We start from the raw sequence: 261118 nt of genomic DNA, 5'->3' as shown, positions 1-261118 counted from the left end.
CACGTACTCCGTGTCTACAAAGCCATGCTGTTGTAGCCCGTGCAGGCATTGTCCTGCTGAAGTAAGCATAGACATCTCAGGAAGAGACGTCACTTTGATGGCAACATATGTCTCTCTAAAATCCTAATATACGCCTCAGAGTCAATGGTACCTTCACATACATGCAACTCACCCATGCCGTGGGCACTGATGCACCCCCATACCATCACAGATGCTGGCTTTTGCACCTTTTGCTGATAACAATCGGGATGGTTGTTTTCATCTTTGGCACGGAGAACTCGACGCCCATTTTTTCCGAAAACTAGCTGAAATGTGGACTCATCTGACCACAGCACACAGTACCACAGTCTTTTGGTTCATCTGAGATGAGCTCGGGCCCAGAGAACTCGCCGGCGTTTCTGCATAGAGTTGATGTATGGCTTCCTCCTTGCATAATACAGTTTCAAATTGCATTTCTGGATGCAGCGACGGACTGTGTTAAGTGACAATGGTTTTCCAAAGTACTCCTGAGCCCAGGTGGCTATAATTGTCACAGTAGCATGACGGTTTCTTAGGCAGTGCCGCCTGAGGGCACGAAGATCTCGCGCATTCAACAGTGGTTTCCGACCTTGCCCTTTATGCACTGAGATGTCGCTGAATTCTCTGAATCTTTTCACAATATTATGTACTGTAGATGTTGAAAGACCTAAATTCTCTGCAATCGCGTTGAGAAATGTTCCTTTTGAATTGACTAACAATTCTCTCACGAATTTTAGCACAAAGGGGTGAGCCACGACCCATCCTTGCTTGCAAAGACTGAGCCTTTGATGGACGCTACTTTTATACCCAGTCATGATACCTCACCTGCTACCAATTAGCCTGCTTAATGTGGAATCTTCCAAACCGGTGATGCTTGAATATTCTGTGCACTTTTCAATCTTATTTTAACTCTGTCCCAACTTTTGTTGAGTGTGTTGCAGCCATCAAATTCTAAATTTGTGTATATTTACAGAATACAATTAAGTTGGTCAGTAAAACTATTGAAAATCTTTTCTTTGTACTTTTGTCAGTTAAATAAAGGTTCACGTGAATTAACATATCACAGATTTTTGTTTTTATTGCATTTTGGAAAATATCCCAACTTTTCTGGAAATGAGGTTTGTACATGTATATTTATTTGTCACTTCATCCTCCCATTCCATAAACTAAAACGTGATCATTTCCATTTATCACCTCTTTTATATGCACCACAAAACTACCAGATTGCTGATACCCTGCAGTGAAGTATGTTAGCATTCTGGTACCAGCCTACTGTGACCTTGCTCAATATCCTGACACTGCAACCACCTGTTCTAGACACTGTAGGGTCAGGAAAACATACATTCTGTATCCAACTTGTCAGAATTTTACAGGCTTTGATGAGATCTCCTTTCTTCCTCTTAAACCTGATTTAATACTTGCTTAGTCGATATAATTCCTTCTCGCACGTCAGTTCCGTCATCCCAGGAACCGTTTGCTGAACATTTGTTGCACTCCATCTACAGCAGGTATATTTTCTCTTATGCATAGAGAGCAAAACTGTACACAGTACAGCTGTGGTCTCATCAAGGCCTAGTATAATAGTAGTAAACATCTTTGCTCCTGTATCAAAGTACTAAGTAAATTTATTATCAAAAGTGCATATGTCACCATATACAACCCTGACGTTAATTTTCTTTTAGGCATTCACAATAAATACAAAGAATCAATGGAAAACCGCACACAACAAACGCAGAAAATCAATGCAAAAGACAACAAGCTGTGCAAATACAAAAAAGAGAAAAGAAACAAAAAAGTAATAAATAAGCAAAATATATCAGCATATGAGTTAGTAGGTCATGGAATCTGTTCAGTGAAGTTATCCCCTCTGTTTCAAGTGCCTGATGGTTAAAGTGTAATAACTTCCTGAATCTGGTGATGTAGGACATAGGCTCCTATACTGCTTTTCTAATGCCTGGATGGTGGGGGTCCTTGGTAATTTATGTTGCATTCCTGTGACAGCACTCCTTGTGGCTGTGCTCAGTAGTAGGGAGAGCTTTACCCATGATGGACTGGGTTGTATGCACTACATTTTGGAGGTTTTTCCATACCAGGCCAAGACACAACCAGTCAGTGTACTCTCCACTTCACATATATAGAAGTTTGCTAAAGTTTTAGATGACACGCTGAATCTTCACAAACTTCCAAGAAATTAGAGGTGCTGCCATGCTTTCTTTGTAATGGCACTTATGTACTGGACCCAAGATGGAGCCTCTGAAATGATAACACCAAGGAATTGATTGTTGACCCTCTCCACCTCTGATCCCTTGATGAGGACGGACTTAAGGACCTCCGGTTTCCTCCTCCAGTAGTCAATAATCAGCTTTTTGGTTTTGCTGACATTGAATGAGAGGCTGTTGTCATGGCACCGTTCAGCCATATTCTCAATCTCCTTCCTATCTGCCAATTCGTCACCACCTTTGATTCAGTGATGTCGTCAGCATTGGAGCCGTACTTAGCATCACACTCATAAGTGTAACATGAGTAGAGCCGCAGAAATTATATAATTTCAAAATTGATTTCAGCCCAAGGAATAAACTTTAAGTGCAGCTAGTAAATAATAAGTAGGGAACATTTTGTGGTTAAACGTTTATCCTTAACCATGATAGAAAGTATCCCACTTGAAATTTGCTTTTTATACTGAAATTCAGTGTTCAAGTAAATTGCTGGCGGGGTATGGATTATCACACCAAATCTGAACATATTTTTGATTCCTAAAATTATTGAGATAAACAGTTCCATTGATATCCCTTGTAAATTACAATGGCTTTTCAGATCTTTCTTGTTCTATACTTCTCACTGAAATGGCTCAGAATAAAATTAAAGCACCACCTCTGCTTGCAAATCACAATGGCTATGCCACCACTTAGCACTACCAAATGGTATTCTCAGTTGCACTTCTTAATGAATTATCTCCAACTTCCTGCATCCCAAATAATTTCAAACACAGAACAGGATATCACCAGAGCAGATCCTTCAGCATGCAATGTTGTGTTGGACTAATTACCGTAAGCTAATAACACCCGATTACACTAATCCCTTCTGCTTGCACATTGTTACTGAGTCATTGAATGAGGTAATTTGGAAACAGGCCCTTCATCCCTCCATTCTTTGTATATTCTTTGTAGAGGCACTATCTAATACACCCATCTGTGTGTGTGTGTTTTTAATTGTCCCACACATCTTTTAAACTTTGTCCCTCTCACCTTAAGTGTAGGGACTAGAGCATAAAATATAGGAGCATAATTAGGCCTTTTGGCCCATCAACTCTGCTCCACGATTTTATCATGGATGATTTATTATCCCTCTCAACCTCATTCTCCTGCCTTTGCCCCATATCCTTTGATGCCCTTATTAAACAAGAACCTATCAACTTCCTCTTTAATGACTTCACCTCCGCAGCCATCAGTGGCAACAAATCCCACAAATTCACCACCCTCTAAAGAAATTCCTTCTCATCTCCATTCTAAAAAGTACATCCTTTTATACTGAGGCATTGCCCTCTTTTCGTAGACATCCCACTACAGAAACCATCCTCTCCACCTCCACTCTATCTAGGCCTTTAAATATTCAATAGGTTTCAAAGAGATCCTCCCTCGTTCTTCAGTGAGTACAGGCCCAGAGCCATCAAACACTCCATCAGGATTGCTCTCTTCAGGAATTGCCAATTCTCTCATTCCAACTGTATCCACCCCTCCTCATCCCCTGGCACCTTCCCTTACTGGAAGAGATTTAAGTTTCTTTTATTACTAAGTGGAATCGTGAACAATAGCCAGATCAGGAATGCTAATCAAGTCAACTAATTCCCAAAGAGAACTCTGATAGGTCAATCAGATGGTTCACTGCTGCTCAGCGATAGAACATAAAATCATCTGTACAATTAAGAAACATTAAAAAATAGTAGAAATATTGGAGTCATGATGATCACGATGAAGTCTGCTGGAGAGAGACATTTATACACATGCTGTCCTCCATAATTCAGAGAGGTTGAAGGATAAGGTTGCAGGGTGACAAAACGTGACAGGAGCACTTGGAAATAAAAACTAATCCCTACCAGGAGAAAACAACACCTGTTCTTTCCGCACCGTTCTCCAGCAGTTTAAGGACTAAGTCCAGCCGGAACATAACTCACAAGTGCTCTTGAAAGTCAGGTATTAACCCTACCTGCCAACAACCAAGCATTGCCATCCTGGTCTCCTTCATGATAGCAACATAGAAAATAGGTGCAGGAGTAGGCCCTTCGGCCCTTCAAGCCTGCACCGCCATTCAGTATGATTATGGCTGATCATCCAACTCAGAACCCTGCACCTGCTTCCTCTCCATACCCCCTGATCCCTTTAGCCACAAGGGCCATATCTAACTTCCTCTTAAATATAGCCAATGAACCAGCCTCAACTGTTTCCTGTGGCAGAGAATTCCACAGATTCACCACTCTCTGTGTGAAGAAGTTTTTCCTCATCTCGGTCCTAAAAGGCTTCCCCTTTATCCTTAAACCGTGACCCCTCGTTCTGGACTTCCCCAACATCGGAAACAATCTTCCTGCATCTAGCCTGTCCAATCCCTTTAGAATTTTATACGTTTCAATAAGATCCCCCCTCAATCTTCTAAATTCCAGTGAGTATAAGCCTAGTCGATCCAGTCTTGCTTCATATGAAAGTCCTGCCATCCCAGGAATCAATCTGGTGAATTTATGAAGAAACATGTGACTTCCCTCCCACAGATGATAGGTGCTTGTGCACTCGACTCTTGAAGGCTTGGACCCCATCGTCACAGATGTTTCCAACCATAGCAGTGTGTAGTTTCTCGCATCAGACATAGAAACAGCATGAGCAGGCATAGAGAAACTTAATCGTGTGGTGCGCTGTCGCTCATAAGGTGAAGGCAGCATGGCGCAAAGGTCTGCAGGGCTGTGGCTGGTGTGCATTTTGTACAGCACAGTAGCTGCAGCAACCTGTCCTCTGTGGTGTAAGCTACTGATGGTTTACTGTGGCTTCATCTACACCTATAATCCAAGGACCTATTGAACACTGATACATTGCATCTTTGCCTCTTCTACATTGTTGAAACATTTTGCAGACCACCTACACCTTGTGCACAATGGCCACCTGCATTTTTGGTTGCATGTCATTTTAACTTGCCACCCACACGGCAACCTGTCCTCAATTCCTTTGCCACAGAGAGGCTGAATGCAAATTAACCAAAATTTTATATTCTGCTTAGGTAGCTTCCAACACAATGGTATGAATCTTAAATTTTCCAATTTCAGATAGCTCATCCCATTGTTCTCCACCCACACTCAAGTGTGCACCAAGTTTCCTTCACCCTTTGCAGAGGAGGTATGAGACCCTGAAGATCCACACTCAATGTTTTTGGAACAACTTCTTCTCTTCTGCTATTGGATTAATGCACATACGAGCACAAATCATTATTTCTCTTCTGCATTATTTTTTGTAACTTGCAGTTTTTTCTTTGTCTTGCTGCACTTGTACTGCTAATGAGTAATTAGCACCTGATTCTGATTCTGTTCATCTCTCCTAGCCCCTCCCCAGCTAGTTTCATTCACCCATTGTTCCCTCTCCATCCGGTTCCAGCTACCATAAACACAAAATACTCTGCAGATGCTGGGGTCAAAGCAACACGCACAACACGCTGGAGGAACTCAGCAGGTCGGGCAGCATCCGTGGAAATGAGCAGTCAACGTTTCGGGCCGAGACCCTTCGTCAGGACTGAAGGGTCTCGGCCCAAAATGTTGACTGTTCGTTTCCACGGATGCTGCCCGACCTGCTGAGTTCCTCCAGCTTGGTGTGCAGCTCCGGCTATCATTGCCTGTCTCTGTCCCGTTCTCCTGTACACCACTCTTTACCAGTTCTTCTCACTGCTGATCCTGCATCTCAATCTGAATTGTCGATTGACCCACTGAATTATCCAGTGTTCTATTTTGGTTCCAGGTTCTAGCATCTTTTGTCCATATACCTACCAATTTATTATGTGATATAAATATGTTAAAGCAGTGAAAGCATTTCAGAAACAGAAAAATGACATTAAAATGTATTTATAGTTACAGGACCCAAAGGTGCTATTTATTCAAATTTTTACTTATTCTTTGGGGCAGTTTGTTGATGTTTTTATAAATATAATCCACTAGATGGCAAACTTGCATCAAACTTTAAAAATAATATGGTTTTCTTGGTACTTTGATTATACTGATATAATTGGAAAAATAAAAAATATATATATTTTAGGACAAAAAGTTGATTTGAAGGTCAAAGGTATTTTTGTTTTATTCTAGCCCCACCTAGGTTGCCTTTTCTCATTTCTGGAATATTTCCATAACACCTCCTGCTGATGGTCCAGAATTCACTGGGCACTACAATCTCCTCCAATGACTTGCTCTTTGCTCCTGCATCATTATCTCTGGAGCTTTAACCTATTGTCAATTTCTTGGATCACTGAAAGTCTTGTCCACCCAATGTCCTCTCAAGCACTGCTCTCAAACAAGGCCTCAGTTTCATATTATTCTTTAGTGAAGTCCCTGTTGTAGGCTCCTCCTGTCCTAGAAGTTATTGTAGTCCCTGCACTCCATTAATACTGACCTCCTGCACAATTCAGTTTGTATCACTTCACTCTTTCCAGGTATGATCTTAGCTTCTGAGGTTCCGGAATTCCTCTCCTTCATCATTCCATCTCTGTACGTCCCTTTTTTTCAATACTTCCTTAAATTTACCTCTTTTTAGTCTTGTCTTCCCTGTGATTGTGTTTAAAGTATTTTAATTGCTATCATTCTTGTTCAATACCAAAGTGTTTTGCTCTATACCCAAGGAGCAATCTTTGGCCTTGTTTTTTTACTGTGGTACAATCTACCATTAGGCAATAGGGGAGGAGGGAGGGAGAGCGGTAGGACCAAGATATCTGATTTCACATAGAATGACAGGACCCACCTGCACCTGTACCTCGTCAATATCTCACATCTGAAGTTGACTTGTGAGAAGATCTTCAACTGGGTGAGGAGGAAATTCTAGTGGTTAAATATTAAGTGATAGTCTTCTTCCCCATCATCATTCAACCGCACCTCTTGCTATTGATTCAATTCCTTTTGATGACCACTGTCTAAAGATGAACCAAATCTTATCTGGTCCACCATCCTCCTTGCATCATAAAGCTGCTTTTTGCCATCTCTGTGATATTGCTTATGTTTGCTGTTGTTTCAGGACAACGCCACTGAAATATGCATTTCTGGATGTGTTGCACCCAAGGACTTGGGGTTCATGTGTTAATACCCTTACCACTGCATCAAAAGCTTGTACATTCAAGCCTCGAGTTAATAGCATCTACTGTAATTGAAGAATGCATTCTCATGCATTAAATGGTTCAATTTGATATCAGAGAATGTATACAGTATTCAACCTAAAATTCTTACTCTTTGCAAAGACATCCAGGAAACAAGAAACCCCAAAGAATGAGTGATAGCAATATCAGAACACTAAAACACCCAACACACAAACATCGACCTTTCCCCTCCCCCTCCCCCACTTGCTCCAGCAAAAGCACCACAGCCACCCCCCCATACCGTGCAAGCAATAGCAAAAGCCCCCAAAGAGACCTTGATCCAAGAGTCCATCAAAATCTACAGTCCATCCCAGCACTTCTGAATCTCGGATAGGCTCTCTCTCACCATCATTCCTGCAACAACGAGAGTGGGAGACTGCAGCTCGCTGTTCCAATGTTACAATTCTCCTCATCACTTCTCCAGATCCTGCCCCACCTGACTCAGGGACTGACCGGCTCTCACCCTCCATCATTACTGATGGAAAGCCGCATTATCTCAGGTAACATAAAGCCCAGAACGTATGAACAGATCCTATGGAATTATTCCAAATAACTGTATGCAGTTATTGCTGGTGTCCTGACCCATAGGTATTTCTCACTCATTGTTACTGAAAATAGACTATTTGGATATTATCACACGTGCAAACTAAATGGCACAAATTGGCTGGTGCATGTCGTAAATTACAATGATTACACTTCAAAGGTGCTTTGTAATGTCCTGAACATGCAAGGCTTTCTTTTCCAACTGAATGCAAAATGCAATCGAAATACAAACTAAGGTCACTTCTGGGACATATTTCTCTGTATTGTAGGCTTCACAGAAAAGTTAGAGTAAGCAAAGTAACTGAACACGGAAGTAACACACACCAAATGCTGAAAGAGCTCGGAAGGCATTGAGTAATTAATTACAATCAATGCAATTGATTCATGATCTCTGTGTAATGTATACACATCATCTCACACAGATGTACTACTAACACACTACGATACTCTGATAAAACATAAATTGTGTTAGAAGATGATAATATATTTTTTACCATATGGTAAGATGAACACTGGGACAAGGCATCAGCAATTAATGAAAGATTAAAGATTGCCTTTATTTGTCAGATGTACATCAAAACATAAAGAGAAGTGTGTTATTAAATCCAATCAGGGAGGATTGTGTTAAGGGCAGCTTTCAAGAGTCAATCATGCCAACATAGCTTGCCCACAATGTACAAACTTTAACCGTGCATCTCTTGAAAATATGGGCAGAAACCAGAACAGCCAGAGGAAACCCACATGGTCATGGGAAGAATATACCAAATCCTTACGACTAGCAGCAGGAATTCAAACCCTGAATGACGATTGCTGCTGCTGTAAAGAGATTGCACTAACCGTTATGTGACTGTTTCACAAGGGAAAACATAGAAAACATAAAAACATAGAAGCATAGAAGCCTACAGGACATTACAGGCCCTTTGGCCCACAATGTTGTGCCGACCATGTAACCTACTCTAGAAATTACCCTACCGCATAGCCCTCTATTTTTCTAAGCTCCATGTACTTATCTAAGAGTATCTTAAAAGACCCTTTTGTATCTACCTCTACCACTTTCACCGGCAGTGCACCCACCACTCTCTGTGTGAAACACTTACCTCTGACATTCCTCTTATATCTACTTCCAAGCATCTTAAAAATATGCCCTGACCCTGTGTTAGCCATTTCAGCCCTGAGAAAGAGTCTCTGGCTATCCACATGATCAATGCCTCTCATCATCTTATACACTTCTTTCTGGTCACCTCTCATCCTCCGTCACTACAAGGAGGAAAGGCCAAGTACACTCAACCTATTCTCATAAGGCATGTTCTCCAACCAAGGCAACGTCCTTATAAATCTCCTCTGCTTTCTATAGTATCTGCAGCCTTCCTGTAGTGAGATAACCAGAACTGAACACAGTACTCTAAGTGGAGTCTAACTAAAGTCTTATGTAGCTGTAACATTACTCCATGGCACTTGAACTCAATTCCACGGTTGACAAAGTCCAAAATACCTTGCACCTTCTTAACAACACTGTCAACCTGCGCAGCAGCTTTGAGTGTCCTATAGACACAAACTGCAAGATCTCACTGATCATCCGCACTGCCAAGAGTCTTACCATTAATATTTTATTCTGTCTTCAAACTTGACCTTGACTTATCTGGGTTAAACGGCATTTGCCACTTCTCAGACTAGTTCTGCGGTAACCTCTGACGACACCCTCAACTTTTGTGCCATCAGCAAACTTACTAACCCACCCTTCTACTTCTTCATCCAGGACATTTATAAAAATCACAAAGCGGAAGGGTCCCAGAATGGATCCCTGTGGAACACCACTGGTCACCATCGTCCATGCAGAATACGAACCATCTGCAACCACCCTTTGCCTTCTGTGGACAAGCCATTTCTGGATCCACGAAACAGGGTCTCCTTGGATCCCATGCCTCATTACTTTCTGAATGAGACTCGCATGGGGAATCTTATCAAATGCCTTATGAAATCCATATACACTACATCCACTGATCGGCCTTCATCAATCTGTTTTGTTATATCCTCAAAAAATTCAATCAGGTTCCTAATGCCTAACCTGCCCTTGACAAAGCCATGCTGACTATCTCTATTTAGATTATGTCTCTCCAAATGCTCATAAATCCTGCCCCTCAGGATCTTCTCCAACAACTTGCCAACCACTGAAGTCAGATTCACTGGTCTATAATTTCCTTGGTTATCTCTACTCCCTGACTTGAACAAGGGAACAATGTTTGCAACCTTCCAATCCTCTGGTACTTCTCCCGTCCCTAATAATGATGCAAAGAGGATCGCCAGAGGCTCAGCAATCTCCTTGCTCGCTTCCCACAGTAATCCCAGTAACTTATCTAACTTAATACCTTTCAAAAGCTCCAGCATATCCTCTTTCTTAACGCCTATACACTCAAGCATTTCAGTCCACTGTAAGTCATCCCTACAATCGCCAAGATCCTTTTCTGTAGTGAATACTGAAGCAAAGTGTTCATTAAAGTACCTCTGCTGCCTCCTCTGGCTCCTTGCACATTTCCACTCTCACTCTTGATTGGTTCATTCTCTCTCGGCTCATCCTCTTGTTCTTCACATACTGGTCAAATGCCTTGGGGTTTTCCTTAACCCCGCTGGCCAAGGCCTTCTCATGGCCCCTTCTAGCTCTCCTAATTCCATTCTTGAGCTCCTTCCTGGCACCCTTGTAATTTTCCAGAGCTCTAACAGTACCTAGTTTCTTGAGCCTTTCATAAGCTTTTCTTTTCTTCTTAACTAGATTTTCTACATCCTTTGTACACCATGTTTCTTTTACCCTACCATCCTTTCCGTGTCTCAATGGAACATACCAGGCAAATGTTCTCTGAAAAATTGCCACATTTCAGCCATGCATTTCCCTGAGAACATTTGCTCTTTTGTGGAAGAAAGTCTAAGTAATTAAAATCCCTGTATCTTATTTATGGAACTTCAGCATTAATTATGTTCAAGACCCATTGCATTTTATGGTGTATTTGTGTTTGATACTCACATTGAATTTCCTTTTTATCATCATTTGCATTGTCAGTTATCATTACCAACAATTACAAATATGTAAAATGAAAAATAGCTTCAATCTGCCTGCATCTCTATATTCTGACCTCTGCTTGGAGCCAAATATCCATTTACGATGAATAATTTTCCTGCTATTTAAAATTGTTAAATTTCATAGTAGGGGATAGGATAAGATGATGTCATCGTTGTATGGTCGTTAGGATTGCAGGTGCTGAATTACTTGCCATGATTTGCCGGTCAAGAGAAGGATACAACTGCTTTTAGCAATTTTATGGTGCAAAGACAGCAAGTGATCATCTCAGCTGCAGAAAACTGAAACGGCCATAGGTGGCAGTTGTAGAACAAGATAAACAGCAAAGCTACAGGGTAAAAGCACACGTTAAGAATAAAGGTAGAATTTAAAACATGCAGACAAAAAATAGAACAAGAGTAGGAGTGGGAGAATTGTAGATACAATTGCATTACTCTCCCATCTTGGGATGGTTTTATTCATAGCTACACCACACCCTAGAAAAGTTACTTATTAAAATTTTGCAATCAGTCATGACACTTTACAGTCATAAATTTATCTGGATACAAGGATTTCAGGTTCTTTTGTATGCAAAGTGTTTATGATTCATCTTTCAGGCCTTCAGAAGCAAGGTAAAGGTGTAACTCCAAAGTGCAGTGAGTGTCTGCATGCTAGTATAGCTTTGTAGGAGATCATTTTAAAGTCTCACCTGAGGCCCACACACTCCCTAAATCTGTTGATGTCTGTTACGAGCTATTTTTAAGTACCTTGGACTATTTTATCCTTCTGTAGTTCTGCAACCTATCAAGACAATGGTTTCCACCAACACAGAAATTTGTTCTCCCTACTGCCTAAGTCACAAGCTCTGGAATCCTCTCCCTCAGCCACTTCAACTCTCATCTTTAAAATTTATCTTAAGCCTACATTTCTTATGGGTTTCATATATATTTCATGTGCAGTAGTCCCCCCCCCATATCAAATGCTTTGGGCAGAGGGGGTGGAATTACAGATCAGGATCCAAAGAAGCTGCAGAAGGTTGTGAACTCATCTCCATCATGGGCACTAGCCTCCCCAGATTCCAGAGGATCTTCAAGGAGAGATGCCTCGAAAAGGTAGCATCCATCATTAGTGACACCCAGGTCATGCTCTCTTCTCATTGCTATCAGCAGAAAGGAGGTACTGGAGCCTAGAGGCACACTCTCAATGATTCAGGTATCACTTATTCCCCTCTGCCATCAGATGTCTGATGGACTTTGAAACTATGACCACTACCTCACAACTTTTTTTTTGCACTATTTATTTAATTTATATACTGTAATTCACAGTTTTTTCTTATTATGCATTGCAATGTACTGCTGCCAGTAATATTAAACCCGATTCTAGGACCAAGAAACGTAACCTGACCTTTGATGATGTTATCGAAGAAAACTCAGGAGATTACTACCTTAAAGGTGCTCTATAAATGAAGTTGTTGTTGTAGTAGATGCTTGATTCCTGAAGAACAGATGCTGATAAGATCTTTCAAGGCAACAGAAAAACACAAAACCACCTGCAATAAAGCTGATTTAAGCTAGACACAAGAAGTGGTTTGAATCATGTTACCATCCCTATAGCATCTTCAATTGTCATTTGGCTGGAGCAGGTATTTTGTTTTTCCTCTTTCTATTTTATCTTCACAAGGTATGAATGGTAAACAATCTGTGAGCTTAACTGGTCCTATTCTTAGAGCTCTCCCACATTAGTCTTGTTTATCTTGATGAAGAAGAATGCTCTTTCAAGAGGAGGTGGGGGATGAAGCCAGCTGCATGCGACAACATGACTAACAAGAACAAAGTACAGATGAAAAAAATGTTAAAGTTATTGAACTCTTCCTCTGAGATTGCTCTGTGTCCACGTTAATTTCAAATATTTAGTCTGGGAACACTAAACTCTGTGAATCCTAGCATCCTGATTGCATATTGTCATTCTATGAAAAAGAACAGGGGTTGGGATGAACTGGCTTGCTCTTTGTAAGAGCCAGTTCAACTCTGATAGATTGAATGGCTTTCTCCTGTGCTTTACTTTTCTTTGATTCTATACTCTATGTTGTTTGGTTACCCCCTTATTTTCTGCTCTGAAAAAAAAACTCATCTTGAATTGCAGAAGAAGAACCTGACCAAGATTTATTTTATGATTTCATTGTTCTTTATTGGCCTATTTGGTACTCACCTTCCAGAATACCATTGGTTTTCAGCTCAACATGTTAGGCTGAAAGTGAATTTCCACGTGCCCCACATGCTCACTCTGTCTGGAGTCAAACCTGGCTTTGTGAAAAACAGACCCGCAAATAGCCCAAAAATGATACTGAACAACTGTTGAGAAAAATAAAGTTTTGCTTAAGATTTATTAAAGTGGAGAATAAACATAAAACTGGTCAGGGTGCAATGGATTATTGAAAACTGAACACACCAAAATGAAAGCTGAACACAACATTCACCTTTGGACATATGGGTTACAATATTTACTCAGTAGCCTCTTTACTTGTACCTCCTGGGTCTAATTAACTGGCTACTGAGTGTGTGTTTGATCATATTTATTCCACATTCTGATATTCAATTTGAACAACAATTAAACCTCTTGACCATGTTTGCATGCTTTTATGCATAGAGTTTCTGCCTCGTGATTGGCAGATTAGAAATGTGAGTTAACGAGCAGGTTTACCCATGTACCTAATAAATCGGCCAGTGAATATAATTAGTATTCTGTTCCAGTCAAGCTCTCAAATTCACACTAAGCAGAGTTGAATGTTTTCAAATTCCATTTTCCAAAATTTTACTTCTAGCTCTGCAAACAGAAATTTTTGCCTGTGCAGTATAGTCTCCAAAAAAAAGCTGTACTGTTGTTAATAATTTACAGATCCCTCTTGATATAATGTTGAATTAAAATATTTCAATCTATTTGCACATGTCCGATATTTATTTAGGAGGAAGCAGCCTAATTCTGACATATTTGGTGTGCACCAAAACATGAGTATTTCCTTCTTCTGCGCTGTGGCTGAATATTATCAAAGTTTCATCTGACTTGCTGGTCCTACATTAGATTCTGGACTGGTCAAGTGGGAACAATCCAAGAACCAAGAATTTGTGTATCCCTTCTTTCTACAATATATTTCCGTCATTCCATTACTCAATAGTTTTGTTCACAATATTATTGTTCACACGTGTCAAGTACTAGCAGTAAATCCTTGGCTTGCATGTCTTTTCTGATAGTAATCCTTTCTCACGACTAAATGAAGTGTTTGTATCTATTGCAAACTCTCTTCCAACACTCCAAATGCAACGGGCTTCCTTGTTTTCAGAGTAAAATAATCAGAATAACTTCTCTTAGCTTAGCAGGTAAGGAGAGGGCAACACTGAGTGTGAAGCTAGCAGGAGAATAAAAGGATAGAATGGGAGACTAGAACATTTGGAAACACTGGAAAGAATCGAGTTGGATTGGCCCGTCACCCAGTGAATATGACTGCCATGTCTAAATGCAAAGGATTGATCAAGCTGACCCTCTTCAAGGAGGAAGGCATCCAGCAAAGTGTAGCAATGTTTCATTAGCATTGAAGCAGAGACATCACACCCCACAGAAGCTTTTGACAGGTGGAAAATCTGATAATGGAGCATGGTCTCCTGCCAAAAACCTTTAAGGTTGTTTTACAGGATATCTTATACGTGTTTGACATTCAGAAGTATTTAAGAATTTTGAATGTTAAAGTGAAATAATTTTTAAAATTAGTTTAAAACTAAATTAAGAATTACAAACACACTAGAACAGTAGAAAGTTGAAGGAATTAAAGTAAAAAGGACAAAAAATAATTGACTAACCTTCCTACCAGTGAATCCCAATTAAAATGGATGCATTCTTTAACCTTATGCCAGATTTGACCTGTTTAGAGCTATAGAGGGTCACAGTGAGTTCATGCCAGCAATCAGTCTTTTACAGTACTCTCATTTTTAGGGATTGAATCTTCAACTGGAGTAAGGTGTTTTTGACAGCATGATAGGCGAACACTTTAAGATGGGGCTCTGCTTTGGGATTCCATGTAGACTCCAGTGACAAATGGAATAATATCTGTTTCTGAGCACATCTTGGGTTCATTTGTCTGAGAACTATTTTCAAAAGAGTGGTCCAGCACAATTCGGCTCAATGGTTTGGTAGAGGTGGGATTCTGCATCTACTAAGATGATGGTGAAGGCAGAGAAAGGCTGAGTTTTTGCATTCCATGCCAGTACAACCTAACCCCAATCTTTCAACAACCATGTAGGGACTACCTGTGCATTAGCCTCTCCACATTAAATAATCACTTAGGAGAACATTATACTCAGCTCAAGTGACTGCACTATATTAATTAAAAATTGGGTGATAGAATATTACCTAGCTTGTGTGAACTTGGGTTGAGAATCTACACCAAGTTTTATAAAAGGGCAAATGTCATCTTAAACTTCGCCTTGAAGAGGCAAATTTGCCAGTTTGAATTGGAAGCAGAAAATGAGAGAAGCAGCTGTAACTGATTTGAAGAGGAGAGGGCCGAGAAGAAACGAGAACAAACTCGATGACTAAGGGAGAAGAGAAAATGCCCCCAAGAATTAGAAGGTGTGCTGTGGATCTGTGAACTGGTTCTGGGGAGATGTTGAAAAGAAGACTAAAGAGGGAGAACGATTAGAGAGATTTTTTTGAAATAAGTTATGCTCTAGTGATATCGTGCTTTTTCTCGTTTTTTAATTGAAAGGTTAATGACTGGCAAAGAATAAAATATCTATATTTAACTATAACATATAATTTTCATTCCAGAAATTCATCATATTTTTGCCTGCAACCATTTTATGTCTCTCTTCATGCTCTTTATCGGCTTCATTCCTCCGACACCAGTGAAGAAATAACTTGTGAAGGAATAATTTAGGAGGACTTACAACTCAATCACGTCCAATGTTATTATGTGTTCAGGGTCAGATGTATTTGTCACATGTACATCAAAACATACAGAGAAATGTGTCATTTGCACGAACAACCAACAGACTCAAGGATGTGCTGGGGGCAGCCATTGCCACATATGCCGTTGTGTTCAAATGCCATAGCCTAAAACCCAGGACTGTTTTTAAATTGTCGGTTCTTTCAACTTCTGTCATCTCTGTGAAAGTTGTTAGTCAGCTTTGGCTTGTTTTCCAAACAAACATCGATGATTGCATAACACAAAGCAGAAAAAAAACAAGTGGTACTACTTTACCTCTTGCCTGCCAGAAATGTAATTCTATGCGGTTGTAAAACAGCACCACCTAAGTGCTGTCAGCTGGAAGGCTGAGACAGCAAAAGTTATCCTGGCTGAAAGAATCACTTCCTATCACTCATATGCACATTGTTCCCAAGTTGTTGAGAAGAAGTCACCATCATGAATTCTGGCTCAGGCTGAGCTTGCTTTGCATCGTCGTGAACAAAAATGTAATTGGCCATTTTGTTTTTGCTGTGGACAGCCCAGACTTTCTTATCTTAAGGTTCTGTTATCAACGTTTACATTGTGCAATATATTTAAAGAGCTATTTCCAAATAGTATTGTGTTATTTGTCTCCAGCTTTTCATGGAGCCTGAAACAGTCATTCCCTTGCAATATCTAGTACAAATGTAGCAATGTAACTAATAAGATGTTAGAATTTATTTAATAACTGAACGTTATAGCTACTTTCACCATTGTTTTAGGTACTGTAAATATTTCACTGCTATATAATACAAGCCATATGTGATGGGTTCAGGTCGCTATGCGATTAACTATAGACTTGTTTTCAAGTTTACTACATTTCATATATGTTAAGAAGGGTTATAGAATGCTTGCTGTTATGAGCTGAGGTATGAATTCAAAAGTCAAGAGGTGATGTTGTAACTGTATAAAACTCTGGTGAGGCCACATCTGGAGTATTGCATACAGTTCTGGTCGTCCCACTACAGGAAGGATATTGAGTCTTTGGAGAGGGTGCAGAAGAGGTTTACCAGGATGCTGCCGGGTTTAGAGGGCATGTGCTATATAGAGAGAGATTGGTCAAACACGGGTTGTTTTCTTTGGAGCGGCAGAGGTTTGAGTGGAGATCTGATAGTGGATTATAAGATTGTGAGAGGCATAGACTGACTAGGCAGTGAGTATCTTTTTCCCAGGGTAGGAGTGTCTAATACCAGAGCACATGATTTGAAAGTGAGGGGGATTTGGTTCAAAGGGGAGGTAAGGGGTTAGTTTTTTACTCAGAGAGGGCTGGATGCCTGGTATGGTGGTAGAGGCAACTACATTGGAGGCGTTTAAGAAACATTTAGATAGGCACATGGATGTGAGGAAGATGGGAGGGATATGGACATTGCACAAGTAGGAGGGATTAGTTCAGGAGGGTTTTTGATTTACTTTTTAGATGGTTCAGCATAACATTGTGGGCCAAGCGGTCTGTTCCTGCGTTGTAGTGTTGTTTATTATATGTTTCAACTTTCCTAACTTCAAGTTCATTGAAGTTAATTGATGTTGCCCATCATTCGTTCTGCTGATCAAACTAATCTAACGCAAGGTTGAAATCTAGAATCTCTTATTCTGACCAGTTGCTGTGGCAAACTAAGCCAGGGGAGATGATTAACTTGGAGTATTTTTTTTACTACTCATAATGGAATATGGAGTGTATTTTTAACAGATTCCTCAAAAGTCACTTATACACCTTTAATCCCATATAACTTGTCAGAAGGTTGAAGAATTGCTAATGTTGCACCATTGTTTAAAAGGCAAGGACTGAGAGGGAATTATTGGATAGTTAATTTAAATTTGGTGTGGAGTAAGTCATTGGATTCCATTCTGAACAGTATAAAGCATCATTTTGAATAGCACTGATTATTCAGAGGCAGTCAGCATGTAATTGTTATGGCAACATGTATGACTTAATTGACTTTTTTTAGAGTAATTAACAAAGCACATTAATGCGCAGAGCATTTGATGTAGTCTACATGGTTTACAGCAAGGATTTTGACAAATCCTTCAGTAGTAGGCCTAGGGACTCCGAAGTTGCAAATTAGATCTAAAACTGGCTCTGTGGCAAAAAGCAAAGGCTACTACATGATGAGAGTATTTGACACACAAAGGCAGTTACCGGTGGTGTTCCACACAACACATATTTGGTCCCCTTGTGTTTTGTTACATTTAGATTTAGATCCAAATGCAGCAGCCTATCAGAGAAGCCTGCACGTAATACAAATTTATCCATGTTGCTAACAGTCAGACAGAAAGCTTTAGACTGCAGGAAGGTATAAATGGTCTGGTCAGTGAGATAAAACATTAGCTCATTGGACGTAATCCCCATAAGTATGAGTTAAACATACTTGGGAAGGTACAGTACAGTAAGAGAATATCCTTTATTAGCAAAAACCATCCACTGGAAAAACTTAGCAGGTCAAATCGCATCTTTGGGAGAACAGGAATTGTAGCTGTTTTGGGTCAAACCCCTGTAGGAACATCTGATCCAAATTAATCACATTCATATTAATTGTATTTTTCAGCACCTGCCTCAGAACCTTCTGTGCATAGGCAATTCAAGTATTTGCCTAGAGCAGTTGTTCCCAAACACTTTGGATTACTGCCACCTTGGCTCCCAGACCACATCACTAGTGTCCCGCCCCATTTGTGACCATTACCAAAAAACTATACAGAATTTTGACTTACAATGCACAGTGAAAGAAAATAGGAACTGCAAATTCAAAGCTGTGACAAATAATTGCAAAAGTTATTCAAATCTGTTTAAAACTAAAAATAAAATTAGTTTTTTTATTTAATTACAATTAAAACAATTTTCACCAATAATTTTAGAACATACATTAGCAGTGCAAGAATTCACTAGTTCATTGCTATTGGCCTTTCAGTGAGATGGATGGGCTTGGTGCAGAGATATCAGCTTCTCAACATCAGGCTGCATGTCCCTCAAAAGGAGTATGTGTTCCCCATGTTCAGTAATTTGTAGTCTGCTTTGTTGCTTTGAAAGAACTGAAACCATGCTCCACTAAATATGATGTTTGAAAGACAATAAAGAACATCTTGACATTTTTCCACAGTGCTTGATAGCGTTCAGATATTTCTTTCTGCAACTAAGAGTCTTGATATGATTTTTTTGAACTCTGCTTCAGTTCAAAGTCATTTTGTATTGTAGCAAGATCAGTTCTTCCTCCATCCTTCCTGTTAGTTCCTCATTACAAGTGTTCAGGAATGGATTTATTGTACCAGCTGTAATTTGGATTGAAAGAAGATCCTAAGATCTCTCTTTATGCAGCTCACCTGGGTGGGCACAGTATACTTGAAGATCATCACCTGGTATTCTTTCTTTCTCTTCCAACTCAGAGGCTCACAAATTGGAAAAGTTGCGACAGCCAGTGTTGCACTTAAAATAGGATCAACTTCAGCAGAAATGTGGAGAAGACTAATTTGGCTTTGATAAGATTCACACCAATTCCTTGCAATTGCAGATAGATTTCGTAAAGCTTTGTAAATATTTCTGGCAAATAATCAATATCCTGCCTAATATTCTTGAGTTGATTACCAAATGAAGCATTCAAGCCTTCTACGAAATTTGACAGTTTCAAAAAGCACCTGGAAGTGTCACAGGCAGTTTTCTTTTGTGAGCCATCTGATTTTTGTGTTCAATAGTAAGCTTTCAAACTGTTCATCATTCTCTATACAACACTTCCAATAAAGTCGAGAACTTAGAGCATATTACTTGATTACATTTACCACTTTGATAACTGTCTTTAATGATTTGTATAGCTGATCACATAGGTTATTTTGTGACAAGAAGCTGTCTGTGAATTACACAGTAAATGGCAAATATGTTTGGTACAGGTTTTTTTTTCAAGAAAATAATAATCCTGTATGTCATGGTGCCCCAATAAGCAAGAATGTTGATGAGTGGAATGTATTTCTCTTTGAAATATTGCTCAATAACCTGAAATATTGACTCCTCCTTCATATCTGTTTCTAGTGTCTTTGCAAATAACAACTCTTGAAGCTTGTTTTCATCTTTTATAAAGCAAACATAACCAACAAGCAAAGCTTTGTTGCCTGGTAAAGTTGACTCATACAACTGCAGAGCGAATTCTGTTAGAAGTGTGTCGGACAATGTGTCTTCCACCCTCTCACACATTTCAGTTATTCGTCTTTGAACAGAGTTAACCCTGAGTATAATCACTTTAATTATTTGCTCTGATGACTTATGCAAAACTGTACTCAGAACCTCCCTTACTGCTGGCAGAATCAGATCTTCTCCAATTGTATGGGGCTTTCCAGATTCAACAATGAACAATGAAATGTTGCATGAAGCACACAAAACATCACTGTTTTGCTGTAAATTTCTGGCAAACATATTTTGAAGTGTTTCCATTTTTGAAAGTTTTCACAAAATGATTTAAAATACACCAAGTTATTGCTTGGTTTATCAGAGTGTGTTCTCTTCAACTTTTCAAGGAGACTGGTCAGTTTCATTGCCTCATCTGAAAACAAAATTATACAACAGAAACACTGGCTGCTGTTGGTTGATTGGTGTTGGTATAATGTCTCAGATGCTGCACATTATTTTGTCCACTCTTTTTCATTTGGCCTGCTTCTGCATTTCCGTTATGGATTAACAACTACTGTCAATTGCCTATTGTTTAAGTCCAACCTTCAGCACTTAAATCAATGAAAAGGTAGGTTAAAACATCATCATAGCTCAGGCAAAACCTGACTCTTTGCCTGAAGGTACATTAGCTGGGGCAGCAATATCTCAGTCAGGCCATCAGCTAGAGAAATGCAACAAGGCCATTTGAGACGTTACCCCATTGAATACCATACCCTAATCCCCAGGAACTGCACCACTGTGTGATTAGAGTATGGGAATCATACTTGCTAACACTGTACTACAGTAGTGCATGGTAATATTGTATGGGCCGGGCCCTGAAATATCAAATATTTTCAATCCAAACTTCTCATGATGTGCCAAATATAAAATTTGCTTTTCAACAAACAAAACACACTTCAAATTCTAATAAATCAGTGGCTTAGCAAGAGATGAGGTGATTACATGATCATTCTAATCAATTATGAAGCACTGACGATCAAATGCTTGTAAGTAATTCATTTTTTCAATCAAGCCTTTAATCCCTAAACTGCCCCTCTTTCGACCAAGAGCCCCCCACCACCACCACCATCCCCTTTAACTTTAATGCCCCTTAGAAACTCTCTCTGCCCCCAGTGGGGAATATCATCCACTTTGGGAATCACGTATCTAGGTCTTCCAATATTCTGTATGTTTCAATGAGATCCGCCCTTTTTTTTAAACTGTGGTGATTATATTTCAATGTTTTGATGTACTTGTGACAAATAATTCTGATTTTAAATCTTTAAACCTTGTATACAGGACCAGAGTCATCAAGTGCTCCTCATATGTTAACCATTTCATTCCCAGAATCCTTCTCAGGAATGAATCCTGTGTATGCTGTGAACATCAAAAGATAATTCCAGCATGTGCAGTTTCCTTTTGATGTCCACAGGGTCCAGCTTGTGTGCAGAGGTGGGAAGAGAAAGAGAAGTGTAGCCAACTGTCAGTCATTACATTGTTTAGTGTAATCGCTCAGACTCATGATGGAAAGCAATAAAGAATTCTGTTCTTGTCGTTTACTACAATCCCAAGCCAGGACATCTGCACAGTCAGGGGTAATCCAATTTCTGGCATGCTTTGTACAGTATGTAGTTAGCCGGCGTGGGAGAGAGACTGAAGAGATGCCAGTGATGCAGATTTGGAATTAAATTCTGGAATAAAGAATGCCCATTACATCATCACCTATGAGATACAGCAATATATGTAGTGCAATTCTAATGGATGGCAAACCGTTATATAGAAGTGTTATGCAAACACAAGGAAATCTGCAGATGCTGGAAATTCAAGCAACACAGACAAAATGCTGGTGGAATGCAGCAGGCCAGGCAGCATCTATAGGGAAAAGCACTGTTGACGTTTTGGGATGAGACCCTTCGTCAGGACTGAAGAAGTGTAGCCAAGTGTCAGTCATTACATTGTCATTACATCGTCAGAGTCCTGACAAAGGGTCTTGGCCCGAAACATCAACAGCACTTCTCCCTATAGATGCTGCGTTCCACCAGCATTTTGTGTCTGTTGTTTATAGAAGTATTATTCTCATCAGGCACAGTGCAGTCTGGCTGAATTCATCTTTGGGTCTGCAAATCAGAGGATCCTGTCAACTATAGTGAGTTTAGGGAATAAATGAAATTCTGCACTGTACACTGTGAAAATAGGAGTACTTTGAACACAGCTATGATGAGATGTTTCTGTCTTTTTCCATTCATTTTTAAAATTGAAATTAGTTCAAGTTCAAGTATTGATTTCTCTTCTTGGTGTCTCTGTGATCCTCTAGAGTTGGTTTAAGTGATGGTTCCTTCATTGTATAAATATTGCGACATGTTCATCTGCCTCAGTCTTGGACAAAATATCTGATATCTGATAGCTCCTCTCAAACGTTTGTCCCAGAGCAACTTTTCCCTTTACTCTCTCTTTTGTCACTTTCTCTGTCATTAGTACCTTGAACCAGATAATTTGCATATTTGCATATTTCCTAAGCTTCTAATCTGTTATGTTGCAAGCACATGCTCCCAGGGAAGGTTCCATGCATCATCACGCACACCAGTAGAAGCACAGTTGCGCATTAGTTAGCACTTCTGCTTCATCACTCCCAGAACCTGAGCTGCAACCACACCTCACGAGCTGTCTGAGTGACCTTTGCACGTTCCCTCTATGAAGTGTGCGTTTCCCACTGATGCTCTGGTTGTCACCCGGGTCGGATACGGCCCAAGTGCGGAGTGAGAGACACTGACGAGGGGTTGATAGTTCACAGACTTTAATGTGAACGGTGTTAAAGGGAGAAGAAAACAATAAACTCTCAGCCAAACAGGGCCATTAACTAAAACTCTCAAATGGAAAATGAAGCCTACACTGCGGCTGAAAAGAACAACCAAACATAAAACGAATACAACTAGTCTTCAGAGTCAGTTGACTCGACAGTCCAGTTTCTCAGGCAAGGCCGAGTGCAGGCATTTGTTCCATGTCCAGGTCTCGATAAGCACTTCAACGACAAGTATGGAGTTAAATACTATCACAATTAGATAATAATTAGCTGGCCGAATCAATTCTATTAAAATGAATATTTTCCCTAAATTTTCATATTTATTTCAGGCCATACCTGTTTTTATTCCTAAATCCTTTTTTGATTCTTTGAATTCTAATATATCATGTTATATATGGAATAATAAAATATCTCAATTAAATAAAGTTCATCTTCAAAAAGCTAAAAAGAATGGAGGTTTACCCTTACCCAATTTTAGGTTTTATTACTGGGCAGTCAATATACAGAATCTTATATTTTGGTTATATTATATTAATCGAGAGGACTGTCCGGTCTGGGTTTCTTTAGAAGCTAACTCTGTTGATAAATTTTCTATCATTTCTCTTCTCTGATTCTAAATTCCTTCATCTTTAAGTAATTTAACTGATAATTTTGTAGTTAAACACAAGTTGCATATTTGGGTACAATTTAGAAAATATTTTGGTTTATTGAGTCTTTCACTTTCCAGTCACATTTTTTCTAACCATTTTTTTTAAACTTCTATGTCTGGTGTAGTTTTTAAAGAGTGGAATAGATTGAGTACTAAACGTTTTCATAGCAAGCACGAGGAAATCTGCAGATGCTGGAAATTCAAGCAACACGTACTAAGTGCTGGTGGAACTCAGCAGGCCAGGCAGCATCCGTAGGGAGAAGCATTGTCAACGTTTTGGGATGAGACGTTTCAGGACAATCTTGGCCCGAAATGTCGACAGTGCTTCTCCCTATAGACGCTGCCTGGCCTGCTGCGTTCCACCAACATATTGTGTGTGTTGCTTGAAATGGTTTCCTGATTTGTTTGTTGGAGATAGTCTCTCTTCATCTGAAGAACTGTCACTTAAGTATGGTCTACCGAGAACTCACCTTTTTTGATATTTACAAATTCGAGACATTTTTGCATTCTCAAGTACATACATTTCCTAAAACTCCAGATAAAAATTTACTTGATAAAATTTTTAATTTGAAACCCTTCCATAATGTATCTATAGCTAACATTTATAGTATGTTGTTGGGAATAAGAAATATTCTTTTAGATAAAATTAAAAATCTTTGGGAACAAGATTTACAGATTTCAATTTCTGAGGATACTTGTAATGAAATTTTTAAATTGATTAATACCTCATCGTTATGTGCCCATTATTCTCTTCTACAATTTAAAGTGGTACATAGAGCACAAATGACTAAAGATAAGCTGTCTCGTTTTTATTTGGATATATTTCCCTATTGTGATAGATGTAATAATGGAGAAGCTTCAGTAATCTATATGTTTTGGACTTGTCTGAGTCTTGAAAAATATTGGAAGGAAGTATTTCAAACTTTTCCAGTGCTTTTTAAAGTAAGTTTTAAACCAAATCCTTTGACTGCCTTATTTGGTATTGTTGGAGGAAATGCTATTATTTTGGAGACACATGATTTGCATATTTTGGCCTTTATTTCTCTTATAGCCAGGAGGGCATTGTTGCTTAAGTGGAAGGATGTCATTCTGCCTACTCATACTCATTGGTTACATGATGTTATGTCTTGTTTAAATTTAGAGAAGATTCGCTTCTCAATTTCTGAACCCAGACAAGATATTTCAACATTGTGGGGACCTTTTTTTGAATTACTTTCAAAATCTTTGATTTACTATTAAGCACAGATGTTGGCTAATAATATGTTTTACTATATGTTAAGGATTTTTTTCCTTTTCTTTTTTTTTGAACCAAATAGCTTTTTTTCCGGTAGTGGGTTTAGAGTTTTCGTATAATAAAATTATTTCTTTTCAATTTTACGTTTAAATTTAATCTATATGATTATGGGGTAATTACACTTAATCTGTGATTTCAATATACTGTAATTGATATATATTATATATCTTACTGAACCCTGTATTCTTTTATGTAAGAAATTAATAAAAATATTGAAAAAGAAAAGATAATAATTAGCTGACACGTGCATATCCACAAGCGCAATTGCTGTATCTACTGCACTGCTGAACCTATGGTTGAGACACTGGTTTTCTCCCACATCCAAAACCGTTCCCACTGTAAATCAATCCTTTAGTCACCATAAATTAATCCTTTATGTTGGTAGATGTAAAAAGAATCAAAATGGAATGCATGGAGATGTGAGGGAGAATAGGTTGTTGGGCTGCAGTGAGAAAGGGAGTAAGGGAATAGACCTGATAGGATCACTCTGCTGGGAATAGTCCAGAAGTGAATGGGAGGGAACAGGGATTTGGGCAGGATGCCTGGCTCCTTCCAATATCAGGACAATCATGGCATGGCAGACCATGTAATCTCTTTAGATGTTGTCTGGTACCAGGAGCTCCAGCTCCACTAACTGGGCCATTCACTTTTCTCAATGCTTTCATCAGGCAGGTGGTACAGGAACCTGAAGATACACACCTCAAGTTTCAACAGTAGCTTCTTCCCCACTGCCATTGGGTTCCAGAGTTGAACTGAAAAGCCCTAACATTACCTTAGAAGAAGTCCTTCATCCATCGTGGTGCTGTTATGGTGAAAGCTCCACAGATACTCCATGTCCTTCTCTGACCTATTCCATCCCACCTACAGCTCTTCCTGTCTCAGAAGCTCCAAACCCTTGACAGGATGTGTTCAATTCCACAGTCTACATCTGTTTCAGTTTACGACCTCAGAGACTGAAGATGCAGATCGGGAAAAGCAGTCGAGGCCATGATGAAATCCCACTGAAAAGAAGAACTCCAGAGTTCACAATGAGACCTTTCAGCCCATTGTGGCCCTGCTACATTGTAGGTTTGAATTCACCAGGTCTTGACCCTATCAGTGCTACTCCCTTGGGAATGCAGTGGAGCTGGAAGATCTAAGGACCAGATCTGTTACTTGGGCACCAGGGAAATCTCAATATCTCCTGTAGCAGCACTGAAGGACGGCTTATTCTGACTCTGATTTCCTGGTGACCTAAGTTTGAAACCTGCTGTGATGCTGCATCTCAATGTGACATATTTCACTGGTTTCACAATGGCCTTGTGATGCCAGGGTTTGACCACTCCCTGAGAGGGCACACCTCAACATCTCCTTATTTAGTAAAATCCCCGTTCAGTTGCTGGGTTACAGTGATGTGATGAGGGTGAAGAGAGGAACTGAGTTCTATGGTGATTTTGGATCTGCGACCTTGGGAATGGAAGTGGTTGGGATTGTTAATTCTCCTTGCCCCCTTATCTGGTTAAGGATGATTCAGTGTTCAGATAAATGGGGACAGGGAAATGGCTGAGACATTGCACAAAACATGTTCAATTATTTTTCCCAATTTAATGTAACCTTAAAGAATTGGAAAATAAAGATTATTGTTGCTTGCAGAAACTTAAATAAATATTTGTGGACACTTCTTATGAATATTGTCCCACTCCTTGCAATCCCCTTGAAAACACACTGCTGTTAATGATAACCTCCTGTGTACACTAGCCCTCTCCTACTGTCTCCTTAAGTATATCCTCACATTTCTGGGAGCTTCCTGTGTCCATTGTCCCTCTCCTGGCATCCTGCCTCGAACACTCCCAGTGGAGGCTATGGTAAGGTAAGGATTATCATAATGTCCAGGCAAAGATAGATGCCATGCAGTCAGTGCAGACATGAAAGGTACAGTACAGCTTCCTGTTGCACAGCCGGGGACTGGAGACATTTGGCAAAAGGAGTCAAGATAAAGATGTAGTCAAAGGAGGCAAACCGCACAGCAGATAAGGGATAATTACTTTATTGACTTCGATGTAACATCAGTTGTTAGCTTATAGTTTACATAGACTTTTAACATCTGTATTGTGAATTGTGACTGTTCTTGGAAGTCAAGAATCTGAATATGCAGAGTTAACAAAACAGCCAATATCCATAAATACTGGTCAATTTGGTGTAAAAATGGCATTTCTCTGTACAGGCCAGATGTTTGGTGACGTGGGTTGGTCTGTTCTCCTTGTGCACAAACAAATAAAGCATGATTGAGGAACAAGTGTGAGTTTTTATGAACTCATTTAATCTCTTATGAGACCATTAACCTTGCAAATGTCATACCACTTCCAGTGACCACTTGCAAACTTTGTCCTTTCCAATGTCACTGCCTTGAAGCAGAGTCGGTTTCCCATTCCTGGGGTCCTGATGGAACACTATCACTCTTGAGTGAAGTCTACATATGAAACTGCCTCATTATTTCAACTGCCATTTCCCTCCAGATATTAAATAATTGAAAAATGTATTTCCTTTCATCATTCTTAGCTTATTTACTAAATGTCTTTGTTATACACCAACACACAAAATGCTGGAGAAACTCAGCAAGTTAGGCAGTCCCAGTGTAGTGGAATAAGCAGACATTTCATGCAAAGACCTTTCTTTCTACTTTCTCCTGTTTGTGACCCAATGGATGAAATGTAAAGCTTCCCTCTCTCTGTTATGTCTTCATCCTTCACCATTGTATTTACCTCTGTCAGATCACCAGCAACTTTCCCAGTCTGTCAACAATTCTAGATTATCCAATCCAGGCAAGAACCAAAGTCCTTTATACAGGTATCTGGATTCATTTCACTAACATTATTCTGCTCCCACTCTAGGCCTCAAACTCTTATTAAAAATCAAGACCCTAACAGAGAGACAGCCCCAGATTTCAGTAACCGAAGTTTCACCCTGAGCTTGGGTGCTCCCTGTTGGAGTCTGTGAATTCTCTCTGTGACCATAAGCGTTTCCTCCTGCTCTAGGGTCCTCGCACATCCCAAAGCCATGTGATTCTCCTACAAAACAGCAAACATGTTTCCCAATAAACCCTGTCAGTTTCCCTCAGGATTTTAACTGTAAGGGCCAAATAACAGACTCTTAGTAAGGTGGGCTTCACTTACATTTGACATCAACCTGTGGCCTCAACATAATCAAGAAACAATATTGGAACTAATAGTGAAGGAGCTACAGGAGCCTAAAGATGCACCCTCATCAATTTAGGAATACCTTCTTCCACTCTGTCATCAGACTTCTAAACGGCCCATAAGCCCATTAAGGCTATTTCTTTTGCTCTGTTAACTATTTTTGTAATTTATGAGCTTTTATGTCCTTGTACTCCAACTATAGAACAACAAATTTCATGGCATATATCCATGGTAATAAACCTGATTCTGATCCTACCCTCTTTGACTTTTCTGCCTGTGGCCCTCTGAGCTACTACAACAAGGCCCAGTGCACCCTTATCGTCCTTCTGAGCACATTGCAGCCTGCAAACCTCAACGTCCAAATGTGCAACTTTAGGGAACTTGTTCTTTCCACTGGGATACTGACCATTTCTGCTTGGATTATTTTGATTCTGTTTTTCTTTTTCTACCGGCTGAGTCTTGTGTGCTGGGCTCTTCCCTCAGTCTCAAGTGTTAGTAACCTATTACAGAGACACAGAAGCTTAGTCTGATCCCAAAAAAAGTCTGCAAACGTTGGAAATCTGACATAAGTTCACAAAATGCTGGAACCAATCAGCAGGTTAAACAGCATCTATTAGGAAAGAAATAATTAATGCTTCAAGCCCTGAACATCATTGGTGTTTTCTGTTTTTATTTGCTCTTTGGGTTTTGAAGGGAAGTTTTCATTGGTTCTTAAGTTCAGAGGAAATGTCATTTATTCTTTCTTACTTTTACGTAAATCCTGAGAGAACCAAACCTCTGTAATCTATACAGGGTGTGTGGGAGGGAGGGGGAAAAGGGGTGGGGGAGGAAGAAAAGGAAAGAAAGAGAGAATGAGAAAGAGAAAAAGCAATTTGCATCATTTTTAAACCCTCGCCCCATGAAATTTGTATGAGTACACCACTATACTATTCAGAGTTGTGCAATTAAACAAACTGCATTGCACTAGCAGTGTGAGGCTCAATAAAATTACTGAGCCTCAAAGTGATGTGAAGGAAGATTAGCTGTAATATGCAATCTCACTTTGAACCCAGGATACCTTCCCAGGAACCTGAGTACTAATTAAATCACCTCCATAAAAACATAAAAACTCTACATAAAAGCTATAAAGAATTCTGACTTATCTTTGATAAGATTCACACCATTTCCTTGCAAATAAACAATGACTTCATTAATCTTTGCAAATAATTCTGACAAATAAGCAGCATCATGCCTAATATTCAGTTGAGTTGAAGCCTGCAAAGAATTTTATCACATTTTCAAAATGGGCAGAAAAGCATTTCAGGCAGTTCCCTTTTGGGTGCCACCTGACTCCTGTGTGCAACAGCAAGGACTCAAGCTTTTCATCATGCTCGGTACAAAGCTCTTAAACTAGTTGAGAATTAATAGCATGGGACTTGATTTTATTTAACACTGTAATAACCTTATTTAATGATTAGTGCAGCTGTTTAGTTAGGTTTTTTGTGACAAGGTGTTATTTGTGAATTACCTGGAGAATGGTATGTATGTTAGATAGAGCATTTTTTGAGAGAATAACATTCCTACGGTGGCATCCTACCATTGTTTGCGCCCCATCTGTTGTACAAGCAAGAATGTTTGTGTGCAAAATGTCCTTCTCCTTGAAAAATTGCTCAACATCCCGAAATATTGACTTCTCTTTCATATCTGTTTCTAGTCCCCTTGCAAATAACAACTCTTGAACCTTGTTTTCATCTTTTATGATGCAAACATAACCAACAAGCAAAGATTTTTGCCTGGCAAAGTTGCCCGACTCATCCAACTGCAGAGTGAATTCTGTTGTCCTCAGTATGTTGCACAATCGGTCTTCCACATTCTCAGACATCTCATCTATTTGTCTTTAAACAGAGCTGTCACTGAGCAGAATCACTTTAGACATTTGGCTTGGTGACTTTGGCAAAACTGTTTTCAGAACCTTCCCTACTGTTGGCAGAATCAGTATTTCTCCCATTGTTTGGGAATATCAGATTTAGCAATGAACAATGAAATGCTGTATGAAGCAGGCAAACGATCATGGTTTTGTTGTGAAGTGCTGGCAAACATGTTTTGAAGTGTTTTCATTTCTGAAAGTTTCCATGAAGTGACTGAAAAAAAGTCCCATTATTCTGTGCTTTATCAGAGTGTATTCTCTTCAGATTTTCAAATAGCTTGCTTGGTTTCATTCCCTCCTTTGTAAAAACCTTTTCACACAAGAGAAACATTGGCTGCTGTTGATTGTCTTGTGCTGGTATAAATCTATATTTCAGGAACTCCACACTATACTGCCTGCACTTCATTTTTTTTGTCCGGCTTCTGCCATTTTCATTATGGATTAACAACTACTGTCAATTCCCTATTGTTTAAGTCCAACCTCAAGTGCTGCAATCAATAAAGAGGAAAGGCATGATATCATTATAACTCAGGCAAACCCTATCTCTCTGACTGAAGGTACATTAACTGAGGCAGCGATATCTCAATTAGGTCATCAGCTTGAAAGGGCAGATTCTGAACTTCACCCCATTGTACACAATACCCTAATTGACAGGAATTATCTCACTGCGTGATTAGAGAATGGGTATTGTACTTGCTAACACTGTATTACAGTAGTGAACGGCAATAATGCACAGGCTGGATCTAGAAATAACATGATTTCTTCAGTACAGATTTCTCATGATATGCCAAATACAAGTGTCACATCACTTTTCAACAACTATAACACACTTCAAACAAAGTCTAAGAGATCAGTGGATTAGCAAGAGGTGATTATGTGATCATTGTAATCAATTATGAGGCACTGAAGGTCAAATGCTTATAATAAGTAATCCGTTTTTAAGATTAAGCCTGTAATCTCTCCACTGCACCCCTTGCTTCTGAGTTTCCCCTGCCCCCTTTATCTTTATTGCCATGTTAGAAATTCCCACAAAACCCAAGTGGGGAGGACAATATCTTGTACTTTGGGAACCACTGGTCCAGCCATTTCTTAAGTGCTGTCCACCCCTCTCTCCAGTGTTCTCACCAAAGCACCCAAGCACTCTCTGCTCTCCAAGTGAAAAAGCTTCCCCTCACATCTCATCTAAATTTCTTACCCTTTGCTCTATATCAATGTCCTCTAGTTTTATTTATTATAATACAAAATGATGGAGGAACTCAGTAGGTCAGGCTGCATCTATGAAAATGAATAAACAATCGATTTATCAAGCCAAGGCACTTCATCAGGACTGGAAAGGAAGGGGGAAGACACCAGGATAAAAAGGCAGAGGTCTAACTAGAATGTAAGAGGGGGCAGAAAGGTAAAAGGCTGTAGAAGAAGGAAAAGAGAGTGGACCATGGGAGAGAGGGGAGAAGGAGGGGCACCGGGGGAGGTGATAGGCAGGTGAGGGCAAGTGGTAAAAACCCAGAAGAATAGAATAGAAGAAGAGGGAAGAGAGAGGGGAAAAGACAAATAAGAGACAAAATATTACTGGAAGGAGAAATCAATCATCATGCCATTAGGTTGGAGGCAATCTAGGCAGAATATGAGGAGTTGCTCCTCCACCCTGAGGGTTGCCTCATCATGGCAGAAGAGGAGTCTGTGGACTGCTTTGTCGAGCACCTCTGCTCCATCTGCCAAAAGTGGATTTTTCCCAGTGTCCAAGCATGTTAATTCCTATCCCCATTCCCATTTGAAAATGTCAACCTATGGCCTGCTCTTTTGCCACAATGAGGCCACTCTCAGGGTGGAGAAGCGACACCTCATGTCCCATCTGGTAGCCTCCAATCTGATGACATGACCATCAATTTCTCCTTCTGGTAATATTTTTCTGGTTTTTTCCCCTCCCCCTTCCTCTTCTTCTATTCTGCACTCTGTCCTCACGCCCCTACTCTCAACTGCCTATCACCTCCCGTTGGTACCCCTCCTTCTTCCCTTTCTCTAACAATCCACTCTCCTCTCCTATCAGATCCTTCCTTCTCCGCCCCTATATCTTTCCCACTCAACTGGCTCCTATCACCTTCTAGCTAGTCCTCCTCCACCCCCCCCCCCATCCTTTCATCCTGGCATCTTCTCTCTTCCATTCCAGTTCCAATGAATACTCTCAGCCTGAAATGTCAACTATATTTTCATCTTCATAGATGCTGCCTGACTTGCTGAGTTCCTCCAGCATTTTGTGTGCGTTTCTCTAGATTTCCAACATCTGCAGAATCCCTTCTGTTAATAATCTAATTCACTAATTTATTTATCCGGAGATACTGCATGGTACAGGCCCTTCTGGTCCAACAAGCTCGAGCCATCCAATTACAGCCACATGACCAATTGATCCACTTATCCGCAAGTCTTTGGAATGTGGGAGGAAAGCAGAGTGCCGGGGGAAACCCATAAAGTCACCGGAGGAACTTACAAACTTCTTACAAACAGAGGTGGAATTGAAGCCTGATTACTGATGCTGTAATGCCCTAACTCCTATTCTATCATCTCATGGTAAAGGGAATATACGTTTGAAGATCTGGCCTCTAATCCCCCTACCTCTCAACAATGCCTCGTTTAAACACTTTTACTATCGGACCTATTGATCCCCCTATAATTTTATACACCATTATCAGATATCCCCTCTGCCTGCTCTGCTTCCAGGGAGAACAAATCCAGCCATTCCAATCTGACAACTCATGTCTGTAGTCATTGAACTCTGTCTATTTAGTTAATCCATTTGTTTCCAACATCCTATAAATCATAAACAGGAGGCAAACAGAAGAAGTTTGGAGGGATTGATTACCTTAGCCACCTATCTCCAGGGGGTCAAAGAGCAGCCCTTCTCATCCTCTGCCCTTTGACATGCCCTCTGGCTGGTATCCACTGGCCAAGATGGAGCCCATAGGGATTCACCTGTTAGGATGATACCAGATTCCTCAACTTTGGAGAGCAAGGAGTCAAGCCATCTTATGATAGATTAAGAAACAACTTTAGAAAGTAAGGTAGTAAAAACTCAATGGTTATTAAGAAGAATTCATTTTCTTAAGCAAACCCTTGTGATTGAGTTTGTCTTACATCTACTCTTGACTTTTTGTATTCTGAGGTTGTTAACGAAGCCAAGATCGGAACAACAAGATCTAGATGGAATAGATAATGGCTGATGGAGCAAGGGAGTGATTAGCTTGTGAGGTAGTTCAGTCTTTCTACTGTTTATACTGTACTTCTGTGTGCTTCCACACAAGATCTGTATATCACCCCAAATGCTCCTTCTCCATTTTGACCAGTCATATACCAGGGGTTCTCAAGAGTTTTTGAGGATACTGCATTTCTTTACTGAGCACATCCTTGAATCTTTTTCTTTGTCTGCTTGGCAATCTCTTCCAGTGACAGAGTTAGAAGCAGAGTGTTTTGGGATTATAATGCTGAGCATGCAGACAATGGAATCTTCACAATTTTGTCAACTGAGTGTAACTAAGAAGCTCAATTGATACTAGTGCTGTTGCCCTGGGTCCCACATCACCATGGATTTCATCACAGGTTTGCCACCTTTTGATGGGGCCACGATGATCTTGACCAGGTGAACTGATTCTCCAAAGCAGCTCACTTCATTGCCATCACCAAACTTCAGTCAATCTTTGAGGGAGCAGACCTGGTGCTCCAACATGTAGTTCGCCTCCACATCTTCCATCCGGACATTGTGTCAGAACAGAGCCCACAATTCCTCGCACATTCTGGAAAGCTTTCTGTTCCCTCCTCTGCACCTCACTGACTTTATCCCCTGGTTATCATCCGCACACCAAACAGTCAATCGGAAAGAACCAACTAGCAATTGTAGAAGTTTTTGCAATAGTTCACCACCTCTAATTCTTGCACATGGAAGAAGTAACTGCTCTGAGCCAAGCTATCCCACAATCTACACAGTTCCTCTGCCTCAGTCACCTTTTGAAGTACTTTATGTCTACCAAACCCTGTTATTGAACATAGAGGAGTCAATGGTGGAGGTTCCATATGCCAGGGCTCTAGTTTCATGCTGCCTTAATGCTTGGAAGAGGGAAGGAAGGGCCATCCTAGTTGTCAATCATGCCTCCTTCTGCCAGGATAACCACCATCAGGGTCCAGCCAGACTACTCTGGCCTAGGAACCGTATCTGGCTGTCCACCCAGTTATCTGCCCCAGCACATCTACTAACGCAAGCTCTTGCCCAGGTTAATTGATCACTTCAAGATCACCCGCTGCATCAACCCAGTCAGTACTCTAGCTGCTATTGTCCCTCAGGATCACACCTACCTTCCATGTGCCCTGACTCAAACCTGTTGACCGTAGACCACTCAATCCACCTGAGCTGGCACCTTCGGAACCTCAGATGGTGGAAGATGGTGCAGGGTACACAGTTGGCCAGTTGATGGTTCACATTATTGTGGATGGTGCAGTACCTGGTCAGCTGGGGAGGGCATGAAATGGAGAAGATCTCAGGTACCCTCCAGTTGCCTCTTGGATCCATTGCTTATCAAGAAGTTCCACTGGACCCCTCCAGATCACCTAAGGTGTCGGGGTCAGCTGGGGGCGGGTGGTGTTCCTGCCAGGCTCCTCCCAGTCTCCATCCAGCTAATATGAGACATGTACCACTCGTTTCTAACTCATCACCTGTAGCCCATTTGAACTCAGCTCTCATCCACTGTCCTTGTTCACCCATTGAACCAGCCACCCTCAATCAGTTGCCTTGCCATTAAAGTTAACATTTGCTGCTAAATTGTCTCTGCTAATCTGCGTTTGGGTCAAGGCTCCTCTACATTTCTTGACAGAAAGAATGTTTCCTATAGTGGGGAAGTCTAGGACTGGAGGGTGAAGCCTCTGAATAGAAGAATATCCCTTCAGAACAGAGATGAGGAGGAATGTCTTTAGCTAGATGGTGGTGAATCTGCTGAATTCCTTGCCACAGATAGTTGTGGAGGCCAAGTCATTGAGTATATTTAAAGCAGAGGTTGATGGATTCTTGATTAGTAAGGGTGTCAAAAGTAATGGGGAGATGGCAGGAGAATGGGGAGAGAGGGAAAATAAATAAATTGCTCCTTTTTACGCTGTGTCAATGATTTGGATGATGGAATTTTTCGCAAAATTTTTTGCCAAATTTGCAGATGATACAAAGATAGGTGGAGGAGCCAGTCGTATGAAGAAGGACCCAGACTGATTAGGAAAATGGGCAAAGAAGTGACAGATGGAATACAGTGTCAGTAAGTGTATGGTCATGCACTTTGGCAGAAGGAATAAAAGCATAGTCTGTTTTCTAAGCGGGGAGAAAATTCAAACATCCAAGGTGCAAATGGACTTGGGAGCCCTCATGCAGAATTCCTTAAAGGTTAACTTGCAGGTTGGGTTGGTGGTGAGGAAGGCACAAATACAATGTTAGCATTCATTTCAAGAGGACTAGAACATTTAAAAAAACATGAATGTAATGCTGAGGCTTTCCAAGACACTGATGAAGCCTCACTTGGAGTATTGTGATCAGTTTTGGACCCCTTATCTAAAAATGGATGTGCTAACATTGAGTGTGAAAATGATTCTGGGAATGAAAGGCCTTTCCTACGTGGAGTGTTTGATGGCTCTAGGTTTGTACCCACTGGAATTCAGATGAATGAGGGCAGATCTCATTGAAACCTATCAAATGTTGCAAGGCATAGATAGAGTGGGTGTGAGTGGGGGAGTCTAGGAACAGGGAACAAACTCATAATAGAGGACATTCATTTAGAACAGAGATGAGAAGGGATTTCTTTAGCCAGAGGGTAAAATCTGTGAAATTCCCTACAGAGGTGGCTGTGGAGATCAGGTCATTGGGTGTATTTATCGTAGAGGTTGATAGATTGTTGATAGATCAAGGTATAAAAGGTTATGGGGAGAAGACAGAAGATGGGATTGAGGGAAATGGATCAGCCATGATCAAATGGTGGAGCAGATTCAATGGGCCAAATGTCCTAATTCTGCTCCTTTATCTTATCGTCCTATGATTGCTTTGTTTATATAAATCTATGGTCAGACAACATCTGGAGGCTTATGTAAATCCCTGATTTCTATGTTGGAGACAATATGAGTAACAGTGGGAGTGCAGCAAAGTTCACAGAGGGAGTAATAAGGAAATTGGGTGTTTTTATTTTGCAATTATACAGGATATTGGTGAGTACTTAACTGGAATACTGTGTTCAGTAATATTTGGAGACCATAACAAGGAAATTTGCCAGGTTAATTACAGCTCTGAGAGGATTGTCCTACCAAGAGAGATTAAATAAAACACTCCCCAAGGCCTGCCATTGAACTGTGTTTGCCATGCCCTTACTTAGTTTCCCAAAATGCATCACTATGCATTTGTTTGAGTTAAATCCCATCTGCAATTTGTTTGCTCACTTTCCCAGTTGATCTAGAACTTGTTGCATCTTAGATAACCTTCTTCTCTGTCCACTAAACCATCAAATTTGGGGTGATCTGCCTAATAACTAGTCATGACACCTTCATTCTCAACTTAATTACATTCAAACATATATTCTATAGGCTCTTTATTCAGTACAGGAGTGAAACCCAGTGTGGCCTTGCTTTTCTAGCCCAGTCACTTCGTTTGACATGTTCTGTGTTCAGAGATATTACTCTGCACTCTATAGTTGTAACAAATGGGCATTGAGTTACTGCTGCCTTCCTATCAGCTTGAACCAGTTTGACTATTAGGCATTTTTGCCCAAAGAACTGCTGCTCAATTGATGTTTTTTTTTTGCTTTTTTGTTTTGTCTGTAAGCTCTAGAGACCATTGTACATGAAAATTCCAGGAGAGCAGCAGTTTCTGAGAAACTCAAACCACCCTGTCTGGCACCAACAATCATTCCACGGTCAAAATCATAAAGATCACATTTCTTCTCAATTCTGAAGTTTGGTCATTTGTACAGATGTTTGAGAGTTAAGATGATTCAGAAGACTTCCAAGGTAGTAATCTCTGGATTGCTGCCTGTGCCACGTGTCGTGTGCCAGTGAGGGTAAGAATAGGATAATTTCTCAGGTGAATGCATGGTTGAGGAACTGGTGCAGGGAGCAGGAGTTTAAATTAATGGATCATTGGGATCCCTTCTTGGAAAGGTACGACGTGTACAAAAGGGAAAGGTTACACCTGAACCCGTGGGGGTTCAAATCCTTGCAGGCAAGTTGTTTAGACTTGTTCAGGAGGGTATAAACTAATTTGGCAGGGGTGTGGGAATCAGAGTGATTGTGCTGAGGATGAGGTAGTTGGTTTACAAACAGAGGTGATGTGTAGTGAGATTTTTAGTAAGAAGAGGCTGATAATAGAACAAAATTGCAGTCAGCAGAATCAAAGAGGGTGAATACAGGATGGAAGTTGCTATATTTGAATGCATGCAGTATATGGAGTAAGGTAGATGAACTTGTAGCACAGTTACAGATGGGCATTTTGATGTTGTAGGCATCACTGAATCATAGCTGAAAGATTACAGATGGGAGCTTAATGTCCAAGGATACACATTGTTTCAAAAGGATAGGGAGGAAGGCAGAGGGGCTGGTGTTGCTCTGTTGGTAAAAAAAGAAATAAAATCATTAGAAAGAGGTGATGTAGGGTCAGAAGGTTATTGATTCATTGTGAAAAGAGCAAAGGAACTGCAAGGGAGTTGTAAATATACTCCCAAAGAGTAGTAAGTATGTGGTCTACAAATTACAATGGGAGATAGAAAATGCATGCCAAATGGACAATGTTGCAATAGTCATGGGGGTTTCAATGTGCAGATTGATTGGGAAAATCAAGTTGGTGCTGGATCCCAGGAGGAGGAATTTCTACAATGCCTGTGATGTGGCATTTTAGAGCAATTCCTGGTTGGGCCCCACTAAGGGATAAACTACTCTGGATTGAGTGTTCTCCAATGAACCAGAATTTATTAGAGAGCTTAAGGTAAAGGAACACTTAGGGACAAGTAATCATAATATTATAGAATTCATCCCAGAATTTGAGAAGGAGAAGCTAAAGTCAGATGCATCAGTATTACAGTGGAATAAAGGGAATTACAGAGGCATGAGAAAAGAGTTGGCCAGTATTGACTGGAAAAGAACACTGGCCGTATGATAGCAGAGAAGCAGTGGTTGGAATTTCTGCAGGCAATTTGGAAGGCATGAGATACATACATCCCAAAGAGGAAGAAGTATTCTAAAGGCAAGATGACACAACTGTGGCTAACAAGGGAAGTCAAAGCCAGTATAAAAGCCAAAGCGAGGGCATATGATAGAGCAAAGGTTGGTGGAAAGTGAGAGGATTGGGATGCTTTAAACAAAACCAACAGAAGCCAACTAAAAAAGTCATTAAGAAGGTAAAAATGGAATATGAAAGTAACCTAGCCAATAATACTAAAGAGGATACCAGAAGTTTCTTCAGATATATAAAGTGTAAAAGAGAGCCAAGAGTGAATATCAGACCACTTGAAAATGTTGCTGGAGAGGTAGTAATGGGGGACAAGGAAACAGCAGATGAACTCTATAAGTATTTTGCATCAGATAGCACTATGGAAGACACTAGCAGTATGCTGGAACTTCAAGTGTGTGAAGCTGCCATAAGGTAGATAGGTGGAGTGGCAGGTCATATTGAGGAAGTAGAGAGGCTACAGAAGGACTTAGACAGATTAGGAGAATGGGCAAAGAACTGGCAGATGGAATGCAGTGTCAGGAAGTGTATGGTCATGCACTTTGGTAGAAGAAATGAAAGGATAAACATTTTTTAAATGGAGAGAAAATACAAAAAAACTGAGATGCAAAAGGAGTTGGGAGCCCTTGTGCAGGATTCCCTAAAAATTAATTTGCAGGTTGAGTCTGTAGTGAGGAAGGCAAATGCGACGTTAGCATTATTTTAAGAGGACTGGAATATAAAAGCAAGGATAAATGCTGAGAATTTATAAAGCACTGGTGAGGCCTCACTTGGAATATTGTGAGCAAATTTCATCCCCTTATCTTAGAAGGACATGCTGAAACTGGAGAGGGTTCACAGGAGGCTCACAAAAATGATTCCAGAACTGAATAGCTTGTCATATGAAGAGTGTTTGAATACACTGGGCCTTTATTCACTGGAATCCAAAAGAATGAGGGGTGACCTAATCGCAACCTATCAAATGATGAAAGGTCTTGATTGGATGTGGAGTGGATATTTCCTATGTTGGGAGAATCTAAGTCCAGAGGACACAGCCCCAGAATAGAAGGGCATTCTTTTAGAATGGAGATGCGGAGCAATTTCTTTAGCCAGAGAGTGGTGAATCCGTGGAATTCATTGTAATGGGCAGTTGTGGAGGCCAAGTCTTATGCACATTTAAGACAGAGGTGGATAGATTATTGATTAGTCAGGGCCTGAAGGGATACAGGGGGAAAGGAAGGAGATTGAAACTGAGAGGAAAAATGGATCAGCCGTGATGAAATAGTGAAACAGACTTGATGGGCCAAATGGCTTAATTCTGTGTCTAAATCTTAAGATTTTATGGTCTTAAAATGTGTCCTTGTGGAATTCACTTAATAATGGAAGGTACCATAGAACCATAGAACATTACAGTGCAGTACAGCCCCTTCAGCCCTCCATGTTGTGCCGACCCATATAATCCTTAAAAAAAAGTACTAAACCCACACTACCCCATAACCCTCCATTTTTCTTTCATCCATGTGCCTGTCCAAGAGGCTCTTAAATACCACTAATGTTTTAGCCTCCACCACCATCCCTGGCAAGTCATTCCAGGCACTCACAACCCTCTGTGTAAAAAACTTACCCCTGATGTCTCCCCTAAACTTCCCTTCCTTAAATTTGTACATATGCCCTCTGGTGTTTACTATTGTTGCCCTGGGAAACAGGTACTGACTATCCACCCTATCTATGCCTCTCATAATCTTGTAGAGCTCTATCAAGTCCCCTCTCATTCTTCTACGCTCCAAAGAGAAAAGTCTCAGCTCTGCTAACCTTGCTTCATATGATTTGTTCTCCAAACCAGGCAACATCCTGGTAAATCTCCTCTGCACCCTCTCCATCGCTTCCACATCCTTCCTATAATGAGGTGACCAGAACTGAAACACAAAAACACAATAAGTTGAACACAAAAAGGTTGTTTTCAAAAATATAAAATTGAGGAGTACAATGTACAGTATGTGTTGAATTTTTTGTGCCTATGCACAACTACACATATATTAAATAAAAGCATGCATGTGGGAGATGACTTTAACTGGTGTACTTGCATTGCAGTGAGACAGAGAGAACACTATTCACATGCAGACAAAGCAGATCAATCTGTAGAGCTAAGGGGGAGGGGGTCATTGCTCTAAAAGAAATAGATACATATATTACACTTCCTTCTCCTTGAGATTAATGCAGCACAAAATGGCATATGTACAAAATATTCAATTACCTTTTCATAAACCTGTATTCCAAATAAACATGCATTCACAATAACAGTCCATAACTAACTTCATAGTTCTAAAGGTTCAGTCTTTTGGGTGGTGCTCTGTTTCTTTCAGTATAGTGCCTCTGGACCTGTGGAGTGGCATCAGGTTTGGCAAGTGTCTTGTCAATGATGACATTCTCATCGCACCTCTGGGCCTTTGGAGTGGCATGAGGTTTGTTAAGTGTCTTGTCCAAGACAACATTTTTGGTTTCCGGTGTTGTGTTCATGTCAGTGACATGATCATCACTGAGAGGTGTGTCTGGTAGCTGTAAAGTGTCCATCTTGTTGGATGCAATCGACTCAGGTGTGTTCTTCAGTTGTGCATCCAGTATCTGTTTCACATGACGTCTCCGTGACTGATCTCCAACATCCACTGTGTACATCAGTGGTCCAGTTCTTGTAGCTATCGTATAGGGTGTCCACCTGTCTTCTCAGTAATCATGCGCTAGGGCTTGCTGTCCAATCTCAAAGCTCCTTGTTGCATCACCTGGCAACTGGCTGAAGTGTTTAATCTGTACTTCCCTCCGGAGGTCTATGCAAGATCTCAGATTCCTGCTTATGAACAGCATTGTAGGTGTTTGATTTGTTGTTGTGTGAACAGAGTTCTGATACACAAAAATGAAGCTGTCCCCCTTGTGCTGTAGAGAAATGTTTTCCTTGTCGATAGCTTTAATGGACTACTTGAAGGTTTGGTAAACCCTTCATCTAACCCATTCGTTGTTGGGTAGTGAGGAGCTGACTTGAAATGTCTGATGCCATTTTTCTTCAAGAACAGTCAGAATTCTTGTGACATGTTCGCTGTCACTCACAATTTGTTCTGGTAAGCCGTTTCTGGTGAAGATAGTCCTCAGGGTAGGGACAGTCCTTGCTGAGGTGGTTGACTAAATTGGTATAACCCTGGGCACTTCGAATGAGTATCCACAGCAATCAGAAACATGGAGTCCATGAATGGCCCAGCAAAGTCAGTATGTACTCTTTGCCATTGAGATGACAGCCAATCCCATGGGTATAATGGTGCCTGTGGGGGTGCATTTTGAACTTTTTGAAATCCTGAACAGGTTTTGCCCAAGTCTTCAATCTGTTTATCTATTCCCTCTCAAACACCTTCTGATTAGCATTAAGCAGCTGTGACAGCCTCACGTTAGTGCTACCATTTGGGCCACAGTTACCTGTTGATGCCACACTGAAAGCTTTGACTGAGAGCCAGTTGGATTTTTCTCAACCACTCATGTTCAAAAAGTGTTGACCCTCCATTTTTCAATAAATAAAACTCTAAATGTTGTGCTTGACCTCAACATGTCATATTTACTTTCAGTTTGCCTTTGGGAGACACTGTTTCTAGCATCACTGATGTCTTCTTTAATGCTATCTTAGAAAACATTTTGTTGTAGTCAGCCTCTGGAATTGTGGACAGAGTTGACCCAGTATCCAGCTCCATTTTCTGTTTTACACCAGACATTGTGATTGTGATCCAGATGATTTTGTGATTTGCTTCAGTTATACTACGTAGTTCTAAGCATAACAGTTCAGCTTTGTCAGGCTCTATATTATCTGATTCTGTTTTACATTCAGTAACTTTATATATTTGCTTAGTTTTGTGTTTGAGACTTTTCACTCAGTTGTGCTTTTTGTCTGCCTTGCCTACTCTTTCTATGTGACCTTGTCTGTGACACTTTCTGCAGACCTTTCCTTTGAAACAATAGTCATTTACCTCATGGGGGAATTTGCCACATTGGCTTTGCACATCATTCAAGGTCATTTTGTGCTTTTCACATTCTAACCTCCTTTTCTGTAGTTCTGCCGCAACCTTTTCTGTAGTCTCTTACTGATATTACAATGGTCAATGCCCACTTTGAGGTTAGGTCTCTTTCAGACAGTGGCCTCTTTTGAGTGCTTTGTCACAGTACTGGGAGAGTTTACACAATTCTGCAATGTATTCAGAAACGCTTTCATCTTTTGACTGGTTCCTTTTGTAAAATCTAAATTTCCCAGCTATTACCAGCAATTTACAGCTCAAGTAATTTTGTAAAATTGTAGCAATTTCATTGAATGTCTTGTTTGCTGGCTTTTCAGGGGTTACTAAGTTGTATAAGAGACTATATGTTCTTGGGCCCATTAAGCTAAAAAGCATAGGGGCTTTCTTCTGCTCCTCCACGTTGTTTGCATTACTAAACAGTTCAACCCTCTCAATAAATGACTCCCAGCCTTCATTAGCACTATCAAATTTGTCACCTTTCCCGACCGAAGCCATCACCATGTTATTTTTCACTTTAAATTTAGCACGTCTTTCATTGTAACTTTGGCTTTCTCATGCTGTTTAACACGTACAGTTTTGTTCCATAACTGACAATGCAGTTCATGATATTTTCTGACATTCAGGTTTATACTTGTTGCCAATTTATTGAGTCAGTGGACAACTACATATATATTAAATAAAAGTATGCATGCTGGAGATGGCTTTAACTAGTGATTTCACCTTTCAGCCAGAGAGAGAGAAAACAATGTGCAAGCGCAGGCAACAGACCAATATGTAGTGCTGGGGGGGGGGGGGTGGAGTGTCATTGCTCTAAAAAATATTGATCCATTCATTACAGAATTGCTGGCTTAGTGATGCAGAAAAGTAATGATCCAAATTTTCCATTTTAAATGGCACCATACAGCTGAGAACTTTAAATTCAGTAAATGGCATTTTTTTTAAACTAGTATAATTGATTTAGCTGTGGGTCTCAACCTTGGCCACTAGTGACACAACAAACTTCCTAACTGTCAAGAATGGAGTCAGAATCAGATTCACATATACATCAGAACATACAATAAAATGCATCTTTTGCATTAACCACCAAAATATCCAAGGATGTGCTGGGGGCAGCCCGCAAGTGTTGCCACACATTCCAGCAACAACATAGCAGGCCCACCTTAGCTGAACACTTCCACAGCAATTAGAGATGGATAATAAACATTAGCCTTGCCAATCAAGCTCCTATTAGGTGACTCTATAAAATTCCTAATAAAATGGTTTTGAATTGCAGAAATGTAAATGAATGATCATAATTTGTTACAAGCAATTAAGTATAATTAGATGAGGTAGTATCACTGTTGTAAACACAGAAAAATTAAAACTTTTTAATTCCTGGATGCTAAGGTTATAGAAAATTCTCCAGTTTCTTTGTTAATTCTATTACTTTAGCAAGTGAATAATGAAAAATCAGAACTAATCTTTAAGCATTCATAATATATTTCATTTATCCTTACAATGCAGAGAGCCAACTCTATCCATGGGATCTATGCTACAACTCAGAGGAATCACTGATTCTCCCACCATCCACATACACTTCTGATCACCTACAGTAGCTAATAATGCTTACAGCCATCACAGCTCTGAGATATGTGAAGGAATGGAGTGCACAGGGAGAGAACCAATGGTTACAGGGAGGGTGTGCAAACTCCATTAAGACACAACTAGAATCAGAAGTTTAAAATAAGTTTATTATCAAACTACATATATGTTACCATATACAACACTGAGATTTGTTTTCTTGCAGGCATTCATGGTAAATGTGCAAAAGACAACAAACTGTGCAAACACAAAAAATTTAAAAAAATGTTAATAAACAAATAAGCAATAAATATGGTGAACATGAGTTGTAAGGTCCTTGAAAGTGAGTCCAAATGTCATGGGAACATTTCAGTGATGGGGTGAGTGAAGTTGAATGACATTATTTGCTCTGGTTCAAGAACTTGATGGTTGAGGAGCAATAACCGTTCCTGAACCTGGTGGTGTGGGATCTGAGGCTCTTGTTCATTCTTCCTGATGGCAGCAGTGAGAAGACAGCATGGTTGGGGTCTTCGATGGCAGATGCTGCTTTCTGTGACATCACTTCTTGTAGATGTGCTCAGTGGTGGGGAGGGCTTTACCTGTGATGGACTGGGCTGTATCATTATTTTTGTTGGCTTTTCTGTCTACTGGCATTGGAGCTTCCATACCAGGCTGAGATACAACCTGGCAGTATATTCTCCACCATTTAGCTATAGAAGTCTGTCAAAGTTTTAGATGACATACCAAATCCTTGCGAACTTCTAGAAAGCAAAGCTGCTGACAGGTCTTCTTTGTAACGGCACATATGTGTTGGACCCAGGACAGATCCTCTGAAATGATAACACCAAGGAATTTAAAGTTGTTGACCCTCTCCACCTCTAATCCCTGATGATGACTGAGTCATGACCCTTCGGTTTCCTCCTCCCAAAGTCAATCATCTCCTTCATCTTGCTAACAATGAGTAAGAGGTTTTTGTTGAGGCGCCACTCAGCCAGATTTTCAATAACCCTTCTATATGCTGACAGTTCATGACCACCTTTGAATCATCTGACAACAGTGGTGTCATCAGCAAACTTAAAAATGGTATTGGAGCTCTACTTAGTCTCAGAGACATGAGTATGTAGTGAGTGGAGCAGGGAGCTGAGCACACAACCTTGTGGGTGCACCCATGCTGATGGTGATTGCCGAGGAGATGTTGTTGCCAATCTGAACTGACTGGGGTCTGCCAGTGAGCAAATTGAGGATCCAGTTGCACAAAGAGGTTCTGAAGCTTATTTCTTGGAGCTGATTGATTAGCTTTGAGGGGATGATAGTGTTGAATGCAGGGCTGTAGTCAATGAAGAGCATCGGAATCAGGTTTATTATTACTGTCTTATATGATGTGAAATTTATTGCTTTACAGCAATAATACAATGCAGATATAAAATTAATACAAAATTCAAAATTAATAGTGTGAAAAGAAAGGAATAATGGCTCATGGCTTCATGAACTGTTCATAACTCTGATGCTGGAGGGGAAGAATTTGAACCTGGGCTGTTGGAGCCAAGAGACAACTGCACTGCCTCCAGCAGCATTATTGTGAGAAGAGAAACAAAATTTAATGTTTCAGTTCTGAGACCCTTCACCAGTTTTGAAGAACAATCTAAAATAAAACAGAAAACAGAATCAGGTTTAATATTAACAGCATATGTTGTGAAATTTGTTGTCTTTGCGGTAGCAGTACAATGTGATACCTAATAATAGAAAAAAACATGAATTACAGGAAATACATAAATATTAAATAGTTAAATTAAATAAGTAGAGCAAAAATAGAATTTAAAAAGTAGTGAGGTAGTGTTCATAGGTTCAATGTCTATTCAGAAATCGGATGGCAGAGGGGAAGAAACCGTTCTTGAATGAACATTAACTTTGCTTCTCTTTACACAGAGTCTACCTGATCAGTTCAGTGCTTTCAGCATCTTTGATCTTAAATTAGATTTCCAACAACTGCATTGTTGTTTAAATTTTCATGCTCCGAAGCATCTCTGTGTAGCCTCTGCATTACCTTTTAAAATCTAAACTGATCAGTATAGATAGCAGGTAGCAATTTTTACAAAGTTATATTATGTAAAAACATAAGTAGAATGTTGATATTTTGCACTATATAAAACCTGAAGAATACAAGATGAAAGGGGAATAATTGTATGTTTCGAGATTTCAATAATTGACATATTACAGGTCTCACTTGTCAAATTGACGAGATAATAATGCAACCAGGAATAATATACTAGTTAGGCTTCTTGGTTACATTGTATTTGTAAATAAGCTTATTGAGACAACACACTGTAAATATATTCCCTTCCTCATCAATTTTCTGCTTTCTTCTCTTAAAGCATTGATTGGATGGTAAGATATGGTTCAAGCTGGATCATCCAGTCTTTACCTCGTCTAAGCTAGTTATTATTTTTTACTTTATTTATTTAGAGATAAAGTATGGAACAGGCCATTTCAACTTAAAGAGCTGCACCACTCAGGAACCCGAGTCTAATCAAAGGACAATTTACAATGGGCAATTAAACTACTAACCGGTAGATCTATGGAGTGTGGGAGGAAACCAGAGCACCCAAAGTAAACCCATGTGCTGCTGGGAAAGACAGCAATGGACTTGGACTCTGAACTCTGATACCCTGTAAAGCAACACACTAACCGCTATGCTGCTGTGATGTCCATTATTCATGAGTGAGCTCAGTTACTGGGTGTTAGCACGCTGATGGCTCCAAGGAGTATGTAAATAAAGGCCAGTCCCTGTCTGTTGTTGGCATTTGTGTAATTTCAGCCAGCGTGGCTGCATAATGATCAGGAAATAAAACAAAGGCCTTTATTCTGCTTCTAATCTGGGTCAGTTATGGTGACATTACAATCAACTTGACAAAGATCAGCTACTCAGCAAAAAGCCACAAACAAAATCCCAATTTTTCCCAGTCACATCTTCCATGTTCTATTTTAATGAAATATAGACCCAAGTTGTCAACATCTCTTGAAATACAACAAAGCATCAGCTTTATATATTTATTGGTTAATTTTCAAGCATAACTATGTATAAAATAAGTTCTACCATTGAGAAACATACTGTTAGAAGATCTCAATAATTTTAAATAATAAAGTTTGGTGATTAGATGTAACAGTCTAGTATAAATAGACTGTTTATATAGCAAATTTCACGCTTCCCAATTATCATCAGCATATAACCTGCAGCGCCAGGAATCCACCACTGCTATACCACAATAAGGAATGCCTAGCACTCCATACCAAGTCTGCAGTTCAGGAAATCTGATCATTTGGTGTCCTTCTCCTACATGCATACAGGCAGAGGCGAAAGAGCAAGGCTATATAAGGACAACAAAGAGGAGGCCATGGGAGGCAGTGGATTGTCTATGGGATTGGTTTGAGTCAGTGGACTGTGCCGTGTTCAACGACTCATCAGAGGATCTCAATGAATACACCATGGTTATCGCAGACTTCATAAAAGCAGTTGTAGATGAGTGTGGCCCTACAAAATCATTCCGGGTCTTCCCTAACCAGAAGCCCTGCGTGATCTATGAGATCAGTGACATTCATGTCCGGCGACCAAATAAGGTACAAGAGGCCCAGGTACGATATGTGGTGAGCCATCTCATGTGTGAATTGGAAATATCTGACCAAACTTGAATCATAGAAGGATTCTTGATGGTGGCGGCTTGGTCTTTAATGTTATTATCTCTTATAAAGTGAAACCAAGTGACTTCGGTGACAACAAGGCTTCACTACCAGATGAGCTCAATTTTTTTATGCTTGCCTTGACCATCAAAACATGGACGACCCTTCACAAACTCATACAACCCCCGATGACCCTGTGGTTTCAGTCTCAGGCCAATGAAAAAGTATCTTTCAGAAGGGTGAACTCACAGAAAGCATCCAGCCTAGATGGGGTACCTGGCGGAGTAAGAAAGACCTGTGCTGGACTGTTCACCGATATATTTAACCTTTTGCTTTGGCAGTCTATGGTACCCATCTGCTTCAAGCAGGCTTTAATTATACTGGTGTCTCGAAAGAACGCAGTAATCTGCCTCAATAACCGTCCTCCAGTAGCACTTACTGTACATCCACTGTGATAAAGGGCTTTGAGTGGCTGGTGATGAAACATATCAACTCCTGGCTGAGAAGTAACCTGGTCCCACTCCAGTTTGTCTACCAACACAAAAGGTCCACAGCAGCTGCCATTTCAATGACTCTTCACTCAACCCTGGAATAAGTCGACAGCAAAGATTTATAATCAGGATGCTCTTTATCAACTACTGCTGGGCATTCAATACTATTATCCACTCAAAACTAATCTACCAGCTCCAAAACCTAGGCCTCAATACCTCCTTAAGCAGTTGAATTCTTGGTTTCCTCACATGCACACCCAGTCAGTTCAAATTGGCAACATCATCTCTTCCACAATTCCCATCAACACAGGTGAACCACAAGGCAGAGTTCTTCACCCCCTGTTCTACTCACTTTATACTTATAACTGTGAGGCTAAGCACAGCTCTAATGAAATAATTAAGTTTGCAGATGACACCACTACCATTGGCCGAATCAAAAGCGGTGAAGAATCAATGTATATGAGGGAGATCGAAAATCTGACTGAGTGGTGCCACAACAATCTCTCACTCTGTCAGCAAGACCAAGAAGCTGATTATTGACTTCAGGAGGAGGAAACCAGAGGTTCATCAGCCAGTCCTCATAAAGGGATCGGTGATGGAGATGGTCAGCATCTTTAAATTCCTTGGTGTTACCATTTCAGAGGACTGGTCCTGGGCCCAGTACATTAGTGCCATTACAAAGAAAGCATTGCAGTATCTCTACTTCCTTACAGGTTTGGGATGATCCGGCATGATATTTAAAACCTTTGACAAACTTCTACAGATGTGTGGTGCAGAGTATATTTACTGGTGACATCACAGCATGGTATGCAAACACCAATGCCATTGAATGGAAAATTATACAAGAAGTAGTGGATACAGCCCAGTCTATCACTGATAAAGCCCTCCCCACCACTGAGCACATCTAACGGAGCCCTATTAGAGGAAAGCAGATCCATCATCAAAGACTTCCACCCATCACTGTCCATGGTCTCTTCCTGTTGCTGCCATCAGTAAGAAAGTACAGGAACCTCAGAACCTAGGCTCAGGAACAGTAATTACTCCTCAACCATCAAGTTCTTGAATGAGAGGGGATACCTTCACTCAACTTCAGTCACCCCATCAACTCAACTCTGAAATTTTCCCACAAACTACGGACTCATTTCCAAGGATTCTTCATCTCATGTTCTTGATATTTATAGCTTATATATTTATTATTTTTCTCTTGTATTTGCACAATTTGTTGTCTTTTGAACATGAATTGTCTGACCATTCCATTGGGTTGGTCTTACATTGATTCCATTGTGTGTTTTGGATTTAATGTGCCTACAATAAAACAAATCTCAGGGCTGTATATGGTCACATACACTATGTGTACTTTGATAATAAATTTACTTTGAGCTACAATTGTTTCATGAAACTCCTTCTACCATTGTATTTCTTATTCCTTTTTTCTCTGACTCTTACTAAGTTGGTCCCAATAAAATGTCTCAAATTGAAATGTCAATTGTCTATTTCTCTCCAAAGATGCTGCCTGACTTGTTGAGTTTCTACAGCATTTTGTGTGTGTTACCCTGGATTTACAGCATTTGCAGAATCTCTTGTGTTTCTAAGTTATTCCCTCAATAGCTCTTCAGTCATTTAATCAAATGGTCATTTTTCATATTCATCCTGACTTCACTGATAGTAGCCATTACAAAATGTTATTGTTGGGGTCAGCGTAAGCAACAAAAATTCACTGCAATATTAAATTGCCTGGGTTATGCAGTTCTAATTCTGATGGTTTAAGCAGATTGTGAAATTGAGATCATAGTGATAAAACATTATGATATCATTTTTACTAACTTTAAATTTTTGAATGCATTGACAGGGTTCAGCTGAGAAAATGATCAAAGCCAACATGATCTAATTTTAATCAACAGCATTTTGTAATAGGAATTACTAGAGAATATTTGGTAGAAGGGATTAATTAATGCCCGTTTCTGCAAGGCAGCTAAATTAAAGAAACACAGTAACTGGAACCTTCTGGTTTTATAGCAACATCAAAGTAGTACCTTTACCTATGAGAACACTGGCAGCATATTCCCTTTGGCGATTCTACAAAAAAAAAGGTGATCTCAGTCCCTCATTTGTGGTTGAACAAACATAATTTTTTTTAATTCAATAGTCAGTTAGTGATGTTAGCTAATCTTAGATTACTGGGAGGCGTTCCACAACTGGCTACAACTCTCTGAAATCAAGACAGAAAAAACATCACCAGGATCCCATGTCTGATTACAATCTGACAAGCTTTGTTAAAAGCACTGGGTGAGAATGGAATCAAACTAAACTCTGTAGCCTATTGACAGGTTCTATCTGTTTTTGCAACAGAGTAATGACACCTCCAACCAGGTACTAGAAATGGAATAGCACATCATTATTGATTCACAACAATGACATTAAAGAAAATATGAAGACAGGCCTTCTAATGTAATAGGAACAGTGCGTATCATTTTACAAACGTTCTGACAATCATTAAGGTTGTTGTTCAGGTGCCTGTGGTTCACAGTCCAAAGAAGGACAATTCTACATTTGTAAAACAAGATAATTGAAGGATGTTCATTGATGATTGAAGTAAACTCCTTCCAAAACCATTCACATTAACAAAAACAGAAAATGCTTGAGGAAATCAGTGAAAGAGAAAACAGTTAACGTTGTAGAAGATATTAACTCTCTTTGGAAATGATGCTGGGTCCTATTTCTATACCATTGTTATCTGCTATAACAATATCTTGATGATGTACGGTATTTGTCAGGAAATTACTTGTTTATAGTTTCTTCTGTGTATTACAGTTGCCAATAAAAGTTGTACTACTTGAGACATTCAATTTTACCATTTAAGCTACCGCTGCCAACTTCCATATTTTAATCAAGTTTTTCTGGTCAAAATCAACCTTTGATTCATCAGTTCTAATTAGTATTGAAATAGTACTTGGCCCATCAACTGCAGTTGGCGGATTTCCACATTTCTTAATATTCTACGTTTTAGTTTGACTTCAAAGAAGAAGTTTGTGTACTTTGCTTTAACAGTGGTTTAACCAGTGCTTTTCAGTTCAGGCTCAAGTTTAATTGTCAATCAACCATACACATGTATACAGCTAAACAAAACTGCATTCCACCAGGGCCAAGGTGAAAAACAAATTGCATATAATTATGATAACACATAGTTACAAAAATAATATTAGCACAAGGCCCTGAATGGCATGGTCTGAAGATTTATAGTAGATGGGATACAGCCCGTAGCCACATTTCTGCAAGAGAAAGCAGGCAGCAGTTCCTCATCTCATGCTGGATCAACCACAGATGAAGGCCATCCAGTTTGTTTCGCAATGAGTCAGCTTCAGACAAACACAATCCAGCTTGTTCTCCAGGGAGCAAACACTTGAGAGCAGCCCAGACGGGAGAGCTGGCCTACAACAGCCAGCCCGCAAATCAGCACAGCTTCCGGCTGTTCTCTCCCACACCACTTTCCCGGATGGCTGTAACATATAACACTGCGGTATGAGGGCCTGGTCTGCACAACAACAGAAGCCACACAGCTCTCCTGTCATTGGTCCCACCTGTGAACTAGACTTGCAGTATTTTGTATTACCAATGTATATCATGGTCTTCCAATCACAATAAAATGTTTAAGGCATATATTTGTTGTATGTGTCGGCTCTGAGAGGCCGCTGCAACCAAGTATGTCACCATCTTACCGGAACTATTGATCCTTTTTTTTTACAATAAATCCTATCCAACCATTTTTATTCTATGTGCAATAAAGTTCCTACCTTTTGTCCTGCATACTGGAGGAAGGAATCTATCACTATATTATCTTTGCACCAGTATTCACCAAGGAGAAGGACATGGTTGCCAGTGAGATCAGGGAAGGGTATTGTGGCAACCCATTTTCTGCGCAGGCGAACCGGCTCACAAATAGCCAGCGTGCGGGGGGGGAGACTTTGGTAATGCACCTCTGATGTCATTTCCGCCCGGAGAGGGCGGGAGCTAGGGATTTAAATGCACATCGCTACATTGGTGACCCTGACGGTCCAAACGGAATTTGGACCAAAGATGACCGACTCTTCATCTGTTCAAGAAGTTTCGATAAAACTGCTGACTTTCTGGACGCTGCGACCATGTGTGTAGTTTAGCCAAGCAGAAACTCAGTTCCAGATTCGGCAGATATCCTCTGATTCCACACGTGGAACAATGGTGTTTCTACCACCAGCGGTGGGGCACAAAAGCCCGCTGTTGTCACCCGTCCTGCAAGGGCCAGGGCCAGCTGCCGCTAATGACTATGGTGGCTGGCCACCAGGACAGCCTCTTGTACATCTGGGACAAACAGTCAGGACGCCGCTTCTTGGTCGACACCGGAGTGGAGATCAGTGTCTTGCCCCCGACAGGGTACGACACCCGCAACGGGAAGCCAGGACCCACCCTGAGGGCCGCAAACGGCAGCACAATACGGACCTACGGCACCCGCACAGTGCAGCTGCAGTTCGGCGCCAGCCGGTTCACATGGGACTTCACACTGGCCGCCGTGGCCCAACCACTCCTGGGGGCAGACTTCTTGCGATCTCAAAGCCTGCTGGTCGACTTGCAAGGGAAAAGACTGGTACATGCCGACACTTTCCAGACGTAGTCCCTGGGCAAAGCCAAGTTGCCGGCCCCACACCTGGACTCCATCATGCTGTCAGACAACAAATTCACCAGAATCCTAGCAGACTTTCCATCGATTCTGGCACCGCAGTTCACGGCAGCCATGCCCAGACACAGAGTACAGCACCACATTCCGACCCAGGGACCACCCCTCCACGCCCATGCATGAAGGCTCCCCCCGGAAAAGCTCCACCTGGAGAAGGAGGATGGAGGAATTGGGGATTGTATGGAGGTCCGCCAGCCCATGGGCCTCCCCCCCGCACATGGTGCCCAAAGCAGCATTTTTTTAAATTACAAAATCCTTTATTACAAATATCAGTGCTATACAATATATACAAAACAGTGCCAAACACAATTACTGCACTGCAAATAGACAATAGATATTACACCAGAATGTTGCCATCTCTATCCACGATGGCATTTACACCCCGCGGAGCCCAACGGTCCCGAAATTCCTCCAAGGCCGCTGTGGACTGCGCGTGTTCTTTTTCAATGTTTACCCGGGCACGAACATACCCCCTAAACATTGCCAGGCAGTCTGCCTGAGGAGATCCTCCCGCCACCCGTTTCCAAGACCCTCGGATGGCGGATTTCGCCAGCCCCAGGAGCAAGTTGACAAGGACATCCTCATCCCTCCATGCCCCCTTCCTTACTGGATGACCATATATAAATAGGGTGGGGCTAAAATGCAGCCAGAATGCGAGAAGCAGCCCACGCAAATACGCAAAAAGAGGCTGCAGCCTCACACACTCCATGTACATGTGGTACAGTTTCCTCCAGCCCGCAGAAGTGGCATGCGGGTGGGAGATCCGTGTACAAACTGAAAAACTTATTGCAGGGCACCGCTCTATGCAGTACCCTCCAGCCGAGATCCCCCAGGTGCATGGGAAGAACCCCGGCATAAAGGGGGTTCGAGACCATGTGGCAACTACCGCAGACTGAACGAGGCTACAACTCCAGACCGTTAACCCGTGCCGCACATACAGGACTTTGCAGCAAACCTGCACGGGGCAAGAATCTTTTTCAAAGTACACCTCATCCGGGGATACCATCAACTCCCGGTGCACCCTGAAGACATCCCCAAAACAGCACTCATCACCCCATTCGGCCTGTTCGAGTTCCTCCGAATGCCATTCAGCCTGAAGAATGCCGCACAGATGTTCCAGCGGCTAATGGACACAGTGGAACACGACCTGGACTTTGCATTCATCTATTTGAACTACATCCTTATAGCCAGCAGTTGTCGTCAGGAGCATCTGTCCCATCTCCGCCAGCTCTACTCCCGCCTGAGTGATTTTGTCCTCACAATCAACCCGGCCAAATACCAGTTCGGTCTCGATACCATCGACTTCCTGGGCCACAGGATTACCAAAGACGGGGCAACACCTCTGCCTGCCAAGGTAGACGCGATCCGCCACTTTGCCCGGCCCAACACAGGCAAAGGCCTGCAGGAGTTCATTGGTATGGTGAACTTCTACCACTGTTTCCTCCCCTCAGCAGCCTGTATCATGCGCCCTTTGTACACCCTATGTCGGGTAAAGGCAAGGACATTACTTGGGACGAGGAGGCCGTAGCCGCTTTCGTTAAAGCCAAGGAAGCCTTGGCAGATGCCATGATGCTGGAGCACCCCTGAACAGACGTTCCGACCGTCCTCACGGTGGACGCATCCGACACAGCAATCGGTGGGGTGCTGGAGCAGCTCATTGAGGGGCGCTGGCAACCCCTGGCGTTCTTCAGCAAGCACCTACGACCACCTGAACTCAAGTACAGTGCTTTCGACCGGGAGCTGTTGGCACTGTATCTGGCAATCCGGCATTTCAGGTACTTCTTAGAAGGCAGGCCGTTCACCGCGTTCACGGACCACAAACCATTGACCTTTGCGTTCACAAAGGAGTCCTATCCCTGGTCGGCTCGCCAGCAGCGACATCTGTCCTACATCTCCGAGTACACGACGGACATCCAGCATGCCTCGGGAAAGGACAACGTCGTGGCGGACGCACTCTCCAGACCAGCTGTCCAGGCCCTGTCCCTGGGGGTGGACTATGCAGCACTGGCGGAGGCACCGCAGGCAGATGACGAGATACCCAGCTAAAGGACCGCTGTCTCGGGTTTGCAGCTGCAGGACATTCTCGTAGGCCCAGGTGATAGGACCCTCCTGTGCGACGTGGCTACCGGACAACCTCGCCCCATCATCCCGGCAGCCTGGAGGCAGCGAGTTTTCGACTCCATACACGGTTTGGCGCATCCATCTATCAGGACAACTGTCCGGCTGGTCTCCAGAAAGTTCACGTGGCACGGACTTCGCAAGCAGGTCAGTGAATGGGCCAGAACGTGCGCACATTGCCAAACAGCCAAGGTGCAGCGGCACACTAAAGCCCCGCCGCAGCAGTTCAAACCCACCCACTGGAGGTTTGACCACGTTCATGTGGATATCGTGGGCCCCCTACCAGTGTCCCGAGGAGCGCGGTACCTCCTAACTATGGTAGACCAGTTCACGAGGTGGCCAGAGGCGGTCCCACTCACCGACACATCTGCCGATTCCTGCGCCCAAGCACTGATCGCAACCTGGGTAGCACGATTCGGGGTACCGGTCCACATTACCTCCGACAGAGGTGCCCAGTTCACCTCCAGGCTGTGGTCAGCCTGTTGGGAACGCAGCTACACTAGACAACTGCCTACCATCCACAGTCGAACAGACTGGTGGAACGCTTCCACTGTCACTTGAAGTCGGCTCTCATGGCCCGCCTGAGAGGACCAACTGGGTGGACGAGCTTCCCTGGGTCCTGCTTGGAATTTGTACAGCGCCCAAAGAGGATCTGCACGCCTCGTCGGCCGAGTTGGTGTACAGCGCGCCCCTGGCCGTCCCGGAAGAGTACATACCAGCCCCAAGGGGGCAAGAGGAAGAACCCGCAACAGTCCTGGATAGGCTACGCGAAAGGCTCAGCAACCTGGCCCCTGTACCAACTTCACAGCACGGATGGACCCCGACCCATGTACCCAAAGACCTGCAGAACTGTAAGTTTGTGTTTGTACGAAGTGGCGGACACTAGGCACCGCTACAGCGGCCGTACGAGGGGCCGTTCAAAGAGATCAACAACAATGGGTCCACGTACATTCTGGACATTGGGGGGAGAGAGGAGGTTTTCACAGTGGACCGACTCAAACCAGCCCATGTGGACTTGGCTCATCCAGTCAAGGTTCAGGCACCGCGGCGCAGAGGCGGACCTCCCAAACAGAGGCTGATCCAGACTGTGGACATTGGGGGGTGTATCGCCAGTTCTGGACGGGGGGATTATGTGGTGACCCACTTTCTGCGCAGGCAAACCGGCTCACAAAAAGCCAGCGCGTGGGGGGAGACTTAGGTAATGCACCTCTGATGTCATTTCCACCCAGAGAGGGCGGGCGCTAGGGATTTAAATGCCAGCGCCACGAAGTTTGAATAAACTAGCCTCCAAACGACTTATCGACTGCGTGTCATTATTTCAGCGCTGTGTGTAGCACATCGCTACAGTATGTTGATAACAAAGGGTACATTGATCAGAATCAGAATCAGGTTTATTATCATAGATGTAATTCATGAAATTTGTTATTTTGTGGCAGAAGTACAGTGTAGGGATAAAAAATTATTATAAGTTACAATAAAAATGAATAAACAAATAGTGCAAATGAAGAATAGCAAAGTAGTATTCATGGGTTCATGAATTGTTCAGAAGTCTGATGGCAAAGGGGAAGAAGCTATTCCTAAAATGTTGAGTTTGTAGGCTCCAGTACCTCCTCCATAACAGAGTTATGAAAAGGGGGCATGTTCCAGATCATGAGGGTGCTTCGTGATGGATTGGCATCTTCTTGAGGCACTGCCTTTAGAAGATATCCTTGATGGTGGGGAGATGTGTTTGTAATGGGTGTGTCTACAATCTTGTGCATTGGCACTTTCCTACTGAACATTGATGAAACCAATCAGCATGCTTTCCATGAAAGATCTGTGGAAATGCGCTGGGGTCTTTGGTGACATACAAAACCTCCTCAAACTCCTAATGAAGTATAGCTGCCAGTGTACCTACTTCGCAATTGCATCAATATGTTGGGCCCACGATAGATTATCTGAGATGTTGACACCTAGGAAAAATTAAGCTGCTCACCTTATCCACCGCTGACTCCTCAATAAGGATTGGTGTGTGTTCTCCCAACTTCCACTTCCTGAAGGCGACATTCAATTCTCACATCTTGCTCACCTTGCGTTTATGGTTCTTGTTGTAACACCACTCAACCACTGATTCATCTTGCTTCTGTATGCCTCCTTGTCCCCATCTGAGATTCTGCGAACAACAGTGGTGTCATGGGTGAATTTATAGATGGCATTTCAGTTGTGACTAGCCACGCAGTCATTAGTGTAGAGAGAGCAGAGCAGAGCTAAGCATGCATCCTTGAGATGCACATATTCTGATTGGAAGAGATTTTATTTCTGATTTGCCACAAATCCACAGCAGATGCAATCTGGCTATGGTCTCCCAATAAGGAAGTCAAGAGTCCATTTGCAGAGGGAGGTATTGAGGCTGAGTTTTGGAAGTTGTTGATTAACATAGAGGGGATAATGGTGTTGAACACGGAGCTGTAATTGATAAACAACAATCTGTTGTAGGTATTGCTGCTATCTAGGTGGTTCAAAGACCAGTGGAGAGCCAGTGAGAATGTGCCTTCTGTAGTTTTGTTGTGGTCCATGCCGTTACTCAGGAAGGAGTTTTGGCCAAGACCAATCTAGCAAAGCATTTCATTAGGGTAGATGGGAGTGCTGCCAATCAAATAGCACCAGGCTGTGATGTTTGTCAATGTCATGGCTCAGACATAGTTGTTTTAGTTGTCTTTTAGGTGCATAGGGAGATTATTTGGGACAGCGCATAGAGTTAAGTGTCAGGTTAGGGTCAAGGGGCAAGCGTGAAGGAGGGTTAGAGGTCAGGGGCAGGAGCCGGTGTTCAGAATCCAGGTTGGAGCACTCCATTGTCGAAGGTGAGCAATTCCCGAGGTAAGGTCAGCTGGCACTGAGGAGGCCCGTGATCCCCAGGTCAGCAAGTCCTGGATTGGAGACCTGTGCAGGTGGGAGTCGATAGAGCCGGTGACTCTTGTCTCCAGATTACAGGGATCAGATGCCCGAAACTGATACAGTGATCAGCAAGTACTGGGATCAATACCCAGACATCAGCAAAGTCCAGAAGGCAAAGCTGAAGGTCAAAGTCCAATGCTCGGTGAAGATAGAAGATCAGAGTTGGCGAGTCCAGAAATGGAGGCCCAAAGTTCGATGCACCTGGGTTGGCTTGTCTAGAGATCAAAGGAATGATGACTACAAGTCTGGACCATGGACTTTAGATTGGAGGCCGGATATCTATGAATCAGAGAGTCTGGAGCCAAGGACTTGAGGACCGGAGATGACCATTCCTGAGGATGGATGCTTCTTTGGGTGAATGGATGGGAGGGTGGGAAACGGACATGTTTTGCTGCCAGATAAGTGTTAGGTGATTCATTTGGGAGGAAAGTAAACAGTAAATAGCGATGTCCTTAAGAGGACTGATGGGCAGAAGGGTCTTGAGTAGCAGGGCTAAAAGTAGCAACACATGTGGATAGGTTGGTAAACGATGTACGGCATACTTGTCTTCTTCGTTTCGGGCACTGAGTGTGAATGTTGGCCAGTTATATTGCAGGTGCATAAAGCTTTGTAAACTTCACATTTGCAATAATGTTGACCAGTTATATTGCAGGTGCATAAAACTTTGTAAACTTCACATTTGCAATACTGTGTGCAGTTCTGTTCACCACACTATGGGAAGGATACAAAAAATAAAAAAGTGTTTCACGAAGATGGTAACTGGATTGGAGTACTTTAGCTGCAAGAAGAGGCTTTAGAATTTTGAATTGTTTTCTCTAGGGTGTCAGAGCCTGAGGGTCAATCTGATGGAAGTATATATAACTATGATAAGCATGGGTAGGTAAATAGTCACAGTATTTTCCCAAGGTGGAATATGTTAAACACCAAAGTGTATATTTTAAGATGAAAGAGGGAAAGTTTAAAGCAAGCGAGTAACGTTATTTTATTTAGATAAAAAAATGGAAGGTGCTTGAAATACGATTCCAGGGAAAGTGGCAGAAGCAGATATGATAGCAACATTTAAGATGCATTTAAGATTTTTGACAGTCTCATCAATAAGCAGGAACATAGGGAGCAGGCCATATGCAGTAGGCTAGGTTGACACATATTATCGACCAAAGTCCTGTGCTGTACTACCCTTTGCAATCCTGAATAATTTTGGGTGGCCAACATTACAAAACTTAACACTATTTTGCTTTTAAAAAACTCTCTCTTCTTAAATTTATCTCTGTCTCTTTATCATTCCATTCCATTTACTAAAATGTGATCATTTCCATTTATCACTTCTTTTATATGCTCCACAAAACTACCAGACTGCTAATATCCTGCAGAGAAGTGTTAGCATTCTGCTACCAGCCTGAAACTGCAAAGCCTTCTTCTAGATACTGCTATCTAATGAAAACATCCTTTCTGTATCCAGCTTGTCAAGCTATGTCTGAATTGTACAAGTTTCAATGAGATCTCTCTTCAATTTAAACCTCATTGAATACTTGCTTAGTCAACACAATTCCTTCTCATATGACAGTTCCATCGTCCCAGCAATTGTTTGCTGAACATTAGTTGCACTCCCTCTACAGCAGGTATATTTTCTCTTCCATAAAAAGACCAAAACTGCAGACAATACTCTATCTGTGGTCTCATCAAGGTCTAGTGTAATTGTAGTAAATATCTTTGCTCGTGAATCAAAGTATAAAGTAAATTTATTAGCTAAGTGCATATATGTGACCATATTAGTTTTCTTGCAGGCATTCACAGTAAATCACAAGCAACACAATAGAACTATTGGAAGACCACACTCAACAAATCAAACAACCAATATGCAAAAGGCATCAGAATGTGCAAATAAAATGAAGAAAATCAATAAATAATAAATAAATAAATAGATAAATAAGCAAAAAATATCGGGAACATGAACGAAAAGTCCTTGGAAGTGAGTCCATAGTTTGTGGAAACAGTTTAGTGATTGGGGCAAGTGAAGTTAAGTGAAATTATTCCCACTGGTTCAAGAGCCCGATGGTTGAGGTGGAATAACTGTCCTGAACCTGGTGATATGGGTCCTCAGGCTCTAGTACCATCTTACTGATGGCAGCATCAGGAAAAGAGCATGGCCTGGAAGGTGATGATGCTTAATGGTAGATGTTGCTTTTGTGCAACAGTACTCCATGTCGATGTTCTCAATTATGGGGAAGACTTTACCCATGACAGACTATGCCATATTGACTACTTTTTGTAGGATATTCCATTCAAGGTCACTTATGTTTCTATACCAGGCTGTGATGCAACCAGTCAATGTACTCTCCACTACACGTCCGTAGAAGTTTGACAACATTTTAGAGGTCATGCTGAATCTTTGCAAACTTCTAAGGAAGTAGAGGTGCTGCCCGCTTTACAATGGCACTCTTGTGCTGGGCCCAGAACAGATCCTCTGATGTGATAACACAGAGGACTTTAAAAATGCTGACCCTCTCCACCTCTGATCCCCCGATGAGGACTGGCTCATTGATCTCTGGTTTACTCCTGCTGAATTACCTCTTTGGTCTTCCTGTAACTGAGTGAGAGGTTGTTATTATGTCACCACTCAGCCAAATGTTTAATCTTTCTCCTATATGCTAACTCATCAGCACCTTTGATTAGGTAATGACAGTGATGTTGTCATCAAACTTAACTCTACCATTGGAGCTGTGCTTAGCCTCGCTATCATATGTATGAAGTGAGAAGAGCAGGGGGCTAAGCACATAGCCTTGTGGTTCACCTGGGCTGATGGAGATTGTGGAGCAGATGTTGTTCCCAATCCGAACTGTCTGGGGTCGGCAAGTGAGGAAGTTGAGGATCCAATTACACAAGGAGGTATTGAGGCATAGGTCTTGAAGCTTATTGATTAGTTTTGATGTGGAGATCACTGAGCTGTAATTGATAAAGAACCTTTATCTATGTATGCTTTGCAGTCCAGGTGTTCCAGTGTTGAGTGAAAATCCAATGAAATGGCATCTGCTGTAGACCTTTTGTGCTGTTAGGCATACTGGAGTGGATCCAAGTTACTTTTCATGCAGGAGTTGTTAAGTTTTATCACCAACCTTTCAAAGCATTTCATCACAGTGGATGTAAGTGCCACTGGCCAATAGTCATTGAGGAAAGTTACCATATTCTTCTTAGGCACCAGTATAATTGGAAGCCTGCTTGAAGCAGGTGGGTATCTCAGACTGCTGAAGGGAGATGTTAAAGACATCAGTGAACACACCAGTCAGTTGATCAGCACAGGCCTTCAGTTCTCAGCCAGGTACCTCATCTGAGCCAGATGCTTTCCATGAGTTCATCCTCCTGAAGGATGCTCTCACTTTGGTCAGAGACTGAAATCATAGGGTCAGCGTGGGCTATGGGAGTTGAAGTTTCCTCTATGCTTTGATGGTCAAGGGGAGCACAGAAGGCATTGAACTCATCTGGGAATGAAACTTCCTTGTTACATCTGTCACTTGATTTCACTTTGATAGAAGTGTTGGCATTCAAGTCCTGCCACAGCTGTTGAGTATCCTTCAGTGATTGAAGTTTGGCTTGGAATTGCCACTTCACATGTAAGATGGCTTTCTGGAAATCATAACTAGACATGATGAATCTTACTTGGTCACCAGACTTGAATGCCACTGATCTAGCCAATAGCAGACAGCGGATTTCAAATTTATCCAGGGCTTCTGATTAGTGAAGACTTTGAATGATTTTCTGCAGACACACTCATCTATGACTGTTATTTGTAAAGTCTGTGACAGCCATGGGGTATTCATTCAGATCCTCCATTGACACCTTGAACACGGCCCAGTCCACCGACTCAAAGCAGTCCCATAGCTGCTTCTCTAATCTTTTGTTGTGACCATCTCTTTACTGTCCTTATGTATGGACAGCCAAGTTAACAGATTTCCCAAAATGCATTCAAGGCATGGATTGGTAGGTATTCCTAATCATATTTATAGCAGTGGTTGAGTGTGTTGGGACCCCTAAGTGTTGCAGATTCATAATCATAATTGGACAGAGATTTATTTGAACAAGCTTGATTAACATCCTGGACTATGATTTGAAAGGTGTTGGATGGGCTGTTTCTTCTTAGGTGATGTCAGCATTCAATGTCTCGAGTACTTGGTTAACATTGGCTTTTGGTAGTATGTATCAAAACCTCCTACAATAAAGGTCTGGGTGGTATTTGCTTTCTTAACTCTGAATGAATCTGTTTGTTTAGTTTTATTAGCTGGTGCACAATGACTTCTTAATCTCTTTCTCCAACAACATTTATTCACCTTTTTAAAAAATTTTCCTAACAAAATGGATAACTTTACATTTATCCTCATTAAACTGAATCTTCCATGCTCTACTTGCCTCAGTAGCTCTAAAGCCTTTTTTTGCATTGTCATAATCACATCCTCGCTAAGTTTTAGGCATCGGAGAGCTTAGCATGATTACGTTTGGTTTCCTCGACCAAGTCATTGATGTATAACTGGGGCCTGAGATCTGATCCCTGCGGTACTACCAGTCACTACTTGCTAATCAAGAAGACCCATTTATTTCTATTCTCTGTTTCCTGTCTGTCAGCCAGTTTTCAATTTGTGCTTCTATATTCCCATGTCCTTTAATTTTGCACATTGACCTCTTATATGGGATTTTGTTAAGGCCTTTTGTTAATCCTGATATACCAGATCCACAGATTCTCCCTGAAGCATTCTATCAGTTCCATTCTCAAAAACATTCAGTTGTTTTGCCAAACATAATTTCCCTTTCATAACTTCATGTTGATTTTGTCTAATTACATTACTGTTTCTCTAAGTGGCCTGTTATCTTATCCTTTACAATAGCCTTGTATTTCTCCTAAAGCTGTAAAACTTTGATAATCTAAAATGCTCAGGACTTCAGCAGTGCCAGACTGCTAGATACTGTTCAGAAGTTATTCCTACTAATCCACCAGAACACTTCTAATTCACTTTTTAAAAATGTAACACAGTAGTAGAATAAATTTTCTAGTGAAGCTGTTAAGTTCCAAAGAGCATGGTACTGCGAATTGAGTGATAGTGTGTGAGCCGAGATCCTGGTGAGTCAGAAGGGAGTGTAAGAACTGCTGTCCTGGTGAGCTATATGGGAGTGGTAAACATCACCATATGAGTCAGATGCTGAACCACCAGGAGTTCTGAATAGTTACTGGTTTATCTGAGCTTTCATGCAATATCTTCGAGTGACCAACCTATTGTGCTCTCCTCCAACTAAATAATGCCAGCTGGTGGTGTAGTGACATCCGCACCAGAGTTCAAGGTGAGTGGTCCCGGGTTCGAATCCGGCCAGCTTCTTGCACGCTTTCCACGTGTGCTGGGTTGATCTTTGAGCTAGCAACTTGGCCTCATAAAAAAACCAAACAAATTTGCTAAAGAAAGGGCCAGGTTGCCACAAGATGCAGTACAAGATGAAGAAAAGAACAACAATTAAATAATGGGGTTCCCTTTGCCACTCTAGAATTTGCTGAAACTGCTCCGTAATCTATGGAATTGTTGAAGATGAGAAGCAATGCACATGCATCTCTTTCAATACTCAGAGATGCAGATTACAAAGGCATGAAGACTTATCCGTCTCATTAATTCATAAGCATATGCAGGACAACACAGAAAGAGATCAGTCAGCCTTTGTCAGGTAACAATGGATAACCCCACTGATCCTTCCTTAATTTCCCTGTAATCTAGAAATCACTCTCTGTCACACATACCATGAATTGCCAATTTGATTCCTTTTGCCAATTAACTTATCCAGAGGAACTCATTCAGTCCAGAGAGAAAGTGCAAAGACTGTGCCAGGGTTACCTGGGGCTGGGATTAAGCCTGGATCTAGGCAGCTGTGAGGGAGAAGACCAACTGCTATATCGTTGTACCACAACTGGTGCACCAAAAATCTCCAGCATATTTTTGAAAATTTACACTAATTTCTTTTAATCCCTCCTTTTCATTAAACTCTTAATTTGTGACCTCCTCCATGAAAATAGCATTTAATTCTCTTTCCTTTGTTACAGTGTCATAAAGCCCTAGAACACTACAGCACAGAAACAGGCCATTTGCCCCACCTAGACTGTCCAAATGTTCTCTGCCTTGTCCCATCGACCCACACCTGAGCCATAGGTCTCCATACCTGTTACATCTGAGTACTTATCTAAACTTCTTTTAAATGTTGCAATCAAACCCACATCCACCACTTCCAGTGCCAGGTTATTTCAAACTCGCATCACTCTCTGAGTGAAGAAGTTCCCCCTCAGACTCCCATTAAATATTTTACTTTTCACCCTGAACCTATGACCTCTAGTTCTACTCTCAAATAACCTCCATGGAAAAAGCTTGCTTGCACTTACACTATCTATACCCCTCATAATTCTGTACACTTCTATCAAATCTTCCATCATTCTGCTCTGCTCCAGGGTAAAAAAAGTCCTAACCTTTCCATATGACTCAGGCCCTCAAATCAGAATATTTCCTTGTTAGTTTTCTCTGTATTCTTTCAATCTTATTGATATATTTTCTGTAGGTGACCAGAACTACACATATACTTCAAGGTAACACATATAAAATGTTGGAGGAACTCAGAAGGCCAGGCAGCATCTATGGAAAAGAGTAAACAGTCAATGTTTAGGGCTGAGACTCTTCATCAGGTTTGAAACATTAACTGTTTACATTAAGCATTGACTGGAAAGGGACACTAGCAGGAAGGACGGCAGAGCAGCAGTGGCTGGAGTTTATGCGAGAAGTGAGGAAGGTGCAAGACAGATATATTCCAAAGAAGAAGAAATTTTCAAATGGAAAAAGGATGCAACCGTGGCTGACAAGTCAAAGCCAAAGTAAAAGCAAAGTCAGAGGGCATACAAGGAAGCAAAATTTAGTGGGAAGACAGAGGATTGGTAAGTTTTTAAAAGCTTATAAAAGGAAACTAAGAAGGTCATTAAGAGGGAAAAGATGAACTATGAAAGGAAGCTAGCAAATAATATCAAAGAGGATACTAAAAGCTTTTTCAAGTATATAAAGAGTAAAAGACAGGTGAGAGTAGATATAAGACTGATAGAAAATGATGCTGGAGAAATTGTAATGGGAGATAAGGAGATGGTGGAGGAACTGAACGAGTATATTGCATCAATCTTCACTGAGGAATACATCAGCAATATACCGGACACTCAAGGGTGTCAGGTAAGAGAAATACGTGCAGTCACAATTATGACAGAGAAAGTACTCAGGAAGCTGAATAATCTAAGGGTAGATAAATCTCCTGGACCAGATGGAATGCACCCTCGTGTTCTGAAGGAAGTAGCAGTGGATATTGTGGAGGCATTAACAATGATCTTTTAAAAGTCGATAGATTCTGGCCTGGTTCTGGAGGACTGGAAGATTGCAGATGTCACTCCGCTATTTAAGAAGGGGGCAAGGAAGCAAAAAGGAAATTATAGACCTCTTAGCTTGACATCGGTGGTTGAGAAGTTGTTGGAGTCGATTGTCAAGGATGAGGTTATGGAGTATCTGGAGGCATATGACAAGATAGGCAGAACTCAGCATGGTTTCCTTAAAGGAAAATCCTGCCTGACAAACCTAGTGAATTTTTTGAGGAAATTACAAGTAGGCTAGACAAGGGAGATGCAGTGGATGTTGTGTATTTGGATTTTCAGAAGGCCTTTGACAAGGTGCCGCACATGAGGCTGCTAAACAAGATAAGAGCCCATGGAATTACAGGAAAGTTACATACATGGATAGAGCGTTGGTTAATTGTCAGGAAACAGGGAGTGGGAATAAAAGGATCCCAGTCTGGTTGGCTGCCGGTTACCAGTGGTTTTCCACAGGGGTCCGTGTTGGGGCCGCTTCTTTTTACGTTGTATGTCAACGATTTGGATTATGGAATAGATGGCTTTGTGGCTAAGTTTGCCGATGATACAAAGATAAGTGGAGGGGCTGGTAGTGCTAAGGAAACAGAGAGTCTGCAGAGAGACTTGGATAGATTGGGGGAATGGGCAAAGAAATGGCAAATGAATTACAATGTTGGAAAGTGTACGGTCATGCACTTTGGTAGAAGAAATAAACGGGCAGACTATTATTTAAATAGGGAGATAGTTCAAAGTTCTGAGATGCAATGGGACTTTTAGATTAGATTAGATTGTGAGGACACTCAGTCCTTGTTTATTGTCATTTAGTAATGTATGCATTAAGAAATGATATGATGTTCCTCCAGTATGATATCACAAAAACACAAGACAGACCAAGACTAACTTACAAAAACCACATAATTATAACATTGTGCATGGCCCCTACTTACGCATAACAGATATTCATTCCTGGAGAGGACACGTGCGCTGCCGTTGCGCCACCATTTTCTCATCACGAGGACTTGGGAGTCCTCGTGCAGGATACTCTTAAATTAAGATTAACCTCCAGGTTGAGTTGGTGGTGAAGAAGGCGAATGCAATGTTGGCATCCATTTCTAGAGGAATAGAGTATAGGAGCAGGGATGTGATGTTGAGGCTCTATAAGGCACTGGTAAGACCTCACTTGGAATACTGTGTGCAGTTTTGGCCTCCTTATTTAAGAAAGGATGTGCTGACATTGGAGAGGATTCAGAGAAGATTCACTAGAATGATTCTGGGAATGAGAGGGTTAACATATGAGGAACGTTTGACCGCTCTTGGACTGTACTCCCTGGAGTTCGAAGAATAAGGGGGGACCTCATAGAAACATTTTGAATGTTGAAAGGCATGGACAGAGTGGATGTGGCAAAGTTGTTTCCCATGATGGGAGAGTCTAGTACGAAAGGACATGACTTGAGAATTGCAGGGTGCCCATTCAGAACAGAGATGCAAAAAATTTTTTTAGCCAGAGGGTGGCGAATCTACAGAATTTGTTGTCACAGGTGGCAGTGGAGGTCAAGTCATTGGGTGTATTTAAGGCAGAGATTGATAGGTATCTGAGTAGTCAGGGCATCAAAGGTTATGGTGAGAAGGCAGGGGAATGGGACTAAAGTGGAGATTGGATCAGCTCATGATGAAATGGCAGAACAGACTCGATGGGCTGAATAGCCGACTTCTGCTCCTTTGTCTTATGGTCTTATGTTTACTTTTTTTCCATTGATGCTGCCCAGCCTAGTGAGTTCCTCCAGCATTTTGTGTTTGTTACCTTAATTTCCAGCATCTGCATTTTTTCTTTTGTTTGTGACACAATACTCCACATTTGGCATCAACAAGGTCTTATACAACTTCAACATAACATCCTAACTCTTATAGTATACTCAATACCCTGATTTATGAAACCCAATGTGCCAAAAGTTCTCTTTGTTCTTTATTATAATTTTTCCCACTGCTCACCATTACAATTGGCTCTAGATCCACTGGAATGATTAATTGGACTGAACTGGCTTGGTATATCACTCCATTCAGGGACAATTAAGGATGGAGACACAGAGGCTGCAGTTGCTCTATTCTGAAAAAAGGAACGCTAGATGAACTCAGCGAGTTGAGCAGTTGAGCAGGGATAGTTGGTGTTTTGGGTCAGGAGCCTGCATCAGGACTGATAGTGTTGAGGGGAGATAGCTGGTATAAAGAGATGAAAGGGAAGGTGTGATGAGGTTAGCAGGTGATAGTTGGAACAGGGTGAGGTGGGAGATGATGAGCAGATGAATCCACACAGAGGAAGGGGAGGGCTGCTGTTGGGAGACAACATCTGATGATAGGTAGGTAGAGCAGGATAAGGAAAATGAAAAAAGGGAGCAAAAGGAATCCAGCGAGGGAAGGGGAGGGTGATGAGAGAGCTAAAGGCTGGAAGATGATGTGGAGTCACAAAAGGCTTCAGATGCTGAAATCTAGTAAGAAAGGTTAAAGGCGAACCCGATCAAAAGTCGACAGATGTGTGGGAACACTGGGCAGATGAAACTTTTAAGGGTTAATGAAGGTAAACTTGAGCATATGGTGCAATGGTGATCAACAAACAGAACCTGGTGGGGGAGGAAAGTACCTGCGTGGATAGAAGGAGAGGAAGGAGAACAGGAGGTGCAGGGAACCCGAAGCTAGAAAATTCAGTGCCCACACCATTATATTGTAACCCAAGTTGAATATGAGATGCTGCAGCGCAGGCATGTTATTGCACACTATATGACAGTGCCAGTATACACATTTGCTACTTACTGTGGTCTTGCTGTATAAAACAGCTATAGAATTGGGTCCATTATTGCCAAATATATGGAGATAACTTCAACAGGTGTAATCTGGATGACTTCTACATGAAGGAAATAATTTTTCAGTAATCAGCACCTAAATTATACAACTAACAATGAAATTCACTTTTTAGATAATGGGATAAGAAGATGGGTTTAACAACGCAATTTTAACAAATTGACAGAAACCTATGTTTTACTGCATTAATTATATAACAGTAGCTTAAAACAACATCACAAGTGGTCAATTATTTTAAAGCTAATTTTAAATCAGATCTGATAGATACGTATTAACATGGAATAAATGAAACTCTTGGCAATTTGTCCAAGAAAAGTGAAATGAGATAACTGAAAGATCAACAAGAAACACCAAGAATTTATGATACAATATCTGAAAAAAATGGTTCTTTAAAGTATGCTAAAAACATCAGCTCATGTCCAGCAATTTCCATGTTATTAATTTTAATATAACTTCAGTCTTGGTATAATGTTATCGGTAAATTGGTAGATTAATTGATTATTGCAAAATGTACAGTGAATAACTCAACTTGCATATAATCCCTGCAGCTCAATACATTACAACTGTGCTTTGAGCTTGTATAAGATAAAACAATGACAGTGTAAACTGTACAGTACAGAGACTGTGTAGTACAGTAAGGAGTAAGGTCACAACGAGGCAAATTGTGAGGTTCAGGGGTCTAATTCAAGAGTCTTATAAATGTCCCGAGCCTTATAGGCTTGTAGCGGTGTGCTACATGCAGCGCTAGAATTACGACACGGAGTCGGTAACTGCAGTCGAAGGAAAAACTTTATTCGAAATCTTCAGCCTCACTTTTAAGCCTCCCTCAACCTGCCCCCCGTGGCGCAGAGGCTCCAAAGCTCTGTGCTCACAAACCCCTGTAGGCTATCTAATTGTGAGCCGGTTCGGATGTGCCAGGAAATGGGTCACCACAGGCTCATCAGGTGCTTATGCCAGTTTCTGTGGCATGAAGTGACTGAGAGTACAAGACTCCTCCCTGGATAGTATGCTAGTTAACCCAAGGTTATCACAAGGTTAACCCCCAGCATTTTGCTGATACCCATTTTCAGCTGGGTGGACTGGAGCAATGTGTGGTTAAGTGTCTTGCTCAAGGACACAACTCGCTGCCTTGGCTGGGGCTCAAACTCACCACCTTTTGATCACTAGTCCAACGCCTTAACCACTTGGGCACACGCAACACAATAGTCTTATAACAGCAGGATAGATGCTGTCCTTGAGCTTGGTGGTAAGCGCTTTCAGGCTTTTGTAACTTTTTCCCAGAAGGTTGAGGGAGAAAAGTCACTATCCAGGGTGGGAAAGATCATTGATTATGCTGGCTGCTTTACTGAGAGACCATGAGAAGTGTCGACAAAGTCTATGGAAGGAAGTTAGTTTCTGTGATGCGCTGAGCTGTGTCCACAACTCTCTTCAGTTTCTTGCAGTCACGGGCAGAAGAGTTGTAAAATGATGCATCTGGATAGGATGTTTTTTATGGTGCGTTAATAAAAATTGGTGAGGGTCTAAGGACACACGCCAGGGGTTTTTAGTCTCCTGAGGGTGTAGATGTGCTGGTGATCTTTATTGGCTGTAGTGTCAACATGGTTGGACCAGGACAGGCTATTGGCAATGTTCATTCCTAGGAACCTGAAGCTCTCCCCTCTCTTAGCATCATCACCATTGATGCAAACAGGAGCATGTGCATTGCACCTCGCCCTTCAGTGAGTAGCTCTTTTGTTTTGCACACACTTAAGGACAGGTCGTTGACATGACCACCATGTTACCAGGCTTTCCACTTGCTTTCTGTACTCTGACTCATCATTATTTGAGATACTGCCCACCATAGTGGTTTCATCTGCAAAACTCGTAGACAGAGCAAGAGCAGAATCTGGCCATACAGTCGTGAGTGTAGAGGGAGCTGAGGACACAACCTGATAGGGCACCAGTGTTGAGAATAATCATGGTGGAGCTGCTGTTGCCTGTTCTTGCGGATTGCAATCTGTTGGTCAAGAGGTCACGGATCTATTTGTGAAGGGAGGTGCTGAGTTCCAGGTTTAGAGGCTGGAGTTGAGTTTGCTTTGAATTATAGGATTGAAGGCAGAGCTGTAATCAATAACGATATTCTAGCATAGGCACCCTTACTGTCCAGGAGCTCCAGAGATGAGTGTAGTCAGGGAAATGGCATCAGCCATAGTCCTGTTTTGTTAGTAGGTGAATTGCAGATGGTGGAGGTTGTCCAGGAGGCTGGAGTTAATGTGTGTCATGACCACCCTGTTGAAGCACTTCATGATAGTTGATGTCAGAGCTACCAGGCATTTATCCTTAAGGCATATTGCTTTTTTTAGGCACTGGGATGATAGTGATCTTCTTAAAGCAGTTGGGAATTTTACATTGAAGCAGGGAGAGATAAAAATGTCTACAAATACCTCTGCAAAATAATCTGCACAGGAGCTAAGAACATAGGTAGGGACACCATCCGAAGCAAAGCACACAAAATGCTGGAGGAATTCAGCAGGTCAGACAGCATTGATGGGGAACCCTCCCCTCACCTTTTTATTCTGGTATCTTCCCCCTTCCTTCTCAGTCTTGAAGAAGGGTCTCAGCCTGAAATGTCAACTGTTTATTATTTTTACATAGGTGCTCTCTCACCTGCAGTTTTCCCTCATTATTTTGTATGCGTTGCTTTGGATTTCCAGTATCTGCAGACTTTTTCGTATTCACCATCCAGGCTACTTGGTTTCTCTGAGTTCATTATCTGGAAAACTAATTTTCTGTCCACAATGGTGACTGTGGATTCAGGTGCTTTGGAGTCTGTAGGGACAGCTTATTCTAACCATTCAATCAGAAAGGACCATCCAGTCATTCCAAACCCCTTCTGCTCAGAATGTTCATAGAATGTACTAACTCATCTGGAAGGGCTGTGCTGTTGTCAGTGATACTGTCCGACCTGGTTTTGTAGATTGTTAAAGCATTGAAGTCCAGCCACAACTGACGGCTGTTCTGGAACGTACACAACACAATAGCTAACTACCAAGACCCAACTCTATCCCTAGCATATTGGCAGAATTATTCTTTACATATTATCAAGTTTCTTAAATACTACAGCTGTTTATAATGAATAGAGCAGCAACATACATTTGCAATCACCATGATCCTGTAGCAAAAAGCACCAATGGAACTGGCTCCATTATTGCCCAAGATAAAGAGACAACTTCAACTGGTGTGATCTGGCTAACAACCCAGTACACAACGGCTCATTAAACATTTTTTATTCAGTTGAATGGAAACCAGGCTGCTGAAAAATGTTCACATACTCACTAACCTTACCAGAGTATAGCACAATTACCCAGGAACTTTATAGTTTGACAGAAAGTAAAGTTAAAAGTCCTAAGTACTGTATGTGTAAGGATAGTGTAGAAATCAACCAGTAAACTTGAACAGTCTGCATGTACAGAGTACCATTAGACTTTCAAATTGATTAAGTACTTGCCTCAAGATCTCTGATTCATTGGCTTGCAGAGTAATCGAGTTTATTGGGAAGAAGTGATAAGTGTGCTCCTCAGTTCTATTATTAGCTCAGCTGTGCCTTGAAATACTGCAGATCTGCTCAGTGCAGTTATCAACTACCTAATCTTCCACAGAGGGGTTTCTGGTTTTTGACTTTCCAGTGCCTGCATATTTTCTTCATTTACTTTCCATCTTACACATAATAATTCTTCTTCTTACATGGTTGAGGATATAGACAGCAGAGTTTTCGTTGATCTGAAGTTGGTGGAGCATCACTAAGGGAAAGCTGGCAAACCCAAGCCTGGAGGATGAAGGCCCAACAGCAAATCAGCTAAGATGAACTACTTTACTTCAAATGGATAAGATTTTATCAATGATATATTAAGTCAGAGTGACATTAAACTGGCGAATTTACTTTCAGCTAAGTGAGTGCAGTTTCTTGACTACAGGATAAATACTAATAGTACCTCATCACATGATGATTCCAATTGGAAGTACAACTTTAATGCCATCTGTTTGCATCTCTGAAATCCACTCATGATAGGCATTGACAATGAACATCCTCGCATTCTGCCTGCAGGTAATTCCTTCCACCAGCTGTCACTTTGGATTTTATCAAAGCCAAATGACTCCTGCCTTAAATGAGTGTAATGACTTGGCAGCAGCCTTGATCTTACTGAGTCTAATGCTGAAGACAAGACTTTCTCACTACCTGTTGCTCTTATGAGTCTTTATGAGGGACCACGCTATAGTTAGTATGAATGTGGCAAATCTTAAAATATGGTATTATAGACTGCGTGGCTAATGCACTTAATTAAACTTCATTTGTTTGTGACAAGATTACATTTTGCCATTTTTTCCTAATCTTTTCACTTGAATAGTACATGTTGTGCTTGAGGATGGGGTGTTGATTTTAAATACTTTGTCTGGATGTGGTATACAATATATATAGAGCGAATTGGGGAGTTTCTATTTCTGTTTCCATTTCCAGTTCTGACACCTCCATTCCCTTTCTTGATCTGTCTGTCTCCAACTCTGAAGACAGTCTATCTATACTGATACGCTTTTTAAACCCACAATTCTCACAGCTACCTGGAATATACATCTTCCTACCCCATCACTTGTAAAAAGGCTATCCCCTTTTCTCAGTTCCTCTGTCTCCATTTCCATCTGTTCTTAGGATGAGGTTTTTCATTCCAGAACCAATGAGATGTCCTCCTTCTTCAAAGAAAGGACTTTTCTTCTTCCACCATCAATGCTGTCCTTATCCACACCTCTTCCATTTCATGCACGTCTGCCCTCACCCCATTCTCCTGCTGCCACACCAGCGATAGGGTTCCTCTTGCCCTCACCTACCACCCCACTAGCCTCTGCATCCAGCGCATAATTCTTTGTAACCTGCCACCACCAAGCACACCTTTTGCTTCCCCCCCCCCACTTCCAACTTTCCTCAGGGATCTTTCCCTATGCGACTCCCTTGCCCATTCATCCCTCCCCACTGATCTTCCTCCTGTCACTTATCCTTGCAAGCAGAACAAGTATCACCTACGCTCTGACTGCCAGAAAAAGCAGGATCTTCGGTAGCTACCTATTTCAATTCTACTTCCCCTTCCATGACAGTCCATATTGAGGCCACACTCAGGTTGGAGGAACAACACCTTATATACCATCCGGGTAGCCTCCAATCTGATGGCACGAACATCAATTTCTTGAACTTCTGGTAACTGACCCCCTACACTATTCCTAATTCATGTTTCCCTCTTTTACCTTAACTCCTTACCTACCTATCACCTGGTGCCCTTCCCTTTCTTCCATGGTCTGTCATCTCCTATCAGATTCCCCTCCTCTAGCCCTTTCTCTCTTTCACCAATCAATCTCCTGGCTCTTTACTTCACTCCTCCCCCCTCTCAGTTTCACTAATCATCTTCCACCTTGTCCTCCTGTAACCCGCCTTGACTCTGACTTTCTTTTCAGTCCCGATGAAGGGTCTCTCGGCCTGAAACATTGACTGTTAACTCATTTCCACAGATGCTGCCTGGCCTGCTGAGTTTCTCCAGCATTTTGTCTGTGGTGCTTTGATCTTGGGGAGTAAAATTTGGTCCGCTGAAATTTCTCCAACAATGTTACACTGAAATCACATCAGGAATTTTTGTCTCCGGGCTCCCTTTTCTTCAAGAAACAATAGCATTGACTATCTTGCCGCGTCTGTTTTTCCCTGTACGGCTTCATAATCGACGAAACTACTGGTCCGAAAGGCCAAATGGATAGGTATTACTTTGCGTAATAAATGCTGGATCTCACCTTTAATAATTTACCCACAAAACGACGTGCTACTCCCAGCCTCGTGCATTCGCGACCTGGTTTAAAAAAAAAGTTGGCGCAACATAAACTTGCGTGAAATCAGCGCACGCAGTTTCAGGTTAATTGTAAGAAATGCCTGTGGGGGTGGAGGGGAGGGGGGGGTGAGGGAGCAAGGAGCAGCAGCCGAGGTGTCAGTCAAGTGGCTGGCCCCGCCCCACGGCTCGCGGCGTATCCAATAGCGACGGGAGAGGGGCCCGGCCGTTGGATCGTCGTCTCCTTGGCGGGGTCGCACGTCAGCTGTTTACCGAGCGGCGGCGGTGCGGAGCTCAGCTTTCCCGAGCGACTGCTGGTGTTGGTGGCGGTAGCTGGCTCGCAGGGTAGGACGACAGTATAGACGGGGCTGGATTTAATTAGCCTCCGTCCATCGCTGAGTTTGCCTTTTAAAGAGAGAGAGAGAGAGAAGAAGAAGATTTTCCTTTCATCCCATGTGCCCGTGGTGCGCACGGTGCCAGTGGCCGGTGCCGGGACGACGCTGCCCGGCTCCTCGGCTCCTCCTGCGGCCGCTGCTTCTGCTGCTGATCTGGCTGGGATCGAGCGGCAGACGCGCCGAGAATGTGGCTGCTCCGTGCCCGGCCGTGTGCCTCTGTGAAGGCGACAGCGATTCTCCGCGAAGAGTCGACTGCTCCGGTCGAGCGCTCACCACCGTCCCGCAAGGCCTCGGCATCTACACCTTCTTTTTGTAAGTAGAGTTGAGCCACAAATCCAAGGTGTTACAGTCTCTTGTATCAAAGGTGTGATACCATGCCGTGCAGTGGTGCTGTCACTGCTTGCGTTTAGATTTAAATCAGTAAACCTTGGCTCATCTTAACGCAGTATGAATGAGGGAAAATTAGTCCTCATTTGTTGCAATTCCCGTAATTGAGATTGCAGTAAATATTAATTGTGAAGTGTCCTGGTGGAAGGTATCTATAGGAACCAAAGTATGAACCTTTGTGGCTCTACTTGTCACGTAGGATTATAGCAAGAAATTTCCAACGTGAAATACTTGAGGACAAAAGCTAATTGTTTGTTGGAACTTCATACCCCCCCCCCCCCCCCAATATGGTACTGAATGTAACAATGTGTTTTGGAAAGTACTTGTAGCAGTAACATGAAGTATGAAGTATTTTTGGTAAATGTCATTTTTCATTACCTGGTTTAATAGGTGTGTGTCAGATTGGATATTTAATTAAGATATCTATATTCAGTTAACAATTTTGTTTTACATATCACTATTAACAGGCCCACTGTCTTGGACATTTGTTGAAATGTATCCTGTGTAGGTTCTGATGTAAATTTTGTTTTTAAGGTTTTGCTTTACACAATTGTTCTTTTATTATTAAAACAATGTACAGTAGTTCCTTCTGACCAGTATTCCGTTCTCAAGAATCTTAAATTGGAAGAATTTACATGTTCTAGAGCATCAGTTGTGTTAAATGTTTTATCTTTAGCACTGAGCGATTTCTTAAAGACCACACAAATTTGAACCTGCTGAATGATGCTGCTGATTTAGTCGTTTGATATCAGTGGAAAATGAATTTGGCAGGAAAACAGTTAAATAGTTATTAAAGTGTGAAGCTTTTTAAAGATAAATTTTGTAAAATCTGTGGACTTGTTGCATTAACCATTTCAGCAGTGGTTGAATACTGGGTAAGCTCTGTGTGTGTTTTATCTCCCCTTTCAGAACCCCTCACCTCCAAAGACAACCATGTAAATGGGCAATTTAATTTTGGTTGCCAGGCCACATTGCTGCAAAGTGTTGCATTGCTTGTCACAATATATATTGAACATGAATAATTACATTAAATAATTGAGCAAGCAGAACAGCACCATTACATATTGTGTAATTTTTCCTCCTTGGGATTTTTTGAGTGCAATAGCCCTCCAGTTTTTTTAGTTCCCCAATTTCAAGTAAGGAAGTCAATCAGTTCTGCTTATAACTTACTATCATGTTTTGTTTTGAATGGTGATCAATTCCAGAATGTTTGTTGTTCAAATGTTTTCTAGTTTCACCTTTTTGTGTTTCAATTCTTGCCAAATCAGAAAGTCACGATGGAAAAGGTATCAGAGTCAACAACTTGAATTTGGAATGCAAGAATTCGAAATAATAGCCTCTGCTGTATTGAGTTAGCTTCTCTACAAAGTAATCTACTGTTTTATTTTAACTGAATAAATGAGTATATCTATCTATATATAATATATATCTTGCTAAACTCATTTGTTGATATCCAGATGTCAAAAGCCTTAATGATTTTACTTTTAACATCTTTTGAAGATGTGTTTAGTATAGACAATGTGCTTTCTTTATATCAACAACAATTGTAAATATTACCTCCTATATTTATCAACTTGCTACACTTGAAAGAAATTGTTTCCTATAGATGTTGAAAGTGTTCTGGTTTAATTATTTGTGATACTTTGAAAGACACGCAAATGTCACATTGGACTCTTAATTTTGATTATGTTTTGTGTACAAAGATAATTTTTAAAAAGCATGAACAGTTGAAAATTGTGTATTACTAATGATCAACAGGATAGAGTAACTTAATCAAGTGCTTATTTTGATAGAATCCATGTTTGCCCTTGCAAAGTTATGTGGTGTATTAATGTTACAGTAAAATTCTAAAATAGAGTTTTACAAAACACATTTCATTGAGAATGTCAGAATAATAACTTGTTCATCAGTTTTCCATTCATATGGTTTTTGGGCACTTATTTAGAAAATGGTATTGTGTGGTTTTTTAATGGAAAATTAAATTCTGAAGAATGTAAAGTATATTTATAACCTAGAAAAGGAATGTAGTGGAAAATAATTCTCAAAGTTATGATGCCTTCCAATTCAGGTGTCTTTTTTTTAGTTTTGTCCATACAATTCCTAGGTCTTTCAATGGACCATGATAGTATTGATAAGCGTGATTTCTATTTTGCCTCTTTATGGAAGGAGTAACAAAATAGTCTTGAGTCAACAATGTGGCTTCAATTCCCACTGCTATCTGAAAGGTGTTTTGTGCATTCTCTCTGTGACTGTGTGGGTTTCCTCTGGCTGCTGTGGTTTCTTCCTACATTTGAAAGACCTACTGGTTAGTAGGTTAATTGGGCTTATGGCCAGAATGATGTCCTTAAAAACAAAACGTGATAACTATTTAACAGCAGGAAGTAAATTATGCTAGAAAAGGCTGTTAATGATGCACTATAATCTTCAGTCAATCAGAACTGCAGGATTTATAAAACTCTGAGTTGTCACCTTTTCTAGAATAACTGTCTGAAGCCTTGTATAATTCAAGGATTATTACTATTTGCTGTAATTGATGGTCAGTGTGCCTCATTTACATCACATGCTGAAAATTGGAATAATTTAAAATGTAGTTTGTAATTAATGTACTATTATTTTAGTTATTCCTGTGATTAGAATACCCTATTTTTATGACCTTGGTTTTCAAGAGGAGACACCTCAGCTCACAAAAAGTAGAACCATTTGTGTAGTAGCGTCATCAACATTCATAAATTGGATCCAGTGGCGAATCTATATTTTAGACTTTTATAGCTACATTGGAATAAAGTAATGATTTCAAACAAAGGTTCATGGCTTTTGTTGTAGTTTCATAATTCCAAACATCCTTCCCAAAGTAGCTAACAAGCTAATAAACTACATTGTATTTGTATTGTTTGACAATTTATAAATTGGGGGGGGGGGGGGGGGTGAAGTCTGTAGATTTTCTAGCTTTGCTCCAGGATCGAATCTTCGATAGTTCTTATGATAAGAATGCTGTTCTGCCAGCATTTTGTGTTTTTGTTTTTATTTATTTCCAGCATCTGCAGATTTACTCGTGTTGCCTTAATAAAAATATTTTCTGGCTAACACATTTCCATGATCTATTGTAGAACAAGAGAAAGAAGACTTTGCTATTGCATTAATCTTTTAAAATCAGTTACTACAATTCAGTGTACTTGAGCAACCTTGCAGTCATTGTTAGAGAGCTTTCTGTGTGTAATGTGCTTCCAGTTAGCCCAGCATTTATTGTCCATCCTCATCACTGCCACCTTAATTTGACTGTCTTGACTAAACTTGCAGAATATTTAATGGATATACTTGCAGAATACTTGCTGAATGGATGGTGCTGTGTGCTTGTATTGGACTGGTGTATAGTGTAACGGTAATGATCCATCTATATTTAGCAATTGTATTAAAATCTTGTCTGTTGTTTTGCTAAGTGTTGAATAGTCATTGTATCCACAAGCTAATAAAGATGAATGAAATCTTTCTATTGATTTGGATATTTTTTGTATTCCATCTTCTGAAAATGCAGCTTGTTGCTGAGGTATGGTGTCACCCGGTGTTCTCTGTCAATTGACTTAAGTTCTACATGTTAACTACTGTAGATGCGGGCAGGCTGCTCTGGGTATAAAAATTACATTGAAAAGAGTCTGAGCAAAACTGATGTCTACACAACTAATGTTCCCTAGATAATGGACACAGTGTAAATCCCGACCAACTACTTCTATTCTTCCCAAACCCTGGTGCATGCAAGCTCTATTTTTATGTCACCCGCTAATACTCTGGCTATCTGTAAATTTAAAACATATTGCAATTTTAATTGTGTAATTTGCACACCAGGGATGATGGATTTCAGTTATACTGTGTGGTTATGCACCCTTTCATCTCAACTATAATTATACAGCTTTAGACTGGCTAGTATTGATTAATAATAATGGTTGACAGACATTAGGGAATCCAGGACCTGAAATATAAATGTTAGCTTTTTAGTATTTGTTCTGGTATTGTTATCAGGTCTAAAATGGTTAACTACCAGCAAAAGGAAAGCAGTTAGATTTCTTGGTAAGTTGAATATTTTCTTAGTGAACTAACAGCTATAGAGCAGGATTACTGAACTACTTTGGTTCTTAAATACAACAAGAGTAACATTTCAAACAATTGCCATGATATGGCAGAACGGTAAATATGTTTCTAATTTTTTTATTGCCTGTAGCAATTAGATTTTGGTGAAAGCAATTAAGGTTTAAAAATTCAATGTATCTTTACAACTATCCTCAGATTATTTCATGTTTTTCAAAAACAATCCATTTGCCAGTGGTTGGTACTTCATTACTTAAATTTATCATCGCTACTGAACACCCCCCCCCCCCCACCCCCAACACCGGACCATTCTTTCAAGTTGTCCCCAGGTGTAGACCATCTTCAAAAGATTCTTCCTCTCCCAGGGATGAGTTTTTAGGAACTTCTGTGGCATTTTTGTAGCTTTGTACTTTTAAGATGGGTTGCTTGCTCCATGCCCATCCCTCCTCCTCTTCCACCTGTGCTTGGGCCATTTGTGGCAGGGTTGCCAGTGGCTATAGATCTTAATTTGTATGATCTGAATAATAACCTGAACAATGAAATTTGGCATTCATTTCAGTTCTCTTAATATAAATTGTTATCTACTATCACACTGGAGCACATGTTGAAAAAATGCTGTAATTTTGAAGGTTGGCAGCTGTATGCCAGAGCTTATGGTACAATTCTCTTTGAATAAATGGTAGTGTTTTGTTGTAGTGGTGTGTAATTTGGTTTCACAGCAGGTTAGAATTTAGTCCATTCCGCCCTCAATTATGTTATGGACACTGCTGTGAATAAATTATCTAGTAACACAGCATATTGATATTTACAGCTTAAGCTACTTTATGAGAAAGATTACCTGTGAGTTTTCAGGGTAGCATATTTTTGAATGTACATGATGTAGGGAACTGATCTGACACATCTGAAATGCACTGGCTTAAAGGGTGATGAAATAGATTCCCTGATATAAATTTTTATACTAGTGAGCAGGGAAGGTAATTGGTGAATTATGGGGGGGGGGGGGGGGTGGAGGAAGGAAGTGGTATTATTTAATATTTTCAAAGAAAGCTTGCTCAGAGCCAATAGGTGGAATGACCAAATCCTAAATTCTGATTCTGTATGTTTTCATTGTTTTAATTAGGCAGTGACATTAGTAACACTTGATTGTAATTGCACAATTGTATTTTTATTATTGAGTGTCTGACATTGTTCAGTTTTGCTGTAATGATTTGGGTTTGGTCTATATTAGTTCATCTAAACGCATTTTGTAATTCTAGAACTGGCTTGTGTGATACAACATTTCAGCTTGTTGCTTTGACAAATTTATTTTCAGAAATATCTAAAAGTTTACTAAAAAGTTTGTCTTGTGGTAGACAAGCTAAAAGTTGCTTTACCTTTATAATTATGCTTGTTAAATCACTCTGAATCCATTATAGTAAAGCTTAACAATTTGAAATACAAACGTGATCTGTCAAATGCTTAAGGAGGAATGGCATTTTGTGACTTGGCTCATCTGATTAATCATAATATTTGCGACATTTAAATTGAGTGTCTGGTATAACGAGGAAAGTAAGAGTTGCCTTTTCCTTACGAGGAAAGAGAAATTGGCAGGTAAGTCCAATTAGTCATTGGTAGATTTATTTGCTTGCTGTTCATTGGAACCCTGCAAGTGGATTGCCTTCTGCCTGTCTTAGCCAGGAAGTGTAATACAAGAATTGAAACAGTGGTGAAGAATATAGTTTAAAATCTTTTCAATTCATAATATAAAGCCAAATATTTCATACTGGCAGGACACATTTTATAGCTTAACTTTTTACCTTAATTGTTTTAAGAAATTACAAAAGCAAACTGCAGCAAAATGTTTACTGGCAAGCTTCACAGTATCCATTTTGAAATGAGTTGTTAGCTTCCACTTGGTTGCATATGAATAGTTGCACAGGCCCTTGACCTGGTCCCTCCACAGGGAAGCTGATGTGGGCTTTATGGCAGGAACCTTGCTGGTAACAAAGAAAACATATGGAATATTTCACTTTCCCTTTTTAGGTTGGTACAGCTTGGTGATTTGTGCTGCATATAACCATCAGTTTCGGAACATGGGGTCAGCTTTGACCTATCTTTCAGTGGTATTTTGAAGAACCCATGCAGCTGTAAATTTGGTGTTTGAAACTGCATGTACTTGTATAAGACTTTGCATTTTAAGATGTTAAATTGAAAAGCAGCATTTAATTTTTGGTCTCTGGTATGGTTTTATGTTGAAGCAGTGTTATGTGCATGTTTTTGAGTCATTGCATTGTTTATAATTAGCACCTTAATCTGGAATAGTAAACACTAACAGAGTGGTTAATAATTGACAAAATTGTTCTTCATAGAAGATTGGAGCAAGCCTAGAAGTTTCAAGGGCAGTTTTCCAGCATGTGTTGTAGAGGGCTCTACAGAAGTTGTGAGGACGCCAAGATTTCCTGATTTCTTTTATTAAGCATTTGATTGCAGGATGTGAAATTGATGCTGTTACTATGTTCAACAAATCCCCCTACTTTTCTTTCCAAATAAGTCATCCCATCAAGAATAAATAGTCTGAAAGCCTTGTTGAAGTTGTTACTTTGTCTGTCTGCCTTTTCCTTGTTTGCCCCCTTTTCCACCTCATTAAGTTGACTTCAAATCTCGATGTGGTTAATAACATGCAGGGTTGATTATTCTCTTTGGCTAGTGAGATATTTCCTTCCAGTAATTGAGTTCTGTGGCCTTTCACCCAGGAAACGCCTAGATGTTTAATTTGTTTTTCAGGGAGTGTTAGTCAGTAAGCAATTAAACCACACAGTGAATTAAGCTTCCTTTTTAGATAACTTGTACCTGTTTGTGTGGAGTAAGTTTAGCAGACCTCTGCTAATAATTTTATTCTTAAGCTGTCTGTAGTGTTCTTGAAAAGCTGCCTGTTTATTCAAAATACAATATCGTCTTTTTATTAGCCATCAGATTTTTTTTGAAAAGGTTTGGTCTAATTACAAAATTTGGTTTACTATTGTTGACAACTTGTTACATGCACCCAATATTTACACTGGAGTTCTGAATCATGAGAAATCTTGTTAAATTGGCAAAAGAGAAATTTCATTAAAAAGATTGTGATAATGTATGTGTTAATACAGTATAGTATTGTATATAAATGTTAGTATGTAAGTCTGGCATGTGGTATTCATGATTATTTTAAGTATGTTACTTACTGTTTTTTTTTAAGTGATCTATGTGACCACTTACCAGTCTTTTACTATTCATATTTGCTATTTGTAGCAGGGAACACTGCATGATAAGAACACAAAATGCTCACTTATCAGACACAATTAAAATTTCATTTAATTTTATTTCCCAAGTTGAGATAATCTTTTCTGCAACTCGTTGACTTGTACAGTACTTTGCAATTGATCATGTGAATTCATCAGCCCCATACTAGGTCTTTAACATTCAAACCAGTGATCTCCTGATTGATAAACTGTTGCTTGTAAAATTTAATACATTTTACTATTTGGTTTCAGCATCTGCAGTTTTTATGGTTAATGATGTACCTTTCATTATTAACTTTTGGAGTCAAGGGGCAATTTGAGTTTTTCAATCCAAATCCAGTCCCAAATGAGCAATCGCTCAATGTGTAAATAAGATACACATTAGATACAAATTACATTGGTTTGTGTCCAAATGCAACTTATTTGCTCTATAAATGTAGTAAAGTACCAGTTTGTTGCTATATATGGAAACTTTCTGGATATCTGATTTGGTAGAATGTTTCTACTTTGACTGCCATTTTTTTTAAGAGATACAGCTCGGAATAGGCCCCTTCAGCCCTTTGAGCCACGCTGCCCAGCAACTCCTTACGTGGGAGTTGTGAGAGGAAACTGCGGAAAACCCATGCATTCCACAAGGACGATGTACAAACCCCTTATAGAGTATGCCGGAATTGAACACAGAACTCCGCCTTGAGCTTCAATAGTGTCTTACTAGCTGCTATACAATTGAGGCTATCTTGGTAGTTAAAATAAACATTGAAGTTATCTCTACTTTCAGACCCTCTTTTATTGCACATCTATTATTCTACAATAGATTAACTTCACTGAACTATTGCAAATGTTTAATATTTGCACATTTAAGGGTTCATTGATTTTCATAAAGCACCAGTTTGACATTAATGTGTATTAAGTATAAATAAGGATAAATTGCATGGATAGGTCAACGTGTAGAATTTCTGTAAATTGCATGTGTAAAACCTTTTTAAAAATAAAGATATAAATTGAAATTGTGATGGGGTATGTAAAGAAGGTGATAGAATGCGTCTCTATCCCACATACTGAAAAAACTCTTGCCTATCAGTAATTATTGTATGTAGTAGCTAGCAATGTTGCTGTCAATAGCAGGGAAATGTATTGAAAATTGAAATTTATTACTCTAATTGGGACAGAACATTCATTTTCTGTTCCATCGACATGGGTGGGATTATTTTGCTCACTATAGTGGGTGATAATTAGTTTACAGTTGTTATAGAGAGACCAAGAATGGCAAAAAAGTCATGTAGGAATGAGCTTTTGCATTGTCCTACCATTAGGTAATGAGAACAACCTGAATGGTGTCTTCCTGATTTATTGCTCCACATTGCCCAGTTCAAGGCTGAACTACATATTTACTTTGTTGCATCATGGGAAGCTAGCTGTTGTGTTCGTTTTTACATTTGACTGTTTTTCACACACTTTCTATTGCTAATTCTGTGAATTGTTAATGCCCAGGTTTATTGACCATATTTATTTTGATGAAAATTTTGATGCAGTAAAAATCCTCCCTTGCCAATAAATAAACTATTGGTTTAGTGTTAATTCTTTGCTACCCTCTCCCTGCATAATTATAGTCCTTGAACTAGTCCTGAGGTTCTACTGCTCTGACTAATTGCAGTATATCATATTACAAACTCCATTAGCAATGGCAGAGAATGGTTGTAATTTTTTTCTTTTGAATTTTGCACCAAAAATGGCGTAGATATTCTAACTGTATGGTATTTAACTGAAATTTAGTCCCAATTTGTTAGTCAGATGTCAGTAAGACATTGGTTACCATTTTTAATGTCAAGAAATCAAACATCTATTTTTGTCCTATATGCTTTGTGAATTTATTCTTGCAGCAGTAGTAAAGCACATTTGGTCGCAGCAAACTGATATGAAAGTATTTGATTTTTTTTTGGAAAACCCTCAGTAAGCACCAAAAGACAAAAAAGGTATCGAAACCAACATTGTGGACCAGACCTCTTGAATTAAATACCAGTCTCACTAAGCCCCTTGCTAAACTTTATATGTGAGTTTTTGAAAGTCTCCTAAAGATGTTACTGTAATAGGATTTGTTACTTCTCAAAAGAGCATTACAAGTTAATGGTATAAAATGTGCAGGGGGTGTCAGCTGTGTGTATAGCTGAACTTGCTAAAAGGACTCAGAAACGATAGTGGACTCAATAGAGGGAAATGTACAGAAGCCTCTCAGAAAGCCATGCACGATTAGATCTGGAGTTGGAGTAATTCCTAGACAAAAAATAAAGGTTATGTTGAGGTTGATTGTTATGTTGGCTCCTTTTGAAAAAGCCTGGGAGTTTTGTGGCCTGCATTCTCCATCTTTCTATCATGCTGCTGCGTGGAAACGGGTCTAGTGCTGCTTACCACAGAATAAACACATTTACAATAGAATGGGGCCAGATTACTCTTTGACGGATTGAAAATTACTCTTCAGAATGAACGCATTGTTAGGCATTTGTTCCTGTTTAACACCCTCCCCCAAAACCACCCCCAGTGAACCATGAATAGAAGCAATCACATTAGTCTGTCACTCAGTCTCATCATGAAGAAAAAGAAAAACGGAACAGTCAGGATTTTGCCAAAATGGTCTAGGATCTATCTAGACAAAAGTTAGAGTTTAAATTACAGGTTTGTCTTTCATTCCATGATCTCTTTCCCCATCCTGGGCCTCTCCTGGTACCTTATTCCACCCATTTACATGAAGAACGAATCCAAGGTTTTTTTCCAAGATCATGAAATAGACATCTTAGTCATATATAATGTAAAATGGGCTTTTTTCACAAATTAAGCTTAACCTAATGTAATGTGTCTGTTTTGAGATTCAAACTTTCATTCTCCTTTATCTGGACAAAAACGTACAAGCATGTACTGTCCCAAAATAAAAAAAATCCACGGGGGTGCATTGTGTAAATCTTAATTAACGGCTTTGAAAAGCTAAACAAAAGAAGGAAGAAAATGCTACAGAGTTATTGTTATTCCACCCTGTTGGTTCTGCTAGTTGACCATCCATTGGTGCATTTTGTAAATTTAAACTGAATGACACTTTTGTTCTGGACTAACAGAGGTGAAAGAAGCCAATTATTGAATTTCTTTCAAAGGGCAGCTGCAAGCATGGGAGATTAAACTGAAGGTAAATAGAAATTTTCAACCATTTTAGGTTTAGTTGAGAATTTGAGTGAATCATTAAGATGTTTTCCTTGTAAAGCTTTGTGCATTTGGATGTTAAGGGACCACTGGAAGGCAATTTGATGTATAGAAACTAGTGAAAACTGAAGTGACTGTTAATGTCTTGATTATTATACGACTGATGAGAAAATGATTTCAGTTTGAGGGTAAACAGAGTTGTTATATTGCTTTTACTATGTCTGCTTATCATTAAGGATTTGTTTTGGATCCTTGTGCTATTAATTTCACGCTCGATTCATATGAATTTTTGCAAAACATTAACGGTACATTTGCTGTGGAAGATTTTTTTGTGTGAAGTTTGGGCATATTTCCTTGAAGGTTAGTCAAAAGTGAGTGTGCTAAAGTAGTGAATTTCAATAGGTGTTATACTTGACCTTGTTCTTGGGTTAAGGAGAGAAATCTCTTTTTAGCTGCAAATGGAATTTTGTGAAGAAAGAAACTACTGTGATTGCTCTTTTATAATTAAATACTGTCTGCAGCATTGGCTAATGTTGAAAAATAATTGATACTTAAGGTACAAGAGGATAATTTCCATCTCTGTAACAAGTTGACACCAATAGTTATAAAAGCAGAAAGTTTACAGTTACTAAGGTAACAAATGTATAATTTTAATGGGTTTTTTTGGATTCCAGTACTGTTCTAGTGAATTTTAGATGGCCTGGGTGAAGGGCCAGTAATTTGGGCATGGGTGGATGTTATTAAGTTGCAGTAAAGAGTTTTGAAACTTAAATTCTTAAATAATAACTTAAATTCTGAAATTTGGCTTTTTTTTTGTTAAAGATAATTAGCTTTTAAACACGGTTTTCAGAAATATTGTTTTGAATTCATTTTTAGGTTCTACTTCATTATGAAATAAACATAGCCTAGTGCAGCATTAAGGACAGGCCAGAATAGAAAAGTGAAGTTTGGTATATGAGTATTGTGAGAAAGTTAGTCAAAGAACTAATGGATTCAATCTCTGTACAATGTGGCCTTTTTAGTGGTGACAGCTGACATCCTGTCTCTCAGTAGCTTCCTGACAGTTTCAGCTCTGTCGTTGGCAGTAGGATTTATTGTGGTCATTTATTCTAATAAGCATTCTTAAAATCAGAGAGTTTCTATGAATTAAAATCCACAAAATTACTGCAGGCTTTTGTAGTTTGAAATCAGATTTTGCAGTCTTGAATGATTTTTGGTTATTTGTTCTGTCATTGTAAAATATTAAACATGCACACAACTGATTAAATGTAAATTATCTTGAGGAATATTATGAGAAGTGGACAGTACTAGGTGTTTTAGTACAGGCGAGCATCTTTCAGATATTCTTATGAAATTTTAGACACTTGACTAAATAAATAAATAAAAAAGAAGCTGCTGCTAAGTTGCTGCTATCGATGAGGCTGATTCAGTGGTTGGGGTTTTAGTTACAGAATCCTTCATTTGATGAATAAGGAGTTGTATCTATGCAAGGTGCCTTGAGGGCTAATAAAGGAACAGAATTGCTAAACACACATCACTTTGACTAAATGCAATAACTTGTCTAAATCCAAATTATACCCATGGGATAAAAACGTGGAAGCATAGATGCAAAAAGGAGAATCAGCAGAGGGGAAGGCTCTGATGAAAACTTTGCAGATAAAAGTGTGGTTTCACCTGAGCATTTCCCAGGGTTCTGATGTTTAGTGAGGATTGGACTAGAGGGCATAGTGAAGCTATACAGCATTTGACAATATTACAATAAGTAGCAACATCTAGGAAAAGAGTAGTTGACCTTTCGGCCCGAAACGTCGACTGTACTCTTTCTCTGGATGCTGCCTGACCTGCTGAGTTGCTCCAGTAATTTGTGTGTTTTGCTCGGATTTCCAGCATCTGCAGATTTTCTCTTGTTTGTGATCAAATTTACAGAATTATTTTTCAAAAGGTTGATTATTTTAAAATTAACTATTTAAATAAACACATCTTAGACAATGCATATTATTTTTAGTAGCATTACACAACAAATGTGCCGGGGCATGTGATTCGGCAACACAATAAATTAAACTGTGCAGGGTCTTGACCTGACGCATCAACCATTTCTTTTCTTTCCCTATGGATGCTGCCTGATTGAGTTTTTTTCCTCAATAGTGTTTTTTATTATTGCTCCTGATTCCAGCATCTGCAGCCTGTAGATGCCAGAATAAAAAGGTGTGGGGAGGGGAAGGAGGACTAGTTGGAAGGTGATGGATGAAGCCAAGTGATAGGAAAGGTGAAGGACCGGGAAAGAAAGGAATCTGATAGAAAAGTTGATTACGGGAGAAATGAAAGGAAGAGGTGATAGGCAGGTGAGGAAAAGTGGTAAGAGGCTAGAGTGGGGAATAGAAGAAGAGAAAAAAGTTAATGAAGGAAGAATCAATGCTCATGACATCAGATTGGAAGCTACAGTACTAGGTGGAATGAAGTGTTCCTCCTCCACCCCAAGAATGGCCTCATTGTGGCATGGATTGACATGCGGCAATGGGAATTTGGGTAGGAATAAAAATCGGTGGCTACCGGGAAATTCAGCTGTTGGCAGAAGTGGAGGTCTTGACAGTTTATGTTGGGTCTCGCCAAAGTAGAGGAGGCTGCATCTTCCTTGATACGAGATACAGTAGACAGCCCCAATAGATTCGCAGGTGAAGTGTTACCTCATTTGGAAGGACTCTTTGGGGGTATTGAGTGGTGTTGGAGGTGGTGAATGGGGAGGTGTAGCATTTTTGTCATGCAGGGATATGTGCCGGGTGGGAGATTAGTAGGGACAGACAAATGGACAAGAAAATCATAGAAGGAATGAACCCTGTAAAGGGTTGGGGAGGAAAAGATGTTTGGTAATGGGATCCTGTAGAAGATGGTGAAAGTTGCATTAATAATGTGTTGGATGCAGAGACTCATGGACTAGCTTGGCTTCCTACTGTTGTGGTTACATGTGAAACAGGATGAATTTCTCTGCCCAAAAACAATGCAGAAATTTGCCCCTATACCTTCACCAAAATAGAGCGAACACAGATTCTGCAGAGGCTAGAAAACTGGAGAGGCAAAAAAAAACGCTAGAAGAATTCAGCAGGTCAGGCAGCATCAATAGAGAGGAATAAACCAATGCTTCAGGCCAAGATCCTTCACTGGAACCAGAAAGGATGGGGGAAAGATAAGATGAACTTTATCCCTGTTAAAGCTATGGAAAGATAGAGTGAGCGCTGATATTTGGGAAGTGGAGGTGGTTGGGTGAGAGCAGTATCAATAATGGAGGAAGGGAAAGCTGCTTTAAAGAAGGATATCTCTGGAGTCCTGGAAAGGAAAGCCTCATTCTGGTGACAGATGCATTGGGGATGAATAGACTGAAGAAAGGAAATAGTATTTTTACGGGCAACATGGTGGGAAGAGGTAGAGTCAAGATAGCCATGGGGAATGGTAGGTTTATGAAAGATGTCGGTAGATATTTTGTCTCCAGAGATGGAGACAGAGATCACGAAAGTGGTGAGAGGTATTAGAAATGGACCAAGTGAATTTTTGGGCAGAGTGGAAGTTGGAGGCAAAGTTGATGAAATTGACAAGTTCAGCATGGTTGCATGAAGTATTGACAATGCATTCATCAATGTAGCATAGAAATAGTTTGGGAGCATGACCAGGGAAGGCTTGGAACATGAAATGTACTACGTAGCCACTGAAGAGGCATGCATAGCTGGTGCCAATGTGGGTACCCATGGCTACCACTTGAGTTTTGAGAAAGTTATAGGAGCTGAAGGAGAAATTGTTGAGGTTTGTGGTAGATGGGAACTTTTTAGTTATTTTGAGGGAAAAAAAGTGGAGAGCTTTAAGGCCTTGATGGGGTTGGAACTCTGTGGAAACTGGATATCTATGGAGAAAATGAGGCGGTCACGGCCAGGAAATTTAAAGTTGTTGAGATCAGGAACATGTGAAGTGCTGCAGATGTAGCTGGGAACGGACTGAAGCAAAGACGATAGAATGTAGTCTAGGTATGCTGACGCGAGTTCAGCGGGGTAGGAGCAGGCAGAGACTGTGGGCATACGTGGACTATCAGGTTTCAGGATTTTGGGTAGGATGTAGTAATGAGTAGTGGGGAACTGTAATGAACAGTAAGGGAACTATGAGTTTGGTGGCAATGGATGGGAGTTCTTCAGGGTTGATGAGGTTAGTGGTGTCGGAGGCAATTTTCTGATGGTCTGAGTTGGGCCCTTTTCAAGGGGTAATTAAGAGAAGATGTCCAAATTGCTGCCTGGCCTCAGCAAGGTAGAGGTCAGTCTGCCACACTATTACAGTGCTCCATTTGCCTGCAGGTTTGGCAAGGTTGGGATTGGTGTTGAGAGTGGAGGGCAGTGCATTCAGAGAAGTAAAGCTCAGAGGATTGAGGAGTGCTGGTCAAGTTGGTTGATGTCTCGTTGGCAGTTAGTGATGAAGAAATGTGCTATAGACAAACCAGAGTGAGTGTTTTGGGGTGGGGGGGGGTTAGAGATGGGAGAAGGGGTTATCGGTGTGGAGTGAGGAATTCTTGCCAAAGAAATGGGCTCAGAGGCTGAGGCAACAGAAGAAGAGCTTGGCATTGTGGCAGGAGTGGAACTGAGATGCAGGCAAAGGAGGACAAAGGCAATGTCCTTGCTGAGGACAGAATGTTCTGTCTCTGACGGGAAGGTCAAACAATGGTGAGCTGGAACAGTGGAGAGGAGAGTTGGTGTTCAGAGAGTAATGGTGGGAGCAAACTGGAAGCTCTTAAGAACCCGAGAGGTTACAGAGCAGCCGGGGCATGCTAAATTGTGGAACTGTATTATATGCCCCTTTTTAAAGGTACCTTGTAGTAGCGTGCTACATGCAGCGCTAAAATAACGACTCGGAGTCGGTAAACTGCAATTAAAGAAGATTTTATTCGAACTTCAGAGCCTTGCTTTAAAGCCTCCCTCATCCCGCCCTCCCCGGGCACGGATGCTGTAAGGGGCACGTACTCACAAACCCCCGCAGGCTTTCCCTTTGTTGGTGAAGCAGACCTGGCCTTTGTGCCGGCGCGCTGGCTATTTGTGAGCCGGTTCGAGTGCGCTAGGAAGTGGGTCGCCACAACCTGTTGTTTATCTATTATTATTGTTATTGTTATTATTATTATATTTGTTTGTCACCAAACAATTGATACTAGACCATACAATCATCACAGTGATATTTGTTTCTGCACTTCGTGCTCCCTGAAGTACAAACCAAAGTAAATATAAAAAAAATTTAAATTATAAATCATAATTAGAAAAATAGAAAAGGGAAAGTAATGTAGTGCAAGTCAGGTCCAGATGTTTGGAAGGTACGGCCCAGATCCGGGTCAGGATCTGTTAAGCAGTCTTTTCACAGTTGGAAAGAAGCTGTTCCCAAATCTGGCCGTACGAGTCTTCATGCTCCTGAACCTTCTCCCGGAGAGAAGTGGGACAAAAAGTGTGTTGGCTGGGTGGGTCTTGTCCTTGATTATCCAGGCAGACCTGCTCCAACAGCGTGTAATGTAAAGTGAGTCCAAGGATGGAAGATTGGTTTGTGTGATGTGCTGGGCTATGTTCATGATCTTCTGCAGTTTCTTCCGGACTTGGACAGGCCAACTTCCATACCAGGTTGTGAAGCAACCTAGAAGCTTGCTTTCTACAGTGTACCTATAAAAATTAGTGAAGGTTTTACAGGACAGGCCAAATTTCTTCAGATTTCTCAGGAAGTAAAAGTGCTGGTGGGCCTTCTCAGCAGTGGACTCTGCTTGGTTAGACCAAGTCAGGTCATTTGTGATATTCACCCCGAGGAACTTACAGCTTTTGACCTGTTCCACCTGCGCACCACCAGTGTAGATGGGGTTGTGCGGTCCGCTACTCCTTCTGAAGTCAACAACCAATTCCTTTGTCTTGCTGACTTTGAGGGATAGATTATTGTGTTCGCACCATGCCACCAGGTTCTTAATTTCCTCTCTGTACTCAGACTCATCATTACCTAAGATACTGCCTACAATTGTGGTGTCATCAGCAAACTTGTGTATTGAGTTTGATGAAACTTGGCTACACAATCATAGGTGTACAGTGAGTACAGCAGGGGACTGAGTACGCAGTCTTGTGGGGCACCGGTGCTCAGAGTGATTGTAGAGGAGAGCTTGTCCCCTATTTTTACAGCCTGGGTCCTGTCTGAGGAAGTTGAAGATCCAGCTGCAGATCTGAGTGCTAAGACCAGGTTCCGGAGCTTAGGAATCAGTTTATTTGGAATGATTGTATTAAAGGCAGAGCTGTAGTCAATGAAAATGAGCCTTACATATGTGTCTTTATTCTCCAGGTGTTCTAAGGAGGAATGTAGTGCCAGAGAGATGGCATCTGCCATTGACCTGTTGCTCCGGTAGGCGAATTGCAAAGCGTCGAGGTTGACCGGCAGGTTATGGTTGATGTGTGCCTTAACCAATCGCTCGAATCACTTCATAGCAATTGATGTTAGAGCCACAGGTCGGTAGTAATTCAGGCATGCCACCTTGCTTTTCTTCGGCACTGGGATTATCGTTGCTTCTTAACACACGAGGGGATCTTAAACTGAAGCAGGGAGCAGTTGAAGATGTCAGTAAACGCTCCAGCTAGCTCGCTTGCACAGGCCCGGAGAACCTGTCCCAGGACGCCATCTGGGCCCGTCGCTGCCTTTGGATTTATTTTCAGGAGGGCTTTTCTAATGTCTTCCTTGGTGATGATGAATCTTGATGCCACCAGGTCTGGTTCATCCAGGGGGGCGGGACGCTCCTCTTCTGTTTGAATCTTGCATAGAATACATTAAGTTCGTCAGGAAGAGAATCGCTACAGTTATTGATATTTCCAGCCTTTTCTTTGTGCCCAGTGATTACATTTAGACCCTGCCATAGTCTACTGGCATCCCTCTGGTTAGCCTGGGTTTCCAACTTGTCTTGATATTGCCTTTTGGCATCCTTAGTGGCTTTCCGGAGTTAACGCCTGGATTCCATGTAGCGACTGGTATCTCCGGACCTAAAAGCTGCAGCTCTAACCTTCAAAAGGGACTGGACCTCATAATTCATCCAAGGTTTCCGGTTAGGGAATACCCGGATTGTCTTGCAAAACACACAGTCCTCTGTGCAGTCTAAGGCTGGTTATCAAAAATTGTTGAATTTGGTGTTGAGTTCCAAAGGTTGGAACATGCTAAAACAAAAGCTTAGTTACTACTCTAGTCTATGTTAGGTTTCATTGGGATAATATTGATGATCAGATATTTGCTGAGCCAGCCAGAGCAACTAGATTAACCTTAATAATTAGTGTGTGACACATGCCCTAGCACCTCTAATTTTTTTAAATTCAATTTTGATGATGGGACTTTGTCCTGGAAGATGTACTCTTTCTGTATAGCTGCTAGCTAACCTGAATTTTTCCATCACTTTCTATTTTCATTTCATATTTTTTAGCACCTGCAGTTTTTTTCTTTTTACTTCATGTTTTGAACTGGGAACCTACCACCCATTAGCTTAATATGATAACCACTGTATGGTAACAATAAGATCAAAACATAGGCAGTCTCCTGTTAAAGAACTATCTATGTCCAAGCCTGCTTAGATTAAGAGTTTGGGTGTTTGCAGGTCAGTGTGGTCTTAGTGGTATTTTATGTGCCCACATGACAGCCTACCTATTTTGTCGTCTTGGTTCAGAATCAGGTTTATTATCACTGGTTTTCATTTTTTTATGGCAGCAGTACAGTGCAAGACACTTATTATAATTTATAACAGTGCTTCCCCTCTCCTGGGAAAAATCACAATTTTTCCAGCTTTTTCCCATAATTGAAATGTTCCATTCAAGCAACATCCTGGTGAATCTTTTCAGGATCCTTTTCAGTGCAATCTCATCTTCCTGCAGTGTAGCGATAAGAACCTAACTAATGTTTTGTAAAGCAGTTTTATAATCTCCCTGCTTTTGTATTCTGTACCTAAGCTAGCGAAGACCGGTATCCTATGTACATTTACCACTTCATGTACCTGTGCTGCCACTTCCAGAGATGTTTGGACTTGTACACCAAGGCCCCACTGTTGCTCAAAACTCCTTGGGGCCCTACCACTCACTGGATATGTCCTTCCTTAATAGTTTTCCCAAAGTTCATCACCTGGCATGTTTTAGGATTAATTGCTCTCCCCATTTTACCAACTGATCAATATCCTCCCACCTCGGACTATACTCTTTACTATCAATGCCACCAATTTTCATGTTATCTGCAAACTTGCTGATAATACCTATATATGTATTCAAATCATTAATGTATATGACCGTTGGACCTTGTCACATGTGTTACTGAAGTTCATGTGAGCTAAATCATCCACATTTTGTTACCCATTTAAAAAAAAATCAAATATTTAGATAGGATATTATAGAAACAGAAAACCTGCAGCACAATACAGGCCCTTCGGCCCACAAAGCTATGCTGAGTATGTCCTTACCTAGGGTTACTCATAGCTCTCTATTTTGCAAAGCTCCATGTACCTGCCAGGAGTCTCTTAAAAGACCCTATCGTATCCACCTCTACCACCATTGCTGGCAGCCCATTCCACATACTCACCACTCTCTGCGTTTTTTTAAAAAAAACACTTGCACCTGATATCTCCTCTGTACCTACTTCCAAGCGCCTTAAAACTGTGCCCTCTCATGCTAGCCATTTCAGCCCTAGGGGAAAAAGCCTCTGACTATCCACACGATCAATGCCTCTCATCAACTTATACACCTGTATCAGGTCACCTCTCATCCTCCGTCACTCCAAGGAGAGAAGGCTGAGTTCACTCAACCTATTCTCATAAGACAAGCTCCCCAATTCAGGCAACATCCTTGTAAATCTCCTCTGCACCCTTTCTATGGTCTCCACATCCTGTTTGTAGTGAGGTGACCAGAACTGAACACAGTACTCTAGGTGCTGCAACATTATATATTGCTGCAACATTACCTCTCGGCTCCTAAACTCAATCCCACAATTGATGAAGCCCATTGTACCGTATGCTTTTTTTAAATAAACTTTTTTATTGAACTTTCAAATAGGTTACAGAAAGAAAAAAAATTATCAACCCTTCCCCCCCTCCCCCTAACATATCCCTATATAAAAAAAGAGAAAAAGAAAGAGAGAATGCCTGGATATCGGAAGATCCCCACATGCTCCATGGAGTTCATAATAGCTTTAATATGTATATTTATTTCTTTCCTCGGATAACCAATAATTTTATCTTCAAAGCACCTATATATTTAATCCTATCTTTTGTAAATAAGGGCACCAAATTTTCAGAAATATTTCATATTTATCTCAAATTATAAGTAATTTTTTCATGTGGAATGCAGCTAAAAATTTAATTCTTCCAACGTTCTATACTTAAGTATAAATCCGATTTCCAAGTAACTGCAGTAGCCTTTTTGGCTATTGCCAATGCAATTTTTATGAATTCTTTCTGATATTTATTCAATTTGGATTTTGATTTTATCCCTTCAATATCGCCTAGTAAAAATAATGTTGGATTATGTGGAAGTTGTATTCCAATAATTTGTTCCAGTAAAGCTCTTAAATTTGTCCAAAAAGCTTGAATTTTAAAACAAGACCAAGTAGAGTGTAAAAAAAAAGTACCAATTTCTTGATTACATTGGAAGCATCGATCAGATAAATTTAGGTTTAATGTATTTATTTTTTGTGGTGTAATATATAATTGATGTAAAAAAAATTATATTGCACTAGTCTTAGCCGGACATTTGTGGTACTTGTCATACTGTCAAGACATAGTCTTGACCAATTTGTTTCTTCAATTTTAATATTCAAATCAGTTTCCCATTTTTGTCTTGACTTATGGATTCCTTGTTTAATTGCCTGCTTTTGAATCAAACTATACATACAAGAAATACATTTTTTAACTTTTCCTTTTTGAATTAAAAATTTCTATTTCATTAGGTTTCGGCAATAACATTGTTTGACTCAATTTATCTCTTAAATAAGCCCTTGGAAATAACAAAAAAAGAGTGTTGTTTGATATTTTATATTTATTCTTTAATTGATTAAGTGACATTAATATACCTCCTTCAAAACAATCTCCTATGTATCTAATCCCTTTTTGAAACCAGTTAAATAAAAGTTGGTTATCCATTGTAAAAGGAATAAGTTTATTTTGAATTAAAGGTCTCTTTGCTAATAAAGATTTCTTTATCTCATCATCAACATTTATCTTATTCTGTAAATCAATCAAATGTTTTATTATAGGAGATTCTTTCTTTTCCCATATCCACTTAGATTCCCATTTATATATAAAATCTTCTGGTATATTTTCTCCTATTATCTAGTTCTATTTTAATCCATGCCAGTTTATCTTCATCAAAAAAAGATGCAATAAATCTAAGTTGATTTGCTTTATAGTAATTTTTAAAGTTTGGAAGTTGTAACCCTCCTAGGTCAAATTTCCATGTAAATTTTTCCAACGATATTCTTGACATCTTACCTTTCCAAAGGAACTTCCTCACACATTTATTTAACTCTTGAAAGAACTTCTGCAGTAATTGTATTGGTAGTGTTTGGAATAAATATTGTAATCTAGGGAATACATTCATTTTTACAGCATTTACTCTGCCTACTAATGTTATTGGTAACATCATCCATTTATCAAGATTTTCTGGAATTTTTTTCAATAATGGTAAATAATTTAATGTATATAAGTTCTTTATATCATTATCAACTCTTATACCTAAATATTTTATACCATTTATTGGCCATCTAAATTGAGTTATTAATTGACATTGACAATAATCTCCTTTAGTAAGGGGTAGAATTTCACTTTTATCCCAATTTATCTTGTAGCCTGATATTTTCCCCATATTCTTCCAATCTAGAAGATAATTTACGCAGCAAATACAATGGGTTTGTTAAATAAAGCAAAACATCGTCAGCAAATAAATTAATCTTATATTCCTCCTGGTTAACTCTGAAACCCATAATATCTGGGTCTGTTCTAATTAATTCAGCTAATGGTTCTATTGCCAACACAAATAAAGCAGGTGATAATGGACAACTTTGTCTTGTTGACCTTTTTAATTGAAATGATGTTCAAATTTGACCATTTGTCATTACTTTAGCTTTGGGATTAGTATTTAAGGTTTTAATCCATTTTATAAAAGATTTTCCTAACCCATACTTTTCCAATACCTTAAATAAAAAATCCCATTCCAATCTATCAAATGCTTTTTCTGCATCTAAAGCAACTGCCACATTCATTTCCTCCCTCTTTTGTACCAGATGAATTATACTAAGTAACCGAGTTACATTATCTGCCGATAGTCTATTTTTGATAAATCCTGTTTGATCCATATGTATTTATTTTGGTAAGTATTTAGATAATCTATTAGATAAAGTTTTTGCTATTATTTTATAGTCTCTGTTCAACAAAGAAGTAGGTCTATATGATGTTGGCTTTAAAAGATCTCTATCTGTTCTTGGCAATACTATTAAAATAGCTGTCGAAAAATATTCTGGAAATTTATGCGTTCTTTCCGCTTGGTGTATTAACTCCATAAAAGGAGGAATTAGTAATTCTTTAAACTTTTTGTAAAATTCAGGTGGAAAACCATCTTCTCCTGGGGATTTATTACTCTGAAGTGATCCTAAAGTTTCTTCGACCTCTTAATGTAAAAGGCATATCTAATCCCTTCTGTTCTTCCGAATTCAATTTTGGAAGAGTTATTTGTGATAAAAAACCTTTCTATCTCAACATTATCATTTTGTGATTCTGATTGATACAGTTCAGAATAAAAATTCTTAAAAATTTCCTTAATTTCTAAAGGTTTATAAGTAATTTTATTTACACTTGTTCTAATTGCATTTATTGTTTTGGAAGTCTGGTCTTTTTTTAACTGCCAAGCAAGAATCTTGTGTGATCCTTCACCTAGTTCGTAATATCTCTGTTTAGTTCTCATAATTGCCTTTTCTTTTCGGTATGTCGGAAGTGTATTATATTGTAACTTCTTGTTAACAAGTTGTCTTCTTTTTTCTTCTGTCATATATCTTTGACATTATTTTTCTAATTTTGTAATCTTTCTCCAATTGATCTGTTTCTACCATATATTCCTTCTTAATTTTAGAAGTATAACTTATTATCTGATCTCTCAAATTTGCCTTCATTGCTTCCCATACTATAAGTTTATCGTTAACTGAATGTAAATTTGTATCTTAAAAAAAACAGAATCTGCTTTTTCATGAAATCACTAAAATCTTGACGTTTTAATAATATTGAATTAAATCTCCATCTGAAAATCGATTCCTCTTTATCCATCATTATCATTGTCATTATCAAGAGGGAATGATCTGACAATATTCTTGCTTTATATTCCATATTTTTTACTCTGTCTTGAATATTCGTTGATAATAGAAAAAAATCTATCCTTGAATAAGTTTTATGTCTATTTGAATAAAATGAATAATCTTTCTTTTGGATTAATTCTTCTCCATATATCAATCAAATTTAAATCCTTCATCAATGATAAAGTTAATTTTGATACTTTTGATTTTGTAACTACCTTTGATCTATCTAAAACTGGGTCTAAACAAAAATTAAAATCTCCACCTATTAATATTTTGTCATATGCGTCAGCCAAATTCAAAAAGGCCTCTTGTATAAATTTTACATAATTTTCATTTGGTGCATAAATATAAGAGTCCGTAGTCCAGAAAAAATTTGACAATGTATAATTACATATCTCCCCGCAGAATCAATTAATACATTTTGTATTTTAATTGGTAAAGTTTTATTAACCAAAATTGCAACTCCCCTCGTCTTTGAGTTAAATGAAGCTGCAATGACATTTCCGACTCAATCTCTCTTTAATTTCTGATGTTCTATCTTTGTTAAGTGTGTTTCTTGTGGAAAAAAAAGAGCTATATCTATTTTCATTTTCTTAATATATGTTAAAATTCTTTTTCTTTTCACCGGTCCATTAAGCCCCATTAACATTAAAACTTAAAAAATTCAGTAAATTAGTCATTATTTTTAACAGGGTTACTCCAATCTATAATAATACCTAATCTTTCAACTCTTGTAGTACCTTGGAGAATCTTTTTAAAATTCATCATGTTGCTACGTGTCTCTTCCCCCCACCCCCCCAATTGTCCAGGCAAAGAAAGAAAGATAAAAGAAAAATAGATTATAAAGAAAAAAAACAATACCCCCCCTGCTAATGTTGTGGATGAAAAAAAAACACAGCATTACCCCCCCTCCGTTGTACAGGTCATGGCAATCGCCATGATTACACACGTGAGTCCTGTAGCAATCGATCTGAAGTTCCCCCAGCTCCCCCGTAACATAAAAAAGTATATATAAGAGAAGAGAAAAAAATATCACTACTCTCAATTAATATTTCTCAAATTTTAACCTTTCTCCCCCGTATCATATAATTAAGAATATATATTAAAATATTCTTCTGTCCTTAAACATCCATCAGTTCCATTCACTGTCCCTATCTTCATCTTTAATCTGTTTCACTTTTAAATCTTTGACTGTAATTAGCGAATATTTGGGAGTTCTTGTGCGAATTCTTCTGCATCCTGATGATCAGTAAAAAATCTTTATCCGTCATCCAAAAAAATTATCAGGGTTGCCGGGTGGCACAATATAAATCTATAGCCTTTTTCCCCATAAAACTTTTTTCGCTGGGTTAAATTTCTTCTTTCTCTTCAAAAGGTCATAACTTATATCAGGATAGAAAAGAACTGTTTTCCCTTCTATCATCAATGGCCCATTTCTCTTTCTGGCATGTTGGGCAGCCGCCTTCAGGATCTTTTCTTTATCTTGATATCATAAACATTTTATCAAGATTGATCGTGGGTTTTGCTCAACTTGAGGTCTTGGTCTTAAGGCTCTGTGAGCCCTTTCAATTTCAATTAATTGGGTTCCTTCTTCCATTTCCAAAATTTCCGGGATTCATTTAAAAAAAAATTATTGGATCCTCTCCCTCTATACCTTTAAGTCCAACAATCTTAATATTGTTTTATCTGCTAAAGTTTTCAAGCACATCCACTTTTTCCAATAATTGTTTTCTTTCTGATGTCCAGGCTGAAATATTATCTTCCATTTGATAGAGTGAATAAATGGTGTCTCCCATTGTTTCTTCCAAGTTTTTAATTTTCTTGTCCATTTTATCCTGTCTTTTCATCATTTTATCAAACATAATCTTTTTAATAATTTTTTTATTACTTTTAATGCTTTTAATTCATGTATTATTTGCACCAAAGTTTTTCTTATGTCTCCATCACCTCCAGCCTCTTCCTGTTGCTCTTCTTTGTTTGTCTCTTCATCTTCACTTTCACTCTCAGTTCCGATCGTAGCTGGGATTTGTAGTTTGGGTTGCTTGTGTTTGCGGATGCCCTTTCCTTCACGCATGCGCAATTCCTGTTGCTCTTTTTTTTGGAAACGGTTGATGTTGCCGCAGTTTCCTGTTCTGTATCGCCAGTGGTAAAATGCAGTTGAGCCCGAGGCTCTTTCATAGCGACTGGCCTTGATTCTTTTCCAACTTGTGTTGTCTTCAAATTAGTAGATTTCTTCTGCTTCTGTTTAGGAGGCATATCTTAAGACAATCCTGAATAGTTTATAGGTAGTTTTTAAAGTATTTACTAACTTTTCTTCACCTAAACGTTATTTTACTGGTTTTTTACGGGAGAGCTGGATTTCCACGTCTCGATCCTACGTCATCACGTGACGTCCCCCGCCGTGTGCTTTCTTAACCACAGAGTCAACCTACATCACAGCTTTGAGTGTCCTATGGATTTGGACCCCAAGATCCCTCTGATCCTCCACGCTGCTAAGAGTCTTATCATTAACGCTATACTCTGCCATCATATTTAACCTACCAAAATGAACCACTTCACTTATCTGGATTGAACTCCATCTGCCACTTCTCAGCCCAGTTTTGCATCCTATCAGTGTCTCACTATAACCTCTGACAGCCCTCCATACTACCCACAACACCCCCAACCTTTGTGTAATCATTAAATTTACTAACACATCCCTCCACTTCCTCATCAAACAAAGCCTTTCTACATTTGATTAATTCCATCTATTATAAGGGTTGGTTAATGGCAGATATTCTTGGGCATAATACAAAAGATGCAAAAGCAGTTCATTCCAATGAGAAGGAAGGATTCAAAGAGGGGGAAGGGGCCACAGTGGTTGACAAAGGAAGTCAGAGATTGTATAGCATTAAAGAAAAAGAAGTACAGGGCTAAGATGAGTGGGAATACAGATGATTGGGAAAGTTTTAAGGAACAGCAGATCTTAACTAAAAAAGCAATACGGAGAGAAAAAATCAGGTATGAGCTCAGTCTAGCCAGGAATATAAAAGGAGATAGCAAAAGCTTTTTTAGCTATGTGAAGAGAAAGAAGATAGTTAAGAACAATGTTGGCCCCTTGAAGAATGAATTGGGAGAAATTGTTATGGGAAACAGGGAAATGGCAACAGAATTTAATGCATACTTTAGATCTGTCTTCACCAGGGAGGACACAAGCAATCTCCCAGATGTATGGATGGGCCAGGGTCATAAGAAATCAGAGGAATTGAGACAGATTGACATTAGGAAAGAAACTGTGATGAGTAGACTGGTAGGACTGAAGGCTAATAAATCCCCGGGTCCAGATGGTCTGCATCCGAGGGTTCTAAAAGAGGTGGCACAGGAAATTGCGGATGCATTGGTAATCATTTTCCAATGTTCCTTAGATTCAGGATCAGTTCCTGAAGATTGGAGAGTGGCTAATGTTATCCCACTTTTCAAGAAGGGAGGGAAGGAGAAAACTGAGAACTATCGCCCTGTTAGCCTAACGTCAGTCGTGGGGAAGATGCTTGAGTCCATTATTAAGGACGTAATAGTGGCACATCTAGATGGCAGAAATAGGATTAGGCCGAGCCAGCATGGATTTACCAAGGGCAAATCATGTTTGACTAATCTGTTGGAGTTTTTTGAGGGTGTAACAAGGATGTTAGACGAGGGTAAGCCAGTGGATGTTGTATACCTAGATTTTCAGAAGGCATTCGATAAGGTGCCACATAGGAGATTGGTGAGTAAAATCAGAGCTCATGGCATTGGGGGCAGGGTTTCAACATGGATAGAAAACTGTTTGGCAGATAGAAAGCAAAGGGTAGCAGTGAATGGGAGTTTCTCGGACTGGCTGGAGGTGACTAGTGGGGTACCACAGGGCTCTGTATTGGGACCACAGCTCTTTACGATTTATGTCAATGATTTAGATGAGGGCATTGAAAACTATATCAGCAAGTTTGCTGACGATACTAAACTGGGTGGCAGTGTGACATGCGAAGAGGACGTTAGGAGAATACAGGGAGACTTGGATAGGCTGGGTGAGTGGGCAGATACTTGGCAGATGTCATTCAATGTGAATAAATGTGAAGTTATCCACTTTGGAAGCAGGAACAAGAGGGCAGAGTATTGTCTGAATGGTGTAGAGTTAGGTAAGGGAGAAATGCAAAGAGACCTAGGAGTCCTAGTTCACCAGTCAATGAAGGTGAATGAGCAAGTGCAACAGGCAGTGAAGAGGGCAAATGGAATGTTGGCATTTGTTACAAGGGGAATTGAATACAAGAGCAAGGATGTCCTTTTGCATTTGTACAGGGCCCTGGTGAGACCACACCTGGAATATTGTGTACAGTTTTGGTCTCCAGGTTTAAGGAAGGACATTCTGGCAATTGAGGAAGTGCAGCGTAGATTCACTAGGTTGATTCCTGGGATGGCAGGGCTGTCTTACGCAGAGAGATTGGAGAGATTGGGCTTGTACACGCTGGAATTGAGGAGACTGTGAGGGGATCTGATTGAAACGTTTAAGATAATTAAAGGATTTGATAGGATTGAGGCAGGAAATATGTTCCAGATGTTGGAAGAGTCCAGTACCAGAGGGCATGGATTGAGAATAAGAGGTCAGTTATTTAAAACAGAGTTGAGGAAGAACTTCTTCTCCCAGAGAGTTGTGGAGGTGTGGAATGCACTGCCTCGGAAGACGGTGGAGGCCAATTCTCTGGATGCTTTCAAGAAGGAGCTAGATAGATATCTGATGGATGGGGAATCAAGGGATATGGGGACAAGGCAGGGACTGGGCATTGATAGTGAATGATCTCAGAATGGCGGTGCAGACTCGAGGGGCCGAATGGTCTACTTCTGCACCTATTGTCTATTGTCTATAATCCTTTCCCTCACTTTTTTTTGTCTATAATTTTGCATTGAAACACTCCTAATGACAACACCTATGGAATGTTGATTTATTTTAGCATTTAGACTTCGAGTTTGGTGATTTTTCTTGTATTGTAATCATTGACTCCTCTCCCCAACCCCCCACAAGACCTGTTGATAATATTGTTTACATTTTCGTCTCTCCTAGATCAATCTGTTATGCTTCTTTACTTATCCCAATGCCAGCCTCTTTTAGCTAACTCCTATCTTTTCTAGTCACTTAATCTTTTCTGGCCTCCAACCCATCATGATCCATTTTGTTAACCCACTCCTTTTGGCACTGCTTCGAAAGCACTGCTCACCATCCACCACCACATCCTCCACCCAGCCTTGTGAGTTTCCATGCTTGTAAATGGCAAAAACTACTATTATGTAGTAATCTTCAGATTTTCAACCTTCTGAAGTCACTGGATGTTATTTCTGTACAACCACTTTTAGTTCACTGTTTTAGTTGTTAATGTGTGTATATATTTTGTTTTGGTGAACTGTGTGAATTTTAAAAGATCATGGGTAGGAAGACGTATTGAAATTTTAAAAGCAGTGTTGAAGATAGACTCCAGGGGAGGCAGATACTGAACCAAGAGAATTTCCAAACAATCCGATAGTAGATTATTAGAGCTTTACAATATTTTTATAACATACACTAGTACACCTTGGGCCACTAGGTTGTGCTGAACAATTAAGTTAATGACACTTAAGCTACGTCCACATTAGACCGGATAATTTTGAGAACTCCGGTATCGAGTAAAAACGATAGGCGTCCACACCAAGCATTTTTGAAAATACCTCCGTCCACATTAAAACAGGTATTTGGGCAAATCTCTTCCTACTGGGCATGCACAGGACACATCAACAGAAAACAAGCAACATGTTTGATGTCGAATCTCGCTGTGAAAGTGTGCGAGTGTGCAGATGCAGCCTAGAAAAACTTAAAACGGAAATTGCCAAACAACAGACAGCTGTTGGGTCTCATGCAGGAGGACTTAAAACTTTAAAAAAAACACACAAATACTGGAACTTATGGAGGCAACCGACAGGATGTTCATGGACAGTATGACCCGACTGATGATGAACATTGGAAAAACTGCCTATTGTGCATTAATAAAGCTCCTTGTTAAATGTATAAAACATAACTGCTTTAGTGTTATCTTGTATTTCCCTACATGTTACATTAGGCTGACTTCTATTGTCAGAGAAGTACTTGCATAAATAGGTAAATCACCTTCATACAAACAAGGACAGAAACAGGGCAAAGTGAGTTTACTTATTTATTCAGTAAAGTTATGGGTTAAAGTATTTGAGTACATTTCTAACTCTTCTGGCTTCAGTCTCATTGCTGTCTGTTTTGAAATTGTTAGGTTGCATTCTAGGAAACAATAAAATGCCGCGCTGCCACCACCATCTGTTCCGGCACATCATGACAGCGTTTTCAAAAATCTCCGGTTACCCTGTCCACACTACTCTGCACAATTGGTGTTTTAGAAAAGCTCTGATTTCCGGGGAGGAAAACACTGTTTCAGTGTGGACGGAGGGTCAAAACGAAGAGGAAAAGTTGCGGATTTATCCGGTCTAGTATGGACGTAGCCTAAATCCCTTCTCTCTGTACATAGTTTGTAACTGTTCATCGTTGCATATTCTTTGGCCTTCCAAGAACCTAACAGTGCAATTGAGGCAACCACACTTCTTTTGGGGAAAAGAAGCCTTTTTCCTATTTTTAAAAAAAGGCCACAAGGATTCCAAGGTAATACACTACCTGAGTCGTGCTGGTCTTGGGGCATGCAGTTCCAAGCATAGCCGATGTCGAGATGTGTGGTATTTTGTTTTTTTCAAATGTGCTTTATAATATATCCAGTAAGTACAATCAAAACTTCATTCATATTATTAATGCAGCAGATAGTGTCCAGTGGACCTGTGTTCAGTAGAAAGACTAGTAACTCTGGCTCTTTCTCAAAAGCCTTTTCAGTGGCTGCATTCGTTAGTACATCCTTCAGCACTATTCCTCCACCTAGGAGTGTGCCAGTTGTCAGCAATGCTATGCAGATTCTTCTTTACAGTGGATGATCAACAGCTCTGGGCAGAAAGTACATCTTTTACAGAGATTGGCTTCTTGCTGGAAAAAATCAATGTTTATTTCAGTGTGCAACCATGGAGAAGGCCTGTAGAGCACAGTGTCCTATGTTACACAGGTGCTCAATGTTATCATCAGCTCAAGTGACCGTCTGAGGAACATGTAGGGTGGGACAGAGGGAAATATCAACTCCTTCGTGCTGCAGCTGCCCATGACATGATTCCAGCAAAAGCAATCTGTTACACACCACCTATCTATCTGACCACAGTGTCTGCAAGAAGAAAAGCCAAGAAAATGTTACGTCTGGCCACACAATGCATTCACTCATTAAGTTACTGCCAATGAGGTAGTGGTTTGGGTTTGATGATTTTTATGTTTGTTGGTATAAACATGTTTCTGTATTTAATTGATAAGCCCATAAGACATGAGAACAGAATTAGGCCACTTGGCCCATCCAGTCTACTCCGCCAGTCCATCGTGGCTGATTTATTATTCCTCTCAACCTCATTTTCCTGCTTCTCTCTGTAACATTTGATGCCCTGGCAAACCAAAAACCTGTCAATCTCTGTTTTAAATATACTTAATGATTTGGCCATCACAATTGTTAATGGCAATGAATTCCACAGATTCTCCACCCTCTTCCTTCTCATCTGTTGTAAATGGGCATCCCTCTATTCTGAGGCTATGCCCACTGGTCCTAGAATCAACTGTGACAGGAAACATCCTCTCCACATCCACTCTACCTAGGCCTTACAATATTCTATAGGTTCAACCCCTCTGTGCTTCTAAACTCCAGTGAGGATAGACCCAGAACCATCAAATGCTCCTAATACATTCACAGTTTAACTTCCAGCATCATTCTTGTATTTTACAAAACTGAACCCTTAATCTTCTGATGCTCAAACACTGGTAGCTGTGATGAATGGAATTAAGAACATAGAACAGTACAGCATAATACAGGCCCTTCAGCCCATGATGTTGTGCTAACTTTGTAAACTACTCCAAGATCAATCTAAACATTACCTCTCACGTAGCCCCCTGATTTTCCTTCATCCATGTCTCTTAAGTGTGTCTTGTATATCTGCATTGACCGCTTTACTCTCGGCACTACCACTTGTTGGGGAAGGAAGGGTGGAATCCTTACCTCTGACATCCCCTATACTCTCCTCTAATCATGTTAAAATTATACCCTCTCGTATAAGCAATTGTTACCCTGGGGAAAAAGTTGTTAGATGTCTACCCTATCTATTCCTATAACATTTCTTGAGGAAATACAAGCAAGGTAGATAAAGTACTAAGTGGTGTACTTGGATTTTCTGAAGGCCTTTGCAAGGTGTAGCACATGAGGCTGCTTATCAAGATAAGAGCCCATGGAATTACAGGGACGTTACCAGCATGGATAGAGCAATGGCTGATTAGCAGGAAACAGTGTGGGAATAAAGGGATCCTATTCTGGCGGGCTGCTGGTTACCTGTGGAGTTCCATAGGGGTTGGTGTTGGGACTGCTGCTTTTTACAATGTATGTCAATACTTTGGACTATGGGATTAATGGATTTGTGACTCAATTTGCCAATGATACAAAGATAGGTGGAGGAGTGGGTAGTGTTGCAGAAATAGAGAGCCTGCAGAGAGACTTAGGTAGTTTAGCGGAATGGGCAAAGGAGTGGCAAATGAAGTACAATGCTGGAGAGTGTATGGTCATGCACTTTGGTGGAAGAAATAAACGGGCAGACTGTTATATAGATGGGGAGAGAATTCAAAATGCTGAGATGCAAAGAGACTTGGGAGTCCTTGTGCAAGATACCCTAAAAGTTAACCTACAGGATGCGTCAGTGATAAAGATGGCAAATGCAATGCTGGCATTCATTTCTAGAGGTATAGGATATAAGAGCAGGGATGTTGAGGCACTCGTTTAAGTGCCTTATATGAGTGTATAAGGCACTCATGAGACCATACTTTGAGAATAGTGTGCAGCTTAGAAAGGATATACTGACATTGGAGAGGGTTCAGAGAAAATTCATGAGAATGATTCCAGGAATGAAAAGGTTACTGTATGAGGAATGTTTGGCAGCTCTTGGTCTGTATACCCTGGAGTCAGGGGAATGAGGGGGAATCTCATAGGAATGTTCTGAATTTTAAAAGGCCTGACCATTTTAGATATGGCAAAATTTATTTCCCTTGGTAGGGGAGTCTAGGACAAGAGGGCACAACTTCAGGATTGAAGGACGTCTATTTAGAACAGAGATGCAAAGAAATTACTTCAGTCAGATGGTTGTACGTCTGTGGAATTTGTTGCCACGAGCAGCTGTGGAGCCCAAGTCATTGGGTACATTTAAGGCAGAGATAGATAAGTTCTTGATTACCCAGGGTATCAAAGGGTATAGGAAAAAGGCAGGGGAGTGGGATCACTGGAAGCCCATGATTGAATGGTGGAGCAGACTCAATGGGCCAAATGGCCTACTTCTGCTCCTATGTCCTGTGATCTTGAGGTCTTATCTTGTACACCTCTTATCATCCTCCACCCAAAAAGCAAAGCCCTACCTTTACTCAAGACATTTTCAAATGCAGGATGGCAGTGCTGGTCACAGTGTCACAGTGGCCTCTGGGTCCAAACAAAGGTGTAATTGTTTGCCCTTTATGTCCTTTTCTGCAATTGCAGGTTACTACTGGATTTTAAGAACGTCAAGTGCTGCAGGTCTACCAAACTACCAAGTTGCTGCATTGTGATGGAACTGGATTTGTGTACCATTATTGCATAGAGGTGGTGCAGAGCCAAACAAGTAATGCAACTGATTGTCTTGGATGTTTTTATTGTGATCACAAGGCCCTGTTAGACATTGGTAATGTAGAATACTGCAAGTCAAGTTCACTGGCTCATTGGCGAGACTGATGTTAGGGGAGCTGCTTTGCTTTAGTTGTTGTGTGACCAGGCCTTTATGCCACGGTGTCATCTGTTACTGCCACTCTGTCGAGGAGACCCCACTGGAGATGGTATGGGTGAAAGCAGAGGATTCTGTGGGCTTACTGGAACTCATGCTGGTTTGGGTGCTGCCTCTAGCATATGCTCGGTAGAAAACAAGCTGTGTTGCATTTGTCTGTGGCTGCACTAGTGCATGGTAAGGAATTCTGTGTGGGCTTGTTCTTGAAGAAACATGGCTCCAGGACAACATCCCATGCATCATCAATCTACACTCCATGCCAATCAGTGACTTGGGTTTTTTTGTGAGTGTGTTTTTTGCAATTGTATCTAAGTGCTGTGTGTGACTGTTGGTACAGTGTTTTGCACCTTAGCCCCAGAGGAAAACTGTTTTGTTCGACCTGTATTCATGTGTATGGTTGAATGACAATTAAACTTGGACTTGAACTTTATCTCTAATTCAGCTAAATCACGGGTGGGACAATAGCATAGGAGCTAGGGTAATGCTATTATAGCGCCAGCAGCATGGGTTAATTTCCAGTGCTGTCTTTGAGGAGTCTGTTATCCCTATGGCTGTGTGGTTTTCCTCTTGGTGCTTCAGTTTCCTCTTACATTCTAAAAATGTATGGGTTAGTAGGTTAATTGATCACATGGTTTTAATAGTGGGGTACAGGGTCTTTGGGGCCAGAATAACATCAAAATAAATATTGCTACAAATCCTGCCTTCAGGTTCACTTTTCTGCATTGAACTTCACTTGCCACTTCTCAGCCCAGGTCAGCATTCTATCAATGCACCATTGCAATCTGCAAAAACCTACATTATTGATAGGACTACCAACATTAGTGTAATTTGCAACTTACTAACCTACCCTTTCACTTCGTCGCCTAAGTCATTTACAAAAGTCAGAAGGAGCAAGGGTCCCAGAATAGATCCCTGTGGTACACCACTGGTTACCAGGTCACTATTCTCCAGGCATCTTCTACTACACTTTGCCTTCTGTGGGCAAGCAAGTTCTGAATCCATGTAGCCAATTTCCCCTGGATCTCTCTCCTCTTCACTTTGTGAATGAATCTTATCGAACACCTTACCAAAATCTAAAACTTCATATCCATTATTAATCTATTTTGTTGTTATTTCCTAGAAGGATTCAGTCAGGCTTGTGAGGCAAGTAGTCCTACTTCTAAGAATCATCTCCACCAATGTAAGACTTGTAGGATAAATCGTGAAACCATGTATTTCACTACTTTTATGTCTTTTTACATTTGTTTCTCATCTTGTATATGATTCTGGAACTATTGAAGCCTGAGTTTTGTGGTTTGGAGATTGCAGAGCACTGGAGCACCTAAGCAGTCTCTGAGAGGATTCTGAGACAGGCAACGTGAGTAAAATTCGTAGCAGGCAGACTGCAAGCTGATGTTTGGCTCCATTTTGCTGATTAAAGCTTTCATTGTTTGTTGAATAAAGAGACAAGGGAGATTGAAGTATTCTAGATAAGTGTGAAGTGGTTCATTTGGTAGGTCAAATATGATGGCAGAATATAGTATTAATGGTAAGACTGTGTGGAGGATCAGAGGGATCTTGGGGTTAGAGTCCATAGGACGCTCAAAGCAGCTGCGCAGGTTGACTCTGTGGTTAAGAAAGTGTATGGTGTATTGGCCTTCATCAATCATGGAATTGAATTTAGGAGCCGAGAGGTAATGTTGCAGCTATGTAGGACCCTGGTCAGACCCCACTTGGAGTACTGTGCTCAGTTCTGGTCGCCTCACTACAGGAAGGATATGGAGCCATAGAAAGGGTGCAGAGGAGAGTTACAAGGATGTTGCCTGGATTGGGGAGCTTGCCTTATGAGAATAGGTTGAGTGAACTCAGCCTTTTCTCCTTGGAGCAACGGAGGTTGAGAGGTGACCTGATACAGGTGTATAAGATGATGAGAGGCATTGATCGTGTGGATAGTCAGAGGGCTATTTCCCAGGGTTGAAATGGTTGCCACAAGAGGACACAGGTTTAAGGTGTTGGGGAGTAGGTACAGAGGAGATCAGGGGTAAGAGTTTTCTCAGAGTGGTGAATTGGTGGAATGGGCTGCTGGCAGCGGTGGTGGAGGTGGATACGATAGTGTCTTTTAAGAGACTTTTGGATAGGTACATGGAGCTTAGAAAGATAGAGGGCTATGTGTAAACTTAGTAATTTCTAAGATAGGGTAATGTTCAGCACAACTTTGTGGGCCGAAGGGCCGTATTGTGCTGTTGGTTTTCTATGGCAGGGATGGAACAGGCAAACAACTAAATATGTCATATCCCTGATATATTTAGTTGTTTGCCTGTTCTCCATCTCCCTCTGGTGTTCCCCGCCCCCCCCCCCCCCCCCCCTTTCTCCTGAGGCCTCCCGTCCCATGATCCTTTCCCTTCTCCAGCTCTGTATCACTTTCGCCAATCACCTTTCCAGCTCCTAGCTTCATCCCACCCTCTCCGGTCTTCTCCTATCATTTCGCATTGCCCCCTCCCCCCTCTACTTTCAAAACTCTTACTATCTTTCCTTTTGGTTAGCCCTGACAAAGGGTCTTGGCCTGAAATGTCGACAGTGCTTCTCCCTATAGATGCTGCCTGGCCTGCTGTGTTCTACCAGCATTTTGTGTGTGTTGTAGCTCTAAGCTACTTGAATTCCTGTTATAGATTTTTTTCCTACAAATCCGTTTTTGGTTAATACTTTTTGAATGAGTAGGCTTACTTTTTTATTATCATCACTGGGGTGCAATGCGTCACTTCTAATCATCCAATGTGTCACTTTTGGCACATGCGCCATAGGTTGGCCATCCCAGCATTAAAGAATTTTTCAACCGCCTCTGACTCTAGGCACTTGCTTGCTTTTGTCCCTGATAGGTTCTACCCTAAGCTATTCTCCTGTTCTTCACATGTACAGAATTCCTTGGGCTTTTCCTTAAAGCTACTTGCCAAGTCTTTCCAATATGCCCTTCTTGCTCTCTTGGGTCTTAATCTCCTTCTCCACTACTTTATTCTAAAGAGCTCTGTCTGATCCTGACTTCCTAATCTTTAAGAATGCTTCCTCCTTCTTGACTAGATGCTCCACTTCTCTTGTCCACTCCGACAAGAGAAAACTTCATTCTATCATCCTTCCCTGTCTCAATGAGGCAAACCTATCCATAACCCCATGCAAATGCTCCCTAAACAATGTTCACTTTTCTGTTTTATATTTCCCGGAGTAAATCTGTTCCCAATTTACCCTCCCATGTTCCTGCCTAGTAGCAGCATAATTCACCCTTCCCCCAATTAATTAATTTCCCGTACCATCTGCTGCTTTATCTGTCCAAGGCAATGCTAAATGCATGGACTTCTGTCGCTGTCTCTGAAATGCTCATCAAAAGATTTGCCACCCAACCATGATCAGATCCAGTATGGCCTATCCACATAGTGTCAGGAATCCTTCCTGGACACATGTAAATACTGATCTATCTAAACCTTTGGCACTAAGTAGAGTCTTATCAATATTAAGGAATATTAGTATCATCTACTTCTTGTACATTGTGGATAAGGGGACTTAATTGAAGAAAATACAACTGATAATATTCCAAAACGAAACACTTTCAAGATAGATTCAGGTAATTCTCAGAATAGTTAATATGAATTACAATCTTTAATGGAATATATTTGTAGATTCACTTAGAATCAGAATCAGGTTTATACTGACATGTTGTGACATTTGTTTTGAGGCAGTAGAGGGCAATACATAAAATACTATAATTTATAAGAAGAAATCTATATATGGATATTAAAGAAGTTCAAAAAGGGAGCAAGAATAGTGTTCATAGGTTAATTCTCCATGCAGAAACCATTCCCAAAACATTTTTTGTGTGTGTTCATGTGTTTGTTCGTGGGCCTGTTTTTCTTTCAGTACGGCTTAGTGACTTGTATGATTCCTTTGAGGATATAAAAGTTAGTGACATTAAAACTAGCCTAAAATATTTAAAAATGGTAAGATGCTAGTCAGTGCCAGCCAAAACAAGTACCCCAGAATTATTGTGAGTGCAAATTTTAATTAACTTTTATGTGATGTGTATACATTCCGATAAAATTCTTTTCTAATCTGTATTAGCTCCAGTGGGAATCCTAGCAATGCTGTTTTTAAGGTACAATATGCATGCACTTCCCTTTCCTTCCTTTCTTCTCACAGTCTTTCCCTTCCCTTTCTCAATCTCACTGTGTATATCACCAGAGACAGTTTAACCATCGATCTATTATAAACCAATGGACTCTCACAGCTACCTGGTCTATACCTCATTCCATCCTGCTACTTTTTAAAAAAAACACTACCATCCTCTTCTCAATTCCTTCGTCTCCGCCGTATCTGCTCTCAGCATGAGGCTTTTCATTCTAAAATAAAGGAGATGTTCTCTTTGAAAGAAAAGGTCGTCCCTTCCTCTACAATCATTGCAGCCTTCAACTACGTCTCTTCCATTTCACGCATGTCTGCTCTTACCACATCCACCCACCATGCTACCAGAGATAGGGTTCCTCTTGTCCTCACCTACCATCCCACCAGCCTCCGCGTCCAACACATAATTCTCCGAAACTTCCGCCACCTCCTACTGGATCCGACCACCAAACTCAGCTTTCCCTTTCCTTTCTCTCCCCCCCCCCCTTCTGCTCCCTACGCAACTCCTTTGTCCATTTGTCCCTCTCCACTGATCTCCCTCCTGGCACTTACCCTTGCAAGTGGAACAAGTGCCACACCTGCCTCTACACCTCCTCCCTCTCCTCCCTCACTACCATTCCGGGCCCCAAACAATTCTTTCAGTTGAGCTGACGCTTCACCTGTGAGTCTGTTGGGGTCATGTACTGTGTTCGGTATTCCCAATCCTCTTGTATATCGGTGAGACTCAACATAGATTGGGAGACTGCTTCATTGAGCACCTACGCTCTATTCCAGAACAAGCAGGATCTCCCAGTGGCCACCCATTTTAATTCCCTTTCCCATTCTGAATTGTCTATCCACTGTCTTCTCCACTGTCAGGATAAGGCCACACTAAGGTTGGAGGAACTACACCTTGTACTTCATTTGAGTAGCCTCCAACCTGATGGCATCAGCATCAATTTCTCAAACTTCTAGTAATGCCTTCCCCCTCCCCCACACCATTTCTTTCCTCCATGTTTTCTCCTTGCCGACCCATTGCCTCCCCCTTTCCCTTTTTTCTTTCTTCCATGGCCTTCTGTCTCTTTCACCAATCAACTTCCTAGCTCCTTTGCTTTATCTCTCCCCTCCATGTTTCTCTCCCCTCCCCCAACCTTTCAAATCTACTCTTTAGCTTTTTCACTTCAGTCCTGCCAAAGGGTTTTGGGCTGAAACATCGACTATACTTTTTTCCATAGATGCTGCTTGGCCTGCTGAGTTCCTCCGGCATTTTGTGTGTCTTGCACAATAAACTTCAAGTTCTTTTGAAGCTTGAAGTGTCTGTTCTCCCTGACTTTAGATGCTCTAAGATTAAGCATTGTATGTTAATTCTTTTGAATAACAAATGATTTAATTGTACTTTTATCTAGTATGGTTATTCTTAATTTCTGTCCTACACTGGAGAGATTAGTCTTTAAATTCCTATGTTAGAACTGGGAAAGAGTCTTTAAATTCAGTGGAGTACATTCAGAGTTACCATATATTGAAACCAGCAACATAAAAATGAAAGGTTAACATAATTTGGCCCATTAATTGTATGCTCATAAACTCTACCTTGATACTCTTAATGGTGGGCATTTTACATTATTCAATTAAGCCAACAACCAGAAGTGAAGGAAACTTGCACAATGGTATGGGTAGATATGCAGACATCATCGTAGCAACAGATATCAGATTTGAACCTCTGTCACTAGAGTGGAGGTGGAGCATCTGGTTGAGACCCTGTGCTTCTCTGTGCACTTAAGTTTTGCTCAAAAGTAATGCTACAGTGATGGCAATATGTTGCTTTGGCATGTATCTACTTTGGACTGATCTTTTTCATCCTAATCAGCTAGCATTGGTCATTGGCTTCTCATTGTTCATCTAAATATTGGCAGTTATTGTTGATTGTATGATTTAAATTTTGATGTTTGAAGTTGACTAAACATTGGTTTTTGTACATTAGTGCCATGCAGGCAGTAATTTTATTTCTGGATTTCACTAGGAAGGTTAACTCTTCTGGATGAGTATTGAATGTTTTTTTTCTGTATGAGCATGTGAGATTGTAATCTTGCTAGCAATATTATGTGTAATAAAGAAAACACACGTCTGTGGGTCAAGAGTGTCATTAACAATAGATTAATATTTTCAGTCATTAACCATTCATCAGTTTTACTTGGATTTTGTTCCAAACTTAAATGTTGTATTGTTAGGCTAGGGCGGCATACACCAAAGTCACACAGGCACAAAGTAAAATCATCTTGTTACCGCTTGTAGAAGTGTTAAATTTAGATATTAAAATTTGCGTTGAATGATATTCCACACTTTTAACCTTTTTACAACTTGTACGCAACAGCTGAACATTTATCTATCTCGGGAAACCTGAAAACTTAGTGTCTTGTTCACTCCACCTGAGTTTACATTATGCTCCTCTGACTATTTTGTATTGTACAGTTTAACTGGTAAATCTGTTCTGTGATGGTGAGATATTTGATTCTTAATGTATTTATACTTTAAAAATCCAGAATTATGATCAGGTTTGTTATCGCTAACATGTTATGAAACTTGCTTTGTGGCAGTAGTATAATGTAGTAAATATATACTCCTTTATTATAATTTATATTACATGTATAGGAAAAAAATTACGTAGAGCTCAACCAGTAAAAAAAAATTGAGGTAGTATTCGCGATTTCAATGTCTGTTCAGAAATCTGGTGAAGAGAAGAAGGTGTTCCTAAAACATTGTGTGTGTTTCAGGCTCCTGTACCTCTTTGGCAGCAATGAGAAGAGGGATTTCCTGGGTGGTGCAGGTTGTTAATGATGGATTCCTCCTTTCTGAGGGAACGGATTTTGAAGATGTCATTGATGGGGATGTTAGTGCCCATGATGGAGCTGACAGAGTTTGCAACCTTTTGTAGCTCTTTCTGATCCAATGCAGTGGCTGCTCCATACCAGATGGTGATGCAACCAGATAGAATACTTTCCACGTTTCACTGTTAGATATTTGCCAGAGTGACATACCGGATCTCCATAAACTCCTAATGAAATATAGCTGGTAATGTGTCTTCATTGTAATTGCATGAATTTTTTGGGCCCAGGAAAGAACTTTAAATATGTTGACACCTAGGAACTTGAAATTGCTCACTCTTTCCTTTGTTCATTAAGGACTAGTCCACAATCGATTCCTTCATCTTGCTGACATTGAATGGAATCTTATTGTTTGTCTATCTCACTCTTGTATGCCGCCTCATAAACATCTGAGATTCTACCTACAATATAGGGTGTCATCAGTGAATTTATAAATGACATTAACATGGTCCACACAGTCATAGGTGTAGAAAGTGTAGGACAGCATGCTATACACATCCTTGAGGTGTGCCGGTGTTGGCTGTTAATGTAGAGATGTTATTTCTAATCCACGCTGACTGTGGCATCCCAATTGAAGTCAAAGATCCAGTTGCAGAGGGAGTTATGTAGTTCCAGAATTTGAAGCTTATTGGTTAGTACTGTGGAAATTGTTGTGTTGAACTTTGGGCTGTAATCAATACACAACAAAGTAAAGTCCATATTTCTGTTGTTCAGGTGGTTGAAGGCTGAGCGTAGAGCCAGTGAGGTTGCATTGGTTGTGGACACAGACGTAGCCATTGTAGATGCCTATTGTGGTGGTAGGCAAATTGCAGCAGGTCCAGGTCCTTGCTTAGGCAGGTATTGGTTCTAGCCATGATCAACCTCTCAAAGCTCTTTATTGCACTAGATGTGAGTACAATAGGGTGACGGTCGTTGAAGCAGTTCATCCTACTCTTGGGAGCTGGTATGATTGATGCCCTTCTGATGCTCTCCAGCCAATTGGTTGTCAAATGTTTTCAATGCCTTACTAGGTACACAAAGATTATTGTCAATGGCATAGCAGTATCTTCCCTTGCTTCTCATAGTAATCCCATCCAGCCATGGGAGCTAATATATCTTGATGTTTTTCAAAAGTTCTGACACTACCTGTTTCTTGATCTTGACATGTTCTGGCACATTAGCCTGTTCTATGATGATATTGCATTCATTAAGGTCCATCTCACTGGTGAATGCTGAAGCAATTTATTCAGTAAGGACCTTCATGCACATGTTTTCCCTTTTATCCCTGCTTGCCCTTATCCTCATTCTAGTCATCCTCCTGCTTTGGGGTTTTCCTTAGGCCCCTTCCAATTCCAACTCCCCATTTTATGCTCCTTGTTATTAATCACCTGTAACTTTTGTCTTGCTCTGTATGCTGCTAACCAAATAAATTTCACAGCCTGTCAGTGATAATGAACCAGATTCTTATTCCATTGGGATGGTATTAAATGTTATAATTGATTTTTAACCACTAGGACTCTTGGTGGACTATTAATTCATTGTAAAGTGAAAGCAAATATGAGTTTGAGAGCCTATATTGAAGCACTGGAAATGCAAATGAATATATATATTCATTTATATATATATATGGAATGAGAATATTGTATAAGAATTATTTGTTTTGATTTGGCAAAAGTGAAGAGGTGGAGGAAAAAGGCCCTTAGAAATGTTTTCAGCCTACTTTGCCTGTAAGCACTGGTCTTTTGAGCATGTGAGCAAGTTTTCCTTAAATCCAAACTCAAATGTTATTAGTTCTACTTTTTGATATCTTTCTTGGATTCAAATAAGCCAAATTTATCTTAGTAGTTGAGGTCAGAATTTGTTACCCTATGATATTTAAAGGCCATTAATGAATCATTTATGATCTTTCAATGACACAACTTGTGAAAAAAAACTTTAATGCAACATTTTATGTAAGAACGTATGAAAAAGCAAAGGTAGGCCTTTTAACCACTTGAGTCTGATCTTGCATTTAGTAATGCAGTAGATGATTTCAGTGTCAGATTTGCTTTCCTCCCTGATGCCTATAATCATTGGCTGAGACAGATTTTGGGAAGCCTAGAAAAGCTTCAGTAATCCTACACTCTCATCTAAGGGGTGGGGAACTCTAAAGATTCATCAGTCTCTGGGAAGAAATTTCTCATTCCCATATTAAACAAGCATCCCCTCATTCTGAGACTATGCCCTCTTTACTCTAGATTCTAGCATAAATTTAGGCCACATCCCTTGTATTTATTCCTTGGGGCCCCATTTATAAGAAGGGTCTTTTGGAGAGAGTGCAGAAAAGATTTACCAGGATGTTGCCTGGATTAGAGGGTATTTGCTATAAGGAGAGGTTAGAGAACTTGGGTTGTTTTCTCTCGAGTGGTGGAGGCTGAGGGATGATCTGATAGAGATTTAAGATTTGGGAACATGGAGTAGTCAGCCAATATATCTTTCCCAGGGTTGAAATGTTTAATGCCAGAGCATATTGAATTAAAGTGAGAGGGCTTAGTTCAAAGGAGACGTGCATGGCAGTGGTGGGTTCCTAGAATTTGCTATCTGGTGTGGTAATGGAAGCAGATAAAATGGAGGCATTCAAGAGGCTCTTAGGCATGTGAATGTGGAGGATATGGACATTGTGAAGGCTGAAGGGAATCGGAACCAGGCTTATAATTACTGATGTGACATTTATTGTTTATTGGTAGCAGTATAGTGCAATAAAATGCTACAATTTGCAATAAGAATATATAAAATAAATAGTGCAAAAAGAGACCAAAAATAGTGAGGTAGTATTCATGGACCATTCAGAGACCTGATGGTGGAGGGGAAGAAAGTACTTCTGAAGCATTGAGTGTATGTCTTCAGGTTCCTGTACCACCTCCCCTGAATTGTAGTAATAAGAAGAGGATATATCCTGGAATGTGAGAGTCCTTCATTATGGACAGCATGTTCTTGATGCATCGCATTTTAAAGCTGTTCTTGATGGTGAGGAGGCTAATGCCCATATTGCAGCTAGCTGAGTCTACAGCACTGTAGCTTTTTCCAATTCTGTGCATTGTTGCTTCTACACCAGATGGAGATACCAACCAGTCAGTAAGCTTTCCATAGTACATATGTAGATATTTGGTAGCTGCTGGTGTGCCTTTGTGATTGTTGAGCACAGGATAGATCCTCTGAGATGTTGACACCTCAGAGCTTGTTTAGTTCAGGCATTTGATTATTTAATTAGTTCCGTGCAATGTTATGGACCGAAGTGCCTGTTCCTATGCTGTATTCTATGTAATAAGCATTTTCATTTATTTTGTCAAGTCCCAGAATTTTGATGTTTCAATAACATTACTTGCTCTAAACTCGAATGAAAGGTCCTCATAAGTCCTTTGCTCGTAAGACAACTTCTTCATTCTGGTGTTCTGTCTAGTAATTCTCCTCTGAAATGCTTCGAGTACAATATTTCTCTCCTTGAATTTGGAGACTAAAATCACTTGTGACACTGGAGCTGTGCTCTTACTGATAACATGTACGATTGTAGAAAGACTTCCTTGCTTTTATAGCCCTTTGCAATAAAGGTCAACATTCCATTTGCAGTCCTAATCATGTGCTGTACCCACATGCTAACTTTGTGTTTGATGTACAAGGGCACCTAGATCTCTTCATATCAAAAATAGTATCTCTCCATTTAAGTTATGTTATCTTTTTCTATTCTTCATACCTACTTGCTGCCCGTTATGTTGCTGGCGTTTAGGGTAGCAGTGAAGATCCTCCTTCATAGTGCCAGTGTCATCTTTTCTGTTTTCACTGTTGTCAGCCATGCAAGTCCAGGGTGGAGCCTTAGAAATACCACTGCACTCAGTTGGAGAAGGTTTCTACATTGCTATTTCCATAAGTTTTGTTTTAATAGTCATGAGCTAAGCACCTGAGCCTGAAGGACTAATAGACCACTCTTAGTCAGGCTTGTTCCCTTTGAACTATTGGCGTGGGTGACCCTACCAAGAACTAAAGCATAAAGCACTGACTCCAGGCAACATAGCTCTTTGGGCCATTGAGGCACACAAGCCTGCAAACCATGACAAGGTTGTGGTCCTCTTCAAAGGTTCAAAGTTCAAATTTAATATCCGAGAAAAATATACAATATACATCCTGAAATGCTTTTCCTTCACAAACATCCTCAAAAACAGAAGTGTCCCAAGGAACGAACAACAGTTAAACATGCAAACTCCAAAGTGTCTTCCCCCCCCCCCCCCTCCAGCTTCCCCCTCCTGCACATAGGCGGTGAGCAACAATCCCCCCCTCCCCCCACCGGTAAAACAAAAAGTGCACCTGCTACTGAGCACAAGCGTGAGCTAAGCGATAGCAAAGACACAGACCAGTTACCCCAAAGGCTTCGCATTTTATCTACAGGTTCTCAGTTTCCCTGGCAAAGGAGAGGGAGGTGACCCCCATTTTCGTAACCAACAGGAGACATAACAACAACCTGCTGGTTTACGATGTTAAAAGTCCGTTTTGTCACTTTGTTTTGAGCTCTGTGTCTGAAGGTTGCAAAAGATTTTCTGGCCTTCCCGACAACACACGAGTTTCTTGCCGTGACACCAACCCTCGATCCACCTGTCTCCAGAGCCCCGAGATCTTAGGCATCCGAATATGATCGAGATCTCTCAGGCCAAACCCTTGGCATGTCGGATAATGGCCAGTCATGGTACCCCTAGAACTGGTCCTATTCCTGCAAAAAACTGAAGCCTGCGTGTAACTCCAGATCAGGGTCTTCAAAAGAACCCTGAAAGGGAAAAATAAAGATATTAAAGGTGGAAATAGAGCTGTTTCTGAAGATGCAAGCAAATGTGTCACCGTTAGACGCCATTTATCCCTCCTAAGCTCTGCCAAGAATATCTTGGAGGTATTCCTCATGGCAATAGGGATAATGTCCCATTCCCCATGTTATATTTCATGTAGCAACTTTTTAATACTTGGCCTGTTTTTAAGTCATTTCCACTTAATAACTTCACATCCACCTTTACCATCAGCAATTTTAGTTGCACTGTTCTTGGTTCTTCAATCTGTCAGTCATTCAGAAGTAGCTGAGCCCTAGCTCTTGTGATGCACTGCTATTTGATAATCTGAAACTAATCTATTTATCTCAAGTCTGTTTTCTATTAGATAGCCAATCCTCTATCCATGTTCATATGCCTACAGGAACTACTTGATTTGTGAGCTTTTGCTGTAACACCATTGGCTCTTTCAACTGATCTGAAATGCTGGATATTTCACAACAACAACCTTCCTCTAAATGTCATTAAGACCAAGGAATTGATTGTTTTACTTCAGGAAGTGGAAGTTGGTGGGGAGAAAACACCAAACTGCATCGAGAGATGAGTAGCTTCAGTAGCCTGGGCCCAACATGCGTATTAGTGCAATCACGAAGGCATGCCAGTGGCTGGACTTCATTAGGAGTTTGAAGTGATTTGCCATGGAGAGCAAGTATTCTGACTAGTGTATCATCACCCGATACGGAGGCTTCAATGCAAAGGGTCATAATTGGCTGCAAAGGATTGTAGACACAGCCAGCTCTATCACAGACACTTGCTTCCCCACCAGACCTGGTTTAGTTTCACCAGTATATGTCGTAAAATTTGTTAACTTAGCGGCAGCAATACAATGCAATACAGTATAAATATTTAGAAAAATCAATTACAGTAAGTATATAGGTAATAGATAAATTCTCACAAACAAATAATTTAAAAAAATGAGGTAGTGTCCATGGGTCAATGTCCATTTAGAAGCTGTTCCTGAATTGCTGGGGTGTGTGCCTTCAGGCTTCTGTACCTCTTCCCTGGATTGCATCTAACCCTAATCTGATACAGGATTGATTTAGTTTTGATTTGATCATTTAAGTCAAGGTGAACTTTTATAAGCTTGTGTACCAGGACTTTGGCCTTCCATTAGATAACCAGATAAAATGGTGTGTGGCATGTGCGCTATGCACGTCATGATCTTGAATGATTAGTTCTATGCTGCTCAGAAGTTCCAGTAACCTGCTTAACTGTGCCCAGTTAGCTCCATTTTATTCCTTGATATTTCTTATTTATTGTCTGCTCTGAATTTCATGTAATTAGAAGGTTGAATTAGGGTAGGAAGTATGAATTTGGTCCAAACTTGTTTTCACTTCTCTCTCTTCCTCCTCTCCCATGGACTGTCTACACATTTCAATGTCTTAGTGAAGAATAATCAAAGATTCCACCCACCCCAGACATTCTCTCTCCTCCCTTCTTCAGCAGAAGATACAAACACTTGAATGCACATACCACCAGGGCCAAGGAAAGTCTCTACCCTACTGTAATTGTTCCCCAGTGTGATAAAGCTGACACTACATTTTATAATGTACCTCCATTGCCACCTTGCACCTTATTGGTTATCTCCTCACATTTTGTATAGCTGTTACACTTGCTTTGTTATTTTATTTTGTTCTACCTCAACCCATCACATAACAATTTGACCTGTATAAACAGTATTCAAGACAGGCTTCATAACATATCACTATCTTGAAATATGTGACAATGATACTCCAATTCCAGGTTGTAACTAGTGATTTATTATATAGTACCTAATTACTATTCTTTAATAGCATTAATTCTTTCTGTTTCCTATTTTCTTGCATTGCCCTGAAATATAACCCATGTTCTTGAATTCTTTTCTGACAAATTTAGTAAACCATTTCATAAATTTTGTTGTTTTTCTAAATTATGTCTAGATTGTTTAATGGAAGATTTGTAAGTGTCCATGGTGTGCTGTGTGCATGGACTCCTACGAGCCAGAAATTTCTCTGGTAAAATCCCAATAAAGGGTGGAAACTAGAGGTCCCTTCTTTTTGTCCCAGAGTTGTTTAGTCATAGCTGATGTTACCAATGCTCACCAGCCAGAGTTCAAATCAGAACTCTACTGCTTGTCTTAGCTCACCCAGCAGTCTGTCCTCACTGAGCAGTCATTTGATTCATTGCTAAATTTGCACTAGGTTTTGATGAAGAGGTACAAGCCAGGTTCCTGGCACTGCAGTGAACACGTGAAGAGTTTACACTAGGTTCCTGACAGTGTTGTCATCAGCTCTTCATATATTATTATTGTTATAGGGCAGTCTCTTGGGTTGGAAGATGATTGCTTCCAACACAGGTTATATGGCCTCTGAAGTGGCTGATGAGACTGGCATGACAACTGGAATCTTGCCTTGAATAGCTTATTGGGCAGGTGGGTAGACAATTTGTAAGATGGTGTGCTCTTTCTGTAGCTAATGCAGGGCTACTTAAGATCATAAAGCCATAAGATATAGGAGCAGAATTGGGCTATTTAGCCTATCAAGTCTGCTCCACCATTTTATCAAGGCTGATCCAATTTTCCTTTTAGTCCTAATCTCCTGTCTCTTTCTGTTCTCTCCCTCCCCCCCCCCCCCCCCCCATATTCCTTCATGCCCTGGCCAAACAAGACTCTATCAACCTCAGCCTTAAATATACAGAAATACTTGGCCTCCACCGCTGCCTGTGTCAAATAATTCCACAGATTCGCCACTCTTTGGCTAAAGAAATTACTCCTCATCTCCATTCTAAAAAGACACCCCTCTATTCTGAGGACGCGTCCTGGTCTTAGGCTCTTCCATCATAGAAAACATCTTCTCCATATCCACTCTATAAAGACCTTTCATTATTCAATAGGTTTTAATGATGTCCCCACTCATTCTTCTGAATTCCAGTGAATACAAGCCCAGAACCATCAAATGTTCTTTATGTGACAATCCATTCAATCCTGGAATCTTTTTCATGAACCTCCTTTGAACACTCGCCAGTTTCAGCACATCTTTTCTAGGATAAGGGGTCCAAAACTGCTCAGAATACTCTAAGAGGGGCCTCGCTAGTACTTTATGAAGTCTCAAAATTACATTGCTTTTATATTCTAGTCCTCTTGAAACGAATGCATTTGCCTTTCTCACCACAGACTCAAACTGCAAACTAACCTTAAGGGAATCCTGCACAAGGATTCCCAAGCCCCTTTGTGCCTCAGTTTTTTCTCTCCATTTAGAAAATAGTTTACACTTTCATTTCTTCTAAGTGCATGATCATACATTTCTAGACACTGTATTCTATAAAGACAGATAGACATACTTCATTGTCCCCGAGGGAAATTGGGTTTTGTTACAGCCGCACCAACCAAGAATAGTGAAGAAATATAGCAATATAAAACCATAAATAATTAAATAATCAGTTAATGCCAAGTAGAAATAAGTCCAGGACCAGCCTATTGGCACAGGGTGTCTGACTCTGAGGGAGGAGTTGTAAAGTTTGATGGCCACAGGTAGGAATGACTTCCTCTGACGCTCAGTGTTACAACTCGGTGGAATGAGTCTCTGGCTGAATGTACTCCTGTGCCTAACCAATACATTATGGAGTGGATGGGAGTCATTGTCCAAGATAGCATGCAACTTGGACTGCATCCTCTTTTCAGACACCACCGTCAGAGAGTCCAGTTCCACCCCCACAACATCACTGGCCTTACGAGTGAGTTTGTTGATTCTGTTGGTGTCTGCTACCCTCAGCCTGCTGCCCCAGCACACAACAGCAAACAGCACTGGCCACCACAGCCTCGTAGAACATCCTCAGTATCATCGGGCAAATGTTAAAGGACCTCGGCCTCCTCAGGAAATAGAGACGGCTCTGACCCTTCTTGTAGACAGCCTCAGTGTTCTTTGACCAGTCCAGTTTATTGTCCATTCGTATCCCCAGGTATTTGTAAACCTCCACCATGTCCACACTGACCCCTTGAATGGAAACAGGGGTCACTGGTGTCTTAGCCCTCCTCAGGTCCACCACCAGCTCCTTAGTCTTTTTCACATTCAGCTGCAGATGATTCTGCTGGCACCATGTTGCCAAAGTTTCCGACCGTCGCCCTGTACTCCGCCTCATCTCCCTTGCTGATGCATCCAACTATGGCAGAGTCATCAGAAAATTTCTGAAGATGGCAAGACTCTGTGTAGTGGTTGAAGTCTGAGGTGTAGATGGTGAAGAGAAAGGGAGACAGGACAGTCCCCTGTGGAGCCCCAGTGCTGCTGACCACTCTGTCTGACACACGGTGTTGCCATTTCTTTGCCTATTCTCCTAATCTGAGTCCTTCCTGTAGCTTCCCTACTTCCTCAAAAGTACATGACCCTTCACCTATCTTCATATTATATGCAAAATGTGCAGGAAAGCTATCAATTCCATCATCCAAATCATTGACATCTAATGTAAAAAGAATTGGTCCCAACACTGTTCCTGTGGAACACCACTAGTAAAGGCTCCCTTTATTCGCACTCTTTGCCTTCTGCCAATTAACCACTGCTTTATCCATGCTAGTCCCGCTTAGTGGCACAATAATATCAGCACCGGACTCCGGAGCGAAGGTTCCCGAGTTCGAATCCAAGTCGAGTTGAGCATTGAGCTAGCAACTTGGCCTTGTAAAAACAAGAATAGCTTGCTACGGAAACACCGTCATGGCGGTGCCGGATAGCTCCACTGCTGAGTTGAGGGCTACTTTTCTTCTTCTTATCCATGCTAGAGTCTTTCTTGTAATATCATGGGCTCATAGTTTGTTAACTAACCTTGCGTGGTACCTTGTCAAGTCATAAAAATGCAAGTCATAAAAATGTACAACATCAATTGGTGCTTCTTTGATGAAATCCTGCTTATAATTCTTTGAAGAAATAACAACAGATATGTCAGGGCAAACACGAGGAAATCTGCAGATGCTGGAAATTCAAACAACATACAGAAAATGCTGGTGGAACACAGCAGGCCAGGCAGCATCTATAAGGAGAAGCACTGTCGACGTTTCGGGCCAAGACCCTTTGTCAGGCATGGTTTTCCCTTGAGGAAACCACACTGACTATAGCCTATTTTATCATGTTTCTTCAAATACCCTGAGACCTCATTCTTAATTGACTCCAGCATCTTCCCAACAAGACTAACTGGCCTATAGATTCCTTTCTTCTGCCTCTGTCACTTCCTGAAGAGTAGAGTGACATTTGCAATTTTCCAGTCCTTCAGAACTATTCCAGATTCTAGTAATTCTTGAAAGATCATTACTAATGCCTCTACAATCTCTTCAGCCACCTTATTCAGAACTCTGTGGTGCAGACCATTTCGTCCAGGTGACCTATCTACCTTCAGACCTCTCAGTTTCCCAAGAAACTTCTCTGTAGTTATGGTAACTTCACATATTTCATGCCTCCTGACACTTGACATCCACCATATGCTAGTGACTTCCACAGTGAAGACCGATGCAAAATAGTTGTTCAATTCATCCACTATTTCAGTGTTCCCGTTTACTACCTCTCCAACATTGTTTTCCAGTGGTCCAATATCCAGTCTCTCCACTTTTATACTTTATGTATCTGAAGAAACTTTTGGAGTCCTCTTTAATATTATAGGCTTTCGTATTCCATCTTTACCTTAATGATTTCTTTAGTTGCCTTCTGTTTTAAAATCTTCACAGTCCTCTAACTTCGCACTAATTTTTGCTCTATTATATGCCCTCTCTTTAGCTTTTATGTTGGCTTTGATTTCTCTTGTTAGCCACGGTTGTGGCATCCTTCCTTTAGAATACTTTTCCTCTTTGGATGTATATATTCTGTGCCTTCTGAATTGCTTCAAGAAATTCCAGCCATTGCTGTTCTGCCGTCATCCCTGCCAGTGTTCTTTCACAATCAGTTCTACCAACTCCTCTCTTGTGCCTCTAATTCCCTTTACTCCACCCTAGTACTGATACATCTGACTTGAGCTTGTCCTTCTCAACTTTCAGAGTGAACTTGATCATATTTTGATCACTTCTCCCCTAAGGGTTCTTTTACCTTAAGCTGTCTAATTATTTCTGGTTCATTGCACAGCACCCAATCCAAAATAGCTGATCCTGTAGTGGGCTCAGCTACAAGCTGCTCTAGAAAGGCATCTCATAGGTACGCTAGAAATTCACCCTTCAGCACCAATCCAATTTTCCCAATCTACTTGCTATGGAAGTCCTCCATGACTATTGTAACATTGCCCTTTTGACATGTGTTTTTTATTTCCCGTTGTAATTTGTAGATTGCATCCTTACTACTCTTTGGTGGGGGGTGGGTGTCTGGATCTCTTTATCCTACCAGTTATTTTGCTCTATCCAGAATGAATCAACACCTTCCAACCCTATATCACCTCTTTCTAATGTTTTAATTTCATCTTTTACCAACAGTGCAATACTACCCTCCCCTCCCCACCCGCCTTCCTGTCTGTCCTTTCGAAATAATGTGTATCCTTGGACATTAAACTCCTAGCGACAATCTTTCAGCCATGGTTCAGTGATGCCTGCCAATCTACAACTATGCTGCAAGTTCATCTTCTTTATTCCATATTCTGTACACGTTCAAATACAAAACCTTCAGTCCTGCATTCACCCTTTTTGCTTTTTATTTTGCAACTCATCCTGTTGACTGCAATTTTGCCCTATTGGCAGCCTCTCCTCACTACACATTGCCTCTGTTTTGTAAACCAGCTACCTCACCTTCAACACTATTATCCACCTTTGCTACAGTACTACTTGCATTGAAATATATGCCACTCAGGACACCAGTCGCACCATGCTCTATCTATTGATTCCTAACTTTTTCTGAGGTCTTACCAACATTTGCCTCCACAAACTCTCCACTAGCATCATCTTCCTAGTTCTGGCCTCACTCAGATGTGGCATGAGTAGCAATCCTGAGATCACGACCCTGGAGATCTTGGCACCTAACTCCATTGAGCTCTCTATGCAGAACCTTGTTACTTGTCTTACCCATGTCATTGGTACTTACATAGATCATGACTTCTGGCTGTTCATCCTCCCACCTAAGAATGCTGAGGACTCTGTTGGAGATATCCCAGACCTTGGCTCCTGGGAAGCAGCATGCCATCCGGGAATCCTTGTTATCACCACATTGTGCCTTATCTTCTCTCCCATGAGTCACTGAGTCTGCCTCTGTGACCTCTTTTAGGTCATTCCTCCCCGACAGTATCCTGTTGTTGAGGGGATGGCCACAGGGGTACTCTGCATTGGTTCCACTTTTTGATAGTCATCCACTTTCCTGTGTCCTGCATCTTCAGTGTAATTACCTCTCTGTCCTATCCATCACCCCTTCCGCCTCCTGAATGATCTGGAGTTCTTTGAATTCCATCTCCAACTCCTTAATGTGGTTCGTTAGAAGCTGCAGCTGGATGCACTTTTTGCAGTTGTCATCGGCAGGTACACTGGAGGCATCCCTGTTTTCCCACGTTCCACAAGGTGAACTTTACACTATTCCTCTTAGCAGCTCTGCTGCCCTAGCTGAGCAGAAATAAAGAAGAGAAGGTAAAAAGACGAGCTTTGCTTTGTCTGAGTGAAGCCTCTTTTTGCTGAAACCTCGAAGAGCTAAAGCCTTAAGATCATCCCTCTAAGTCCAATCAGACAATGGCTGCTGTGCTTGCACCTGTTGGTGTCTGTTCTTGGGTGTGCAAATGAGGTAGGCTGCCCAATGTAGCTGACTGAGATTAATGATGGTCTAAAATCTTGGGTGTTGGCCTGGGAGACAATTCAGGGATTGATTTTCATGTTCTCCCAGTGGACCCTTTCCAGTTTGCTTTTTGCTCAAATCAGTCCACTGATGGTGGCATAGCATCTGCTCTCCACTTCATCCTGTCCCAGGTGGAAAATTGTTCCTTATACGCCAGTATGTTGTTTATTGACTTCATTATGCTCCTTAAAAGGTGGTAGGTAAACTGTCCTCGTTGGGTCTCAACATCTCTTTCTATAACTGGATCTTAGACATTGACAGAAAGACCACTAAATAGATGATTGTGGACTTTGGGAACTTTGAGGCTGACCACTCCTCACTGCATGTAAAAGATTCCTCAGTGGTTAGGGGCACCAGGTTTCTGGGAGTGTACAAAATGGATGATCTCACCTGGTCCCTCTTTAGTCAAGCAGGCATAGCAGCATCTCCACTTCCTGAGGAGATTGAGATAAGCAAGGTTCCACCCCCCCCCCCCCCCCCCCGCCTCCCCAACTCCAATTCTAACTATTTTTTGTATAGGAGCTTCATGGATAGTGTCCTGACCAACTGCATCACTGCTACACAAATTTTGAGGCATCTGAGTTCAAGACCCTATACAGGAGTGTTGTGTACACAGGGCTCTTAGCATTGTCAGTGATCCCTCCCAATCATTCAACAATCCATTTGATCACCTATCATGAGGCAGGAGATACCATACCACTGTTAGGATGAGAAATGGCTTCTTTTCTCAGGTCAAGCGACAACTGAACTCTGCTACTTCCCAGGTCTCATCATGTATAAAGCACTAGCAGCATTATACTGTTTACTTTCTAACTTGTTAGAAATGAACATTAATTTGTTTGTAGCCATATGACTACAAACTACTTTGTGTGTTGTGCCCTTTGGTCCAGAGGAATGTTGTTTTGTTTGGTGGATTACATGTATATGATTGAATGATAATAAACTTGAACCTGGAGCAGCATGTGGGAATATAATAACCCTTTTTTCTTAAGTGCTGATCCTATTAATATTGTTATTCCTGGGAATAGATCCTGCATGCTAAGCCAGTTACCAGTGTATAAAATGACAACTGGAATAGTCTGGCCTTGGAATCTTGGGTGAGGCATGTGAGCCCAATCTGAATAGTTTCTGATTAGTCAAGCTGTTGGAAACCAGTTCACTCTTATGTGATGCAATATAATTTTTGTTTTGCGACTACTCTTTATGGAGGAATAGAGAATCAGCTACTCTTTCATTAAACCAGACTCATTAAATTTACCCGTTGACAAGCTGAGGTAAACAGACTATCTTTTTCTGGTTTTAAAATGAGTTGATGAAGCCCATCTAAGATGTCAGTTGAAGTGCCATATTTAGCCCCACTAGTCAATAAAAGGGTAATATGAACTAGGGCCCTACTTCATGATCGCAATTTAGTTATCCAACTGATAACTAGATGAAGCTTGTAATTTGTATATCTGTTAAATAGTATCAGATAACGTTGCAAGGTATCTGCTAGCAGCACTGGCTTACATGATCTCGGAAGGGACTTCGTGCCTAAAAAAAAAGAAAAGTAGTTAGTTTAAAATCTGCTTGATTTGCTGAAAAAGTAAACATATTATCAGTTTTTAAATTGACAGTATTGGTTGTAATTATATTGACGGTATAAACACTTTTGTTTCACAGAGATGCAAGCATGAATAACATAACTGAGCTGCAACCAGACTCCTTCCAAAAACTTCCATATCTTGAAGAATTGTAAGTATCTTGAAGAATATAAGATGCAATTAAGACTTGGGCTTTGACTTACTAGCTTTTATATGCCAGTTCATGAGTTATTAAAACTTCTGCTTAATGTAAGGATGCCAAGTATCTTGCAGAAATCATAGCAATTTGAATATTATATTACTGTAATTGGTGGGGTAAGAGACAAGATGACGTGTCCAATGAAGGTCACTGGTTTAAACAGAGGACAGATAGGTTAAATAAACCAAATGAATGTGAAATATGTGCAAGCATATTTGATGTTTTATCAAGAGGAAAATATTGTTTCTGAAGTTAAATTGTAAATGGCTGAGTTGTACATGTGAGACCATTCTAGCATCCATATTCATAGAGTAATTAAGCACAAATATTGTAATTTTTGGCCAGGGCTAAGTTTGCAAAACACAATCCTCTCTAGGATGCCCAGTCCACTTCTGAATCCCATCAGTTCACAAAATCGTTGCCCCTCTCCTATGCATTCCCTTATTTGCCTCCCACCTCTGAACCTTGCTTCAATTCTTTGCTTTCCAACCACAAAGGGGAAAAGATGTTATTCAGACAGTTGCATTTTTCCAGCTGAAAGTCTGCTAACCTCATTGAATAAACATTGCATATAAGTAAGTCTTGTGCAGTGAGCTGTTTAGTTAAGGCTCAAGTGTGTTTTTGCCAACATTTTTCGAACTGTTACCATCATTATGTAAGTATGCTTTGGATTTCTCAGGCTATTAGTTGTTAAAGACATTCCTGAAATATTAAAATGGTATTGAATTGATAAGACGTACTTTATTGCTTTTCTTTGTTTCTCACTTTTTTTTCTTCAATTCAAAATTGGCACTAATTCGCAATGACTGAGAATTTATTAAACAAATGGTGGACTGCTTAGTACTTGGATTTTGCTCCCATGACGTCTGCTTGGCAAACACTTTTCTCTGACATTGGCTTAATGATTTGGATAGTGTCATCATCTATGATATTATTTGGCAGCCAGATTAATGCACCCTTCTCCACAAATGATTAATGTGCTAAGGGTTAAATTTGTGATGCTAAAAACCAGTGTCAGATGTATTGTATATTAAATTTAGGTGTTTTCATTCATTTCATGTTGTATTTGAAATTGACACAATTACTGACTATGATTTCAGGACTTGTTTCCTTCATGGGTTGGTTACTTTGGGTCACTGTAACAACAAAGTAACAGATATGCAGAATCCAGTAGGGTAAAATATAAACACAAATGGGGAGATCAGAGAAACAAGCTTTGCTTAAATTGAATTGAATCATGCTAGTCATTTATACTTTTGCAATTAAAGATGGTGTGCAATTTAGTGTGCCACCCGTGTGCATCTACTGTACATAATGTTTCAGTAGTTCAAATTGTATGAATAAAATACTGTCAAATATGTTTGTTTTTTTAAGAAATAAAGATAAATGGCAGGAGTCTTCCCCCCCCCCCCCCCCACCTTTTTTATCCTCTATGATCATTCTTTTTAGTGTGGTTAGATGAAAACAGTTCAATCTCTCAAGCTCTGTTATGATGACTGCATGAAGTGGGAAATACAAACACCAGACTGGACATAATAACATGGAGGATGTGGCCTGCAGTTGATGAGCTTGGTATTAAGCAGGAAACAGAACAAGCAACGGATGGTCAGGGTGGCCCAATGATTAACAGTTAGGGAATATAAATACCAGTTTGCTCCGAGATTAGAAATGGAGAAAACCTACAGCATAATCCAGGCCCTTCAGCTCACAAAGCTGTGCCGAACATGTCCCTACCGTAGAACTACCTAGGCTTTACCCATAGCCCTCTATTTTTCTAAGCTCCATCTGGCCATCCAGGAGCTTCTTAAGACTCTTATCATTTCCGCCTCCATTACCGCTGCCAGCAGCCCATTACATGCACTCACCACTCTCTGCGTTTCTTTTAAAAAAAACTTACCCCGACCTCTCTGTACCTGCTTCCAAGCACCTTAAAACTATGCCCTCTCGCGCTAGCCATTTCAGCCCTGGGGAAAAGCCTCTGACTATCCACACGATCAATGCTTCTCAATTTCTTGTACACCTCTATCAAGTCACCTCTCATCCTCGGTCACTCCAAGGAGAAAAGGCCAAGCTCACTCAACCTATTCTCATAAGGCATGCTCCCCAATCCAGGCAATATCCTTGTAAATCTCCTCTGCACCCTTTCTATGGTTTCCATATCCTTCCTGTAGTGAGGTGACCAGAACTGAACACAGTACTCTGTGGGGTCTGACCAGGGTCCTATTATAGCTGCAACATTAACTCTTGGCTCTTAATCTCAATCCCATGATTGATGAAGGCCAATGCACCGTATGCCGCCTTAACCACAGAGTCAACCTGCATAGCAGCTTTGAATGTCCTATGAACCTGGACCCCAAGATCCCTCTGATCCTCCACACTGCCAAGAGTCTTACCATTAATGCTATATTCTGCCATCATATTTGACCTACCTTGGCTATCCCTACTCCCTTTCTTGAATAAGGAAACAACATCCACAACCCTCCAATCTTCTGGAACCTCTCCTGTCCTCACTGATGATGCAAAGATCATTGCCAGAGGCTCAGCAACCTCCTCCCTCACTTCCCACAGCAGCTTGGGGTACATCCTGTCCAGTCCTGATGACTTATTCAACTTGATGCTTTCCAAAAGCTCTAGCACATCCCCTTTCTTAATATCTACATTCTCAAGCTTTTCAGTCCACTGCAAGTCATCCCTACGATCGCCAAGATCTTTATCTGTAGTGACTGCTGAAGCAAAGTATTCATTAAGTACCCTGCTATTTCTTCCGGTTCCTTACACACTTTTCCATTGTCACACTTGATTGGTTCTGTTCTGTCATGTCTTATCCTCTTGCTCTTCACATACTTGTAGAATGCCTTGGGGTTTTCCTTAATCCTGTCTGCCATGGCCTTCTTATGGCCCCTTCTGGCTCTCCAAATTTCATTTGTAAGCTCCTTCCTGCTAGCCTTAGAATCTTCTCAAGTCATATCATTACCTGGTTTTTTGAACCTTTCATACTCTTCTTGACTAGATTTATAACAGCCTTTGTGCACCATGGATCTTGTACCCTGCCATCCTTTCCATGTCTCATTGGAACATACCTACTCAGAACCCCACACAAATATCCCCTGAACATTTGTGACATTTCTTCCATATGTTTCCCTGAGAACATCTGTTTCCAATTTATGCTTCCAAGTACCTGCCTGATAGCCTCATAGTTCCCCTTACTCCAATTAAACTTTTCCCTAACCTACTTTTCAATTCATAGAGTGAAAAAGTTTGTCAGTAATTGCTATTTTTTAATGAAAGTAGTTATTTATGAAAGTTATTTTTTAATAAAAGTAGTTAATTAACTCTGAAGCAATCAAAAACTGCTCTTATGAATTCCTATCATCAGTGGAGACATCTTATTGTCTTGGATGTGGCTTATTGATACAGAGATGAAGAATTTTAAATCCACCCCTCCCCCCCAAAAGATTTAGCTGGGTAGAATGAGTCATGAGAGTCAGTAAGAGCCGCAGAAGTAATTGTGAATGTAGGTAGTAAACTGGTTTACACGGAGGCACTTAAGTAAATTGTTAAATTGCCCCCAAACTGCCTAATGACTTTCCATTTGACATTTCTGTTACTAATTTTGATCATATCCTTTCCTGAACTTCTATGCTTACCTTCATTAATTTGTGTTGGGTAATAGATATAGCATTTTGATTTGGCAGTGCTCTGGATTGGCTTGATTTGGAATGACTCCCTCTTTTCCAAAGCTAAAGCCATTGACACTTATTTGAGTATCTTGATCCCATTTAAACATCCTCAAGGAATTTGGCATCTCTTTTCCTGTTGCTTCCTGATTTTTTTTTTGTGAACTACTTGGTCACGAAGTAGGTTCTGCCTGCACAAAACGAAGTTTCACATCCTGCTATAGTTAGAGTTCAGAACTGAATGTCACATCAAGACTTGGGATCTGAAATCCACGAGGGTGAAAGCATAAAGGAAAATCAAGCGTGAAGCATTCACATTATCAATTCAAAAGAAAATTGAAAGGGTAACAGTGAAGTTAGGCCAAAGAGAAAATTGAATATGAACCAATAAAGTCTGTGATTTAAAAGTATGAGTCAATCTCATTCATTTGAACTATCTCTCTTCCCGCCATCACGGACATTTACACTACACGCTGCATCTGCAAAGGAAACAGCATTATGACGGACCCCTTTGCACCCCTCATACAATCTCCTCCCTCCTGCCATCTGGGAAAAGGCTCCGAAGCATTCGGGCTCTCACGATCAGACTATGTAACAGTTTCTTCCCCCAAGCTGTCAGACTCCTCAATACCCAGAGTCACCTTGCCCTATTGTCCTGTTTATTATTTATTGTCATGCCTGCACTGTTTTTGTGCACTTTACTCAATCCTGTGTAGGTCTGTAGTCTAGTGTAGTTTTCTGGGTTTTTTAATGTAGTTCAGTCTAGTTTTTGTACTGTGTCATGTAACACCATGGTCCTGAAAAACTTTGTCTCATTTTCACTATGTACTGTACCAGCAGTTATGGTCAAAATGACAATAAAAGTCATTTGACTTGACTAAAATAGGGTGGCTAGCCTGGTTAATGGTGTTACATCCAGAAGGCCAAGATGGAGGTGAATGTAGACCTGCTTCTACTGCATCACATTGCCCTCTAACAATATAAAGTCACAATAGGGCCCTGAATGCATTACATGTAATGTGTCAGCCTAAGACTGTGTTCATTTAAGGAAATGCATATTTAAAGGACATTTCCAACCGCCTCAACAATATGTGCTCCATTCTGAGTACTGTTGGATGACCTATCGGGGGGGGGGAAACAACAGTGGCCATGTCTCTGGCACTGAGTGTGGCTCTGTGGATCAGAATGGTAGGGGACTGAAGAGGATGGCAGCAGTAATAGGGTACTCTGTAGTCAGGGGGACAGATATGTAATTCTGTGGATGAAAAAGGAAACATGGATGGTAGTTTACCTCCCAGGTGCCAGGGTCTGCAATGTTTCTGGATAAGTTCACAATATCCTTAAAAGGGAGGGTGAGCGGGCAGAAGTCGTGTTGCATATTGGTACCAACAACATACAAAAAGGAAGGAAGCTGAGAGGCAGCTTCATATGTAGTAATCTTCAGATTGTTGCCTGAACCACGTGACAGTGAGGATAGGAGTAGAATGAGGTGGCAGATAAATGTATGGCTGAAGAATTGGAACAAGGGTCAAGGATTCAGATTTCTGGATAATTGTGACCTGGGACAGGTGGGACCTGTACATAAAGGATGTGTTGCACTTGAATCCAAGGGGAACCAATATTCTTACTGTCAGATTTACAAAAGCTGTTTGGAGTGATTTAAACTAATATGGCAGGGGGATGGGAACTGGTATGATAGTGCTGAGAATGTGTCTGCAGGTTTACAAGTAGATTATGGCTGTAACTTAAATGTAAAGAAGGACAAGGCAATGTTTGGATACAAATGCAGACAGCAAAGAGTTAAATTGTACCACAGAGGCAATATTCAAAATGGCGAAGAATGCAGGACTGGAGATACGGTATTTAAATGCTTGTTGTATTTGGAATAAGGTGAATGAACTTGTTGCGCAGTCAGAGATTGGTCAGCAGGCTGTTGCGGGCATCTGAGTTGTAGCTGAAAGAAGACCATAGTTGGGAGCTTAACATAAAAGGATTTACTTTGTATTGGAAACACAAGCACAAAACATAGGTGGTGGTGTAGTTCTGTTGGTAAGAGTTGGAATCTTTAAAAAGACATGGGGTCAAGAGAATGTTTAATATTTGCAGGTGGAGTTAAGAAACAGCAAGGGTTTTTAAAAAAGACATTATGGGAATTGTATATAAGCCTCCAAATAGTAGCCAAGATGTGGGATTGAGATTGCAAAGGGAGCTGGAAAATGCATGTAATAAGGGTAATGACACAATTGGAATGGATGAATTCAGTATGTATAGGGATTGGGAAAATCAGGTTGGTGCCGGATCACAAGAAAGGGAATTTGTTGAATGGCTACGAGGAGCTAGTGCTCAAACCTACTTTGGGAAAGGCTTTTGGTTGTTGTGTAATAAACCAGATTTTATTAGGGAGCTTAATGTAAAGGAAATTAGGAGGCAGTGATCATAATGATTGAATTCATACTGCAGTGGAAAAAAGGGAATTACAGAAGTGTGAGAAAGGAGCTTGCACAGGTACAAAACACAAAAATACAACTGCAGATGCTGTGGATCAAAGAATACGTACACAACGCTAGAAGAACTCAGCAGGTCAGGCAGCATCTGTGAGAAAAGAATAGCCAACGTTTCAGGTCAAGACCCTTTCAGGAAAATTTGCCTGATAAATTGGTTAGAATTCTTTGACAAAGTTACAAGCAGCTTGGAAAAGGAGAGGCAGTGGATGTCATTTACTTGGATTTTCAGAAGGCTTTTGATAAGGTGCCACATATGAGGTTGGTTAGTAAGATAAAATTCTGTAGCATTACAGGAAAGATACTGACAACGGCTTACAGGCAGGAATCAGCGAGTGTGAATTAAAGGGGCCTTTTCTGGTTGGCTGCCAGTGACGAGTGGTGTTCCTCAGAGGGTCAATATTGGGACTGCTACTTTTCACATTGGCTGCCAGTGATTTGGATAATGCGATTGATAGCTTTGTGGCAAAGTTTGCAGATGATACGAAGTTAGGTGGAGGGGTAGGTAGTGTTGAGGAAGCAATGTGATTGCAGCAGGAATTGGACAAGTTTGAAGAATTGGCAAAGAAGTAGCATATGGAATGGTGTTGGGAAATATATGATAATGCATTTTGGTAAAAGGAACAATTAGCTAACTGGGGCGATAGTTCAAACATCAGAGGTGCAGAGGGACTTGGGAGTCCTTGCACAAGACTCCCAGAAGGTTAATTTGCAGGTTGAGTCTGGTAAAGAAGGCAAATGCAGTGTTGGCATTTATTTCAAGGGGGATAGAATATAAAAGCAAGAAGACAATGCTGAGGCTTTATACACTAGTCAGGCCACATTTGGAGTATTGTCAACAATTTTGGGCCCCATATCTCAGAAAGGATGTGTTGTCATTGGAGAGAGTCCAGAGGAGGTTCACGAGGATGATTCTGTGAATGAAGAGGTTAACATATGAGGAGCATTTGGCAGCTTTTGGGCCCATATTTACTGCAATTTAGAAGAATGCACGGGGATCTTATTGAAACCTACCGAGCGCTGAAAGGACCAGGTAGGGTGGATGACAGGGTATGGCGAGAAGACAGGTAGGTGTAAGGGGATGAGCCATGATGGAATTGCAGAACAGACTCGATGAGCTGAATGACCTATTTCTGCTGCTATGTCTTATGGCCTTGAGGACCTCAAATGCAGTCTTATGGACAGTACTGATGCTTGCTGTCTGTTTCTGAGACCAAATTTTAACTTACAGATATGTGGGTTATAACTGAAGAACAAAATGGCTAGAGTTGCTTAGCACTATAGTGCAAGGGTGTTTATTAAGTGCATCAAAAACACCAAACTTACAAAAATTAGCAAAAATGTGAAAAGAAAACTGCCAGTATTTATAAAAGATATCTAAATGAAAACACAATAACTAGCTCCATACTATTTTCCAGTGTGAACTCTTGGCAGCCCGATCTTTCTGCCCCTGAGAGTAATGAGCTTCTTTAAATTAACATTAAGGCATACCATTTTTAGTTACCAACATTTAATTTTAAACTGCACATGCATTAGAATATGATACACTCCACAATGTAAGTTACAACCATATTAGAAAACAGAAGTATGTACCTTAAGTACAATATACAAACAATATATACACATTTACACATCCCCATTGCTAAAGAAATAGAATATTCCAATGTGTACGGGGGAGGTGGGGGTGGTGAACAAACGAGCAGACACACACGAACACACACATAGTTTACTGAGCGCTGTTCATCACAATCAGGCTTTTTGAGGCATAGGAAAAGTATAACTATCAAGGTTCCTGTAAAATCCTCCCTCCAATGCTGTGGGAGCACCTTCTCCAAAAAGACTTGTTCAAAAATAAGAATGTGTATAATCCCTGGGAAAATGAGCAGATCAATATCAGCATCCTCTTGCGTGCAGCATCCTTATCATTGAGATCCTGGTTATTCTAAATTGGTTACATTAAGCTGGCCATGTTATTCACATGCCTAATACCGAACTCTATAAATAAATACCATCTTTCTTTCTAATTAATTAATTATTTTTAGAAATTACAAAGAATAAATGCAATGATTAAAATAGTAAGAAAAATAATATTAATATTAACCCTCCCCCCTTCCCTTAACCCTTATCTAAAGAAAGAAAAAAAAAAGGAAAGAGGAGAAAGATTGCCTGGATATCAGAGGATCCCCACATGCTCCATGGAGTTCAAAATAATTTTGATATTTATTTTTACTTTCCCCAATTACTTTATAATTTTATCTTCAAAGGACCTATGTATTTAATCCTATATTTTGTAAGTATGGGAACCAAATTTTAAAAAATATATCATATTCATTTCTTAGATTATACATAATTTTTTCAAGTGGAATACAACTATATATTTCATTATTCCAACGATCCATAGTTAAATATATATCAGATTTCCAAGTAACTGTGATAACTTTTTTGGCTACTGCCAATGCAATTTTTATAAATTTTTTCTGATATTTATTCAATTTAAGTTTCGGTATTGTCCCTTCAATATCTCCTAATAAAAATAATACCGGACTATATGGGAGTTGTACTCCAGTAATTTGTTCCAATAGAAGTCTTAAATTTATCCAAAATGGTTAAATTTTAAAACAAGACCAAGTAGAATGTAAAAAAGTACCAATTTCTTGATTATATCGAAAACATTGGTCAGGCATATTTGAATCTAATCTATTTATTTTCTGCGGTGTTATATATAATTGATGTAAAAATTATATTGTATTAATCTGTCAAACATTTATTATATTTCTCATGCTATCAGAACATAATCTTGACCAGTTTTTTCCATCAATTTTAACATTCAAATCAGATTCCCATTTTTGTCTTGATTTATGAATTCCTAATTTAATTGTCTGTTTTTGAATCAAATTATACATACAAGATGTAATTTTTTAAATTTTTCCTTTCTGAATTAATATTTCTATTTCACTAGGTTTTGGCATCAACATTGTTTGACCCAGCTTTTCTTGTAAATAGGCTTTTAATTGAAAGTAACAGAAAAGAGTGTTTTTTGATATTTTATATTTTTTAATTGATCAAACGACATCAATATACCTCCAAAACAATAACCTATATATTTAATCCCCTTTTGGAACCAATTATGTAAAAGTTTATTATCCATTGTAAAAGGAATAAGTCTATTTTGAATTAAAGTTCTTTTTGCTAATAAAGATTTCTTTATCTCATCGTCCATATTTACCTTATTCCATAAATCAATCAAGTGTCATAATATAGGAGATTTTTTATTCCCCTAAACATTTGGATTCCCATTTATATATAAAATCTTCTGATATGTTTTCTCCTATCTTATCTGATTCTATTCTAATCCATGCCGGTTTTTCTTCATCAAAAAAAGACACAATAAATCTAAGTTGATTTGCTTTATAATATTTCTTAAAATTTGGAAGTTGTAACCCTCCTAAATCAAATTTATATGTCAATTTTTCCAATGATATTCTTGACATCTTTCCTTTCCAAAGAAATTTCCTTACATATTTATTCAGTTCTTGAAAAAACTTCTGAGGTAATTGTATTGGTAAAGTTTGGAATAAATATTGCAATCTAGGAAATATATTCATTTTTACAGCATTAACTCTACTATAACTCTACTATTAATGTTATTGGTAACATCATTCATTTATCAAGATACTCTTTTTTTAATAATGGCAAATAATTTTGTTTATATAAATTTTTTACATCATTATCAACTCTAATACCTAAATATTTTATCCCATTTATTGACCATCGAAATTGAGTTGCTAATCGACATTGATTATAATTTCCTTTGGTAAGGGGTAAAATTTCACTTTTATCCCAATTTACTTTATACCCTGATACTTTCCCATATTCTTCCAATCTAAAAGATAATCTTTGCAAAGATTGCAATGGGTTTGTTCAATAAATCAAAACATCATCAGCAAATAAATTAATCTTGTATTCTTCTTGATTAACTCTAAAGCCCCCAATATCTGAATCTGTTCTAATTAATTCAGCTAATGGTTCTATTGCGAATACAAATAAAGCAGGTGATAATTGGCAGCCTTGTCTAGTTGACCTCAGTAAGCAAAATGGTATTGAAATCTGACCATTTGTAACTACTTTAGCTTGAGGATTAGTTAAATAACATCTTCTGAACTCTTCAGTGGGAAGAGTTAACCAGGCACATACTGGAAAAAAAACACTGACGTTCTCAAAGCTTCCCCACTGACTCCAGGGAATCTTTTCTCATTGACTGCTTAAAAAGAAGCATTTAAAATGGTATTGAAACCCTTGCTACCATGCATTGAGAACACATATTAGTCTTACACAAATGATTGAAGAATGACAAACTACTCAATACTTCCTTGCATCCTCTTCAGATCCCCTCCTCACCCCCTAGTCTTTCCATCAAACAATCAGTCACCTTCTGTGTCATCAATGAGCAACAGGATCTGAGGTTCCCATAATGACCTCATTGACTACCTCAGAACCCGTAAGTTTCCTTGGTGGGTTGTCGGGGGGTGGTAGAACCACTTTCTAGGCAACAAATACAATGCCCCAAGTTGGTAATACAGGTAGTGCTTCACCTGTAAGGAGCGTCCCTGCACGTTGGGAAGGAAAAAAGTTAAAAATTAAGTTGTGGTATGTTGTCCTATTATGTGTGCTAGTAATATGAGCTGGTTAGGTGGATGTTGGTGGAGATGGAAAAGTAGACAAAGAAGGCATTGAAGGGATGGGCCCGTTTGGAATGCTGAGAAATGAGGAAAAATGACTGCTGGTTTCATCACATTGAAGGGGGTGGAAAATACATAATGATCTGTTGAATATGGAAGGTGAGCTTTAACTGTTCTGAGTAAAAGAAAATGTGAGATTAGGATAATAGAACACTGCCACCTTATCATATTCGAAGTTTTATCAATTGTTTGCCATTTGTACTGTTCTAACAATACTCAACTGTGTACCCCCCCCCCCCCCCCAAGCTGTACATGATCTTTATTTGGAAATTATCACGTTTCCTCATTGCATCTAGATCTTGCAACTGCTTTATAATGCTGTGGGAGCACTTTCTCCAGAATGACTTGTTCAAAAATAATCCTTAAATGGTATATTTAAAGCAGAGGTTCTTGATTAATAAAGGCATCAAAGGTTACAAGGAGAAGGCAGGAGCATGGGGTTGAGGGCAGATCACCTATCAGCAATGATGGAATGGTGGAGCAGACTCATTTGGCTAAATGGCCTAATTCACCTAACGCGAGTTTGGACAGCAATAAGTGTTCCTGATTCTGCAAGACTTGCTAAGAAGAATACATTGAGCTTTTGACAATTTATCAAAAGTAAATTTAAAAAGTCTTGTAAGTTTATTTAAGACTTTTTTATTCAAATTGTTGTCCTTGTCTGCAGGCTTTTACTCCTGCTTTTAGGCTGCATGCATTAACACATGATAGTAAAATAATTATTTATATATACAAATATGTTGCTATAAGATCCAAAACGAACATGTCAGGGTTAGTACCCACTTTTCTACTGCAAGTTGTCTTTAAAATTCTTTCTCATTCTTCCCTATCACCTGCCTCGTGTAATGTGCAAGAACTTTTCCAACATTTCATAAATTAAGTTGAGTCCATCTGTTCTGGTGCCCTGTACCTCTTGCCCTGAACCATCTGTCCTCTATGTTCACATCTTTGCTTTAACTCTTGTTATGTCCTTGCTCATCTTGTACTCGATCCATATACTACTCACTGAACCCTGCTCCTTTGATAATTTTACCTTTTAAGGCAAGCCACTTATGCAGCTTGTTACATTTTCTTTGAGCTATTTTGGAATACTTCGTTGGTGGGCACAATTATCAAGGATAGTTCCACAGTTCATCTTATTTGAAAGACCTCAGCTTCAGTTGTGCAACACTCCCGCAGTAAAATATTAGCTTCAATTTCGATTGATTTGCCAACACCAACATCTTATTTAAATCCTGCTTATTTTTTTTAATTTGGCAAAGTGTGACAAACATATGATTCAGTAGTACACAAGAGCAGTGTTTAACATTCCCAGGGGAATGCCATGGAGACCAAGTTATTGACACAGACCATGGGTCTATGGTGCAGAAGGGAAAGAGGGAGAAGAGGGGAGCAGTAGTGATAGGGGACTCAATAGTCGGGAACAGGACCTCAAATAATACCTTGCTTCCCAGGTGCCAGGGTCAGGGACATCTCGGATCATGTCCACAGCATTTTGGAGGAGGAGGAAGAGCAGCCAGATGTCTTGGGTACATATTGGTACCAGTGACATTGGAAAGAAAAGCAAAGAGGCCCTGAAAAGAGAATTTGGAGAGCTAGGCAGAAAAGCAGAACCTCTAGGGTAGTAATTTCTGGATTGCTGCCTCTGCCACATGCCAATGAGGGTAGAAACAGGATGATCTGACAGATTAATTGGTGGCTGAGAAGCTGGTGCAGTGGGCAGGGCTTCAGGTTCTTTATTCATTGAGATCTGGAGGAGGTACGACCTGTACAAAAGGGACAGGTTGCACCTGAATTGGATGGGGACCAATATTTTCATGGGCAGATTTGTTAGAGCTGTTGCAGAAGGTTTAAACTAAATTGGTAGGGGGTAGGAACCAGAGTGAAAGGACTCAAGATAGGATGGATGGTAAAAAAACAAAGATAACATGCATTCAGACTGTCAGGAAGGGCATGCAGATGATGGGACAAAATTGTAGTCAGCAGGGTGAGTGTCAGTGCATTAGGGATGCAGAATCAAAAAGTGTAGCAAATACATTACTCAAAGTGTTATATCTCATTGCACGGAGTATAAGAAATAAGGTGGATAATCATGCACTATAACAGATTGTCAGGTATGATGTTGTGGCCATCACTGAATTGTGGCTGAAGGATGGTTGTAGTTGGGAACTGAATGTCCAAAGTTACCCCATTGTATTGGAGGGACAGAAAGGTAGGCTGAAGTGGTGGTGTGGCTCTGCTGGTTTTAAAAAAAAGCATCAAATCAAGAGAAAAATGTGACGTAGGATCAGAAGATGTTGAATCCTTGTGAGTTGAGTTAAGAAACTGCAAGGGTAAAAGGACCCTGATGGCTTCCCAACAGTAGCTGGGATTTGGACTACAGATTACGATGGGAACTAGAAAAGGTGTGTCAACAAGGCAATGTTATGATAATCATGGGAGATTTCAACCTGCAGATTGATTGGGAGAGCTGGATGGTTAATAGTTCTCAGGAGAATGAGTTTGATCAATGCCTACAAGATGGCTTTTTAGAACAGTTTGTCGTTGAGCCTACTACAGGATCAGCTATACTGGTTTGAGTATTATATATGAACTAGAGGTGATTAGATAGTTTAAGGTAAAAGAACCTTTAGGAGGCATTGATCACAATATGGTTGAGTTCAACTTGAAATTTGATAGGGAGAAAGTAAAGTCTGATATAGCAGTATTTCAGTGGAGTAAAGAAAATTACAGTGATATGAGGAAGGAGTTGGCTAAAGTAAATGGGAAGGCAGGAATGACAGCAGAGCAGCAATGGTGTGAGTCTTGGAAAAATGAGGAAGGTGTAGGATAGATGTATTCCAAAATTGAAGAAATACTCAAATGTCAAAATAGTACAACTGTAGGTGACGAGGGAAGTCAAAGCTATGTAAAGCAAATGAGACAATATGACAGTAAAAATTAATGGGAAAATGGAGGATTGGGAAGCTTTTAAAAACCTCCAGAGAACAACTAAAAGAATCATTAGGAGGGAAAAGATGAAATATGAAAGCAAGCTAGCAAATAATACCAAAGTAGATATTAAAAGCTTCTTCAAGTATGTTTAAAAAAAAGAAAATGGAAGAGAGGTGAGAGTGGATACAGGACCACTAGAAAATGAGGTTGGAGAAATAATAATGGGGAAAAGGAGATGGCAGTTGAACTAGATGTGTATTTTGCATCAGTCTTCATTGTGGAAGACACTAGCAGGGTGCCAGATGTTGATGGGTGTGAGGGAAGAGAAGTGAGTGCAGTTGCCGTTATAAGGGAGAAGATACTCAAAAAGCTGAAAGATGTAAGGCTACATGAGTCATCCAGACTGGATGAGCTGCACCTTAGGGTTCTGAAGAGATAGTGATAGAGATTGTGAAGACACTAGTAAAGATCTTTCGATCATTGGACTCTGGCATGGTGCCAGAGGACTGGAAAATTTACATATGTTGCTCTGCAGTAGAAGGGAAATTATAGACCAATTATCCTTATCTCAGTGTTTGGGAAGATGTTGGAGTCAGTTGTTAAGCATGAGGTTATGGATTACTTGGTGACACAGGACAGGATAGGACAAAGTCTGCATGGTTTCCTTAAGGGAAAATCTTGCCTGACAAACTTGCTGGAATTACTTGAGGAGATTACAAGTTGGATAGATGAGGATTCAGTGGAAGTTGTATATTTGGGCATTCAAAAGGCCTTTGACAAGGTGCCACACTTGAGGCTGTTTACTAAGTTAAGTGCCCGTGGTATTACAGGGAAGTTACTGGCATGGTTAGAGCATTGACTCCTTGGTAGGAGGCATTGTATTGGAATAAAAGGGTGGTTGGCTGCCAGTGACTAGTGGTGTTCTGCAGAGGTCAGTTTTGGGACCCTTTTTATGCTGTATATCAATGATTTAGATGAGGGAATAAATCTTTGTTGGCTAGTTTGCAGATTATATGAAGATTGATGGAGAGGCAGGTTGTGTTGAGAAAACAGATTGGCTGCAGAAGGACCTAGACAGATTAGGAGCACTAGCAAAGAAGTGGCAAATGAAACACAGTGTTGGAAAATGCATGGTCATGCACTTTGGTAGTAGGAATAAATGTGCAGACTATTCTCTAAATGGGGAGAAAATCCAAAAATCTGAGATGCAGAGGGACTTGGGAGTTCTTGTGCAGAGTATTGTTAATGTTAACTTGCAGGTAGAGTCAGTGGTGAGGAAGGCAAATGCAATGTTAATGTTCATTTCAAGACGTCTAGAATATAAGACCAGGGATATGATTCTGGGACTTTATAAGGTACTGATGAGATTTCACCTTGAGTATTGTGCACAATTTTAGGCTCCTCATCTAAGAAAAGATGTCCTGGCATTGGAGAGAGTTCAGAGAAGGTTCACAAGGATGATTCCGGGAATGAAAGGGTTGTCATACAAGGAATGTTTGATAGCTCTGGGTCTGTACTCTGTGGAATTTAGAAAGACGAATCTCATTGAAGCCTTTCAAATATTGAAAGGCCTAAACAGAGTAGATGTGGAAATGATTTTTCTAGGATCTAGTCTAGGACAAGAAGTCACAGCCTCAGGATAGAGGGGTGTCCATTCAAAAACAGAGACACGGAGAAATTTCTTTAGCCAGAGACTGGTGAATTTGTGGAATTTGTTGCCACAAGCAGCTGTGGAGGATAGGCTGTTGGGTGTATTTAAGGTAGAGGTTGATAGGTTCTTGATTGGATATGGCATCAAAGGTTATGGGGAGAAGGCCAGTGAGTGGTGCTGAGGAGTTGTAGAAAGGATCAGGCATGTTTGAATGACAGAGCAAACTCGATGGGCCAGATGACTTAATTTTGCTCCTTTGTCTGTGGTCTTAATAAGATAATCATCAGAAGTTGGGTTGTGGACACACCACCTGAATTCCATTAAGTGAGATCCATGGTAAGATAGTAAAATTAAGACTTGTTTCAGCTGTCAAGATCACAGAAATAAAAAGTGCAATAAAGAATGCAGAAGAGGTTTATGAGTGTGCTGCCTGGATTAGAGGGTATGAGGTATAAGATATTAGACAAATGTGGTTGTTGTCTCTGGATCTTTGGAGACTGAGCAGAGACCTGCTAGAAGTTAATAACATTGAGAAGCAGAGATAGGGTAAACAGTCAGAATCTTTTTTTACCCAGGGTAGTAATGTCAAGTACTAGAGGATATGTATTTAAAATGAGGGGCAAAGTTTAAAGGTGATGTCTGGGTTACTGGGTGCCTGGTTGGGACAGCTAGAAGTAGTGGTGGAAGTAGATATGATTGTGGCATTCAAGATAGACATTTGAGTATGCAGGGAATGGAATGAGAGGAATTGTGTGTGAGCAGATGAGATTCAGCTTCATTCAACATCATGTTCAGTGTGGACCAAAAGAGGCTGTTCCTGTATTATACAATAACCACACAAGCCTGGATTTTTCCTGAATGTCCTTGCTGTGCATTCACCATTATCCCAAACTTCCTTACTTTGAAGCTAAATGACCCTGATATTCAGACACATGAAAGTTACTAGAAGTTAAACAACTCGGGTTTTAAAAATTAGTGAAAAGGAAATGCTAAGCTGGAATTGTGAATAAATGAAAACTTACCTTTCTTCCTAAAAGCTAACAATTCCTGTCATAGAAAAATAGTGCATCTTTCCGTGCCCTTGCATTCATAACCCTATTTTATTAAGTACCAAGGATTTCATAGGCATATATAGGTAACACTTCGCACTAATCAAGTCTCAGCTAATTATTGGAGATGGAGAACATGAATTCACCTTTGACTGGAGGGTGTATGTAGGGGTGGTGGGAAGAGAATTGGGAATGAAATTTCACTTTTGATAATGGTATTAAACAAGATGTTATTTGTTGGCAGGTTCTTTCTTCATTCTAAAAAGAAATTTGCTAAGCCTGGACACTAACTTAATTCAGTTATTTGGTGTGCAAACTTAATTAGCAAGAAGCTAATTCTGTGTAGGACTGGCACATGACTGCCACTAAATCTATAATCTAGCCACATTTATTTATGTACCTGAAAATCTGAAATAAGTGGAAGTGCTGATTTACAAACAAACTTGAATACTTCTAGCATTTTCTCATTACTTTAGAAATTAAATCCATTAGAAATATTGTTTTGCATCACATCTGGTAACAAATGTAAATAATAGTTAAAAATTAAAAATAACATTTTGTATCCACACTATCAGCCCACTAACTAGAAATTGTCTATTGGCTCAGTTTTACACCAAGTCTTAATAGCTACTAATTGAATGTTGGTGGGGTGGGAATGACAGTGGAGAAAAGTGGAAAGCGCTAGTCTTTTGTAAAATTATTTCAACGGTATAAGGAGGTTAAGATTGTTATTATAGCTTTTGTTTTTATTGGTGTAAGAAAAATACTTGTGTGTTGTATGAAATGCTATGGGTATGGTCCTATTGTGTGCAAGCTGTTCAATGATGCTTTTTTTGTTAACAGAGTTTGGCACTTGATTATATAATTGTTTCATGTTGCAAATGCCTTGTTGGTTTGTATGCTAATGCACCAATATGGAATAAATTAATCTTGTAAGGAAAATCTTACTGGATTGCTACTGTAAAAGCATATGTTCTCATATGCTTTGTTGAACGATTATACATAGATATTAGCTGAACTCCTCAGCCAGGAGCCTCCCACACTTCACCAGTTGTATCCTGTCTTTTGGAGGATTGCCAAAGTCTGGAGATGGATTTATTATGAAGTATAATGTTGGTTGGTTACTGAGGCTTAATAAACAGGATTTGCCTTGAGCACCTAAATATTTTCCATCTTGCTAAGGCATTTACTGTCGATTTGTTTCATTACAAATCCCTTAAGTTTGTGATTGCAAAGTGTTTTTTTTTCATGTTTAGTCTGATGTTCTGTAATGAGAGTATAGTTTTATTTCATTAACAATTTGCAACCAATTTACCTGGAATGAGTTAGCAACAGAATATGCCTTGTGACTTCAATCTTTTTTAACTGAGGGTTAGAAATTTTAAGTTACTTTGATTAAGTTACATGAATACTACTAAACTTGTTTATTACTAGGATTAAATCTGATTGATTGATTAATGCTTCATGTTACAGTGAGATGAATCCCCAAAAATGGACTCTAGCCCAATAAAAACCTTTGAATATCAGAAGTGTAATATTCTGGTGCTGGCAACTATTTTCCTTAATGTATTTAATTTTTCTCCATTACAAAAGACACAACTCGGGATGACTTCAGAGTACTGATGGTGGATATCATCTTATTTTACATTGTGCACTTTGAAAATGTCTCATTGTTAGTCTGTTACTCAAAATGTTTCCCCATGTTAAAATTGTTTAAAATTTATTTTTACCTAAATCAGACTACAATCTTCTTTCTTTTGTTCCTTTCTTGGGCATGAGGGTTTCTGTGTGCTTGCCTACCTAGTTGCTCCTTTCATGTTGAAATATCTTGGTCAGAGATTTGCTATGGGGGAGAAAAACTGTCAGTGCTAACTGTTTTAAAGGAGGAAATCTCCCATCAGTGGTCTCCAAAATGTGTGTAAGCGGTTAAATGAAGAAATTCAGAAGCTGCCTTTGCTTAATCTCTGTTCCTGTATGATAACAATCTTAATTAGTCTGATTGTATTTTTTCACAGATTTTTGAGAAACTCCTTGAAATATTGCATGAAATAAAACTTTTTAATTTTAGACAAAGCCAAGTTTATTGTTTATGACCTCTTTGGTCCAATAATGTGATTTCTATACCATAAATTGTCATCAGCTTGGATGATCCAAAATATAATCTTTAAAATGTTTTGAAGTTTCTATTTCAACTTTCTTTAATCGTATGCTGTTACAGTCTTTAATATTGGTAAAGCTAAGTATAAGTATTTTTCTTTCATATGTTTTGTGATGTGAGAATTCTGTGTTGTGGCTGGAATCTTGAGATCCTTTATATAGTTGGCACCTGATAACAATTGACATCAGGAAATGTGAAATCCTTGCCAAGACACTGATCTTCCTAGGCAGTTTTCTTGGGTCTTTGTTATAAATACTGTTGCACAGTTGTTAATGGGAAATCTGATTAGATGGATTCCACAACTGAATTCTATTAATTTATAATCTTAAAATCAACAAAGATTTTAGTTGGAGAGCATACCAGTTGTGGAGATCATTTTCCTAGTGGAAAGAGTGGATATTTTTCAGAAGGCAAAGCTTTATTACTAAAATAACATGAATATGGCATAGATTTTAATCATGTATTACTAAGGTTGCAATCTATTAGATAGTTTGTTAAACGAGGATGTAACAGCAGTATTTAGAGATGACAGTCTTAGGGGACCATCTAATGAAGGTAGAATTTTAACTTAGAAGGTCATTCTAGTGAGGCTCGATTATAGACCTAGTCCCCATAGTCAACCGGAATTTGAAGAGTTGTGTAGGGAATAATGCGGTTGTATTAGTGGAAGGTTTTTAATCTGCCTGATATTTACAGGACTAGAGTGTTAAGGGTCTGGACTGTGCAATTTATGCAATGCGTCCAGGAAATTTTCCTGAATCTATATATAGAGGACATTACTTGTGAGAGTGCAATGCTTGACTCTAGTGGATATAATTCTTTGAGTTTTGAGGTAGTGTTGGAAAAGGATAGGTCAGGCCTATAGGTTAAAATCATAAACTGGAGCAGAGCTGATTTTTGAGAAATGAGGCAGGATTCAGTTGAGGTTTATTGAGCCTGTTTGAAAGGAAAGGAATGAATAACAAGTGGGGGATTTTTAAGAGTGTAATAACAAATGTTCAGGAGCAGCATGTTCATGTTGGGGTGAAGGTAAACCTAGCAAGATTAGGGAACCATTGATTACTATAAAAGATTATGAAAACTCTTATGAGGGCCAAGAGAGTGTATGAGGTGGATCTGGTAGATAATGGTAAAGAACATTCCAAGGTGTTCTATAAGTTTATTAGGTCTAAAATGGTAGTCAGGGACAGAGCAGGTCCCTTAGATAAACAGGGCTACCTACATCTTGAACAGCAGGAGATGGATGAGATTTTTAATGAATATTAATGAATATTTCTCCTTTGTGTTTACAAAGGAGAAAATCGTAGTTGCTCAAGTGCTAAGGGAAACAAGTGAAGGGCATTCATATTGCCAGGGAGGAGGCATTTGCAGCCTTAAAATGCACAAAGGCTGGTCTCCAACTTTGTGAGAGGTTACAGAGGAATTTGTGAAAGTTCATGTGAAAATGGTTCACTTGGACAAATTGAAACCAGTACATTTTGGCCCAATTGGACAGCAACCCCACTTAGCCAAAGTTTCATGGAAATTGTTAAAACATATTCAAAAATGCATACTACCATTTCACTGAGTGACAATTTATATTTTTAAATCAAATACAGAATGAGTTAGAACACTACCAAAACTACAGCTGTAGTTATCAATGGAGGAGTTCATTCAGTGTACGCTGAACTGACTGGAAAAGAACAAAATCAGCACAGACACCTAGTGCAGATAGTGGACTACCTTCAAACAGTGCTTTCAATTGTTGTGTCCTTCACATTTTCATTTTAATTGTAACATTCAAGATGATTGTTGTTATCTTTAAATTCTTCATAGTTTCTAACTTGTTGAAGTTGTGAAATAGTTTCATTTTCACTCCTGACCGTTTCTGGCATCACCAAGCATGAATGCTTGATACCCCAGTGAGTGAAAAAGTTCTGTGTTCTGTAATTGCCTTAGTGTTTATTACTTGCCAATCATCAGTGACAAAAAATCACTGTTTTTGAACACAAGCATTCAAGTGCCTGTTTAAATACTGTTTGTGTCATGTCAAACTTGAGTTTCTAGAAAGTATTGGGACCTAGAGGCAAAAGAAAATAAAATTTAAAAGGAAGTGCAAGAATTCACTGATAGACCAGACAGAATCTACTGCCTGAGGGCTGCTTCTGCCTGGAGCATTTGGGCCGACCCCACAGCATCACAGCGGCAGTCTGGGAGCAATGTTGGAATCTGCGGTAAGATGCCGAACTTAAAATAATTTGAGAGACTGTTTCTTGGAAAAGAGCACTGCTGTCACTGAGTTTGGGTAAGTGCTAACTTCGTCACGGGAATCATCACGCGCAGGCATTTCTCGGATACGACGCAAGACTTAAGAAGGACTCGGGAACCTTCGAGAGAATTTGCCCAGTTTGAAACCATAATGGTCGGAGGCCATAATAGTCCATCAGAGAAATGGAGGTGCAGGTCCAAATTCGTCTACAAAGTCCGAGAGGCAGCCTGCTTTTTCACTTAATGACTGACTTATGAGTAGACTACTGACTTATTTATGACTTATGACTGATTACTTATGACTATTGTCTAATAAGTAACGGAACTATCAAACTGCTGCACTTGCGAAAATTAAAAGGGGATAAAAAAGAAAAGTTGTTTGGTCTGTTCTGATACGGCATCAATGAATATATCATTGAGACAGTTTTTTTAATAAACAAAAACGTTTATTAAACACTGCTCAAAAAAAGCCAAAAGTAAACAGATGACTAACTTAACCGGAAGTTAACTGCTATACGGCAACCCGAGTAGTTCTTAAAGTGATAAATGCAAACACAGTTCTTAAAGCAATAAATGCAAAAGTCCAAATGATTTACACAATCAATTAGGAGAGACTTTCCTGAAGTAACAAATTCCTTGAGGACGTGACGTTACTGTTGATCCCAGGCGATATATGCTTGCCCGAAGGATTTACGACGAAGGAAATAAAAACGGCTTAAAGGCACTGACCTTTCCTTGGCGAATAACCCTGCTCCAGCCCTTTCTGCTCTTATAGCAGGGACTGTCTCGGATGCAGGTTACTACCTCTTTGAACGAAGATTAAATAAGGTCAATCCTGTATTACCGCTGACAACACCAACTTTTCTCGAACCTTTGGGTCTCCATACGCCCATAAATCTTCACTCAGCAACTGGACTAAACTGGCAGCGTTTGGTGAGACTGCCGGCAATAACCTTTGAGACTTAAGACAGAAAGTAAAACTCCACTTTAAAACAAAACTGTGTCATGAGACGAATACACAGCATAATGGAGTCACTGATGAATTAAACCATGAACTGACCTGCGTCACATCAAGCCTTTCCCCTTTTATACCTGTTGAAACAGGCCATCATATGACCTCTCACTTGCGTGAAAATTACTTTACTCCACCATCACAAGACCATTACATCATGCTCAGCAGAAACTCAATTACATCATGGTCATGTGACAGTCACAAGATACCCACAGGGTATGTAACAGGTCATTGAGTGGAATCTGGTTAAAAAACCTTTGGGTAGGCGAATTTGGTCCCTTTCGAGTGGGGAAGCCACACATGTTCAAAGAAGAACAAGAAACTTGACAGTTTGCTTTAAGCATAGTGTAGTATTCTGATGGCCACACAATGTGTTCGTGACTAGCGCTAGTTAGAAAATGTTCGGCAGCAGTCTCCTGCCCCAATTAAGTGGCCTAGTGTTCCAAATAAATGAAAGGACTCATGGCTGTTTTCTTGATTTGTTTTTGTTCTTTAAGAGTTTTCCCAAATAAGCTGCTGCCCCAATTAACTGCTGGCCCAATAACCAGAATCCATGATATTTAGTTTATTGTTAGTCTTGGAAGTTGTTGAAGACTGGAAGGTGGCCAGTGTTGTCTACTGTTTGGAAGGGTAGTGGGGACAAATCAGGGACTGTAGACCGATCAGCCTGACCTCAGTAGTGAGGAAGTTACTGGAGGGAGTTCTGAGGGACAGAAGCTGCCTGCGTTTGATTAGACAATCTGATTAAGAAGAGTCAGCTTGGTTTTGTGCATGGGAAGTCCTGCTTGACAAGCCTCTTAAAGTTCTTTGAAGAACTAACCAAAAAGGTAGATGAGGATAGGGCAGTGGATATTGTCTATTTGGACTTTAGCAAGGGCAATGACAAGGTCCCACATGGTTGGCTGAAGGGTTAGGCTCCATGGAATCCAGGGAGATCTAGTTGGATTGAAACTTGATTTAGAGAAAAGGTATAGTGGTTGAAGGTTGTTTCTTGACTAGAGGTATGCTGCAGGGGTCGACACTTAGAGTCCTTGTGATTCATTATTAATATAAATGATTTTCATGTGAATGCACAAGGCTTAATTAGTAAGCTTGCAAATGATATAAAATTAAGTTATTGTAGATTATGATCAGTTAGGGAAGTGGGCCAAGAAGTGGCAAATAGATTCCTGCACAGGTAAATGTGAGGTGAAATGTCGTAAAACAAAGAAGCAATTACCATTGATTTATATGGGAAAAATTTTTGAGTGTTCCCAGACCCAAAAAATCAGTAAAAATATAGTAAAATCAGGAATGATATGATAAATATACAGCCTATATAAAATAGAAGTATTGTATGTACCCTGTAGTTTCACATCGGGAAGACGGCAAGCCAAAATCGATGTGAAGAAAAAAAATCAGCAGGTACATGCATACAGACATACACACATGTGTGCACAACTGCCCACACAAAGCCTCATGGTCATGGTAGTCTTCCTCGGGATAAACACACGTATAAAGCGGGTGTCTTTTTTTTGTAAAAGCAAAAATCCTTTGGTTAGCGAAAACAGGTACTAATGTAGGTCTTTAGTAACAGCAAGCTGTCGTAAAGCAAATGTTCGAAAAATGGGGCCACCTGTATTGACCAGTAACACTCTCATCTACAATGATGAAATACTTTGAGAGATTCGTTAGAGCTCAAACCAACTCCTGCCTAACCAAAGTCCTGGACCCGCTGCAATTTGCCTATCGCCACAATGGATCTACATCGAATATGATCTCATTTGCACTTCAAGCAACCTTAGATCACCTGGGCAATACATACACTTGCTTCAGGTTGCAGTTTATTGACCACAGCTCAACATTTAACACAATTGTTCCTACAGTTCTGATTGAAAAGCTCCAAAACCTGGGCCTCCCTAGCTTCCTCTGCAATTGGAACCCTGATTTCCTTTACAGATCAACAGTAACATCTTCATCTCAATGATAGTCAACACCAGCACACCTCAAGGATGTGTATTTAGCCTACTGCTCTACTCTCTCTACACCCATGACTGTGTGGTTAGGCACAACCTAAAAGCCATCTATAAGTTTGCTGATGACTCAGCCATCATTGGTAGAATATCAGGTGCTGACAAGAAGGTGTACAGGAGTGAGGTACATCATCTCATTGAGAGGTGTCAAGCAACAACCTTGCACTCAACAGCAATGAGACCAAAGAGTAGATTGCGGACTTCAGGAAGAGTAAAATGAGGGAACACATACCAGTCCTCATTGAGGGATCGGAAGTGGAAAAAGTGAGCAGTTTCAAGTTCCAGGATGCCAACATCTCTGGGGGTCTAACCTGGGTCCGACATATCAATGCAGTTACAAAGAAGGCACAACAGTGACTATATTTCACTAGGAGTTGGGGAGATTTAGTATGTCACCAAAGACACTTGCAAATTTCTAAGGTGCACAGTTGCAAGTAAAGGTTTGTAAATCCTTTGTAATTGCCTGGTTTTCTGCATTAATTACTCATAAAAAGTGGTCGGATCTTCATCTAAGTTACAATAATAGTCAGGCACAATCTGCTTAAACTAATCTAACACACATACAATTGTACTTTTGATATCTTTTTGAGCACATTGTTTAATCATTCAACGTCCAGGCTAAAAAAGTATGAAACCCTTGTATTTAATAACTGATAGAACAGCCTTTAGCAGTAATAACCTCCACCAAATGTTTCCTGTAGCTGCTCATCAAAGTTGCACAATGGCAAGGAGGAATTTTAGTCTATTCCTCCATACAAAACTGTTTCAGTTCATCAATATTTCTTGCCTACCTTGCATAAACAGCCCTCATCACCTCTCTTGTCCATTCCAAAACACAGATTTTCTTCTTTTTAAACAATTCTGTTGTTAATTTTACTCTTTCAGATCTCTTATTGCATCATCCAACTTCTATTAAACTTCAGGTGATTGACCACTACCTGGACATTCTCTGTAAAATGTCTTATTGCAATTTTGAATACATTATTCCCTCAATGATTGCAAACTGTCCAGGTCCTGAGGTAGCAAAGCCACCCCAAGCCATGATACTCCTTCCACCATGCTTCACAATTGGATTAGGTGTTGCTGTGTAGAGCCCTTTTTCCTTCAAATGTAGCAATGTGCATTTCTGCCAAAAAGTTCAACTTTTGTCTTATCTGTCCACAGAATATTGTCCCAGAAATGTTGTGGAACATCCCGGTGGTCTTTTGCAAATTTGAGACATACAGCAATGATTTTTGTTTTGGAGAGCAATGGTTTTCTCTGTGGTGTTCTTCCACAAGTGCCATTCTTGTTCAGTGTTTTTCTTATGAACAGAGACTTTAACAAGTTCTAGAGATTGCTGCAGGTCTCTTGCTGTTACCCTTGGCTTCTTTTTCATCTCCTTCAGCATTGCACGCTGTGCTTTTGGTGTAATCTTTGCAGAATTCCCGCTCCTAGGGGCAGGAGCAACAGTACTAAATTTCCTCCATTTGTAGACAATTTCTCTTACTGTGGACTGATGAAAACTTGGGTCTTTAGAAATGCTTTTGTAGCCTTTTCCAGCTTCATGCATCTCTACAATTCTTTTTCTAAGGTCCTCTGAAAGTTGTTTTGATTGAGGCATAATGCACATAACCAGATCAGAGAAGAGCAGGCTCTGGCAGTAACCTGACATTGTGTGTCTTTTTTTATATATAAGGCATGGCACCTCTACAATCCATACTTCCAATTTCACCTGATTGGAACATCTGACTCCAAATAGCTTTTATAGAAGGCCATTACCCTAGAGCAGGGGTCAGCAACCTTTACCACTGAAAGAGCCACTTGGACCCGTTTCCCACAGAAAAGAAAACACTGGGAGCCGCAAAACCCGTTTGACATTTAAAATGAAATAACACTGCATACAACGTTTTTTTGCCTTTATGCTATGTATAAACAAACTATAATGTGTCGCATTTATGAAATTGATGAACTCCTGCAGAGAAAACGAAATTACATTTCTGCATGCAACAAAAACATTTTGAACTCCGAAAAAAAGACGTTGGGTTGAAGGTTACTTTTAAGTAAAATACTCAATGTCTATTTGAGTTCTTCTTGTATTTATGAAAAACGCTGAACTTAAATTTTCCGCCAGCAGCAAACCAAAAATAACGTCAGCCAGCTGTCAACCCGAAAAATAAAAGGACTATTTCACTGAACAATGAAAAAATATGAATATTCCTAAAATAATAGGCAATTAAAATATGTATCATACTTGGTTAATGGGATTTCTGCTCCTGGACCTCAGCGCACAGCATCTGCACATCAGGGCTGTATGACGTCACCTTCATCTTTACACAGGATCGCAAGCTGTCATCTGTGAGGCGTGCACGATGTTTGTTTTTAATAAAGTTCATGTTGGAGAACACCTGCTCACATACATATGTGGATCCAAAGATCGACAGGACTCCAAGCGCATACTTTTTAATGTTTACATAAATGTCGGGGATAGCATTCCATGTTTCGAACACAAGTTTGTCCGGTTTAGGGAGGTTTTCAATATCACTCCATTTGTGATTCTGTGCAAGAACGGCCTTCTGATGGGCAACATCTTCAAGGTCTGCTGTCAAGCGTCTAAACTTGGACACCCATGTGTCTTTGTCGGCTATTTCGGCCAGTTCCATCTCAAGATCACGTTTACTCACACCTGCCAATGCAGTCGTATTCAGTAGAGATGAATCGATGCTTGGGGGAGTGACCGGGAAGGATAATGTGTTTTTTTTCCTCTCTGAACTCACAGAAGCGTTTCCCAAACGATGTTTGCATTGCGATGATTGCGAACTTATCATGTCGTGACCTTGTTTGAACTCTCTCAAATTGGGGAAGTGAGACAAAGTGCCTTTCTGTCAATCTCTGGCAAGCACTGTCAACTTGCGCTCGAATGCCAAAACTCCTCCAACATGTGTAGGGCTGTACGTCCTTTCCCCTGAAGAGCTGTGTTCAGCGTGTTCAAGTGCGCTGTCATGTCTACCATGAAGTGTAGCTTTTCCAGCCCTTTGCTGCCCAGGAAAGTTTTCACTTCTTCCAGACACGCGACAAAGCGTTTCAGCACCTCCCCTCTGGACAGCCACCGGACTTTGTTGTGCAGCAGGAGATCAGAATATGCGCTTTCCAGCTCGTCCAGTAACAAACAGAATTGACGGTGATTTAAACTTTTTGCCATTATTTTATTGACAATCTGAATGACAACATCCATTACTTCTGTGCATTCCGGAGGAAATGTTTGAGCGCACAGTGCCTCTTGGTGCAAGATGCAGTGAAAAAGCAGCAGCTTCCTGTCCAGCGACTTCTGCAGTAAAGCCACAATTCCCTTGTGCGTTCCCGTCATATTCGGTGCCCCATCAGTAGCTACTGACACCAGGTGGGTAGTCTTTATTCCTTTGGCTCTTAAACAATTCAAGACAGCCTCACAGATGTCCTCCCCCTGTGTTTGGTCTTTTAGAGGTATCAACTCAATCAGTTCTTCCTGTGGCCCGGCAGAGTTTACATACCGGCAGAACAACGCTATTTGTTCAATATCACCTTTGTCTTTAGACTCGTCACAGGCAATCGAGTAGGCCACAGCTGAATTGATGTCTTTAATTTGCTGTCTTGTGATGTCTTCTGCCATTTTTATGGTTCTGTCTTTGACAGTCTTTGCAGAGAGGGGCATATCCCTGATTTTCTGCACAATTTCACTCTTGTTTTTAAAGTCCGTGAATAGATGTTCTGAAATCTTAATGAAAGATTCTTTTATATATTCACCATCTGTAAACTGCTTCCCGTGCCTGACTATTTCCTGAGCGGCAATATAACTAGCGTATGTCGTTGGTTTTCCGGACTTCATCCATTGCTTGAAATGATTTTTGCTCAGATCAACCTTCCGCATCAGTTCCGTAACGGCTTTTTTTCTCTCATCTCCATCCGGATATTTTTGAGCAAAGGCTGCGTGTTTATTCTAGAAATGCTTTGCAACATTTGACTTTTTGTTGTTTGCTAGTTTCTCATTGCATATTAAGCATACCGGTAAACCAGTCTCGTCAGCATTGAAAGCAAATGAATCTGTCCACGTATCATTAAACGTTCTGTTTTCTTCAGTCACTTTTCTTTTTTTAGAATTCTCCATAGTTGGCCTACCTTGGATCGAAAAATTAAAGAAATCGCGCACTGACGGGTGTCAGGTATTGGCAGTGGTGACGTATATTAATAGCGATAAAAACACGTTGTAGCGGTGTGCTCACGCAGTCAGTAAACTGCAGTCGAATAACTTTATTCGAACTAAACAGCCTTGCTTTTAAGCCTCCCTCAACCCGGCCCCCATGGGCGCGGATGCTGCAAAAGACCAATTATTTCCCAAAGCAACAGGGAGCCGCAGCACAGAGGTAAAAGAGTCGCATGTGGCTCCGGAGCCGCAGGTTGCCGACCCCTGCCCTAGAGGTTCACATACTTTTTTGAACCTACTGTGATTGTTTGAATGGTGTACTTAGCATTGACTAGAAGTAATACAATTGTTTGTGTAACAAAAACACACACAAAATGCTGGAGGAACTCAGAAAGCCAGGCAGCATCCAAAATCTATGGAAAAGAGTAAAGTCGATGTTTTGGGCCAAGAGCCTTCAGCAGGACCAGTTCTGCTGAAGGGTACTCTTTTTCCATAGATACTACTTGGTCTGCTGTATTCCTCCAGCATTTTCTGTGTATTGTTTGGATTTCCAGCATCTGCAGATTTTGTCTTGTTTACGATTTTTTTGTGTGTTATTAATTTAGGTAGATTGTGCATGTGAGTTATTATGATTTAGATGAAAATCAGAGTACATTTTATGAGCAATTAATGCAGAAAACCAGATAACTGCAAAAGGTTCACAAACTTTCTTACAACTATACCTGTGGAAAACATTCTACTGGCTTCATCACCACCTGGTATGGCAGAGTGGGGAGGGGGGTGGGTCACTGCACAGGATTGAAAAAGGTACAGAATGCTGTAAACCCGCTCAGCTCCATTATGGGCTCTAGCCTTCCTAGCATCCAGGACAGCTTCAAGGAGCGATGCCTCAAAGAGGTGGTATCCATCACCCAAGGCATGCCTTCTTCTCATTGCTGATGTTGGGGAAGGAATCTGAAGGCACACACTCAATGATTCAGGAGTACCTTCTTCCCAGCTGCCATCTGATTTCTGAATGGACATTGAGCCCATGAACATTACATCAGTAACTTTCCCCCCCCTCTTTTTGCATGAGATATTTAATTTAACATTTTTATATATATATATATATATATTTTTTTTTTAATATAATTTACTGTGTTTATTATTATGTATTGCACTGTACTGCCACATAACAAATTTTATTTCATATGCCAGTGATTTTAAACCTTGATTCTGATTATTCCTTGGAACGTAGGAGAAACTTTCTAGAAAGGTTTATAATATTGAGGATTATCAATAAGGTGGCTGGTAATAGACTTTTTTTTCCAGGGTAAGGTAGTCCAAAGCTAGAAGGCATAGATTTAGGCTGGGGGAAAAGAATGGACTTGTGGGGCCAAACGAACTGCAATCCATGCTTTATTGCTCTATGACTTTGTATTCAGAAAGTAGGAAAGTTTTGTCATTTGTACAAGTAATTAAAGTATTTAAAAATGCATTCCATTTTAATACCATTATCTGGTAGAAGCGTGATTTGTTATAACTATTTTGATCTCATTTTGTATTTACCCAAGTTTATCAGCTGGTTTATAAATTTGTTGTGATTGGAACAGTTGCCACATTAATGTTCTATTAACCTTGTAGTAACAAAAATGTAATTTATTAAAATATGCATAGATTTAAAAATAATTGAAATTAGTGTTAGCAATATCAAAGAAAATATGGAGTTTGAAAGAATTACTGTACAGAAATTGTTTTTACTTGTTTCATCAACTTCAGTGTTAAATGTAGTTTCACATTTTAAATTTGTGCACATTTTTTCTCATACGAATTTGTCATTTCAAAGATCATGTGACAATCATCAGTGCAGTTGATAGTGTACAGCCAGATTTGATTAACAGAAATATGATCAATTTCCACATGTGTTTGACAAATAACAGTCTTACAGTGAATGTTATAAAAACTCCTATTAAGAAATAATGTCATGTGAATCAAGGGAGACTTGTTTATCGCCAATAATTTGGTAGAGGTGCTTTGGGCTTCTGGGCTACTAAATCATTAACTTATTTTTACATAAGCTATAAGGACTTTTAATTTTGTTTAAATATGTTAAAATTATGAATTGAGTGCAGTCATAGCCGCATACTGAGCTTTTTTTACAGAATATTGCACGGTGAATTCATTAAAAACATGGAAAATTCTCTACGTGATAAATGATGAATATTTCACTGGTGTGCAGTCCTCATGAGGTTTTAATCTGGAATTGTTTCTTGCACTTTAAGATTGAGATGGAACATGCTGATAGTTGAAGACGTGACATGAAACTATGCAAATGTTATTTTTATACTACACCCAGGAACGTGCTGTAGGTTTTCTTATTTTTAAGAATAACAGGGTCTGATAAACTGATTAGAAACACATGCATAATCTTCAGTCATTTAAGTATGACCAAGAAAAAAAACAGATGCATGTTAATATTGAACTCTCATTTCTTGAAATATTACTGGGTAGCTCTGGATAACTTCTGATTGGTTAGTTTATTTTTCCTTCCTAGCAACTGCCAGATGTAAAATCTGCCCCTGCCAGTATCATTTTGTCACCAGAAGAGTGATTTGTGATATCCTTGGCATTTACCCTTTGTAGGGGATAAAGCATTTCATCACATGTAACAACAAAGAAGGTTTCCCAATTAGATATGTTTTGCTTCTTAATTTAATAAAAGGTGAGGCTAACAGGTTTAGAAAACCTGAGTTATTGAAGGATATTGAAGCACTGTTAAAGAAAAAGGAGACATGCATCAGGTATGGACGGTTATAATCAAATGAAACACTTAATGAATATATGAAAAGCAAGAGGGCACTTAAAAGAGAAGTCAGGAGGATGAAACATGACATTTATTTGTCTGACATCAGATAAAAGAGAATCCCAAAAAACTAGTGGAAGTTGTCTACTTGGAGCTTAAGAAGACCTTTGTCAAAGTCCTACATAGGAGGCTAGTCCAGAAAGTTAAGTCGTTTCTCATTGAGAATGAAGTAGTCAGTAGGGTTCAGCATTGGATTAATGGGAAAAGCCAAAGTGACTGGAGGTCTGTGACTAGTGCTGTTTTGCAGCATTGATGTTTGGTCCATTGTTGCTAATCATCTCTGTTAATGATTTAGCTGATGGAGCAATATAGCATGGATCAGGTCCTTAAAGTGATAAACTGGATCAGAAAATTTGTGGATGACACCAAGACTGGGGGTGTAGTAGAGAGAGAGGAAGGCTATCGAAGTTTGTAGCATGATCTTGATTGGCTGGGAAAATGGTCTGAAATATGTCTGATAGAGTTTAATGCAGAGAAGAATCGGGTATTCTTGGAAGGACAAGCCGTGGTAGGACTTTGATTTGTGTGGTAGAACAAAACAACCCAGTAATACAGATCTATATTCCTTGAAAGTGGCTTCACAAGTAATGAGCACAGGAATGGGATATTATGTTAAAGTTGTATAAGGCGTTGGTCAGGCTGAATTTGGAGTATTATATGCAATTCTGGCCACCTAACTACCTACAGGAAAGCTATAGAAAATTTGTAAGGATGTTGCCGGGATTTGGGTTCAAATTTATTAGCAAAGTACATATATGTCACCTGAGATTCATTTTCTTGCAGGCATACTTAAAAAATCCAATAACCATAATAGAATTAATGAAAGACTACTCTAACTGTGCAAATGTAACATTTAAAAGAATACGGGGTATAGAGGGCTCTGATAAGGGTGTAAGTAGATTAGATTAGGCAAAACAGGTTGGCACAGACTAGATGGGCTGAAGGGCCTGTTTCTGTGCTGTTGTACGGTATTGCATTTTTATTTGTATTTATGATTATCTTAATAATTTAGAGTTCTAGTTAGATAAAAAAAATTGTGATGGTGAGTATGACAGTATTTTACAATCTTTCTAGGCCTCTGACTTTAATTGGTATATTTTGTTCTCTTTAATGGAGTGTTGAGATACATTTGATAAACAGATGGAATGTTGTGCAAATCAACTTCCTACAAAGTCTAAACTAATATAATTTTATCCAATTTAAATATTTGATCACAATAATAAGATGACCACGTTGGCAATTTTGAGAAGAAAAATTGGACACATGCTTGAGGGTTTGAAGGAGATGGAGGGAGAATTCACGGTAGATTTAATAGATATTTAGGTGAGAAACTCAAGGTGAATGAGACAAATTTATTAATGTACAGCATTCCATTTTGTGGCATCACAATTGATTATTTTAGGATACTCAAAATAAATCTATGAGAATGTTACAAATACATTGAATAATAATCCACTCTGGTATTCCCACTGTCATTATGTGGTTTACAGGTAAGAGTGTCGTATTTGTCTTTTAATTACCTTGTACCCTGCACAAGTTAATTCACTGAGAAAGCCAATTTTCTGTGTGGCTGGTGAGGAGAAGAGAAGGAATTTTGGGGGAGCCACAATGGGGGATGGGGAAAGTGAGAAGGAGGGAGAGGGAGGAGAAATTACTATAAGTTACAGAAATCAATATAACATCAAGTTGGAGGCTACCCAAATGGAATATGAGCTGTTGTTCCTCCAAACTTGGAGCAGCCACATCGTGGAAGCAGAGGAGTCCATGGACAGACATGTTGTATTGGGTGTGGGAAGTAGAATTAAAATTGTTGCAGACTAAGAAAAGGTGATTGACAAAGCAGTCCCAATTTATGTCGTGACTCACCAATGTAAAGGAGGCTAGGAGCACTGGATATGGTAGATAACCCAACAGACTCGCAGATAAAGTGTTGCTTCACCTGAATTGATTGTTTGGGGCCTTGAATGGTGGTGAGGGAGGAGGTGTGGTAGCAAGTATAATGCATGTCCCCCTTGCAGGGTTAAGGCTCATGAAAGTGATTAGTGAGAAGGGATAAGTGGACAATGGAGTCGATAGAGAGCGACCCTTGTGGAAAATTGAGAGTGGGAGGGGTAAGGGAAAGATACATTTAGTGGTAGGATCCTGTTGAAGATGTTGAACGTTACAGTGAGTAATGTGCTGGATGTATAGGCTTGTTAGGTACCTCATGTACCTAACAAAATTGCCACTGAATATATATCTGTGGTCTTCTGCTGTTGTAGCCACCCATTTCAAGGTTTGATGTGCTGCATTTTCAGAAATGCTCTTCTGCACACCGCTCTGGTAATGCATGATTATTTGTGTTACTGACACTGTCCTGTTAGCTTAAAACAGCAACCCACTCATTAACAATTTGTTTTTGCCCACAAATTTGCCGCTTACTGGATATTTCTTTGTTTTTTGCACCATTTGCTCAACTCTGTTGTGCATGAAAATTCCAGATCAGCAGTTTCTGAGACTCAAACCACCCTGTCCGGCACCAACAATCATTCCATGGTCAGAATCACTTGGATCACATTTCTTCCCCATTCTGATGTCTGGTCTAAACGACAGTTGAACTTTTTGATCATGTCTGCATGCTTTTATCCGTTGGGTTGCTGCCACATGATTGACTGATCAGATATTTGCATTAATGAGCCAGTATACCTATAAAATGGCCTCTGAATCTTTGCTTATCTGCTCAGAACTCTATGTATATAGCAAAAATTTCCTGATGGAGAACTGTTCTTCAATTGATGTAATGATAATGTGCTTTGTGCGTGTGTATAATGTCAGGAAGATTGGTCATACATTTATGTTGCGTTACAATTAGTTCTTTAGTTTGAGTCACTTACCAGTAAATATTCTGGCCGTGATTATGCCACATCAGTTTGAGAGCTAAGGGATTATTTGTCCTGGTTTATGAATTTCAGATGTTTTGTAAAACAGTGACTATATTTAGATAAGCAATGGCTGAATCTAAATAACTGCTCAGTTGTGAATTAGATTACCTTGCCTAGCATCGTGTTTGAGACTGTCATGGCTAACCATCATAAAAACGATGTAAATGCTTCAAGTCCTGATGATCTCATTTTCTATTTCTGTGCAAAAAACACACATGAATGGTTTTGTGTAGTCTATTGGAAGAATGGATTGTGGATAGTTAATATCATTGCAGAAAAATTTGTACCAGGCTGAAAGAGGCTTGTATATTACAGAACATTGAATCAAATATATTTTGGTTTCATGGAAGTTAACATTTTCATGAATAATTTCATGAAAAATTAATTTTCTGGATGATGTATAGTACCCCATTTCCTTGCCTTGGTCCTGATGGCTAGGGGCTGAGCTAATCAGGACTTGAGACAAGCAAACATGGCCCTTTGTGAATGTGAGCAGTCCCAGAGAGGAACACCAACAACTGCGCACTAAGGAGGTCACCTGGACTGACGATGAAACATCTGCAAGCTCAGCGAACATTGCAATTTCAAAGCTCTAAAATGTTTCAAAGTAAAGGTTGTGATATATTTAGAAATATATAGATTATATTAATTCATACATAATTACAGGGTATTTCACAATTATATTGACATAGATTTCAAAAGTATATTAGCCTAATTTAAAAAAATTATTAACATTATATAAATCAAAATTCTAGCTGTGTGGCAACAAAGGCTATGTGCGCAAGATTATTTCAGTTGTTAGGACGCCATGCACCTGCTCAGCTTAGAGGGAACAGTGCTAAGTTTGAGATACATACCCATTGCTCTGAATATCTGAAGTTAAAGCTCTTTTCTACATTTGGTGTGTCAAGCCTAACTGGTATAAATCACTACTACTTTTGCCCTTATCAGTTTAAAAACAAAGTTTAACTCTTTGTCATGTGACCTACTGAACTAAGCTGATGCGGTGTCAATTCTGAAAAATGATTAGGTTATTGTTTTAAATCTCAGTTTTATATTGAGACCAATGATAGCAAACCTTGACATTTCATAAATGAGTCTCCCATGAATTCTTCCTCTTGACTCAAAGAAGTATGTTTTGTTAAGAAACTTTATGAATGTTTATATTTTACGGTAGTAGCAACACACAAAATGCTGGTGGAACGCAGCAGGCCAGGCAGCATCTATAGGGAGAAGCACTGTCGACATTTTAGGCCGAGACCCTTCGTCAGGACTAACTGAAATTTTAATTCCACGTTCCATTCCCATTCTGATATGTCTATCCATGGCCTCCACTACCGTCAAGATGAAGCCACACTCATGTTGGAGGAACAGTACCTTATATACCATCTGGGTAGCCTCCAACCTTCAATGAACATTGACTTCTCTAACTTCCCTTAATGCCCCTCCTCCCCTTCTTACCCCATCCCTGATGTATTTAGTTCCCCCCCCTTTTTTTTCTCTCTCTGCCCATCACCCTGCCTGTTCTGGTGTTCCCCTCCCCCTTTCTTTCTCCCTAGGACTCCCTTCCCATGATCCTTTCCCTTCTCCAGCTCTGTATCCCTTTTGCCAATCACCTTGCTGGCTCTCAGCTTCACCCCACCCCCTCCGGTCTTCTCCTATCATTTTGCATTTCCCCCTCCCCCTCCTACTTTCAAATCTCTTACTATCTTTCCTTTTAGTTAGTCTTGACGAAGGGTCTCATCCTGAAACATCGACAGTGCTTCTCCCTATAGATGCTGCCTAGCCTGCTGCATTCCACCAACATTTTGTGTGTGTTGCTTGAATTTCTAACATCTGCAGATTTCCTCGCGTTTGCTTTTTATGGTAGTAGGTTGATTTGCTGTTCCAGTTACTACATTACCAAAGGATTTTCTGTTTTAAGGGAGACTGCAAATTGGAAAATTGATTTAAAATTAAAATTACCCCACCACCCATTATGTTCTAGGCCAGGGGTCACCAACCTTTTTTTTGCACTGTGGACTGGTTTAATATTGACAATATTCTTGCGGACTAGCTGATGGTGAGGAGTTAATCCCGACCGGAATATAGGTGATATGTCAACTATACGTCATTTATAAATGGCTAATACACTCATTATTGTTTCTAAAAGTGTTTATCTAATGAATTTAATATTAAGCGCACAGCGCATAATTTCCTCATATGAACATATAAAATCATTGCAACACATCATTATCGCTGAATCAATGCGAGCCCTGGGCTTGTTTCCCTGCAACAAGACGGTCCCATTGAGGGGTGATGTGTGACAGCACTACTCGAAGGGGGTTCCTTATGTTTAGTCTATTCCGCAATTTAGTTTTTGTGGCTTACTAGCACTTGCTTCTGTTCCGCTTGCTCACGTTTTTTCCGCTCACAAAATTCAACAGGTTTGTCTTTAAGTGCGGGGTGCTTGGACTCAAGGTGCCGAAGCAGTTTTGAGGGCTTCATTGCCTCATTAGACAGCCTCTGGGCCCAAACTCCAGCTTCCCACCTGCCCACCGCCAGACGTGTTGGCCAGGTGCGGCTGGTCGTGGGTAGTGTGAGAGGACAAAGTAAGGGCGGAGGTCACCGTGCTGGGGTCACATCGGTCGCAGTCTGGACAGAGCGACCGACCAGGTGAGGAGGAGTGTGACAGGATGCGCGCCTGCCCCCCCTTGTAGGTAGGTAGGATTTATCGGCCGACAAAAGTTTGGCTCAAGGGATGACTTTCAGAAGATCGCTTCAAGGTAGCTGCTCTGCCACTTATGAAATCCTGAGCCCGAATTAGGTCGTCGGCGAATTTTTTAGCACCGGGTTCCCCACAAACATTCGGTGTGTTAAACAGGTTTAGAAGTGGCGCCCACCTGTCTGCGTTCCAGGCCAGTAACAATGGCACTTCTCGCCGGCTATGCAAGGCAGCCAGTTACCCGAGGCCAACCAATGATCCCTGGTGCTAGTATCACTGTGTTTAGGCAACTGTTACCTCACGTGTGTTCAAGTTCAACAGTGGGCTTGACAGGGATTGAGGAAAGGTGCAGCTGACTTATACTGTGTCATATCACCAAATCATATAGTTTCCTCGTTGGGGACTACTGTTCTAGGCTGCAAAAGTGGATGATTACATTTAGTCAGAATCAGAATCAGGGTTATTATCACCAGTATGTGATGTGAAATTTAACTTTAGCAGCAGCTAAAGTAGCAATGCAATACATAATCTAGCAGAGAAAAAATAAGAATAATAAAAATATTAATAATTACAAACAAGTAAAAAATGCAGAAACAGAAATACTGTAATTTAAAAAAAAGTGTAGCATTTAAAGATTCAATGTCCATTTAGGAACCAGATGGCAGTGGGGAAGAAGCTGTTTCTGTATTGCTGAATGTGTGCCTTCAGGCTTTTGTACCTCCTACCTGATGGTAACAGTGAGAAACGGGCATGCCCTGGGTGCTGAAGGCCCTTAATAATGGATGCTGCCTTTCTCAGACACTGGATGTCCTGGGTACTTTACAACATTCTACAGCTTTTTTCAGTCCTGTGCAGTAAGCCCCTCCATATCATACAGGGATGCAGCCTGTCAGAATGCTCTCCAAGGTACAATTATAGAAGTTTTTGAGTGTATTTGTTGACATGCCAAATGTCTTCAAACTCCTAACGAAGCATAGCCGCTGACTTGCCTTCTTTATAACTATATCAATTGTTGGGATCAAGTTAGATCCTCGGAGATCTTGACACCCAGGAACTTGAAGCTACTCACTCTCTCCACTTCTGATCCCTCTACAAGAGGATTGGTGTGAGTACCTTCGTCTTACCCTTCCTGAAGTCCACAATCAGCTCTCTCATCTTACTGACGTTGAGTACCAGGTTGTTGCTTTGGCACCACTCCACTAGTTGGCATATCGCACTCCTGTATGCCCTCTTGTCACCACTTGAGAGTCTATCAACAATGGTTGTATCATCAGCAAATGTATAGATGATATTTGAGCTCTGCCTAGCCACAGTTTTTTTATATATCTGTGTGTGTGTGTGTGTGTGTGTGTGTGTGTGTGTGTGTGTGTATATATATATATATATATATATATATATACACACACATGTATCTGGTGTGCCAGTGTTGATCGTTGGCGAGGAGGATATGTTATCACCAATCCACACAGATTGTGATTTTCTGGTTAGGAAGTTGAGGATCCAATTGCAGAGGGACATACAGAGGCCCAGATTCTGCAATTTCTTAATCACGATTGTGGAAATGATGGTATTAAATTATAGCTGAACTATAGTCAATGAACAGCATCCTGACGTAGGTGTTTGTGTTGTCCAGGTGGTCTAAAGTCATGTGGAGAGCTATTGAAATTGCAACCTATTATAGCGATAGGCAAATGGCAATGGGTCCGGATTCTTGCTGAGGCAGAAGTTCAGTCTGATCATGACCAACCACTCAAAGCATTTCATCACTGTCTATGTGAGTGCTACCAGGCAATAGTTATTAAGGCAGCCCACATTATTATTCTTTGGCACTGATATAATTGTTGCCTTTTTGAAGCAAGTAGGAACTTCCGCTCGTAGCAGTGAGAGGTTGAAAATGTCTTTGAATACTCCTGCTAGTTGGTTGGCACAGGTTTTCAGAGCCTTACCAGATAGTCCATCAGGACCTTCTAACTTGTGAGGGTTCACTCTCTTTAAAGACAGCCTAACATCGGCCTCTGAGACTGAGATCACAGGGTCATCAGGTGCAGCAGGGATCTTCACAGCTGTAGTTGTATTCTCCCTTTCAGAGCATGCATAGAAGGCATTGAGTTCATCTGATAGTGAAGCTTTACTGCCATTCATGCTATTGGGTTTCACTTTGTAGGAAATAATGTCTTGAGACCCTGCCAGAGTTGTCGTGCATCCGATGTCACCTTCAGCCTCGTTCGAAATTGTCTCTTCACCCTTGAAATAGCCCCCTGCAAATCATACCTGGTTTTCTGGTACAGGCCTGGGTAGCCAGACTTGAATGCCACAGATCTAGCCTTCAGCAGACAACGTACCTCCTGGTTCATCCACGGCTTTTGATTTGGGAATGTACTGTAAGTCTTGGTAGGCACACACTCATCCACACAGATTTTAATGAAGTCGGTAACAACTGCAGCATACTCATATGGGTTCAAAGATGAATCCCTGAATACAGTCCAGTCAACCGATTCAAAGCAGTCCTGTAGGTGCTCCTGTGCTTCCCTTATCCATACCTTCTTGGTCCTCACTGCTGGTGCTGCAGGCTTCAGTCTCTGCCTATACTCAGGGAGTAGAAGTACGGCTAGGTCGGGGGTCGGCAACCCGCGGCTCCGGAGCCACATGTGGCTCTTTTAGGTCTGTGCTGCGGCTCCCTGTTGCTTTGGGAAATAATTGGTTGTGGCGACCCTTTTCCTGGCACATCCGAACCGACTCACAATAAGATAGCCTACGGGGGTTTGCGAGCACAGAGCTTTGGAGCCTCTGCCCATGGGGGGGGGGGGGGGCAGGTTGAGGGAGGCTTAAAAGTGAGGCTGAAGATTTCGAATAAAGTTTTTTTCCTTCGACTGCAGTTACCGACTCCGTGTCGTAATTTTAGCGCTGCGTGTAGCACACCGCTACATGGTCAGTATTTAATTAATATGTTTTTTATGTTAGTTTGTTAGTTTTTGAAATGTAAATCTAAATTTGAAGATTATGGTGATCTTGTACAATCTAAATAAGACGTTGTGGCGGGCGACCCATTTCCTGACACATCCGAACCGGCTCACAATTAGCCAGCGTTCAGGCTAAGGGAGATAGCCTACAGGGGTTTGTGAGTACGTGTCTTTTGCAGCATCCGCGCCCATGGGGGGCGGGTTGAGGGAGGCTTAAAAGCAAGGCTGTTTAGTTCGAATAAAGCTATCTTTGACTGCAGTTTACTGACTGCGTGTAGCAACCGCTACAACGTGTTTTTATCGCTGGCTGTCCAGAGGGGAGGTGCTGAAACGCTTTGTCGCGCGTCTGGAAGAAGTGAAAACTTTCCTGGGCAGCAAAGGGCTCAACTTTCCTGAGCTGGAACAGCCAGAGTGGCTGGAAAAGCTACACTTCATGGTAGACATGACAGTGCACCTGAACACGCTGAACACAGCTCTTCAACGGGGTAAGGACGTACAGCCCTGCACATGTTGGGGGATGTTTTGCATTCGAGCGCAAGTTGACGTTGCTTGCCAGAGATTTACAGAAAGGCACATTGTCTCACTTCCCCAATTTGAGAGAGTTCAAACAATGTCACGACATGATAAATTCAGAGTATTTACATTCTGCAATCATCGCAATGCAAACATCGTTTGGGAAACGCTTCTGTGAGTTCAGAGAGGAAAAAAACACATTATCCTTCCCGGTCACTCCCCTAAGCATCGATCCATCCCTACTGAATACGACTGCATTGTCAGGTGTGAGTCAACCTGAAGAAGTATGATAAATATTTTAATTGCGTATTATTTTACGTATATTCATATGTTTTCATTGTTCAGTGAAATAGTCCTTTTATTTTTCAGGTTGACAGCTGGCTGACGTTATTTTTGGTTTGCTGCTGGCGGCAAATTTAAGTTTGGCGTTTTTCATAAATACAAGAAGGACTCAAATAGACGTTGAGTATTTTACTTAAAAGTAACCTTCAACCCAACGTCTTTTTTTCGGAGTTCAAAATGTTTTTGTTGCATGCAGAAATGTAATTTCGTTTTCTCTGCAGGAGTTCATCAATTTCATAAATGCAACACATTATAGTTTATTTATACATAGCATAAAGGCAAAACAAAACGTTGTATGCAGTGTTATTTCATTTTAAATGTCAAACGGGTTTTGCGGCTCCCAGTGTTTTCTTTTCTGTGGGAAACGGGTCCAAGTGGCTCTTTCAGTGGTAAAGGTTGCTGACCCCTGGGCTAGGTGATCAGACTTCCCAAAGTGAGGGCGTGGAATAGCACGGTAGGCATTCTTGATGGTGGTGTAGAAATGGTCCAGTGTGTGGTTTTCTCTCGTATTGCAAGTGATCTGTTGATGGTATTTGCTTAGTGATCTTTTTTCAGGCTGGCCTGGTTAAAATCTCCCAAAACAATAGGTGATTTGTGCAGGTTGATCCCATTGCTCAGATCATCTAAAGCTTGCTTGACATTGGCCTGAGGTGGAGTATGAACTGCTACCAAAATGATCCCAGAGATATTCCAGAATTGGAACAGCACTGATATACTTGTGCACCAAGAAGAATTGATCATGAGGTATACTCCTCCACCTCTGCTTTTGAGAGATTCTATAAATCTATCCTGGCGGTATATAGTAAATCCATCAATCTGGATCGCTGAATATGATACGGAAGGGGTTAACCAAGATTTTGTGAAACAAAGGGCACACGTGGTCCTAATGTCCCTTTGATTCAGCACCCTAGCTCTGACATCATCGATTTTATTCACCAGAGTCTGCACGTTTACCAGCAAGATAGTTACTCTAGGAAGTTTAAAACCCTGTTTTCTTAAACTCACTTATAACCCCACTCCACACCCGCGCTTCCTCTGAGGTATCCTACATGGATGCAAAGAAATTATGGCTATTGAGAATATATGGAAAATTTCCAATGCTACATCTGATTTTGTTTTTATTTTGATTCTTCAAATAATAGTACTTTGGCTATTACAAAGGATGGTATTGTTGGCATCTTAGCAATGGATTGAGATTCTGGATGGATTAAAACTTGTAAAGTGGGTCAGTAGGCTATCTATTTAAAGTCAATAATACTATCCCTTTTCCCAACCCACCCACCCCTCCTCCACTGCTGCTGACCTGCTGAGTTCCTTCCACAGATGAATTGTTGCTCTAAATCCATTGCTGATAGGGTTTGGTAAGCATTGTGGAAACTTCCTATTAAGAACTTCTACATATTGAAGGGAATTTACAGTCGGGCTACTTGTGGGGAAAACAATTGAGCTTAATTTCTGTTTAATGTCAGGTTCTCTAAATCAATGACACAGGTTCAATAACCAGTGATTTTTTTTTAATGCTTTACCTGATATTAAATTTAATTTTTCAACCTGCTATCATTTTACACCAGTCAAACTAGGCACATGTAGGATAGCATTGTAAGGTATGCTGATAAATGGTGCTGTTAGGTTTGTTTTAATACATTTTACACATTTTTGCTGTTTGGTATCAAAGATCATTTGCTTGAATTATAAAGCATTAAATGATAAAGTTCCTGATTGTATTTTAAGTTCATGATGTATTTATTTATTTTCCTAGTTGGTAACTTAATTTTTTGTTATGTGATTACTTGACTCCTACATTTTTCTTTCAGGCGACTGGCTGGTAATGACCTGTCCTATATTCATCCAGATTCTTTGTCTGGTCTATCTCAGCTGAAAGTTTTGTAAGTATGACTGTTTTCTTTACACCTTAGGAACCCTTCAAAAAATAAACAGTCCCGATGAAGGGTCTGTTTATTCCTATCCATTAATCCTGCCTGATTCCTTTGGCTTTTTTGTGTGTTGCACTATGTTAAAGATAACAAACGTTCACTACTTGAAGAAAGTTCTTCTCGCCTCTTATTTTACGACTTTGACTGAGGTTCTAGATAGCCTAGTGAGGGGGGAAATGCACAGCATCCACATTGGTAGGCCTCTTAAGAACGTTGTATGTTCCACTGAGATCTACTTGCATTCTTCAAAGCTCAAGAATACGAGCTAGTCTGCCTAATATCTCCTTATACAACGGTGTCCCAGGAATCAATCTGGTGGACTATTGTACAACCCCTCTATTGCAAATAATTTCTTCCTACAGTACAGAGACTAGATGGATACCAAAATGTTATATTACCAGGGTTCTATAATTGGATCAATCACAAACTGTAAGAGAATTTGTACATGGTCTATCAGCGGTGTCAACAGAGCTTTACCAAGAGGGAGTTCTCGCACGTCGGTGGCGGTCATTTAAAAAGGGAGCTTCAAAAGCATTTGTCCATTGTACGTGGCCTATCGGTGGCTATAACTGGAACAGCAGTCGTGAGTTAGATAGCAGGGAGGGTTCGGGCATAAAAGGGAGATACTGCCTAGCGGAGTGGCCATCCGAGTGGTCATCATCAGAGTGATCTGAGGTAAGGTGGTAGGGCTTTGGCTCATTTGGGCATTGGCAATAATGGGTCGAGATGAGGTAAGTTACCTGTGAGAAAGTATGTCTGTGAGGCCCATCTGACACCCATCTGGGTGTCAGATGGGCGAATCCAGGAGACTCCCAGTCTTCCGAACGGCCACATTCGCACCAGGCACGTTCAGCTGCAGCTCCTAGGGACTGCGTAAGGAAACTGGAGATGCAGCTCGATGAGCTTTTTCTGGTCAGGGAAAGTGAGGAGGTGATAAAGAGGAGCTACAGGCAAGTAGTCACATCAGGGCCTCGAGAGACAGATAATTGTCTCTCATCACCTCATCACCTGACTGTGCGGGTGATACCTCCCTCCCAGATGCGCTGAATAACTTCTACACCAGTGTTGAGGTGAAAAATGAAGTGGCGGCAAGGAAATTCACCCCCCCCCCCCCCCCTTACAAGTGACCAGGTGCTGTGTCTCACCTTGGCCAATGTGAGAAGAACCCTCTGCTGGGTTAACCTACAGAAGGCTGCTGGATCAGACAACATTCCTGGTAGAGTGCTCAGAGGATGTGCAGACCAGCTAGCAGATGTTCTCACTGACATCTTCAACATCTCCCTGAGCAGCGCCACCATTCCAACGTACTTCAAGGCCACCACCATCATCCCCATGCTGAATAAGTCTTCAGTGTCCTGCCTAAATGACTATGTCCCGTTGCACTCACATCCATCATCATGAAGTGTTTCGAGAGGCTCATCATGAGGCATACCAAGACCCTGCTGCCCCCCCCCCCCCCACTGGACCCCCTGCAATTTGCGTACTGTTCCAACTGCTCAACAGACAGCGCCATTGCCATCACCCTCCACCTGGCCCTAACCCACCTGGACGAAAAAGACACATTTGTTCGGATGTTGTTCATAGACTTCAGTTCAGCGTTCAACACAATCATCCCTCAGAGACTGATTAGAAAGCTGAGCCTACTGGGCCTGAACACCTCCTTCTGCAACTGGATCCTGGACTTCCTGACTGGGAGACCTCAGTCAGTCTGGATCGGGAGCAACATCTCCAACACCATCACACTGAGCACGGGGCACCCCAGGGCTGTGTGCTCAGTCCACTGCTGTTCACTCTGCTGACCCACAACTGTGCTGCAACACACAGCTCGAACCACATCATCAAGTTTGCCAGTGACGCGACTGTGATGGGTCTCATCGGCAAGAATGATGGGTCAGCTTACAGAGAGGAGGTGCAGCGGCTAACGAACTAGTGCAGAGCCAACAACCTGTCTCTGAATGTGAACAAAACAGAAGAGATGGTTGTTGACTTCAGGAGAGCACGGAGCGACTACTCCCCGCTGAACATCGAGATCGTTAAGAGCACCAAATTTCTTGGTGTTCACCTGGTGGAGAATCTCACTTGGTCCCTCAACATCAGCTCCATAGCAAAGAAAGCCCAGCAGCATCTCTACTTTCTGCGAAGGCTGACGAAAGTCCATCTCCCACCCCAGCATCCTCATCACATTCTATAGAGGTTGTATTGAGAGCAGCTGCATCATTGCCTGGTTCGGAAATTGCACCATTTCGGATTGCAAGACCCTGCAATGGATAGTGAGCTCAGCTGAGAAGATCATCGGGGTCTCTCTTACCGCCATCACGGACATTTACACTACACGCTGTGTCCGCAAAGCAAACAGCATTATGAAGGACCCCACACACCCCTCAGACAAACTCTTCTCCCTCCTGCTGTCTGGGAAAAGGCACCGAAGCATTCAGGCTCTCACAACCAGACTATGTAACTGTTTCTTTCCCCAAGCTATCAGACTCCTCAATACCCAGAGCCTAGACTGACACCTTACTGCCCTATTGTCCTGTTTATTATTTATTGTAATGCCTGCACTGTTTTGTGCACTTTATGCAGTCCTGGGTGGGTCTGTAGTCTAGTGTAGTTTTTTTTTCTCTGTTTTTTATGTAGTTCAGTCTAGATTTTGTACTGTCATGTAACACCATGGTCCTGAAAAACGTTGGCTCATTTTTACTATGTACTGTACATCGCAGTAATGGTCGAAATGACAATAAAAGTGACTTGACCTGGCTTGAAGTGGGTAACAGTCAGGAGAAAGAGTCAGATACTAGAGAGTACCCCTGTGGCTGTCCCCCTTAACAATACGTACGCCTGTTTGAGTACTGTTTGCGGGGGGGGGGGGGGGGGGGAGTGGCCTACATGGGGGAAGCAACAGTGGCCGTGCCTCTGGCACAGAGTCTGGCCCTGTGGCTCAGAAGGGTAGGAAAAGGAAGAAGGCAGCAGTAATAGGAGACTCTAGAGTTAGGGGTCAGACAGGCTTTTCCATGGATGCAGGAAAGAAACAAGGATGGTAGCTTGCCTCTCAGGTGCCAGGGACATGATGTTTCTGATCACGTCCACAATATCCTGAAGTGGGAAGATGAACAGCCAGAGGTCATGGTACATATTGGTACCAATGACATAGGTAGGAAAGCGGAGGAGGTCCTGAAAACAGTCTACAGGGAGTTACGAAGGAAGCTGAGAAGCAGGACCTCAAAGGTAGTAATCTCAGGATTACTGCCTGTGCCACACGACAGTGAATATAGGAATAGATTGAGGTGGAGGATAAATGTGTGGCTGAGGGATTGGAGCAGGGGGCAGGGATTCAGATTTCTGGATCATTGGGACCTCTTTTAGGACAGGCATGATCTGTACAAAAAGGACAGGTTGCACTTGAATCCAAGGGGGACCAATATCCTGGCAGGGAGGTTTACTAAGGCTATTGGGGTATTGGAGAGAGTTTAAACTAGAATTGCTGGGGAGTGGGAACCAAACTGAAGAGACGGAGGAAGGGGTTGTTGTCTCACAAATGGAGGAAGTTTGGAGACAGTGTGATAGGGAGAATAGGCAGGTGGTAGAGAAGGGATATGCTCAGACTAGTGGTTTGAGATGTGTCTGTTTTAATGCAAGAAGCATCATGAACAAAGCAGATGAGCTCAGAGCATGGATCAGTACTTGGAGTTAAAATGTTGTGGCTTTTACAGAGACTTGGATGGCCCAGGGGCAGGAATGATTACTTAGAGTGCCAGCCTTTAGATGTTTCAGAAGGGACAGGGAGGAGGCAAAAGAGGTGGGGGCGTGGTATTGCTGATTAGCAATAGTGTCATGGCTGCAGAAAAGGGAGAAGACCTGGAGGAATTATCTACTGAGTCTCTGTGGGTGGAAGTTAGAAACAGGAAGGGGTCAATAATTCTACGGGGTTTTCAAGTCAAGTCAAGTCACTTTTATTGTAATTTCGACTATAACTGCTGGTACAGTACATAGTAAAAATGAGACAAGGTTTTTCAGGACCATGGTGTTACATGACACAGTACAAAAACTAGACTGAACTACTTAAAAAAAACAACACAGAGAAAGCTGCACTAGAGTACAGACCTATACAGGACTGCATAAAGTGCACAAAAACAGTGCAGGCATTACAATAAATAATAAACAGGACAATAGGGCAAGGTGTCAGTCCAGGCTTCGGGTATTGAGGAGTCTGATAGCTTGGGGGAAGAAACTGTTACATAGCCCGAATGCTTCAGAGCCTTTTCCCGGACAGCAGGAGGGAGAAGAGATTGTATAAGGGGTGCATGGGGTCCTTCATAATGCTGTTTGCTTTGCGGACACAACGTGTAGTGTAAGTGTCCATGAAGGCGGTAAGAGAGACCCCGATGATCTTCTCAGCTGACCTCACTATCCGCTGCAGGGTCTTGCGATCCGAGATGGTGCAATTTTTCGAACCAGGCAGTGATGCAGCTGCTCAGGATGCTCTCAATACAACCCCTATAGGCCACTCAATAGTAACAGGGACATTGAGGAGCAGATAGGGAAACGCATTCTGGAAACGTGTAATATAAACAGGGTTGTTGTGGTGGGAGATTTTAATTTCCCAAATATTGATTGGCTTCTCCCTAGAGCAAGGGGATTAGATGGGGTGGAATTTGTTAGTTGTGTTCAGGAAGGTTTTCTGACGCAATATGTAGATAAACCTACAAGACGAGAGGCTGTACTTGATCTGGTATTGGGAAATGAACCTGGTCAGGTGTGAGATATCTCAGTGGGAGAGTATTTTGGAAATAGTGATCACAATTCTATCTCTCTCCTTTACCATAGCATTGGAGAGGGATAGGAACAGACAAGTTAGGGAAGCGTATAGGGGTCTGGGGAAATATGAAGCTATCAGGTAGGAACTTGGAAGCATAAATTGGGAACAGGTGTTCTCAAGGAAATATACAGCAGAAATATGGCAAATGTTCAGGGGATATTTGTGTGGCGTTCTGCATAGTCACATTCGAATGAGACAAGGAAAGGATGGTAGGGTATTGGAACTCTGATGTAGGAAAGCTGTTGAAATCTAGTCAAGAAGAAAAGAAAAACTTGCGAAAGGTTCAAAAACCTAGGTAATGATAGAGATCTAGAATACTATAAGATTAGCAGGAAGGAGCTTAATGAAATTAGGAGAGACAGAAGGGGCCATGAGAAGGCCTTGGCGAGCGTGATTAAGGAAAAGCTCAAGTCATTCTACAAGTATGTGAAGAGCAATAAGATAAGATGGGAGAGAATAGGACCAATCAAATGTGATAGTGGAAAAGTGTGTAAGGAACCAGAAGAGATAGCAGAGGTACTTAATGAATACTTTGCTTCAGTATTCACTACGGAAAAGGATCTTGGTGATTGTAGGGATGACTTGCAGTGGACTGAAAAGCTTGAGAATGTATATATTAAGAAAGAGTATGTGCTAGAGCTTTTGGAAAGCATCAAGTTGGATAAGTCTCTGGGACCAGATGCGATGTATCCGAGGCTGCTATGGGAGGAGAGGGAGGAGATTGCTGAGCCTCTGGCAATGATCTTTGCATTATCAATGGGGATGGGAGAGGTTCTAGAGGATTGGAGGGTTGCAGATGTTTTTCCCTTATTCAAGAAAGGGAGTAGAGATTGCCCAGGAAGTTATAGACCAGTGAGCCTTACTTCAATGGTTGGTAAGTTGATGGAAAAGGTCCTGAGAGCACTTGGAGAACACTTGGAGAGGCATAATATGATTAGGAATAGTCAATGTGGCTTTGTCAAAGACAGGTCGTGCCTTACGAGCCTGATGAATTTTTTGAGGATGTGACTAAACACATTGATTAAGATAGAGCAGTAGATGTAGTGTATATGAATTTCATCAAGGCATTTGATAAGGTACCCCATGCAAGGCTTATTGAGAAAGTAAGGAGGCATGAGATCCAAGGGAACAGTGCTTTGTGGATCCAGAATTGGCTTGCCCACATAAGGCAAAGAATAGCTGAAGATGGGTCATACTCTGCATGGAGGTCGGTAACCAGTGCCTCAGGGATCTGATCTGGGACCCCTTCTCTTTGTGATTTTTATAAATGACCTGGATGAGGAAGTGGAGGAATGTGTTAGTAAATTTGCTGATGATATAAAGGTTGGGGTGTTGTGGATAGTGTGGATGGATTTCAGAGGTAACAGTGAGACATCGATAGGATACAAAACTGGGCTGAGAAGTGGCAGATGAGTTCAACCCAGGTAAGTGTCAGGTGGTTTATTTTGGTAGGTCAAATAAGATGGTAGAATATAGTATTAATGATAAGACTCTTGGCAGTATGGAGGATCAGAGGGATCTTGGGGTCCAAATCCATAGGATATTGAAAGCTGCTGCGCAGGTTGACTCTGTGGTTAAGAACGCATATGGTGCATTGGCCTTCATCAACCGTGGGATTGAGTTTAAGAACTGAGAGGTAATGTCACAGTTATATAGGACTCTGGTCAGACTCCACTTGAGTACTGTGCTCAGTTCTGGTCACCTCACTACAGGAAGGATGTAGAAACAATAGAAAGGATGCAGAGGAGATTTACAAGGATGTTACCTGGAGTGGGGAGTTTATGAGAATAGGTTGAGTGAACTTAGCCTTTTCTTCTTGGAGTGTCGATGGATGAGAGGTAACCTGATAAAGGTATATAAGATAGGAGAAGCATTGATCATGTGATTCGTCAGAGGCTTTTTCCAAAGGCTAACACGAGCAGCCAATGGTCTAGGGGATTTAGAGAAGGAAATTTGTAGAGAGATTCAAACTGTTGTAAGCAACTTAAGGTTGTGATAGTTGGTGACTTTAACTTTCCACACTGTAAAAGGGACTGTATGGGCAAGAGTTTGTCAAGTGTATTCAGGAAAGTTTCCTTAAAAAGTACCTGGAAGTCCCAACTAGAGAGAGTGCGATACTAGCATATTAGGAAATGAGAATGAGCAGGTATATCATCTGGTGATCATAATGCCATTAAATTCAAGGTAATTATGGCGAAGGATGGGTCTGACAGTTCTAAATTGGAAAAAGGCCAATTTTGATAGTATCAGAAACAATGTGGCAAGTGTGGATTGGGATAGATTGTTTGCTGATAGAAGTGTACTTGGTAAGTGGGAGGCCTTTAAAAGTAAAATTTTGAGAATACAAAGCTTGCATGAGCCTATCAAAATAAAGGTTTTTGAAACATATTGAAGCCCTGATTAAGGAAAAAAAGAGCTGCATAGCAGATATAGGCAGGCAGGAACTAATAAGGTACTTGAGAAATAAGAAATGCAAGAGAAAACTTAAGAAGGAAATTAGTTGGGCCGAATGTAGGCATGAGGTTACTCTAGCAGATATTGTGAAGGAGAATCTTAAGACTTCTACAGATATATTAAGAGCAAAAGGATGGCAGGGGACAAAATGGTCCCATGGGAAATCAGAATGCTAATCTTTTCATGGAGCCAGAAAAAGGTGGGCTGATCTTAAATAGACAGGCTCAGAGTATAGATGTGAGGCAATTCAGCAGTGAGGTCATGGAACCTATACAGATGACAAAGGAGGTGGTGTTTACTGTCTTTAGGGAAATTAGGGTGGATAAATCCCCAGGGCCTGATAGTGTGTTCCCTCTGACCCTGTGGGAGTCTAGTGTGAAAATTGCAGGGGCATGAAGCAGAGACATTAAAATGCCCTTGCGCATAGATAAAGTACCGGAGGATTGGAAGATAGCTAATGTTTTTCTGTTGTTTAAGAAAGGCTCTGAGAACAAGCCAGGGAATTATAGGCCAGTGAGCCTGACATCAGTAGCGGAAAAATTATTGGAAGGTATCCTGAGGGACCCAATATATAAATATTTGGATGGACAAGGACTGATTAAGGATAGTCAACATGACGTTGTGCGAGGCAAGTCATGCTGAACCAATCTTAGAGTTTTTCATGGAAGTTACCAGGAAAATGGATGAAGGCAAGGCAGTGGATATTGTCTGCATGGACATTAGCAAGGTCTTTGATAAAGTCCCATGTGGGAGGTTGGTCAAGAAGTTTCAGTCACTTGGCTCTCAAGATGAAGTAGTTATTGGAGGGGGATGTCATGTGATGACGTAGGATCGAGACGTTGGGAATCCAGCTCCCTCATAAAAAGTAATGAAATAGGGTTTAAATGAAGAAGAGTTAACAAATACCTACTAGAAACTATTTATAAGTAACTCAGGATTATCTTTTGATATGGCTCCTAAACTGAAACAGAAGAAAGCTACTACTTCGAAGATTGCGCAAATCGGTGGGGGAAAACGCCTAACCATATCAGCGAAGACTCGGACTCAAGTTGGATCTCCTTCCGGCGAAGTGCATGGCATTTCTGATGATGCGGGACAGGAAGTTGCAGCAATGTCGGCGGTCTCTGAGAAGAAACGGCAAGAACAATGCATGCGCGAAGAAACAAGTATGCATGAACAGATATTAACAAAAGTAACAAAACTACAAATCCCAACTACGGTTAGAAGTGAAACTGGAAGTGAATCGGAAGTGGAGTCAGACTCTTTGGGAAATTCAGCGGAAGAAGAGGAAAAGAAAGAGGAGATTAAAGGAGACATAAAAGATATCCTGATATATATTATGAATGAATTAAAAGCTATAAGAAGGATGCAGAATACACTTGATAATGTGGTGGAAAAACAAAAGAAGATGGATAATAAAGTTAAAGAGATGGAAGTAAAAGTGGAAGAAAATACTGAAAGAATAGATAAGATAGAAGACAATAATCTTGCCTGGACAATAGAAAGAAAACGGATGTTGGAAAAAATAGATGCACTTGAAAACTCAAGTAGACGAAATAATATCAAAATTGTTCATCTTATAGAAGGTACAGAGGGAGAAAATCCAATAAAATTCTTTCAAGAATGGATTCTGAAAATTTTGGAAATGAAAGAAGGAAGCCAAGTAATTGAAATTGAAAGAGCACACAGAGCTTTAAGACCAAGACCTCAACAAGATCAAAATCCAAGATCAATTTTGATAAAATGCTTAAGGTACCAAGATAAAGAAATGATCTTGAAGGCAGCTACTCAAGGTGCTAAAAAGAGAAATGGGCCATTGACAATAGAAGGGAAAAGAGTTTTTTTTTATTCAGACATAAGTTACGATCTTCTGAAGAGGCAGAAGGAATTTAATCCAGTGAAAAACTCTTCATGGGAAAAGGGCTATAAATTTTTATTGAGCTACCCAGCAATGATAATTTTCCTGGATAACGAAGAAAGAAGATTTTTCGTTGACTACTGGAAAGTGGAGGAATTGGTACAAGAATTACCTGATGTCCACGAAGAGAAGTAAAGAATTATAGAAATGAAATGGACTAATGATGAAGACTGAAACAAGATTGGACTTGACAGACATTTATAAAAAAAATAGTTGAGTATTAATTGGGAGTAGAGACATTATTTTCTTTCTTTTCTTCACTAATATATTTTCTTTTTTTTTGCGAGGGAGCTGGAGGAGCTCCTGATCGATGGCTGCGAGTTTCACATGTACAATCATGGCGATTGCCATGACCCGTAAAATGGGGGGGGGTGTAATGTTGTGTTTTTTATATTCGCGACATTAGTGGGGGGGGTACTTTGTTTTTTTTTTCTTAGATATTAGCTATTTTTCTTCTTTTTTGCCTGGATGGTTGGGGAGAAACTCATAGCAACATGGAGAATTTTAAAGAGTTCCCAAGGTATTATGAATGATTAATTTAATTTTTAAAGTTTTAGTGTTAATGGAATCAATGGACCTGTGAAAAGAAAAAAGAGTTTTAACATATATTAAGAAAATGAAAGGAGATATAGCTTTTTTACAAGAAACACATTTAACAGAAACAGAACATAAGAAATTCAAGAGGGGTTGTGTTGGAAATGTCATTGCAGCTTCATTTAATTCAAAATCGAGAGGAGTTGCAATTTTGGTTAATCTTTACCAATTAAAAGACAAAATGTAATAATTGATTCTGTGGGGAGATATGTGATTATACGTTGTCAAATTTTTTCAGAATTATGGACCCTTATGAACATTTATGCACCAAATGAAAATGATGCAAAATTCATACAAGAAGTTTTTTTGAACTTGGCTGACGCACATGATAAAATATTAATAGGTGGAGATTTTAATTTTTGTTTAAATCCAGTTTTGGATAGGTCAACTAAAGTTGCTACAACATCAAAAGTAATAAAACTAACTTTATCATTAATGAAAGACTTAAACCTGATTGATATATGGAGAAAAATTAATCCAAGAGAAAGAGATTTTATTCAAATAGACATAAAACTTACTCAAGGATTGATTTTTTTTATTATCAAAAAATATTCAAGATAGAGTGAAAAGTGTGGAATATAAAGCAAGAATACTGTCAGATCATTCCCCCTTGATAATGACAATGATAATGATGGATAAGGAGGAATCAATTTATAGATGGAGATTTAATTCAATTTTATTAAAACGTCAAGATTTTTGTGATTTTATGAAAAAACAGATTCGATTTTTTTTGGATACAAATTTACATTCAGTTGAGGATAAAATTGTATTATGGGAAGCGATGAAAGCATATTTAAGGGGTCAGATTATAAGTTATACATCTAAAATTAAGAAGGAATGCATGGCAGAAATAGAATTGGAAAAATATAAAGTTAGAAAAAGAATCTCAAAGATATATGACAAGAAAAACAAACACAACTTATTAATAAAAAACTACAATATAATACTCCAGACATATCGTACAGAAAAAGTAATTATGAGAACTAAACAGAAATATTACAAATTAGGTGAAAGATTACATAAAATTCTTGGCAGTTGAAAACAGAACAGGCTTCTAAAACAATAAATGCAGTGGGAACAAGTGTAAATAAGGTTACTTATAAACCTTTAGAAATTAATGAAACTTTTAAAAAATTTTATATTGAACTATATCAATCAGAATCACAAGATAGCTGAGGTAGATAAATTTTTATCACAAATAACCCTTCCAAAATTAAATGTGGAAGAACAAAAAGGATTAGATATGCCCTTCACATTAAAAGAGGTTGAAGAAGCTTTAGGATCACTTCAGGGTAATAAATCCCCAGGAGAAGATGGTTTTCCTCCTGAATTTTATAAAAAATTTAAAGATTTATTAATTCCTCCTTTTATGGAATTAATATACCAAGTGGAAAGAATGCATAAACTCCCACAATCTTTTTTAACAGCGATCATAACTGTATTGCCAAAAAAAGATAGAGATCCTTTAAAATCAACATCACATAGGCCTATTTCTTTGTTGAATACAGATTATAAAATAATAGCAAAAATTTTATCTAATAGAATATCTAAATATTTACCAAAAGTAATACGTATGGATCAAACAGGTTTTATTAAAAACAGACAATCAATGGATAATATAACCGGTTACTTAGTATAATTCATTTGGCACAAAAAAGAGAGGAAATGTGTGTGGCAGTTGCTTTGGATGCAGAAAAAGCATTTGATAGATTGGAATGGGATTTTTTATTTAAGGTATTGGAAAAATATGAGTTAGGAAAATCTTTTATACAATGGATTAAAACCTTAAGTACTAATCCTCAAGCTAAAGTAGTTACAAATGGTCAGATTTCAACACCATTTTGCTTAACGAGGTCAACTAGACAAGGTTGCCCATTATCACCTGCTTTATTTGTATTGGCAATAGAACAATTAGCTGAATTAATTAGAACAGATTCAGACATTGGGGGCTTTAGAGTTAATCAAGAAGAATATAAGATTAATTTACCGTAAATTCCGGACTATAAGCCGCTACTTTTTTCCCACACTTTGAACACTGCAGCGACACTGCGGCCTATACTACGGTGCGGCTAATGCATGTTTTTTTTTCATGCTGCCAAAAACATTTTGCCTCGTAACAGTAGACTGTTATGAATCCCGTAACTGGAGAACTTACCAGCAAAGATAGAGAGGTCTGTTGAAGTCTGATGTCACTATTTTCAAACGTTTTATTCATAAAGGGACACAAAAGTAGGGTTAATACATACATTCAGATAGTGCACATTGTCAACACTCAATCTAAAGCATGGGTATAGTAATACTCATCATTAAGTGAGCTCTGCTGTTGTCTAGGGGTTAATAGATTGTCCGTTGGAAATATAAAAGTCACTCAGAAAGTCTGCAGGCCTCAGCCCTTTGAAAATCGCTGGGTTTCACGTGGGGCGACCGAGAGAGAGAGAGATTGGGGGAGAAGAGAAAGAACTTGCTGAGTCTTGATTAATCTTCCGTGAAATCGGGGGAGCGTTGGTTTCCTCTCCCCGATGTTAGTTAAAAGTGGTTTTCTGTGATTCCAGCCACAAATTCCAATCCTGGAATCTAACGCACGTGGCTTCCTTCAGAATGGCTTCCCGCTGCTGCTGGATCACTCTCGTGTCTTCTTGGTGCGTCTGAGGGGGCTGTCCCCCTGAGACTCTCCTTTATACTTCCTCATGGAGTCGCAGGAGTCAATCAGGTTGGGATGATGCAATCTCTCTCTCAACCAGCCCACCTTGCCCGAGGGCTTTTCACATGGTCTCCATGAGACAACAGTCCCTGTCGTCCCGGGTGGGACGTGCAATTTGGCACGTTTCTCTCTCCCTCTCTCCTACTGGGTCTACTGACCCCCCCCCCCCCCCCTTTGGCGGGTGCTCTTGCAATTCTCATAAAGGAGGGGGCTGGGATCATAGCAAGACCAATAAAATTGATGAGTAGTTCACAGAGGTCCAATGAAATTGTACCATAAATCAAGCGCACTTTCACAATTAAATTATTGTAAATCAGTCATTTGTACTCACCCACATCAACATGGAAAACACTCAAAGAAAAGCATATGATGCAGCTTTTAAGTTAAAGGCGATCAATAACTTTTCCTGGTAGGCTGCAGTATATATATTTTTTTTACCAGTCGTTAGGAGATATTGGAATGTTGTTCGTGCACTGTTCAGTAAAAAAGTATACGCAACGTAATTTGTGTGTTACCGATACGTATGTATATTTAAAAGTAGCTGTGTTACAGGCACTGTTCGAAAAAAAGCATTTGCAATATGTATTTGTTTATGTTACCATACGGATTTAATTAAAAGTTAAAAAATCCTCACGTGTAATATCTTTCTGTGTAAATATCTCATATTACAACGTGGGACACCTGCGGCTTAAAATCCGGTGCGGCTTGTACAAGTACAAAATTGATTTTCTTTCTAAAATTAGATCGTGCGGCTTTTAATCAGGTGTGCTCTGTAGTCCGGAATCTACGGTATTTGCTGATGATGTTTTGATTTATTTAACAAACCCATTGCAATCTTTGCAAAGATTATCTTTTAGATTGGAAGAATATGGGAAAGTATCAGGGTATAAAGTAAATTGGGATAAAAGTGAAATTTTACCCATTACCAAAGGAAATTATAATCAATGTCGATTAGCAACTCAATTTCAATGGTCAATAAATGGGATAAAATATTTAGGTATTAGAGTTGATAATGATGTAAAAAATTTATATAAACAAAATTATTTGCCATTATTAAAAAAAGAGTATCTTGATAAATGGATGATGTTACCAATAACATTAATAGGCAGAGTTAATGCTGTAAAAATGAATATATTTCCTGGATTGCAATATTTATTCCAAACTTTACCAATACAATTACCTCAGAAGTTTTTTCAAGATCTGAATAAATATGTAAGGAAATTTCTTTGGAAAGGAAAGATGTCAAGAATATCATCGGAAAAATTGACATGTAAATTTGATTTAGGAGGGTTACAACTTCCAAATTTTAAGAAATATTATAAAGCAAATCAACTTAGATTTATTGCGTCTTTTTTTTGATGAAGAAAAACCGGCATGGATTAGAATAGAATTAGATAAGATAGGAGAAAACATACCAGAAGATTTTATATATAAATGGGAATCCAAATGGATACGGGAAAAAAAAAGAATCTCCTATATTAAGACACTTGATTGATTTATGGAATAAGGTAAATATGGACGATGAGATAAAGAAATCTTTATTAGCAAAAAGAACTTTAATTCAAAATAGACTTATTCCTTTTACAATGGATAATAAACTTTTACATAATTGGTTCCAAAAGGGGATTAAATATATTGGTGATTGTTTTGAAGGAGGTATATTGATGTTGTTTGATCAATTAAAAAATATAAAATATCAAATAACACTTCTCTTATTTTCAATTAAAGGCTTATTTATGAGAAAAGCTGGGACAAACCATGTTGATGCCAAAACCTAGTGAAATAGAAGTATTAATTCAAAAAGGAAAAACTAAAAAATGTACATCCTGTATGTACAATTTGATTCAAAAGCAGACAATTAAATCAGGAATTCATAAATCAAAACAAAAATGGGAATCTGATTTGAATGTTAAAATTGATGGAAAAACTGGTTAAGATTATGTTCTGATGGTATGAGAAATACAATAGATGTTCGACTTAGATTAATACAATATAATTTTTTACATCAATTATATATAACACCACAGAAAATAAATAGATTAAATTCAAATATGTCTGACCAATGTTTTTGATGTAATCAAGAAATTGGTACTTTTTTTACATTCTACTTGGTCTTGTTTTAAAATTAAACCATTTTGGATAAATCTAAGACTTTTATTGGAACAAATTACTGGAGTATAACTCCCACATAGTCCGGTATTATTTTTATTAGGAGACATTGAAGGGACAATACCGAAACTTAAATTGAGTAAGTATCAGAAAAAATTTATAAAAATTGCATTGGCAGTAGCCAAAAAAGTTATCGCAGTTACTTGGAAATCTGATTTATATTTAACTATGGATTGTTGGAATAATGAAATACATAGTTGTATTCCACTTGAAAAAATTATGTATAATCTAAGAAATGAATATGATATATTTTTGAAAATTTGGCTCCCATACAAAAGATAGGAGTAACTACATAGTCCTTTGAAGATAAAATTATAAAGTAATTGGGGAAAGTAAAAATAAATATTAAAATTATTTTGAACTCCATGGAGCATGAGGGGATCCTCCGATATCCAGGCAATCTTTCTCTTTTTTTTCTTTATTTAGATAAGGGTTAAGGGGGGGGGAGGGTTAATATTATTTTTCTCACTATTTCATCATCTCTTTTATTCTTGTAATTTTCAAACATGTAATAAATAAATTAAAAAAATAAATAAATAAAGATGAAGTAGTAAATTGGATTGGACAGTCGCTTCACGGAAGAAACTAGACAGTGGTTGGAGATGGTTGTCTTTCAGACTGGAGGCTTGTGACTAGTGGTGTGTCGTGGACATTGCACTCTTGGCTCCATTGTTGTCATCTATATCAACAAACTGGGTGATAATGTGATAAATTGGATTAGCAAATTTGTGGATGACACCACGATTGGGGATGTAGTGGACATCAAGGAAGACTGTCAAAGTTTGCACCGGGACTTCCGGTAAGATGGCGATTGTTTAGTCGCTCCAAACTTTTGCTCCGTTATACTTCCTATCTTTGCACTATATATCTCCCTTTTTAAACCTTAGTTTGTTATTTTATTAGTTCTCTTTTACCTGCCTGCGAATACATCTATCTCATAATGGCTACAAAAGGTACTAAAATCGGGGAAAAAGTAACTTCCACGGCTCTGTCGGCTGAGATTCTCGCTATTTTGGAACAACATCGACAAGATACTTTAATGGATATTAAAACTGAATTTAGAACTTCTATCAACCAGCTGGATTCAAAATTGGATCAGATTAATGCCAGAGTGGATGACCATGCTGAATATTCATCTCGCATCGAACTAACTTCTGAAGATTTAGAATGCCATGTTCAACATCTCGAAACTTTCTGCTCCAACCCAGCGGAGAAGAACAGTAAACTTACTTCCAAAATGGTGGATCTTGAAAATTGGAGCAGACGTTGCAATCTACGAATTCTTGGTTTGCCGGAGGCCACCGAAAAGGGCTCTTCCGTTGAATTTTTCTCTTTTCTCTGTGAGATTTTCAGGAGAGAATTTCTTCCGACTCCACCTGAGCTAGAAAGGGCTCACAGGATTTATGTTCCTTGCGCAATTTTGGGTTCCCGTCCACGGCCAATTATTTTATGCTTTCATCGATACCAGGTGAAAAACCGTTTGATTATGGAGGCACACCACAGAGGTACTTTTGCTTTTCAAAACACGAACATTCATTTTGTGGAAGATTATGCCCCCCAGGTTCTGAAGATGCATGCTGAGTTTAAAGGTGTAATGAAAGTGCTTTTTGATTGTGGATTCAGACCTTCTCTTCGAAATCCAGCTGATCTTCGAATTACGCTTACTACTGGAGAATATAAGTGGTTTAAATCAGTGAAGGAGGCTGAGTTGTTTGTTGGAAATCTTTCAGCCATCTTGTCTTCTTCAGAACCGGTCTGACCTTCTAAAATGGCTGATAAGTACTTTTCGAAGTAAAGTTCTTTTTTCCAAACTCAGACTTTGCTCAAATAATTCAGACATTAACTATTGAGATTCTAAGGACTCTAGTTAATCTCTCCCTGGACTTGGTGCGTTTTTCTTAAATAGATGATTTAAGTTTAATGGCTCCCTACGGACTTTTAGATTTTACCTGTGTAATTTATCTTACTTCTGTATAACTTGTATCTATAGAGAACTACAATTGATCTTAATTTGTTTTGGAGGTTTAGAGTTTTTTATTGAAGGCCTCCCTGTTGGTTGATTTATAGTATAGGATTTGCTTTTTTTCTGTAAACAGCTGATAAGTACTCTCTTTAAATTTATAATTTCCCCTTCTCCCCCCCTCCCCTTAAAAAATTTTTTTTTCTTTCAATCTTTCATAGTTTCTTGCGGGTAGGTTAGTTTTCTTTTCTGATTTTTTTTTGTATTAAGTTTTATACCTTTTCTGATGAAGTTGTTCCTATTTGTAATTTTGCTCTCTAGTGCATAAATTAGCTATTATTTGCTATATTATATACACGGAACCTTTGTTAACAAAACAGAACTGGAAGTCATTTTTGGGTTAATATTTTTTGTAGAGCTAGCTGCTTTTTTGGGTAGCTGTCTAGTTTTGGGTTGCAAGGGCGGGGCGGATTCTCCAGTTCCAACACTACTCACTGTTTTTTTTTTGTTTTCCCTTGTTATTGAGGACATGTCTCTATCCTGATTCTACTGATTTATGTTTACATTTTTGCTCCCAGACTGTTATTGTACTGTTTGATTTTTTATATGCCTGCTACTTTCCATGCACTAACAATTGATAATGGTTAATACACTTAAATTTGTGAGCTGGAATGTAAAGGGATTGAATCATCCTGTTTAAAGAAGGAAGGTCTTCTCTCATATTAAAGAACTCTAAGCTGACATTGCTTTCCTTCAAGAAACTCATATTCGTAGTTTTGATAATTCTTGGCTTCTGTCAAAGTGGGTGGGTCAGCATTTTCATTCATCATTTGCTGCCAAAGCTGGGGGGGGGGGGGGTTTCCATCCTTATTAATTCAAATATTCCTTTTGAACTCCATAATAAGATATCTGATACAAATGGCTGTTTTATTATCGTTTCTGGTAAATTATATAATACTAAAGTTGTACTAGCAAACCTGTATGCTCCCAATTTTGATTATGTTAATTTTTTTGAACGTTTTTTCTCCTCACTACCAGATTTAAATTCATATTCTCTTATACTAGGTGGCGACTTTAATTGTTGGTTAGATCTTACTTTGGATCGAACATCCTCTGTTACTAGACCACCTACTAAATCTGCTTTAGCTATTCACTCTTTTCTTTCTAATTATGGTATCTCAGATATATGGCATTTCCCTCATCCTACTGAGAGAGATTTTTTTTCACGTTCACCATACCTTTACTAGAATTGACTATTTTTTACTTGATAATCAACTTAATCCATTTGTCTATTCTTGTGATTATCCGAGTATACTGATTTCTGATTATGCCCCAATTACTTGGTCTTTAAATTTTCCTGGTCTCCCTCAGAGGAATAAACACTGGCGTTTTAACTTGACTTTATTATCGGATGATGATTTTCTAAAATTTATTAAGGATCAGATAACTTTTTATTTTAACACCAATACATCATCTGAAATGTCATCCCAGATTGTCTGGGATGCCATGATAGCATATTTGAGGGGTCAAATAATCTCTTATACAGCAAATCTTAATAGAAAGTCCCATATAGATCGATTAGACTTAATTAATCAGATTAAAGAATTAGATCAATTGTATGCTCAAACTAAGAATCCTGAATTATACAAGAAGCGTGTAGAACTTCAAACTAAATTTAATCTTCTGTCTACTCAACCTGTTGAACGCCAACTTCTTGAAAGTAAGGGTCGCTTTTATATTCATGGTGACAAATCTGGTAAATTTCTAGTTAATCAGCTGAGGCGTTCTAAAGTTAAACAACATATTACAAAGATCCAGAAGGAGAATGGGGATTTTACATCGGATCACTTAGAAATCAATGACGTATTTAAAAATTTTTACTCTCGGCTTTATTCCTCTGAATCTCTGAATGAGAATATTTCTGTTGATCTTTTCTTAAATAATCTGAATATTCCTTTGCTTTCATATGATTTTAAAGCCAAACTTAATGAGCCTATGCCATCAGAAGAAATATCTTTTGCAATTTCTGCATTGTCTTCAGGAAAATCTCCTGGACCTGATGGGTTCCCCGTAGAATTTTATAAATCATTCTCTTCACTCCTTTCTCCTCAGTTACTCTCAGTACTATCTGACTTGTTTAATTATGGTAAATTGCCACCCTCTTTTAATGAGGCATCTATTATTCTTTTATTAAAAAAGGGTAAAGACCCAACAGAGTGTTCCTCGTACAGGCCAATTTCTTTGCTTAATGGTGATGTTAAAATCTTGGCCAAAGTTTTGGCTCATAGATTAGAAACTGTTATTCCCTCTATTATTTCTGATGATCAAACTGGTTTTATTTAAAAACCGTCTTCCTTTTTTTAATATTCGGCGTTTATTTAACATTTTATATTCACCTTCAACTGGGATTCCTGATTGCATTATTCCTCTTGATGCGGAGAAAGCATTTGATCATATAGAGTGGAACTGCCTCTTTGCAGTTTTAGAAAAATTTGACTTTGGTCAAAGTTTTATCTCTTGGATCAAATTGCTGTATCTGTGTCCTTCCACCTCTGTGTTGACTAATTTTCAGCAATCCCAGTTATTTAACCTCGAACGTGGCATCCATCAAGGATGCCCTTTAAGTCCTTTCCTCTTTGATTTGGCTATAGAACCTCTGGCGATGGCATTCCGAAGCTGTCCTGAACTGACCGGGACCTGGAGGGGGGGGGTGTTGAGCATAAAGTTTCTCTTTATGCTGATGATTTATTACTTTTTCTTTCAAATCCATCCACATCCTTACCTCCAATGTTTTCACTTCTTGATCAGTTTAGCCAGTTTCCTGGCTATAAACTTAATTTACATAAGAGTGAACTTTTCCCAATTAATAAAGAAGCACAATAATTGGCATTTTGTGACCTCCCTTTTAAAGTAGTTCATAATCAATTTACTTACCTTGGGATTACAGTTACAAGGAAGTTTAAAGATCTTTTTCGTGAAAATTTTGCCAATCTTTTATATACTACAAAACAGAGTCTGTCACAATGGTCACCTCTATCTATGTCCTTGGTAGGTCGTATTAATGTTGTTAAAATGCATGTTCTCCCTAAATTTTTATATTTATTTCAATCTATCCCAATTTTTATTCCTAAAACCTTTTTTGATTCCCTAGACTATTATGTTGTCATATCTGTGGAAGTATCAGCGTTCTAGAATTAATAAAGTTTATCTTCAAAAATCTAAAAAAAGTGGGTGGCATGGCCTTACCTAACTTTCGTTTATATTACTGGGCAGCTAACATACGTTGCACTACCTTTTGGTCTTTTTTTCATAGCCAACCTGAGTGCCCTAATTGGGTGGCATTGGAGTTGAATTACGCTAAAGATTTATCTATTTCTGCACTTCTTGGCTCTGCATTCCCTAGTAGTTTGTCTAGACTAATTGTTAATCCTCTTGTCAGACACACTTTGCAAATATGGGCTCAGTTTAGGAAATTTTATGGTTTTTATGGTTTTTCCCTTTCTAGTTCTATCTTACATAATCACATTTTTTTTTACCTACTATGTATAACTCAACATTCTATGATTGGTATAGGAAGGGCATTAGACATTTTGAAGATCTTTTTATCGATAATCGCTTCGCATCTTTTCACCAGCTCTCTGCTAAGTTCAATCTGCCTAATGCCCATTTTTTTTTAGATATCTCCAAATTAGACACTTTATTAATCCTTTAATTCCTAACTTCCCTGAAATGCCTGAGAAAAATGTTATGGATTTCTTTCTTTCTATTAATCCACTGGGTAAAGGTTTAATATCATTTATTTGTGATAAATTAGCATTCTTATGGTGTGCCCCTGTGAATAAAATTAGAATGGCTTGGGAGCATGATTTAAATATCTCTTTATCTGATGAGATTTGGGACTCGATTCTCAAATCGGTTAATTCAACCTCTCTTTGTGCTCGCCATTGCCTTTTACAGTTTAAGATTGCTCATAAAGCCCATATGTCTAAATCTAAATTATCTCGATTTTACCCTAATATTAGTCCTCTTTATGATAAATGCAAAAGGGGTGAGGCTTCTCTTATTCAAATGTACTGGTCTTGTCCTAGTTTAGAGAAATTTTGGAAAGATGTTTTTATAACTTAGTCCTGTATTCTGAATCACCACTTAGAACCTAACCCTTTAATTGCTCTTTTTGGTTTTTTGGGTGAGACAGATATACGTTTGAGTTCGACTAAGTGTCGAATATTATCTTTTGCTTCTCTCCTGGCTAGACGTCTAATCCTCAGATGGAGAGATTTTGCCCTGCCCACGCATGCTCAATGGCTTAATGATATTATGTCCTGTTTAGACCTTGAAAAATTCATTATTCAATTCTTAATTCAGATATAAAGTTTCATAAGGTCTGGGGACCTTTTATTGAATACTTTCATAACTTTCCTCTTAATTAAGGTTTTTTTTTCAGTCCCTTACTTTCGGCCTTTTTTTTGGTAGTAGGCATTATTATCTTCTGTTTTCAAGTTTTGGGGGTTTGAATGTCCTGATTTATATTCTCTATATTGTGTTGTGGTTGGTCTGGAGTTTTTTTTGTTGTTGTGGGGCTTGGGGAGGATACTAACTTTACATGACTTCAATTTGGGTGCTTTCTCAATTATCTTTTTTGTATTATATTATTATTGTATGTTTATTTTTGCACTGTATTAATTTTTTATTTTGGTTTGGGTTTTTTTTTAATTTGTAGTGTTGTAGAAAATGCACTAAAAAAAAAGTTTGTACCAAGATCTGGACCGGCTGGAAAAATGGGCCGACAAATGGCAGGTGGAATTTTGTGGACAATTTTGAGGTGTTGCACTTTGTAAGGACCAACGGGGGTAAGTCCTGTACAGTGAGTGGTAGGGCACTGGAGTGGAGTAGAACAGAGGGATTTGGTATTACAGATGAAAGTGTAGTCAAAGATAGATAGGGTCATACATAAAGCTTTTGACACATTGGCTTTCATAAATCAATATATTGAGTACAGCAGTTGTGATGTTATGTTGAAATTGTATAAGACATTGGTGAGGCCTTTTTTGGAGTATTGTGTGCAGTTTGGTCATCTAGCTACAGGAAAGATGTAAATAAGATTGAAGGAGTACAGAGAAAATTTACAAGGTTGTTGCTTGGACTTAAGGACTTCAGTTATAGGGAAAGTTTGATTAGGTTAGGACTTTATTCCCTGGAATATAGAAGATTGAGGGGGGAATTTGATAGAGGTATACAAAATTAAAAGGGAGAAAGATAGGGTAAATGCAAGCAGGCTTTTTCCTCTGAGGTTGAGTGAGTCTCCAACTGGAGGTCATGGGTAGAGAGTAAAAAGGTGAATGTTTAAGGGGGACATGAGAGGGACCTCCTTCACTCAGAAGTTGGTGAGAGTTTGGAATGAACTGCTTGTGCAAGTAGTGGATGCGGGGTCAATTTCAACATTTAAGAAAAATTTGGATAGGTCTGTGGATGAGAGGGCTATGGTGCAAGTTAGTTTCAGTGGGACTAGGCAGATTAATAGTTCGGCACAGATTAGATGGGCTGAAGTGCCTGTTTCACTGATGTAGTGTTCTGTGACTACCTGTAGTTTACTTCTCTTCTGTGAGGCTCTCTGCACAAAGATTGAAAGAAAAAATTAATCTCTTTATCATTATATGTGCCTCATTTCCCAAGATAAATCTCTTGTCTCAGTCTGTATTAACTTTGCTTATCCTCTTTCCAGATATTTATAGATGCTCTTGCAACACGTTTTAATATTTCCTGCTAAACTACTCTCTTCTTTTCCCCTTTCTCATTCGTGTTTTGGTTTCCAACTGAACGCTGGATGACAAGACTGAGTCAATGCATTAGTTGCTTATTTCCCTGTATTATAATTCCTCTTTGAAAATTGATTTTTTTTATCAGTTATGTGCTTTGGAATGTAATCCTGTGATAAGTATGGCTGTGGATGTATGAGTAGACTTGTGGGTCTATATACCTGTGATGCTGCTGCAAGTAAGTTTTACATTGTACCTGCATCTCACTGAAATATTTGTTATACTGTGACCAACAAATGATATGGGTGTATCAGACTGTACATTACCATTGGTTTAGGAAGTGAGTGAGTTTAGAGCAACAGGTGGTGATGGTGGGGGAGGGAGGGATGTGGTGGTCTGCAAAAGAAAGAAATGCAGTGAGATGGTTGAGAGAGAGATTTCAGCTCATCATTTCCTTCTAATTTAGCAGTAGTATCCTCAACATATATGGGAAAGGCTGTGCTTTCTTTTATTGCCAGAATACATATTCTCTTGTTCTTTCTGTCCTTTAACATTTGCCAGAGTATATTTTGAGAGATCTCAAGTCTGCTGATATTGCCTTTGGCAGCAATGTTGCCTAATACTGAGTAGCTCTATGGGATAGTTTCACAATGCAGCTTGTGATGACCTGCCTCACATGTAATTAAAAGCTGCTCATTTGTTTGCACAAGCACTTAAAGTGTGTTCCCCCAGCTACCCAGCAAGACTATGGTTGTGTTTGCAGGTGTTATAACATAAGAAATGTTCCTGCAAGAAAATCAGTGAAGGACAGCCTAAGCATGTCTTTCATAGAGGATTCCTCAAAGACATTTAATGACCCCTAGCAGGAGCTGCAGGATTTCCTCAAGGTTTCTATAATGTGTACTTTTGAAGAAACTTTTGGTTCTTCACCAGAAAATAGGAGGACCATTTTGATAAGAATGATTAGGTAATCCAGGAAGTAATTCATCACACATGCAAGGTATTCTTGGATCAGAAACTCCTCCATGACAAGGAAAAACTGAAGGATAAGGTTCAATAGAAGACTTCCCACAGTCATGTTGTCAAGACCCAAGATCTCACTTAATACAATCAAATCCCCTTTTGCTCTTCTAAACCCTAGCAGGTACATGCCTAATCAGTACAGCCTTCCCTCAATGATTACCAGTCCAATATTAATCTAGTAACACACATAAAATGCTGAAGGAACTCTGCAGGTCAGGCAGCATCAATGGACAGGCACCACTATCCTATGTAAATTGTCCTAGTAATCTTAGTGTTTCAGAGCTCAATTATCTTACAATCTAAACAAGCTTTTTTAATATTAATAGTCCTGTTAAAGTGGACTATTTTACTTATTCACAAATTATGCTCTTTGTTCACTCAATTAATATACGTATGTCCCCTTGCTATGGCCTAGGCAGACTTAGTTTTCATGCAACGTCAATTTTACAATATGCCATCAGTATTTGAAGATTGTGGTTACATTATTTCCAGCAAGAAATTTCATTTTAAAGCAGTTACATTATTTTTAAGAATAGAGAAACTGTACAGGAAAAGTTGAAAAAATTTTTTTAAACTAATGCAAAGCTTTTGGTTTTTGTCGTGTACATCTTTAACATGTATACCAATCCAAAGATCTTCTGAAAAGTGACGTTTTCATTTCCAAAACTTAATTTATGTTGAGGCTATAGATTAAAAATAAAACCCCTTTGGCTCTTATTTGCAAAACAGACAAGTTAGACAAGGTTAGAACAATAGGGTATGCCATGAGGCATTAGTTAATATAAATGCTTTATTTACAGTAGGAAACAGAACAAGAAACAATAAATTTACAGTAGATAAATTTTGGAGTTTTTTTAAGAAAGGATTTTTTTTTGGCTGACCCTCAAAGTCTGTTTCTGTATTTGAGTGGTTGCTTAATTCTAGCCGGAGAAGTATGAAATTCCAAAATTATGGTATGCCTAATGGAACTAAAATATTTTTTTCCATTCAAATAGAGATCTAATCCAGCACTTCAAAATAAATTCAAAGCACTACTTCTATTTGAATTGGATGTGTTGATCTATCTGACTTGGAACTGAACAATATTTATTTTGCATGATTCAAAATTGCTTATTGTCTTTTCCAGAAAAAAGTGTAAAGGAGAACAAAATCCTGGTCCAATGCAGCACAAAAACATCACAATACAATAAAGAACAAAACAAACAAGATTAAAAAAACAATAAATATATATAGGATAGCTTATGTACATCAAGTGTCACGACGTATAGGAGTTTTTGTACATAAGGTAACTGACAGGAAATGCTAAGAGGTGGTGATGGGGAGTATGGAGGGGTGGGTGTACTACATTGCTACCTCTCCAGTATCAACTTTCAGCGGTCTGATATCTACTTTTGTTTCTCTTTTACTCTTTATATATCTGCAAAAACTTTTGGTATCCCCTTTGATATTGGCTAGTTTACCTCTATATTTCATCTTTTCACTGCGTTTGATTTTTTTTAGTTGCCTTCTGTTTGTTTTTAAAAGCTTCCCATCGTCTAATTTCCCACTATTTTCTGCTCTATTATATGCCCTCTCTGTCACTTTGATGTTGTATTTGACATTCCTTGTCAGCTACGGTTGTGTTGTCCTGCCTTTAGAATACTTTGGAATGTATCTATCCTGTGCCTTCCAAATTGCTTCCAAAAACTCCAGCCATTGCTGTTCTACCATCATCCTTGCTAGTGTCCCTTTCCACACAGCTTTGCCCAGTCTCTCTCATGCCTTTGCAATCTTCTTTACTCCACTGTAATACTGATACATCTGACTTTAGCTTCTCCCTCTCAAATTGCGGTGTGAATTCTATCATATTATGATCACTGCCTATTTGCCTGTCCTTTCAAGACAATGTGTATCATAAGATCATAAGACATAAGAACAGAATTAGGCCATTCAGCCCATTGAGTCTGTTCCACCATTCCATCGTGGCTGTTCCCAGATAACACTTGACCCCATACACTTGCCATCTCATCATATCCGTTGATGCCCTGACTGATCAAGAAACTATCAACTTCTACCTTAAGTATACCCACAAACTTGACCTCCACAGCAGTCTTTGGCAGAGCCTTCCGTAGATTCACTACTCTCTGGTTAAAAAAAAATCTTCCTTACCTCCGTTCTCAAACGTCACCCCTCAGTTTTGAGGCTGTGCCCTCTAGTTCTGGATACCCCCACCATAGGAAACATCCTCTCTACATCCACAGTATCTAGTCCTTTCAACATTTGGTAGGTTTCAATAGGTTCTCCCCCCCCCCCCCCCCGATTCTTCTATTTTCCAGTGAGTACAGGCCCAATGCTGCCAAACACTCCTCATATGTTAACCCCTTCATTCCAGAAAATAATTTCCGTGAACCTCCTCCCGACTTTCAACAATGACATCACCTCCTTTCTCAAGATATATAGGGCCCAAAACTGTTGACAGTGCTCCAAATGCAGCCTGACTAGTGTCTTATAAAGACTCAGCATTATCTCCTTGTTTTTATATTCGATATATTTATATTCCTAACTTTTATATTCATGGATGTTAAGCTACGAATCCTCATAGAGGGATCAGAAGTGGAGAAAGTGAATGTTACTCAGTGTCAAGATCTCTGTGGATCTAACCTGATCCCAGTATATCAATGCAGTTATAAGGAAAGCAAGGCAGCGACTATGCTTTGTTAGGAGTTTGAAGACATTTGGCATGTCAACAAATACACTCAAACTTCATAGTTGTACCATGGAGGCTGCATCCCTGTCTGATATGAAGGGGCTACTGCACTGGACTGAAAAAAGCTACAGAAGGTTGTAAATGTAGTCAGCTTGATCTTGGGCACTACCCTTCAAAGTACCCAGGACTTCTTTAGGGAGCGGTGTCTCAGAAAGGCAGCATCCATTATTAAGGACCTCTAGCACCCAGGGCATGCCCTTTTCTCATTGTTACCTTAAGGTAGGAGATACAGAAGCCTGAAGGCACATATTCAGCGATTCAGGAACAACTTCTTCCTCACTGCCATCTGTTTCCTAAATGGACATTGAAGCTTTGGACACTATCTCACTTATTTTAATATACAGTATTTCTGTTTTCGCACATTCTTTTAAATCTATTCAATATATGTAATTGATTTACTTGTTTATTTATTATTATGTTTTATTTTATTTGTTTTTCTCTCTCTCTGTGCTAGATTATATATCGCATTGAATTGCTGCTGCTAAGTTAACAAATTTCATGTCACATGCTAGTGATAATAAACCTGTTTCTGATTTTGATGTACCTCAAGGATGCATGCTTAGGCACAGTGCAAATGCCATCTATAAATTTGTTAATGGCACCACTGTTGATAGTATCTCAGATGATGCCCAAGGTGGCAAACTGGAGTGAAATAGGTCAGCTGGTCAAGTGTTGCCATCACAACTTTGCACTCAACTTCAGCAACACCAAAGTATTGATTACAAACATCAGGAAGGGGAAGTTGGGAGAACATGCACCAATCCTCATTCCTCAAATACCTGAGTCACCAACTCAGAAGATCTATCCCAGGCCCACAATATTGAGACAATCGCATTGGAGGCACACCAGCTGCAAAACTTGATTAGGAATTTGAGGAGAATTGGTATGTCACCAAATTTTTACAGATGTTCTATGGAGGGCATCAGCACTGGTATGGAGATGTCAGTGTACAGGATTGTAAGAAGTTTCAGACCGTTGTAAGCTCAGCCAACTTCCTCACAGGCAAAAGCCACCCCACTGTCAATAGTTACAATATCAGAAAAAAAATCACTAGCATTACAGCAGAGCAGCAATGTCTGGAGTTTCTGCGAAAAATGAAGAAAGTGCAAGACACATATATTCCAGATAAGAACTTTTCAAATGGAAGTCAGAGCCAAAGTAAAAGCAAAAGAGAGGACATACAAGGAAGCCAAAGCTAGTGGAAAGATAGAGGATTGGGAAGCTTTTAAAAACTTGCAGAAGGAAACTAAGAAGATCATTAGAAAGGAAAAGATAAATTATGAAAGGAAGCTGGTGACTAATCTCAAAGAAGATACTAAAAGCTTTTTTTTAAAGTGTACAAGAGGTAAAAGGGAGTTGTGGGTAGATATAGGACCAATAGAAAATGACTGGAGATATTGTAATGAGAGACACAGAGATGGTAGAGGAACTGAATATACATTTTGCCTCAGATTTCACAGTGGAAGACATCTGTAGTATACTGGACATTCAAGAGTATCAGGGAAGTGAAGTATGTGCAGTACAAGTTATGACGGAGAAGGTGCTCAGGAAGCTTAATGGTCTGAGGATGGAAAAGTCTCCTGGACCTGATGGAATGCACCCTTGGGTTCTGAAGGAAATAGCTGGAGAGATTGCAGGGGCATTAGTAGTGCTCTTTCAAGAATTGATAGATTCTGGCATTGTACCGGAAGACTGGAAAATTGCAAATGTTACTCTGCTATTTAAGAAGAGTGGGAGGCAGCAGAAAACAAAACTATAGACCTGTTAGCCTGACCTCAGTGGTTGGGAAGCTGTTAGACTCGATTGTTAGGGATGAGATTATAGAATACATGGAGGCACATGACAAGATAGACCAAAGCCAGCATGGTTTCCTGAAAGGAAAATCTTGCCTGACAAACCCACTGCAATTTTTTGAGAAAATTACAAGCAGGATAGACAAAGAAGATGCAGTAGATGTGGTGTCAGAAGGCCTTTGATCAGGTGCCACACATAAGGCTGCTTATCAAGATAAGAGTCCATGGAATTACAGGGAAGTTTCTAGCATGAGTGAATCATTGAGTGATGGGCAGAATACAGAGAGTGGGAATAAAGGGATCTTATTCTGGCTGGCTGCTGGTTACCAGTGGAGTTTCACACAGGACTGTTGGGACTGCTTTTTATGATTTTTGTCAGTGATTTAGACTATGGGATTAATGGATTTGTGGCTAAATTTGCCGATGATACAAAGATAGGTGGAGGAGCGTGTAGTGTTAACGAATCAGAGAGCCTGCAGAGATTTAGGTAGTTTAGGGGAATAGGCAAAGAAGTGGCAAATTAAATACAATGCTGGAAAGTGTATGATCATGTACTTTGGTGGAAGAAATAAATGGGCAGACTATTATTTAGATTGGGAGAGAACTCAAAATGCAGAGTTGCAAAGGGACTTGGGAGTCCTTGTGCAGGATAACCTAAAGGTTAACCTCCAGGTTGAGTCTGTGGTGAAGAATGCAAATGCAATGCTGGCATTCATCTCTAGAGGTATAGAATATAAGTGCAGGGATGTGATGTTGAGGCTCTATAAGACACACGTGAGACCACACTTCGAGTATTGTGTACAGTTTTAGAAAGGATATACTGGCATTGGAGATGGTTCAGAGAAGATTCATGAGAATGATTCCAGGAATGAAAGGGTTACCATGTGAGGAAAGTCTTGCAGCTCTTGGGATGTATTCCCTGGAGTTCAGGAGCATTAGGGGGAATTCATAGAAACATCTGAATGTTAAAAGGCCTGAACAGATTAGATATGTCAAAGTTATTTCCATGGTAGTGGAGTCTAGGACAAGTGGGCACAGCTTCAGGATTGAAAGATGTCCATTTAGAACAAAGATGTGGAGAAATTACTTTAGTCAGATAGTGGTAAATCTGTGGAATTTGTTGCCACGAGCAGTTTTGAAGGCCAAGTCTTTGGGTGTATATAAGGCAAAGATAGTTCTTGATTAGCTAGGGCATCAAAGGGTATGGGGAGAAAGTAGGGAGTAGGGAGGAATTGGAAGAATTGGATCAGCCCATGACTGAATTACGGAACAGACTCGATGGGCCAAATGACCTACTTCTGCTCCTATACCTTATGGTTTTATGGTCTTATATACAATATACTACCTGAAATTCTTACTGTCCGCAAACATCCACGGAACAGAAGGAAAAAACCCAAAGAATGAATGACAGAAATAAAGATGTAAGAACCCTAAGCCCCTGCCCTCTTCCCCCAAATTATTCTAGCATAAAGCATCAGCATTTCCACCACCCACTATGTAAGCAACAGCAAAGCCCCCATAGAGAGACCCTGGTCTACAGTCCCATTAAAAACTAACTGTTCACTACAACATTCCGACATCCCACAGGCTTTCTCTCCCATTAACAAGGGTGAGACAGATATTGCTCCTTCCACAGTGACAGGGAATCCTCACCATTTGGGACATGCTCTTTTCTCATTACCATCAGAAAGGAGGTACAGGAGCCCCACCACGAGATTTCTGAACAGTTCATTCAAAGTCAAAGTTCAAAGTAAATTTATTATCCAAATACATACAGCATATGTGGCCATATAGAATGAGATTCATTTTCTTGTGGGCATACTCAGTAAATCCAAGAACAATAATTTAATCAATGAAAGACCATATCCAACAGGTTGGACAAACAGCCAATGTGCAAAAAAACTACAAACTTTGTAAGTACAAAAATAATAATGATAATAAATAAATGTAAAGTATTGCTAACATGAGTTGGAAGAGTCCTTTAAAGTGAGTCCATAATTCTTTGGGAACAGTTCCATCATGGGGCAATTGAAGTTGAATGAAGTTATCCACACTGGTTTAAGAGCCTGATAGCTGAGAGGTAATAACCATTTCTGAATCTGGTAGTGTGAGTCCTGATGGTCCTGTACCACCTTCCTAATGGCAGCAGTGAGAAGAGAGCATGGACTGGGTGATGGAGGTCCCTGATGATGGATGCTGTTTTCCTGTGACAGCGCTCCATGTAGATGTGCCCAATGGAGGAGAGGGCTTTACTCATGATGGACTGGGCTGTACTCACTGCTATTTGTAGGATTTTCCATTCAAGGGCATAGGTGTTTCCATACCAGGCCGTGATGCAACCAGTCAATATACTCTCCACTGTACACCTATAGAAATTGTCAAAGTATTAGATATTATGCCAAGTCTCAAGCTTCTAGGAAGTAGAGGCACAGCCATACTTGCTTCATAATTGCGTTTACATACTGGGCCCAGGCCAGGTCCTTAGAAATGAGGAACTTTAAGTTGCTGACCCTCTTCACTTTTAATCCCCAATAGATTAAATCCCCAATAGGTCATGGACCTCCATTTTCCTGCCCTTGAAGTCAATAATCAGCTTGTTGGTCTTGCTGACATTGAGTGTGAGCTTGTTGTTGTGGCATCACTCAGCGAGCTTTTTAATTTCCCTCCTGTATGCTGATTCATCACTACCTTTGATCTGGCCATTGAAAGTGGTATTGACAGCAAAGTTAAATATGGTAAGGGGCTAACCACACACCCTTGCAGTGCCTGTAGCCCAGTGGAGATTGTGGAGGAGATGTTGTTGGCAATCCAAACTATACCTGGGGTCTGCAAGTAAGGAAATTGAGGATCCAATTGCACATGGAGGGATTGAGGCCAAGATCTTGAAACTTATTGATTAGTTTTGAGAGGATGATTCTGTTGAATGCTGAGCTGTAGTCAATACAGAGCATCCTGATTTATGATCTTTGCTGTCTAGAAGTTCCATGCTTGAGTGAAGAGCCAATGAAGTTGCATCTGCTATGGACCTGTTGTACCATTAGGCAAATTGGAGTGGATCCAAGTCGCTTCTCAGGCAGGAGTCAATGTGTTTTATCATCAACCTCTCACAACACTCATTACAGTGGATGTAAGTGCTACTGGACATTAGTCTTTGAGGCAGGTTACTATGTTCCAAATAGGTTCCGGTATGATTGAGACCAGCTTAAAGCAGGTTGGTACCTCAGACTGCCAAATTGAGAGATTAAAGATATCATTGAACACTCCAGTCAGTTGATCAGCACAGGTCTTTTATACTCAGCCAGGAACCACATCTGGGCCGGATGCTTTCTGTGGGTTCACCCTCCTGAAGGATGCTCTCACATCAGTCTCAGAGAATGAAATCACAGGGTCTTTGGAGGTGTGGGAGTTTGTGAAGTTTCTTCCATTGTTCAACAGTCGAAATGAGCATGGAATGCATTGAGCTCATCTGGAAGTGAAGCCCTGTTGTCACCTATGTTGCTTGATTTTACTTCATAAGCGTTAACATTCAAGCCCCGCCACAGCTGTCAAGCATCTGTCATTGGTACATGTTTAGTCCCGAGTTGCCGCTTCACACGTGCAATGGCTTTCCGGTGATTGAACCTGGACCTTTTTTTTGCTTTGGGTGTAAAGAGAATATTTCAAAACTTGCAGATGATAGGAAATTCAGCATTGTAACCAGTAAGAAGGGTATATAGCAGACCTGTGGAATTGATAGACTCACAGTTAAATACAGCCTACTATGGAATTATGTACTTTATTTAACAAGAATGAGAGGAATTAAAAACTAAATATGACAGTCTTGGAGGGAATGTCCAAACAGATGTGCATAAAGATGAGAGATCTTTAATAAGTTGAGAAAGCTATTAAACATACAAGATTGCAGACTTTCTGAATGGAAATTAAAGACATTATGTTAATTGGTTAAGGCCTGTTTCGAAAATCATTTTCAATTTTGGTTCATGCTTGAAGAATCAGTGTTTGGTCAGTGTGGATGTCATTTTGCTGGAATGGTGCAAGAGATGTGTGTCATTACCAGATTTACTAGATCAACTTAAAGCATGCAGTTTTAAGAGGGGACCTAACAGATGCGTTCAGATATTGAAAAGTTTGGTATTGAAGGTCTGTGGGAGAAGATGTGTATTGGATTGAGGGTCCACGGGGAAGATAAATATAATTGGTGCAGTTCAGAAGAACCAGCAGAAACATGATCTACCAAATGACTACATTCTAAGCTATATAAAATGACATCTGTTCTGTTTATCAGTTTCAGCAGTCTGTTATATACTGTCTGTAGTGGTTGCAGCTTTGAGTTTCCCATCACTGCAGATGTTAAAGTACTCCCCTTTTACAGCCAGTGTCAAGTTTGTTCAAGCCCAAGCGACTAGATTATACCATCAAGGGGGGGGGGGGGGGGGTGGAGTTTCAAGATGGCGATGTAAACATCTGCCTTTTAGGCGCTCTTCACTTTTCTAACTATAATCACCCTTTAATCAAATCTTTTCGAATTTAATCAAATGAGTTGATATTTTCAATTGACTTTTTTTTCTCTTAAAACTATATTTGATCTAACTTTGCCGAACTTAAAATGGCTACAAGTAAGAAATCGTCTAAGGAGCCTTTATCTATCGATGCAATTTCTAATCTTCTGGACACTAAACTTGCAAGTTTGGATAGCAAGCTGGAAAGTAAAATGGCAAGTTTGGAAAGTAAAATGGAGCTGTTAAATCGCTTGATACTAAGTTTCAGTCGCAGGCAACGGATATTCAGCGGCATGAAGATAAGTTGGAGACTCTTGAAAAATTAATTGTTGAAAAAGCATGTACACTTGAGGAGTTGGATAAGAAGGTACAATCGACTTTTAAAGTTGTAAATCAGCATAAGTTTAAAATTACTGATCTCGAAAATCGATCTCGCAGACAGAATTTGCGTATTATCGGGTTTTCCGAAAAAGTTGAGTCCGGTGATTTAACTGAATTTTTCTCTAAATTACTGTGGGAAATTTTCGGTGCTGAAGGTTTGCAATCGAAACCTGTTATTGACCGTGCTCACAGAGTTGCGAGGTTTTCGTCTTTGACTGATAAACCACGAGCGGTGATTGTTCGCCTGCATTATCCTCGTGAGAAAGAGCTTTTAATTCGATTAGCTCGTAAAAAAGGTATGATTTCTTACAATAACTTCCAATTTCGAATTGTTGAGGATTATTCTTATGAGTTTATGAGAGCCAGAATCGCTTTTAAACCAGTGATGGCAGAGATTCACTCGATTGGACTTAAACAAGCTTTAATGTATCCAGCGAAGCTTAGAATTGTGCTGGACGACAACAGTCAACGATTTTTCAACACTCCGGAAGAAGCGAAGAAATTTGTTGAAGAATTTCGATCTTCTACTGCAACTTGAACTATGTGTTATGTGGAAGATTTTTCGGAGAGAGGATATCTTTCTATTTTAAGTTTTAACCTATGAAGCTGGGTTATAACTTTTTATTTTTTGATCTATGGGTCGGGTTTTTTTTACTATCATCATTGTTTATAGATGTTCTTTTTAATTTTTATAATATCTTTTTTTTCTTTCTGTTTTGGTTATATACGTTTATATTTTGCAATAATGATTTACCTTTTTTTTAAGATGTCGTTTCTTTTTCCCGTAAGATTCTGTTTTTTGCAAGCATTTATCTGTTTGCCTGTACTCAGATATGGGACGAATGTTTTGGATTTTTGGTTTTTTTTATATATATTGTACTGTTTATTATATCCCTTTTTTTTAAATCTTATTTTGTCTTTTAACAGATTGCTGAACTCACATTTGTATTTAGTAATATGGCTTTTTCAAAATGGCGTTTCTTATTCCCATAAGTCTTTGCTTTTGAAACGTCATCTTGTATTTGAACATGGGATTTTTTTTAAAGGTATATTACACTTTTAAATTTTGACGTTTATACTTTTTTTATTAATGATTGTTGTATTATATTAGTTTTCTTTTATTCTGATTGATATATATATTTTTTTTGCAACTCTATATCTTAATTTGGGTGTTATATAGTTTTCTTTTAATCTTTTTTATAGAGCTGCCATCTTGAAATGGGGGTAATATTAGTATTAGATTATGCGCCTGCCGCTTGGCTTTTTTTCGAAGGGTGGGGGGAGGGGGTAGGGATCTTTTTTCACGCTTTTGCTTTTTATTTTTTTGCTTTTAGTTTATGGGCCGACTTTAAACTATTAATATTGTTGAGGTGTCATGTTCTCCGGTTGCTCCTGAATCAATTTTCCTCCTTCCTGAATTGTGGGTTATGTGTCTTTCTAATCTTTTATGATACACACAATTAATATTGGTATGATGGATAAATCTGTTAACTTTATCTCCTGGAATACTAATGGTTTAAATCATCCGATTAAACGTAAAAAAATATTTAAAGTATTCCATAGACTGAATGCTAATATTATCTTTGCACAGGAGACCCATAATCAACGTTTAGGTTCTGGAAGGGTCAACAATTTCACTCGAATTGTACCGCTAAAATTAGGGGTGTGTCTATTTTTATAGATCCCTCAATATCGTTTACACATCGTGAAATTATCTCTGACCCACAGGGTAGATTTTTGTTGATAACTGGCTTTCTTTTCCATCGGAAAGTTGTTCTAGTTAATATTTATGCTCCAAACTTTGACTGCCCTGAATTTTTTAAACGTTTATTTACTTCCCTTCCTAATCTAAATGAATATATGTTGATAATGGGTGGAGATTTTAATTGTTGTTTGAATCCTTCGATGGATAGATCTAAACCTATTCGTACTCTTCCAAACAGATCAGCCCTACTTATTAATTCATTTATGGTTGACTCGGGAATTACAGAAATATGGCGGTTTTTGAACCCTAAAGATAAAGAATTTTCATTTTTTTCACATGTATATCATAGCTATTCTAGAATTGACTATTTTCTTATTGATCATCGGTTATTAACGGATGTTATTGATTGTAAATATGATTCTATTACTATTTCGGATCATGCACCTTTGAAGTTATCTATTAAGATTTCGGACTATTCCAATAATATCAGATCTTGGAGGCTTAATGCTACTTTGCTTCAAGACCCAGAATTTATTACTTATATAAAACAGCAAATTGACTTGTTCTTCTCAACAAACTGTACTGAAGAAATCGACAGAGGAATACTTTGGAACTCTTTTAAGGCTTTTATTCGTGGACAAATTATCTCATATTCTGCTGGTGAAAGAAAACAAAGATATTTAGATATTGCTTTACTAGTGGATAAAATCAAGGAAATTGATAAGATTTATTCCGTGACTCCTACCAAAGAACTTTATAAGAAGAGAGTTGAGCTTCAAATGGAACATAGTTTACTATTATCTTCTTCAATTGAAAATCAATTAATTAGGACCAGGGCTCAATTTTATATTCATAGTGATCGTACTGGTAAACTGTTAGCTAATCAATTAAAGGCTATCTCGACTAAGCGACAAATTATTAAAATTCGCAAACAAGACGGTAATTTAACTACTGATCATAAAGAAATTAATAATACCTTTCAAGATTTTTATAAATCTTTATATCATTCAGAATTTGATGGTGACCAGTCCATGATAGATAATTTTTTTAACAATTTGAATATTCCTAAACTGATTGATGAAGACCATAGCCTGTTAGATGCTCCTATTTCTATGGTGGAAATAGGAGAGGCTATCTCATCAATGAATTCAGGGAAAGCTCCTGGTCCTGATGGTTATATAGTAGAATTTTTTTAAACTTTTTCTTCTTTGCTCTCTCCTTGGTTATGTGAAATTTTTAATGATGCGTTTGCTAAGAAGAGATTACCTCAATCTTTTTATGAAGCTAATATTTCTCTAATTCTTAAAAAAGATAAAGATCCTACTTTATTTACATCTTATCGCCCTATATCACTATTAAATGTAGATTCTAAGATTCTTACAAAAATTTTAGCTATTAGATTAGAAAAAGTACTATCTCAGATTATTTCAGAAGATCAAACTGGTTTTATGAGGAATCGGTATTCCTTTTTTAATGTTAGAAAATTGATTAATATAATTCATACTTCACCACCCACAATCCCAGAATGTGTTATTTCATTAGATGCTGAAAAAGCTTTTGATAGAGTTGAATGGATATATTTATTTAATACATTGAGAAATTTTAATTTTAGTCCTAACTTTATATCATGGATTAAATTAATATATCATAAACCTGTTGCTTCTGTTTTTACAAATAACTATAGATCCTCTTTTTTTCAATTATCTCGTGGTACGAGACAAGGCTGTCCCTTAAGTCCTTTATTATTTAATATTGCATTAGAACCTTTAGCTATTGCTATTCGTGAATCTCCTAATATTTTTGGTATTACCCGTAATGAGAAGTTATACAGATTATCACTTTATGCTGATGATTTGCTGTTATATATTTCTGACCCTGATAGGTCTATTCCCGCTACTTTATCCTTGTTGGTTCAATTTGGTACTTTTTCTGGTTATAAACTAAATTTAGATAAGAGTGAATTATTTCCTTTAAATTCACAAACTTTATTGAGTGACAGGATACCATTTAAAGTTGTTACTGATAACTTTACCTATTTAGGTATAAAAATTACCAAGAAATATAAAGATTTATTTAGATTGAATTTTTTACCTATGCTTCATCAAATTCATCAACTTACTACAAGATGGTCTCCTTTGTTTTTATCATTAATTGGTCGGATTAATGCTATTAAAATGATGATTTTACCGAAATTTTTATACTTATTTCAAGCCCGACCAGTTTTTATTTCTAAATCTTTTTTTGATAACATTGATTCAAAAATTTCCTCATTTGTGTGGCAAAATAAAAACCCTAGGTTAAGTAAAAAGCAATTACAAAAATCAAAAAAAGATGGTGGTTTAGCTTTACCCAATTTTAGATTTTATTATTGGGCAAATAATATTCGTAATTTAATGTATTGGAAACTAGATTTGGATTCACCACTGTGCCCACAGTGGGTAAATTTGGAATGTAATGAGGTAAAGGGATATTCTCTATTCTCTGTTCTTGGTTCTTGTCTTCCTGCGGATTTAGTTAAATTTAATAAACAAATATCTAATCCTGTTATTAAACATACATTACGAATTTGGTTTCAATTTCGTAAGTTTTTTACTTTGAAAAACTTTGTTCTTGATAGCCCTATCTTACTTAATTTCTTTTTCAAACCCTCTTGGACAGATCAAGCTTTTAACATATGGAAAAGGAAAGGTATAAAATGTTTTCGTGATCTCTTTTTTGAAGATACTTTGATGTCATTTGATCAACTTTCCAACAAATTTGAATTACCTAAATCTAATTTTTTCAGATATTTACAAATTAGAAATTTCTTACATAAAGTTTTACCATCTTTTCCTAATTCAACTTTGGTGGACTTTACAGATTTGATTTTTACCTTAAATCCTTGTCAGAAGGGATTAGTAGCTTTTATTTATAATATGATTATGAAGATACAACCAGAAATATCAGTTAGAATTAAACAAGAATGGGAAAAAGAACTTCGATATAATATATCAACAGATAAATGGGAAAAAATTTTGCAAATGGTTAATTCTTCTTCTATATGTGCTAAACATGCTTTAATACAATTTAAAATTGTACATAGAGCTCATATGTCTAAAGATAAACTTGCTCGATTCTATTCTCATATTAACCCTCAATGTGACAGATGTCATTCAGAAGTGGCCTCATTGACCCATATGTTCTGGTCATGTCCCACTTTACATAATTACTGGAAGGACATATTTACTACTATTTCCTCAATTTGGAATATAGATTTACAACCTCATTTTATTACTGCAATTTTTGGCATACCAAATGAAGATGGTAATCAGTTTTCCCCTTCAATCAGACGAATGATTGCTTTTGTAACATTAATGGCCAGAAGGTCTATATTACAAAATTGGAAAGAAGTAAATCCTCCTACCACGTTTCAATGGCTTTCTCAAACTATTTCTTATCTGAGCCTGGAAAAAATTAGAAGCACTATTTTTGACTCATCAATTAAATTTGAAGAAACTTGGAGACCGTTTATTCGACATTTTCATATGAATTAATTTGGCCTTTTCCAGACCTTCTTTCTGCTTATTCATGTTCAGGTATGGAGTTCCGGAGTTTGCTGACACTATCATATACTTGTAAACTATTATTATTGCCCATGTTAGTTTAGTTTTAGAGTTTTATTTTTCTTAATATATACTTTTTTTCACATATTTTCAAATTTTTTTTCTCTTTTTTAATGGTTATTTTTGTTTTTTTTTCATATATAATCATATGGACTTGATTGATTAAGGTATTTTCTTCTGTTGATGTTTAATAGGATATTGTTATCTTATTATCAATGTGATTTCAAGTCTATTGTATTCATAATTTACTCATTATTATGTTATGTATTTTTTGTGTATATATGAAAGTCAATAAAAAGATTGAAAAAGAAAGATTATACCATCAAGGTTCTGCCAGTACAGAGTCTCGGTGATCATTTCCAGAATATTAGGCCTTGTTAACTTAGACCACTGTTATTCCTGTGGGAATATTAAAAGTGGGAAAATATGTTGATCAATGGAATGTTAATTTTGGCTTGGATATCCTTATTTGCTGTTCACTATTTTATGGGAAAATGTGTAGCCAATTATGTAAGCCAAACTTAGTGGGTGAAAATGCATAGATAGAGAGTGAATGTGCAGTAGTATTTGATTGTATTTTGACACTTTCTGCACCGATTAATATACTTAACAGCATACTATATCTGAAAATTGAGTGGTCTGCTGTTCTTTTATAGAATGCTTCAGAACAACCAGTTGAAAACTGTACCAAGTGCAGCCCTAAAAGGACTTTCAACACTGCAGTCATTGTAAGTACTGATCTGGATTTTGTGTTGTATCACTATTCCTCTATGAATCAGACAGCAATTTTAGGTTTTTGAATGGATAAAATTTAATGTGGAAATCCAGAAAATGTTGTCTGCTCCAGTGCATTTTCATAGGCAGAGCTGTTTGCAGCTATTTCTGCTACAATCATGTTTGATTTACTTGAACTGATATTAGACCATAAGACCATAAGATATAGGAGCAGAATGAGGCCATTTGGCTCATCGATTCTGCTCCGCCATTCAATCATGGCTGATCCTTTTTCCCCTCCTCCTGAATTCCATTTCCCGGCCTTCTCCCCATAACCTTTGATGCCATGTCCAATCAAAAACCTATCAATCTCTGCTTTAAATATACCTAACAGCCTGGCCTCCACAGCTGCACATGGCAACAAATTCCACAAGTTCAAATTTCTCCGCATCTCTGTTTTAAATGGGCGCCCCTCTATCCTGAGGCTGTGCCCTCTTGTCCTCTACTCTCCCACCTTGGGAAATATCCTTTCCACATCTACTCTGTCTAGGCCTTTCAACATTCGAAAGTTTTCAATGAGATCCCCCCCTTATCCTTCTAAATTCCAGCCTTATCCTTCTAAATTCCAGCAAGTACAGACCCAGAGCCATCAAATGTTCCTCATATGATAACCCTTTCATTCCTGGAATCATCCTTCTGAACCTCCTCCAAACCCTCTCCAATGCCAATGCATCTCTTCTAAGATGAGGAGCCCAAAACTATGCAGTACTCAAGGCGAGGCTCACCAGTGCCTTATAAAGCCTCAGCATCACATCCTTACTCTGTATTTTAGACCTCTTGAAATGAATTCTAACGTTGCCTTTGCCTTCCTCACCACTGACTCAACCTCAACTCAGGCTTTTGACAAGGTCCCACACAGGAGATTAGTATGCAAACTTAAAGCGCACGGTATTAGGGGTATGGTATTGATGTGGATAGAGAATTGGTTGGCAGACAGGAAGCAAAGAGTGGGAGTAAACGGGATCTTTTCAGAATGGCAGGCAGTGACTAGTGGGGTATCGCAAGGCTCAATGCTGGGACCCCAGTTGTTTACAATATATATTAATGATTTAGACGAGGGAATTAAATGCAGCATCTCCAAGCTTGCGGATGACATGAAGCTGGGCGGCGGTGTTAGCTGTGAGGAGGATGCTAAGAGGATGCAGGGTGACTTGGATAGGTTAGGTGAGTGGGCAAATTCATGGTAGATGCAATTTAATGTGGATAAATGTGAGGTTATCCACTTTGGTTGCAAGAACAGGAAAACAGATTATTATTTGAATGGTGGCCAATTAGGAAAAGGGGAGATGCAACGAGACCTGGGTGTCATTGTACACTAGTCATTGAAGGTGGGCATGCAGGTACAGCAGGCGGTGAAAAAGGTAAATGGTATGTTGGCATTCATAGCAAAAGGATTTGAGTACAGGAGCAGGGAGGTTCTACTGCATTTGTACAAGGCCTTGGTGAGACCGCACCTAGAATATTATGTGCAGTTTTGGTCCCCTAATCTGAGGAAAGACATTCTTGCCATAGAGGGAGTACAAAGAAGGTTCACCAGATTGATTTCTGGGATGGCAGGACTTTCATATGAAGAAAGACTGGATCGACTAGGCTTATACTAACTGGAATTTAGAAGATTGAGGGGGGATCTTATTGAAACGTATAAAATTCTAAAGGGATTGGACAGGCTAGATGCAGGAAGATTGTTTCCGATGTTGGGGAAGTCCAGAACGAGGGGTCACGGTTTAAGGATAAAGGGGAAGCCTTTTAGGACCAAGATGAGGAAAAACTTCTTCACATAGAGAGTGGTGAATCTGTGGAATTCTCTGCCACAGGAACCAGTTGAGGCTGGTTCATTGGCTATATTTAAGAGGAAGTTAGATATGGCCCTTGTGAGTAAATGGTTCAGGGGGTATGGAGAGGAAGCAGGTACAGGGTTCTGAGTTCGATGATCAGCCATGATCATAATGGCGGTGCAGGCTTAAAGGGCCAAATGGCCTACTCCTGCACCTATTTTCTATGTTTCTATGTAACCTGCAAGTTAACCTTTAGGGTGTTCTGCACATGGACTCCCAATTCCCTTTGCATCTCAGGTTTTTGGACTTCCTCCCTGTTCAGAAAATAGTCCGCACATTTATTCCTACTACCAAAGTGCATGACCATGCATTTTCCAACATTATATTTCATTCGTCACTTTCTTGCCTGTTCTCCTAATCTGTCCTTCTGCATCCTACCTGTTTCCTCAACACTACCTGTCCCTCCACCAATCTTCATATAATCTGCAAACTTGCCAACAAAGCCATCTATTTCATCATCTAAATCATTGATGCACAGCATAAAAAGTGGTCCCAATACCTGTGGAACACCACTAGTCACTGGCAGCCAACTAAACAAGGATCCTTTTATTCTCACTCACTGCCTTCTTCCAATCAGCCAATGCTTTAACCATCTTAGTAACTTTCCGGTAGTGCCATGGGCTCTTAACTTGATAAGCAGCCTCAAGTGTGGCACCTTGTCAAAGGTCTTCTGAAAGTCCAAATATACAACATCCACTGTATCCCCTTTATGTATCCTACTTGTAATCTTCTCAAAGAATTCCAACAGGTTCCTCAGGCAGGATTGACCCATAAGGTAGCCATGCTGACTTTGTCCCATCTTGTCCTGTGTCACCAAGTACTCAATCACCTCATCCTTAACAATTGACTCTACATCTTCCCAACCACTGAGGTCAGGCTAACTGGTCTATAATTACCTTTCTGCTGCCTTCTTCCTTTCATAAAGACCAGAGTGACATCTGCAATTTTCCAGTCCTCTGGCACCACGCCAGAGTCCAATGATTTTTGTAAAATCATTCCTAATGCCACCACAATCTCTAATGCTACCTCTTTCAGAACCCTAGGGTGCAGTTCATCTAGTCTGGGTGATGTGTACTTTTAGGTCTTTCAGCTTTTTGAGCACCTTCTCTCTTGTAATAGTAACTGCATCTGCTTCTCTTCCATCACACACCACAACAACTGGCACACTGCTAGTGCCTTCTACAGTGAAGACTGATGCAAGATACTCATTTAGTTCATCTGCCATCTCCTTGTCCCCCACTATTATTTCTCCTGCCTCATTCTCTAGCGGTCTTATATCCACTGTAATCTCCTTTTATTTATACTTGAAAAAGCTTTTACTATCCACATTGATATTATTTGCTAGGTTGCTTTCATATTTCATCTTTTCCCTTCTAATGATTCTTTTAGTTGCTGTCTATAGGTTTTTAAAAACTTCCCATTTTTTATCTTCCCATTAATTTTTGCTTTGTTGTATACACCACCCTCTGGCTAAAGAAATAACTCCTCATCTCTATTCTAAAGGAAAGACCTTCTATCCTGAGGCTGTCCCCTCTGGTCTTAGACACTTTTGTTATTGGAAACATTCTTTCCATGTCAGTTTTAACTTGATGTTTCAATATCTGGTTGGTTTCTATGAGATTCAAACCCCCCCCCGGATTCTTATGAACTCCAGTGAGTACAGGCCTAAAGCCAGCAAACATTCCTCATATGTAAACTCTTTCATTCCTAGGATCATTCTCATAAACCGCCTCTGGGCCTCCTCCAATGCCAGCACAGCTAAGGGGCTCAAAACTGCTCGCAACACTCCAAATGTGGGCTTATAAAGTCTCAACAGTACATCCTTTTGTATTCTAGTCCTCTTGAAATGAATATTAACATTGCATTTGCCTTTCTTAATACTGATTCAATGTACAAGTTAACCTTCAGGAATCCTGCACTAGGACACACAAGTCCCTTTGCACTTCTGATTTGTGAATTTTCTCCTTGCTTTCTCAACACTGTCTGCCTCTTCACTTACCTTTGTATAATCTGCAAACTTGGCTGCAAAAGTCATCAGTTCCATTATCCATATCATTAAAATATAACATAAAAAGTAGTGGACCCAACATCAATTGTTGTGCAACATTACTAGTCACTAGCAGCCAATCAGGAAAGACCTTCTTTATTCCCACTCTTTACCTTCTGCCAGTCAGCCAATGTTCTATGCATGAGAGTATCTGTCCTGTAATACATTAGGCTCTTGCTCAGCAGCATCATGTGTAGCACCTTCTGAAAATCCAAGTAAACATCATCCATTGACCCTCTGTCTATCCTGCCTATTATTTCCTCAAGGAAATCCAACAGATTTGTCAAGCAAGGTTTCTCCTTAAGGAAACCACGGTGACTGTGGCCTATTTTATCATGTATTTCCAAGCCTCTTTAATAATGGACTCTTAACATCTTGCCAACCAGTGAAGTCAAGCTAACTGTATATAATTTCCTGGGTTTTTTTTTTCGCTTCCCTCCCTTCTGAAAGTGTGGAGTGACATTTTTAATTTTTGCAGTCCTCCAGAACCATTCCAAACTCCTTGTATGTTTTGCTCCCAGCTGTGACCTTCTTTCAAACACGATACTGTTGGTATACAATGCTTACAATTGCTATAAATGTCAATTTCTAACTCTGCTACAAGAACATCTACCTTATTTCATATATTATGTGCATTCAAATATAACACTTCCAGTCCTGTATTCATCACCATTTTCAATTTAAAAGAAAATTAAATTGTTATCCCTTTCTAAACTTTTTGTCTGTTTATTCTGGAGACTTTTGTAGGCTTTCCTGTACACTCCTTCCTATTTACTTTATACTTACTCTTCTAAGCTGTTGAACCTACTTCTGTAATACTTAGTTTAAATCCTTAACCACAGCCCTAGTTATGCGATTTGCCAGCATGGTTCAGGTGGAGCCCTTCCCATGGAACAGCTCTGTCCTTCCCTAATACTGGTGGCAATGTTCCATTAATTCAAACTCACTTCTCTACACCAATCTTTGAGCCACGCATTAAACTTTCTAATTTTATTAACCCTTGCCAATTTCCATGTGGCTTGGGTAACAATCCAGAGATTGTTACCTTTAACTGGAGGGTCCCTTTGTATTAACTCCAGACGGCAGCATGTGTTCGAAAACAAGAAATTCTCCAAGTGAAGACTGTTGACCCTTTGTCGGGGTATTTATTTTTGAGGACAGTGGGAAATGCTGTCACTTTCCATCAAAGTTAATTTTATGCTGTTACTTTTAGCTATAATTGTTCAACATACTAACATTCTGAAAGTTATTCCAGAATAATTATGCCACCCTGCATTAAGAAAAGATTTTAAAAATTTTTATTCTTCGATGATTTTTGTTTCTATTCAGTTTGAGGGAGGGAGATTGTGCTATACATTGTTATAGGATTTTACTCTTATTTTCAGGTTACAAATAACTGGGTTTGTTTGCTTTCTTTATAAGATAGGCAAATTGATAGCATGTTTAGATTATATTACATAACTGGCATACTTGCATGTCGCACAGATTTAAGGAATAGGTTTGAACTCTATTGTGCAAAACTTATGAAAAGGCCAGATAACATTGATGGCATATAACACTACACATTTGCAGAAGCACTTTCTTATATATTTAATGGAAATTGAACAGCTTCTTACTGTAAGATTTATGTGCAACATATGTGTCTGCTGTGAACTATGTGCTACTTGTTTTATTAAATATTGCTGTGTGAGAAGTAAATTTGATTATACTCAAAAACTGAACAGCAGTACAAATGTAACTGTATTCAATTGGATTGCTGATCCTGGATTGTAGTATAATCCAGTAAGTATTATTTTTCAGTTTATCAAGATGTGATCAAAAATGCATTTAATCAGTGTATACTGGTTATTGAATTGTAAGTATTTAACAGTTGATTTGTTCACCTTAGGATATTTATGACACTGAGTCATTTCTTCCCATTGTGCCCATGCAGGATGTCAAAGCTGCCCAGTTAATCCTACCTTCAAGTATCTGAGCTAGGCACTCCCATTGGTCACCTTGATTGATTGGCATTTACCTCTTAAATGCTTACTCCTGGTGGAGAGTTCCAGGCAAAGTGACTGAGTAGTAACCAAAGAAATTGCTTTGGAATAATCAAATTTGAAGATTTGGGTGTGGCACGACTAGTCTGATGCTTTTATTTATTTAACAGTTAGGAAAATATATGAATCGTAGAGGACTGAGTGAGTATCCTGAGGATAATTGAATATGCAGGAGAAAATTTAAGAAATTAGGAAGGCAAAAAGGGGGAGTAAGATCAGGTAGAAACCCAAGACATTCTATAAGCAAGTTAAGAGCAGTGGAGTAGCCAGCCAAAGGGGTAATCTGTATGTGGTGTTAGGTAATGTTGAAGAGGGCTGAAATGAATATTTACAACATCGTACAGTACAGCACAGAAATGGGCCCTTTGGCTCATGATGTGTGTACCAACAATGATGTCAATTGAAAATAATCCCATCTGCCTGCACATAGTTTATATCCATCCATTCCTTTCTTGTTCATGCACCTGTCTAAATACCTCTTAAGTGTTGCTTTTGTATTGCTGTCACTCTTTCCCTTGGCAGCACATATTAAGCATCTACATATCTATGTACACATCTGTGATTAGGTACACATGTATATCTTTGAAAAACACTTCCCTCGTAAATCTCCTCTAAATTTTTCCCTTGCATCTACCACCTTCTGTATATAGATTCAATAAAATCACCTCCCTTATAGATTTGCTTTAAACTTTTCCTCAAAGCTATACCATCTAGGTTTTGACATTTCTACCTGAGGAAAAGTCCTAATTATCTACCTTACTTATACCTCTAGTAATTTTATATACTTCTGTCAGTTGTCCTTCAGCTTCTGATGCTCCTGGAAAAGCAAATTCCAGTTTGTTCAACTTCTCTTTGTAGCTATTGTCTCCAATCCAGGAAGCATCATGGTAAACCTCTTCTGCACTCTCTTCAAAACCTCCAAATCCTTCCTATAATGCAGCAATCAGAACTGGACACAATACTCCAAAAGAAGCTAAGCGGACTGTGATATAATAGTTATTACACCAATAGAGTCAAGGGTGGGACAGGACTGGCAGCTTAATCTTCCAAGGTGCAGGTGCTTTAGATCCCCGGTGCTTTTCCTTAAAGGATTTGTAATGAAATTTCGGAGGAGTAATGAAAGATGGTTACGTTCAGTCAGATGAATCAATTGCATTAGAATCTTGTTCAAATAATAATCTTACCTGGCTTGTTCTGAGCTATTTTGAAATAAGCTTGGATTATTTCAAAAGTTGTGTTGAATGAAACCCATTTTGGGGTGAAAAGATTCCATTTAATACTAGTTCTGTATTTGTAGAGGTAGTAGCCTTACCTGCCCCAGTAACGGTGTAGGACCATAACAGAAATAAAATCCTAACCCATTACACAAGCAAAGCCTCATTGCTAAATTTATGGCAGCAGGCTTGTGGTATCTGAAATTCCTGTTGTGAAAAGGATGACTATTTGAAGAACAGAAGTGAACCTAGATCTCTTGTGGAAATTAGTGATGGATTAAAATTTAAATGATGTTGCATTATTTCCAATGACACAAAAATTTTAGCAATGAAGGTTGAAAAGTTTTTCATGACACTCTGAGGTTGGAGCTGCTTAGTCTTTCCCCCTCCCACATCCCTTGCTGTAATCATCACCATTCAGAAGAAAGTGTTTTTTTTTCCCTCCAGCTCTTTTCCAGGCCTTTCCTTCTCTTGATTTAGCTGCTCAGTGGTCTGTTCTGGGCCAACCTCTTCTCCCCACACACTTGCCAAAGATCCCATCCTCTCACCCTTACTGCTGATTGAGTGAGTTGTTAAATATAGCACTGCATAAAAAAATCAAGTCTACCAGTGCAAGTAAACTTTATTTGTCTGTTTGCACTGCACTTTTTCTGTAACTACAATGCTATAGTCTACATTCAGTTTTCTTTATGCTACCTTGTAATGATGTACTACATGGTCTGGGTGGCACGTAAAAGCTTTTCGTTATATTTCAGTATGTGACAATAATATACAAATACAAAAGCAATTATAGAACCTATGATTTCAATTGTAATGCAACCTAGCATTGTAATTTTTGTCATTCTTTGCACCCTCCCACTACCACATGAGTATAGGAGCCTTTGAATTCATTATGTTTTATAGAACCTTGTTTATAAATGGAATGAGTTTTACAATTATAGCTTTGAAACTGGTGATATTAACCACTAAAAATAAAATTTATTTTTAAACCTTATTAAATGGAATAAGATCTCTTGAATATTTTCATTGAGATATTATTCCTGTTCTGATTAAGAATTACACCAATATATTGAATGAAGGTGATTGGATATTACTGCAAGTAGTTGGGCTAAAGATGCTTGCTTACTGTTTTGTTTTTATTCTTAGGCGTTTGGATGCAAACCATATCACATCTGTGCCTGAAGACAGTTTTGAAGGTCTGGTGCAACTGCGGCATCTTTGGCTCGACGACAATAGCCTAACTCGAATCCCTATTTATCAACTGAGCAAGCTACCTGCACTGCAAGCCTTGACACTAGCATTAAACAAAATAACTCACGTACCCAACTTTGCATTTGCAAATCTCTCTAGTCTAGTTGTCTTGTAAGTGGAAACATTATAAATGATATATCTATGAAGCTTTATTAAAAATTAATCATGCAATGTACATACAACTGCAAATATTATATCATCATTGGGCTAATGAAGAGTTAAATGTATATTTTGTGCAATAAAGGGAATGGAATCCTTTTGATATTTTGCTCTATCATATCTAATGGCATACTTGAGTCCCTTGAAATAATTTTAAATTCAAGTTTGTTGGATAAATCTGGGTTGCAATTAATTAGGTTTCAGTAATCTATTGTTTATGTTTTTGAGTATTAAATCAATTGCTCAGTAGTGGTATGGATGTATGTAGTACAATGAGAGTTCAGACAACACCATTAATTTTATGTGCACAAACAACTTGGCAAAACTGTAAATCATATTGCCTTCATATTCCACTCACTTGACCTTTAGTTTGCTTATATAATTTAATTTTCTTTTTGAACCCAAATAACACTCATTAGCTAGTAATATTGTTGGATTTGAATGTATGCCACAGATCTATGCATATAACCTTCCAACCTTGAACATTTTTTCCGCTAGTTTTCCCACTGGTGATTCTTTATTCATTTACAATCGTTCATTCTAATAACAGTTAAATATTTTGAAATAGGGTGGCACAATATGCATGCCAAGGATAAATATATAATATATTACATAATCAGTAATTCATTGAGTTTCTTCTCCACTTTTTACAAACATTTCTCAGATGCATCGAGTTGAAAGAATATGAAATGGGATGTGCTATTTTGCACTATGCAATTGTATCGATGCTCGAAGATTCCCATTGCTAGTTTGGAATTGTAAAATTTTTCTTCATGTTCTCATTTTAAAACCCTTCAGCTGAGGGATGACATACTGTGGAGGGCCCCTTAAAAGGAAATAAACAGTTCTAAAACTGGCACCGCGGATGTTTCTTCTATGCATACTGGAGCCACCTATCTCTTAAAACACCTACGAAAAGTGAAATGAGCTATTGGGAAACTGGTGAAGATTAATTAAGTATATGATGATGGGTTTGCATTTATGAAAAAGACAGTTCATCCTCAAAGTTGAGACTTCCATCCCTCCCATATGCAATTACTAATTTTTCAATGCTGTTGAACCCTATGAATAGGGGTTTGAAACAGCCAGTTGTGGAACTAGAATGAAAATGAACCTTTGGAAGTCTACAAAGTACAGGAATATAAAAATTAATTTGGAATACAAATATGCTTGTACATGGGGTACAGAATAGTACAGCGTGGGAACGGGTTCTCCGGCCCACTATGCTTGTGCTTAACATAATGCTCAATTAAATTACATCTCTTATGCTTGTACATGTCCATAGCCTTCCATACCCTGCATGTTGATGTATTTATCTAAAATTCTTTAAAATACCTTTGTCATATTTGTCTCTGGCAGCACATTCCAGTTATCAGTGTTTTCCAGAGATACATTCTTCTGTATCTTCTTAAACTTTTGCCTCCTCATCTTTAATGTATGCACTCAAGTATTTGAAGGTTGTACGTAAGAAGTTATAGGTATAAACTTGGCATAAGTTCTCAAATACCTGACAGACTTTAGGGAACAATGCTTTTGCAAAGATCAATATTTGGAGTATTTGTTCCAAATGTAATAACTCTTGAAATAATTTAATCTAGAATTTGATAAGGGGAAAAGTAGCTCTCAATGGAAGAGCAAACACGAGGAAATCTGCAGATGCTGGAAATTCAAACAACATTTGGCCCCAATTTCTTTCAGGTTTCTAGCAGAGTACACATAGTTCTTTATGACTACCTAGTTTTGCTTCATGTAAGTTGAAACATTTTAGTCTGAATATGATGCCAAATAGATTTTCAATCTGATGTAAATATTTAATTTGAAAATGCTTTCCTTGGCCTTCAGCAGTTTGATCAGTGAGCTGTGCTGAGCTTTTAACATGTTGAATCACTTCAGAATAGTATTAACTTTTGGGGATGCTATCATGGGATGACTGTTTTCCCATTTCTCAGGTTTTCAATAGATGTTGGGAAAGTTCTCCCTATGTTCTGTTGCGAGTTTTCTAAACTAAGTGCACCAAAACTAATTGTGCACTTATATTGCTGTTTCTGAAGACTTTTCTCTACTATGTGATTATTACTTCTGTGGCACTGGACTATTTCAAATATGTTGATGTGTAAAGAGATTGTAATGCACAAGTGCATTTTTGTCATTTTAATGCTGATCTTCCTGCTTTCTCTATTGTTCAATTGTTTTTAGACATCTTCACAATAATAAAATTGACACGATAGATATCCACTGCTTTGATGGGCTTGACAATCTAGAGACACTGTAAGTACTATTTTTATTTCCTTTTGGCCTTCCGGCTAAGTAACCAAAATTGTACAGTTGCAGAAAAACAACCTAGATAACTTGAATGTTTGCTGAAACCACTTCACTTATACTGAATGTTTCTTGTTAACCTGTTGAGTTTTAATGACCTCTAGATCTTGTCATTTGTAAGAAATGGGCAGCATTATCAGGTTTTGAAAAATTGGAATCTTTCACATGATATAATGCTCAACTTTTTAAAATGGAGCTTTTTAATAAAAAATTTCACTGAATGTTAATGTTTGATTGACTTCAGCAACATATTTTTATTCTTGATTTTCTATTTTTTTACATAATCTTGCAAGTACTAATTTATTGATTGCACTTTTGTCCTTTTTAAATTGAGTTCAAGTTTTTTTATTGACTTATAACAAGTAAAGAGCATGCCCTTCCTATCATACATCCACATGCATTTTTTCATGATGCACAAAAAAATCAATATTTAAATCTGAATTAGTGACAGATAAGGGTGGACGTTCTCAGCTGGTTCATGTTACATTTCAGATTTATGATCTGACATCCAATTCTCATAAATGGGAAGCCTGAAGTACTAATTCTCTCCTCACAAGTATTATCAATCTTCAGTATTTACAGTATTTTTCAGTTTTATTTCAGATTTTTAGCTTTAATGTTGTTTTGCTTTTGAATTTCAATGGTGCATTCACCTTGGTTAAAATTGCTGGATTTTTTTTCCATTTAGTCAGTGTTCATTAAACTTGCGGTGATGAGAATTATTATTAAATAGCAGTTTCTGCTTTTATTTATTAGGGACTTGAACTACAACAACCTAATGGAGTTTCCTGAAGCAATCAAGTCTCTTCCACATCTGAAAGAACTGTGAGTTCAATATCTTGTTTACTTATTCGTCTCTCTGGTGCCATGGTCAAGGATGCTTTGTACCAAGTGCAAAGGGAGGGTGAGCAGCAAGCACTCATAATCTATGTTGGTACATATGGTATTGATAATAGATAGGATACTGGTGGGGACATTTGGAGAGTCAAGTAGAAAGCTAAATGCAGGACCTCAATGGCTGTAATTTCAGGACTACTTGTGCCACGTGCTCATGTCTATAGGAGACAGATGGACATGTTGGCTAAAGGGTTGGTACAGGAGAGAGGCTTCAGATTTTTAGGTCATTGAGATCTTCCCTACACTAGAAGATCATGATGTTCCACCTGTATTGTAGCAGGGGGAGGGGATGCCTTGCAAAAATACACTTGCAGGAAGGGTTGCTTATCCTAATTTGGGAAGTATTTAAGCTAGAGAGATGATGTGAGAGGAGAGTGGTGCTCTTGGTTTTGGAAAGATAGTGTATCAGAGAGAGAGATTTATTCATGGAGAAAATAGAACAGCATATCTAGTGAGAAGGCAAGTATGAGAGGACTAGTAGGTTTTACTGCATTTATTTCAATGCTTGCAATCTTGGATAAGTTGGTTTAGTTGAGAAACAATTTATGTCTTAGACCAGAACTTGCTGAAAAATGTAGTTCTCTTATTTAGACCAACTTCAAACATAGGATTCCTCATGGACTTTAACATGGTGGTGTAGCGGTGTGCTACACGCAGCGCTAAAATTACGACACGGAGTCAGTAACTGCAGTCGAAGGAAAAAACTTTTTTCGAAAACTTCAGCCTCACTTTTAAGCCTCCCTCAACCGGCCCCCCATGGCGCAGAGGCTCCAAAGCTCTGTGCTCGCAAACCCCCGTAGGCTATCTAATTGTGAGCAGGTTCGGATGTGCCAGGAAATGGGTCGCCACAGTGGAAATATTTCAGGAAATATAAGTGATTAGTGCCAGATATGTGCTTGTTCCGTTTCTGTTTGATTTTTTTTGTGCTGGGAGAAGGGATTTGAGGGTTGATGATCGTGCTACCATTGTCTTCTTTCTTGGTTTCAAAACAACCCAGAGAATACTTTGATAATAAATAAATTAACCAAATGATTTGTCAAACAGTACAAAGTTAAGATGGCATCTGACCAAGATAAAATGTAGCGGCATTTGGCTATTTTTGAGGAGTTAGCTTACAAACAGAATCAGAATCAGGTTTATTATCACTAGCATGTGACGTGAAATTTGTTAGCAGCAGTTCAATGCAGTACATAATATAGAAGAGAGAAAAAAATAATAAAAAAATAAGTGAATCTATTACATTATACTTATATTGAATAGATTTTTTTTTAAATGTGCAAAAAAAAACCAAATACTGTATATTAAAAAAAGTGAGGTAGTGTCAAAGGATCCAATGCCCATTTAGGAATCGGATGGTGGATGGGAAGAAGCTGTTCCTGAATTGCTGAGTGTGTGCCTTCAGGCTTCTGTACCTCCTACCTGATGGTAATGGTGAGAAAAGGGCATGCCCTGGGTTTTGGAGGTCCTTAATAATGGGCACTGCTTTTCTGAGACACCGTTCCCTGAAGATATCCTGGGTACTTTATAGGCTAGTACCCAAGATGGAGCTGACTAGATTTACAACACTCTGCAGCTTCTTACGGTCCTGTACAATAGCACCCCCCCCCCCCCATGTCAGCTAGTGATGCAGCCTGTCACAATGCTGTCCATGGTGCAATTATATAAGTTTTTGAGTGTATTTGTTGACATATCAAATCTCTTCAAACTCCTAATGAAGTATAGCTGATGTCTTCTTTATAACTACATCGATACGTTGGGACCAGGTTAGGTCCTCAGAGATCTTGACACCCAGGAACTTGAAACTGCTCACTCTGTCCACTTCTGATCCCTATATGAGGATTGGTATGTATTACCCTTTCTGAAGTCCACAGTCAATTCTGTCATCTTACTGATGTTGAGTGCCAGGTTGTTGCTGCGGCATCACTCCTCTAGTTGGCATACCTCACTCCTGTACGCCCTCTAGTCACCACCTGAGATTCTACCAACAATGGTTATATCTTCAGCAAATTTATAGATGGTATTTGAGCTATGCCTAGCCACACAGCCATGTAGAGCAGTGGGCTAAGCAGACACCCCTGAGGTGTGCCAGTGTTGATTGTCAGCGAGAAGTATATGTTATAACCAATCCACACAGATTGTGGTCTTCCGGTTGTGGATCCAATTGCAGAGGGAGATACAGAGGCCCAGGTTCTGCAGCTTCTCAATCAGGATTGTGGGAATGATTGTATTAAATGCTGAGCTATAGTCGGTGAACAGCATCCAGGCATAGGTGCTTGCATTGTCCAGGTGGTCTAAAGCCATGTGGAGAGCCTTTGAGATTGCTACTTATTGTGGCGATAGGCAAATTGCAATGGGTTTAGATCCCTGCTAAGGTAGGAGTTCAGTCTGATCATGACCAACCTCTCAATGCATTTCTTCACTGTCGATGTCAGTGCTGCTGGGTGACAGTCATTAAGGTAGCCCACATTATTCTTTTTAGGCACTGGTATAATTGTTGCCTTTTTGAAGCAAGTGGGAACATCTGCCCGTAGCAGTGAGAGATTGAAAATGTCCTTGAATACTAGTTGGTTGGCACAGGTTTTCAGAGCCTTGCCAGGTACTCCATCGGGACCTTCCGCCTTGCGAGGGTTCACTCTCTTTTAAGACAGTCTAACGTTGGCCTCTGAGATGGAGATTACAGGTTCATCAGATGCAACAGGGATCTTCACAGCTGTAGTTTTGTTCTCCCTTTCAAAGCAGGCATAGATGGTGTTGAGTTCATCTGGTCGTGAAGCAAAGCTGCCATACATGCATATTGGGTTTTACTTTGTAGGAAGTAATGTATTGCAGACCCTACCAGAGTTGCCATGCATCTGATGTCATCTCCAGCCTCATTCGAAATTGTCTCCTCACCCTTGAAATAGCCCACCATAAATCATTCCTGGTTTTCTGGTACAGGCCTGGGTCGCCAGACTTGAATGCCATAGATCTAGCCTTCAACAGATGACGTATCTCCTGGTTCATCCATGGGTTTTGGTTTGGGAACGAACAGTCTTTATAGGCACACCTTCATCCACACAGGTTTTAATGAAGTCAGAAACAACTGCAGCATACTCATCCAGGTTCGAAGATGAATCCCTAAATACAGTCCAGTCCACCAATTCAAAGAAGTCCTGTGCTCCCCTTGTCCATACTTTTTTGGTCCTCACTGCTGTGCTGCAGTCTTCAGTCTGTGCCTATACTCAGGGAGTAGAAGTACAGTCAGGGAATCAGACTTCCTGAAGTGAGGGTGTGGGATAACACGGTAGGCATTCTTGATGGTGGTGTAGCAATGATCCACCGTGTTGTTTCCTCTGATATTGCAAGTGATCTGTTGATGGTAGTTGCTTAGTGATTTTGTTTCAGACTGGCCTGGTTAAAATCTCCCAAAACGATGGTGAAGGCAATAGGGTGCGCTGTTTCGTACATGTTGATCCCATTGCTCAGATCATCTAAAGCCTGCTTGACATTGGCCTGAGGTGGAATGTAAACTGCTACCAAAATGATCCCAGAGAACTCCCATGGTAGGTGAAAAGGATGGCACTTAACTGCTAGATATTCCAGGTCTGACGAGAAGAATTGGGACAGCACTGATATATTTGTGCACCAAGAAGAGTTGATCATGAGGCAGAGTCCTCCTCCTCTGCTTTTGAGAGACTATAAATCTATCCTGGCAGTGTATCATAAATCCATCGATATGGGAGGGGCTAACCAGGATTCTGTGAAACAAAGGACACATGTAGTTCTAATGTCCCTCTATTTCAGCACCCTAGCTCTGTGATCATCACCAGAGACTGCACATTCACCAGCAAGATAGTCGGTATAGGGAGTTTAAAACCCTGTTTCCTTAAACGCACTTGTAACCCTGTGCTCTACACCCGCGTTTCCTCTGAGGTATCCTACGTGGGCGCTTCCGAACAGAATCAGTGTAGTTTCCGTCAGTATAGGCAGTGATAGTTTGTTTAACCGCATTAAGACATCTTTGTTGACTGTACTGACCTTGGAAGCAGTTGTGATTTTTAGCCGTATCAGACTGAAATTCAATATTTAATCGCATCCATTGAGAGTACTGCTGCTACTCATGTCACGCCTAGGTGCACCGGAAGATTGAGACAACTGTTCCAATAACTTCAATGAAGATAACATGAGGACCTTCATAGATGAATTACAGTAGTGTCTGAAAGCAATAAACGTGGTAGATTTGTGATTCTGCCAATAAATTTAGCTCATTCTCACAGTGTCCTGTGACAATAACTAAAGCTAATTGTATATTGGAATTTTCTGAAAGATCTAAAGTAATGTGAAATACAAAAATAGTCTTGGACCTTTATAAATTGGAATAAATAAATGGTGTATTTTTTATAATGTGTGTACATTTAGTTACTTACCTGCTGATTAAACTATCAACGGTTCAGAAGAGCATTCAGAATGATGGAGTAGACATATGAATAATGATTATGTCAGCTACATTAGAAGTTAATGTTATCTAGTCCCTTTAGAGGCACAGTAGTCACAAAATTCTGAAAAGCTTTTCTTCGTTCAAAAGACTAGAACCATAGACGGAGCACAAACTGAAAAATCAGTGGAAGTATTACTTCAGTAAATTTATGGAACACACTGAATGCATGCCATCATCTTATTGTTAAGCAAATCTCATGTATTACTTTTTGGAAAGAAATTTTAAAAATTCCTAGATGTAGTTTTGAAACACATTCGTCCCACTCTTCTAAGCTCTAGCAGATACAAACCTAGCCTGTCCATCCTTGCCTCTTGACAACCTGCCCATTTCAATTATTAGTCCAGTAAACATCCTTTGAACTGCTTATGTATTCACATTCTTCAATTAAGAAAATCATCACTACAGGAGCTCTCCACAGTAATTAGCTGAAGTTTAACCACACCTTTTTCTCCAATTTCTATATCAATAAATAATACTTGCTAGCTTTTCCAATTATGTGATGTGCCTGCATAAGAGTCTTTTAAGAACATAAAAACAGCAGCAGGAAAGTAGGCAACCTGGCTCCTCAAGTCTGCCCTGCCATTCAATAGAATAATGACTAATCTGCATAAGACCTTGATGTCTCTCCTGTGCTAGCTCCCCATAGTTTTTATTTTCCTAATCTTTCAAAAATGTATCCATTTTCCCTTTATATACTGATCCACATCACCCCTACCATGATCAAGCATCCACAACCCTCTTGGACAGAGAAGTCTAGCAAGAAATCATTCCTTGCAAAAAGTAGTTAGCCCCTTAATTGTGTGATTATGTCCTCTCAAGATATTCTCACTGGTGAAATTATTTTGACATCTACCTGGTCTTTCTCCAGAGGGCCTTATATGTTAAGGTAAGATCACTCGCATTAGACCTCATTTCTGTAGCCATTCATGATAGGACAACCCTCTGCTCACAGGACATAGCCTGTTGTATTTTCTTTGACCAGTCTCCATTGCCCTATAGGAGTGGAGCAATATTGTATGCAATCCTTCAGGTGTGGCCCTGTAAAGCTGTAACAATCCTTCCCCTAAACTCCAACCCGTTTGCAATAAAAAATCTGTGCTATTTGCCTACCTAACAACTTGCTGCACAAACTTGCCAACTTTGTATGATTAATGTACAAAACAACTAGGTTATTCTGTAGTTAGGGCTCATTCTCCATTCGATTTCTTTTGCCAAATTGCATAATTTTGCACCTTCCTATATTAAATTACAATCACCATGCTTTTTGTCTATACTTAGCCTTCCATGTGCAGGATCCAATTATTCTCAATGCTGCCTATTTGTGTCATTGGCAAATATGGGTAATTTGTACTGTCTCTTCCTCCAAGTTATTAATAAAAATCATAAATGATAGGGAGCCAAGAACCAATTCTTGAAGCAGTCCATTCCACACAGAAAGAGACCCATTTGTATTTTATGCAACAACTGATCCATGTTAAAACTGTTCCCCTAATGCCATGAACTTTTATCTTGCACTCATATCGTTTGTGAATCTGGTAACTGCAGCGAGCTTGGGAGAAATAGGTAACTTTTAACAGTAACACTAACTTGTATTTGCATATCTTTCTACCCAATAATTTCTATGTTCATGTGTTCTTCAAGACTGTTTTCAATCGTTATGGTACACAAGTCAAAAAGCTGTTATCTAAAACACCAAATACAAACATAGAGTACTAAACAGATTGAATTACTGGGTAAACAAAAGTAGTATTGCAGTTAAATTTACCTGTTCCTTGGTTTTGTTTGACAAATAGTTATATAAGTTTTGGAATTTCATCTGGTCAAATTTAGAGACTGAGAAATGTGTGGTATTCTATTTTCCCTTAACATTAATGAGCTTAAAACTGACCTGTGTTTTACTTGATTCAGTGGTTTCCATAGCAACAATATTGCAGTAATTCCAGATAAAGCTTTCAGTGGGAATCCTTTGCTTCGGACCATGTAAGTAGAATTTTACTCACTCAGATTCTTTCCATTTTGCTTTAAGTTTGCTTTCTGGTAGGTTAGCTGACAGGTTTCTTATTTTTCAGACACTTGTATGATAATCCAATCTTGTCTGTGGGAATTTCTGCTTTCCAGAATCTGTCAGAACTCCAGTCTCTGTGAGTACAAGTTTTATTTCATATTTTTCATGCTTTATATTCCTCACAAAGTACACTACCACTGAGTTACTACCACCAGAGTAATCCTATCAGTGCAATTTCCCTGCAATCAATTAATTCATGTCTATCAATTCACCTTTGATACTCCTGCCTCTTAATTACATTAGAGTCAGTTTATAATGCCCATTAACCTGATAAATGTGTATTACAAATTGACTCTAATGTAATTAGCTAACAGGAGAAGTAGCAGTACATCTTGATGTTGGAGCAAACCAGAGCACCTAGAAGAAATATGGTTACAGGAGGAATGTGCTAGCTCCAGATACCAAAGATCAAAATGGACCTAGTTTACTGGAGTTGTCCAGCAGCTGCACTAATGCTGTATCACAGCACAGCTTCTGATTAATGTTATCTACTGTTATCTCAGGCATGATAGCTAACTCACCAAAACTTGAGAGACTTGGTGAAATTTAGACATTTCTGGCTCTTTTAACTCACAGTGTAAGCATGCTCAAATAGTAAGATTCCATTTTTTATTACAAGAAATACTTGGTGATATATTTTGCCACATCTTTTTTAAGTTAGTTTCAGAGACTGTAAAGCAACTGTTCCAAAGTATAAGACCGTAGACCATAGATACAGGAGCAGAATCAAGCCATTTGGCCCATTGAGTTCGCTTCACCATTTCATCAAGGCTGATCCAACAATGCTTTCAGCTCCGGTCTCCTGCCCTCTGCCTTAAATATAGACAAATACTCCACAGCTGTTTGTGGCAACAATTCCACAGATTCACCACTCACTAGCTTAAGAAATTCTTCCTCATCTCCATTCTAAAAGGACACCCCTCTATTCTGAGGCTATGTCTTCTGGTCTTAGACTCTCCCACCATAGGAAACATCCCCTCCACATGCACTCTATTAAGGTCTTTCACTATTCAATAGGTTTCAATGAGGTCACCCCCCATCCTTTTGAGGCATCAAATGCTCTTCATATGACAAGCCATTCAATCCCAGAATCAATTTCATGAATCACCTGTGAAACCTCTCTAGTTTCAGCACATCCTTTCTAAGTTGAGAGCACCAAACTGTTCACAGTACTCCTAGTGAGGTTTCACCAGTGCTTTATAAAGTCTCAACATTACATAGAAACATAGAACATAGAAAACATACAGCACAATACAGGCACTGTGGCCCACAAAGCTATGCTGAACTTGTCCCTATCTTAGAACTACCTAGGCTTTACCCATAGCCCTCTATCCTTCTAAGCTCCATATAGCTATCCAGGAGTCTCTTAAAAGACCCTATCGTTCCCGCCTCCACCACCGCCACTGGCAGTCCATTCCACGCACTCACCACTCTCTGCATAAAAATTTATCCCTGACATCTCCTCTGTACCTACTTCCAAGCACCTTAAAACTCTGCCCTCTCGTGGTAACCATTTCAGCCCTGGGGAAAAGCCTCTGACTATCCACAAGATCAATACCTCTCATCGTCTTGTACACCTCCATCAGGTCACCTCTCATCCTCCTTTGCTCCAAGGAGAAAAGGCCGAGTTCACTCAACTTATTCTCATAAGCCATGCTCCCCAATCCAGGCAACATCAATGTAAATCTCCCCTGCACTCTTTCTATGGTTTCCACCTCCTTCCTATAGTGAGACAACCAGAATTGAGCACACTCCAAGTGGGGTCTGACCAGGGTCCTATGTAGTTGCAACATTATCTCTCGGCTCTTAAACTCAATCCTACAATTGATGAAGGCCAATGCATCGTATGCACAGAGTCGACCTGCATAGCAGCTTTGAGTGTCCTATGGACTCGGACCCCAAGATCCCTCTGATCCTCCACATTGCCAATAGTCTTACCAATAATACTATATTCTGCCATCATACTTGACCTACCAAAATGAACCACCTCGCACTTATCTGGGTTGAACTCCATCTGCCACTTCTCAGCCCAGTTTTGCATCCTATCGTTGTCCTGTTGTAACCTCTGACAGCCCTCCACACTATCGCCAACACACCAATGACTTTGTGTCATCAGTAAATTTACTAAACCATCTTTCCACTTCCTCATCCAGGTCATTTATAAAAATGGGAAAGAGTAGGGATCCCAGAACAGATCCCTGAGGCACACCAAGTCACCAGCCTCCATGCAGATTATGACCCGTTTACAACTACTCTTTGTCTTCTGTGGGCAAGCCAATTCTGGATCCACAAAGCAATGCCCCCTTGGATCCCATGCTTCCTTACTTTCTCAATAAACCTTGCATGGGGTATCTTATCAAATGCTTTGCTGAAATCCATATATACTACATCTACGGCTCTACCTTCATCAGTGTGCTTGCTCACATCCTCAAAAAATTCAGCCAGGCTTGTAAGGCACGACCTGCCTTTGACAAAGCCATGCCTACTATTCCTAATCACATTATGCCTCCAAATGTTCATAAATCCTGCCTCTCAGGATCTTTTCCATCAACTTACCAACCACTGAAGTAAAACTCACTGGTCTATAATTTCCTGGGCTATCCCTACTCACTTTTTTGAATAAGAGAACAACATCCACAACCCTCCAGTCCTCTGGAACCTCTCCTGTCCTCATTGATGATGCAGAGATCATTGCCAGAGGCTCAGCAATCTCCTCCCTCACTTCTCACAGTAGCCTGGGGTACATCACGTCCAGTCACAGTGACTTATTCAACTTGATGCTTTCCAAAAGCTCTAACACATCCTCTTTCTTAATATCTACATTCTCAAGCTTTTCAGTCCACTGCAAGTCATCCCTACAATCGCCAAGATCCTTTTCCGTAGTGAATATTGAAGCAAAGTATTCATTAAGTATCTCCGCTATTTCCTCCAGTTCCATACACACTTTTCCATTGTCACACTTGATTGGTCCTATTGTCTCACGTCTTATCCTCTTGCTCTTCACATACTTGTAGAATGCCTTGGGGTTTTCCTTAACCCTGTCCGCCAAGGCCTTCTCATGGCCCCTTCTGGCTCTCCTAATTTCATTCTTAAGAATCCTTCCTGCTAGCCTTATAATCTTCTAGATTCATATCATTACCTAGTTTTTTGAACCTTTCATACGCTCTTCTTTTCCTCTTGACTGGATTTACAACAGCCTTTGTGCACCACAGATCTTGTACCTTACCATCCTTTCTCTGTCTCATGGGAACATACCTATTCAGAACCCCACACAAATATCCCCTGAATGTTTGCCATATTTCTTCCTGAGAAAATCGGTTTCCAATTTATGCTTCCAAGTTCCTGTCTGATAGCCTCATAGTTCCCTTTACTCCAATTAAACATTTCTCTAACTTGTCTGTTCCTAACCCTCTCCAATGCTATGGTAAAGGAGATAGAATTCTGATCACTATCTCCAGAATGCTCTCCCACTGAGAGATCTGACACCTGACCAGGTTCATTTCCCAATACCAGATTAAGTACAGCCTCTCCTCTTGTAGGCTTATCTACATATTGTGTCAAGAAGCCTTCCTGAACACACCTAACAAACTCTACCCTATCTAAACCCCTCAGTCTAGGGAGATGCCAGTCAATATTTAGGAAATTAAAATCTCCCACCACAACAGCCCTGTTATTATTACTCCTTTCCAAAATCTGTCTCCCTATCTGCTCCTCGATGTCCCTGTTACTATTGGGTGGTCTATAAAAAAAAAAAATACCCAGTAGAGTTATTGACCCCTTCCTGTTCCTAACTTCCACCCACAGAGACTCCATAGACAACCCCTCCATGACTTCCTCCTTTTCTGCAGCCGTGACAATGTCCCTGATCAACAGTTCCAAGCCCCCACCTCTTTTTTCCTCCCTCTCTATCCTTTCTGAAACATCTAAGGCCTGGCACTTGAAGTAGCCATTCCTGCCTCTGCACCATCCAAGTCTTTGTAATGGCCACAGCATCATAACACCCAAGTGCTGATCCATGGTCTAAGCTCATCTGCTTTATTCATGCTATTCCTTGCATTAAAATAGACCCATCTCAAACCATTGGACTGAGCACGTTACATGCTTGCTTTCATATTCTAGTCCTCTTGAAATGAATGCTAACATTGCATTTGCCTTCCTCACCACAGACTTAACCTGCAAATTAACATTTAGGGATTCCAAAGTAGCTTTGCACTTCAGTTTTTTGTATTCTTTCTCCATTTTGTAAATAGTGAAACCTTTTGATTTCTTCAACAAAGTGCATGACCATACACTTGCTGACACTGTATTCTATCTGCCGTTTCTTTGCCTATTCTAATATCTGTCCTTCTGTAGCCTCTCTACTTGCTCAAACTACCTGCCTCTCCACCTAACTTCAAGTCATCTGCAAACTGTACAAAAGAAAACCATCAATTCTATCATCTAAATCATTGACATATAACATAAAAAGAATCAGTCCCAACACACAACTCTGTAGAACACCATTAGACCCTGGCAGCCAGCCAGAAGAGGCTCTATTTATTCCCACTCCTTGCCTCCTGCCAATCAGCCACTGCTTTATAAATGTTAAAATGTAATACTTCCACGATCTCTTCTGCCACCTCTTTCAGAACCCTGGGTTGTACACTATCTGGCCCAGCTGACATACCTACCTTCAGACCTTTTAGTTTCCGAAGTACCTTCTCTATGATTATGGTAACTTCACACTCTTCATGACCCCTGATATCTGGAATTTTCACCATATTGCTAGTGTCTTCCACAGTGAAAACTGATGCAAAATGCTTATTCAGTTAGTCTGCTGTTTCATTTTCCCATATTACTACCTCTCCAGCATCATTTTCCATCGGTCTGATATCCATTCTTGCCTTTCTTTTATACTTTATGTATATGAAGTAACTTTTGATATCCTCTTTTATATTATTGGCTTCTCTATTGCATCTTTACCTTAATGACTTTTTTGGTTGCTTTCTGTTGGTTTTTAACAGCTTCCCAAACATCTAACTTAGCACTAATTTTTGCTCTATTGTATGATTTTCCTTTGGCTTTTATGTTGGCTTTGACATCTCTTGCTAGTGACTGTTGTGTCCTCCTTCCTTTAGAATACTACTTCCTCTTTGGGATGTATATAGCTTGAATGACTGATCTCCTAATGGGCTCAACTACGAGCTGCTTTAAAAAGCCATCTTTTAGGCACTTTAGAAATTACCCCTCCTGTAAGTTACAATGGGAAATAGAAAATGCATGCGAAAAAGGCAATGCTAGAATAGTCATGGGGGACTTTTGTCACAATCTACCTGCATATTAAAGTCCCCCATGACTATTCTAGCATTCCTTTTTTGGCATGCATTTTCTATCTCCCATTGTAGCTTACAGGCCACATCCTTACTACTGTTTGGGGATCTTTTTACCTTTGCAGTTCCTTAGCTCTATCCACATTGAATCAACACCTTCCAAGCCTATGTCACCTCCTTCTAATGATTTGATTTATTTTTTTCAATCAACTGAGCAATGCCGCCCCCTTTGTCTTCCTCCCTGTCCTTTTAATATAATTTCCTTGGACATTAAGCTCCCAGCTATAATCTTCTTTCAGCCATAATTCAATGATTCCTCCAACATCATACCTGTTAAAGTATCTGAAAAGAGGCTGGGCTTTTGTTAAATAATTAGGATGATAAATATTAAAAATGAGAAATAAAAAATAAAGAACAGTTATAAACAGTATGTTCTAATCTCAGATAATTTTATTTTTGTAGAAGTATAATAATCTGAATACAGTTGTCCATTCATAAAGTGCTTCATTTTAAACATTATCAGGATATTTGTGACTTTACCTCAAGTTTTCAAATGACCTGAAACTCAAGATTTAAGGTTCAAGTTTATTTATCACATGTACACTGAAACATACAGTGATGGACCTGAAACTAACTTGCCTTTAACCAGTAGTTTGGAAAAGCACTGTTCACAAGGTGCAATGATCGATTTTATCATTATTCTGTTGCAATGCATTGTATTATAATATGGAACACTTTAGGGGTTTGATACAAAAGTATGCATACAGCATACTTTGATCATTCGGGGTTTTGAGTATGAAAGTTGGGAAGCCATGTTGTGGGTTTTATTAAGTTCTTATTAGGCTACATTTTGAGTACTGTAACCAGTTCTTGTCACAGCATTACAGCAAGTATTTGCAGGGTTTGGAGAGAGTGCGGAAGAAATTCACAGAGATGATGCCTGGATTAGAGAAAATTGACTTCGGGAGAGACTCGGCAAATCTGAAGTGTTTTCTTTGGAAGGTTGCAGGCTGAGGGATGATCTGAAAGAAATATAATATGATACAAGGTGTTGACAGCGTAGATGGTGAAGTCTTTTCCCTAGGATGGAAATGTCAAATACTACTAGGTATAGGTTTAAAGTGAGAGGGGGAAGGTCTGAAGGAGATTATGAGGGAAGTATTTTCTTTAGGTAGTTTCATGGAACACTGCTTGAGGAAGTAATGGAAATTGATACAACAGCAACTTTTTAGAGGCATTTGAACTGACTGGGAATTGAGTGATTTGGACTACAGACGAGATGAACCTCGATTGTCATTGTTGTTGGCAGAGATATTGGGGACTTGAGTTGTGCTATATTTACTCCTTTGACAATTTCCTTTAACATTTGATCGTAAGTAAAAGGCATTCATTCAAGAGACTGGCATAATAAATTAAAAATTGTAATCAAGTTAACTTTCAGTGTTGACATAGAAAGCAATTACCTTAATATCTTGACTTATAGTATTAATAACAAAACAGTACTTCAGAATCAAATTTATTATCACTGATGTATGACTTGAAATTTGTTGTTTTGCAGTGCCAAGTTAAAAATCTATTTCACAAAAATAGTGGTGGGAAAAGAATCATAAAGTAGTGTTCATAGACTGGTGAGAAAACTGATAGAGAAAGTGAAGAAGCTGTTACTAAAACATTGAGTGTGGGTCTTCAGGATCCTGTGCATTCTCCTTGATGGTGATGCGAAAAGGGCAGTCCCCAGTTGGTGAGGGTCCTTAATGCCGCCTTCTTGGGGCACCACTTCTTGAAGATGTTCTTGATGGTGGGGAGGGTTGAGGCTTTGATGGACTTGGATGAGTTTATAACCTCGTTCAACCTATTGTGATCCTGTGCATTGGAGACTCCAAATCAGGCTGTGATATAACCAGTCAGAGTGCTCTTCACCATACATCTTTAAAAATTTGCAAGAGTCTTTGGTGACATACGAAATCTCCTCCACCTACAACAAAGTAGAGCTGCTGGTATGCTTTCTTTGCAATCACATCAAAGTGTTAAGCCCTCCTGGAAGATGTTGTCACACAAGAACTTGAAGCTGCTCAACCTTTCCACCGCTAGCCCTTCAATGAGGAATGGTGTGTGTTCTCCTGAAGTTCCTTGGTCATGCTAATGTTGTTGCAACATTGTTCAATAATTGATATGTCTCAGTAGATAGATCACTGTTTAACTAGTTCTTGTGATCCCAACATAGATGTAAGACTGACATTCATTGTACGTTTTACTTGCTACTGCCTGGTTCTTCAGGCTATTTAAGATTTCTTTTCTCTCAAGGACTTCACTAAACCAGGTAAATTGTAACAGGTTTAGTAATAACTAACTTTTTATTCCAGGTTTATTCCGTTTCCTGGATTTCAATGTTGCACCTGCAACTGAAGGATTCAAACTTGTCATGTCTGGATATCTAATCCAGAACGTTTGCATTAACTGAAACCTGTATGCTATTGTACACCCAAGACAGATTACTTTTAACCATGATAATACAATTATTTGATAAACAGAATTATTCTAAAATCTTACTTTTGTGACTGGATACAGTAGAACCTTATACTAATATATCTGCATTGTTATCTTCTTACTATTCAGTACATTGACTGGAACAAGAATAAGTAAAATTCCACCTGACTTGTGCCAACAACTGAAGATGCTTAGATTTTTGTAAGTTTGGACTTTTTGCAATAGCAGAAAAGCAAATTATTGAATTTAAAATTGAATAAGTTTGAAATATTAGCTTTATATTGTCAAATTAAATGTTAACTGGAAAATATAAAGATAATTAAAAGGATATAAATTTTGTAAAATCTTAAGATTTTGTGACAGATGTTAGAAATGCCTTGAGTATCACGAGCTGTCATCTTGGGGAAGCTAAGGGGATTTAGACCTTAAGTCTTTAAGACATAGGAGCAGAATTAGGCCATTTGTCTCACTGAGTATGTTCCACCATTCCATCATGACTGATATATTATCCCTTTCAACTCCATTCTCCATTCTCCTGGCTTCTTCCCATAACCTTTGACTAATCAAGAACATCATTTTTGCTTTAAATAGCCCCAGTGATTGGCCGCCACGGCAGTCTGTGGCACTACCCTGTGGCTCTACCCTGTGGCTAAAGAAATTTCTCCTCATCTTTGTCCTAAATGAACATCCCCCTATTCTGAGGTTGTGCCCTCTGGTCCTAGATCCCCCACTATAAGAAGCATTCTCACCACATCCACTCTATCTGGGCCTTTCAATATTTGATAGTTTCAGTAAGATCCTACCTCATTCTTCTAATCTTCAGTCAGTACAGGCCCAAAGCCATCAAACGCTCCTCCTACATTAACCCTGTCATTCCCAGAATCATAGCCATGAGCCTCATCTGGATGCTCTCCAATGCTAGCACATCTTTTCTTAGATAAAGGGCCCAAAACTGCTCACAATACTCCAAGTGCAGTGTGACCAATGCTTTATAAAGCCTCAACATTATATTATTGCTTTTATATTCCAGTCCTTGAGAAATTAATGCTAACATTGTGTTTGCCTTCCTTACCACTGACTCGACCTTCAAGTTAACTTTTAGGGAATCCTGCACCAAGGCTCCCAAATCCCTCTGCATCTCTGATTTTTGAACTTTCTCCTCATTTAGAAAATAGTCTACATCTTTTATTCCTTCTATCAAATTGCGTGACCATACACTTTCCTACATTATATTCCATCTGCCACTTCTTTGTCCATTCTCCCAATCTGTCTAAGTCCTTTTTGCAGACTTTCTGCATCTTAATGCTACTAGCCCCTCCACCCATCTTTGTATCATCTGCAAGCTTGGCCACAAAGCCATAAATTTCATCATTTAAATCATTGACATATAACGGTTTAAAAAAAAGCGGTCCCAACACTGACCACTCCCTATGGAACACCACTAATCACCGACAGTGAAACAAATGGCCACCTTTACTTCCACTGTTTGCCGCCTACCAGACAGCCAATCTTCTTTCACGTTAGTATCTTTCTTGTAATACTGTGGCTATTACTTGTTAAGCAGCACCTTGTGAAGGCCTTCTGAAAATCCAGGTAAACAATGTCCACTGACTCTCCTTTGTCCATCCTTCTTAATATTTCCTCAAGGAATTCCAGCAGATTTGTCAGGCATGATTTCCCCCTTAAGGAAGCCATGCTGACTTTGGCCTATTTTTGTCATTAATTATCTGCTTATACAGCAAGACTATTAAGGTTTCATTTGATTTTCTTTTGCATGCTTGAGGAACTTAGACACTTGGCCTTTCAAGATGTGCATTTATGTAAATTATACAGAAATGCTATTTACAACAGTATTCATGTCACTGTCCAGAACTGGGAGAACTCCTAAACCCTTCAGTATGGAACTGTAAACTTTTGAACTAGTGATTGTATAAACAATCCAATTACATTAACAACGATATAGTATTTAATAGCCCATAATAGATACAGAGGTATTATTTTATCTCTAAAATATAGAACAAAATATTAGATAATTTTTTGAGAATTTGGGATAATTCTGACCTAAGCCAAGATAAAACAAACCTAAACGTTGGAAATTGAAGTACAACAAACTTTTAAAATCAGCAGATCAGGTAGCATCTGTGAAATAAAAATTAACATTTCATTTCTGAAGAAGAGAAGGAATGGGTTCTGTCTTCACAAATTCTATCTAAACTGCTGATCAAAGTTGACAGTCACAGCAAAAAGCAAAACTCTGCAGATATATTCAGTTCTTAATTTCAGTAATTATAGTGGGTTGTGTGTGTTTTTTGTTTTGGAAGCTCTTAAGTGAAAATTGCATTCTTCATCTCAGGGACTTATCTTATAATCAAATAGAAGAACTGCCAAGTTTCCATGGTTGTTCAGCGTTGGAGGAAATGTAAGTTGTGTCTGATACATAAATATGTAAATATAATTGTAAAACAAATATTCTGTTAAATAAATCTGCAACCCAAAGAATAGCTTTCAGATACAGGCACAATATTGTAACCAAAATATAAGGACCAAAAATAATGTTTCTGGATATTTTGTTATGTTTGCATTTCTTAGGATGTTTGACAGTAGCAAGGCAGTACTTATTAACCAAACCTTTATTTTCAATGGCAGTACATGCCTGTAAATTCTTGTGAGGATTGAGTTAGAACATAGAACATAGAATAGTATAGCACCTTACAGACCCTTCAGCCCACAATGTTGTGCTGACCCTCAAACCCTGCCTTCCATATAACCCCCCACCTTAAATTCCTCCATATGCCTGTCTGGTAGTCTCTTAAATTTCTCTAGTGTATCTGCCTCCACCACTGACACAGGCAGTGCATTCTATGCACCAACCACTCTCTATGAGTGAAAAACCTTCCTCTAATATCCCCCTTGAACTTCCCTCCCCTTACCTTAAAGCCATGTCCTCTTGTACTGAGCAGTGGTGCCCTGGGGAAGAGGCGCTGGTTGTCCACTCTGTCTATTCCTCTTAATAGAGTTGTTGATGGAAAAGATGGGTACGAGTATCCCTGCTGTGAAGGATGTTAGTATGCCAATTTTTTTCACAATAATGAAGATTGATAGTTATGGATCCCTGAACTCTTCTTTAGACTCTAGACTAATAACAGAAAATTGTCTTATCTGCCATGTTGTTCTTTTAAGTCTGCTTTAGTTCCTCTTTAAAATTCGATTCCCATTTGTGTAACTGCTTCTAATTACTTATTTTCTGTTAATTGAAAAATGATTGATAGAATTGAAGAGAAAACTATCTTTGAGACTGAAGATACATTGGAGCAGAGCGATCAGTGCAATGCTATTGCAGTTTGGGGCATCAGAGTTCAATTCCACTGTCTAAGGAAGTTGAACATTGCCCTGTGAGCTCATGTGTTTCCTCCAGATGCTTGGCTTCCTCTCATGGTCCAAAAACGCACAGTCTAGTAGATATAGTGTTCATTATAAATTGGCCTGTGATTTGGCTAGAGTTGAATAGGTGGGTTGCTGCGCCATGTAGCTGTTTGAGCTGGAAAGGCCTGTTCCACGCTCTACCTCTAAATAAAAGTAAAATAAATAAATAATGTTAAGACTCTAGCGAGAATGGACAATTCTGAATGGAAAGTTTCATTGTCCATCACCAAGTGGTGGTAGGACCACCACAGGCGAAGCTGGTCAAATCCTTTAGAATATAGCTGTTAAGTTACATTAGCAACAGATGGTAAATAGAGTGCATTCCTTTGCCTTCATCCTTGAGAGTTGAGCTGTGGTAGAGGTAACTGTCCTTGATGTTGTTAGGAATCAGCTTGGCACAATCCTTTTAGTGAGTATAAATACAACATTTAGAAGACGTTGGACAGTTGCATGGATAGGAAAGGTTTAGAAGGGATAAGGGCCAAACTAGGCAAATAAGACCAGCTCAGTTAAGTGCTTTGAATGGCATGGAACAGTTGGTTCGAAAGGCCTGTTTCCATGCTGTACGATTCTAACACCATTCGCATGTTCACAGTGAAGGCAGCTTCCGTGTTCTTTTGCCCTGCAGCTGTGCTAAATAGAAGAGCTTCAAAATGGATATAGCAACTTGAAATTGGATATTCAAGAACCCTCAGCAAGAGCATAAATATACACCACAGCCTGTAACCTCTAGGTTCAGTATGTTTCTCATCACTCCACTGTATCAAACCAGAGATGAATCTTGTTTCAGTGAATAAAAGGCATAAACAGATGCTAAACATTTGAAGGTGCAATTCAGGAGTAAATGTGTGCTGAGCAGCTCCAAAAAAAACCCAACATGCAATAGAGGAATCCTAAGTGATCTCACAACTAACATTGTGTCAAAGTTCTATGTTCTTGCCACACCTAGTCATTCAGTTGTGGGCCATTAAACAGAAGATGGAAGGATGGGATTCTAAGAAGGTCTTATCCTTAAAAAAGGTGAAGTATTTTTAACCACTCTTCAGCCAGAAGTGCCAAGTGCATAGTTCAGAATTGCTTCCTCCTGATATCCCCAGTCTCACAGAAATCAGGCTTCAACCAACTTGATCCATTCTATTATATTTTAAAAAAACAGCTGAGACCATGTGGTGTACCCAAGACTGTGTAAATGAATAATATTGCTGATGAAAACGTACTTTCAGAACCAGCCACTTCTCTAGCCAGTCTCGTCCAGTACATTTACAGCATTATTTTGTCCTGTTCACAAAAAGCCAATGTAGCATTACTATCACAGAGACTCCATGGTTAACCTCTCGGAGTCACCATTAATTAGCTCAAGATGTCCTCTCATCCTGTGGCAACAAGAGTGGTAATTCATCAGGTGATAGTCCAAAGTATTTCCACCACCTTCAAAATACAGATTAAGTGTATGATGGAATATTCTCCGTTTTCCTGCATATGACAGAGATGGTTGACAGCATGACCTTATACTAATGATATGCCATAATTAGTATGTGCCATCTACAAGTCCACTGTGGTTACCTGCCTGGACTGCGACAGTACCATCTTCCAAACCCATTGTCTTTTCCCACCAAGACAGATGAGTGCTTCAGGCATGTGGGAGTGCATGAAGGGAGCTCTTGGGGGAAAAGAACAGTTCTTGTTATGGTATGAAGTATTTTCTGCTTTTCCCGCTTTTGTTTCAGATTTCCAGCGTCTTTAATTTTCTAATTTTTTAAGACTTTGTCTGCTAGCAAAACATTAATTCTAGAAGGGATAAATAAGCCCTGTATTTGTGTACCATTTGAAAGGTCGTAGTCTGTATCAAAATAGCCTTTCAAGTTTCCCTTGCTTCCAATTTTTATTCCTTTCTTGTGCCATGTTGAGAATAAACATAAATATTAAACTGAGCCAAAAGAAAGCTTGGTTTGCTTATCGTCTTAGTGTGAAACCAAGTGTAGTAGCCACAGTAGAAATTTATATTCAGACTTTGACCAAACCCTGTTTTTAAAAAATTATTCACAGTTCTTTGAAGCACAATGAAATCAAAGAGATCAGAACAGACACATTTCAAGGACTGTACTCCCTGCATTACCTGTGAGTACACTTTTTTTATTTTCTTCAGTTAAAGTTATGATTTAAAAAAAGTATCTTCCTTGTAAGAAGTTTTTACAATTGTAGATTCTCCTGAATTGCCTGTACATAAACAATTGTCTTCTTTGATGAAATGTTCACCTGCATCGGTATTAAAGTCTTGTTTGAATTAGTAGATAGAAATATTGAGTCCTAAAGGTTCTCTCTAATCAGAGCACAAGCAATGTGGAAGTAAAAACATTTTTCTAACAACTTAATTGTAATCTTAATGACCATATTTACTAAAAGTGACTGATTTTATATTTTGTAGCTTATAATAATAGCTTATTGTTAGGTTTAATAAAATTGTGATGTTTTTGAATAATATATCTTTCCCCATTTCCTTTCTAGTGACTTAAGTAAAAACCAGATCTCTACAATTCACAAGAATGCATTAACTACTTTGACTGAACTGACTAGTTTGTAAGTGACTCTAATTCTTAGCCTTTTAGTCAATCTTACATTCTCAAATTTGAACTAAGTAATTGGGATATGACTTACTGAAATTTGTCTGTCATTTGTGTATTTGAAAATCATTGATCTTTGAAAGTGTTTGTTTGAATTAAATCCGAATCTCATATTGACAGCTTTGCTATAGATATTTGCTCAGTTTTATACAACATTACTTTAATGTTCCATATATTGGAATTTTATTTTCAGTATATATCAACCAGCCTGTTGTGCCTGCGTTACCATTTAAAATGTGCAAATTTATTTTCAGAGACCTGAGTTCAAATCAGTTGAATTATTTCCCAGTGGTGGGGCTAGAAGGACTAAATCAACTTAAACTATCTGGAAATCCAAACTTTAAGGAACTGCTGAAAGTGGAAAATTTCCTGAAGCTCAGGTTTGCTACCTGTGTTTCTTTTCGGTTTGAATTTATTTTGTTGTCGTTATTTGTAACCATGTGGTAAAAATTGCCCAATTATGAATGAATGTCAATAATGCAATTTTTGTTTTACTCCTAACATTTTAGTCTGTAATTTTACAACTTTTCCAAGAAATGGAAAATTATAGAATATTCTCATTTGATGGCAAGTGCAGAATTACGTTGAATTCTTATTGCATTGGAAGGATAACTTGACTTTGATGTGAAATGATACTTCAACAAGAATGATATGGGGTTTAAATATAGGGCCAGTATTCTCCTGTATATCAAAGATATTACTGAAATGTGTGACAAAGTATGATGGAGATTAACTTTTTTTTTCTGGTGAGCAAAATCCAGAACAAGGGGATGTAAAATTAGTGTTGTGCTGCAAAAGAGAAATAACAGAAAGCAAAAGATGGTAGAGATTTGAGCATTCTTCCGAAAAGGCAAAGTCCATTGAAAGCTTTGAAACTTAGATTGAGAGATTAATATCGCATGTTCGCTGCCATTTGACATTACTGAGCATGACCAGCAACCTCATACTCACTGATAAGCCAGCATCGATTTTGATACTGAGTCTTCTGATCCAACAAATAAATCTTTCAGGTCAAAATCTTTGGATATTCTGCTCATAAATATATTTAACTGTTTTATTTGTTTTACAAGTTTTAGAAACATACATATGGCAAAACATTATTTGGCAAATTATTTAAAAGAGAATGCAGTCTGTCAACTATCACAAAGGTGAAGTTAAAAAAGAACTAATACTAGCAAAGTTGGACCATTTGTATTTGTCTCATATGGTGATATATGCTGCTCTTCTGAATCACTTGCACAATTACCAAGTGTTATTGGTAGGTATCCAGGAACTGGTTATTTACTGGACCTTTGGCCACTGTTATTTCTGTTATAGATTTCCTTTAGTGCACAGTTTCTCCATAGCTCCTGTATTAAATCATGCACAAAGTACGAGGTAGCAATAACTCAGTTAATGTCTATGCTTGAGTTAACCCAAAATCTTTCATGTACTTTCTTTCAAGGACTGATCTTAAAGTTTTGAATCTCAAACTCTTTGTCTCAAGGTAGCTTGCAATGCAAAACTGAGTGCCTTGTTGTAAGATTAGAGCAGCATACTTTTATTAGTTATTCCCGAAAGATTAATGCCTCTGAACTAATGCACATTCATCTTGCATTGTGACCTTGTCAAACCTAAAATCACATGAATGACAATTGACCAAAAGCTACTTTGAAGGAGAATGTATTTGTGACTATCAGTGACCCATGGCATTCTCCCTTTCCTGTTCAGTCTGTAGAAAATTGTCTATAATTCTTGGGAGAAAGTCACTGTAACCCAGCTTGCTTAACCATAAGGGCAACTTAGGAGAGTAATAAAATTTGAATTTTAATTGAGAGTACCTGATTCCTTGGTGAATTTTTGCGTACAGTGGAGAAATTTAATAGTTAGCCATATAGTGATGTAAATAGACAAATATTTTGCTTTTAAATATGATTCAAATGTTTTGCACTTTATAGGACTTTGATGGTTCCATATGCCTATCAGTGCTGTGCTTTCAGTAGCTGTGATCTCCATCAAAATGTAATTATGGAGGGCACTAAAAACCAGGAAACCAGTGTTTCTCCATTAGAAAAGAAAACTGGTAAGTGCAGCCAATCCTTTGATTATCTACTCCTAGTTGCAAGTTATTGGTTACAGGTGGTCAGCAGCTACAAGACCATGCTGATACGAAGGAAGTGTTATGTTCCAATATGCTGAAGAAGTGCTAGTGTTGCTTGGTGGTGGGATATGTGTTTGCTAGAGAGAGATGTGGGTTTTGTTATGCTTTTACCTTTGTTTGACTGCTGAGAAGTATTATATTTTGTGGCCTAGCTAAAATTTAGCTGAGTAGCTCGGCTCTGTCAAATTCCCTGATTTTTTTAATATTAAAATTTCAAATTATATGTTGAGACATGCCAAATGAGTGATAGTTAAAATCAAAATGCTGGGATCCTTGGGGCAAATCTAATGAGCATTTTGGAGGTGAGTCTTATTAGCAATATCCCATCTCTTTCAAACTTTGGATTTTGATATCCAATTCATTGATCAAATTCAGCATTAATTGTAAGGTGTCTGCTGCTTTTTTCCAGCAACCTAATTGGCAATGCAAGCTAACATAATATCTATCCCCGGGACTGAATTTTATGCAGTAATCCTTTATGTGGAGTAACATCATTTATGAAATCCATCTGTTTTCTACATTCTAGTCTCTTATGTCTCCACTCATAATTTCTCCACTCCCTTAAAAGAAATTAACCATGGATTAAAGTTTCTGGGGCAAATGTGTTTATTTTTACATGATCCTGTATTCATAAATTAATAGTATCCTTTGCTTTCCAGAGTAGTAGTAATCGCTCCACAAAAATAAGGATTAATAATTTGTAATTTTGTACATTTGTTCCATAATATCTTTAAAAATATTTGACATTTTTCAATTCTTTGACCTTCTTAAGTTCATAAAATACATAATTCTGCTAGTCTGTCTTCATTTTCTTTTGGATTCATTTCTCTGATTGCATTTCCTATTACTCTTGTATCCAGGTCACCCAATTCTGGAACTTACAAATTTAGATACCTATGACATTCTTATATTGGCACTACTTGTTACTTCACATAAACAATCCTGTTTCTCCTGCAGAATTGGTTTGTTGTATAAGATTGTCAAGTAGTTATTCTTAAATCAAGGGTTAAATTCTGGAATTTTCAAAATACCACAATATTTCAAGGCAGTTGCTTGCAACATCTTCTCAACAGCAGCTAGCAAGCAAGTGGATGTAAATGTTGTTCTTCCCAGTGATATCCACATCTCATGACAGCATAATAGCATGTTCAATTCAACAAAAGCATATTTGTGATCATTTTCAATGTTAGGTGATTTCTCTCCAGAATCTTTTAACTTTTATATTTTCAAGGTCAAAGTATTGACAATGAAATTAAGAATGATGATGAAAGGATTCAGCCAATAGTCCACTGCACTCCATCTCCAGGTACTTAACAAAGCATTCAATTTAAATCATTTTATGTGTGATGGTGTGTGACTACAAATAGAAAATGTTATTAAAGCTTAGTTTTCTATTTATTTTTTATCTGAGTGTCATTTCTCATCTTACAAATAATAGTTGGAAGTCATTGGTTTATCATTAGGAACCTATTTTTAAAATGGCTAGATAAAACTAAACTAGAAATGAAGGGATTAGTCTCAGAAGTAACATTTGTTATTTTTCATCCTGTCATGAATTTTCTGTTAATTCAGAATCTGCAGTGAAAATTGCTTTTGCAAATTTTTATGTTTGGAGACTTACATGTAATTATTTTCATAGATACCTTTAAAATAACTCTGAGAATTTCTCTTGGGTTTTTACTTTTTTCCCTACTGCTCGGGTATGATTCTCTTGTCATTGGTCACTTTTTTTGGCACCTTTCTCCAAAGATTATTCTTCATTATTTTCCTACTTGGGTAGCATAGTAGTGCAGTCAGTCACAGAGCTGCTGTTCTTCACTTTGCCTTCGACCTGAGTTCAATCCCGACTCAGATTATTTATGTGGAATTTGCATGTTCTTGGCTGTATGGATATCCCTTGAGTTCCCTGGTTTCCTCCCACTTCCTAAGCCGTAGGGAAATTTATAGGCCATTCTAGATTGTGTTATATATGTGTGTAGTAGATACAGGGGTGGGGAGGCGGAGCTTGATGAGAATATGAGGAAAATAAAATGGGATTGTTGTGTGAGTGGGTGGTTGATGGTATGCTGGTTGCAGTGAGCCAAAGAGCCTAATTTCATTCTATATCTCTCTGTGGATCTGTTAAACTGATAATATATTAATGGGTGGTGGGCTTTTTATTTGTGAAGTGCAACATAGAAAAGTTCAACCCCATTGCCAGAGGGGTAAATTTCTAATGATCAGAGATAGGAGCACCTAATCATTCTTCTCCCTTGTCCACTCCAATCCCTTTCGGTCATGTGTACTGTGCTTGCATTGGTGTATTATTTCAAATGACACATTCAACTTAAGATTAGCAGTAAATGAAACAATAACAGTAATGCTGTGAATATAAGAAAACTGTGACTTTTCAGAATAGTTAATAGGAATTTTTATCTTAGATTTGTCAGAGAAAATTCGTCTGCGGAAAGCGAATCAGAGTTAATGATTCAGTTCTAGCAAAAGGCTACAGACCTGAAACCTAGCTTCTGTGGGAAAGAAGTAAAGTTTGTCTGACCTACTGAGTCTTTACAGCATTTTCTACTTTTGCTTCAAATTTCCAGCATATTTTAGTTTTTTTAAATTTTCATCTATACTAAGGCATACTTAATTTTGTTTCTTGTACATCCTTACTTTGATCCAACATGGTCAGCTGCTTTGTGGAATCTCCTCACCATATCTATTTTCTTAAACCTTTCAAAGTTCTTCTGACAGTCCCCCTTTCTCTGTTGTTTTACTTTTTGTGATGCAGTTAGGTTTTCCCTTTATATTAAGGAACTGAGTTATTGCAGTTGTTCTCTACTTTAAAATACGCATTATCCTGTCCTTGGATGAGCAACCATTTTTAAACACCATTCTATATGTTGTTAGGAAAAAAGTAAACAAAAGAATATCAACTGTGACCATGAACCACCTAGTTTCTATTGTAAATACATTTTACTCAAAAGAGTAGACTGTGAAAAAGTATGAATAATTTGCTAAATTAACTTGTATAATTGAACAGTCCACAAATATACTTTCATTAAGGAGAGAATCCAACAGTTTAATTGAACCAAGCTAATACAAAAGGCAATTTAATGAATTAAATTATTAATTCATTAAGACTTGTGTGAAGCTCTCCAGTTCAATAGATAATAGGCAGCAAAAGGAATGAGCTGTTAAAAGAGTCTCTTTGTGTGAATGAAGACATTGAGGAGACAAGTAGTCTTTCTAACCATTTGTATACTGTGAATGTGAAAGCCATGGACTTTTGTGTCTGAAACAATCTGTTAGTGCTGCAGAAGAACTAACTAATCCATTATCTCCCAGAATTTATTATACAAGTTATTACTTCAAAGAAAAGGTGAGAGAAAGACGTCTTGGCCCGAAACGTCGACATCGCAAAGACGTCTCGGCCCAAAACATCGACATCGCTTCTCCCTATAGATGCTGCCTAGCCTGCTGTGTTCTACCAGCATTTTGTGTGTGTTGTTGTTGTTGTAGAAATCAACAAACTTACTTTGCTAAACTAGAGATAAATTATTAATGAGTTTATATTTTCTTCTTACCAGGTGCATTCAAACCATGCCAACATTTGCTGGGAAGCTGGATGATTCGTCTGACTGTGTGGTTCATCTTTCTGGTGGCACTAATTTTCAATATTCTTGTTGTGATAACAACGTTTGCATCATGTGCTCCATTGTCTTCTGCTAAGCTGTTTGTGGGTTTAATAGCAGCAGCCAATCTCTTAATGGGAGTATATACTGGTATCCTGACTATTCTAGATTCAGTGTCTTGGGGAAAATTTTCTCAATTTGGTGCCTGGTGGGAGACAGGATGTGGCTGCAAAGTTGCTGGATTCCTCGCTATGTTCTCTTCTGAAGCGTCCATTTTTTTCCTTACCTTGGCATCCTTTGAACGGACTATGACTGCACGTGATTTAATCAAAAAAGGAAAAAGCCATCGTCTGATACACTTTCAGGTAGCTGCTACCTTTGCTGTTTTGCTTGCTGCCATAATAGCTTGTCTCCCATGGTTTCATATTGGAGAATTCTCAGCATCTCCACTCTGTTTACCCTTCCCTACTGGTGAGTCTCCTTCCTTGGGTTATACAGTGACTCTCGTGCTGCTAAATTCAGTAGCCTTCCTGATAATGGCAATTGTCTACACAAAGCTCTACTGCAATTTGGAGAAAGAAGATCTTGCAGAAAATTCTCAGACAAGTATGATTAAGCATGTTGCGTGGTTAATTTTTACCAACTGTATTTTCTTCTGTCCTGTTGCTTTCTTCTCATTTGCACCTCTCATCAGCGCGATCTCCATCAGTCCTGAAATAATGAAGTCTGTAACACTAATCTTTTTTCCACTGCCTGCTTGTCTGAACCCTGTTTTATATGTTTTCTTCAATCCACGATTCAAGCAAGACTGGAATATGTTAAAATGGCGCCCAAAGCAGAAAGATAAATCGATTGCAGCGACAATGAACTCTCAAAACAGCTGTATGACACCAGAATATTACTACGATTGTGGAATGTATACCGACCTACATGGTAATCTCACGGTATGTGACTGTTGTGAGTCACTGTTACTAACAAGACCTTCAACGTGTAAGCACTTAGTGAAGTCACACAGCTGCCCAGCCCTGGCTGTGGTTCCATGCCAGCGGCCCAGTGGCTACTGGTCAGACTGTGGGACTCAGTCTGCTCACTCAGAATATGCTGATGAAGGGGACTCATTTGTTTCGGATAGTTCTGACCAAGTACAGGCCTGTGGGAGGGCCTGCTTCTATCAAAGTCGGGGATTTCCTTTGGTTCACTATGCATATAATAGTCCAAGAATCAAGGACTAACCGCACAAGACTTAATCCAATATATGGACACTTAGAAACAATCTAATTTTTCTTGGTGTGAACTTTTATTCTGGGAAGCACTTTTTCTTCAATCTGACATTTGTCAAAAGAAAAGGGAATCATGGTAGAAAGTTTTTTTTTGAGCCATCTGTTCTTACAAAAAGAGAAGTACCCAAACAGATTAACTGTGTGTCCATGCTATATAATAACAGTCTTTTACAAAAGTGTTCGTAAATTTGTTCCGAGAAGATTTATTTTTAAAATAATATCTATGATTCATTCTGTTTCATAGTCATTTTGCTGTGTTTTTGGGCATTGTGTAGCTGTTTGCTTACAACTGCTGTTTAATGTCATTTTATGAAAAACTCACTGCCAGTTTTATTATTTCTTTTAATCAGTTCCCCTAGTGAGTAACATAACACTTGCCTACTTTGCAAAATAAACAGAAGCTCCACACAGTTAGTATATATTTAAAAAAAAGTGAATACCTTTTTTTTGGGTTCATTACTTGTAGCTCCTCAGATGGTTAGGAGATGCCAAAAAATTACTTCCAAAACTGATATTTCAGGAATGGATTGTAGATATTGTGCATATGTTCTCAAATTTGTATTATAAATTATTGGATTGAAAATATAAGGGGTATGATTTTCTGTACTCATTTTAAGTAATGGTAACTACCTCTTAAAGTTAACCACCAGTAGCTGTTTATCCGACTATGGTCTATATACAGTACATGGTTTTAACAATTCTTGTAAATAGTTTTGGATGTACATTATCATCATGTTATAAAAATAAAGCAATCTTTGTAAATCAATATTTCAATGTAACTTTTTGTAGTTTTAAATCATGTTGAAGGGAATATTAATATTGTGATTTTAAGCCAAATATACAATACTAAAATGTTTTAAAATCTTCAATTTTCCATTGTGTTTAATTTATAATCACAAATCTCTCAGAAAAGCCTTCCGGAATTCACTTCATGTCTTGAGTTTGGCTAAAAGTAATAGTAAATATATACCTGGTTCAAAGTAAGGCACTCTTTTAACAAAAGCCACACATTGCCCAAACAGGTTCAACATCTGTGGTAACATAAGATTGAAGGAAATTTCTTGCAAGATGTTGATTGTATTGATTGCAGACTAAGAAGTTCAGACATGTCTTAAAATGGTGCACATTTTTTAACGATCAAATTGCTATTTTTTTAAATATGGCTCCCTGGATTTTCATTGTACAATTGATTACAACTGCCCACTTACTACATGTGTTGGTGTTACCAGCAAAAACATAGAAACTTAAGAAATGATAGTGAAAGTCATGTTTTTAAAACTGATATACATGGCATAGACACATGCAGATTTTCTGTTTCTCTGGCCTGTACTCTTCCATTAGTAGTAACTTTACTGAGCCATCTATTTCTGTCTCATTACTTTTGTAGTCTTGGCAATTTCCAAATGAGTTCGATTGAAAACCATAGCAAAGGGACCATTTGTGTTTAGATGGTTCAGATTTTGACCTGGACTCTCAGAATTTTATATTTTAATCTGAAAACTTGCTTTAAAAAAGCTTAAGGATAGCATTGATTAATTGAATGAGCAGAGAGAGTTATCTATATCTATAGATATAGATAGATATATACACACACATACACACATATAGTGTAATGTAACTTGGGGGCAAATACATGAAAAATACAGTAATGTGCAAAAACCTTAGGCACCCTACATTTTTTATATAAGTTTTGTTTTAGATTTTTTTGTCTTCTACATTAGTGTGTCAGTAGAAAAGAACAAATTTTAGATTTCCAAAATTCACTTTCCAAATAATAAAATGTTAGAGAACTTCTTGTATTTCATTAAAGAAAGTAATACATTAAATAAAAGGCCACTTTTCAAATTAAAAACTTGATTGTTTTGGAAGTATATAGACTAGTGCATGATTAAACAAAGATAACAAGCATAATACTAATGAGTAATGGCATAGTGAATTGAATGAACTAGACAGATTAATACAAGTGTAGAAGGAATCAAACTGGGTTAAGGACAAGTAAACTAAAATGTGATAGTGTGCCAGGTGTGACAGTTCAACCTTCAAATCATCAATTTTTAAACCACGCCAAGAGTGAGTACAGCTAGAAAAATCAAGATGATCATCCTGCATCAGCAAGGTTTCTCCCAAGCAAAAATTTCACTGCAGAAAGGAGTTTCAAGAGCTGCTGTCCAATCTCTTCTGAATAAGCACAAAGAAACGGGTGAGATTGAGGACCAGAATCACAGTGGTCAGCCACAAAAACTGAGTGCAGCAGACAAGAGAAACATCAAACTCATGTCCCTTATAAATCAGATGAAGTGCAGCACTGCTATCAGCTCTGAGATAGAAACCAAGGGAACCCAAGTGCACCTTCTACAGAAGTGGTCTTCATGGATGAGTTGTTGCCAGAAAACCATTCCTTCAAAGTAGAAACAAAGCCATGAAATGTAACTACACACAAAAACACAAGGACTGGGGTGCTGATCAATGGCAACAAGTGCCTCTCTGTCGAATTAAAATTTCAAGCTTTTTGGTCAACCAGGAGGCAGTTTGTCTGTAGAAGAGCTGGAGAGTGCTACATGGCTGGGTGTCTGCAGCCAACAGTAAAGCACGGCAACAGGTCCTTGCAGGTTTGGGCCTGCATTTCTGCAAATGGAGTTTGTGATCAGGTCAGAATTAATGGAATGTTCAATGCTGAGAAGTACAAGCAAATGCTCATTCATCATACAACACCATTAGTGCCTGATTGGTCCCAACTTCATTCTACAGAAAGACCATGACTTCAAACCCACAGCCAAGGTCATAAAGAACTACCTTAAGCGAAAAGAAGAACGAGTTTTGCAGCTTCCAAAGAACCTTGGTCTCAACATCATTAAAGCTGTCTGGGATTAATTAGAGAGACAGAAGTGAGACAGCCAAACTCTGCAGAAGGACTGTGACAAGTTCTCCAAGATGCTTGGAACAACCACTAGCTGATTTTCTTATAAAACTGCACAACAGTATACCTAAGAGAACTGAAACAGTTTTAAATTTGGTCATATCAAATATTGATTTAGTTTAGATTTTTATACTGTTTACTGATCTTTATAGTTTTTTTTGATAGTTAGAAACTTTTCATTTTTGAAAGCATCTTCACTTTACAGATTTTTTTTACATGTGCCTGACTTTTGCACAGGATAGTATTTGCAAGCAGTTAATAAAGGAAAGTTTAATGGTAAGACTCTTGGTAGTATGGTGGATCAGAGGAATCTTGGGGTCTGAGTCCATAGGATGCCCAAAGCAGCTGCGCGGGTTGACTCTGTGGTTAAGAAAGCGTATGGTGTATTGGCCTTCATCAGTCGTGGAATTGAATTTAGGAGCCGAGAGTTAATGTTGCAGCTATATAGAACCCTGGTCAGACCTCACTTGGAGTACTGTGCTCAGTTCTGGTCGCCTCACTACAGAAAGGATGTGGAAGACATAGGGTGCAGAGGAGATTTACAAGGATGTTGCCTGGATTGGAGAGCATGCCTTGTGAGAACAGGTTGAGTGAACTCGGCCTTTTCTCCTTGGAGCGAAGGAGAATGAGAGGCGACCTGATACAGGTGTATAAGATGATGAGAGGCATTGATCGTGTGGATAGTCAGAGGCTCTTTCCCAGGGCTGAAATGGTTGCCATAAGACGACACAGGTTTAAGGTGCTGGGGAGTAGGAACGGAGGAAATGTCAGGGGTAAGTTTTTTACTCTGAGTGGTAAGTGCGTGGAATGGGCTGCCAGCAATGGTGGTGGACGCAGATACAATAGAGTCTTTAAAGAGGCTTTTGGATAGGTACACGGAGCTTAGTAAAATAGAGGGCTATCGGGTAAGCCTAGTAAAAGCCTGTATTGTGCTGTAAGTCTTCAATGTTTTTGTACTTTTGGTTCAAATACATTTATCCAGAAGTACAAGTAGGTAAAGCAAAATTATTTTTAGTTTCTAGTTTGGGATTTCTAGGAAGGGGGAAATGTGAAATAAAACTGCAACATTTTAATTCTGGTGCAGATTAATTTATGTTTTGTGCATGAGATGGGCCTTCTGGAATACTGTAAGAAAATCGTGGGAGTATGAAAAGCATGGGAAATTGTTGCTGAATTAGAATTAATTCTAGGTCGGGCAAAGAAAGGTTAACAGAAGTATTGTCCTTCATGGTTATATTTTAGAAAACTGTTAAGTTATAATTCCCATTACATGTTAAATAATGCATAGATTCCAACCCATTTTCCATATTAGTTCAAGTTCATTGTTCTGTGCAAAGTACTTTTATTTAACTGTGAATTATGCTCACTTAATGAGGAAGTTTATTGGATCTACAGTATGGGATATGTGACTGATTTGTAAATAGATTATAGAACACATCAAACAGATTCTCCATTTCCTAATATTTAGCATGTTGCTGGGTATGGCTACAGGACATATAAACACCCAGTCAATTATTTGATTTGTTTATAATATATTCCTAAGTAACTGGATGCCAGCAACCTAAGTGAGACATTTGTATGACTTGTGTTCAAAGTGAGCATTTTAAAATACTTTGAATTCAGTCTCATTACTAAAACCTAGGATTTTTCCAAGCTGATAGTGACATAACTGTGCTACTAATGGAAGTGCTGCTTCACAGCACCAAAGACCCAGGTTTGGACCTGACCTTTTAAGTCGTCTGTGGAATTTGCATATTCTTATGTGAATGCATGAATTACTCCATTTTCCAGCTATGTCCTAAAAACCCACAGAATTCTAGGTTAATTGGTACCTATAAATTGTCTCTGATATGTGATAACTTCCTGCTCTTAAGTTCAATCCCTCTAGCAATGAAGGCCACGTTTTCATTTTCCTCCTTGATACCCTGCTGCACTTACAAACCAACGTCTTGTGATTCATGCACAAGCACTCCCAAGTCCTTCTGCACAGCTGCATGCTGCAATCTTGTACCATTTAAATAATAATCTGATATTCTATTTTTCCTTCTAAAGTGGATGACCTCGCATTTACCAACATTGTACTCCATATCCCAGACCCTTGTCCACTCAGTTAACCTATCTGCATCTCTCTGCACACTCTTCGATGGAATGATATTGAAATGATGGAATTATATGGTGAAATAAAAACACAAAATGCTGGCAGAACTCCTTCATCAGGTTTCGGCCCGAAACGGCGTTGCTACCTCCTTCCCATAGATGCTGTCTGGCCTGCTGAGTTCTGCCAGCATTTTGTGTTTTTATTTTATTTCCAGCATCTGCAGATTCACTCGTGTTGCCTTTGAATTATATGGTGACATAGGATCAGAGAATATTCAACCTTTGTGGGTGGAGTTAAGAAACTGAAAGGGTAAAAAAAAACCATTATGGAAATCATATATAGGCCTCCAAATAGTAGCCAAGATGTGGGGTTGAGATTGCAAAGGGAGCTGAAAAACACATGTAATAAAGGTAATGACACAATCGTAATGGGGACTTCAATATGCAAGGGATTGAAAAAATCAGATTGGTATTGGATTGCAAAAGAGGGAATTCGCTGAATGCCTCAGAGATGGCTTTTTAGGAGCAGCTTGTGCTCAAGCCTACTAAAGGAAAGGCTATCTTAGATTGGATGTTGTATAATAATCCAGATCTTATTAGGGAGCTTAATGTAAAGGAACCCTTAGGAGACAGTGATCATAATATGATTGAATTCATACTGCAGTTTGAGAGGGAGAAGTACAAGTCACATGTATCTGTATCACAATGGAATAAAGAGAATTGCAGAGGGAGGAGAAGAGCTTGCCCAGTTGGATTGGAGGAGGATGACAGCAGAGAAGAGATGGCTGAAGTTTCTGGGAACAGTTCACATGGTGCAGGATAGATATGTCCCACAGAAGTTGTTCTCAACTGGTAGGGGTAAGCAACCATGTCTAACAAGGGAAGTTAAGGGCTGAATAAAAGCCAAGGAAAGTGCAAATAAGGTACCAAAAGTAGGAAGTTTTTGAAATCCAATGAAAAGCAACAAAAAAAAGCTGTAAGAAGGAAAAATATGAAATATGAGGGCAAACTAGCCAATACTATAAAATCAGGATACTAAAAGTTTTTCTTAAGTCTTATCAAAGAGTAGAAGGAAGGTGAGAGTTGATACTGGACCACTGGGAAATGATGCGGATGTAGTAATAGGGGACAAAGAAATGGCATCAGTCCTCACTGAGGAAGACACCAACAGTGTGGCAAAAGTCCTTGAGTATCAGGGAGCAGGAGTGAGTGCCATTGTTATTACAATGGAAAAAGTCCTAGGCAAATTCAGGTTTTGAGGATAAGTCACCTGGACTAGATGCCTACATCCCAGAGTTCTGAGAGAGGTTACTGAAGAGGTAACAGATGTATTGGTCATAATCTTTCAAAAATCACTTGTTTCTGGTATGGTCCTGGAGGACTGAAAGATTACAAATGTCACTCCATTCTTTAAGAAGGGAGGAAGGCAGAAGAAAGGAAATTATAGGCCAGTTAGCCTAACCTCAGTGGTTGGGAAACTGTTGATTATTAAGGATGAGGTTTTGGAGTACTTGGGAACTAATGATAATATAAGTCAAAGTCAGCATGGTTTCTGTAAAGGGAATTCTTGCCTAACAAATCTGTTAGAGTTCTTCGAGGAAGTAGCAAGCAGAGTGGACAAAGGAGAAGCAGTGAATGTCATTCACTTGGATTTTCAGAGGCGTTTGATAAGGTGCCACATATGAGGCTGTTTAACAAGATAAAATCCTAAATTGTTACAGGAAAGATGCAGGCATGGATAGAGGAATGGCTGACAGGCAGGAGGCAGCGAGTGGAAATAAAAGGAGCCTTCTCTGGTTGGCTTCCAGTCCCTTCAGGACCTCTTCCCTTTTCCTACCTATGTCATTGGTACCTATATGTACCACGTCCTCTGGCTCCTCACCCTCATACTTCAGGATATCTTGGACGCGAGGAGGCAAACTACCACCTGGGTCTCCTGACTGCGTCCACAGAATTGCCTATCTGACCTCCTAACTATTGAGTCCCCTATTACTACTGCCTTCCTCTTCCTTTCCCTACCCTTCTGAGCTACAGGGCTGGACACTGCCAGAGGCATGGCCACTGTTCCCCCAGTTAGGCTGTCTTCCCCCCCCCCCCCACCCCAACAGTACTCAAACAGGAGTACTTATAGTCAAGGGGTGCTCTCTAGTACCTGACTCTTCCCCTTCCTTCCTTCTAACTGTGACCCACGTGTCTGCCTCCTGTGGCTCTGGTGTGACCACCTGCCTGTAACTCCTCTCATCAACTCCTCACTCTCCCTGACCAGATGAAAGTCATCAAGCTGCAGCTCCAGTTCCCTAACATGGTCCCTTAGGAGCTGCAGCTCGGTGCACCTTGTGCAGATATGGATGTCCGGGAGGCGAGGAGACTCCAGGACCTCCCACATCTGACACCAGACAAATTATTACCTTGTTTGTAATTTCCTCAAAAAATTGCAGTAGGTTAGTCAGGCAGGATTTTCCTTTCAAGAAACCATGCTAGCTTTGGCCTATCTTGTCATGTGCCTCCAGGTATTCCATAATCTCAACCCTAACAATCAATTCCAACAGCTTCCCAACCACTGATGTCAGGCTAACAGGTCTATAGTTTCCTTTCTGCTGCCTCAAACCCTTCTTAAATAGCAGTCATATTTGCAATTTTGCAATCATCCGGCACAATGCCAGAAACTATCGATTCTTAAAAGATCATTGTTAATGCCTCCAAAATCTCTCAAGCTACTTCCTTCAGAACCCAAGGGTGCATTCCATCAGATCCAGGAGATTTATCCACCCTCAGACCATTAAGCTTCCTGAGCAGCTTTTCAGTCGTAATTTTCACTGCACAAACTTCACTTCCCTGACACTCTTGAATGTCCGGTAAACAGTACTGCAGATGTCTTTCCCTGTGAAGACTGATGCAAAATACGCATTCAGTTCCTCTGCCTTCTCTGTGTCTCTCATTACAATATCTCCAGCATCATTTTCTGTTGGTCCTATATATACCCTCAACTCTCTTACCCTTTACATACTTAAAAAAGCTTTCAGTATCTTCTTTGATATTAGTTGCCAGCTTCTTTCATAATACATCTTTTCCTTCCTAATGACCTTAGTTTCCTACTGTAAGTTTTTAAAAAGCTCCCCAATCCTCTTTCTTCCCACTAGCTTTGGCTTCGTTGTATGCCCTCTCTTGCTTTTACTTTGGCTCTGACTTCAATTCTCAGCCACGGTAGTGTCCTCCTCCCATTCGAAACTTTCTTCTTATTTGGAATATATCTAGTACTTTCCTCATTTTTTGTAGAAACTCCAGTCATTTGTCCTTCCTGCTAGTGTCCCCTTCCAGTCAACCTTGGCCAGTTCCCCTTTGATGCCATTGTAATTTCCTTCATTCCAGTGAAATACCTTTTTCTTTTTCAATCTTTTTGTTAAGTTTCCAATAAACAATATTAATACTAATACATAGAGATCAGGAATACATTAATAACGGTTCCAAGTAACAAATGGAGTCTAAGATCCCAATCTCTTAGTAATTAACTATGAAAAAGATCATTATAATTATAAAAGGAGAGAAAAAAATCCCAAACTAAAACAAACTAACCTAAAAAAAAGATTGGGCTACCATAATTCATCAGTTAAAATTATATTTTGTCATTTAACTCCACTCCTCTATCTATAAAAGATAAGTTACTGAAAAAAGGATTTAGAAAGAGTCAACTTACATTATATGAAAATATTGAATAAATGGCTTCCAAGTTTCTTCAAATTTAACCGAGAGATCCATAGTACTGCTCCTAATCTTTTCCAAATTTAAACATGCAATCGTTTGGGAAAACCATTGAAATGTGGTAGGAGGATTGGAATCTTTCCATTTAAATAAAATCGATCTTCTGGCTATTAATGTCACGAAAGCAATTAAACGACAAGCTGATGAGGATAAATGACTAGAGTCTATCACTAGTAGTCCAAAGATTGCAGTAATAGGATGAGGTTTTAAATCAACACGCAGAACTGCTGAAATAATATCAAAAATATCTTTCCAATATTTTCTTAACAGAGGGCATGACCAGAGCATATGTGTCAAAGAAGCTACTTCAGAATTACATCTATCACAAACAGGGCTTATTTGATGGTAAAAACGTGCTAACTTATCCTTGGACATATGAGCCCTATGAACCACCTTAAATTGTATCAAAGCATATCTGGCACACATTGATGAAGTATTAACTAGTTTAAGAATTTTCTCCCATTCCTCTGTAGATAAAGATATTTGAAGTTCTCTTTCCCACTCATTCTTAATTTTATCAGAAATACCTAGACGTATTTTCATAATCAAATCATAAATAATTGCTATTAAACTCTTCTGAAAGGGGTTTAAACCCAAAAAAAAATTTCTGCAACTTTGATTGGATGTGATATCAGAAGGGTAGGTAAAGTAACATTCAGAAAGTTCCTAATCTCTAGATATCTGAAGAAGTGTGATCTAGGCAAATTATATTTATTAGACAACTGTTCAAAAGACATAAAACAATCATCCATAAATAAATCACGAAAACGTTATTCCTTTTGTTTTCCCATAACAAAAAGGCTTGATCAATTCTAGATGGTTGGAAAAAAAAGTTAGGTATAATAGAGCTTGACAGGATAAATTTATTCAATCCAAAATGTTTACGAAATTGAAACCATATTTGTATTGTATGTTTAACTATTTGGATTTATCATTTGTTTATTCAGTTTAGTAAATACAAAGGGAAACCCAGCTCCTAGAATAGAAGCCAATGAAAACCCCTGTACAGACTCACACTTGAGATTCATCCATTGTGGAGAATGAGTTTTATCCAACTCTTGTGTCCAAAACATTAAATACTGAATATTAATTGCCCAGTAATAAAATCTAAGATATGGCAGAGCCAAACTGCCTTTCTTTTTTGATTTCTGTAAATATTTCTTACTTAACCTGGGGTTTCTATATTGCCATATAGATGAAGAAATTTTAGAATTGATAGTATCAAAAAAAGATTTAGGAATAAAAATTGATACTGCCTGTAATAGATACAGAAATTTAGGTAAAATAAACATCTTAATAGCATTAATTCTACCAATCAAAGATAAAGACAATGGGGACCATTTAGTAAACAGTTGTTTAACATGATCAATTAAAGGTAAAAAAATTAACTTTAAATATATCCTTATACTTCTTAGTAATTTTAACCACCAAATAAGTAAAATAATCAGTAGCCAATCTGAATGGTGATTGTCTATAAATAGGGATTTGCATATTTAATGGGAAAAGCACGCTTTTATCAAGATTCAATTTATACCCAGAAAAACTACTAAACCAGGCAAGTAGAGTTATTACTGCAGGAATGGATTTCTCTGGGTTAGAAATATATAATAACAGATCATCTGCATATAATGATACTTTATGTATCCCATTCCCACGAATAATGCAAAATATATTAGGTGAATCATAAATAGCAATTGCCAAGGGCTCCAAGGCAATATCAAATAATAAATGACTTAAAGGACAGCCCTGTCTAGTACCTCAAAAAAGCCTAAAAAGGGGGGATCTCTGATTATTGGTAAATACAGCAGCCAAGGGTGTATGATGTAACAGTTTAATCCCAGATATAAATTTTGAACTGAAATTAAATTTCTCAAGTATATTAAATAAATATTTCCACTCAAGTCTATCAAACGCCTTCTCGGCGTCAAGCGAAATAATACATTCTTAAGTATTAGATGAAGTAGTGTATAAAAGTTCATTAACCTCCTAACATTAAAATGTGAATAACGATTTTTAATAAATCCTGTCTGATGCTCAGAAATAATCTGTGGCATACCTTCTCTAATCTAATTGCTAATATTTTGGAAAAGATTTTAGAATCCACATTCAACAAAGATATAGGCCTGTATGATGTACATTCAGTGGGATCTTTATCTTTTTTTTAGGAATTAAGGAAATTGATGCTTCATAAAAGGGTTGCGGTAATTTACCTACTAATAAAGCATCTTTAAAAACTTTACTTAACCAGGGAGAGAGTAAATCTGAAAAGGTCCAGTGAAATACTGACACACTGGAATTTAGTTTCTCTTTCTCAAATATCAAAGTGAACTCAACCACTGTTCTCTAAGGGTTCCTTAACCTTAAGCTCTCTTATCACCTCCAGATCATTGAACAACATCGAATCCAGCACAGCCAATCCCCTGGTGGGTTCAAAACAAGCTGTTCTAAAAAGCCATCCCTTAGGCTACATCCACACTAGACCAGATAAATCCGTAACTGAAGCCTTTTCTCTTCATTTTGACCTTTCGTCCACACTGAAACGGTGTTTTCCTCCCCCAAAAACGGAGTTTTTCTGAAACACCCTCCAGGGTGTATAAATTTGAAAATGCCAGATTGGGCAGGGCAGTGTGGACGGGGTAACCAGAGAAATCTAAAAACGCTCTCATGATGTGCTGGAACAGATGGTGACGGCATCATGCCATTTTATAGTTTTCTTGAACGCAACCTAACAATTTCAGAACAGATGGCAATGAGACTGAAGCCAGAAGAGTTAGAAATGTACTCACCAAATACTTTGACCCTTAACTTACTGAATAAATAAGTATACTCGCTGTAGTGTTCTTACACAGGTGTAAAAAATCTGAACTAAACACCAAGTATAAACCGGTCAATGAGGCGCGATCCCAGTAAGATTAACCGTTTATTGTTCACTCTTCCACATTAATGTATGGTGAAAACTGTTGATAAAATACAAAATATATACAGTATTTGTTTCCTTCTTGGCATCACATTTACATCATAAATACTTGCAAAAGTAAAACTACAACATCTGTATTACATTAAAGTGCAACATACAGTCAGAATCTACCTACGCCATCAACTGCTTTAAATACACTTCAACACAAACTATCTACAACTCTTTAAATAACAAAGAACATAAACTTTATCAACCGTCATTACTTTCAACAGGATCAGCGTTAACATTTTTACTTCAACATATCGATTATCTTATGAAC

At 39.4% G+C, this 261118-nt stretch overlaps 1 protein-coding gene, 1 long non-coding RNA gene and 1 pseudogene across 3 annotated transcripts; 1 reads left to right on the top strand and 2 right to left on the bottom strand.

The window, feature by feature from the left end:
- Nucleotides 1-29110: 29110 nt before the first annotated feature.
- LOC132397561 (protein FAM200C-like) lies at nucleotides 29111-33664 on the bottom strand (annotated as a pseudogene).
- Nucleotides 33665-43964: 10300 nt separating this feature from the next.
- LOC132397340 (uncharacterized) lies at nucleotides 43965-73846 on the bottom strand. The gene is made up of 4 exons (XR_009513339.1): nucleotides 73718-73846; nucleotides 67865-67955; nucleotides 56705-56881; nucleotides 43965-45379 (listed from the first exon to the last, which is right to left on the bottom strand). It is a non-coding gene; the product is annotated as an uncharacterized LOC132397340 (long non-coding RNA).
- A 154-nt stretch (nucleotides 73847-74000) lies between these two features.
- Nucleotides 74001-249978, top strand: lgr4 (leucine-rich repeat containing G protein-coupled receptor 4). 2 transcript variants are annotated; one of them, XM_059975997.1, is made up of 17 exons: nucleotides 74002-74456; nucleotides 128567-128638; nucleotides 170922-170993; nucleotides 209812-209883; nucleotides 218214-218429; nucleotides 220674-220745; nucleotides 221553-221621; nucleotides 228079-228150; nucleotides 228240-228311; nucleotides 236161-236232; nucleotides 238385-238450; nucleotides 241501-241572; nucleotides 241960-242031; nucleotides 242330-242455; nucleotides 244013-244137; nucleotides 245447-245521; nucleotides 247785-249978. In XM_059975997.1, exons 1-17 carry the CDS (start codon nucleotides 74203-74205, stop codon nucleotides 249059-249061), a joined length of 2856 nt encoding a protein of 951 aa, XP_059831980.1. In that variant the 5' UTR covers nucleotides 74002-74202; the 3' UTR covers nucleotides 249062-249978. The 2 variants fall into 2 exon arrangements, with proteins under 2 accessions (XP_059831981.1, XP_059831980.1); XM_059975998.1 differs by lacking the exon at nucleotides 236161-236232 and having other exon boundaries at nucleotides 74001-74456.
- Nucleotides 249979-261118: the final 11140 nt, after the last annotated feature.

This window comes from Hypanus sabinus, chromosome 7 (genome assembly GCF_030144855.1).
Source record: "Hypanus sabinus isolate sHypSab1 chromosome 7, sHypSab1.hap1, whole genome shotgun sequence".
Taxonomy (NCBI): domain Eukaryota; kingdom Metazoa; phylum Chordata; class Chondrichthyes; order Myliobatiformes; family Dasyatidae; genus Hypanus; species Hypanus sabinus.
The sequence above is the reverse complement of the archived record's forward strand: the minus strand, read 5'-3'. Positions and strand labels throughout refer to the sequence as shown.

Bases quoted from the DNA above. Each gene is read 5' to 3' on its own strand.
- lgr4 (XM_059975997.1), top strand. From the start codon at position 74,203: ATGTGCCCGTGGTGCGCACGGTGCCAGTGGCCGGTGCCGGGACGACGC. The intron at 238,451-241,500 runs GTAAGTTGTGTC...AATTATTCACAG, and splicing joins TGTTCAGCGTTGGAGGAAAT to TTCTTTGAAGCACAATGAAA. The intron at 245,522-247,784 runs GTACTTAACAAA...TCTTCTTACCAG, and splicing joins CCACTGCACTCCATCTCCAG to GTGCATTCAAACCATGCCAA.